Source organism: Carassius gibelio, chromosome A12, assembly GCF_023724105.1.
Source record: "Carassius gibelio isolate Cgi1373 ecotype wild population from Czech Republic chromosome A12, carGib1.2-hapl.c, whole genome shotgun sequence".
NCBI classification, from domain to species: domain Eukaryota; kingdom Metazoa; phylum Chordata; class Actinopteri; order Cypriniformes; family Cyprinidae; genus Carassius; species Carassius gibelio.
In genome coordinates, this window is record NC_068382.1 from 19,402,967 (window position 1) to 19,638,475 (window position 235,509).

The 235,509-nt window shown below is 37.5% G+C and overlaps 9 protein-coding genes and 2 long non-coding RNA genes across 23 annotated transcripts in view; 7 read left to right on the forward strand and 4 right to left on the reverse strand.

Annotated features, from left to right (window-relative positions):
• The window catches only part of LOC128025396 (RNA binding protein fox-1 homolog 3-like), a 388,629-nt gene extending 286,754 nt beyond the window's left edge, over positions 1–101,875 (forward strand). For 3 of the 5 annotated variants that reach the window (XM_052611727.1, XM_052611728.1, XM_052611729.1), the window contains 11 exons: positions 54,407–54,655; positions 63,073–63,219; positions 68,933–68,986; positions 71,757–71,849; positions 73,396–73,456; positions 74,708–74,761; positions 81,520–81,652; positions 82,095–82,134; positions 85,289–85,353; positions 89,236–89,314; positions 91,335–96,708. In XM_052611727.1, coding sequence (XP_052467687.1) covers positions 54,407–54,655; positions 63,073–63,219; positions 68,933–68,986; positions 71,757–71,849; positions 73,396–73,456; positions 74,708–74,761; positions 81,520–81,652; positions 82,095–82,134; positions 85,289–85,353; positions 89,236–89,314; positions 91,335–91,379 — 1,020 coding nt within the window. In that variant the 3' untranslated portion in view covers positions 91,380–96,708. Of the gene's footprint in view, positions 1–54,406; positions 54,656–63,072; positions 63,220–68,932; positions 68,987–71,756; positions 71,850–73,395; positions 73,457–74,707; positions 74,762–81,519; positions 81,653–82,094; positions 82,135–85,288; positions 85,354–89,235; positions 89,315–91,334; positions 96,709–98,256 lie in introns of those variants that run through there. The other 2 variants (XM_052611730.1, XM_052611731.1) reach the window with 2 other exon arrangements.
• A 12,306-nt stretch (positions 101,876–114,181) lies between these two features.
• On the reverse strand, positions 114,182–125,290 carry LOC128025397 (complement C1q tumor necrosis factor-related protein 1-like). Its single transcript, XM_052611732.1, has 4 exons — positions 125,120–125,290; positions 118,162–118,304; positions 117,973–118,082; positions 114,182–117,402 (listed from the first exon to the last, which is right to left on the reverse strand). Exons 1-4 carry the CDS (start codon positions 125,141–125,143, stop codon positions 116,852–116,854), a joined length of 828 nt encoding a protein of 275 aa, XP_052467692.1. The 5' UTR covers positions 125,144–125,290; the 3' UTR covers positions 114,182–116,851.
• A 2,496-nt stretch (positions 125,291–127,786) lies between these two features.
• LOC128025398 (casein kinase I) lies at positions 127,787–139,324 on the forward strand. Its single transcript, XM_052611733.1, has 10 exons — positions 127,787–128,298; positions 131,474–131,584; positions 131,735–131,883; positions 131,980–132,208; positions 132,943–133,113; positions 133,221–133,369; positions 136,177–136,345; positions 136,420–136,562; positions 137,038–137,108; positions 137,824–139,324. Exons 1-9 carry the CDS (start codon positions 128,223–128,225, stop codon positions 137,068–137,070), a joined length of 1,230 nt encoding a protein of 409 aa, XP_052467693.1. The 5' UTR covers positions 127,787–128,222; the 3' UTR covers positions 137,071–137,108; positions 137,824–139,324.
• A 1,029-nt stretch (positions 139,325–140,353) lies between these two features.
• On the reverse strand, positions 140,354–147,440 carry LOC128025401 (monocarboxylate transporter 4-like). Of its 2 annotated transcripts, none has more exons than XM_052611736.1 (5): positions 147,285–147,440; positions 143,390–143,632; positions 143,046–143,189; positions 142,185–142,961; positions 140,354–141,735 (listed from the first exon to the last, which is right to left on the reverse strand). In XM_052611736.1, exons 2-5 carry the CDS (start codon positions 143,610–143,612, stop codon positions 141,347–141,349), a joined length of 1,533 nt encoding a protein of 510 aa, XP_052467696.1. In that variant the 5' UTR covers positions 143,613–143,632; positions 147,285–147,440; the 3' UTR covers positions 140,354–141,346. The 2 variants fall into 2 exon arrangements, with proteins under 2 accessions (XP_052467696.1, XP_052467695.1); XM_052611735.1 differs by lacking the exon at positions 147,285–147,440 and adding an exon at positions 146,066–146,348.
• A 90-nt stretch (positions 147,441–147,530) lies between these two features.
• Positions 147,531–154,261, forward strand: LOC128025404 (uncharacterized). 6 transcript variants are annotated; one of them, XR_008186147.1, is made up of 11 exons: positions 147,536–147,687; positions 148,083–148,573; positions 149,817–149,976; positions 150,044–150,124; positions 150,326–150,501; positions 150,710–150,916; positions 151,959–152,054; positions 152,989–153,150; positions 153,428–153,591; positions 153,677–153,819; positions 154,079–154,261. It is a non-coding gene; the product is annotated as an uncharacterized LOC128025404 (long non-coding RNA). The 6 variants fall into 6 exon arrangements; XR_008186145.1 differs by having other exon boundaries at positions 147,534–147,687; positions 150,044–150,501; XR_008186148.1 differs by lacking the exon at positions 150,044–150,124.
• Positions 154,262–154,404: 143 nt separating this feature from the next.
• Positions 154,405–159,722, forward strand: LOC128025405 (uncharacterized). Its single transcript, XR_008186150.1, has 4 exons — positions 154,405–154,476; positions 154,572–154,794; positions 156,161–156,262; positions 158,839–159,722. It is a non-coding gene; the product is annotated as an uncharacterized LOC128025405 (long non-coding RNA).
• Positions 159,723–159,736: 14 nt separating this feature from the next.
• Positions 159,737–183,776, forward strand: LOC128025400 (fatty acid synthase). The gene is made up of 42 exons (XM_052611734.1): positions 159,737–160,033; positions 163,652–163,801; positions 164,136–164,288; positions 165,136–165,309; positions 165,613–165,813; positions 166,423–166,545; positions 166,962–167,077; positions 167,242–167,376; positions 167,469–167,931; positions 168,573–168,760; positions 169,210–169,399; positions 169,561–169,655; positions 170,121–170,255; positions 170,351–170,554; positions 170,734–170,849; positions 170,941–171,116; positions 171,198–171,389; positions 171,545–171,625; positions 171,764–171,949; positions 172,071–172,250; positions 172,333–172,536; positions 173,059–173,372; positions 173,458–173,844; positions 174,024–174,194; positions 174,711–174,826; positions 174,998–175,152; positions 175,465–175,668; positions 175,771–175,921; positions 176,006–176,184; positions 176,509–176,628; positions 176,733–176,855; positions 176,973–177,196; positions 177,297–177,498; positions 178,259–178,410; positions 178,499–178,590; positions 178,669–179,066; positions 179,160–179,348; positions 179,578–179,805; positions 180,020–180,231; positions 180,320–180,418; positions 180,569–180,820; positions 182,212–183,776. The coding sequence occupies exons 2-42, from the start codon at positions 163,675–163,677 to the stop codon at positions 182,347–182,349; spliced, it is 7,545 nt and encodes a 2,514-aa protein (XP_052467694.1). The 5' UTR covers positions 159,737–160,033; positions 163,652–163,674; the 3' UTR covers positions 182,350–183,776.
• Positions 183,777–183,881: 105 nt separating this feature from the next.
• LOC128025403 (cytochrome b-245 chaperone 1 homolog) lies at positions 183,882–186,239 on the reverse strand. The gene is made up of 7 exons (XM_052611740.1): positions 186,033–186,239; positions 185,658–185,745; positions 185,514–185,555; positions 185,365–185,438; positions 185,178–185,274; positions 184,954–185,098; positions 183,882–184,581 (listed from the first exon to the last, which is right to left on the reverse strand). Exons 2-7 carry the CDS (start codon positions 185,743–185,745, stop codon positions 184,428–184,430), a joined length of 600 nt encoding a protein of 199 aa, XP_052467700.1. The 5' UTR covers positions 186,033–186,239; the 3' UTR covers positions 183,882–184,427.
• Positions 186,240–187,008: 769 nt separating this feature from the next.
• Positions 187,009–197,895, forward strand: LOC128025402 (nuclear prelamin A recognition factor). 2 transcript variants are annotated; one of them, XM_052611739.1, is made up of 12 exons: positions 187,009–187,304; positions 187,771–187,870; positions 188,909–188,974; positions 191,224–191,361; positions 191,435–191,567; positions 192,053–192,187; positions 195,571–195,689; positions 195,976–196,105; positions 196,366–196,438; positions 196,580–196,717; positions 196,842–196,999; positions 197,337–197,895. In XM_052611739.1, the coding sequence occupies exons 2-12, from the start codon at positions 187,781–187,783 to the stop codon at positions 197,585–197,587; spliced, it is 1,431 nt and encodes a 476-aa protein (XP_052467699.1). In that variant the 5' UTR covers positions 187,009–187,304; positions 187,771–187,780; the 3' UTR covers positions 197,588–197,895. The 2 variants fall into 2 exon arrangements, with proteins under 2 accessions (XP_052467699.1, XP_052467698.1); XM_052611738.1 differs by having other exon boundaries at positions 187,009–187,282.
• A 3,199-nt stretch (positions 197,896–201,094) lies between these two features.
• LOC128025408 (Na(+)/H(+) exchange regulatory cofactor NHE-RF1) lies at positions 201,095–222,759 on the forward strand. Its single transcript, XM_052611743.1, has 6 exons — positions 201,095–201,765; positions 215,121–215,291; positions 217,898–218,051; positions 218,924–218,967; positions 221,100–221,216; positions 221,295–222,759. Exons 1-6 carry the CDS (start codon positions 201,310–201,312, stop codon positions 221,448–221,450), a joined length of 1,098 nt encoding a protein of 365 aa, XP_052467703.1. The 5' UTR covers positions 201,095–201,309; the 3' UTR covers positions 221,451–222,759.
• Positions 222,760–222,875: 116 nt separating this feature from the next.
• On the reverse strand, positions 222,876–234,099 carry LOC128025406 (MBT domain-containing protein 1). 2 transcript variants are annotated; one of them, XM_052611741.1, is made up of 17 exons: positions 233,916–234,099; positions 232,743–232,944; positions 231,835–231,968; positions 231,641–231,755; positions 231,450–231,532; positions 231,228–231,345; positions 230,990–231,124; positions 230,761–230,849; positions 229,808–230,042; positions 229,642–229,697; positions 229,463–229,567; positions 228,883–229,030; positions 228,704–228,786; positions 228,370–228,604; positions 227,897–227,968; positions 227,259–227,426; positions 222,876–226,102 (listed from the first exon to the last, which is right to left on the reverse strand). In XM_052611741.1, the coding sequence occupies exons 1-17, from the start codon at positions 233,934–233,936 to the stop codon at positions 225,984–225,986; spliced, it is 2,118 nt and encodes a 705-aa protein (XP_052467701.1). In that variant the 5' UTR covers positions 233,937–234,099; the 3' UTR covers positions 222,876–225,983. The 2 variants fall into 2 exon arrangements, with proteins under 2 accessions (XP_052467701.1, XP_052467702.1); XM_052611742.1 differs by lacking the exon at positions 227,259–227,426 and having other exon boundaries at positions 233,916–234,089.
• Between the last annotated feature and the right edge of the window lie 1,410 nt (positions 234,100–235,509).

Genomic DNA, 235,509 nt, shown 5'->3' on the forward strand with positions numbered 1-235,509 from the left:
GGAGGATCCAGGGCTGAATCTACTTTGCCCAGTGAGGGCTCTAAAAGTCTACATAGAGCGTTCTGCGCCAATAAGACGATCAGAACAGCTCTTCATATGCTTTGGAAACCGCACCAGAGGGCTACCGGTCTCTAAGCAAAGACTTTCAAGGTGGATTGTTGATGCAATCCAGCTAGCCTACTCTTCTTTGGGCCTGCAGAGCCCAATTGGAGTAAGAGCCCATTCGACGAGAGCAGTATCCTTGTCTTGGGCATGGTCTAATGGTGTGACTATCGCAGAAATTTGTGAGGCGGCTGGCTGGAGCTCGCCGTCCACATTTGCTAGATTTTACAATCTAGACGTCCCGGCGCTTCATGCTAGGGTACTTTCTGTGTGAAGGTCACCTTCTTGTTCCTCATTTGCATGCTCTTGGCCATTCTTGCCCAAGGCTCAAACTCTACTCGTATGCACTCGGTCCCTTGGCTACTGAGGCGATACGAACACGGGATGATCAGGCTAGGCCAGACGTAACCTCGTTGAGCTTATTCTGCCCCTAGTTGCTATTATCATATCTTGGTTTAACAAATCAAGTTTGATTGCGTTGGTCGTCCTCCCTTCTTAGCATGGCGTGATTGAACTGGGTTCCCATATGCGTCTTCGACGCAGTACGAGTGAAGTATTGAAAGGGAACGTACTCGGTTACTAACGTAACCTCGGTTCCCTGAAATACGGGAACGAGTACTGCGTTCCTTGCCATGCTAAAAAGGCTGCACAACTCAGTCGTCGCTTCAGTCGAAGTAACCTGAATTCCTGTGGCGAAGCGGGCAATATATAGCCAGATGCCCCGCCCATATTGGCGGGCTTTGGCGGGCTTCGCTGCCATAGGTTCGTGCAGCACCGCTGCCAAGCCATTGGTTTGTTTTAATAGCACTGCACGATCCAATGGCTGTGCAGTTTCACTGCGTGATTGAATAAGGCTTCAGTTCAGGAGAAAAAAGGGGTTTTTCCCATATGCGTCTTCGACGCAGTACTCGTTCCCGTATTTCAGGGAACCGAGGTTACGTTAGTAACCGAGTACGTTTTCTGCTTTCTAAAGTTTTTTTTTAAGTTTATGCACATTTTGTGTTATACTAGGTTCAGTTTTCAGCATTGAAGGGATAATGTTGATAATCAAGGCTATTGTGAGGCATTTTACAGTGGGTCTATTTTTTAAGAATTTAAAAGCATAAATGTAAAGTTTAGAATTTTATCAAAGCACTCTTGCTACTATTCAAAATGTTGGGGTCAGTAAGATTTCAGGTACTAAGTCTTTATTCTCACCAAGGCTGCATTTGTCATATTTATCAGAAATACAAAAAAAAAAAAAAAATTTTTAAATGTAATAACTTTTTTTCTATTAATAAAAAAAAATAATAATAATAAACAATCCCAAGGCAGTGTACATATATTTTTTCTGTAAAAAATTACGTTTTATCTTATATAAGCCATACATTTTTGACATACATAATTGTTCAACCATTTAAGGATGAAAACAAATGATTAGATCAGATTTAAGTTGAATCTAAATCTGATCTAATCATTTGTTTTCATCCTTAAATGGTTGAACAATTATGTTAAATTGTTTGCCTCTTGTAGCTGTACTATTAAAAGGATTGTGTTTTTTAATGTTTACAGATTGGCTTTATTCATTTCCATTGTAAGTGTCTAACTAAAGAAAAGGTGGATTAATTGGCAGCATTCAGTGTTGTGCCACAAGTACTGTTGCTCGAGCCTACCTTGCACTGAATCCCGGAATATTCCTTTAACACGTTGACAGTAATGCGTCACAGCTGTATATGCGATATTTGAATTTAAACACCTATTTAGCGTACACACGACACTTCTTTCTTCCACTCCACATGGTTATTTTTTTTTTCTCATTGCCACCTCCCCATCCCTAACCATGTCTATCTGTCTCTTCTCAGTCTCTGCTGTAGTCAAGACCGGCTTTATCTGTGAGTTTAGACAGGCAAGGAAAGAATTACACTGACAGTGCTTAGGAAATGATAGGCTGGTACTGAGATATTTGTGCCCCATAAATTCTCCACTGCTCAGCATAATTTACGACAGAAGCTGCATCCATGTGTCTCTCTCTCTCTCTGTGTGTGTGTGCATGAGAAGTTTGTGTCCCACTGTATCTGTCTCCATCTGCTTAGCCACTTTTGCTCCACCGTAAATTAAGAGCCTATAGACAGCTTCCCTCAAGTCTCCGCTCACATAAAAATGAGACGCTAGTCATCTCTCCCCCTGCTTTTGCTCTCGCGCTTGCTATCTTTAATTGAAAGAGAGCTATGTAAAGGTGAGGTGAGGATCGACATAGGTGCGCAGCCCTGATAGCACAGATACCACGTTATCTAAAGGCCATTAAAGCAGGGGTTTGCGTTTTAAAGGTTAGCATGAAAACGTGTTTTTAATTAGTGTGCCTCACTTTGTACATGTAGTACCGGCAGGAGGTCCTCCAAAGTAAGGATCATAGACAGTACGACGAGGTCTTCAACCTGACATTCAGAAGGTTACAGAAGCTGGAAGGTACTAGCGATGTGGTTCCCCTCAGTAATTACCTTAGGGTTCGCCCTGTGCATCAGTCAGCTGTCAAACACAACATTCTGACACAAATAACGTAGAATTAGCTTAGCGAGGGACATTTGTTGATGACATTTAAAGTTTAGTAGCCTTTGACCTCAGCAGCATGGTGTGTTTTTCACATTGCTAGACCTAATTGCTGACAGTTTCATGTGTTTACAACACGGTTTTAGTTAGCTAGCCTGTACTCTTGTGGTCTGTAAATGAATGAGTTCATTTCCAGCGTAATACAGTGTTGTTAGCGCAGACGCTCACCTGCTGAACAATTAGTGCTACATAAACCCTGCAGCCATTTTCAGTCCAATACTAAAGCAAATCTCAGTAACACAGCTGGTGAATTATGTATAGCTTAGTCAAGCATAGTTTAATATCGGGCCGTTTATTAATCAATCCTTCTCTAATTGCAGTATATTTTCATTTCGTTCAGGTCTCTACATGCTGTCAGGCACAGTGATATAAACCTATAGGGCCAGCTAGCAGAAATTATTTGGATTTTTGTTTGACTGAATTTTTATGTCTGCTGGTTTTAGTGTAATTCTGCTGAATGCATTATATGCAGGCTATTCTACACACAGCAAAAAGTGAGCTGGTCCCTGTGGCCCCGCATGCACAATAATGACATTATCATGCTTGCAATACATAATCCAACATATGCCTCTGATTAACAGAGCCTTTCATTGCGTACCATAGAGAAACAAAGAAAGTGAAAATTTTAATGAAATGCGCGCTGACATATCGCCTCCTTTGTGACTGCTACAAATTGATTGTTGAAACTCCATTTTGTATATATGTCACAGAACACTTTACCCAGCATGCACTGCAGTACATAGCCTTTACGTTCAAAACTAATCACCCTCTTTTTTTTTTCTTTTTATTATAATCTCGACAGACTGTAGAAATCTTTGCTGACAGTATTTGTGTATTTTTTCCACACAAGTTTGTAGATCAGTTTCAAGTTGCTCCATTTTGATTACATTTTCTTTTTATTCTCTGTTTGCCCATTTTTTTCCCACGAGGGAAGAGGAGCTGGAAGGGAGGGATTCAGCTTTGGCACCTTTCAATACGCTTCTAATGTACAGCTCGGTTCCTCTCGCATACGGAAGCTCTTAATTACTGCTAATTGTGGCCATTATAGTGGGAAAATTAAATAATAAAAGCAAGACAAATATTGATGTTAATTGATGGAGCTTTTCGTTTACTGCACAGCTTTCGAAACGGTTTCAATAAGTTTAAATTAACCCCATTTACATACATTAATTGGGATGATTAGAAATTAAGATGATTGCTGTTGAGGTTGATCACTAGTATTGTGTGTCAGTGAGATGCGGTGCAATGAAAACAGGCCGGGCTGAGAGATACCATGGATGCTATCAGCTCCGTGTTTTCTGTCATAAGTAATTGCTCGAGCTGTTCACACTGAACTTGAGAGACTCAACTCGGAGTGCCTTCAGAGATGTGTACGTAACCAGATTAACGTCTTTCTGATGCAATTTGTGTCCTTGCAAACTATGGAGTGACAAAACAGCAAACGAAAGTTCTACAAATGTTTACCGTATTTTTCGGACCATAAGTCGCAACTGAGTATATGAGTCGCATCAGTCTAAAAATACATCATGATGAGGAAAAAAACATATATAAGTTGCACTGGACTATAAATCGCATTTATTTAGAACCAAGAGAAAACATTACCATCTACAGCCGCGAGAGGGCGCTCTTTGTCTTCAGTGTACAGTAGACTACAGGAGCACTGAGCAGCATAGCGCGCCCTCTCACGGCTGGAGACGGTAATGTTTTCTATTGGTTCATTTCTCTTGGTTCATGTCAAATTAATTTTGATAAATAAGTCGCATCTGATTATAAGTTACAGGACCAGCCAAACTATGAAAAAAAAAGTGTGACTTATAGTCCGGAAAATACGGTATGTAGATTCCTTTAATATTGTGAAAAACATGGTTTATGCACCATTAGATTTTGCCATTTGAAAAATAAACATTTTATAACGATTTTATTAAATGGAAGGTATACAAATTAATTTTATATTTAACTTAAAAAGAGTAAAAAGTATGAGTAAAGATGAGATACATTTTGTGAATGAATAAGGGTGTACACAGACAGACAGTTTCAACTTAGTGGTACATTGAAACAATAATGGTGTAGAAACAAGTTAAGCTAATTTAAAGGGACAATAAGTAACTTTTTAGGTATTTTATTATCTAAAATCAATATTTTTATTCATAAATATGCCCTCAATGGTGTACAAATACCTATGCCAATGTTTAAACTAATCCTTGTAAATGAAGAATTTATTATCTTTATATACATGGGACGGGTAGGTCGACGGAGGCTTCCATGTAGTTCTGCCATCTTGCAAAACTATAATAGCAGAGAGGGACAAAAAGTACTAAGCCAGCGCGTTTTCGGTCAGAGCCAGAAACGCAGGTGCAGAGCAGTGAGAGGCGCTTAAAACTGCACCAGCAAGTTTAAAAGTCTGGATTGCATTCTTATTATGGACCATACATATGCCGCGCCACAGGAGAAGAAAACATCGTCGCCAAAACAGTCAAAAATAGAACGTAAAAGGAAACGTGACCGTAGATTACAGAAAACAAGAGTTAATGTCGGGGAAGCTTTTTCTAGGTGGAAAGAGCTAATGCTTGATAAAGATTTCAAAAGAGACGCTGAAGTGGCCAGTTTTCTTCTCGACAGGTAAGTCAGTGTTACAGTCTATATTATAATATTTTTTTTATATCTAACAATGCATATAATTCAGAAAATATAACGAATAAATTAGACATAACTACTAATTACAATATTTCATGTTTTCCACAGTCAGTAATTCATACTGTAACATTCGTTTGTTAGTTGTCATGTTGCAGTTTGTTTGAAATAACACACCTGTTCACCTGAAGGAAAACTCGACGAAGTGCTATTAGAAGACATCCTGTCAAAGCTTTTTGGTACATATCGCCTACCGTAGATGCAACGCGCATTTGAAAAAGCGAGGCGCTGGAGAGCAAAATTAGTTTGAATGCAAAATACAATTTCACCACTAGATGGGAGTAATTCCTACTTAGTGTCCCTTTAACATATAACTACAAATAAATGGCTAAATGAAAATTTTGATTTTGAAAGACTGAAATGGTATTTTCTTGTAAAACATACGCCAATGTTTTATTTGCAACTAAAATAAATATCTTCTTTTGTGTTCGACAGTTGAAATAAATTCATACAGGTTTGGAACAACTTGATGGTGAATAAATGATGACAGAATTTCCATTTTTGGCTGAACATTCCCGTAAACAGAAAAAAAAATATATACAAATCAATTAGTAGTGATACTTTCTACCCATAAGTTTTAATTAAACCAAACTTAAAACGCTAAAGTTAAAACATAAAAGTTGTTAATCAGACAATTGTTATTATTTAGTCACAAATAGCCACATCAAGAGAAATATTATAGTGTTGTGATAACTGCAAGTGAATCTTCTCAATCCAGGACTGAGTTTAGCATTTGTAAGGTTTATGAAATTTGTTTGCAGTTGTACATGACTGCTTTAGTGAATCAGCATCCTCTTTTGGCACCTCTCAACATCCATACACTCTGTGTTCACCATTCGTCAGGAAAACAATGAAATCAAGCAAGGACTGGAAATATTGAGAAATCTTGTTCTTCAGTCTCGAGTCCCACGAGACGGTTATTGAGGTGGCTGTAATTTGATAAGATGAATAAAGTCTGTGGGCTGCAGGCGACTCAGCACTTTCCCCGGCACTTTTCCGACCTGACTCCTACCTTCACAGAACTTCTGACAGAGGAGAAAAAAATCCCTGACATTGGCAGCAGCAGGAGCCCACCTATCGATTGGGTCATATCTGTGATAGATGATGGATTGGAGGTAATTTTAGGGGCATAGAGGTGGTATCTAGCAGGATGCAGCCCCCACAGACCAGTCTGGTAGAACAAACGGAGGTAGACAGCGGTCAGCCTCTTCATAGCGGGCCGTACGCTAGCCTGTAGCATTCCAGGAGAGGGCGGAGGGGAGAGATGATGTGATTCGCCGCTCTGATCCACCTCCAGATCCATCTGTTCTCCAGTGTTGCACCACTACCCAACATCCCTCAGGATCTTTCCTGACATCACCCAACATGGCTTCGCTTTGGCGCCAGTATTTGTTCTCCTTCTTTTTTTCAACTCTCACTCTCTCTTTAGTTTTCCGTTGTGGCTGTTTCTTTGTTAGGTATTCTTCCAATTTAATTACGAAGGCTTTGAAGTTCCCATGAATAATGGCAAAGTGCACCCTTCCAGAGCCTTCAGCTTTTTATTCAGATCAAAGATAACTTTTACATCAGCCAGAACTCCTCCCCCCAGCTGAGAGCAGTCACAGGGTTTTCAGACACCAGGTGCCAAGGCTCGTCTTTTCGCCTGCTCCCCCGTCAAACACGGGCGACGGAGGCTCCACTGGATGGGTATTGAACTGTTGTTGCAAGATGTCAAAAGCTCATTCCAAGGTTGGCACTAAAACCTGCATGCAACATCAGACCCTCTTTGTAACTTTAACCTTTCATCTACAGAGCAGATGGCAACAAATAACCGGTACAGTTTACCAAAGAAAAAAAGAATAGCTTCTGTTTTTTTTTTATTTACTCTTCTGCACACAGCACAAACACAGTGTATTTAAAAAAGGCATTCATACAGTGGTCCCAGAAAATGTTATAGGTGTCCAAAATAAATTAATAGTCTTTGTGTTATGTAGCAAGATATCAAAGTGTAATTTATTTTATTTATAAATATATTTTTTAATAATCATTTAATGATTATATCATATCGTGTTGTTGTTATGTATCTTTTATTATTTGCATGTATTTTAAATATTTATAATGTTATGCTTACAATCTTCAACCTTCATTTTGGTTCATTTGAAAAATTGCATATAACCTGTGGGAACTTCATACATTCACTAAAAATCACCTTGTTAGTTAACAGTATTTGCAAAAAAAAATATATATATATATATTATTAAATTAAAATAATATATTCCTGAAACCTTAAAATTCCTGAAACAGGAAGTTCAGAATATCTCCTCCCTTGATTACATGCAGTGACAATCTCATTGTGTCAGCCACAGGTCAACAGCAAGCACAGAGAGAGAGAGAGAAGTGATGTCCCCTGTGCATCAGGCTAGTGTTTTTAGATAAGTATAGCAGATGCTAAACAAACATACAGTCACGCATTGATGGACTGGAGGAGGCATGCTGATGCACAGGGTATGCCGTCCCACTTTGTTTTTCCCATTCTTCTAAGTGGCTTGTCAATTACACTGGGTAAACAGAGGCAGAGTTAGGGAGTAAATCCACCAAAGACAAATATAAAATTGGATTCCTGGAAGATTAAAGGCCACTGAGCCATGCGAAGTTGTGAACAAATATTTCAATAAGACAACAGCGTTGAGGTTGGGGCATTAGTTTTTATGAATGTGTTCGTGCTGAGTATCTTTACGATTGCCTTCACAGTTCTGAATGTAAGCATGTAAAACGAGGTAAGACATCGTTCTGGGAGGACTGACAAAAAAAGAGAAAAAGATTAATGTGATTTGCACTAGTTTTGTTAGTGTGTATTTCTCTTTATTACGTGTTTTAATGTTCAGTGTTCATATGGGGTTTTACAGACAGGAAGTGGAAAATTACAGGGCATTATGGGAAATGTAATTTAGATGTTACCCGTGTTATTTTAGTGTCACTGGGATACTATTATAGGTTAAGGTAATTTGAATTAAATTAATTAGATTTTATATTTATGTTTTCTGTTTTCATTTTAATTTTACATTTTTAGTCATTTCCATTATTAGTTTTGTATTGTTTTTAAATGTCTATAGATTTTTTATACATTTCGTTCAGTTTTTCTTTATTTTTTATGATTTTAGTTATAGCTAACTACAATAAGCCTGGCTGTTACTTTTTATGTACTTGCAAATTAATACTTGCAAGAAACAAATTATTATAATGCTTGCCAAGCCTCCGATAGCCCCATGATACAGTTCTGGTACTGTAATGCTCTCCTCTAGCATCCCCTGACTCGACCATGTCATTCCATTAATTCCAAGCCATTAATGAAGGGAAAAAAAGGAAATTGAAAAAGAAACCGTGGCTATCAATCCCTTGTGTTGTTGGCAGGTATATAATGAAGTATTTGAATCCAATTGAATTTGAACTAATTACACTACCCTCCAGATATTACTTCATCTGTACCAGTCGAATTAATGCAACGCTGTGTGTGGGAGATGTACCTTGTGCACCCGGACTCACCTCAGCGTCACACTCCATCATGCACTGCAGAATCTGAGATAAACATATACGTATACGCTAAAAACCATGTACATACACACGCGAGCACACACACACACACACACACAGTACAGCGCTGCAGCATAGTCACTCAGAGACAGCCACGGTTTGCTAAGCGCCATGGAAGTCCCCAGCTGGCTGGTCCTCCTTAATTACACGTGCAGTACTTTGGAGAGAATGAAAATCCACTAATTCACTTCCATTGAAAATATTAGGTTATTTTAATCCCCCGTCACTTTGTAGCCCATTATAAGCATCATACAGGGTTTTACATCTTGATAACTTACGTTTACTCTTTGGACCTCAAAAACACATGACTGAGATTTGCTGACATGAGATTTATATATTTTATATATTAATATATTATTTTATTTTTTCCCCTTCCAAAACTGTATTTTACTATATATTTTAGATGCATAAATCTGTTTTATTTTATTGTATTTTATTTTATTCATCCTATACAGTTCAGAGAGACAATAAAGAGACTAAATGTAACACATTTAATACTTTTTATTTTTATTTTTAAATGTATTTATTTTTTATTTATTACAATACATTACAGTGCATTTAATTACATACATAATAGATTGAAAATTAACCCACATATGCTTTATTTTTCTTGTAGATAACAGATATGTTTTTTTCTCTCGTGCATTTGATTCATTTTCAGTGGCTATATTTTTATTTCATAGTATTGTATCGGTGTTTAAAAAAAAAAAAAGATAATAATTTGTTTAAAATGTTATTTTTATTTTACAATAAATGTGTTGTTTCGGCATGAAAGTTCAGTTCATTAGATCTAGGTTACTGATTTACTCTGTTACAGTTCACAATAGTACAGTAGAAATTCATCCTGTCTTGTGAAAGTGAATGAATAATTTTGCATCTTGCGCGTAAATCATTACATAGCTACAGGGGTAAACAGCTGCCGTTAGCACTTGCATTGATGATGCAAACATACTGCAGTTTCTGACCAAAAGTGCAATGTGAAGAGACCTGCAGGGTGAGGAGGGTGAAATCGAAATTGGGTGTGATTAAAACATTTATATCAAGCGTTTAAACAGCCTAAGATGAAAAACTTTTTTTGTAAGGCCATTTATTCTCTCTAAATACTTTTTCATCCTGTGCGTGTTTCTCAGCTCACCCTTTCTTTAAATGTGTGTAAAACAGACCATTCCTCATTAAAAAAGGGCCTTATCAAAGCGCCTGATGAGTCCAGAACTTAATTTTCCTCTAGAAATCACGCAGTTCTCCCTCTCTCACTCTCTTTCTCTCCCCTATCGTTGAATATGCCAGTTTCCTGATGAGGTTGCGTAATGATTATTTAATGCTATCATAATTGCTTAAGGGGCTGCTTGTGCTCCTGTACTTACTGGCATGATACATCAACATCATTACCGGACCGATTTGCCTCTGATCACACACTCCTGATCATCACGATCCGTGGGCTTCAACAGGAGTCCACTCACATACTATGACACACAACGAGCGTCATCCTCTAAACTGCACTGACGGGTGAGAAAGATCATGTAAACGAATGAATCATGTATATGATCGTGAGATATGCACTTTCAAGTAGATCTACTGGGTTTCTTACAGCATGTGGAGTTGGAAAGTTATCAGTGGTTTAAAATGGTCTCCACCCGACAGGAACTCTGTTTATACTGAGAAGAACATCCCAAGCCCCTCGTTTTCTTTAGTCTAGTTCTGACTGTTCAAATAAATGTAGTTGGACTTCATGTTTGTTTTTACTGTAATCATGTTGCAAATTCAAATTCACCTCACCATGGATTCTAACTTTTGTGGTGTTAATAATGGGCCAAAAAATTAATAGACTGACTCTGAAGGAGGCAAAGGGGGCTTAAGTATTGGTTTCTTTTTATTTCTTTTTTTTTTTTTTTTTTTTCAGTTAGCAACACCTTAGTAATTGCATAGTAATGTGCTCTACCAAAAAATTAAAAATAAATAAATAAAAGGAAAAAACTGAATTCCTTAGTGAACCAAATAATAATTATATTGACTTAATTAAATTTAAACAAATATAACAAGTGTGCATAAATCAGCTATTGATCACACCATTTTCAACTGCAGCATGTACAAATGAGTAGTACTGGTCTTCCACATGCTTTTTAAGCATGTACCCCTACAACAAGTCGTATACAGATCTCTGTATATTTTCTTGGTTGGAGATGTTTGTCTGTTAAGATGGGGAAGGTTATTGAGGGCACATGGAAGAATTTGCATTGGTAGCACGTCATGTCAAGTGTCTGCATTAAAATGAATCAAATGAGTCAAATTGCCATTTGATGTCCAGATGTGCCATGCATGCTGATTACAGACTTCTGTGTTTGTGTGAATGCTTTACATGTTTGCATGTACTTAGCTGCCCTTGGTATTTACTCTTTAATGTCTTTGCGCTTTGGTAACTTCTGGTTGCGGTCTTTTGAATTTGCTTAAAGGGATAGTTCACCCAAAAATGAAAATTGTCATTATTTACTCACCCTCAAGTTGTTCCAAACAGCTGTTGAACCCAAAAGAAGATATTTTGATGAATGTTGGAAACTAAACAGTTGACGGTGGGCATTGAATTTGATAGTATGTAAAAAATACTATGTAAGTCAATGGCTACCGTCAACTATTTGTTTACCAACATTCATCAGAATATCTTAAATCTTAAATTTTCAATATTACAATAGGGTCTGAGACCACAATTTTAAGTTTCATTGCAAATGATATCATCGACATAATTAAAAAGTGAACTTGAACTGCATGAATGCTACAATTTTGTGAAAATGATCCAAAGACCATCTTTTCCTTGAATGGAATCTTTTATCTGATTTTTCCCCCAAATAACATTGGTTATTTCCACTGTTATTATAAATGGGAAAAAAGATCTCAGACTTTTTGATCCATGTCTGTTTGCATATGATTGTATCAGTAGGTTTAAAAGGTTTTCAGTCAGTACCACAATAACACTGACCAGAAGCGACCCGCTGCCACTCGCCCTCCTCGCACCTCTTCATCTCCATCTTTCTTTCTCTCTCCACTAATCTGTCTTCACTTTTGTTCCTCCCTCCTGGTTCCTTGTAATCTCTTGTCTTTTAAAGCCTCATAGCTTGCTTCCTCTCTCTTTCCCTCTGTCTTTTTTTCTGTTCCTCTGTAGTGCCAGTTCTTCTCCCTTTTTTTTCTTTTACAAGGATCAATTTAGCCCAACATGATCCTCGGTGTGCACAGCTAATTCCACAGAGCTCACGCAGTTCTGCATTGTGTCGTAATCGGTGTGAAATTGATTTATGGCCCCTTTTCCACCCTCTAAACAGCTGCTGAGTGATGCCTCCTGTCATAATCATTCCATCCTGTAACCCCTTCTTGTCTTTTTCAACTACTCCTCTCCAGCGGTCCACCGCTGCACAGATTATGTATGATGAGATTTCCTCACACGTTTATAACATGATATCAGAGAGAAGCCGATTTTCTCCTTGTGCCCCTCTCTATACCTATGCTCGCTTGTTCAGTCGCTCGCTATCTCTGTTTTTTGTGGCTTCAAACACGCCTGCATTATTAATGGAAGTTTTACTAATTCATCTGAATGGAGGAGAGAGACTGCTAGTTGAAGACTGCCACACTCTCAAAAGTTTGGTGGCGGTACAGAGCGAGCTGTAGCAAGTCTACAGAGCCAGAGTCTTGAGAGCCTGCCCAACTTCATCAATTATGGAAGCGGGCAACATTTTTCAGGTGGTTTTTGTGGCTTACTGGTGTGGAATATAATGTGCTTTCCCCTAGTGTTGTCCAGGTGAACAGATGAACACAGACAGTCCGGAGATATAAATGCCTTTGAGTGAAATCCAGAAAGGCCCAAGTGTTCAGCTGTTCACGCCTGTCCCCCACCCCACTTCCCCCACAAGACAAAGTTGAGTGTTAATCAAGCTGAAAATTGTAAAATGTATTTTTTATTATATGTTGTCAGTTGTCTTAGTCATTATGCCAGTTTATATTGTAAATTATATTAAACAACACAAAATATCACTTTTTTATTATTATTTTATATGTAAATATATTATATTATGTATATTTTATGCAAATATTCCATAAATTGACAGCCCGAGACAGATCAACTTTTGGGTAATCAAGGCTTTAATCTGACTAAAATAGTAAATTATTATATTTTGTCAGCTGTCACTTATACACTACATACTGTGTACATTATTTATATATATATATATATATATATATATATATATATATATATATATATATATATATATATATATATATAATAGCTTTAAGTATTTATATTTAAAAACATTTAAACTTTTAATTATAGTAAATTTATAACTTTTATCATTATGTGTGTGTGTGTGTGTACATTTTAAGAATGAAGAGAAATAAAAAGTATACTACATGTATATATAAAATGATAATGCATATTAATGTTTTAAATCAATTTAACATTTGTATAACAATTTATATAATCATATGAAAACATTTTTTGATTTTTTTTTTTTTTTTGTAGTTAGGATTAATTTATTAAATGTTTTTATGAAAAAAATATATTTACAATATTAATTGTTATAATTACGTAAAATATATAAGTGAAAATTAAAAGATAATTAAAATATTTTTTTTAACTCTTGTTTACGCACTTTAGCAAATGGCTGTTAGCCAAAATATTTAATTTATCAGGCTTACTATATTTTAGGCTGCAGTATGTGTGTGCTTTATACAAGGCAAGTAGGAGTAAGCCCAACATCGGCAGAAGCAACGAGAGGAGGCAGGGCTTTGGATCCAGATGTGCTTATAGTCAGACAGATTAAATATAGACAGGCAGAGGTGGCGAGGGAGGGGCTGGTCAAGGCAGCTCTCCTCCTCTCCTCCCTTTTCTCCTTAGAAGAGCTGAGAGAGTAGAGTGTGGCCCCTGAGGCAGAACTCCCAGCATCCAAATCGGACAGGCGGTGCTGAATGTGCAGGAGCTGTCAGGTGCTATGGCTTGTAACATGAGTTAGTGCTGCTATCAGAAGCACTGTGTGAGTGTATGAGAGAGAGACAGGGAAGGCAAGGCAGGGACAGAGACTGCTGCTAGGACCCATAGCCGCGCTCCACCAAAGCCCAGCTCATACATTACTAATGCTTCGAGCAATACATGTCTCATTCATAATAGATAACCCTGCATGCACCTGCAACGTATATCATACACACTATAAAGAGGTCAGCTATTCACTGGCTTTGGCTACGGGGCACAGACCATGGAGAGTTTGGGGGGCCCTTCTGTAAATTAGCCATCAGCTTCACCTCAGTGCGCGTGACAGTCCACAACACGCCTGCCATGCTTGGTCGGACCGGCCTGTTCCGCCCCACCCCGGAAAAATGAGCTCCTCACCCACCCTCTTTCAACCAATCACTTCCAGCCCTCTCAGTTCATGTCTCACAGCCCCTTGCACTTGCAGACAATTTACGGTAATTGAGAGAAGGCGAAGCTCGCTTCATATGGCACGGAGGAAAATTGCCTGCGCAGGGCTGTAAATTAAGTAGGCAAAAAGGGATTCAGGAATTACGTCCGCTCGGTGGGAAATGAGCATTTATCAGGCTGGAAAAAATGCCTGTGGTGGACAGTAAGCGGGGGTTTGGGCCCGGCAAGCTGGGTGGTGAGGGTGGGGGACTGGGGGCATTTTGCCGGCTGGACAGATCCATTGACAGGGTTAATACTGCGGTGAATAGGCCCAGTAATGGAATTTGGCTGACAGGGAACAGTTTCCGGGGAACAGATGCCTCCCCCCATTCCATTTTACACCAAATCCCCCTCTTTTTTATCGTCCTTTCTAAATGGATCCAAATCAATTAGGCACTGAAGCTAACAAAAGGAGTTTATTGGGCATCTCACCATTATATATGGCAGATCTGGGCATTTATGTATCCGTCTGGATCAGAGAATCCATTCAAGTGTATTCATTCTGCATTTTTAACAAGCCACAAACCAAACAAGCCCTTTTTTAAGATGAAATAATACCTTGAGTAATTGATCTGAATCACATGGCAGTGCCAGTGTAATGCACTGTCAAAAGATATAAAGTTGACCAAGATGCATTTTGCATTAGGTTGCATATTTGCATGCATGCCGGCACGGCGCTTATCTGCATATGCATCTAAACCGGCGTTTGCGCTGCAGCGCTTCACTCAGGCACCAAACAAACACAGGATCTGAGCCATCTATTATTTACTGCATTTTTATTTACCCCATCAAACAGCTGCCACCAACAATCAGACGCCAAATGAGTGTAGTTTACGGCCGAGGAATAGAGGTGGGTTTTATCTGAGGAGGGGCTTTAATTGCTTGTGCTTTAATGGTCAGAGAGAACGGAGGAAGTTGGACCGTCTTGGGACACATGGAGCCTTTTCAAATCACTTTTGGATCAGAGAGCAAGAATGAAAGAATTGTTTTGTGCTCTCAAAAAAAATATGTATAAAGAACTTAAGTAGACATATAAATGTTTTTGTTTCGTGAGGTCAATTATTGTGCCACTGGCAAAAAAAACAAAACCTTTAATGTTGATTTTAATAAAGCCAATATGTGTGGAGGTTTTGAAAACATTGTCATGGTCATCTCACATAAGCACTGCTCTGGATTTGACAGTTTATGAAGTTATTTGGGTAGATTTTTAGGTTCACATTTCTTTGTCAGAGACCTGTAGCCCGATTGTGTTTGCAAGGAAAGTAAACATCCATATTCTGCTGGGTCGCTTGCATTGTGTGTGTGGCTGTCAGGCTTTTAGCAAGTGTGTCACATCTGCTCCTCATCCCATTACAAAACTGCACAGCTTTCTAACGGCTGTCTTTACACCTGCACAAACCCCAGCTCTGACACTTCTCCCCATGCACTCCGCGACATCATAAAACCGTTCTGTACACACATGCTCTATCTTACGCACACACAAACAGAGAGCTTTCCTCCTGTCCTTCAGTTCGAAACCCCTCCCTCTGACTCTTTCTGCCCTTTTTTTATAATAGTCTAAAATATTCATATGCTGCTACAAGCGCAAAATGCCGTACTACTTAATGGATGAATATTTTATTTTGTGCAAACGTTTGAAGCCGCAGCAGGAGCCAGAGCGGATTTTCTCTCGGGTGTGTCTATCGAGTCTCTGGTTGGTCGCATGTTGTTTGCGCTTCCTGTCCTTGTTACCAAGACACATGACAGTGTGACCCAAGTGAAACACAGATTAATTATGTAAATCTTGCAAGGACCGTATGAAGGTAGCTGAAGGGTTTGCAAGATGATCTTTTATTAATCACACTCAAATTCATTTTTTAGTAAAATATTAACTTAGTGCTAAGAAGAAAAAAAAAACATGCATGACTTTATAGCACATATAACCTAGTAGAGAAATGTTTTGTTGAAAAAACTATATTTGCTCACACTCATATCGTTCAGAATTCATATGCTGTTTTTTTCTTGTGTAAAGCAAATATAAAAGTGGTCAAAATTACTATATTTCAAAATGTAAAAAGTCACAATATTGATTTGTGTGTAATTTTAAGGCATTTTTTTACTGCATGTAATATATTCACTACTCTGAATGTGGTCTTGAATGAGATTTTAGAGACTGGAATTTTTTTTCATACAAAGCTACCATATACAGCTTGAAGACTTTGAATATAGCACCCTTGTCACATGGATTACTACTAAATTTATTGTATTTTGTTCTATTTTATATTTTATTGGCAAGAATTTATACAAAGAATCTTCAACAATACCAGCATAATGATGAATGAATAATGATACATTTAAATTTTGGGGTGAACTATCCCTTTAAAATTTTTAATTAACAGTTTTAAAGTATATTTGAATTTAGAAATACAAAAATAACCTACATCTAATTACATAAGTACAGTATACTAAACAGTATGGGAAAGGTTTGTTTTGTCTGCCAGGATCTTCAGGGCATTTTTTTTTTTTTTTATTCATACCCCTTTAGATTTATTTCTTTTATGTGGGTTCTTACTAAGTTCCAATAGAATTCTTTTTCAGTCACTCTACATCCCGCAAATAAACTGAGCAGTTTTGCCTGCTCGTTCCCATTATGATATTCATGAGTTACCTTTTTTTATTCTTTTTTTTTTTTGTACCTCACCGTAGCTCGCACTTGGCTTGTCACCTCCAGTCATCGCGGTGCTGTCTGCACTCCAGTCAGAGTTGGTGCATTTCTGTAAGAAACGCAGCCATTTGAGTGAGCCTCTGTCAGTCTTTCTCTCACCGGCAGATGCACTGTGACTTGTTCCAGGAGTAAGACGGCGACACTGAGGCAGAGGATGCTGTACTAATGAGTGGGTGAGAATGTGTGTTGGTAAACAGTAGAAAGAAAGCGGGAGATAGAGACATAGACACACTATGTGAGAGATTGAAACATAACATAAACACACTTAAAGAAGCAGTTCACCAAAAAATGCATTTTCTCACCCTCATGTCATTCTAAACCTTTATATTTAGTGTACATACTTTTTCTGTAGAAAACAAAGGGATACATTTTGAATAATAAACTAGTTTTTTTTTTTTTTTCTGTGAAACTGCAATGAATAAGGACTGGAGCTTTTTAGCTTCAGAAATAATGTGAACGTGCATGCCATAAAATTATGCCATATGACTTATGCACTTTATTTGAAGGTTTCTGCAGCTTTTTGATATCTTTGTGTGAGAAACAGACTTATTACACTCATCATTTCCATGGTTGGATCATTGAACGAGTGAGTTGAACAGTTCAGTCCATGAATAATGACTAATGAATAAAATTCAGTCAGTTTCTAACACAAGGTTATCATATAGCATGACATAATTTGAAATAAAGTGTCCAAATCCGACAGTATGAACCACTTTTATGATACGTTTATGGTAAATCCATTTTAAAAGTTAAGCTTAAAAGCCCCAGTATCATTATAACTGCATTGAAAAGAGCTGCATCAAAATGTCATAAGGGTGAGTAAATAATGACAACATTTTGGGCTGAATTGTTCCTTTAAGGAGAGAGGAATGGCAAGGCAGGTTCATAAACCTCAGCAAGAATGTGTAGATCGACCAGATGAGACGGCTGTTCGTTTCCTCTGAATGAGTGAGTGTGTCATGCCCTTCCTTCATCAGTTACTCCCTGTATATTATGGTTTATTTCTTTTGAATCGACAAGAGCAGAGGTCCATAATAGGTGCGCAAGGCAATTTTTGTTCATTCTTCCAAGACTCTTTGCTATTCTCTCCCTCTCTATATCTTCCTCCCTAGTCGTGTACCTCTGCAATATCCACTTCCATTTTCTAAAGTGTCACCTTTGGCATTTCTTACAGGAAATTAATTTGATTGTCCGAAAAGCTTGCCAGTCAGTGTTTTAGGCTGAAGTTGCTGAAATGTTTCGGGGTCTACAGTAAGTCTTCAGACAGTAAACTGGAGGCAGTCCAGAGTGAGTGTGTGTGTGGGACTCCCAGGGGTTGTATGGCCTGTATACACTGGAGTTCTGTATATGTCTGGAGTGCTGTCTAGAGGGGAACAGGTTCATATTTATACAAAGACTTCAAATATCAAATATGTTTTTTCAACCATAGTCTCATACACCTGGTGTTTCGACTTTCTTTACAGCAAAAAGTCTCCTCATTGTAACATAGAATTTAATTGACACAACAAGTGACCACAGTTTGCTGTTTTGGGACAGTTTTGGGATGGTTACCACAGTACTCTATAAAACATGGATGTCTTGTTAACTTGCTAATAGGTATTTCATTTGAGACCACAAAACTTCATTTTACAGTATAAATATAAAAATAATAATTATTCGTAAAAATTGGTAACTTCAGTTATACCTTAAAACAAAATAAATTACTTAAATATAATGCCGATGTTATAAATGTAATTTTAAATTTAGCGAGTACTAATAAACTGAAACAGAAAATGTGTTGTTTTTTTAAAACACATCTTATCCAAGTATCTAATACAATTTAGTACATTTTTCTTGTTGTAAATATTATTTAGTTCTGTTTTAAAAACTTTGAACTATTGAAAGTTGCCCGAAGCAATAAGATTTTTATAAAACAATGCCAGTGGGGTGAGAATTAATAATCTGAACTAAAAACAAAACTGTGTTATGTATTTTGAGCAGTTTTGTAACTTTTTTCCTGTTTAAGGAGGTTTAGGTAGGCCTATATTGACTCTTAAAAAGGCACAAAAAAATATATACTAATTAAAAAACAAAAAATCAAAGCTGAAACTTGTAAACATAATTTATTAATGTAAGAAAAAAGTTTTAACTCTTGAGAGCTGCCTAAAAATATGTATTTGGATTTTTTTTATGTGCAATACAATCAGTGTCTGGATAGGTGTATCTGTTTAAAACTGAATCAAATATTAAACAGAAAGGTTAAATCACAAATAGATGGTAATGCAAACTTATTTTGTATTGATCGTGTGACCTTTTGTGAGTGAAATGCAAAGTTGTTAGCCTCTCTGTCCTAGTTCACTTCTTTGTATAGAGCCAGCGGTGGATAATTACTGTCTCTAAAGGTGATCTGCTGAAGTGTTTCAGGCCCTGCAGTGCACTGTGGGCTTCTGCGGCCAATGGATTGTGTCCAGCGGACAGAAATGTGTGTGCGTGCACAGTGGAGGTGATGAGGCTGTCACGGACATTCAACTCCGACTAAAGGCCTGAATCAGACACCAGAGGCTGGGATAGCGTCTCTCTCTGGTAGGACAAGTCCTAATGTAAAACAGCAGGACAATAAAAAGACAATGGAGAGCCATGATAGCCTTGGCTCCCCAGTGTGCCTTCTGAATGGGGTCCGGAATGGCAGCGTGGACGATCGATGGCGAGAGAGGCAGAGATCGAGGGGGTTTTGGGGAGTTGAAGACTGCTGATTAGGGGATGGCAGACAGTAGAGCGCCACCACTTCACAGAGCCTTTATCTCTCTCTCCTTCTCGCTGTCTATAGCCTTTCTTTCTGCACACTTTGGGTACTGTTTGCCTCTTACTCCCTATGGCATTGCGGTGACATGGCATTTAATAGACTCCCCGGTGTGAAACAAACTACCTCAATTAATTCCTCAGTCTCGGCCCTGGCCTCTGCTGAGCCACTCACACCAGTAGCCCCTCTGGCTTTCTCAGTGTGTGCGTGCATGCACGTGTGTACGTGTCTGTCTGTGTTCATCTCTGAGCAGAAGCGTGCAACAGTCTGTATATGCAGCTGTGTGATTTATTTATTTATTTTACTCACATAGAAAAGAGATGCTTGATCAGTGAGCTTTGGGAAGTACTCATCCTCATGAAATGAACTCAGTTGCACAAATGTAACAGGATCTCCAAATATGCTCCATTTTTGTTAATGTTTTTCAAAGATTCATTTTCGCTAATCGTGGATTCTGAATGCATTGCCACAGATTTCGCTTTTGCTACACAGTTTTTCGTTTGGAGTTTTGACATAAACCTCTCGTGGGGGCGGGGTTAACAGTGATCTACTCTGATTGGATAGTGAACTTTTGATGGACAGGTGCTCTCTGACCCGGGAAGTACCAAATCCTGGAGAGTGGCATTCTAGGTTACTCCTGACACCAAAAGATAAACATGAAGTAAACACACAACAACACACGTTCCCAACCTTGAGATCTTCTATAAGGATGATCTCACCTTCTCAATGGAATCAGCTGGTATGTGTGTGTATACAAGAGTGTGTGTGTGTGTGTGTGTGTGTGTGTGTGTGTGTGTGTGTGTGTGTGTAGAGCGGGGGTGGTATTGGCAGGCCAGGCTGCACCTTATCCTGGGGCTTGACCATCTGGGTTTATTGACCGGCTGCTCCGTGATTCCAGAAGCCTGCTGAAGAGAGAAAGAGAGAGGGAGGAGTAAAGAGAATAAGCCTCAATCTTAACTGGACAGTTTCTGAGCGTCGCTGCTTTGTGTTTATTTTGTTCAACTGCCTTCCTGGGGGAGAATGTCTCCCATGAGTCCCAGAATGGTACTTGAATTTGAACAAAAGTCTCCTCCAAAGTTAGGGAAAGATTATTGGGGCTATATACCACTGTGAGTGTGTGTGTGTGTCTCAGGATGGATGTGAGAGTGTGTGTGTTTGTGTGTTTATGGGGAATGCTGACTCAATCCATCAATGATTCAACAGAACAGAGCAGCACTAGGGGCTCTGTAACTGCCCTGCCAGCACTCCTGGTCTGAGACAGAAACCTTATCTCCCTTGGGGTCTGACCGGCTCACACACTTGGGACCCTACTAGGTATAGACTCCGGCCTTTAGGAGGACACACACACACACACACACACACAGATAGTGGTTTGCAGTCTGACACTGTACTGGCCACATCTCTCAGAGGCACATAAGAGAAGATGCACCATCTGCTTCGGAGCCGAGACTGAGATCCATCTACATACACAAACTTAGAGACCCCGTTGTTTTTCTACCCATCGAGTCCTTTTATTTTAAGCTTGTCGGCTGCTAATTTCACTCATCGTGTTTGATTGAGTGCATGACCTAAAGATCAAACTGTTTATAACTGCTGTGTCTAACCAACCATTTCCCACTGGAGCTCATTGTGAAAAAATCAAAGCAAACTGTGGCTAATATTCATGATCAATCACCTGACGTGTTCTATGAGGCTGTGAAATGAGTTTAAGCTGTGCCTGAATTGAGGATTGAACCTCTTAACTGATTTTTTATTTTATTTTAAAGACATCTTGACAAAAGCTTTATAGTGTATATACAGAGTCATACGTTTTCCTCTCTTCCTCCAACAGCTCGCTAATATGTGATTAATTGAGGTCTAATTAGCGGTTAGTTAGCACTTAATTAGTTCCTTATTCTTGACCATTGAAATGAGATGATGGAGCACATACCGTGTAGCCTGTTATCAATTCATTTATCATCGACAAGCTTTTTAAAAGACCACATTAAAATTGCTTTTTTCTTTTATTTTTGGAATATCACAAATAAAAGCTGTAAATCACAAAAAGGTGTCTTGAATAATCACACCGGTGTCTATGACAGACCTAGGGCGAGAGTTTTTAGAGAGGATGGGGGGGAACTGTTTTGCTATGTTTGTAATATATTTTAAAATGTAATATATTCATGTTATGGCAAAGCTGAATTTTCAACAGTCATTACATCAGTCTTCAGTGTCACATGATTCCTAGAAAATTAAACATTTAACTGAAATTGATTTTATTTAACAATGTAAATGTCTACCTATCTGTCTGTCTGTCTGTCTGTCTGTCAACATATACTAAACTGCGGACTAGCTTTGACTCTTTCTGCTGATTTCAATGGTGATGCTTTTCATTTTAAGTGTCAGTTGATGGCCTTTAATTTTTATCAAGATAGGTGCACGCTGCTTTTCTGATGTTCATTCAAGTGTCCTGTCACTTGACATGTGTCCATTTTGAATCGTTGTTACCAAAGGCTAGACAAAAAAATTAAAACAATCAGTTGTGGGACTGTGTTCTGTCATAAATCATACACTACTGTATTCATTCTTGAACTTTTTACCGTCTATTACAGGGAAATTAAATTATTGGTTGATGTGTCCCGATTTCAATACAATTTACACATGCTTTTGGTCTGTGAACTAGATCCCGCTCAGGACATGGGTTGTCTGTGGAGGTTTGGCCAGGATCAGTGTTGGGCTGAATTATGCACCCTTGCCAGATTATGCACCCCCTATTATTGGAAGGTTGAGGTGTAGTGTGGTGGAGAGGTTAGGATTAGGGGTAGGGTTGGAATTAGGCAATCAGTTAGTGACTTCAACGAGGGGGTGCATAATCTAGTAGGAGTGTAGAATTTGGCACAAGACAATAATTAAATAACTGAGGCTCTCACATATATTTGTTGTCCTATCCATTGCTGTGGTTATCATGTGTCAGTCACTGCTTTTTTTGTCATTGAATCCAGCATAAATACGTGGATGTGATTCCTCAAAGTTTACATGTGTACAGTGGGGCTCGAAAGTTTGGGCACCCCTTGCAGAATCTGTGAAAATGTGAATAATTTTTAAAAAAAATAAGAGAGATCACACTAAATGCAAAAAAAAATTGTTTCCTTCTGGAGCATCAGTGAATGTTTGAATGTGTTTGAGTGCCTCAATTGTCCTCAGTGTGAAATATCTCAAAATCATACAGTCACTGTTGGAAAGGGTTCAAACATGCAAAGATTCTTGAAAATTGAAGAATCTACAGGAGCTTAAAGATTTTTCTGAAGAACAGTTCTCAGTTTAACTGTTCAGAACAAACAAGGGACTCATGCACAACCATCACAAAACAGAAAGACAGTCATGGATCATCCAGGTAACCACTCACAGTATTAAGAACCAAGGGTTCCCATATAATAATTTCAGCAATTTTTTGTCTTGTGGTGTAAATGTAAGCCCCTCTGTATGTGTCTGAAAAACAAAAATTTCATACAAATTTTGAATGGTTTATAACCCAGAAAGTGTTCGCAAAACACACTACCTTTATTATCAATAAAAAGCTTCACTAATCTTAGTTCATCGCGATCTCACAAAGTGAGATTCATATTTAGCACCCTCTAGTACCCTGTAGAACCATGTCTGTGGCTTGGCTAACAATGTCTCCAGCTGTCATTGGGGATTCCATGGATATTGGGGATTTATTCCATGAAAAAAAAAAAAAAAAAAATATATATATATATATATATATTATATATATTATATATATAGGAAATATATATATATATATTATATATATAGGAAAAAAAAAAAAAAAAAAAAATATATATATATATATATATATATATATATATATATATATTTTTTTTTTTCTAACTGAAACAAGTGGGGTGGAAATCTGCCACTGCCAGTTCTCAATACAAAATACAAATCTCTCTGAGAGCAAATCTTGATATCATATGCAGTGTCGCTGCATAATAAATTAGGATCTGCTTCATTTTGTTTTAAGGATTTTTAGTATTCTTTAGAGACGCAAAGATAACGGTGTGCTAAGCTTTTTAACAGCACTTTTGTGTTTTCTCTTCTTATACCAATCTCCCTCAAGAAAACTAAAAGGTATCATTTGTCTTAAGACCATTTTGCTATCAGATCTCTATCTCTGTTCCAGTACCTGGAGTTGTGAATGCAGTGATGGACAGCGCTCCTTCCTGTGTCCATTGTGTTTGGACTGTGTGAGACACAGTAGGTAAATCTCAATAAATTAGAATGTCATGGAAAAGTTAATTTATTTCAGTAATTCAACTCAAATTGTGAAACGTGTGTATTAAATAAATTCAATGCACACAAACTGAAGTAGTTTAAGTCTTTGGTTCTTCTAATTGTGATGATTTTGGCTCATATTTAACAAAAACCCACAAATTCAATATTCCAACAAATTAGAATATGGTGACATTACAATCAGCTAATCAACTCAAAACACCTGCAAAGGTTTCCTGAGCCTTCAAAATCTCTCAGGTCTCTCAATCTGGTTCACTAGGCTACACAATCATGGGGAAGACAGCTGATTGGACAGTTGTCCAGAAGAGAATCATTGACACCCTTCACAATGAGGGTAAACCACAAACATTCATTGCCAAAGAAGCTGGCTGTTCACAGAGTGCTGTATCCAAGCATGTTAACAGAAGGTTGAGTGGAAAGAAAAAGTGTGAAAGAAAAAGATGCACAACCAAAAGAACCACAGCCTTATGAGGATTTTAAAGAAAAATCGATTCAAGAATCTGAGTTAACTTCACAAGGAATTGGATTGTTGCCCAGTGCTCCAAAGTCCTCTTTTCAGACGAGAGCAAGTTTTGTATTTCATTTTGGAAACCAAGGTCCTAGAGTCTGGAGGAAGGGTGGACAAGCGTATAGCCCAAGTTGCTTGAAGTCCAGTGTTAAGTTTCCACAGTCTATGATGATTTGGGGTGTAATTTCATCTGCTGGTGTTGGTCCATTGTGTTTTTTGAAAACCAAAGTCACTGTACCCGTTTACCAAGAAAATTTGAAGCACTTCATGTTTCCTTCTGCTGACCAGCTTTTTGAAGATGCTGATTTAATTTTCCTGAGTACATGTACAGTAAATGAACATACTTTCCAGAAGGCCAAAAATTCACTAAAAATGAATTGAAATCATCACAATTAAAAAAACAAAAAACAAAGACTTAAACTACTTCAGTCTGTGTGCAATTAATTTATTTAATACACAGGTTTCAATATTTGAGTTGAATTACTGAAATAAATGAACTTTTCCACAACATTCAAATTTATTGAGATACACCTGGATATATATAAATATATATATATAGAGAGAGAGAGAGAGAGAGAGAGAGAGAGAGAGAGAGAGAGAGAGAGAGAGAGTTTATGTGTGTGCAGGAATGCTTTTCCCTTTGTTTTTTATTTGCTATGCATACTCCTACATTACCTACTCTCCTCAATTTTCCTCCTCCTCCCATCCTTTGAAAGTCAAGTGGCATTTCCATTTTCAAATTGCTTCCTACTCCTTTGTGAATAGAATCGAATTACTCTGAAAAGCCCTGATTGATTCTTTCTGAACACAATAGTTTTCATCGTTTAAGCCCATAGCAACTGCTCACTTTCTCTTATATTGCCTATTGAGCCAGACCTGAGTCCTGCTGTTGGTCATTATAGTGGATTCTGAATGGGTGACTGGTTACATTTTTTTTTTTAAATCACAGGGACAAGTAACGGATTGGTGGGAGTTTGGGCATAAATGAGAAGACATTTTAGGGGTCAAGAGTTCGCTCTTTCTACTTTAATATAGTTTATTCATGCTTCTGTTCATTCAACAGAGTTGCAGTTTTTATTTGGCTCCGGCGTGTGCACTGAAAAGCCGCTTCTTTAATAGAGCTGTGCAGAACTTGTCTGGATCCAGCCCATTGCATATTCTAATTTGCAAGGCGCCATATTGATCATCCACCACCCCAGAGAGAGAAAGCAAGGGAGGGAGATAGTATCTTGCTTGCAGTGTAGGCTTTTGAATGTGACGCATACCTCAGAGGCTTTTTGAGTTTTGACCTCCATGCACTGAGTAATCACTTGAGTGGGCTTTGTAGTGCAGCCATCTTTAGTGTAGCCTGGAGCTTCAGCCCACCCATGTCCACAACGCCTCTCTCTCGCCCCGGCGTGTGTACAGAGCGTACCCAGGGTCATCGCAACCGTGCCCGTGTAGGGTGATGCTTTAATCAGTTTTATGGTTGATGTATCATACAGTTCGAAAATAAATAACCTAATCTTGCGTTGCTTTCCTACTTTGCTTTTGAAAAAGATGAGTGTGTGTGTGTGTGTGTGTGTGTGTGTCTGTGCATGTACTAGCCCTGCCAGGGTGCTGCAAGGCAGACAGGCAGCCTAATGGCTTGGAGCATATATATTTAATAGGAGTGGTGGAAGGCTGGAGAGAGTGTGTGGTTTATGGATCTGCTCCTGGTAACAAACCCACTGCTGTCAGAACGGAAACCAGGGGAAGGGAGAGATATGGAAGAGGCCCGGTCCCCACTGCGACCCTGCCGGACCAGGTCCACATAGACCGCTGTGAGGCAGGAAGGGGGACCAAGCTGTTTTCCTGTTCCAGAGGGTCTAGTTTGGCACCAAGGAGGCTGGTTAAGAAATGACAGGCCGCATGCCAGTGGACTTGGGGGGCGAACGGATTCATTGTGACACAGTGTGGCCTTGGCACTCTATCAGTTTAAAAAGGAAACACCTTTTGTCATGTTAGCAGCAGGTTTGTGGGCAGATTTGGGACTTTGGCCACTTACAGAAGCCCAATTTGTAAAGCTTGTTAAAGGTTTACCCCAAATTAACAATTTTATATATATCCTTTTTTTTGGGGGGGGGGGGGTGATCAGTTTATATATGATATTTAAAATATATATTATTGAAAAATATATTTTTAATATGTATATATTTTATATTACATTTAATTCGTATATTTTATGTTATAATATATAATTTCGTTTATAATTAAGAATTTCAATAATTTCAGAAGGGAAGTAAGAAATCTGAAAAAAACACTAAAACTATAAATGACTGCCAAGACAAAAAAAAAATTTAATTAAAAAAAAAATTATATATATATATTAGGGCTGCACGTTCTCAAGTTTTTCATTAACCGTTAACCGAGGCCCTTAGCGGTTAATACTCGGTTAACCATAGTGTGCCATAGTAACCATAACCATAGTAATTTCCGGACATTGGCCGAAAAAAAAAAAAGGAATGTCCGACAAAATTTAATCTCTCCGGTCAAATTGTCCTATTAAAACTGCCTAATAATGCCGCCCATTAACACAATCTGAATTTGAGAATAAGCCTAAAATGTATAAGGCAAAAGGTAACAAGCAGACTCCGCGGCCGCCTCGCTAAGGCTATGACTATGACTATGTTTGACACGTACAATATTTGAAAATCGATAATTATTTATTTATTTATTTAAATTACATTTATATCTGAATTTATGTCAACCTATAGACTTTCAAATATCAAAATGTCATGAATTAATATGTATTTTTGTACAAAATGACATATAAACATATTTTCCTATTATACTTTGCCTGAAAACGCTTCCAACAAGGCGTCGGTTCTATTTCTAGCATGCACGCGTCGAGCCGCGCGTCTCACGCAGGCAGTCGGCAAGCTCTAACCTGTTAACATGGGAACCGAATTAAAAACAGACACACCACGCATCCAGTGTGTCCTGACCGGCCTAATGATGCCCGGGTGTTGGCTGTTGAGATTACAACAACGAGGTTGTACTTGAAGTATATCTAAGCACTGTATTGCAATACTTGCATTTTGCCCCGTCACTCGTATTAGCCCGCTTCATATTAGAAAATAGTGATGGCCGATTCGTGAACGAATCGTTCAATTTAACCGGTTCTTCTTAGTGAACCGGTTGAACCAGTTCACCAAATCGAACTGAATCGTTTGAAACGGTTCACGTCTCCAATAAGCATAAATCCACAAATTACTTAAGCTGTTAACTTTTTTAACGTGACTGACACTCCCTCTGAGTCAGAATAAACCAATATCCCGGGGTAATCCATTTACTCAAACAGTACACTGAATGAAATGCTGTGAAGACCGAACTGAAGATGAACACTGAGCCGAGCCAGATAATGAACAAACACGCCCACTGCTGGAGCAGTTCTCGTTCTCGAGTCAAGAACCGGTTGCTTCGGTGTTCGGATCACCAGTACACTCAACCGAGAATCGTTTCTGTCGGACGCGTCCGATTTGAGAACCGATGAGCTGATTCTCGTTCTCGAGTCAAGAACCGGTTGCTTCGGTTTTCGGATCACCAGTACACTCAACCGAGAATCGTTTCTATCGGACGCGTCCGAATTGAGAACCGATGAACTGATGATACTGCGCATGCGTGTAATTTTGTAAGTATTTTGTTAAACATCGGAAAGTGTGATAAAATAACTATATTTTATTTTGATTTTTTTATTATTATTTTTTTTTGAATAATGTTTCCAATCTGTATATTGTATATAATGTATAGGCCAAATGGGTTTTCAGGGAAGTTGGACAATAATTAAGACTCTAAAGACTCTTATGTTTAATAGGAATAAGGGATGATTTATGAGATATCTGTACTGTATTTATAGTTAATGATGACATTCACAAATTGAGTTTGTAGTAAACAGAACATGAACATGAGTAAAGCAGCTGATGACACTGAACTGCAGCACGTGCCGGTTAGAGCGATTCTCGTTCTCGAGTCAAGAACCGGTTGCATCGGTTTTCGGATCATCAGTACACTCAACCGAGAATCGTTTCTATCGGACGCGTCCGAATTGAGAACCGATGAACTGATGATACTGCGCATGCGCGATTCAGCGTGAAGCCAACTGACTCACAGCATGTCTGAACCGAAGGGATTCTTTTGGTGATTGATTCTGATTCTGTACTAGTAACGTTATGAGCGGGTATTTTGAGGGCTTGGATGAAGGGCAATCTGGCGAAACGTAAGTTCATTTAATAACAAATACATCGCAATGGATTATGTTTAGTAAGTGGATCATGGTTTCTGCGCTGATGACACCTAATTTATTTACTTTATATCTTCAAGACTTAAATCCTCATATGCACATTATTGCTGTTACTGTATTTAGGTGTTGTTGCAAAACTCAAATGTAAACTTTTCATGATTATGAGGTTTTAACTGACTAAAGTTATGATTAATGACTTTATATATTTGAATGTTTGATAGACGTGACGCCATTACGTCATCGCCAATGACGTCATTACGTCGAGCGTGAAAGAACCGATGAACCGGTTTTTTCAACCGGTTTATTGAATCGAACCGTCCGAAAGAACCGGTTCGCGGAAAAGAATCGAACTTCCCATCACTATTAGAAAAATGACTTCTTCTTGTGGACATTACAAATGTCTGGGAGCGCTCTGGCGGTCTCTGGTGGTGCAAAAATGTATTACAACTAAATTCAATTCACGCCATTGACGTCACTTAACCGAGCAAAATGTTTCACTCGGTTACACAATTTTTAACGGTTAATCGGTTAACCGGTTAACCATGGACACCCCTAATATATATATATATATATATATATATATATATATATATATATATATATATATATATATATATATATATATATATATATATATATTATTTTAAATTAAATATCAATATTAATTTATAATAAAATGCATTTAGATATTTTATTATAATGTAATATTATTTTACTTTTAATTAAAAAATCCAACAATTTCAGAAGTGTGAAGGCTCTTTTACATAGAAGATCAGTGGGGTCACTGTTGTTTGGAAATGGAACACTGTATGTATTCATAATTGTGTTCTGCTGAAGAAAGAAATATAAGATAAGTTGTTGACAGAATTTTTTGATGAACTATCCCTTCAAGGAGGATGAAACTATTTTACCTTTTCAACATCTTGCAATCACAGGAATGTTCTTCGAGGTTGCATATTGATGATTTTATACCTAGCGAAACGCCCCCAATAATGTTGTTGAAATGCAATTGGACTGAATGGGTGACAGACGCTGGGTTTTAGTGGGCTAAGACATGGTAGAGGGGGGCAACAGCTCATCACCATGGTTACACCAGTTATCTTGCAGAGCCTCCTGTGAAATGGGCTGGAGCTCAGAAGTTTTTTTATTTATTTTTTATTTGCCACATCATAAAAATAAAGTCCATTTTCCACCTCAGGAACCTTAAGGGCTGACAAATATTATTGGGAAGAAGTGACAAAGGCGTAAACAGCAAAAGGAAAGCTTTTTTTTTCTTTCATTTGTTTTATGGGTGACACTCATCTTAGTGTGCGGAATGGGAGGTGGCTTCATCCGACTATGACTCAGACATGGGAGAGAAAAAGTAGGTTTTATACACATTCAACAAGCCATTCTGAAAATCTGTTACCTTTTCATGCTTTGTGCAATTCCAAACTACAACGTGAGCACGCAGTATGGACTGAGCATCTGGTGCTCAGCCAGCAAAGCCATGGATGAGAGACTGAATGTCTGAGGACTTCTTGCATTGAAGGTTCACTTATTTACATTACATTTGCATTTAATCATTTAGTAGACGCTTTTATCCAAAACGCCTTACAAATTAGGAAAAGCACAAGCAATTTATCATCCGGCACCCAACAATATTAGCAGTACAGAAATAGTGTGTTTCAAAATTAAAGCAGAGCATTACAAGATAGAGCAGAAGTATAATTACAGAAAAGTAGCTTGTGGTGGTCTTACAGGGGAGGTTTGAAGCTCATTCCACTATAAAGATGACCTAATTGTAGGGAGCTGCTTCATTTTTAGTGTGAATTAACTTGAAGCCTGTTCAAAAAGGTTTGCGGCGCTGTTGTAGTTAAGTTCAGTACAGTTATTCTGTTTTCTTATATACTTAGTTTTTTATTCTATGGCAACATCCCATCTTTCATGTACAATACAATCCCAGAATGCGTTACGTCTCCAAGAAGGTGTAGACAAATGTTACATATAATTACTTAAAATCTGACATTCAAATTAAACTATACTCAAAATGTAAATTATTAAAAAATTATAACATTTAGATTGTTATTTTCAATTATTCTAAAATGATTGATTAAATAATTATTTACAAATAAAATGATTATTATCATTCATAATTAATAATGTTAATTATGTTAATAATAGTGACATTTGCACATTTTAAATAGTAATAAATACTGTACTATATTAAAAATGTACTATACCCACTATTTGTGTCTTCTGAGTATAACCATATAATACTAGAAATGGCCAATTTAATAACGTAATAGTATAATAATAATTTTAATATTTTAATATTAGTATTTGCATATTTTATTCATGTTAATAATTAAAACATTCTTTTCTGCCTACTGTTTGTTTGTTCTTTGTACATTTCTGCTTAACATATTGTGACCTGTTACGTGCAGAGTGCAATTTTTATTTTTACACATGGTTCCTGCCTATGCAGAGTATCCATACTGATCATTTATTTGGTCGTGTGTCTGTTAGGACACTGCCGTAGCAGAGCTATTTTAAATAGGCTTAATTTTGAAGCACACCAGCAAGAAGCACATGCCAGGACATACCTGTCTGAGTGTTGATCAGTTCTTTATGTGGGACGTTACATAACGCACTGCAGCCTTTACTGACCATGTATGCGGGCACATCAGCTCCATCTGTGGGTAATGTTCAGATATGACAGCACAGTAAGAGACATAAGCAGGTGTGGATGTTTGTGTGTGTTTGTCCGCATACATGGGGGTCGAGAAAATATACAGGAGTGCAGTCTGCGAGGAGACTGGACCAAAATGATTCATTCCCAGAAGCTGTCATTGGAGCCACTGGATTTAGTTAAGTAATAAGTGCAAAATGTTCTCTTTTGAATAATTGATACTTCCCTCACTGAATTTTCTCCCACTCAGCCATTCATTTGCTCACACATATCCTGCTGATTAAGAAGTATATCTTACAGGAACAGAGAAGGTGAGCATGTGTGTTTTTGTGTGTGTGCATACAGGCACATGTACTGTATGCATCTAATGGTGTGTGCGCATGCATAATACATGAGGGACATCAAAACAAAGATAAAAATCATATATATATATTTATTATCTATCTATCATTCCATCTATCTATCTATCTATCTATATATCTATCTATCTATCTATTCTATATATATATATATATATATATATATATATATATATATATATATATATATATATATATATATATATATATATATAGAATAGATAGATAGATAGATAGATAGATAGAATCTATATATATATATATATATATATATATATATATATATATATATATATATATATATATATATATATATATAATGTATATAAAAGTAAGACTGGTATTTGAACCTGTGATAAATATAACAGTCTGCACAACCAAAGCAGGAAAAATAAGACTAATTAGAAACAATGATTTTAAGTAGTTCATCTATATTTAAGTAGCTAAAGCAATATAACAAAAAATACAACCTTTCCAAGTTAAAATAAAAACATGGATTTTTAAGATAAAGATTCAGAGTCACTTTTTTATATAATTCATAAATATTTCAGTAGTGCAAGTCTGCAGATTCACACGCGAAACCCTTCAAAAAACAAAAGCTGGCAAATGTGTTTGGCTTCATATTTTAACTGCGTTGGGTTGTCAGTTTTAGAGTTGACATGACATGAATGATTCTTTCATCAGCTGCCCAGTCAGCTGTGTGTGTGTGTTGTCAAACACACATACACATCAAATCCTGAATATTTCCCACCAATTCGATTGGAATCAGCTTTTGTTTATTTTTTTTGCTTTTTATGTCTTTAATCTTTTTTCATAGGATCAGCACTATTGTACTCCCACCTTCAAACCCTGTGCTCCGTCCTTAGCTTCTTGTCATGAGAGAGAGAGAGAGGGGGAGAGAGAGAGGGGGGGAGAGAGAGAGAGAGAGAGAGAGAGTGAGAGAGAGAGAGAGAGAGAAAGAAAGAAATTAAAAGAAAGAAAGAAACTAATCAGTCTTGACACTGCTGTTTTGCATGCAATTTAAGAGTGAGTCAATAGTGAAAAGACACCATAGATTTCAGGTGAGTCCTTATTAGCGGGCAGAATTGTGCCTGTAAAAGCTCAGTGGACAGTAAAGCTGCTGAGATTTGGTACATTATTAATGCTGATTTTTCAGTTGTAATAAGTTTTCATTCAACATTAGTTCAACAGAGCCATCAATCACACTGAAAATATAATTTCTCGAGCTGTCATGGATTAATTGTATCTGTTCAATGGCTGACATGATATATTTAGTGCCTTCTCCTTTTGTACCATTAAAATTGCTGACATCTTTTAATTAACCATTAATTCTTCATTTTCCTGAAAAAGTACTGTGTCTGAGGTATATGTATTTTTATATGCAATATAAGTGATATACTAAATATCTTCAGTGAATATTTAACACTAAATCATTTCTCAGTCAGCTGATGGATGGTGCTTTAAAAGAAAAAGAAAAAAACTTGTTTTTTTTCTATTTCGTGAACTTTACTGAGTAAAACCAATGCTAATGTCCACCCCATGGTGTCATTTAGAATTGATTAGGTTTATAAGAATTCACTTTAATTGATTTTTTTTTTTTTTTTTTTTATTGGAGAATGTGAAAACATTTTATGAGAACTTTATAAAAACATTATAGAAAGGATAGGAAATTATTAATTTACAGAGATGCACGAGATACGTAAAATATCTTTTTGTAAATCAGTATTTTATTTTCCTTTCTATACTGTTTTCTTGTGTCATAGCATTTCTTGACAGATAAATATTATATATACATCCCAATAATGATGTTTTCATATTAATCATAGATGTCCATACATTTAGATTTCCATTAATGTCTGCTTTTTGAACTCCATATTATCAAATGCATTTAACTTAAAGTATGATTTTTCAAGAACAGAACAATTTCCAACTGTGTATTTAGTTTAGAGACAAATAATGTGCAAAAAAAGAATATCCCATTCTTAAAGTAACAAGCAAAATATTTTTTGTGTTGTTAGAGATATTTGGCCAGTATGGTTTATCCTGCTTGCTTACCTTTACACTTTTCCATCTCTCAGAGCACATATGTTTCGTAAAGCCATTCTTGGGTTTGTCGGAGAAGTTTGTGTGAACTTTTGAAGGTTAATCGTGGCTGTGTATTTAGCTTGTGGTGTGTACAAAACGGCCCATTGATCTTGCTGATCTTTTGCTTATGAAAGGCCCGTCAAATCCATCTGTCTCCTCTCATCGATAGTCTCTGGCAGCAGGGATGTATTTAGCAATGTCTGAAAATGAGGTATTTGTGCCTGCGTGCACTTCTTTCCACCCTGCTCTTCCTGTTTCAGCACTTTTGTACCACCAGAGGACAACTGGTCAAATTAGCGCTAATTAGCTTTTAGCGTAGCTCCTAAGTACAGAGACGTGATGCTTATCATCATGTGGCGTGCTTAATAAGGTTATTAATAAAGCGTAAAAACAGGATTTGGGACCAAACTTGTCATCATATGTCAGTTTCAAAGGTGAGGGCGTTCTAAGGTCAATTGATGCTGGTACCATTGCTATAAATAGCGGAAAAGCGCTAGTTCACAGCTATAGGCTCTGGAGCTGTTTCTTACCTGCTGGTGACAGGGCTCAGGAGGAAGGGGAAATGGGGCCAGTGTTTTACCTCCCCACCAATCCCAACAACCCCCCCCCCCCATCACTCGCTCCACTGCGGGCATTGGTATGGACCGCATGACTTTTCCCCATAATGAAATATTCACAGGTCACTGCTTCCCTGAGAAATGATGGGGATCAGTCAATTGCTTTTCAGCCAGTAATTTTCTCCTCCTTCAGAGCCCCTCTCGCCATGTTGACAGTCATTAGTGGCAGAGGAAGGCTGGATCGAACCACAAGCGCTGCACTTTCTACTGACAGCAGCTAGCGTTTAGAGTCTGTCTCAGCCGTTCCCCCTCGCTGTCTCTCTTCCCTCGCTCGTTTCCATTTTGTACCCTCTCAATTACCCTTTTCCTTATTTATCACCATGATTTCCCTGTGCATCCTTCAGAATCTCTTTGAAAAGTGTCTCTCCGAGGACGTTGGACATCGTTAACATATGTAAGCTGGGTTTAATTCATGTAGTCTCGGCTGTCTCTTCTGCTGGCTCTTGTTTCAATCTGTTCAAAAATTCAGAGCGGCTATAGATTTAGCCCGAGATGGAATAGCTAATGATGGCGAAAGAGGCTCTTCCCAGCATCTATGCAAATGCAGCCGTAACCTTCTCATCACTTTTACGATGTAATGAGATAGCGGAAGATGAATTTTCATCTCTGCTTATATTTGGCAAGTCTCGTCTTAAATCTGTAATTTGTTACATCCTGACTTAATTATGAGATTTTGTAACCATCCAGAACCTTCTCTTTTTTTTCGCCCTCCGCAGGAAAACTGCAGTGCTCCATCTGCGCTTATGAATCTAAGGCTTATTTGTGAGGTTTGTCGCACTAAGTGTCTGATGAAACGAAACTTGTTGGCTTTCGTTATTGTAGTTATCAATCATTTTTTGAAGTCCGCCTCCAAAGCCCCACTCGGATCAGTCCAGCGTCTGTTTATATGGTAAGGTTAGCAAAAAATGACAACAGGGAAAAATTGTAAGGGGAACAAAGTTTAACAAAGCATATTTTCCTCTTTCATGACTTCGATTGACCTTTAAGGATATGAATATCTGACATGATGAATTGTCCCTAGTGGAGCAACAGGCTATGTTTCTTATTAGCCAGCTGTGGTCAAAGGAGATAGAGACATCACATGAAGGCATGTGTTACATTCCTTATTAGTGTTCAAAATACAAAAAAAAAAAAAAAAACACTCTTCGGTGCAATTGCGCCAGTATCAGCAGTCCCGACCCTTGCTGAATTCCCATTAGTGGCTGAGGGAATGATAGACGCCCTCCCTGCTCTCCATCTCCTCTGCACACTCAATTAAAAGCTGACCTTCAACCCCATGGAGCTGCTGAAATCTGTCCCTGTCACATATCCGCATCACAGCACAGATACGGGACAGGTGGGAGAGGTGTACTCATACAGGGTGTGTTTGGCTTCTGTCTCCTCCTTTGTTATCTCTGGGTTCCGAGGGCATTTGCCAACCCCCTGTCACCCCCTCCTACATGGAGTATGGAAGGTGCCCGGAGCAGTGTAGCGCTGTTCAGCGGCAGCATCGATAAGAGCTGGCAAGGTCTTGGATCAGGGAATGCTGGGAAACAGACAGCACTAGGTTCTCTCCTCTCGTAGCGAACAGATAAGCGCTCTCCAGAAATCACAATCGGGAGAGAAAAAAACTACAATCCTCCCCTGTGCAGCATGGCTCAGTGAGTGTAATCTATATACTCAGCCTGAAAAGAAAACACGGATTTCCCTGGAAGCCCAAACCCTTTCAACTCAGCCGACTCTGATAAGACTGTTGTACCTCAGACTACAACACATTCAATTTGATATCAATAAAAAAATATCAAAAAACAGCATTTGCAAATCAAAGACACTGTAAGTGTACTTCATTTTTTTCTCTCTCCCATCCTTTTGTGCTTATAAAAGATTCATGCTGAACTTAAGATGCAAGTCCAACACAAGTGTGTCAACTTTTGATATTTTCTTTTATAACCAGGGGCTTTAGCAACTTGAAGTGCTTTTCATTCAGAATCTTCGCAGATTGTTTTATTATTGTTTGTGTGTATGTGTGTGTGTTTTATTACTAATTAATTTGTTTTTACTAATTCTTACATTAGCTCTATTGCTAATGCGTTCTCCGCTAGGAATCAATTTATACCTTTTATTCACCACAAAACTGTTCCAAATTCAGAAAATGTAAAAAAAAAATATATATATATATATATATATATATATATATATATATATATATATATATATATATATATATATATATATATATAAAATAAAAACTTGAGCTTATTGAGTTTTAGAAAAATTGTAGAGAACAATTTTAAAGAGCGTTCATTCAAAAATCCATGTTCTGTTATTGTTTACTCACTCTCAAGTCTTGAATCTGTATGCCTTCTTTTCTGGTAACCACAAAGATATGTTAAAGAATATGTTTTTGCTCCTTTGTTAGTCAGTGGTGTCTAAAAGATTTGACCTCATAAATTTTCATTTCTGGAAAAAAATAAAATAAATAATAATTATAATAATTGTGAAATAAATGTTGAGAATGATGAAAATAATTTCTGGGTGAAAAATCCTTTTAAGTGAAAGTCATACATGTCATCTGTATTTTTTATATACAGATGCAGTGTTCTGCTACTTGCCTGTTTGTCATGCTTGCACAAAATAGGCATCAATTAGTAGTGGTAGTTGTTTGTGTGCATCATAGAGAGAGTATAGATACAGATACTCATGCAGGTGCTTTCTGTCTTTGAACACTTCAGTGGGTTTTTTCACAGCTGTCTATTGGGAATTTGGATTGCCTTAAGGAAAACAAGATCAGACTAGTAATAAATTGATCTGGGTGAAATCGGGAGGTGGCAGGGGACTTTTAAACCCTGTAATTTGCATCCCTCTTACCTGCAGGCTCTCAGCTTCACTGAGCCATTGATCAGCATGTATTGGTGCAAACCAGACATTGAGTCCAGGTGCCTGGCCGCTTGATCCAATTAAAACATTTAAACTGAAGTGAATCGTTCCTCCCCTTACCTCCAGTCTCCTCAGCTCAACTTTGGTGATTAGTTTAGCTTCGACTTTCTTTTGGCTTCTCTTTTTATCATTGTAGTCTGGCTGTCACTTTGTTTTAGAAAGTGGTGGTGACAGTCACACTGGTGGTTTTGCAGATGTTTTGTGCCGATGGGCTGGTTGTGATGCACATATATAATAATTACAAATTCACTTTCTGTGTTGATACACTTAAAATTGGATACAGCAAATACTCCCCACCATAAATGACACAAATTCAATGAAATATAGCAATGTAGCTGGCATATTCCACAAATTCAGTATAGTTTGATGACCCAATGGTTTTTTTGAAGCAATGAAAGTACAAATCACATATTTAGTTTTAAGATAAACTTAGCCTAGCTTGAAAGGCATTTTGTTTTTAAGCATGTGTGTATTTGTTTCCCTCCTTTAATCATACAGCAATTTCATAAAATATCAGTTTACTGTTGAATAAATGTCGTTTTTAGTAATTAGTCATTTTTAACAAATTATTAACAAAGTAGAGAGAGAGAGAATGTATATAATTTATATATAAAAATTTGTTAGTTAAATCTTATTGCTTTATTACTTTAGAGTTTCAGGGCTGTAAAAATTTAAAAACTCATCGAAAAAAGGAATCGAACAGCTCAATATTCTCATATAATATTTAGTTTGAGCTCCTGAGGTTAGCGATCATCATTTTCTGAAGGTTAAACATCTTTCGCCAAGCATTTGTTGATATTTTTTTAAAATTATTATTATACATTGAGCTATCTTTGCCAACTGTCTTAGCCATAAAAATGTTAAGACTAGTATACAAATAAAATGATGGATATACTTGTCAGTTGTCACTGTATACGGACATAACTTTGACTGGAAAAATAAATGATGGTTTAGGTACCAATGATTGCAGACACTCTGTCACTGCTTCTGCATCTTTTTATCTTTCTCTCTCTCTCTCTCACACACACACACACACACACACTATCCCTCCAGCAGTAGAGGAAAGAGTCAGCTTTGGGCCGTCTGAGCCTGGAAGCCTATGAATAATGCACCATTGTTATCATGCTGCAGCCGGTTCCCTTTTACAATGAAACGGTCTTAAAGCATGAAAGATTTACCAGCTTGTCTCCATTAAAGAGGTGGCCACGGCCCTGCCAGTGACTCTCCACGCTCGGGAATCACCTTTAATAAGGACCGGGGGCCAGAGAGAGTGTGCTAGAAGAGAAAGGTAAAAGAGCAGGAGCGCACATACTGTACAGACAGACTGGAGAGGGAAGGAAGATTTTGAGAGATAGAGGAAGTAGAAGCAGTATTCACCAATGAGTGCATTCTTCATTACAGCTTTAGAACATTAAATACACGTGTGAAGAAACTCCAATAGATTTAAAAAAAAATTTTTGATGAAACATCAGACACATCTTATAGTCTCACATGACCAAACTCTACTGGGGCCATCCGATGTTAAAATGAAGACAAAACTTCACTGAGATATATAGATGATAGTAGGAAAACAACTCTGCTGAAAACGATATGGGGAGAAATATGGAAGAAATGGTCACAGATTATGGAAAGTAAAACATAAATCTACAGGGGTTTTATTCACGCGCTTTAAAAATTTATTTGAAGCTTCTTTCATATACTTATTTACAGTTTTATCATAATAGGCTGTATATTAACTTATTGGGAAAACTGGTAGTTCTATGTGAAATCAGACATTTGAGCTCCCCATATAGTCAAAATGGCATAATCATTACACCCAGCGAAAATTTGACTTCGAGATTGGTAGACGAAGCAGGCTCCTCGAATCGAAGCATCAAAAAGTCGCCAATTTGGGGTGACCCCTAATATATATATATAATATTGGATAATAGATGCATATAAGAAGAGACACTTTTGTCTGCTTCTTTTGATTGTCTTTGTTTTCAACAGTGTGTTTCAAACCACCATACCAAGGTAAGCCAGCCTAGCCGAGAATGGAAATTCATGCTGGTCTCAGCTGGTCTTTTCAGCAGGGACTTCCTCAATACTGACAAGCTTATAACTTTCTTTGGTTGATTTCAGGAGCGCTGAAGTTAATGCGGTTAATAAGCAGCGTAAGTGCATCGATGATCATCCTCCAAATTACACCTCATCAGCAGCTCCCTGTCCGGCTATAAACTGGACGCACGCTTTTTAATCAGATACATATAACTATTAACCATCTCGGTTCAGTGCAGCGGCCTTGTTTGACAGATATCTATCAATGTATTGATCTCCAGCTCCTCTGTTCTCTCTGTTCACAGAGACAAGTGGGTAATCAAGACTTCTCTTCAAATGGCCATCTGCATGTGATCTCCATCATTTATCAGTTACTGCTCTGTCCATCCACTTAGCTCTCGTCCACGCAACTTCTGTACAGTTGTTTTGCTGGAGGAAGTTTCCGAATGGTGGATTTTGTTAGTCACCTCTTTCATTAAGAAGATGAGATTCCTGGATCATTAGTATTGATAGCTTACGCCTCTTTCCTCTGCTTTCTGAAATGAGAGCAAAAATGCAATACAGATAACAAAGACATTTTTAATGTACGTTCGGAAAATATGCTTTGACTGGTTGCCTTTTCTGTAGTAGAAATCTTTATAGTTAGAATCGATAAGCAATTTAATTAGTTTCAGTTGTCCTGTGATCCTCGTATTTGTTTTCTCTTTCATGGCAGAAAGAGTGAAAGAATGAATGGAGTGAAAGAAAAGAAGGGCCGAAAGGAAAGATGTAATTGTGAGACTGTGACAATGTCGCCTAAAAACAGAACATAAGACATCAATGATATAAACAAAGCAACATGATGTAGCGCAGAAATGGACCAGAGATGAGCAGAGAGACGTGGACTCTGAGTCGAAAGAGTGAGACGGTGCGCACTGTGGCCTTCGCTGTCTGTGAAGAGTGTGTCAGTGGCTTTGTGATGAGCCCTGATTGGATCCGGCACTGTGTCTGATTTACATATGTTTGCCATTGTTACTGGGGTTAGTGAATATCATGTAGCAGGTCTAGTGGGAGCTGCGACCAGCCGGAGTGAAGTCTCCCCCGGAATTACAAGCAGCTCTGCTTCGCTCGCACCCATTTCATCCGTCCAATATCCTCAAACGCTGATCTCTCCCTATCTGTCTCTCAGCTTCCCGCTGCTGCTTTTCATCTCTCTCTGCTTCAAGAATATCTGTTCTTTATATATACTGTAGGTCTCGTTCTCTGGCTTCTTCTGTCTGGTTTTGTTCTCTCTTGTTTGCCGCTCTATGTGGTCTCTGGTCTGGATCTAGGGGTCTACTGCTGTCTTTCTCAGGGTCAGGTTCCCAGAACCTCTGGTCAACGTTTGTGGTGTGTGTGTGTGTGTGTGCGTGTGCGTGCGTGTGTGTGTGTGCGCGCCAGGGAACATTGGCTGATCGCTACTCAGTCAGCTGTTAAATTAGATTCCTCTGCATGTCCTTTAACACAATGCAGCCAAGACAAGAACTAGTAACACACACACACACACACTTAAAAGTCTTAAAGACTTAAAAGTACATCATGACCAACAAGAGCATTGAAAAACTCATGTACACAGACAATTATAACATTAATAACATTTGGCGAGATATGACCAAACTGTAAAAAAAAAAAATAATAATAACTAAAAAATAACAATACAAATAATAATCATAATAATAGTTCATTATTTAATAGTAAAATGGGGCCTGGGGTCATTAAGCTTTTATTTATTTATTTATTTTATAATTTATCTTTTTGTATATATTGTTTTTTTTGTTGTTGTTGTTTTTTTTTAAACAAGTTAATACTTTAATTCAGCAAGGAAGCATTAAATTGATCGGAAGTGATTACAGGTAAAGACATTTCTAATATTATTAAAGAGCCACACAGATGGAAAGATTCTGAAAGCATTTGTTTCCTGCAAGTTGTGCAATACTGTTCCTGAACACGGACTCATTTACTTCAACAGTTCAGTCAACTGATGGCAGAATGATGTGAACTTTGAGACCAGAAGTTCTTATTACACCATGCCCTGCCATTGATACCAGTTTAGTGTTCTAGGACAGTTCATCCCCTGTGGTGAAGCACACACCATCTTGTGTTCTGAGACCATCAGATCCGCTTCACGTAAGGGAGTATTCTGCCTGCAGATCTCTGTCTTTTTCATTGCGAGCGATTTCTTGTGCAGCATAATGACTGATATCGCTGAGGTGAGCTGAAGACAGCTTGGGGCATCATGTTGAGTCCCATGTCGGTACAGATGATGTTTTCGTCTCTTGTTCTACAGTTCAGTTACACAGTTACTCAAACACTGCGGCGATGAGCACTGTAAGAAATTTAAATCAGACAGAGGAACAAATACAGGCTTGCAGCAAGTTATGATTATAGCATGGCCACGCTGGGTTTTCAGCAGGAGAATGTAATTTCATTAAGGTATAATGCCTAAAATGCGATTCACTTAGTTAATTATGAGCCATACTATGATTATGTGTGCACAAATAAGCCTTTGTGCATGAGTGGGTCTCTAAACTATTTTTTTTATGATGATTTGAACAGATTTTCCTCTAAAATCGGCCCAGAAAATGTGTAAGGACTGCAGATTTTGTCTGGGACTGTATGAGCAATAATTTCACTTCAGAAGTGATGTATGCCGATGTCATTCATTGAAGCAGTTTCTTCTCTTTCACGCACACAACACTCCACAGGGGTAACAGACAGCCTAATGGTCCCTGAATAAAATAATATTCCTGCTGACAGGGCATAGGACAGCCCTAATTAATAAAAGTTATTAAAAACTGTTGTCAAGGGAAAAAAACGAATTAGAGCGTTCTCGGGTAGGGGCTGGGAATAGGAGGTCAGACGGAGGAAAAAAGAACAAGACAGACAGACAAAGCTGCATCTAGACTAGCTGGATATGGAGTTCAGCCACTTGTTTGCATGTGTTTACATCCAAAAAATTATAACCATGGCAAGATGAAAGATACAGACATGCTGATGAGCCTCACGTTTCCTTTTTCCAGTTTTTGTCCATGTTCCAATTTAACCTTCATGTTCTGTTGGAATTGACTGTTGTTTTTATTTTTGGTGCCCCAAATGATATACATAAAATAAAATAAGAATATGAAATAATGATATCAAATTTTAGATTTGCTTCTTGTTTCCTTTTTAGAGATTGTTTCCTCTTACCAAATCAGAACTCAGTAGACAGAACTTATTAAAGGGATAGTTCACCCAAACAAATTGACATAATTTACTCACCCTCCATTTGATCCAAACCTGTATGAGTTTCTTTCTTCTGCTGAACACAGAACATGTTTTTAAAAATGTTGGTATTGACCATTGACTTCCATTGTATTTATTCCATACTATGGAAGTCAGTGGCTACCGTCAACTTGAACTATCGTTTCTGAAAACCTAAACAGGAGTAATATCATTTAAAAAAAAAATTTTTGTAGAGAACCTTTGAAATGTTGTATCAAGTTGAAATTGTGCAAGATTTGGCCAAGTCATTAGCCTGGGCTGCATTTCCAAAAAGCATCTCGCATTGCTTTTGAGAAACACAACGCTGATAGTTCAATGTTAAGCTTCTTAGGCTCCATACAGAACATGAAGGTTACAGCTAGTAAATTTTTTAAATGATAAATGACTTTCTGGCTTGCTTAGTTGGGGTCACTGCATCTACAGCGATATCGTAGACTTGATTGCAAATAAATGCACAGACACTATTTAACTGAACAGAGATGACATGACTGAATTCAATGATGAACTGCCTTTAACTATCATTTTGCATTACTGACATACTGTTTTCCTAATAAATGTTGTTCAGTTGCTTTGACGCAATGTATTTTGTTTAAAGCGCTATATAAATAAAGGTGACTTGACTTGACAGCTAACGTCACTAGGATGTCATCACTAAACCTAAGGTAACACTCTCCATTCCTTCTCTCTTTTTTTTGTCATGGGTTCCTGAAAGTGTATTATTGACTTGCACTAGGCAGCTTTTGTGTTTTGTGTTTTATTAGAGATGTGAAGAACAAATTTTCAAGTCTTTTAAATGAGTTTGTTTCTCAGTCCATGCAGTGGGCGCAGGGAGTGATCGGCCCCGAGAGTCTATGATTAGAGCAAGCTTAAAAAATTTCAAACGACCGAATGGAAAAGGAGAAAGCAGAGAGAAATGAAATTGGTGTGATTTGTCTAATTAAAATGGATCCTACTAGACCGCCAATATGTTTGTTTACTGACTAAATGTCTGCTGCGTTTTGGGAAAATCATCCCCAGTGTCTCCCTCCGTCTGAAGTCTGGAGTAAACCATCAATATTAACCATAGCAAAAGAGGATGTGCCTCCTGTTTACAATGTCCGTACTAATCACAGTGTATGTGTGTATGTTATCCCACACACTTTTGTATATTAGAACTACAACAATACGGATAAAATGAAGTGGTTCTAATCTTTTTAAACCTACAGGAAAACCTGATGTTAATACAGAACCGTCATGTACTTCTTTTGATTTAATATCCCAGATTTTTTGCTTTTATTGGAGTTCAAAGAATATAAAAGTAGCTTATTAATATATTACTATCCACACTAGCTCCGAGGGAGGAATATATGAGAAATAGTTGTTTACTCCTTTTGAAGTGCCCCCCTCCCTGTATTAGTCTTTGACTGGGAGCTTTAGGGGGCATAGAGACATGTGCTCAGGTCCTGCGGGTGCAATGCTACGTCCTTACTGTTTGATATAGAGAGGCAATGCTGTCTTTAATGTTGAATGTCTGCATTTCTAAGATATTCTCCTGTGCACATCACCACAGGGTTTTACAGAGAGAAATCTATAGGAACGTGGTGCATGTGTGGTTTAGTATGTGTGAGTTGTTGGTTCTATGTGTGATAATGTCCCTCCTTCATCACTTTTGTCCTAACCAACCACAACAAGACATTTTGTGACATATATGACATTACTCCTGTTTCACATAACTGAATGTTAAGCATTGACTGTATGCGAACAGTATTTGTGTCTGTGAATGTATCATTCTGTCTCTATCTGTCGATCCATCTAGTATCTATCTATCTATCTATCTATCTATCTATCTATCTATCTATCTGTCTGTCTGTCTGTCTGCTCCTCATAATAATTTTTTTGGAACATATCTGAAATAAAATTGGTATATAATCAAAATAAATATACTGCAACATATTTTATTCTGTATATTTGTATTGTTTTCAAGTGAAAGTATTAACTTCATTAAAACAATATAAAAATACAGTTATTGAAGCTAAATTTCAGTTTTGTTTGGCATTTGGGCTTTTCAGGGTTAAATTAATGCTGTTTTTCTCACCTCATTGGCAAAGTTTTGTTGTTTTATTAACCGTAAATCTCTTAGAAAAGCAAGTCCTAATATCTTCAACAATTTTGTTTCTCTAATAAATTAGTTGTTTTAATAAAGTTTATATAGTTTTGCTATATTTTTTGCAATTGCACTTTCCTCTGGTACACATGATTAGGGTTGGGTTTACCGATAACGACTGATCTTAAAGGTTAAGAGCGTTTTCCACAAGTAATTTTACTACCGTTTGTTATTGTTTCACTTGCGTTTCCCAAAAATGCACTTAACACAGTTGCACGTTGCTGTGCTTTAAGTGCTACTGAGGAGTCGCTATCCATTTGTCAAGTGCTGAAATGCCATCTTTTAGAATGGCTCTTAATTGTAGTAAACAATCGTTTATTGACGTTAACCTAATGCTGCGTTCCAGACAGACAACTTGGATATAATAACTATAATACAATACAATATTATATTATAGTCTATAATATTATACTTTACATAATAATATATAATATACTTTATATTCTGTTAGGTAAAAAATGTTCACCTGAATGAATGAAGAATGAAGGCTTTACGATTACTCCAGAGCACTCGTAGATCTATGATGATTCTCAAGTGTTACTTAAGTTACGATGCTTTTGGGAAACAGACCGTAATATTAAGATCAGTCGTACGAGCGTTTTTACAAACTTCTTAGGTTTACGATGCTTTTGGGAAACTCAGCCCAGGTCAGTGTTAGTCAACTCTGACAGATACAGTTACATAAACAGTTCTCACTCTCCAAACTTACCAGAAGCTTCTCCTCTGTGCCTGTTCTTCCCTAGAATACAGCAGACCTTTGGGCTTCTGTTGATCCCTAGTCCCGTCTGCCATTTTTGCATGGGAAATCTTTCAAAACATCAGACAATGCTGTCACCACAGAGGATTTTGTCATCTGGAAAAAACAATAGCATTCCTACGCTGCTGTGCTCACCATTTTAAAACACACTCAGAGGCCGCTGCTCACTCACAGCGCTAAATTTCACCCTTCAAACCTGCTTTATGTCATGGTGTTGCAACTAGGTGAGACAGACACACCACAGCAGCTCTCATTTTTATGCTTGAGTTCACACGCACTCAATAAGGAGTGCTAGTGGGAGTGTGTGTGTGTTTGACTGTGTAGTAGAAAATAGAATGAATACATTGGCATAATGGCTAGAAGGGGGAAATTGACCCTATGACTCCTAGATTAAAATAGATTACGTCTGTGGATAAGAGGGGGGATCCTAGCAATACCCAAACAAACACGCACACAGTAACACAAGCTTTCACAAGGTCTGTTCCCAAAACATTCGGGGGCACCGGGCAGCCTAGCCTTGGAAATGATTTCCTAAGTACGCTTGGGAGGGGCTTTTCAATCCACTTTGCACCAGCAGAGTGCTTCTCCGTAATCAGACTGGAGGGGTGGCACGATGCTTGCGGCAATGGAAGCGCTCCACTGAGATCAGATCGATACTGGCTGGCCCAGACCAGCCCAAATTCACCCTTCACTCAATTTCAAAATGCTTTATTGGGATGATTGTTTTACATACAATATTGCCAAAGCATTAATACATTAAAGAGGTAACATTCAAATAAATTATTATTTTACTGTTATGTATTATTTCTTGCCTCATTGGCAAATTGTTGTTGTTGTTATACTATAAATCTCATTCAGTTTTGTTATAGTAATACTTAAAAAAAAAAACTCTTTACCAATGAGATAAGGAAATATAATTTTTAGAAAGCTAATTTTTTTCTCTAATAAATTTTATAAAGTTTAGATAGTTTTTCTTTGTTTTACTAGCAATAGCATTTTCCTCTGTTACATGATTAGTTGATAAAAATTATTTAAAATTAATTTACAGATCTTGTGAACTTTTTATTTGTCAAAGAATCCTGAAAAACATGCATCACGGTTTCCACAGAAATAAGAAGCAGCACAACTGTTTGGATAATAATATTGATAATAATAAATGTTTCTTGAGCACTGAAGAAAAAAACAGAAACCTGCAAAGCTAAAGTATTCTGCAAAGTTTTAGGCACTTGTGTAAAAAATGCTGTAAAGTGAGGATGCCTCAAAAATAATGACATAAATAGAATTTATTAATTAACTTCTATTTATTAAATTAAATCAACATTTGGTGTGACCTTTTGTCCTAGGTGCACTTGCGCATTATTTTTCTGGGATCTCTGCAGGTAGGTTTCTTGAAGTGTCTTAAAGACATTGCCACAGTTCTTCTAAATTTAGTCTGTCTCAGTTTGTTCTGTTTCTTCATGTTATTCCAGACAAACTGATGACTGTGTGGAGCACTGGCTGCTGTCAACCTATATTTACTTCTGACACATTACAGCAAAGATAGAAATAACTGACTTAAAACCACTTTTTGTTGGTGAAAATACTAGTGGCCTAAGACTTTTGCACAGCACTGTGTTTTATTTATATATATATATGAATTTCATACAGCCTGTATCAAACATAAGTAAAAAAAATAAAAAATAAAAAATAAATTGTAGTTGTTTTTCTTTTTGTTTGTTTGTTTTTTCCCCATTAATATGACATTAGTAACTTTTATGTGTGTGTGTGTGTGTGTGTATGTGTGTGGCAGTCGATTCATATGAAAATGTCCTGTTTTGTTCTGTGGTCACATTAGTTTATTAGTTTTTATTCTTGATGTACCGGTGTCTTCTATCCTCACTAGTCTGATGACAGTCACTTACACGCCTGTCCAACTCACTTGCAAAACATCTCAAACTTTAAGCAGAGCTCTGAGCATCCATGATTTGCTCCACTGAGGATTTTTATTCCGTCCCATGTTTGTGTCGAGCTTTCACAAGCATTTACCAACAGCGTTGATCAAAAATTGCATAAGGCTTCCCTTTGAAATTGATGAAAGGTCTTGAGTTACTGCCAATCTTGGGCTCCATTTGTCCTACAACCTGTGGAGTGGCTGTTTGTGGTCCCAGTGGTAAGGCTAGGGGTTAAATCCTGGCTTGAATGACTAGGATGCCCCATTCACTCTGTCCATTGGGAAGGAAATAAATTCATTTAGCGTGCATCGGCTGGGGCTCGGAGGCTGGCGGAGGGTGGAGGAATGGAGGTTGGGGGTGGATAATACCATTTAGCTCATCGCAAAAATCATTTACGGGTGCAATTTGATGACAAGGATCGAGGGATGTTTTTAGTGTGGCATGGCTTCAGTCATATTGATGGAGATCTTTCTCTCTTTTTCTTCGGTTCTCTCTCACACTCGCTCTCTCATTTCTGTCTTTCACATTTATAAGCTTTCGGAGTCTCATTCTACAGAACGATGTGGAAAGGGCACTGATTAAATAAAAGCTGTCGCAGTGGAGGGGTGTATTAAATATCAATTTCTGATTTAAGTTTATCAAAAACAAAACCACATAGCCAGTGATTTTTCACCGCTTCATGGCCCTGCATCTTTTTCAGTTCAGTCTCGCTGTCTGCCCATGTAAAATGAAGGATTAATGGTTTGTTTTGGCTTCCCTATATGAAGCCTGTATGTATTTCCTTTGTGGTTTGGCACTTCTCATAACACTAATGGCTATTTTTAAATGATGTCAGGTCTGACTCTATGAACAAGGCTGAGATATGTGGACAGAATTTGTGTTATACAGTGTATAGGCTTGTTTAGGAATATTAAATGTGTAATAAGATACACAGAGTTCAGATCCCTGATGTTACAGCAAGCTTTTGTTCCCTCTCACCCAGTGCAGCATGGGAGCTGACCATGGTGCTGATGGCTTTTCAGCACTGCTGTCATGTACAGTGGAGTTGGACAAATATTGAATTTAAGTACTGACTCTCAATTTGAATTCATTGAATTGTCAGAAATAGAAATTTACTAAACGGAAAACTTTCTGTAAAGTTGCTTTGCAAGGATTAGTATCATAAAAAGCACTATACAAATAAACTTGACTTGAATTGAACTGAAATTCATATTATTTTAACATGATGATGTCTTTCTCATTTCAGTTTAAAAGAAAAAAAGCTTTTATATAATATATTATATTATCTATCTATCTATCTATATATCTATCTATCTTTCTTCCCTTATAACCTTCAAACTTCAAACTTCAAACAAGCTTATCACAGTAACATTCAACATTTATCTTGACAAACTTGGCTGTTACTGGGTGATCTTAAAATCTGCATTGGTAACTTGGAAAAATTGGAATTTCTGCATCCTATTAGCAGGAATTCCATTAGAATTTAAAAGGCTTCTCAACTGAATCAAGTTCTACAGAACTCTTTCAACAGACTTCAGACGTTTCACCCACTGATCTATATATATAACTGGATCGCTCATCGCGTTCTAAACTGCCAACAGGCAGTGAAGCCACCGGAAGTGTTCGATCCGCCATCTTACTAATCCCTACCAGCAGAAAGCACCATTGAGTTACACTCAAACTGCTGTCCTAAAATAACTTGATTTGAAGCTGATCAGTCAAACGGGACTCGTTTTTATGTTATGTGTAATAAAGTAATGTTTACTTCAGATGTTATCTGCAGTGTTTACGGTCTTTTGGGACAGGATAAGCGATATATTTAAATCGTGTAGGTGGGTGTGTCTGGCTGCTGCGCACTGACGACACAGGTAACTGATCAAACAAAAAAAATGACTTATTTCTTTATTAACAAAGTTATTCAGGAATTATTAAACGACCGTATTAGTATCAGAAATGGATTTTAATATATTACAATTAATTATACAATTATGTTGTTAATATTTCTCTATAATGAAAAAAAAATACTATCTGGGAAATAAAGCTTTGTATTTATTTCTCAAATCCGTACTGTATATAGTCAGTTATTTGGGGAAAGTTAAGTTGGGGAAATTCCTGACATTTAAAAAATAACCGTTTACATGCCTAGGGTGTTCGCATTGTAATAATGTACAGTGATACTTCATATTTATAAACACTGACTTGTTAGGTGATGTTTTCTCATTAAAATCATACAAATTCCTATTAATTCAATGGAACTTTTTCGCACACTAGGGATTACCAATATGGCGGCGCAGCGGCTTCACCTTAATCATGTCTTTAATGAGCAATCCAGTTCTATATTATAGATCAGTGGTTTCACCATAACTTTTCTTTCTCATCCGTCTCTGTCCTCTCTCCATAACCTAACATCATGTAGTGGTCACTCTCTGACTGCTGCGATGACGGACCGTCCCAGAGGTTCAGTTTTACCGCACATTCTTTCGGCGTCTGTGGTGAAGTACAGTACAAGCTCAGGTCATCACTCAAGCTCTCTGTGACCGCAGGCGGATCTAATGGGAGCTAATCGGGCGTCAGCTCTCTTAGGTCATTTCTGTTTAACCTTCCAGAAAAAAAAAAAAACTAATGTACATTGAAGCAACAAAAAACAAAGGCCAAGTGGGTTTAGAGACCAAACACCTTCAGCACAGGTGTAAAACGGAGAAAACAAAGCACATTGTGTTGTTTGCAGGTGTAAGAGCCTTAAAAAACTAGTTGCCTCATAGCCCACCAGATGCAAAGGAAGCTGCTCTCTATCCTTCATCTTATCTTCGGAAAATGTGGCTTACTCTTCCATTTAGTTTGCTGAATATTTCATAGCACGAAGTCAACACACATGGTAATAATAAGGGTGATTTCAAGCGAAAGCCATTTCGGGCAGACTTTATGGGTGTGCGAGCACCTCATCCGGATCCCCCCACCTTGCTTTCTGCCCATATTCCAGTATAGAATGAAGACCATCTCTCCCTGTCAGACTTATCTACTGTTTTTCAGGGCGTTGGACAGACCTGACCCCCATTGGTGCTTTGAGATGGGTGGGGGGGCGCTGCTGCATCAATACTGTTAAATGTTTTAGTGAATTACAATAACCACTCCAGAATAAGGACTGCCTGACTCTTTTTCCTCAGTCTGACTAGGAGAGAGTCAGACACGGCCTGGGTGGTGCAACTTGAGGAGTGAGATGAAAGCAAGAGAAGCAGTGTTAGATGGACGGACATGCAGACTGAAAGAGACAAACTTCCACATCTAATCAATAGAACACCAGCACTTGTCAAAACTTGAGTTCAGCGTTTCATGTAACTGAAGTTGCATGTATGGGCTTGTGTGTTTGTGTATCAAACTGTACATGTTTTCATCAAAACGGAACTGTACATCGATGCTAAGCACACCGCATGTTGCGTCAGTGTCTCGGTTTGAGCTCCTGGAACTTCGAGACGTGTAAGAAAGTGCAAACAGATAGAAAGAACTGAGAAGTAATAAAATTCCGCCTTTCTTATTTCTCACTCCTTCTCACCCCTCCATGCCTGTCCGTCGTGCGTTCGGCCATGGATGAGTGCGTTTTTCATTTGCATAATGGAGCGGTGACTCTAATTGAGAGGACAGCCTCATTTGTTTGCCAACATGTCAATGGCCAGGCCTCTCATTGTTTCCACTACATTTACATTAATGCATTTCTCTCCACTTCTATTAAACTGCATCCCACCCCAGCCAAAGCTGCTGCTGGTGCTGCCTAATGCTGCTTAGTCAGTGAAAAAAGGTTAATAACAATCAAGCAGAAATGGGAAAGAAAGGGTCTGAGTTTCCTACGACTCTTCATTGGCCTTCTATAATGGAATTCTGCTGATATTTTCTCTTTTTGTAATTTTATTTATATGCTTTTTAGCCCATATTATAGGACAATTGAGAAAGACAATTTGAGGGAATGGGCTTGGGAAATTACCATAGGATGTACTCAAACATGGGCCCTCAAGCGCCAGCAACTCTCAAGCACCACAGATTTGTATATTTTATTAATTTTAATCATTTGATCATAATCATTTTTCTAATTTCATTTTTATTATATAATTTCAAAGAAAGAATAAAAAAATTTGCCATTTCAATTCATTTTAATTCTATTAAATTATAATACAATTCTGATTTTGTTTGCTTGTTTAATTCATATTCAGTATTATTTAGGAATGTTATCATCTGTGCAAAAAACCTGCGTGGGTTTCAAACAAGAATCATTTGTGTCCAGGGATGCCTGGTGTTTTTTGTTTTTGTTTTAGTTTTTTTAAGCTCATCATATTTTGATTAATTAAGGAGCGGGCACAGTAAGTGCAAGAAAGATCCCATTACCCAAAGGTTGGTTAAAGGAGCTGTTATTGCCTCTCTTTGCTGTAACCTCTCAGGAAGGGATCAAACTCCAAGGTCATAAATTTGTATAAGATTAATATGTTGATATGAGTCCCTCGGGGTAAGCAGCTTTAATATAGCAAGATTCAGACACGTAAAATACACAAACACACATTTACCCCAAAACACACAATATACTTTGTACTGATGACCCAGTTGCACCTGTGCTTACAGCAGCACTCTGTCATAACACAGACACACACACAGTACACTGCCTGATTAACCCTTGCACGTCAAGATACTAACACACCATCATTGTGTTCAAATGAGTACTTCTTCTCTCTCATTATCTCACAGCACAGACGCTCCCTAACATAAGCCATCTGACCATCTGTAGTATCGATTAAACTTTCATGTGCACAAACACTATTTTAAAGACCCAAATTAAATACCCAAAATTGATTATGATTATATTATTTTGTGTACTAATAATTTTTTAATGACTTTCTGAAAAAGTTAAAATCCCTTCTTCATGTCCTGCCCATACTTCCTGTCTGAACAGGAAATACGTCAACTCAGGACACAGAACTGTGCTCATCAAGCAGCTTTGTTCATTGGGCATTTAAGCTACACTTCCACGAACAGTCACCGAGCCAGTCTCCACCGGCACAAATGATGACACCTGTCAGAGAAAGAACGAAAAATCATGCGCGCCACATCCTAATGATTGCTGATAAGATTAGAAAACATCGTGTTCTTTAGTGTTTCAAAATGAATGAGAAAGCAACAGAGTAAAGAATCTCATTTGCATCCTCTTCAGTGAAGAGAAATGGATGAGAAGAAAGAAAAGGCACATTCATTTACATGCTGATACACAGAACGAAAGAAAGACACCTCTTCACACAGAGACCTAAATGAGGGGGTAGATACTCATTTAATTCCAGCGTGGAGACAGAGAGCAAGAGAAAGCACATAAGTGAGACAGAATGAGTGAAACAGAGGGAGGTGAATATAAAGGAGAAGATGAGAGAGGCCATGAAAACGGAAGACAGCAACTTCTATTAGAAACCTGTAATTTAAATCAAAGGTTATAATCAAAAATTTATCAGTTAATTGATCTCGCACATGCTGCTTGCCAAGAGAGCAATTTAGAACCCTGTCACTCGGGCTGCAAATCTATCGAGCGCTGCTCTATAAAGTAAGTTTGTTGCCTTGTAATGATCAAGCAGTCCTCTAATGTTCTCTGAGAGCTGATATGATAGGACCCAGACAAAGCCATTCAGCAGCAGGGACCCCACGCATCTCAGATGCTACTACTTTTTTTTTTTTTTTTTTTTTTTTTTTTTGGATAAGACAAAGAAAAATTATGCTTCAGCTTCACTTGAAGGAGCACTTCAGCCAAATTTTACAATTCAGTCATTTAGTCACCCTAGGTTTGTTGCTAATACCTTTTTCTTCTGCTTAACACAAACGGAGAATTTTGATGAATCTTCTTCATGTATTATTTCTTTCCATGCAGTTACGGTTCATAGCAACCCAGTTGTCCCAAAGACCTCCATAAAAGAAGCCCTGTGACTTATTCACTAAGACAGATTTATGTAAAGAACACACAGAAATGTTGTTATTCACAGATAAACTTGTTGAGTGAGCTGAACTTGAGAACAGAATCAATCCAAACCATTTAAAATAACAAATCATTCACAGATCTGATTCTCAGGTTTAACTCACTGATTAAGTGATTCGCTCAGAGAGGCTCTGGAGTTCTGGAGGACAGAATTATCAGCACAAATTTTCAACACAATCTAGTGTATGTTGAATACAGAGCACAAGTAATTTGGGCTATTTTTATGCTATTTCGCTGGTGTTTGTTTATTTTTTTGAGTTTGAAAGATAGACAGCAGCCACTATGAACTATTGCTGTATAAAAATATTTGAATATATAATATATTTTATTGATAACATGTATTGGTCCTATTATTAAATGTGAAAAAGTGTATGGGGCGGATTCCTCTCAGAAGCAGGAACAGGGATCCATATCAGTGTTCGGATTTAATCACTATAAGAGCTTTTAATATCTGAGGCTTATCGTGGTATATGATTCAGGTTCTGATTGTTTGTTAGGTGCAGTAGTTGTTCTGCCATTATCATGGAATTAGGTCCCATTCTCTCCTATCATGTGTTATCACAACCCAGGCATACAGCACTCTTGTGATTATCACTCTTGTCAGGTCTCATTGCATGCATTGTTCCTTGAAGAGCCTGGAAACTTGGATTAGTATGAGATATGTAAGAATTAAACTGATAAAATCTCCCTCCTCCTCTCTTTCCAGGGTAACCAGGAAGCCCCAGCTCCCCCAGAAGCCATGGCTCAGCCGTATGCTCCAGCGCAGTATCCTCCCCCTCCACCTCAGAATGGGTTGCCTGGCGAATACACCCACCCTGGGCAGGACTACACGGGGCCCAGTCCGGTCCCTGAGCACGCCGCAGCCCTCACTATCTACACACCCACACAGACGCACAGCGAGCCACCTGGCACTGACAGCAGCACGCCGTCCCTCACAGGGACTAGCAGTATACCAGTGAGTGCAAATGCAGCATTCAGGCATGAAATATTTATTTTACTTTGTCATACAACTGACAAAATAACAATGTAAACATGTCTTATCTCGTGTAAGGTGTTGATACAAAAAACTGTTATTTCACAAAAACAATCCCACTGAGACAAAAAAATAATAATTATACACACACACACACATATATATATATATATATATAATATATATATGTATGTATATGTATATATATATATGTATATGTATGTATGTGTGTATATATATATATATATATATATATATATATATATATATATATATATATATATATATACATATATATATATATATATATATATATATATATATATATATATATATATAAAATGCTTATATATATAAAAAAAATGTTAATTACAGTTTTATAAACCATTAGCATGTTGCAAAATGTTAAATTAGTACCCGATGAACAGGACATTTTTATTCATTTTTGAATAACTATACTTTTTACATCTTACTTTTTTTTTCTTTTCTTTTTTTTGTCAGAATCGGACTAGAACATCCAATTTATAACATTTCTACTTTCAGACAGACGGAGATAAAGAGAAATTGGGGCTAGGAAATAGAAGAGTTTGGAATGAAAAGAAGCTAGCCCAAGCAAAGATAAAAGCATAGGACAAAATAAGAGAAGCTGAGAGAAAAATCATCCTTCTCCATTTAAAGAGTTCTTCTGCTTTCTCTCTCCATTTTATCAAGCTTTAATCCATGGCATTCACATGGCTCCATATCTTAAACCCCATGGAGCCATTCACCATGGCTAACAATATCACAAATGTCTCAATGGACCACTTAACGAATGCTGCCCAAGTGCTCTATCTGAGCATATGACAAGCACATGATGAAATAAAAGAAACTCTAAGAGGACACGCTTCCTTGGGTATGTTGTGTCATGTCTGTTTGTGCTATCCTTTCTTGGTTCCTATAGACCTTTGATTAACACATACACTTACACTTGAAGGATAGATGGGTGAATCTAAGATGTTATTTTATTTTATCACTTACATTTTATCAGATGTTATATAAAGGGCTGGTTTCAGGGTTTTACATGCATACTTTACAAGACCTTTATACTGTGGTCCTTGTAAAATATGAGATTTGATATTTGGCGACTCACTTTAGTTACTGGAAATGTTGTTGGAAATGTTGACCCAATGTGTCCCAGCTTTGTCTACAAATCTAAGTATCTAAGTAAGCAGCTAAATACAGTATCTAATAGTAATAGTTACTATTCTTGTAACAAGCTACTTTATTTCAAGATATTTAACATTTTGATTATATTTTATGATGCCGATGTGAAGACCTTTGCTAATTCATGTCATAGGAAACAAGGGAGTAAAATGAGAAAGCCAGTGAAAGGGCATAAGAGAAGGGTGGGAAAGAGATATTAAAAAGCATAAAACTTTTCTGAAGTGCAAAAATAAGTACAAGGTCTTCCTAGCCATGGGGGGAGGGGGGGTGGGATGACGGATGAGAAATGTAATCTTTTTCTCTTTCTGATTGGGATATGTGGAAAGCTCTGAGGTGGTGTGGTTTAGAGGAAGTAGTTATAATCCCACGCTCAGCAGATCACTGAGAAGCGATGCTGACAGGCCCTGTAAAGGCACCTGAGCTCCGACTGGGCTAATCTACGGCTCGATTGGAGGATGTACTTAAACTGTCACTCTGGCCTAACCCAGCAGGGAAATTCTTCCTTTCTCCCTTTCTCCCTCTTTTCTCTCTCCCCGCGGAGGATCATTAGCAAAGAAGGAACACTACTCCTCTGAGAGTGGACGGTAATCACATCAGATCACATATCAGATCACATCATCACAACACCACAGACTAAAGATGCTCTGTAACTCAGCAATAAAATACTATTTACCTCTCTTTAGGGTACGTTCTAACAGTTTTCCACTATGACTGTCATATTGCCTCGGGTGGGATTGTCTAAACTGTGATTTGCAATGTGCTTAAACACAGCCGTACTGCTCAAAGGAGCGTGATGTTATGTTATTAAGGGAATGCCATTTATTCCTGCACTTATTCTTGGCTGCCTTCCCTGAGTAGTTTTTACTGTGCCATTGATAATAATACTGCAGGTACAGTATAAGTGCTCTTTAAGCCTCTGTACTCGTTACCCGCTAAACCTGTTGCAAGTCACATTACCTTGTCTAATTAATTACAGCTTTACACAAGACTGAAAGGCCAGTGTCGTCTTTCTAGATGGCAGGTGAAGGTTTGTATTTGCATCTCTGTGAAAGGGAGGGATGATGGGATCGGAGAATGGCAGAAGTGGAGAAGAGCAAAAAAAAATATAAAGCGGCTCAAGCTAATCCCTTTAAGTGAAGCGCTGGTTTGGCCCTAATCGGATGTAATCTACCTGCTTGGCAGCTTTCCAATCAGATAGTTTCAATTATGTGGTTGTAGGGGCATTCTGAAGGGGGGGGGGGATGCTGAGCTGAGCACTTTGAAAGTGATTTGCAGATAACACTGAATGAGTGCGGCAATAGAAACAATTTAGCAGGACTCATTCCCCACCCAACCGCACATTAAAACAGGGGCACGCACGAATGTGTGCAAACACAAGCCTTCTGTGACGTTGCGGGAGTTGAGGTCCAATGTGGCCGTGTATGATAATGTTCAGGCAATTATTTCTTGGTGCTGCTTGGCTGCTCCATTCCTTGGTGAATGTGAAGTGCGGGAAGTTGCTCTTCTACAACAGGAATTGAAATCAGAAGTGCATCGTATGTATGGAATGAGTGAAGTCCAGCGTTTGGGAAGTCTAGCAAAAAAACAGGCAGGGCTTTTTATAACTTGATTCCATGGGCCATTAAATCTGATAATCTCTTTTTGAGGGATCTACTGTATATATGAGGGTAGCAATACATTTGTGTGTATAAAATCATATTTATACTGTGTGAAAGAAATATTAGGTGTGATATTATAAAGACATGTTACTTTCACAAATGTATTTAATTGGCTTTTATACTGCCATTGTACTAAAGCAAAATGTTAAAGATCTATTAGTTCTATTATTTAATTAAACTAATATTAAACTAATTATTGTATAAATAAACATAAAAAATATGGATAGATAAATACAGACGAACAGATAGATTTGTATTTATCTTTTATTTAACGAATCCAATTAAAATAATAGCAATTTCTTTAATTTCTGATCAGAATTGGAATTGTTCTGGAGAGAGTACAGTATGTCAGAGTGATAAATAGTCCACATTTGTCATTCAGTAAATCATTTGGCATGCTTAATCCCAGGCACTGGCAAATGGAACATTGTTATGTAACATTCCTGACTTCAGTTGTGGTAATTAGCTGTCATAAACCTTTAGAGGGTGTAATATACCCACTTGGGGTTCATTTGGGGAGCTTTTCTTAGCTTACCATAAAATCCTCCCATTTTTAGATTTAGATTTACTAATAGCTTTTTGGGAAGGAACCACATTCTGGGACCCTAACGCAGGTTGCTTAGCTCCTCCCCGTTGTCATCCTGGTAAATGGAGTGCTGGAGAGAAGGTCATAGTCCATCTGCATTTATAAGAAAGACATCAAATCCTCCTCCTAAACATCTTACGATGTTCTCTGAAGGATGACCTGACAACCCAAGTTTGCAGGGAGTTTGCCTCGCCTCGAACAGCAAACACTTTTAATTACTTTTCATCTCGTCCGTGGAACTTGGAATCGCAAAGCCCTCTGAAACCTTGTCTCTGAAAGAGACAGATGCAGCCCATGCTAGCTGCAATATAATTAACATGCAATTAACACAAATTAAAAGCCAAATTGCGCAGATGAACCCCCTGTAGATGGCTGCTTAGCGGTGACGATGAGATAATTAGATCCAAACCTGGAGTGCAGAGTCTCGAACACTTACCTCTGCTCTCCCTGTCCTGGCCTGGTGTCAACTTCTCCAGAGAAGAGCACTCCAATCGGCGTGGAAGAGCGTGGAAGTGCTCCGAATAAAGCTAGAGAGATTATATCGTTCGAGAGTGAATGAGCAGGACTGTGTGTTTTACAAAGCACTTACAGTGGAACAATTGTCCTCTTTTTCGGCAAAGCTTACAAGATGAAAGCCCTGCGATTTCTCTTCATTTGTATCACTGTCCGTTACTCGCTGCGCTACATGGCTACATGATGACGTACCTCTGAGAGGACCTAGTCAATATGTGTTTTCATAAAGTAAGCAAATCAAAGCCCTCATCCTTTGCTTCAGCACTTCTTTGGGCAGAGCAAGGAACTGGAGGCTCTCAGAGGCCACGCTCCGCTGGTCAGTAATGGGTGAGTCCACGCCATCACACAGCTCACCTGTTAGACATGATAGATAGCGCAGCTCTCTCCAGAGCGACTGCAGACAGAGCATGTGAATGACCGATGGCACCAGCGTGATGGATGAGGATGAGGGAGCAGGAAGAGGTACAGCCCAGGGAGCGGGGGCACCAGGGGGTAATTGCACCTCCGCTTGCCCATCCATCTGCTCGGCTTTCCATCTACCACCATCAGGCAGGGGCTACAGGCTTCCGCTGCTCACAGACCTCAGGCGGCATACACAAGGGGCAGGACGACAGGCTGTGTGGATCCAGAGCTGACCCGTGTGCTTTATCTTAACAGGGCTTGACTGTCTACATAGCTGCAATGATTGATAGTGCCAATGTGCTGGTAAACACGGTGTCCTCTCACAGAGAGCCTATTGGGAGAGACTGTGCATTAGAGAAGATGAGGAAGTTGTCAGATGGAAAAAGTAGAAGTTGGTGACCCTCGACATTTAATGGTTCATAGGGTTTCACTATTGTTATACAGTATAACCTGTAGAAATAGTTCAAGCTTACCTTTATTGTTCCCAAATAAGACTGGTTATTGATGACTGACCATGTGTATGTTTAGTATCATTAATACACAACAATTAGTGTAATCATCTAAAGGGATTTTTATGCACAAATGTGCTTTATACAATTAGAGTAAATATACGTTTTAAGAGAGAGAACCTTCGATCTTACCCATGAGGGATATTTCCCCCAAAAATTAATATTCTGTTATCATTTACTGCATGTGTGCAGTCCAAAACTGTAGACCTTATTTCTTCTTTAAAGCACACATTTTAAACAATATTTTAATTGTTCTTGTCTATAAAGTGAAAGTCTGTATGGTCCAAAACAACAGTGGACCTCATTGACTTTAATTGTATGGACAAAATAAACAGTGAGTCATTATTATAAATATTTTTATCCTTGGGTTTATGTTTGTTTCCCCCAAAAATTGCCTTTGGTAGAGCTCATCATGTTGTATCTACTGTACAGTTCAAATTACCATTTTTCTTTCATTAATGTTGCTTGAATAAATATTAGATAAGCACAGAAGATCTAAAGATGTTTGTTTACATGATACATTATATCTTTCTGTTAATTACATAAAAGATACATCGCTGAGACCCATAGAAATGTAAAGTTGCTTCTGTCATGTTACTGGTGTAATTTCCGTTGTAAAGACATATGTTCTCTGCAATAATGATTTTGTTCAGTGAGTTAAACTTTAAAATCTAATTTCAGCTGATATTTTATCATGCCATTTCTTACCTTCTCTATGTAATGAGTGAAAAATGAATGCCTTGCAGGTCCAAATCTTTTGCATTTGATTTGGTATTATGTTCTTACTTGTGTCTACATAATTGCATTTACTTCACCTTTTTCCTCTATTTTCCTCTGTCAGGCTGTTAGCGAAAAAGGGATGGAGTGATAGATATCTCATTATATCTTCATTACCTAATACATGATATATTGTCATCTTCTATGATTCATGTCTCTTGTGTGTTTTGTGCCTAATGAGGGGGAATTTGTCCAGCCCACTTATTACAATTAACTATGTACATGAAATACAAGCATGCTTAGAATGTAAAAATGTAATAAATAAATAAACAATTGACAAATCTATTCAATATTAAATTTTCTGTCTTTTGAAAGCATGATAAGATCCAAAACTGAACCATTTCACTATCAGAATCAGAATGAGCTTTATTGCCAGGTATGTTTACACATACGAGGAATTTGTTTTCATGACAGAAGCTTCTGCAGTAACAGAATGACAGCAACAGGGAAAAAAAGTAAATAAGGAATAACAATATACAAATTTACAATTGTATGTGCAGGCATATTCCAATAGACAGTTTTGTATGTACAGGTAAATTATATGCAAATTTTAAGTGTGCACTAAATGTGTGTGTTAGATAAATAAGTGTATGGGTGTATAAATTGTGTTGTGTGTTCCAGAATTATTGTCAAGTGTTCATGAGATGGATTGCTTTAGGGAAGAAACTGTTCATGTGTCTGGTCGTTCTGGTCCTCAGAGCTCTGTAGCGTCGAAGAGAGTATGCTGGACGTGAGAGGTCCAGAGTGATTTTGCAAGCTCTTTTGCTCACTCTGATTGAGTACAGTTCTTGGAGAGTGGGGAGGGTTGTACCAATGATTCGCCCAGCAGTCCAGATTACCTTCTGTAGTCTTCTGAGGTCAGATTTGGTAGCTGAGCTGAACCACACAGTTATTGAAGTACAGAGGACCGATTCAATGACGGCAGAGTAGAATTGTTTCAGCAGCTCCTGTGGCAGGTTGAACTTCCTCTGCTGGGCCTTTTTAACAATGGAGTCAATGTGGATGGCCCTTTTCAGGTCCTGAAAGATAGTGGTGGCCAGGAACCTAAATGACTCCACTGCAATCACAGTGCTGTCCAAGATGGTGAGTGTGGGGAGTGCGGGGGGGTTTCTCCTGAAGTCCACGATCATCTCCACAGTTTTGGATGTGTTAAGCTCCAGGTTGTTAAGACTGCACCAGACAGCCAGCTCTTTAACCTCTTGTCTGTAAGCAGACTCGTTGCCATCCTGAATGAGGCCGATGAGTGTGGTGCCGTCTGCAAACATACTGTATCTAGTGTGTCAGCTTTTGTTGTGTTTATACTACATTGACTTCCAGTCCTTTTTAACAATATTTAACTGTTTGTGACTTAAACGATGCCGCAAATCATCCAATTTACTTTTGCATTACTTTTCATGCACTTGACATTTTTCAGACAATTTTTCACCTTACACCGTGTCTACACCGGACACGACTCTGTCTCGTTGTGCTTGAGGCTGTCTACACTGGACACGACCAAGCGACTGCTGCAAACTATTTGTAGTTCATCATAAATAGAATGAGGCAGCAGTTTACAGTCAGGATTTGATGTGTCACTTCACGCCGCACCACATTCAGTGTAGACCGCATCACTGTTTAGAATAGGATCACTTGTCTTTGTTGCGTCACACCGCTCTCATCCAGTGTAGATACAGTGTTACAGATGATAAAATAGGCATAAATATCCCAGTCTTACACTGAAGTACCCCAAGCTATTTGTAACTACGAGAATATCATAGAGAATTCATAGAGAAACCACCTAGCAACCCATGAGACACCCTAGCAACCGCATCTTTCTTTCTTTCTTTCTTTTCCTCTCTCATTCTGTCTCTCTCTCTCTACAGCACGAGTCTGCTCTAGTATACATCTGTCTATAGGCCCAGCCAAATGTAGCTGCCTTCAGCACTTCTTTCTTATTGATCCTGCTAAGCCGGGGGAAGTTTAGCTGACATCATCTCTTCATCTGTGCTCCCATGTTCTTCTAATTCATTATGTACAGTACATGAAGGGCTGGCGCTCCGGGGCTGCGCTCACTGTGCTTTTTCAGAATATTTGATATGATTGAATTTACAGTCTATAACTCTTCTAATTCATAGATGTAGATAATAAAAAAAATTGAAAAGCAAACAATCAAGCAACTACAAATTTGATCTGATCTTGGAAACTAGCTATAATGTTTAACAATTAATGTTGGCTGTCTGCCGTCTATTCGGAGTCTGTTCAGATGAGGTCTTGTGAAACTCATAGAACAGCGAGAGAATTAGTGAGAATGTGATGAAGGCTGTGGCATCAGGGCTTGTGAGGTGAGAGATGAATGTGTGTCACAGATAGCAGTCCATCCTTGAGCACAGCTGTGTCACTACCATTTCCTCCTCCATATGACGGACAGATGAGCACACCATCTTTACACTTACTTTCTCTCTCCCTCTCCTGTTCTTCCTCAGGTCTTTATAGACCGCTACTCAATAAATGCATTCTCTGGTCTCCCCATGTCAGAGTTTTTTTTTTCCTTTAAATGTGTATCCACACTTCCTGACAGCTTCCTTAATCTTCACCGCCACATACAAGTGTTGGAAGAGTAGAGGGAATTTGTAATATGCCACCAGCATGCCCTGATCTCTCCCTGCTCACCCACCCACTCACCCTCCCGTAACCATTGCCCTCTGCACTGTTTTCAGGCTCTGACGGCATTTGAGGTAGGAACTAACAGGGCTGTGCTTGTGTGTCTTTCAGCAAGCGGACAATGTGGCGCAGACAGACGGCTCTCAGCAGCTTCAGCTCCAGCTCTTAGACTCTTCAGAGAAGCAGCAGCCCAAACGGTTACACGTCTCCAACATTCCCTTCCGCTTCCGAGACCCAGACCTCCGGCAAATGTTTGGGGTGAGTCTCACCCCAAATTAATGCAGTTAATGTGATCAATTTGATTCCTTAATTGGCATATTATGTAATTAATGAGATCTAAATTTTAGACACTAAACTTCTATAGTCAATGTGTAGCCCAAATATTTGAACCTAACCAAAGTATTTTCAAATTTTTCTTTTTTTTTTTTTTTTTATCCCTCCAAACCTAGAAAGTTCATGACAAACTGCATTATGTTAGTTTTAGTTTGTATATTTAGTTTGTGACAAGGAATCAGTAAAATAAAATGTTTTTCGGACCCACTTTATATTAAGTGGCCTTAACTACTATGTACTTACATTTTAATTAATAATTTAGTACAATGTACTTATTGTGTACATACATGTTTTTACATTGTACTTATATTTTAAAAAAAACTACATGTAATTACATCTGTATTTAATTTCTGTAATTACATTTATAATGACACTGTTGACCCATACTTTACACCTTAACCCACCCATAAACTTACCCATACCTCCAACCCTCTCCCTAACCTTACCCCTATCCCACCTCAATAGCAGCAAAAGTGTTTTACAATACAATATGAACACAATTGTACTTGTTTTTTTATGTAAGTACATAGTAGTTAATATGTGAACATATGTGTTCCTGTAGCTCAACTGGTAGAGCACTGCGCTAGCAAGCAAGCAAGCGCAAGGTTGGGGGCTCGATTCCCCGGGAACACATGATACTGTATGTAAAAATTGATAGCCTGAATGCACTGTAAGTTGCTTTGGATAAAAGCGTCTGCTAAATGCATAAATTTAATTTAATTTAGTTAAGGCCACCTAATATAAAGTGGGCCCTGTTTTTCTTTAAATCAAGGGTATTCAATCAAAAAAGTATTCTTATACTGAAAGCAGCATCAGGCTCAGTAATGGTGGATCATTATTTAGCATTTTATCCGTAACTACTGTGTTTAGATGTCAGTACTCTCGGCTAGAATAAAAATCCAGCAAGGGAGTGGCATTAAACACTGGCAGCTTGTTATTGGAGGCTACAGGCAACCTAAGGAGGAGAAAAAAAAAACATTGTTGGTCCCAGCTTGTTAAAAACTGGAGTCTGTGTTTACTAAGGACACTGTATAGCAAACAGTAACACTTAAACTGGTGGAGGACTCTGGGTACAGCCTGGCTGCTGAGTCTTGAGAACATCTGTTCCTCACGCTCTTTGTTCTCTCTAAGAGAGGCTGTCCTCTCCTCTCTGCTCCTCTCCCATTCTGCCCAGCATTGATGTGATGCACAGAGAGCCACACAATGGTCCCACCAGTAGAGACGTAATTAATAGCACTCCTCACTGTGGTTAAAAACTATAAGTTTATACTCGTTAGGTTTGTGCTGGCTGACAGCTCCGATGCGAAAACAGGCACATATGTGACCAAGTGTGTGTATGTTTGTCTGAGGAGAATGCTGAAACTTGCTGTGAAGTCTCCCAGGGACCCAGGGGTGCAATTATCCTGTGCCATAGATAGGCTAGTGGAAGAAGATGCGATGGACAAGCACTGCGCACCTTTAAAATCCCCCAAAAATGTAAGAAAAGGCAAGTCTGAGAACAGTGACTGAAGCACATGGGGAGAAGATTTCCATCTTCTGATGGTTTCAGACTCCTTAAGCACTTACTCGAGGGGTTTACTGGCTACCACAAAATCTTTTAAACATTAGACTATTTTTGGTCAAATAAATATCTTATGTAGATATAATAAAGAAAATATGTCAGGATTAAAGGTACCTGTTTTAACATAACTTTAATAGCACAAAATGTTTGAGATTTAATTGTGAGCCCGTTGTTTCATAGACAATCTCAAGACGGAGGTACATTTTTTTTTAAACTTTCAATCTTGTATCTTTCAATCTTAAGTCTTTTAATTATTGTAGATAAACAGACACTCAATACACTCACTTTTATTTCAAGGCAGCATTCGAAACCATTTCTAAATTCTCAATTTAGCGGGATGGAAATTCAATTTAGAATAGCTGAGTATGAGCACTGCATTTTTACGAGTCTTTTTCCTCTTTCTAGTAAGCTGGCTTGGTCTGCAGTCAAACAAAGAGCAATGATTAAAAAGCTCCATTACCCACCCTTATTTGAGCCTCATTTTATAATTAGAAAAAGACATCCAAAGCAATTATATAGATGAGTATGTGGATTTAATGCTAGTATATGAAATTGTTTTTAAAGCACCACCATGGCGATTCCACACAGAGGATGCAAAATTGTGCTTGCAAATCTGATTCCTCCCATAATACTCCCCATGCATTGAATTGAACGATCCTACACTTCAGTGCATGAAGCATATGTATATACTAGCAATAAAAATGGCCCCCAGCTCTGGGGAAGTTAGTGTTAGATTAAAACAGGTACCTTGTTATTCTGAATTAATCGACTGTTGTTCCCCTTGGTATTTCCCTTAGAGGTTTGAATTTTCTAAAATATTGATCACCCAAGAGAATGCACAGATTTACCTAGAATCTCAAACAAGAGCAGAAGACCCATATGGTTTTCTAATGGGTTTATAATGATACCTGCTTGATTTCCAAACAAAACTGTCTTGATGTCACACTCCTGGCTTGCTTTTTTAACTACTCTCCCTCCATTTTCACAGCAACACTGACACGCTTCAAATGACTCTCATGAAGTGTTTTCCCAACCTATCAAGTGTGTGGACCACCAGCAGTCTCGCACTGTGCTCTCCCATTGATCACAATTTGATGTAGGCCTACACTCTTATTAAAACTCTCTGCTGCAAGGCAATGGGGAGGATGGGGCGGTTTTCCTAGGGATGACTACCCTGGGAAATATTTCAGCAATACCATAAGCCCATTAGGGTGGGTTAAAACCATTAGTGCCCGCAGACTTTGTTTAGCGCGAATTGACTGTGGTCGTGAACAGGTTCACGCTGAGATGCTAATGCGGGCTTTTGATTTTGGCTCTGAGGGGAGGGAAAAAAAGCATCTTAATTTGAACAAATGGAGGGAATCGTGTCAAGTAGCAGCTGTTTGGGTTTGGCTGTGGAGTATGAATTGCGCCGGAAAAAAACAAGCTCAGTAGATCAAGCAACAGCCGGCCAAAATGAGCTGTGAGGCATCACTTTTTTTCCTTCGTGAGATCAGAGCAGAGCGCTCAGCATCCTCCTCACCACAAACATGAACATGTTCAGTCTGCCTCGGGTTCTCCCCATGGTTGGGCGGATGAAAGGCGGCTCTTCTTAACCTTATTAGTGACCCGGGCCTTCGATCAATCCCACTGAGCCGTAGGTGCCTGGAAGGCCCATTTCTCCCCTGTTGTGCTGAAATGAAGCCGATGCGGCCTGCTTGACAGGGTAATTAGTTTTAATGAAAAAATACAGCCATTTTGGACAGCAATTAAAACCTGCTTTCATTCCTCCCATTAGGGGAACTTAAGGTTTTGCTTTCATTCCACTGCATTCCGTAATGATCTCCAAAGCTGGCCATGTTAAATGGAACGCTTAAGCACTGTTAACCCACCGGGGAGCTCGGGGCCAGTCGTCACTCCTCTCCAGCAACCAGCAAAGTGGAAGAGAGAAATGCAAACAGAACCTTTATCACATTTGTCACTTGCTCTAATTGCTGTCCTATGTTTTCATATGAACAGTCATGCTTACTGGCACATTTGTAGTGGTGCACCCTGGAGCCTCCTACTTCCATCTAACCAATTATTAAGGCCTGTTCCAAATTACTTCTTTAAGAAGCTGTCCTCTCCTTTGGCTAGAGCAGCGGTGACCTTGCGTTGGCATGCACTGGCATGTTTATGTATTTATTGAAATAAACCTGCTTGATTCAAGGTCTCGTTGTGGAGCTCCCTAACCAGGATCCTGATTAGCATAAGGCGAGGTTAACGTGTGTTTCGTGCAGCGAGATTAGTGTTTATCACCTCTAATCAGGCCGCAGTTTCTTTAGGGTTCACCTATTGGCAACAGGTATGAGGGATATTCAGTCAAAGGCCAAGGAAGTTTAGGCTTCTTACCTCAAAGGGCAGCCAGGCTGCAAATCCATATGCTTCTGAAAGAAGATTCTAGACAAAGCCGTATTTGGGAGGGAGTGGTCAATGCCTCATGGCTAATGCTGATTAGAGAATAAAAATGAGAGATTGGGCGTTTCAGAGGGCCGTGAGAATGACAATCAGATAAAACCACAGAACAAAGCGCAAATAGCTGGAAAATAATAGCCGAAAGTGACAGGTAATTACGAGGATGGTATTCATCACTGAGATAATAAACAAATATATGGTTTATCATCTGTGATGACGGCTGCTCTATATCCAATTATCCTTTTTTTAATTGAGTTGGGCATTTGGTGTTAAGTCAAGCCAGAAATACCCTCTCCGGTGTCTTCGGCCAGCTTTTATCGGTCAAAAACACCAGAGAAAATAACAAGCCATATCGTGTCATTAAGAGCACTGGTGCATACACAGCAGGGTGCTGCTGTGATCTTTGAAGTTTGCTCCCATCAGCTAAATGTCCTGCTCATTCCTGACCCAGCCGAGTGCTTCATTTACAGTAGAACAACTGGTTAGCCAACTACAAATAAAAATCCTCAATTAAATTTACATCATAGGATCTGAGTTACTTTTTGAAATATATAAAATGCATTTGTCGATTTTGTGTGTCATGCAAACGTAACATTATCTTAAAATAGTCTTGTTGACTGAATCAGCTGAGTGGATGATTAATGTTTTGAACGAATTAATGTTTTGAGTCATGTTTCCTTCCTGAGTGAATCAGTGTTTTTGATCAGTTCAGCTGACTCGCATAAATAACATTAAAATCACATTAAATCATCATAATGACAGCCACTATTTTGTCAAATGAGTGAATTGAGTCAAAAAATGCTGATTTCAGAACAACTCACCCAAACAGAATGAAAAAAAGTTCATGATTCATGTACTCACTCTTAAAGAAAGTGGTTGCATCTGAATATTCATATTTCTTTACTAATAATAAGCACATGTAGTATGGATGGATAACATTCATACTATAAAAATATATAATTTTTTACAGCAGCAAAGTAGTTACATGTTCAAAAGTATACCTACTCAGAGAGTATGCAATTTCAGACACTTTCATTCCCAAATTAATCAGTGTTTTGAATAAATCTAATACAAGAGTGATTTATTGATGCGCTCAAACAACAGTCACTTTGTTTTGCTCCTGAATGGATGAGTGTTTTGAATGACTATTAAATAATCTATCTTAATATATTACTGTAGAACTAAATCATAAAAATGTACAGTAGTATACTTTGCAGCGCTAAATGTTAAATTAGAATTCTCTCCCAAAAATAAGTTCATTTAGTTAAGAATGTGAGTTAAGGAAACAGTAACAAAAGTAACTTAATAGTAAATTTTTTCATAGTGGGGGACAAAACAAGTAGTTATGTTTTTTACTGAGTAATGTTTTAATGCATTACTTTTAAAGTAACCCATTATTGATGAGTTGTGATCATCAGTATTATTTCTGTCATGGCAAAGGAGATGTGTGAAGGTTTGTCTCGTGTGTTCATAGTCAAAGCAGTGGGTTTACTATTTTAGCTCCCTGTGCAATCAAGTGCCCAAGTGTCCTGACCAACTACAGAATAGATGAGTTCTAATTACTCCTTCTCTCTCCCTCTCCGTCTTTCTTTCTTTACCCTGTCTCTCCTTTTTTCTTTTTTTCCTTCCCTTTTCTCTCCACAGCAATTTGGGAAAATTTTGGATGTGGAAATTATTTTTAACGAGCGGGGCTCTAAGGTAAGTCAGTTCTTTGTCACTTCATACTTCTTCCTCCCCACAGGTCTCCTCTTCCCTTCATGAGGCGAATAATTACAGCTCTTACACAGCAGCCGCAAAGTGACTCAAACGCCACACTCTCACACTCGCTCATACTGAGACAAGACACGTTTTGGAAAGGTAGCTACGCCAAGAGACAACTGAGTGGTTTCAGCTGAGAACCAGTTATATAATTCAGAGAAGTGAACGTCTGACCAACACGCAGTGATTATGCTTTTAGAGCTGTCCCACTGAAATAAGATTCAGCAGTGTAAGTCTCTAGCCTTGCGCTATAAAAAGGGTTATATATAGCCATACTTCCATACAGCGCTGCTGGTCTCAAAGGACGGTGACATTTTGCTGAGGAGAACTTCTCTCACCTCCTCTTAGGTGATTCATAGGGTTAAATCTGCTGGAACAAACCGTCACAGAGTTCTCAACCTTAGCAGCACACATTAGCCAAATGTTCACAAATAACCTGTTTCCTACTGGCCTTTTGAATCTTAGGCAGTGGCTCTGTTTCAAAATCTAGTGAGCTGCTTACATAGGGAGGCTTGATTCACAATGGATTCCATAGATAACACTTTGATATGATAATATACATAAAATCACATTGCACATTCAAATTGTTGGGGGATATAATTAACTGTTAAAACACTAAAGTACCTTTTACTGATTCCTTTCAGTATTGAATAACGTTTTAATTTATTTCAATATATATATATATATATATATATATATATATATATATATATATATATATATATATATATATATATATATATATATAAAATATTATTGTAAATATGAGTAGAAATATATTTATGTATATATCATTTTAATATATAATATAAAGTTTTGCAAAATAGAATGCTAAAAAGTTTTCAAACTAATATAATATATTATATCTTTAAATTAATTATAATTGTAATATATATGTTTTAAGAACATGCTATAACTAATAATATATATTATATATAATATATTAAAATATTTTGAATAAACACTGCATTTCTATAATTATACTGTACAGTATATAGACATGTGCAGGGGTATAATAATTATTTATTAATGCATTTAATTATTTACACATATTTACATTTATATAAAATCTATTGATATGCTGACTTTGTCCAAAAACAAGGTATCTTAGCAAGCATCATAATTATGTTGCCTACCTTTAAGAACATCATCTACACCTATGATCCCTTACTATACTGTCTTTGCAGCTCACTTCAGGTATTAGAACAGAACAAGTACTGTATGTTTGTGTTATTTATAAGACAGTGGCTAACCATTCTAGCTGTGTAAGCTAATTAAATCTGTGATAAAAGGGAAAAACTACAAGCTCTATTTTGAACACAGCAGCGCAAAATGTCAAAAGGATTAATTTTGCTGCCCATTCTTTTTTGATTTTTCTGTTTGCTTGTGGACCATGGACTCATGGGCTGATCTTTATTCATGCCAGACACAAGGAATGGAGTGTCCATGTATGCATATCATACTGACACGCCGCCCAAAGCAATTACCAGGCCACACTTGCAAAGTGTATATGAACTAAAAGACCAGGGCTTGTTCTACGCTCTTGTTTGCTGTGCATACTTAATAGCTGTTCCGGATATGGCGTTTGGGTTGCAGTTGGTCATAACTCACAGCTGACAGCAGAGGTGGGGGTGCGGGGATAGAGCAGGCACTTCCAAGCTAGAGCGCAGGATTGTGTGCATTAAACCTCTAAGCTTCTATATGGCTTTGGAAACATTCCTTTCATTAGTTTATATCATTTAAAGACAATGGGTAATGGGCAATGTCTGTAATTGAAAGAAAATGAGTTTTATGCTTACTGATGTTCTTGGCAAGACAGATACGAGATGCACTAATGTACATATCCATGCATGCCAATGTTTCAATATTAAGATATGCAGAATTTGTCACTGCTGAATATAATACTCGATTGCTGTGTCTCTTTTCTTGTAGTTCTCACCCTAAAGTAGGGCTGCACGATAAATCGTATTTTAACCGGGATCGTGTTTTCTGTTTTTAAATGATTCGTTAACCATATTCATCTGGAATAATTGGCAGCCATTTTTTTTAAACCCTGAGAATGTTTCATGTTAATTTTGCACTTGCGTCATCTTGCTCTAAAAGCTTCAATGTGGTTGCCAGACTTCATGAGTTTAAATCCCTCAGTAAGATTTTTTTTGTTTTTTTCGCAAATCAATATATTTTCTGACCAGTGGTTTCAACCATGTGAGATTACTGAAAAAGCGCTGATGAGATGAAAACACAGGCAAAAAAAAAATTATTTAGAGTTTGGTGATCTCTTTTGAGATATTCTGCTCAAATAAGTGTTTTTCATAAGAAGTTTTTCACACATTTTTGCAAGCAAACCATGCGTGTTGATATTCTCTTGATTTGTGCTTTTGTGAAAGTGCATTAATTCTGATGAATTGTAAAAAAAAAAAAAAAATAATAATAATAGAATAAAACATTAAAAAAATGTGTTTAAAAAACAACATTTTATTTTTGAGCAAATCAATTGTGACAATTGTCGTGTAGCCCTACCCTATATTCCTAATATCACCTCTTACTAATAGATAGAATACTAATAGAAGTTGCAACCCTGCTGACTGTGACCTCTTTCTCTTTCTTCCTCTTTCTTCCTTTCACACTCACTTTATTTGTCAACCATTCAAATATCTTCAACCCCCCCTTCATCCTTTATTGGGAATCCTCTATGTTCACATCATCTCAGGGTTTTGGTTTTGTAACTTTTGAAACAAGCGCAGACGCAGACCGTGCACGGGAGAAATTAAACGGTACAATCGTAGAGGGACGCAAAATTGAGGTGCTTTCCTGATCTAACTACCAATACCCCACCATCCCCATCTCATGAGAACATAAGCGCTGTCGGTTTGATGGAATGTGCTTGCACCTCATTTGTCTAATTTCACCGCGTTGCATCCCAAACGCTCACTTGCTGTGTGCATGCCGCATGTTTCATGTGTCTTTTTGGCTTTGTGGATAAAAATTACTTCTGACGTACGTGATAATTATTGTGTGCATGTGTTTGATGTGCATGCCATCAGATTTATGCCTTTTTGCTTTGATGTGTATGTGCATCTGTAAGAAGCTTTTGAACTTTTTATCATCATTTACAGTGTGTTTTAAACGATGCTGTATCTCTAAAAATATACATTTTATTTTCATCTCAGGATATCAAAGGCCTGTCAACGTGACTTTAAATCCCACTTGTTTATCCCAAACAGTTTATTTCTTCTTTCACATGTCTTACTTGAGGACACAGTCTCTTTTTCTCTCTCTCTTTTTTCCCCCTCTTTCCACAAGGCTTTTAAGATTTTCTATAGGACAATTAAGATAATTCATGAAATGCACAAACAATACCTAAACCTATATATCAAGGGAGAGCCGAGGCCAGTTGTTTCCTCAAGCTAAATGACCTCCATGGGCCATGTGGAACGGAAAGCTATTAACGCTAATTAACATGAGGGTGAAATACTAACATGGCTTCTGTTGCCCGCGGCCATGTTGAAATTCCTTTGACGCCTCCCAACAAGCTGCTTGGTCTCGCTGTGTGTTACTAAAGTCCCTTTAAGGCAAGTTAGTTTTCTAGGCAGCCATCTTGGTAACATCCCCAAGCAGCTATTTTCTGTATAGGCAGCAGGAATCCAAGTGCAGCTTCTATTTACTTGGAAAAGGGGAAGGCCAAGTGCTCGGTGAAGATTATATGTTAATGATATAATAAAATCACCAATAAAAATATATCAATTTTTTTCAGGCTTGGTTCATAAGTGCAAATCAACCAGCCGCCATATTAAGCATTACAATTTCATTCTTTTTTTTCTTTTTTCTTTTTTTTTGGTGTTACATGTAACCAGAGGAGCTTGTACAGTGTTGCTCCTCCTTCCTGAGGTTAAATTTAGAGCTCATGAAGCCGCCACCTCAGGGTTGTATTGTCTGGGACTATGTAGAACTGTCTAGACAATGTGGCAGATTAAATTGCGGAGAATGGCCTCAAGGAAGTTCCCTCAGCTTGGCTAGTGGGGAATTCCAATATACTCTGGGTTTCATTAAAGCCCATTTCCAGAGTTGCTCTGTTTCATTGCATGTTGAACCAGATGTCATCATCAAGCTCCTCTACAAACAGCCTGGATTAGGCTACATCCAGCAAGAAAACAGAAGATCAGAGCTTGATGGATCACTTTCATTTTTAGCGTCTCATAATTTTTCAACTGATAATTAGAGCATGTGAATGTTGTTTTCTTTATACTTTATGGAGAAGCATGAACCAGCTTTATGTCACTTTCATGTCTGTGGCATATGTGCCTGTATTCTTTGTGTTTTGTTTCTCAAATCTACTTTTTCCTTCACAGGTAAATAATGCAACAGCACGAGTAATGACAAACAAAAAAGTGGCCAACCCATATACAAACGGTAAGAGCTTTTGTTTTTTATTGTAAAAACATTCAGTGGCACTAAATGTCCCCAAATTTATACTTAAAATGTATGAATAAATTACATTAGATTCATTAGAAACTATTAAATAATAATATTAATAATAATAATAAAAACTTAGTCCTAACCCTAACATTATTTCTAATATTTAAATAATTTAAAACCAATTTCTATATAATTTTTATAAATAATTATATAAAATTATAATTATATATATTTTTTCCTACTCCTATTTTAGTTTGTTAAATTATTTATTTGATTAATTTGGGCTATTTTAAATTAATCCTGCTGGTTTCGGATTTATTATTCTATAGAATTAATTATAATTACTCATTTAAAACCAAATTATGTATTATTTGTATAAATAATTATATATAATTATTATTTGTATTCTTTTTTTTTTTATAATAATACAAAAAAAAACATCTGTGAAAAGTTTTAGTTCTTTAAAGGAAATCTCACTTGTTTTGATGTTTTATTATCTAATGCAGTTTAATTTTCCCAGATTCTTTTTAGGGCTGCTCTTTTAAGCTCTCATCAAGTATAATATGAATGACGTAATGTCAATTTTATTTCCCTCTAAAAAGCGGCTTAATGTAAAGAGTGATCTCTTACTTTACAGCCCTCTAATGCTTTTCGGTAGCTCCGGGGGGAAGCTTAGCTGATAGGGATCAGGGTAGAGCGGTGGCTCATTCAGCGCAGGGGTCTTGGTGGGGTCCTGAGCTCTTCCGCTGATGCTCATTCCCTCAGACTGCAATGGAGAGACAGAAAGAGAGGGGAATGAAAGAATCAAATATATCAGCAGCAGTGTAGACCCCACAGTTCTACTTCAGTCACAGCCAATGGGGAGTGAGAGGAGGCTATTTTACAGCCCACATCTATCACTGACAGCACACCGGACAGCACTCACTACTCTCTTGCTCTCTGTCTCTCATTCTCCCTCTCCCTTTCGCATCCTATATCGCTCGCACTCTTCCGAATACCCCCGATATTGCTGCCCCCTAACTCCTACAACTTAATGTCGTCTTATATTTCCCCACCATATCACATCTCCTCCTCTTCCTCCTCCCCTTTTCTTTTGTTCTTTTCTCCAAATCTCTGCTGTTTATTTTTAAAATTCCGGCCAGTCCCTTGAATTAATCGGCGAAAGATCGAGAAACAAACACTCCACAGGTCAAGGCGATAAGCATTCGCAGCTAATTCTCTCTTCCCGTGTGTATTCCTCTACAGGCTGGAAGCTGAATCCAGTGGTGGGAGCTGTCTATGGTCCTGAATTTTATGCAGGTAAACTGCATTTGAGTGTTGTGTCACAGGGCTTCGCTCGGATACATACTTTGATTTCTGGATCAAATTCAGACACAGGGGCTTCAGAGAGACACTTAAGAAATTATTTGAAGTCAAGGCCCAGTTCTCCCATCCTGCACAGAGCATTTGCAATGTGATAATCAGCCAGGCCATAATTTCCCACTGAGATGAAACAGTGGTTCAGACTGTTTTCTGAACCGCAGATTAGGAACCGTCTTTGATTGACTGACTTGTTGTTGTTTGCCCTCTCGGTCTTTGATTTCTTTGCTGTGAGTACTTTGAGACCTTTGCATCCTAATGAGGGGGAAATGGTATTACAGTATTTCATTTGGAAGAAGTGCTGAGCACATAGCAGCTCTTTAACGGCCTGCCATTTTGCTCATTAGGCTAAAATCTGTTCATTTCAGGACAGCTTTACAGCAAAACTCTAAATAACCATTGGTGACAGAAAGCAGTCATTTATCATTTTTATCTGACTTTTCCCCCTCCCTTTCCTTCCTCCCTTCCTTGGTTCTGGCATGCATAAATGCACAATCCAACACAGTCGTTACATGAAACCTCACGATCAAATGTGCACAATATGCATATGTAGTGTGTGTAAAAATGCAAAGATGCCTAGCAATCCGGTGCATTTAAAATGTTTATACATGTTTTCACCTCTAAGTATGCTCTGAAACATGCATGTGATTCCTTTTCGAATCCCAACAAATAACCTCCATGCCTCCCAAGTGAACATACAACTTATCAAAACATCCCATCAAATCAGATTTACCATGGTCCGGCACTTCGGCAGCTTGGCTCAGGGAACTGGCATCACTTGATTTATTGGATGCTAATTTTTCAAGTCGTTTTAACATGCCTTTAAAGTTCGCCAAGCCTAAATGACACCATATGCCTCCACTGTTCCAAAGAGGGCAACCGGTGGAGAGGCGACAAAATGGAAATAAGATTTTGCTTACTAAATTAGGATCCTTACGGAATGGCCAAAACGGACTCCCACATGTTGCCCCTCGTTTACCTCCTACCATTCTAAAAAGAGAGAAGCTTTCACGTGAAATAATTATGACTGCATTTAATGTACTTTGTTGGGGGAGGGTCGACGCTGAAATCGGATGTAAAGGTGATTAATCACTGTTTATCAGTCCGAGTTTCTGTGCGGGAGATCAGCGGAATTGGGCACCATAAATCGTACACTGCTGACAGCGCACTCCGTCTCCATTCGTCCTGGTGCTACAGGTTTATTGTCCTCAAATCCCATTCAGGAGAATGACTGATGAGGGCCGACGACTGCCTGCTTTTAACCTCTTCCAGGGAAGTCGGGATTCTCTTCCCCGTAAGACTTCCTCCCTGGTTCTCATTTCTCCACTCCTCTAGCTTCTCACAGCCTTCTCTCAACATATATCGCTAATTCTATTTCTCTCTTCTAAGCCTGGGGTGTTTTCCATCTGCCCTTTTCTTACTCACTTACTCTATCTTTAAATCTCAATATCTTCCTTCTCTCGTCTTCCCTCAGCCTCTCTCTCCCTCAGGCTCTTAACTAGCACTCGGTAGCCAAAGCCAAATTAGATATGCAGACACGAAGCTGAGGCGCAAACTGTGCATGGGAAACTTAATTGTGTAATCTTGGGGTTGTTTTTCATATCTTGCTTAATCCGTACGGGCAGCACGTGTAAGAAGGGAGTGGAAAACATAATATTGATTGACTGACAGCTCTCTCAGCCAGTGAATTTGGTCCATGGATGCATGTTGAGACAAACACTGCCAATAAGATAAAAAATGCAAAGTAGAGAGCAAGAAATTGTCATGTTTTAAACAAAGATGATCAAATATTTTCAGGGATGTTTGGTTCCAGGCCATGTGTGTCTGATCCAGAAAAATCATTGGCCAACTCTTACTGTACACAAGTACATGAACCCAGACATTTTCATTTCAATGTGAGAGGGTGATATAGTGGGTATTAGCTAGATGTCGTCTTCTACATTTAGGCAGTCTTCCATTGTCATGGAAAAGCTATGAAAAACTATTTTATCAATTAAATTAATAAAATTTAAGTAAACTGACAATAGTTTATAACTAGCTATTAAAATGACATCATATGCAATGCCTGAAATTAGGTCTATGGTTAACACAAGCTCAATATATTTTCATGTTTTAAAATAAAATACACCGTGTGTGTGCGTGTTTGTGCATGTGTGTGTGTGTGTTTAAGTTTTTATGGTGCTTGAAAAAGGTGGTTGCTAATGTCAGGGACATTAAATGTCATCACACTGAACCGGAAAACTAATCTACTTATTAGTTCACTTTTGCTGCCTTGTTTTGTTCATACTCACACTGTTAACTACTCTTTAAAACTTTAACTTCCCAGCTTGCAGATTTAAGATAAAGATACTTTTTCTTAGGTATAGCTTTTACCTGTGATTGTATTTAGGCTTCAAAATTCATAAAAGTTTCATTCATTTGTAAAAAAAAAAAATAATAATAATATTGCTAAAATTGTTGATGCACTGATTCAATTACGACTTTTTTTTTTTTTTTTTTTTTTTTTTTTTTTTTTTTTTTGTAAAGGGAATAAGAGTAGTCTGTTTGTCTAGTAAGTTTGTCTACAAAAAAAAAAAAAACAGAAATTCAATATATTCAAGCATCCACATCTCTGTTGCAGAGAGCACGTTTGGGGCCTTATATTAATGCACTTAATGGAGCACCTATGTGTGTGCACTCCTTTAAAAGAGCTGGGTGCATTGTGGGCAATTTGTGCTTTTTCAATTACAAAACCACTCAAATAGATCCATAATTGAAATTAAGCATTCTAATTACAATATTAGAAGTACCGGGGGAGGAGAAAAAACTCCCTTTAATCTAGCAATGGTGTAATTTTACTCATGATATGGGTTTATTGGTGGTCTGATTATTTAAAGACATTTCACAAAAGCACACAGACTGAGAGAGGCCCTCACCCGTCGATTTCCAGCTGCACCGTATTAAAGGAGCCAGTCTTGCAGTAAATGAAAGAGGCCCAAAGGGGTAGCGGATGTAATTGCCCCACACCTACATCCAAACAGCCCAATGGGACACTTTCCAGCACTCGAGAGACCCCTGTGTAAACCCAGATAAATGCAGCAGTGTATCAGTGTCCTTATCAGTTTAAACTATAGATGTGCAGATGTGAAGGGTTTCGACCCTCTCCACCTTCTCCTATTGAAGTAACAGGAGCACACAAGGGCTACAAGGATTTATGCTCATGTAAGCTTTTGCCGTTATGTGTTTCTAATCCTTTATGGAGTGTCATAACTGGCTGGAATGATTTATGGCTTATTACTGAATCGGTGCTGCATGCAGACCCATAGCTCATTATGAGATTACATTTATGAACGTCATGGCACACACACAAAAGCAAAGAAAATATAAGAGCATTGCCCATGACTGGAATTTGGGATAAATTGACCGTGGCCTGGCGTATATCAGAGACGACCACTGTTTGGCTTATTAACACCGACTCTTTAGCTGAAAAGGGACAAATTGAAATGTCAAAGTCTCTGTGCTATATCAAAATGAAAGAGCAAATTCCTTACCTTCAGTCACCTGTCTTTCTTTTACTTCTGATGGAGGGCCGCGCCGTACTTCTCCACCACTGATTGGTGTGTTGCTTAAAAGAGGTTTTATTGTTTGTTTGTTTGTCTCAGATGAGATACCAGAGTCAAAGGTGAAATTATACCAGAAATTATTGCACACCCCAGGGCCAAAAGTTTGCTGAATCTGAATAGATGTCTTTACATTGATGCTGTGTGCTACAAATATACACATACATACACACATATATGTGTGTGTGTGTGTGTGTGTGTGCATGTGTGTGTGTGTGTGAGTGTGTGTTTAAAGTAAACCCAGCTGACCTCATTAAAAGTGGTAACTTTGACACTTATTGACTATTAACTGAGTGCTGCTTGGCTGATGTCTGAACAGTAATGATCAGGAGGAGGCGCAGGCTCTGTTTGGGGACATGAAATAACTGAAGAGGGCTGTCCTGCTCCTCTGAGACGCAGGATAGACAGCGATAGTGTCATTGGTGCTAAATGAGAAAGAGAGCTCAGTGGGCTGCACTGTTGGGCTGTGTTTTGCTTGCACAGTACTATGGGTAATTATGGTGCTGTCATTGACTCATCAGGACCATACTCAGTGAAGGTTAAAGAGAGACTTGCGTGTAACATGCACTTGCTTAGGCTTTTTTTTTTTTTTTTTTTTTTACTGTTTTACTCTTTTTCCCAATTTTCTGTTTTGTTTATTGTGGAAGTCTTTCTATAATTCTCAAATAGGTTTTGCTAATGTCTCGTTCTCTCATTGTCATTTTATTTGGGTGAATCTCACACTCTCAATCCTTTCAAGAACTTGCTCCGGTCATATTATGCCATGCAAATAAATGGAAATGCACAGTTAGAAAATTCCAATAAACGGGTTATGAATAGAGAGTAATGTTTTCCAACTTCCAGCTCCTTCATGGTCAGTTTGTTTTTTGGATGTGCCTGCATTCTTTTATCCTTGGTCATGTTTCACCCCAAAATGACACACAGCTTTTGCATTTTCCTTTAAATAAATAGTACTTGCTATTCTGCTAATAATGAATGCTGAATAAAATGGAAAAATTAAGGAAACATACTCAATAAGTTAAACATGGATTCAGCATCTGTGAAGAAAAAAATGACAAAGCAAAAAATGATTATTATATTATATAATGTAAAATAATATTTGTAATCTATATTTTTTTTCTTTAGATTTTGGGGTAAAAGATGTATTTTCATACTTGGAATCATCCAGTCAGATTAGAGCTTGTAAGATTGAGAAAGAGCTTTTCATTTTTTATGCTCAATATCCATCTAATGGATTGCGGGCAGTCAGTGGGTGTCTGTGGCTGAGACTGTGTGAAATGTGACCTGGACATGTTTTCACCAATTTATTGTTACAAACTCTGTTTCAAGTTTCATTCTGTCTATTTCATTTTCACATCCGTATATGTTTCCTTAACATGCACCAAGCCTGATTCTTTCTCTCTCTCTCTCTCAACTCTCTGCCATCTCTCCCAGTCTTGACCCTGAGTTGTCCCTGCTCTCCTCCAGGCTGGGTCTGGCCCCAGTGGTGGCGTGAGGCTGGGGAAGTGTGTGGGGGGAGGGAGATGAGAGATGGTGCCGGCCTGTGATTGCATCTCTAAACAATCCTCTCCATCTGCTCTCTCAGCCCTGCTTGCCAGTACCTTGTGTCTCACCTACAACAACCTACCATCTCCCCTGCCTCGCACACACCCCTCCAGAGCCGGAGAGCAGCCAGACACTCTACCACACACACACACACACACACACACACCACGCTCAAGCTTTCAGAGATAACCAGCATAGAGAGGCTTCCCCAGACAGGGATGCCTTACCGTTTCGTTCTCTAAGCTCTTAGATTATTGCTTAATAATCAGCTGGGAAAGGCTGGAAATTTTAGATTAGTTTATGTTGTGCTTTATATTTTGATTTGATAATTTTTTTTAAGAATTTTGCATATTGTTGGGTATGTTCTCATTTAATTGAAAAAAATATATTATTGAGTCAGATTTTTCAATATTTCTGTGCCACACTTGATGGCACACAAGTTGGTATTGGAGTTTTTTTTTTTTTTTTTTTTTTAGACTTACTTTGCCATCATGTAATGATCACTTAAGGTTAATCTTTAAAAACTCTCCAAAAAAAAAAAAAAAATCTCGTAATACAGTTAAATGTAATCTTTAGCAAATCTCTAAATGGATATCCATTTTTCTTACTGTACTGTACATAATGTTATCATCCCTAAATTCACTAATATAGCATTTACATGGCATTTTCAGTAAAAGATTTTTGCATTTTAGTATTAATCACATATTTTAATATTTATAAATGTTTTATTAATTTAATAAATTTATTTGAACTTATTATATATAATTACAATTATAACGTTTTATATAATTTTAATATCACTTCAAATATGTAAATGTAATATTTATTTTAATGTTATTTTAATATCAATCATTTTTCAGTTATCTTTCATTAACATGAAAATAATTATTGGCTTATCGTATCAGCCAGAAGTTTAATAAAGTAACAGATGTTGGCAGCCCAGAATTCCATATTTGTCATATGTTTAATATTTATATTAACTTAATATACTTATTTTAATATTTGTAATATTTTTGTTGTTATTTAATTATTTAGAATATACAAATTATTTGTATTTTAATTGTAATGCAATGTTTTAATGTAATTTCAGTACTGATTGTTTAGCAATTATCTGCCATAACATGAAGTTAATTCATTGCTTATCATATAAGCTATCACTTCCACAAGTAACTTGCAATTTTATGTTTCAACCACAGATGATGTCAGAAATCATAGAATTCAATAGTGCACTTTTAATAAAATATCACCATTTGATTTTGAAGGACCTTTTTGTTTTACCTAAAACATAAACACACTTTTAACTGTATCAGGTTGCCACAAATCTGTTGATCCTGAAGCAAAACCAGTTTAGAATCACTGGCTGTATCATGCTGCCATGTTTAATGTGTTGTGTCAACATGACGCACCGCTTGACATCCATCATAGTTGTTTTAAAGCATTTTAGGATGACAGTGTGTTGTCACACTACCGACTGAAAGCTGATTGGTGGTGACAGGTTCGCCTCTTAGAAGCAAAAGCTTATGTCACCTTCTTTCTTCTCTCCTTTTCTTCCAGTGACAGGCTTCCCCTATCCCACCACAGGAGCGACGGTGGCTTACAGGGGCGCCCACTTGAGAGGCAGAGGTCGTGCTGTCTACAACACATTTCGTGCGGTGCCTCCACCCCCTCCCATTCCTGCTTACGGAGCGTGAGTAACCCTTAACCCAAAACATACATATTTGCTATCTACAATTGGCTCACTTTGTTTTCATCCAAGCCTGAGGCTGTTATTAGGTAAAATTTAGCATTTAAAACACTGTTACTAAAGGTCCATTTTCACATTATATGTGCTACAGCCTTAACCTGCAACATGACTTGATGGCTATAAAGTGGTTATACTCTATTGGCGAGCCTTTCCGGTTTTCCCCAGTGGCAAGACAGAGCAAACATTGTTTTTCCCTAAGAACAGAAAATGGCCATCTTTCCTAATCTGCTAAAAAAAATTCCCTTCCACACAGTCTGGAGTGCATTGTTTTAGTCTGCCCAATGAATGCATCACTGCATAATCTTTTCTGTACAGCGCAAAGAAACTCTATGGATGTTCAGCATTGATGTATTGTGTTTTGTTATTTCTTGTTGTGTTTTTGCAGTGTGGTTTACCAAGATGGCTTCTATGGTGCCGAGATCTATGTGAGTATACTCATTTTTTCCCTCATTCCAATGTTTTTTCTACTGTTTCAGTAAAAGAGGGAAGGACATGGACATGGTTAAGGACATGGCGCTCATGATGCTCACATTGTGAGCCTAACCTGAGCAGCTGGTGCTGAATCTTTCATAAGGCCAAGGGTCAGCTCAGATTTACCATGTGCAAATCCACAAGGATGGCATTTTGTGGTTTACTATCAGCCCTGTTGGCGTCCCTTGTGCAAATGGTAACTTGGCACAGTAAAATCACACATGGCTCGACCACTTCCAACTTGGCTTTCTTTGAAGGCTGTAGTTGATCGCTATGGATTTTAGGATAATTCTAACATGTACAGTGAGGAATGAACCAAAAACAAACCCCCCTACACATTTAACTTCTTATTCTTCCACATTTTATCTCAACTGCTGCCTAAGCGGGTGCAAAATCATATCTGATCAAGTTGACGAAGTCGACATTACAGTGTTTTTGTTTTAATTTATGGTACACGTCTGATCCGCCTTTCCCTCAGCTTCCATGAAAACACAGCCCAAAGGCCTCACGCTGCAGCCCGAGATTGTTCCCAGGCCCTATTGTTTTTTTACAAGCCTTCAGAACATATTAGTCAGTCAGGTGATCAGAGAGCCTGCCTCCCTTTCCCAGGATTATTTCACTGCATGAAAAATGGAAATTAATTCAACATTTAGATCTAAAACAAGACAAATGAACGTGGACATTACTGTGATGCCTTTACCTGGCACTCAGAATAGTAAGTTTGCCGCCAAGTTTGCAAACTCGTAGCCAGGTCCATGGCTACAGTCCCAGATAGATCTCAAAGTCGAACAGATTTTGACGAATGCACGTAGTACATGTTTGCTTGCCAATAAAGTCAGAATCCATCTCTATGGACCACCCCATCAACTTTTCAAGTAACCTTAAGTTTAGATAACTTATAAAGGAACAGTTCCAATAAAGATTACTCATTCTCGTGTCATTCCAAATCTGTCTGCTGAATATTTAATAAGTCTTCGCCAAAAAAACGTTAAGTTTTCTTCACATACAATGATGGTTTATTGTGATCAGGTGCTAAAAAAGCTTAAAAGAGCACTCTTAATGTAGTCCCTAAGATTCATGTTCAGTATATACAGTACACTACCATTCAAAAGTCTTGGGCCAGTAAGATTTTAAAATGTATAATAATAGAAATACTTTTATTCAGCTAGGATACATTAAATTGATGGAAGGTGTGTAAATAATTATAATGTTACATAGGTTTCTATTTCAAATAAATGCAGTTCATAAATGCAGAGGGGGGGGGGTTAAATCCTGAAAAAAATTATCACGGGTTTCATAAAATATTAAGCAGAACATTAATGTTTTCAACATTGGTAATAATGTTTCTGGAGCACCAAATCAGCATATTAGAATGATTTTTCAAAGATCATGTGACACTGAAGACTGAAGCTTTGCCATGACAGGAATAACATTACATTTTGAAATGTATCTGAATATAAAAGTTATTTTAATTTGTAAAAATTTTAACTTTTTAATGGTACGGTATAAGCCTTACAAAGGTTTATGTAATGAAAATATGTGAATGAAGTCATTATTCACTGATTTTATTAAACTCCGCTGTGAATCTCAAATATGCCTTTAATGGTGCACGTTGGAAATCAGTAACCTTAAACATTACTGGTTGTCAAATGTCTCATAACCAAATGTACCATTTTGTTATGGAAGGCAATGGTCAAAATCTTGCAAAATAATTTAAAGGGATAGATCAACCACATACTTGTTTGTTTTTTTTGTTTTTTTTTCACAAAAACAGGTTTGGATCAACGTGAAGCTGAGTAAATAATGACATAAATATCATCCGTGGTTGATCTATCCCTTTAAATCCATCTGTGTGAGCCGGTGAAACTGTAAACTTGGACGCTGTAACTTCTGCAAAATTCATCGTCACAATCTTCTGTGATCTCATGTTTCTTCGACTCCAGTTGCTAAAAATTTGATCTTAGCAGAGTAGCATCGGACAATAAAATAACTGTAAAACAAATGCTAGCATCTATATTTCAGCGTGCAGTCCTGTATCTGCGATGCCTCAGACCTGCACGTGCTCTGGCACTGCGATTATTCACATATTGTACCACTGATGTCAGCGAGCTAAAATAACAAAGAGTGGAGCTGCGTTTCATTAAAACAGACACTTCAATAAACACCCCAGCCACTTAGATACTCGCTCACAGCATATATATTCCCTGTCGTTTAAACCTTGGCATGTTTGGAGTGTAAGCGTTCATTAAACATCACCCTGAGAAGACTAGCAGATGAGGCTTGGTTGTTGCGGCTAACAATCTCGGCTAATGTCATTTGATGCCGCTTACAATGCAGCTATTAATAGCTAGCTTGAATGGAGCAATTAATAGCTTTGTAAGATGTCATATAATGCTTATACAAGCAATATTTAGGGTTGCCTTGTGCCGTTCTCCAGCCACGGACGAGCACGTTGTGTGTGTCAAGACCGCTCCCCTGGGCATCGAGCCAGGAGACTCGTATTGGCCAGCCACATTAATTAAAAGGCCCTTCGATAGCTTCAGCCAAATCTTCCATTTGGTTCATTCACAGTAAGCAAACATTGACTGATTTTAATTGTTTATACCAGATTGCCACTTACCATGCTGATCGATAGTTGCCCAGCTCTGCCATTTCAATTGATGGGATTGATGCACACATGGGAAGACAATCCGTTGGTTGCACCGCTATTGGTGCACTCAGCGTACATAAGTGAAGAATCTCAGATGGTTCACTTTTGGTCTCGGCTGTTAGGCATCTGTGCCGAGATCTATATGAAGAGCTAATGCAGTCAATCTGACAATTCCCCATTAAAACAAAAAGGCTTCACAAAAAGCTGTATTGGCAAACTAAATACTACCTAAATCACTCAGCATTCATTTTAGTGAGCATTGACAGGGACTTTCAGCAGCACTCTTAATGTTGTAACTGAGTTTTGGGATTCACTGCAATATTAGGATCTGAAAAGAGACGTTTAAATGTATGAACAGTTCAGTTGTATTGTGGACAAATGGTTCTAAAAATGTAATGTAAGTGATGCCCTTCTGTTTGCATGTGTCTGACTGACGGATGCCCTTATGTAATTGACAGGGTGGCTATGCAGCATACAGATATGCCCAACCAGCCGCAGCAGCTGCAGCGGCTTACAGTGACAGGTAAGAGTCTTGTGCTTTCTGTTTGTCTTTTGGTATTTGGTTGATGCATAAAACACTGGTGATTTATGGCTATGTATATTAGTTTTGAATGCATCTTAAAATTGTTGGTTTTGAGAATTTTCTGAGATTCCAAACAGTGAACCATTCCAATTATCTAATGAAAAATCACACTTTTTCAAAACGAATGGAGCTAGCTATCCAGATTAACTTAAGAAATAAAAAGTTAATTTATGGTTTTTTAATTCTTCTACCAAATTTGATAATGTTATTTTTTCATTCTGCTTTTTAAAAACAGCCCTAGTTTTAAAAAGTAAAGAACATAAATTTAAATGTAGACATGGAATTTGCTTCGGTTTCTACACAGTCAGAGAATAAAAGCCATTTGTTTAGTCTTAAAAATAAAATCTTTATATATTATATTGTTCTTAGTATTTTATCTCACACAGTATATATGAAGGTATACTTTTATACTTTTTAAAAGTTCTTTTAGATAAAAAAAAAATACTGTTTCAAAAAGAAATAAGAAAAAAATCTATACTTTCTTACTATACTGTAAGAAAAAATGCATTTATCAATTCACTTCATTGGGTCTTTCCTCATTATTTAACAAATTAAGATTTCAAAGAAATCTTTCTCTGATTTCAAAGAATAATGTTTATGAGTATACAGACCATGTATTAAAATGCCTTATGCACAGCAACCTTTAACTGTATTTGAGCTTTAAAGTCATTCTTAAAAAAGTGTTTGCTCATCTCTGAAGTTCCGGAATGAGTTTACAGATCTGCTCTCTTATTAAACTGTATTAAATTAGATAATTTAGACTTTGCTTCCCTATCTTTGATACTCTCTCGCCCTTTAAACTTGAATTCAACCTGAATTTCCGTAACCACTTAGCTTACTCACTTCAGGCCACAGGTTTGTGTGTGTGTGTGTGTGTGTGTGTGAAGACGAAGGTGGTGCAGGGTTGTCAGTAATTTATCCAGGACCTGTGGGGACCCTGTCAGGTTGGATCAGGCCAGGCACTGGTTTAATCTAAGCAAGATTGAGCGTGTCAGTGCCGATAAGGCATGGCCCTGCCTGCCAGCCTGAAGAGCCCAGATAATGTAAGATTTATCAGAGCCAAGCACAGATCCACATCAGAGCAGGTGACAAGACTGGCATTCCTCCGCACTTATTTCAGCCCCCTTCCCACGTCCCCTCTTTCGCTCCAGCTCTCCTTTTCTCTCTCCACCTCTTTCTGCATCGCTTGTCATTCAGCTCCTTGCTTTCACATAAGCCAGCACTGCGTTTCGCACTCTAATTTGATATGTCATGGTGGAGGGGTTTAAAAGCAAGTGTTTAAATGATACAGACTCCTGAACTCACCTCTTAATAGAGTATTAATTCTGTTATCATTTACTCACGCTCATGACTTCTTTCTTCTGCGGAGCAAAAAAATAAGATATTTGGATTCCATACAATCAAAGTCGGTGGAGTTCAGAACCACATTGGATCCCACTGACTTTCATTGTTATGAACAAAAAACAAACACTGACATTTTTCTAAATATCTTCTTTTGTGTTACTCAGACAAAAGAAAGTTATGTGGGATTGGAGCAACAGAATGATGACAGAAGCATAGCTGTTCTTAAAAAAAAAAAAAAAAATATTGCTCAAAGGGATAGTTAACACATAAATTAATATTTTTTTTGTAAATCAATTTGTGTTTAATCGCTTGTTGTTCCAAACCTGTAAAAAAAAAAATTAATCTGTGGAATATAAAGGAAGATATTTAAAAAAAATGTATTTGTTTCCATACAGTGGAAGTTAATAGTCGCCATAACTATTTAGTTATGAAAAATTTTCACAAACAGAAAAGAAAATGGTGTAGAAACCCTTTTTATTAAGAAAATGGAAGTAAATTTCACAATCATTTACAAAGAAACAGAAAATGACAACATTTCAATTAAACATTACATTTTGAAACTAAAAAACTAAAATAATATTTTCTTATAAAACATACTCCAATAATCTCTCTCTTATGTATGATAACTCTCCAATATATTTTTCTGTGTTCCGCAGATGAAAGAAAGTCACAATTTTCATTTTTATTATCTAATGGAAACCATTTTGAAGGAGAAAAATCAATCTTGCTTAGTCCAGCTGGAACTAGCTATCCAGGTTTACTTTTGAGTGGGTCATTCCTGCGGCCCGGTTAAGCTGCAGGTTAAGTAGCCCGGCCCAGCTGGGGTGTAACGGGGATTCCCAGCCACCCTCGTCTGCACTGTATGTCACAAGCAGTTAAAATCCCCTCCGCTCAGCTCTCTCATTCCACTGAGCTGGCCTGACCTTTGATGTTGTAATAATCCCAGACGACAAAAACCTGGTCAGATCCGATAGTATTTCCATATGTAATAGCATGTCTGGGCCCAGGATTTTGCCCCTCTTTCCTCTTTTCTCCACTCTCAGTCTGTGCCCATAGGCACCCGGCTCAGCCTGCCTTATCTCCTCCCCACAGGCCCTCATTTGCAAGCGTATGTTTGTAGGGAAAGCCAACAAATGAAGAAGGGAAGTGTTGGGGGTTAATAAATAAATAAAGGAAGAAGTAAGGCCCATCTTGGACGAATTAGTTCCAAATTGGTATCAATGAAAAGAGCCAGAGAACACCTCCGCCACCACCAGCCCAGTGCCTCTTTACAGTGCAGCCTGACAAACAAGAGAGGGCAAAGGAGCATGAAAAGGATAAAGAGAGCTGTGAACATAAACTCCCTGCCCCCTTCACTCGCTTTTTTAATGCACACGCACAACAACACAAAATCCAAAGCATCCCTACATCTCTTTCCTTGCTGGGTCCTTTCTGTTCTGCATTACCTTTAGAACTTTGTAACTTTTAAAGTTTGAATTTGCTAATGTTGTCATTTAAGGAACCATTTACAGAAAATGTTTTTATTTAATTATTTAAACTTGATTATTTTATTTTTTTTACTTGCTTACACAAGTATAAAAAAAACTGAATTCATATATTTTTGTATATTTTATGTATGTACTTTTAGTGATACATATTTTAGTAATGATTTTTCAAATAAGAATGTTAATGAATTGCATAAACCATCGCATAATTTATCAAATCCATTGCTAGGAATTATTGCTTTTTGTGCTATTGCTTTTTGCACCAAAATTGTGTCACTTCCTGGAGGATGATGTCAGGAAGCTTGCTTTTGATCGTTTAAAGGGATTATATCATGGGAAATAAATTATCTAAATTATGACATGGAAAGTGATTGTTAAAACAATTACACAATAGCATTTTGATTAGATGAATGAAAAAAAAAAACGTACTTTTTCTAAAAAATATAAATATATATTTACAAAATGGCAACATACACTCAAACAAGGGTAATAACATTGTTTTAGATTCACCCAAATGTTCACTTAATTGTGATTTTGTGATGAAAGAATACTAACATAATTTCCATCTTTTAAAATTGTGAGTTGAATCATTTAACCCGTGTGATACAAGTGTAATGCATGGTAGAAATGAGCCTGCAATGCTGCTGTTGGTTCTTCATGTCTGTTTCCCATTTTCTTCTCTTTTCTGCTCTGCTGAGTTTTTTCAGTGTTTTGTCCCTCTCACACCAATATAACTTTTACCACATGCTCATAAGATAAAATACTTTTACTCCAAAACAATAACAGACCACCTATCACTTTTAACACACTTACCTTTATACCATGTATTTATGGCAGGTAAGCATTTTTATCAGACAGAAAGAAAGAGAGGGCAAGAAAGAGAGGAAGGGTGTAGTGATAATAGAACTACTGTAGTTCAAATGAACAGTGTTCGCTGGTACATACCGTCTTCTTGAAGCTTCAATGCCCTCTCTCTTTCTTCCTTTCCCTGTAGCTATGGCAGAGTCTATGCAACAGCAGACCCTTATCACCACACGATTGGACCTGCAGCCACGTACAGCGTAGGCACTATGGTGAGTCTAGAAACATAATGCATGAAACATTCACCTTTCCCCTAACATTACACAGACTCAAGCACCCCAACAACATACAAGGCGGAGGCCAGTGCTACTACAATGATGCTCAAAGATATCACTTTATATTCTGTTGAATGTAATAGAATTTTGAATGGAATAACTGTATTATAATACTGAATGAAGCATGTGCTATGAGCTGAAGATATGTAGTTGCGTTGGCTAAAGTCTTTGATATCTTAAATGATAATATTCTTATTCAGGGTCCAAAATAACCAATAACCAGCCATAAATTTGCTTTATTTATACATACTTTATACATACATACATATATATATATATATATATATATATATATATATATATATATATATATATATATATATATATATATATACATTATATACATATATATAAAGTTAGTAGATGATAGTACCTTTTTGATTTTAATCGCTTTCTTCAGCTACATCAGGAATCATTCTTACAGATTGCTGGTGGCCGACTGGCGAAGTGTTTTATTTACTCTCCAAAGCCAGTTCATACTTGTATTTTGCACTTGGAAAGTGTTCATTTTGGACCCTGTTCACACTTGTATTATTAATGTCAGGAGTATAGATAAATGTTAATATATTCAGAGACTCATCTGCTGATATATGTGTATGTGATAGTTTGTCAAGATAGATCCTGGGCACTTTGTATCTCATTAAATGCATTGGGGTGATCCAGCGTACTAACATTTGATTAGACCTTCCAAATGAGACACTATCCTTTTCATAGCAGCCAATGTGGGGATCGTCACCCCCGTTAATGTTTGTTTTTAGCTAGCTTTTGCAGCTAACATCAAAGATGAAAAATTCTAAAACTCCTATCTGAACACAAAAAGTGCTTTATGATTTGTTTTTTGGGGGGGCTGTTGGTCGGGACTTTTCTCAAGATTAACGACCATCAAGCGCGTGCAGCAGCGTGCCGTGGGAGATTAAAGAAAAGGCAAGAGATAGAGGAAGAATGACAGGGGGGAAAGAAAGAGAGAAAAAAAATAAAGATTCCATTGCACCTACCTCCCCCTGCCCATGAGGCTTATTGGACAAACACTCTGCTTAAGACAAATGACTGGAATTTACCAAGTCGACATCCGTGTGATTCTCAAAACCGTACTATTCCCCGGTGCAGCTGCTAGCTAAAAGCTTTCATTAATTAAGACCATTTTTTTCCTCTTCATTTACTTAATTAAAACTGTGGCCTCTGTTGCTTTTTTGCCTCCTTTTCTTTTTTTCCAAATTTTCCTCCCTTTCTCAAGACTTCAATTTACCACATTAAGGCATAGCAAATATCCTTCGGCACTCCTCCGGTCAAACGAGGGCCACAGGGGGGCCGAAGTGGGCACTCAGAGTTCTCAGTGATGCCAGGACCGAACTGGTTGCGACTCAAATGAGCAGAACTCTTCTCAGTACTTGCACTGAGCCTGCTGAGAATGAAATTAATATAATTAAATCATATTTGACCAGTAGATCACAAGTAAAAAGTATTTAATAATGAGCCCCTCAGAGGGTTGGGGGGGTAAAAAGTAAGTTTGCTTTGCTCGCTGTTAGAACAGAATTCATGCCACGTTTAAGGCGAGTGTGTATTTTGCACAGGGTCGGAGCTGAAGAGAACGGCCCATAGAGCCTTTGAAGTTTTTTGTATTTGGCGAGAGCAGAGTAAGGCATACTGCACTCTGGTTAAGGAGAGGGCTGAGAAAGTAGTGCATGTTAGATGTCTCCAATCAGATCAACCTGAGGGCCAGACGGCCATGATGGAGAGGTTCGATACAGAGCAACTGATGAAATACATTGGGCTGTTTTAGTCGTTAACCGGTTGATCCATGAAGCTCTGAACTCTGAGTTAAAATTCACATTGTAATTTCATTCCAAACAATATGCAAAACGAGACACAAGGGAAGAAAATTTCAACCACTGTTCACCCCAAAGAATCTATTTAACACTGATTGGGTCCTTTTTGTTTTTCATCTTTGATGTTGCAGGCTAGCCTTTACAGAGGAGGTTACAGTCGCTTCACACCCTACTAGAGAGAGAATCAATCCAAACAAACAAACAAACAAAAGAAAGAAAACAAACACAAACAAACAACCCAAACGCCTCTACGTTCGATAGAGCAAAACACCTCCGGGTCATAAAGTGAACCTTCCCCGAACAATCACATTTGAGTTAAAGCTCTTCTTATCAACCTGCAGTTATCCAGCATTTCTGTTGCTTGGCTATTGATTTGGAATCTGTTTTGTTTGTATTGAAATGTGTGGTCCGGTAGGGGAGGGGCTGAGTGACAGAGAGGAGGGGGGCCAGAGGGGTGCTGTCCAATGAGTTTTCTCATTTAGTCCCGCCGTAGATTTATGGGCATGAGCTCAGCTGATTTATGTGGACACTGAGTGGGCCAGGAAGTGAGTTTATTTGCCTTACTAAATGGCACAGCAATGAGCAACTTGAGCAAAACAACAGCAGCGCTAGACTTGCATACGTATATTTGCAGTCTTTGCATTAAAGGCCCCACTGAACACCCACTTATTAGAAGTGACTGCTATTTATGAATACATAATTTTAAAAAATTCCTACGGTTTGCTGTAAACTACTAATATGGCCTTACTATTTTTTCTCCAGTAAATATCAAAGGGAAATGATATGGATATAAACATTAATTCGCAAAGCTCCGGTTTTGACTGTATACCAAAACTATATTGTAGTAGTGTTAAAAAATTATAGTTAGCTTTATAGTTAGCTACATGGACCCTTCATGAAGCATTTTGAGTAATTCTCTGTCACTCACACCCTCTTTCTCTTTGACATACTGTTTTATAACTCAATGAACATTTATTGTCTGTATGATTGCAATTGTATGTCATTTGGGGATGTTGATGTCAAGTTAGATGTTTATTTATTTTATATTTGGACAAGAATATTCCATTGCCACAGATAGACGAAAGATACATTTTATGGGATTTCAATATGTTGGTCTTAAGTTTTTTTTTATTTTTTATATGGAATAATTTATTATTAATGTTATTATTATTATTATTACGTATGAAGTAAAATATATAAAATAAAAAATAGAAAATAATGTATTATCAATTTTTAAAGCAGAAAAAATAATAATAACAATAATAATAATTTACGATTTTTATTTTTTTTTACAAAGCAATAAAATTAGCAAATCGGGTTACAGGTTCCTCATATGCAAATCTAATTGTATTATTTACAGGCAATGATAACAATAAAATATCTAACAATTACATAATCCAACTATATTGTACATGTATTATATAATTTTTTATGTATCTTTTTAATTCCTATTTTTAACAAAACCTGTATACAAGCACGTCTGCCTGTATCGAAGCACATATTCACGAAGGAAGGCCTCCAGCAAGGTTTCCTTCAGTTTTAATCTGTTAGATGTCACATAAAGAGCGTACCTTTAATCAAGGCCGCTTCTGCTGCTAAGAAAGCATTCTGTAAATAAACATAGTGCAGTAATGTGGAAAGAGAGAACACTTCCCCACTGCACGGTCTATTGCACCCTCTAGCTGATGAGATGTCCAGAATCCCACTGCAACAACGGAGATGACAGGGGGAGCAATTACCGCTCATTGCTGAAATATCCATCATGTTTACGTTAATATGCAAGACGCAGTCCACTTAAAAATAACTTTTGATATCATTTTAGCTAACAAAAGATACAGAGATATTACAGGCAACATGGTCCAGTGTTGATTTGCTGTTGATCTTTGAGAGTATGCAACCTAGTCATACATTTTCAGCACATTATTGGTCAAGCCCAAAATCTATGTAGGAGGCCAGCCTAAAAATTTCCAATAGTTGTGGAAAGATTTATGTTATAGTGTAGGGAAATTATTAGGAAAGAGACAAATGTATCTAATTAATTAAGTAATAAAAAATATATACAGTTATAAATATATTCTCACAGAAATATAATAAATATATGTAAGCAAACTATTCCAAAGTTTGGGGTTTGGTAAGGAGTTTTTGAAAGAAGTTTCTACTGTGCACAGTGTTTATTTAATAAAAAATACACTAAAATAGTAATATTGTGAAATATCATTACAGTTTTTTTCTTTTTTAATATATTTTTAAAAGTCATTTTTAAAAGCAAAATTGTGATCCTTCAGAAAACGTTCTTAAGTGCTGCTAACATTAACAAGTAACATTTCTTATTATTATCAGTGGTGAAAACAGTTGTTCTGCTCAATATTTTTTGCGGAAACCGTGACTTTTTTCATGATAATTTGATGAAAAGTAAGTTCAAAAGAACGTAATGTATTTCAAATATGATTTTTTTTTTCTTTCTAAATTTCACCTTCGATCAATTGAATGCGTCTTTGGTGAAAAGAAAAAAATTATTTAAAAAAATGATCCTACTGACCCAGGAGTTTTGTATGGTTTTGTGTGTATGTGTGTGAAGACAGAAAGAAAGAAAGAAAGAAAGAAAGAAAGAAAGAAAGAAAGAAAGAAAGAAAGAGAAAGAAAAAAAGAAAGAAAAATCCTTAACGTTCTTTTCTCAATGGAAAAGCACTTATGCACTAAGGTGAGAGATTTTCCCCCAAGGTGACATTCCCCAGACCCGGCACTTTATACAGGGCCTGTGATAAGACATGCCAGGCCTTCAGAGAAGAGTGAGAGGAAGAATGAAAGAGAAAGAGGTGGGGGTTGCAGTAATCTTCCCAGTGAAATAGGGCCTCTCTCTTTTCCTAGTTCCTCAGGGCGTTGATCATGTCCTTGTGTGTCTCACACACACACACACACGCCCCAGTAAATAGCAGCCTGCACCCCTCAAATGGAATTGTAAGGGTGGAGTTATAGAAGAAGTGGAAAGAAACCAGGGTAGAGAGGCAGCATCCAAAGTATTTACTCCACAGATTAAAGATAACAGCATTGAGTCAATAACCACTGATCTCATTTGGAGATACACTAGGCCAGCCAGGCGCGTGGCACAACCGTTCTGCTCAGTCTATTACCATAGCTGTTGTGGCTGTCTCTCAAGACACACCGTTCTCCTGTGAGTGTGAAATAACAGCAGCCTATTGTAAAACATAGATTAGATGCATTGCTTTTTTCCACCTTTGTAGGGAGAAATCTACAGCGCAACATAATATTTCACCTAAACGAATGTGTCCCTGCTCCCCTGTGCAGCATGCAGCTCACTTGGCTCTAAGAAAATGGCAAAACAAAAAATTGTTTAGGGAGCTGTACAACGGCAAAAACTGGGCAGGTGCTACAGCAAAGAAGAGTTTAAAGACGTAGTTCAACCAAAAATGAATGAATTAATGAATTAATTTCTTGTTTGACGCAAAATGACATACTGACTGTTGGTAGCCAAAGAGATGCCGGTAGCCATCGACTTCCATAGTAAGAAAAAATTCTATGGAAGTCAATGGCTACCGCCAATTGTTTGAATACCACCATTCTTCTAAATATCTTCTTTTGTGTTCAACAGAAACGTATACAGGTTTGAAACAACTTGAGGGAGAGTAAATGATGACAGAATTATTTTTTTTTTATTTTTGGGGGAACTATCCCTTTAAGTAACATTTATCAAATAAAATGTTATTAAATTAATCTTAAATGTCTTTAAAAGTGTTTAAAATGCTTTTCTTAAAACATCCAAACTATTGTTTACCAGAAACCAAAATGCAAAAGCTAAAATCTCATCTGTGGGAATGGAATACCAGTGTTATTCATGCACTGTAAATAACATTTTGATTTTCTTTTCTCTATTCAAGCTTATTTTGCTTTACATTTTTATTATGTCTGACTTAGAACAAATTGTCGTTGATGTGTATCAATATGAAAATGAAAAGCAAGACAGGTGTGACATGAAAACATTGCCACTGTGTGTTAAACATACAAAGTACAAAGTCCTTTCTTTTGTAAACTTATTAAACACCCTTAATAATATTATGTGGTGACATTTTTAAATAATATAATATAATACGCTTTAAATCAAAATTGTTTACTTTTTCTGAGGTGAGCAGACAGCATATTATGTCCAGAAGTGAGTCAGCTCTGTGCTGTGTGTTGCTAAGGTGTTTACATTTAAATCCCTTTTCCATACATCGTGAAGATATTTACACTGCCCTCTGACCTCAGTTTCATTTATGTGGGAGACACAATTTTTATTGACTTAGTTGCATTCACATTTTCTAAAGCTAGTGGTGATTTATAAGCCTTTTTGAAATAAAATATGCATTGTGTTCAGTGCTTCCAGCCACACATTAAGTTAGTCCTAAAAGACGTTTAGTTTGACCGTATAAACCATGCTTCGTTTCGTTAAATATCTATGCAGAACTCTAAATGAATCTGATTAATTCATGCAAAAGACTATCATATTCTTGACTAAGGCATTTCCATCTATTTTTCAGACAATTAAACTAATCAAGCAACTATATTAGGACTCAATCACCCATTTATTTAATTCCAGCATTTAGGCAGAGAGAGAAAACACCATGCTGAGCATGAAATGACTGCTGAGGAGACAGTTTGCAGTCATCTAAACGAACGTGTGAGCTTGCAGATTGACAAGATGGAAGTCTCTGTCTTGCATGGACGCCACAGTGGGCCATTAAAAGATTGCCTGTTTTAATTAGCTCTGTTAATGCAGTGATTTGTAAGATGGCACCCTGGGCCAGGGGCCAGTCCACACAGAAGCAGATTTTCATCTCTCTCAATTTGATGGCACAAATGTTAATTTAGGTCTGTTTTAGGGTGCAAACAGACTGGAGTATAAGCTAAAAAAACTATTTTCTTTTGCATTTATCAAATCATTTATTTATTTATTTATTGAAATGTTACATAAAAGTTAATAATGTAATACAACTGTTTATTTTGCGTGCTTAATGCAACTGCGTAGCTAGCACAGAATTATGTCAATAATAGACTCAAACTGGGTCACACTGGACAATAAAGCAATTTAATATTATATCTGCTGTTACCTCATTAACTTTCTGTCATTTAAAATTGTGTCTGTTCCCACTAGCTGTCTCATTGTGCATTTTTCTTCTGTCAGGGGATTTAAAAAATATATATTATTATTTTTTTTTTTATATATAAGCAAAAACTGTACTCTTTGTACATAATACTATATATAAATATATGTGAGCACATATCGCAGTACATTTTTATATGTATAAACTGTAGTATTAAATGTGTACTTGCTGTCCATTTCATTTAAGCTTACATTTTGAAATTTGCTGCTTATATGAATCGTCTCATCTGTTAAAATCCAACTGGTACATTCTGCTCTTCCATAGCCATTTGTCTTTGGACTTCTAGATTCAGATGTTAAAGCTATGTACATAATAAAAAGTAATACTTAGCCATTTTTGTGTCTAAATAAAAGGAAAATTATAACTATCTGTGTTTAGTCTTCTATGTTTTGTTAGACTTTATGCATATGGATGTACATTTAGTAATGTATTTGTTTTATTGTTATATATTTTAAATGTTTTTGATTATATATATAATATAAAATATACTTATTTCATTGTCTGTATTTTATATTATTGTCTGTAATAGCTGCCAGTTTTGTCACTTACATAGTAGATAGCACTTGGATGTAGAAAAGGAGACTTGGCATGTATCATGTTACAAGTGTCTTTGGCTTCCATCAGCATGGCTGCCCACCAGCAGTTTTTCGTCTCCCTCAGTCGATTTTTGTTCATGTTTGTCAAGAAAAAACTTGGAGCCTCCCATATCTGTTCCAGAGATATTACACCCCGAGCAGATAACAGAGGCCCATCATTGGGCATGATCAGTATGCCGGAGCACATCCGTATGCCCCTCCAGGGATGGGTGAAGAACTACAAAGTCATCTTAAAATTAAAGCCAGCCCGCTCCCTCTTCTGAGGTTCCTCCATGCGGCACCACATCTCCCTGAATTAGAGAGCTTCTGTCAGGATGAGAGCCCCCAGGACACCCCGGAATCTCCTCCTCCTCTCTTTCTGCTGTTCTCTTCCTGTCCGGTGGACGTCTTTTCAGCTCAGTGTCGAACATCCTTCTTAGACTACAACTATATCACCAAGCCTCTGATCAATCCAGTTCACTCATTATGCTATAAATTTAGCAGAAGCTCTCCCTGCTGAGCCCTATTTTGACTTCAGTTACTCTAATCCGGGATTTGGGGGATAATTCCTCAATGTTTGTTTAGCGGTAGACCCAAGGATTGTTTCTGATATAGAGCCAGTGCATGAAAGATAATGTAATCTGAATATATTTTCGTTCTGCATGATTTGCATTTTTATTGTTTAATTAGTTTATTTTAGATCATGCAAGTTCGAAAGTCTGAGGTCACATTGAAGATCTAGGATTCAGAAAAGAAAAAAAAAAGTAAAACAATCATTTATGATTAAATTGTAAATTGTGTGTGCGTGTGTGTGTGTATATATATATATATATATATATATATATATATATATATATATATATAGATATAGATATAGATAGATAGATAGATAGATAGATAGATAGATAGATAGATAGATAGATAGAAATAGATATATATATATATATATATATATATATATATATATATATATACACACACACATAGATCTATTCGTTATGCTGATAATATAATTTGAAGTTGAACATTTGTCATTTAAAATAAAATAAAAATCATATTATTAAATGTTGTTATTATTATTTTTAATAGTTACATTGTTTCATATGAATCATTCAGTTAAAGTTTTAATTCAAATTTCCATCCTTAAAATGTTGAATGGAAATGTATGAAATTATTAAAATGCAAATAGAAGCATTTTCACTAATGGTCTCAGACTTTTGGGCCCCACTCTATGTGCATGTTAAAGATAGTCTACATGCACCTCAGCAGCATACATTGCAAATTAACTCACGTTTTCTCTATTTCTTTTGCATTTCTAGTAAATACAAAGAAAGAAGACAATGGAGAAGAGCAGCAGCTAAAAAGGAACAAAAAGGATAAAGGAAGAAAAGTGTCAATGAAAAAAAAACATACAAAAAGAAGTTAAGAGGAAATCCTTACACCGAGGCTGTCAGGAGAAGGCATTATATATCTCTGTGGGGATGCGAGACTGACGCAGTCAAGCTGTGGATGAAAAGAGGAGCTTAGCTTTCACCTGGGACAGCCTTTCGGGGTTGAGGAGAAGAGGAGAGGTCGTCATAAAACTTTTTATTTTTCTAAACTTTTTTAAGTTTATGGTTTCAAAAAGATGAGTGTATATATATCTATATAGCGATATATATGTATGTATAAATATGTTACAAAAAAAAGAAGTGAAAAAAAAACTAGCAACAGAGTTATGAATTAGTGCTGTAGGAGGGGGGATGGGGGTGTATTTGTTGGTACTTCACACCCACCACCCCCCTCCCACCGCAGACCTCCTTGTCCGGCCTTTCGCTAGGAGGGTCAAGGGGGCCGGGCAGAGAGGCTAAAGACCCACCAGACATGATTCCATGTGGCCCCTCTTCATCCAGTGCCCTTGAATATATGGCACAGCTGGGTCTTCCATCAGTAGGTGTATGTCATGGTTGAACTGCATTGCTTCCTTGGGGAAAAAGGCCTTTAGTCGCTAACATAGGGAGCTGTTATTCATCCTGTTTCGATGTAAGCAGACAAACTCGCATGGGACTCCAAATTTCAGTCTAACAGTACATCAGGTTGCTATTCAGGTGTCGCATGGAACAGGGCTCGAAAAGACACTGTAAATAAACCACCCGAGCCCAGTCTGTCTGAAGTAGGGAATGCACAGTCATCCTGCTGTTGTTTGTAGCACAATACGAAAGGTTTTACTGGGATGTGTGCGTGCGTGTGTTCTTGTGTGCGAGTGGTTACGGGCTGAAGGGGGCTTTATTAGAGTCATGTTGGGTCGCGGCGGCCCCAGAGCCCAGGGCTACCAAAAAGCATTTCATTGTAGTGTTGTGGAGGTGGCCGTGCTGTGTAGTAAACACTTTTGTATGTGGTGTCATGAGGCTACAAATTAAGAAAATTGGAGCTGTCTTCTCGGTATTGTCACGGGAGTTTCACTATCCATCTTGAAAATGGGTTCCTGCCCACCGCAAGGTGGAAAACAATGTGCCAGTTTAGTCATACGGTTGCGAGCAAAGTTTTATTAAAAATCGATTACCTTTCTACTTCTAACGAGCTCCATTTCAGTGACACATCCTTATATATTTAAACGTTGTACTAATTACATGCTGCTCAGCGTGGTCAACGTCGATTGTAGCCATTTACTAATGTTGTATTATTGTATTACCACTATGAAAAACATTTATATATGGATATATCTATTTGTGACTTTGCGACCCTTCAAAAAGGATTGTACCTTTTTCTCAATATTTTTTTTTGATGGTGGTGGTCCAGGTTTATTTTCGGCGGCGATTTATGCAAGTACTGAGTGATTTTCACTCGTGTGGCGTTGTTCTGTTCGTCTCTATCTTTAGTTCAGCTACTGAATGTAATTCAACTTTTTATGTACGTCTTTGTTTTTTAAGCAGTACTTTGTAAATGTGGACATGGTAAACCGATTCTTTATTCTGAAGCCGGACCTGATGGAGATATTGTACGGTCCAGCTGACACCTCTCTTTTATAACAGGAGCACTCCAGCTGGCCGACGGACATTATCATGACCCTGCAGGACTATGGCAGAAAAGACATAAGACGATTGGATGAGACAGAGCAGAATTATGCTCTTTGGTTTTTACCGACATTCATTTTCCTCTGTTGTTTTTTTCTCTTTATGCAAATGGTAAAACAGTTGACCCACATTCAAAAGAGGTGTCACTCTATAATCGATGATGGACAGCAGTATGTTATCCTGAGAAAGAAATGCACTGTAAAAAAAAAAAAAAATGTTGGTGAGTTGGCTAAAAATGTGCTTCATTTGTTAACATCTAAATTGACTGGTTTTATTCAGGTCAACATTTTCATATTTAACAGGACCGAATCAACCTGCAAGCAAGTGGGTCAGATCAGGAAGAAATGCGTCTATAAAATAACAACTGCACGTTTTCCTGCTTTTTACAGTGTGTATTTTGGCTCAGTGAGAAGGAATGGTACATTTAATAGATAGCCCACCTCTACAGACAGCATTCCCAAGCTTTGCAAAATCATGCGCTTCCTCGGACTCAGGTGTTACATGACAGAACTGATGTGTTCCCTTCCATAGGTAATGATGTTACACTTTCTTGCTGCATTTTTCCTCTCAGAACAATACTTTATTTTCTACAAAACTGGTGACTCCTATCTCAGTGACTGTACTACTTTGTTAACCGAAGGATCATGGGAAACAGTTTGCTGGGTCAGATAGCGACGGGAACTTCAGTGAAGACGTGTTGTTTCAGGGACTCTAAAATCCAAGTGACGGATTCTGCTCTGGAAGAGACTGTGACTGAACAACCTAACAAAACGATGTCAATTCTACAGAGATCTGAGACCTCTGGGTTTATTTCTTTGCTTTAGTCTGTATGAGACATTACTTGTTTACATGTCCTGGTTTTTTCGACCCTGCTGTGAGGTATATATCAGCTTTTGCACTGTATTCTTTGGCTTGTTGTCTTCCCTCTACTCTCTGTTTCCTATCAAACAGCCCATTACCTGAGCACCAAAGTCATTCGCCGTCTTCCTCGACCCAAAGCAGAGAACCAATGCAAACTGTAATCTGCTTATAGTTTATTGCCAGAACGACAATGAAACTCAAGTGCATGTATCTGCCACTTGTTCCTCCATACGAAACATCCTTCAGATCTACACTGGTCGTCTGCTCTAGATATTAGGGCAGGTGTGAGACCAGCTATGCAGCTCACCTGTGTCTGCACAGTTCCCTTGAACTTCATTCAAACACAGTCAAGCCAATGGAAACGACAAACTTATCTTGGCAATTGCTTTTCCCAACACAAAAAAGGAAAAAAGATGAACTCCTGCCAACATGATTTTCCTCATCGCCATTGCCAGATCCCTGAAGCACAAGAGTTTGAATGGAAGTCATGTTAGTTGTCTCAGTGATAGTTACCCTCCATGTAGTGTGTGTGTGTGCGTGCGTGCGTGGGTGTGTGTACATGTGTGTGCTTCCAGCTCTTTTGTTTTCTACTGAAAATATACAAAAGCTACTTCCTCTGTCATCTCAATATAAAATGTATTATATTAAAGGTTCTCTACATGTGCAACACAAGCTCTACGCAACAACAAATCTATCATTTGGGGTTTTATTTTGTTTTCATTTTCTCTCATTCTTTTTCAAATTTTGAAGTTGTTCCAAATACATAAGCGCAAAAAAAAGAAAGCAAAAACACTTAGAAAAAAAAAAGAAACCAATATAAAGTATTCTATTCAGAATGAAATGACGAAACTTCTGCTGTCCTGGATCTGTACTCTAAATTTCAGTTTTCTTTCTGTATGCATCCAATGTGCTTCAAACAACCAGAACTGTTTATTAATGAAATCATTATATTATTATGATTATGATTATTATTATTACTATCATGATTAATATGGTTATAAATAAATATTTCTTTCTTCAATAACAGAGACTCAAATCTCTGAGCTTGGCATCTGAATTATGAGGGCATTTACTCTACATGTACACTAAACATACTTTATATAACGTAGTCAAAATACACAATTTGTTAATCAGAGCTCACTGAAATACTCGACTCTGATTGGTCAATCATGCGTTATCTTGTTTTTTCAGATATAGAATTGTTTAATAGCACACAATGTGTAATTAGTATATGGCACGTTTTTAAAAAGAAGCCTAATGTAATTGAATTAGAAGGGAACATAAAACATTCATAAATTATAGACAATGTGAAACCACACATAAATCCATTTTTCTCATAGTTTTCATAATTTATCATAGTCAAAGACACTTTTTTTTAAACTCATGCTGATTACAACAAAACTAGCTCATTGAAGGGACTGTACCAACTTTGATTAGTTAATTGTTATTAATGCTAAAGATAAAGACAAGCTTCTGCACTCATTAAGACAGCTACTTGATTTGTTTTAGAATTAACTGGTATTTTAAAAAAGTAAATGAGTCAGTGCCTCACTCATTAAAGTCCTGAATGGATCAGTGTTTTTAATGAATCCTCTGAATAAATTATTAAATGACTCATAAAGATGGTGAAATGTTTTGCTCCTGAATGAATTAATTTGTTTGAATGAATCAGATGATTGTATGATTCAAATGACTCTTTCATTTGTCACCACCAATTGCTGTGCTTATATAACCTGCAGAAAGAGTCACTGAAAAAAATCCCATTATTAATACACATACTGAGTAGGAACAACAGGGATCATTTAGAACACGAATTAGTCACTAAAGGTGTTGGTTCTTAAATACAGCAAATTAAATATTAACAATGACTGACTGGAAATAAATGGCATTTAAAGTATAATTTGACCTTCTAAAAGAGCTGCTGAAAAATATTTGACCCGATTTGTCGTAGGTCCTCCGGTTTATATCACTGCCAGTGATAAGTTGTAGAATTAAGAGTGAAAGGGATGATGGGAGTTCTTGGCCAATTTGTCTTTTGTTCCCTTAGGGCCACAAGACAAAGTGGTCCTGTCCATCTCCACAATGATCATTTACCTACACAAAGCAAACGAACCATCGATCCCACCTGCACCCTACAAAACAGCACAAAGATGTTCACATACCTACGCTAACGAACAGCTTTCCACCTCCAGCATTGATCCCATGGTTCAGTTCTTTGTCATCCCCTCATTACACAGGCTGTGAAAGGTCTCGTCCAATCAAACAAGACTTTACACCTCGTCCGGAGGTCACCAGAGGAACCTCTTGGAAAAAGGAACAAATGAGAAGATTGCTCTTGAAGAACAATAGCACGAAGCCTTAGTTTTATCTCTTCGTCTCTTTCAAATGACAGTCTTTATATTTGTCAAAGAAAGAAGCCAAACTCAAGCTGATTTGAAATGCAAACCCGCATGATCCAGCTTCGGCAAATATGTTTATATTAAATAAGTATGGTCTTATATGTTATATAAGAACAGGAAAGAAAGGAAAATGTACAATTTAAAAGAAAGAATCCAGTCATTCTTGACCACATACCTTCAAAAAGTCTTCAAATAAATAGCAGAATTAAGAACAGACGGGCAGTTCAAGCATCTTGGCATTTCTCCATCCCTTCCTGCACGAGAAAACCACAGCTCAACCAGTCATCTAAATCCCACTGTCAATTCTGCCTATGTAGAAATCATCCATTCATGGCCTGGTTGAAGAGTTGGTTCACTCTGGCCTTACATTGTGACTGACAGGCTTGACAAGCAAAGTTTCAGACACTACCCTAACCCTGCCAGCGGGACACAAAAGCCGCTATTCCCAGGATGAAAACTATTAAGAGTACATGCTAGCTTGCCCCCTTGTGCTCTGCAAGACTTGTGTTAATTACACATGAATATCGCATGTAACAACAGGCTATATCCTTTCATCTGAGCTCGGCGCGAGAGAGAGCAAGCAAGCAACGGAAGAGGGAAAAAATGGCAGCGCATTAATACTAATCACTGGTGCGGTAAATTAATTTCGGATTGCTTCTCTGGGTTCGTACAAAATTGTTTTGTTGAGGGGAAAAAGGAGATTAAAGCTTTAATTATACTTGGTAATACATTCCACAAAATAAATCCCCCCTATTTAAAGGGTCTCTTTCGATGCGGTAATGTGGTGTCTGTCACAAGGCAGGGTTATAATGAGACCCAGCAGACGAGGTGTTCACCCATTTCTCATTTTAAATTGAGCAGAAAAAGAGTAGTTTTGCAAGTCATTTAATTATTTGAATTTTTTTAATGATTCAAATATATATAAACATCATTTGGAAATATAGAACAATCATTTTACGTTTAAAGAAATAATAATTATGAAAGTAACATTTTGCAAGGAAAAGAAATAAAATAATTGTTGGCTTAATATGAAAGCCATTTTCATAAAACACGTTTTTGGCTAATATAAAAATCTTTAATCTTTCAAGGTGATGGCGAAAGGAGCAATTGTGCAAAATTCTGTCAGTAAACTTTACAAATGATATCATTTACTGAGTAGCATTCATTAACAGTTATGAAGAATTTTAAAAACAACTTTTGGACGGAGGAATGTTTTGTCAAAGAAGCCAGAATCATTTTCATTCTATGTCTTTATCACTGCTTAAGCAGGCATTTGAACTAACTTTATGGTACTTTTATATGTGTTTATGTGCGTTTCACTTGAAAAGACCATTTCAATTCAAGGCTCAGTAAATGACAATATTAAAGTAAATTTCATATTTGTTCTGCTTTTGAAACACAGAAAGTACATAGGAATTAAAACAATGTAATCCAATGTATGTCTCAACTTTTAACTTTGCATAATGTTGGCTTTTCCTTGTAAGTATCAGCTAAATAAATAAAAATAAATCCCCATCACTGGGGAGGAAGATTATCTGTGAATGTATTGTAAATTTTGGTTTGTTCAGCAAAACTTTATATTTATATATTTTTCAAGTCAAAATCTCTTTGTAAATGTTCCAACAGAAAAAAAGAAAATCATACAGGTTTGGAACAACATGACATAATTAAAATTTTTGACTGATATGATTAAATATTCGGTGCAGTTAACACTTGACCACATAAAGAACCAGTATATCCTCTACCATTTAAGAGCTTTTGTCATCACTATTGAATCTTGAGAAAATCCTCACGCGATTTTTATTCCTTTCTTTTACCTGGCAGTTTGATAAGAACCCAGAAAAAGCAGTCATGGCGATGTCTGGCAAAGTAAAACCACAGAAATAAAGAAATATCAAGGGAGAATAATAGAGATGGAGCGAGTGCATCAGGAGAACGAGAGGAAGTAGACTCTACTTGGACACGGCTGAGATTACAGACTCAAATGAGAGTAAATATTTACTAAGGGCTCGACGAGAGCAAGAGGGAGCATTCAGTCATCAAATAAACAAGCACAAACACAGATACACACACTCACTTTCTGCCCAGTGCTTGCTCCGTTGCTGGAAGATCTCATTAAATGCAGGTCAACTTTTGTCTGCCCACCTCTGGGTTCAGACTTCACTAATCTGCCATCACAACTGCATTGTCTAGCATTACACACACACACAGATTTCCAGACACAAGAGCAAACACGCACTTGCTCCCCAGCGTGTGCTCTGTCTACAGGTCTCCAAATCCCGCCACAAACAAACCACAGCAACACTGCTGATCTACTGCTAGCTTTCAGCACAGACCAGGAAAAAGAGAGTGACAGAGGAGTAATACTGCCTGCTTTCATTTCACTTGAACCCTCATGTGAATTCTTCCCCTTAGATACATTCAGGCTGCTTAATGAGAAATGGGTTGAAGCGAGCAAAACATTTCTTCTTGGACAGTCCCAGTGTATCTACTGTGTATACATGAATATACATTACAAACATGTGTTTTTGATTTGAGAGGTCAGCCATGGTGATGTTTTTGTAGAGGAAATGTATATATTAGCAGCATAAATTAGCACCACAATGTATTTGAAATGGAAAATAGATAAATCCAAGAGTTATATATATATATATATATATATATATATATATATATATATATATATATATATATATATATATACATACATACATATATATAATGTATTTTTTATATTTATATAATTTATATGTTTTTTTTATTTATGCTGTTATTCAGTCATTAACTTTGAAGACTTGGAATATAGTACAAGACCACATTTATAATGCTTTTGCATCTTTTTTTGAAGCCTCGTCAACACCATTCATTGTAATTGCATGAAAATGCACAGCCAACATATTCATAAAGTCCCTTTTTGTGTTTTATAGAAGAAAGAACGTCATATAGGTTTGGGATGACATGAAGGTGAGTTAATGATGGTAGACTTTTCATTTATGGGGAAACTATCCCTTGAAGCAGTAAGGATTTGTCTTTTCGTTGTCAGGAGCTGGAAGTATTAGTTGTGTTTACTCCAGCTTTGTGACGAATACTCCTGTTTAAGGAAGCTCATCTGTCTGAGTCACACTCCGTCTAGTTTCAGCTGGCTTACAGCACCGCCTGTTTAAAATGGAAGCGTACAGTCATAGTAATTCTGGCTGGGTTTATTACATTATTGTTATTCTGGTTCAGTTGAAGAACGCTTGACTGTTAGAGTAACATCATTACCCAGGCCATGAAGTACCAGTCATGTTTAACAGAATCTGAAGGGAATGGTGAATAGACAATTGGATATTAATTGCACACATTTAAATATTCGCTGAATAAAATGGATTATAAAAAAAATGAATAATATGTAATGTAGAATTATCACTGCACCCTTTCTCCCTCTCTAGTCCTTTTGCTCTCTCCTTCTTTCTTCCATTCAATTTTTTTTCAAATGCCCGGAGGTCCATGGAGGGTTTTTCTCTTCCTTACTGCTGTTTAAAGAGATCACATAAAATAGAGGGAGAGATGCAGGGGGAGCTGTAATAGTGCTGGAATATTGTAACTATGGTGACGAGCAGCCCAGTGATATCCTTCCTCTAGCTTTATTATGGGAGTTTATCATGACCGTTGTCAAGTTGAAATCACTCAGGCTCAGGAGTTCAATGCTTCTTCTGCCTTGAGTGGTCTGGGTGGTCTTGAGTGGTTGGTGGACTTCTAAATGAGGAAGCAAACCCTTTGTTCGTTTTTTTATTTTTATTTATTTATTTAAAGTAATGATAAATGTTGTAATAAAAGTAATGCTAAAAATAAATGTTGTAATTTTAAACGTTCTATTTAAAGAACAAAAATTTTCCATTTCACAAAAGTATTAAGCAACTGATTTGAACTTTGATAAAAGTAAGAAATGTTTCATGAGCACCATATTCGTGTTTTTACTGTATTTTGGTTAAATAAATGCACCGTAGTTGAGCATAAACACAATATAATCTTAACAACACCAAACTTTTGAACGGTATAGTGTAAATGTCATAAAAATGCATTTTGTGTGCGTGTGTGCGTGTTGCCAGGTTTTTATAGTAAACTGATTTTTGATGGATATCATGGTTTATTGTACATGTAAATACACTCACTATAGATGAGTCAATCAATGATACCGTACTGTCATCAATACTATATTTATTGTGCTGGTTTAAACATACTTTTATTCAAATCAAAATGACATTGCTTCAGAATTAAAAATGACAAGAATACATTGCAAAGCAGATTTCATATATCTTTTGTTTGTTACAACTACATGTTGTTTTTACAGTAATCTTTAATTTAACCAAGCTCAGTGTTTGCTAACAACCAGTTGTGTCACAAATCTTGATTTCAAGTGAGTTCATTTTATTTTGGAGGTGACTAAAAGTGGTCTTCATAGGTGAGGTACTTTCTAGTTAGTCCAGTCATTTCCACCAGTTTAACCTATTCAGGCCAATAAGCAGACTGGCTTTGAACATCAAAGGTAGAGGGAAAAAAGATTCACAGTGCAGTCAGTCAATCATAGTGATGTGAAGGCACTGAATCCTCTCGCCTGTCCTTGCCTTTATCTTTCTCATTTTTATGTGTTTGAAGATTTGTGAGAACACGATGAGTAATGCTACATTTTTTAAAAACAGACCTCATAGACCCCCCACCTCATACTTCATACTGTTTGTTTTGTTGTATATTTGTAATATCTGTTATTTTTATCTCTGCATCTTTATATCTTCTCATCTGCAATAGGCACTGCCTCTTCTGATAAAATGCCTGTAAAGACAAGAAACTCGTCCTGAAACCCTTTCAACTGAATGTGCATTGAAATGTGATTGTCTGTCCAAGACCGAGATCATTGACCAAGATTTCAGTCCTTTTAAGCACAAGTAGAAGCCCTGAATGAGCTTGCCCTAGTTGTTTGACAAGAAATGACGGGAGTCTGGCTCCATGAATTAACCGGGCACAAGCAGGACTACTGGGAAAGGAGAAGAACATGTCCATCCCTGCCGAACAGAGCAGCCACATGTCTTGACCCACTTCGGTGTGTTTTGAAAACAGATTCTCAGAATTTAAAAGAGTCCTTTATACTGTACGTGAGTGTTTAGAGGCCTCAGAATCAGAGGATATATTCATTTCCTCTATAAATGAGCTTATATATTGGCATTTTTCGTTGGGTTTTAACATGGGAGCAATGGACCATTATGTGGGTGAATTACATGGGTGAAAACAAGATCACATTTTACCCCAAAATCAAGAAAAAAATTTATAAAAAAAAGAAAAATAGATAATTTTAGATGTTTTTCATAATAATGCAAATTTCTCATTTCCATTTTGCATTTGGAATTATTTATTTTTGTATTTATTCATGTAATTCCCATTATTCTCATTGGTGATTCATATTACGGTACTACACTTTATTTAAACTGGCATAATTTAAAGCGAGCACAACAAATGCTATAGCATTATGCTAAAAAAAACTTCATAATTTGTGATTATATAATTGTTTTTGTTTACAGTCATGTACTTCGGAATGAATATAAACTTTTTTATTTTCTTTTTGTTATTTGTATACTTAAAAAAAATAACCTTCAATACGTTTTTTTCAAAAATCTCTTTACGCCATTGTTCTTCTTTTGATTCGAGGGTGAAATGTGACCTATGAAATTGTGAAATTCACCCGTATGAAGTGTTTTTTCATGCCACACAAACTGCAAGTATCACACATCAGCCAAAATGTTCAGAATCAAGCAGTCGAACAGTCTAAAAGAGCGGGGGCTTGAGTAATTCACTCAGCGCGCTGACTCAGTCACTCTCTTGTTAATTAATGAAATTGCTTGAGCGGTTTCAGGTTGGTGACTCATTGGACTGGTACGCTCATTGATATCTTCCTGTAGAGCGTGGGCGTCAGGCAATGTGCAGAGCCACCACACTGGATTGAGTGCTGAGCGCATGTGCTCGCATGGCATGTTTATCCACTTCATTATTTAGTGTTAATTAAGTTGGAAGCCTTCACCAGTAAGGCAGAACAGTAGCATCTGCTGCGGGACAGAGAAAAAGAGGGGCGGACGAGCCTGTGAATCTGAGACGAGGGGGCCACTTTCACAACCAAGAGGAACGGAAACGAGCGCCAACGTGATAAGTCTTTAGTGGACCAATTAATGAAGTATGTAAGGTGGGGAGGGGGCGATGGGACAGGACAAAGCCCTGGCATCTGGGTGGGAAGCACATTACAAGAGCCTATTCTGCTGTTTGAACACCCATAAAAGGTGCATTAAAAAAGGGAGGCCCCCTTTAACACTTCCCTGTTGTGTGCTAGTCATCCCTCTGCGCATGGGCATGACCATGGAGCAAAAGTGTCCATTAAAGGTTTAATGGTCCTACACTCATAGGACGGTCGCCCCACACTCCCCAAAGTCCCCGGACTCTAATCGTCCGCAATTAAAAGGGAATCATGCGGGCAAAATAACTGGCCAAATGCACCTCAGAGAGAACTTGTCAAGAGACAGAGGGGACCTCTAATGGTTTTTGAATGTAAATATTTGTTGACTTCAGCAACAGGGCTGTGCAACTTTAAAATCTGATTGAGGGGAACCGGAGGAGCTCTTTCTTAAGCCAAATGTAATTATTTCCAGTGCCGAAAAACTTTTCTCTCTGTAGAAGTGCCCTCTGAGGAGCTGCTGTTAATGTTTATTTGTGCTGAGAAGAGGGAGCACATCTCTACGTTTGGTTTTCAGAGTCAGTAACCGGGAAAAACCACAAGAGAGGTCAAAGGTCACTTCAGTCCACAATCACTCCTTATTTATTATCAGTCTTTCTTGCCTACTTCTACCCACCCAGTCCTGTCCCAACCCATCAAGCCCCTCTCAAAAAACAAATTAGCATTACAAATAGACCTGATTAACTGAAATGAAAAACAAGTGGGTAGAGTAAATAAATAGAGCATCCCATCCTGACCACCTACACGCCATGTAAAAGATTTCTGCACTTAACAAACAAACAAATGGCACAGCTCTCAGAAGAAAAAAAAAGAAGCATTTTAATTGCAGCTTTGATCATTTCACAGACTAACAGCTGAGATGTTGACTATTTTTTTATTAGGTGTCATTATGCCGTATGGAGAAGAGATTTTTCTCATCCCATCCTGGGGAAAAAGGCACATAGGGGTTAAGCCTTTAATGTCTAAAAACCTGAAATAAAAATGTATCCCATAAGAATTTGTTTTAATATGCAGCAGTACATTTAGGTACATTCTCAATTAAAAATGCATGTTACCAGCAGGCTTCAGAGGTGGATTATTTATTATATATTGGCATATGCTAATAAATACGCCTCGACATATTCAAAGTGTGTCTCAGATTAAAAATTTATATTGCTTGTGGCCCTCAGACGCAGAATATGCTACTAATGGTGTGGCCGTTTTTATAGGCGCTCTTTCCCGAGGGGTTTCAGACAAACCTGAAGACATACAGAGAGGTATCCAACCTGATTTAACCTGTCACTTATTGCATTCGGATTCACTGGTTACCTTAAATGCACAGTTATTATCAGCTGTGGTAGAAAAAAAATTGCATGCATTTTCCATATTAAAGGAATTTGAGATAATTGTGCGACATGCCAGAGGAGCTTACACAGTTGTCAACTGCTATTAATCCCACACAAAGCTTCATTATATACATACATTGGAAGCTCATGTTTTTTATATATCTCCTTAGATTGGCAGAGTATGTGCATGTCTGAACCACATACGGCTAGGATCAAATACCATCTCATCTATCTTCATGAGGGTTTGATTCTGACTGGGTTTGACAGCACTGAGACTTCACTCTTTTTGATATTGAGCAGAGAATAAACTGAGAACAAAGGTATAGTGCGCTGCGAATGTACATGTGCATGGAGAAAGTGGGCTTCAGTGTATTTCACCACATGACCGCGTATTGATATGGACTGTTTCAAGCTTTCTGGAAAGCTCAGGGGACAAAAGTGCATATGAGGTATCTGAGAGGAGAAATATCAAGCAGACATTTGAAGACATGACTCTGAGCAGTTTGAAAGTGATGCACCAGTGGTTGCAAAGACTTGTGCAGACAAGACTGCCATCTTCTGGCCTTAAAGTGCCAACACAGTCTTATAGACGTATACTTATGAGTATAGGTACCTGAATTCTGAGGTTAGTGCATTTTGAAATAGAAAACTGCTTATGTAGACAGATCGTGCTGCTCTGTTTTTAATGGTTTACAACTTCAATTATGTCTCTAGTTTCTTCTGTAACCATCCAGACAGGAAACTGTATTACTCACTTTATCAGACTCATGATGCAATCCACTACAGACTCATTACTGTCAGTACATTGGTTTTAATTAATGCATCCGATAAGTTTAATCACTCCCTAAAGTTGGCTGCATTTGATCCTTTTCTCATAATTGTTCACTTCATTAAAACTTACTCAGGACGGTGAATCTGAAAACAGATGGTAACACACCAGTGAAGGACTTAAAGGACTAGCCGTGACAGGTGAGCATCGAGCACAAATTGCCCTCTCTCTTCTGAAAAGTGCTTAGCTTGTCTCCAAAAGAGGCTTGGGAAGCATAATGGCTATTATATAGCCGGAAAAGTGATGGAAAAGGGGTACAGCCAGACCATTTTGCTACCTTTTTGTTAGCTTTTAGCTCTCTCTCCTGCTATTTTCTTATTTCTTCCCCCCTTCTCTCTTCATGGCAGCTGTAAAACCCGGAGAGAGACGGAGAGTTTCATAAAGCAAGGTTGGCAATGAATTACAGAGGCAAAAGAGATCAGTTACGGACAACACAGCCTGTGAAAAAGAGCACAAAGAGGATAGGGGACTAACGGAAAAGGGAGAGTCGAGACGAGAGAAGTTGGGTGATCTCAGATGACTGGAGGGAAATCATAAAAAAAAAAAATTTAAACAACTGTTCTGATTGAGCAAACAGTTGCATCAGAGTGGGCCAATGGGTATTGACTGTGAAAGTTTAGATCAAATGCATTTAAATTGTTTGTGCTTTCCGAAAGTTTTGGTTTATGTGTCTTTGGAATTGAAAAGAGCAGAACTTTGGGATTTATGGATCCGCTTCACCTAAAGTCACATATTTTTTGAAAACTGAGTGTGTCTTTAGAGCTACCAATGTGTAAGTTACTTGTCTTGTATAGCCAAACTCTTGACTTATAGACATTCACTTCAGCTATGTATATTAATTGCTATGATATTCTGCCATATGATATGGTTTGTGAAGTCATTCAAACAGCCACATATTCAAAGTTGATTTGTCATAAGCAGTTAATCCAGCGTGCTTGAATATGAATGAGATTTAAAAGCTACAGCAAATAGATTTGTTACAATTTTTTTTTAGGACATAATGTTGGTGTCTTCCTCACAGGCAGCTATCATATGACTTCAGTATACTGTGAAAATAGTGCATGAGCCATATGGTCTACTGAGCTTTTATAGCGATTGCTGTTCTTTATGGAGCTATAATGGAAATGCGCAGCATGAATCGGAATCTTTTGTGTTCCACAGAAGAAAGAAAGCCATACAGGATTGGGACGACATGTGGGTGAGTAAATGATGACTTTAAATTGTCATTTTAAGAGGAATTATCATTTCAGCCACAGGCTGTGCCAAGTGATTTTCCCTGTGATGTGTACTGTAAGTTATTTTGGTTAAAAGCATCTTTGAACAGAATCAGTGGACACTACATCTGCCTTTCAGTTTATCTATAGTAAATTTAACCTCCATTCCAACTACCTAATTAATTAGGAACCAACTCTTATTTACAATGATGACCTGGCACGGCACAGAGATAAGGAGCCACATGGCCACAAATGCACAGTGGATTTAGATTCCCGGTCTGAGCCAGTGATATCTGGCTGCTGAATCTCATCCTCACTCCAGCCAAACCACACTTCTTTTCCTGGGCATTTCTTTCTGATTTTGGATTGTGCTTGGCTCAGAGCTTTCCTCATAGCCTGTGTTAATTACTTGGGGCTTTGTAATCCTTTTTTATGGCTTATTTATCCTTCCGTGGTCTTGGCTTGCTGATAAAAGCTTTATAAATGTATTATTTATACATTTTGCATATCTTCATCAAGGCAGCAAAAGGCAGAATTAGAAAAGTAGACAAATCTTGTAATTTTTTTTTTCTTCCTTATGTAACATTTGCTCCTCATTCCTGCTAGTGGTTTGGTGGCAGAGCTCCAGGACTTACGCTGAAAATCTAATTTGAGAAGCTAGTACAGAGCCAAGTCCAGGAGCCAAACATAAATCTGCTGGAACATAGTGCTGGATGAGCATGAGCTCTCCACTATCACTGCTCCACATCTCATGACCAATCCCTCTACAGCTCCTCTCTCTTTATACTGTCTGTCTCTTTCCTCGGATACTCTTCCTTGTTCTATTTATCTTTATTTCTCTCCTTCTTTCCCCTATCTATCAGTTTTCATTTTCTTTTTTTTTTCATGTATCTATTTATTTATTTTCTTTTTAACATATGTTTTGTTTCTGTCTCTTTCAATTTTGTATTTTACCTTTTAGTGCTTAATATTGCTGTTCATTCATGATGTCAATTTTTGGTCAACTTGGAATGGTTAATTCACCAAGGCTTCCTTTTGGAATTTCTAATGGGTTTTCAGAGTTGCAGTTTTCGATTTATGAATAAAATAACATCTTCACATTACTTGAAGTCATATTTTGTTGTACATCATATATTGCATACAAACTTGCATTTGTACCATTAGTTACTAGCTGAATAACATATTGACTGTCCAGTTAGTCAAGCACTATAAGCATTTTTTGACCAAAGACCTTATTTTATTTATATATTGAAAACAAAATGAGATTAATGCTATTAAAACAAATAAGAAACTCTTAAAGGAAGCAATGGCTCAATTCTCTTCAAAGTTATATAGCCAATAGGTCAATTAAAATGAAAACTACAGCGCAGTTTGAGTAAACTAATAACATAACAAATAAAATAATTTTGTGAAATAAAATAGAATTACAAAACAGAATCAGAAGTTAGCAATCAGCAAAAAATTGAAGGTGGCATGTTAAAAATGGGAAATCAAACAAGGTGTTTCAATAATAGTAATAATTGCCATAAGTCAGATCACATTTTCTCACATGTGCAGTTGAAGTTTCTCTCTCACACACTGTCACATTAAAACTGTGGCTTGTGACACCTTGAGTTAGTGTTAGCTTAACTGGCTTAAAAGAAAAGCACTCTCGAATGACACCTTAAAAGGGCTTTAAAAGTGAAAGAAAGTGGGCTGTTCAGTCGAGTGCACAGAAAGAGCATGAGCCTGCTGAATAAACACCCTCCGCCTCCCAGCAGCATCCGATGGCCCATCCAGATAAAGAGCAGCACACATCATCAGCATTTTACCTCTGTGCTCTTTAATGGGCAGGACAAACTCTGAATCCACTGCCTGTCGATGCATTTTATAGCTGCAATCAGACTAGGACCTGATGACTGTAGTTTTTGTAGACAAAATAGCCCTGCAAATGGCTAGATTGGAAATTGAATTTATAATGATCTCTAGTGAGTCTTTCTTGGTTGACTGCTGACTCTTGATACAGTCATTTTTTTCTAGCGCATTCAGATCATTATCTCAAATTAATTCTATTTAGTTTGAATGACCACATAAATTCCCATACGAACGGCAGTTGAAAATATCCCGGATACTTATTTACTCACAGAATTGTATCAGAGAAAGAATCAAACGGTTGTGTGTACTATAAACTGTAATTCATTACGTAAACTGCTTCACCATCAGCAAATTAGACTGTAAAAGTAAAAGGGTTCTGGGGGGAGTGAGTGCTAGAGATTGGATACCTCTCTCATTTATACTGAGAACATGATTTAATCCAGGGAGAGAGATAAATCTGTGAAAAACTGCAACACTGGTCAAGTTTAATCACAAGATGGAGACAAAACTGCAAAACTGTTTCTGCAGACAGGAAAGGAGTTGTTGCTGCTGAATGTTTAGGAATATATTGCCACAAAATGAACATTTTGTCATCATTTACTCATGCCCAGTGTCATTCCAACCCCCATATTTTCTGTCTTCTATAAACCCAAAAAAAGCAAATTTTTAGCAGGATTTTCAAGCTTCTCTTTAATATACAAGGAAAGTGGATGGTGATTTATGCTGACAATTCCAAAAAGGCCAGGAAAGTATCATAAATAAAAACAGTATCATATATCATTGTGTCATATACTCTGTTCTTCTGTTCTCGAAATCTTCTTATTGGCTGTCAGAATTACATGAAATATTTTATTTCATATTTTGGTCATTGCATTACAAACCACGTATAAGCTATTCCATATCAGAAATATGGAAAATACATGTATTTTTATTTACTAATTAATAATTACTATGGAAAGGTTTTTACATTTCTTTTAATATTATTCAATATTATAAAGGCAGTTTTATAAAGTTACATAAAAATTTTTTTTAAGCAAATATAATTCCATACAAAATCACTTTCCAGAACATTCTCGTTCACCATTCCTGGCTGGTGGAATGATCTTCCAACCCCTATCCGAAATGCTGAATACCTAACAATTTTTTAAGGGACAGCTGAAAACGTATCTCTTTTCGAAACTACTTGGTTTCATCGTTTAAAAAAATTGAATAAAAGGTTTTATTTATTCTTTCTTTTTCTAGCTTGAACTTATTTGAACAATATCTAAAACCTGGTATTGCAAGCACTTTTTTGCCTCTTGAAGAAGAATCGCTTTATGTATCCCCCAATTGTAAGTCGCTTTGGATAAAAGCGACTGCAAAATGACTAAATGTGAATGTAAATATACTCTAGTTGTCTGCAGCACAGACTAAGTAGTCTATTTTTTTCATTCTACAATACTGTAAATGATAAAAAATATTTATTTACCAAAATATTTGTCATAAATCACTGACAAACTGTTTCACACTTTTTCAGTTTACTTGTTTTCTTAATGTAATAAATATTTGGTATTAATTAAACTTTTCTGAAAATATGGTACTTTGTCTTTTGATTTAATTATTTTATTGTTTAACTGAATTTGCATTATTTCTTGAATTAATCGTAAATTATAATTGTTGCACAAATTTAACACTGATTTCTATATATTATAATAGATATAATATGATAATTTCAAGTAATCTGTTAAATGATTGCTGATGTATCTACACATGAAAAAGGCCTGCATAAATATTGTGCAAAATCTCTGTTAAATTATGATAATGTTGTCTTTATATATGTATTTATATGATATTGTCTTAAAATAATTTTTGGATTGTAGATACAGATTTGTATCGTTTTAAATGTTATTAGCGCAATAACCTATAATACCACGTTTATCAAGTAGCCCAGCCTCTGTAATGAAATTAAAGATGGTCAGACACAAAGGACATTACAGTATTGGATCATAAATATAAATCAATGTTCCTCCTGAAGTACCATGTAAAACTGTTAAAAATATATTACAAAAAAAAGAGTAACGAAATTGCATCTCATTTAATAGACACAGTCACATAAATCCCTGCTGTCCATAGATTGGCTCTGCTTAACCTTCTGACTTTGCCTTAATAAGGTGACCACTAAATGTGATGTAGGTGTCAAAGTCATCGCTAAACACAGCATTCTCTCTTTCGCCCTTATAGAGCCGAATCCACACCTGGTCGTCCCTCTCCAGCTCCAGCATTAGGCTCTGGCTCTGCATGATGGAGCGATCGCTGGGCTGAGCGTATAAGATGGCCATCTCCTGTTCGTTCTTCATCAAATGCAGGTATGTTTCCTTTTGGTTCCAAGTGTGCGCATTCAGGCTGAAGAAATAGATGCCGGGGACATAGCAAAAGAACTTGCCCGTGAACATGTTGAAGTGGCCATACAAGTTGACAAACTCTGAGTCAAAGATCATGGTCTGGTAGTAATCGTTACTGTGTAGGGCCTTCTTGCGGCCCACAGAGAAGGCAGCGTAGTAGGATTTACAGGGTTCTCCGGGAGCACCAATGCTGCCCTTGTTTCCCTTCATGCCATAGGGACCTCGGGGTCCGGTTTGCCCAGACTTCCCTGTTTTCCCATAAAGTCCTCGCTCACCAGTGTCTCCCTTCTCCCCTGTAAGGGAAGAAATGCAATAGCAAATGGTGAAAAGTTCAATTTGGTTCAAAGTTTTTACTGTGATCATTAAAAAGGACGTTGAATTCTTAATCTCTGATTTATCATGACTTGCTTCCTGAAACTTCAAGTTCTGGTCAAGCTTTGGAGTGTGTTTAATTAAACATCAAATTATTATAATTTAAAAAAAGATGATTCTCAAATGATCTTGTTTGTGTGAAGTGAAGATTGGAGTGTTGTATAGAATATGGCACTAATCTCACAGCCATTTTTTTTCTGTTGTTTGTGACAGTTTGTCCCATAAAGTCACTTTCTGTGGTGGTTTGTCCTTTTTCCTGGCCACAGAAGCAGCCTGACCTATATCATTCACAGACAGTGAGATATTTAGCTAAGACTAACATTGACCCAAACAACTGTATACAGTGAAAGTGAGTCAGCAGATTATGTAAGTCGTTCTGTAGATGTAAACTTTTGTACCACAGTTACCCTTAAATGGAAGAAATTTACCATGTGAGTTGTATATTTTCAAAGCCTGAAAGAGTTTGAAGTAGATTTTGACATATTTTGTACCTTTAAGGATGGTGATGTTTATCTGTGGCACAATATTGTACTGCGGGTATGGACTGGCAAACTGTGGGGCCTCCTCTGCAGGGTCACAACACCGCCTGCACTCAGTTCCACTAGATTCACAAGAGGATATATTAGACAGACAGACAGACAGATAGATAGACAGACAGGCAGACAGGCCAGGGAAAGTACCTGCCATCTCTGTAGTATTCTGGGGATCTCTGCTTTTCTCTGGGCTCATATGCGCCTTGGTCTGCATCCCGGTATTGTGCTACGTACGGCTCAGCCCATTTCGCAAACACCACCATCAGAAGTGCCAGGCTCGACACCAGCATCTGAGATGAAAATGTGAAAACTGGCATAATAATAAAATGGTGATAAAAATAAAAAAATGTTTGTCAGTAATAAGAAATGTCAGCATACTACAATGATTTCTGAAGAATACTGAAGAAAATTCAGCTTGCCGTCAAAGGAATAAACATTACATTTCAAAATAAAAATAAAAAAGCTTTTGATCAGTAGTGTATATATCTAGATTTCGATAACAATAAAATTAATTATAATACATTAATATGAATAAATACAATATGTTAACTGAACAGGAAAATTAAGACTTTAACATCAAGTGAACAAAACAAAAATATTACATATAAGTGTATTACAGAAATAGTAGGCAGGCACTTAATTTTAAATTATTGTGAGTGTCAAAGGTCACATAAATAAATCTGTAGGCCTGTTGGATGGTAAGGGTCATAATGGGAACACTGTGTTATAACATGACAGTATATCATTCTTGATGTTATGTATCAGCAAATGAACAGCTGTGTTATTCAGCCTCTTGTGTTTGGCTTATGATAGCAACAAAAAACTGTTTTCAGGTCAAAGCTAGGTAGAAAACCATCCGTTATAACCAACAATCAGGTAATGAAAACTAATGAACGGTTCCCACAACATTTTGTGTGAACTGAAATTCTCTGTGTTATAAAAAAAAACAAAAAACCATGAAAACATGGCCTGAAATGGCCTTTTTTCCTTCACATAACACCACGGCTCAGCCCATTTGAAACTGGGTTTGCAAACCATAATGATCAATCATTATCAGAAAGTATTACATTTAATGAAGCAAGAATTGAGCCAAAAATTCACTTCAACTAAATAAAAAAGTATTTTAAGGCCAGTTCTGCCTCCGTCCTTCCTTAGACTGTTGGTCTGGGTAGTTTTTCCAGTAACAAGATACGTAGTATAGAGTGAATGCTTGATGTTGTTTTTCTCATACAGTTCTTTGTTTTCATATGTAGCGCACTGATAAGTGATTTAAATTCATTTAAAGGTTTCATTCTGCTAGTTCTTTTAAATCTTTGAAGGGGCATTTTTATTTTTATTGTCATATTGAAATATTTAGTTAAATACTGCTGTTCACAACTATGTTTTTGAGTCAGTTAAATAAGGTAGGGTTTTTGCTGTTTTCATTTGTTACATTTGATGTATCTCTTCAACAATCACAATTACATACAGGCAAATTTGTTTGTATTTATCAATTTTTTGTGCTGGGGGAAAAAAATCCAACAAAGCTGAAAAAGAGCCCACATATTTTGTGAGATAAATGCTTAACAACCCATACAAGCACCAGACAAAGCAGGCATGTGTTCCAAAAGCTTAAAGGGGGGGTGAAATGCTCGTTTTCACTCAATATCCTGTTAATCTTGAGTACCTATAGAGTAGTTCTGCATCCTTCATAACTACAAAAAGTCTTTAGTTTTATCATATTCATAAGAGAAAGATAGTCTGTACCGATTTTTCCCAGAAAAACACGAGTGGCTGGAGGCGTGACGTGTGGGCGGAGCTAAAGAATCAGGAGCGCCAGTAAGCTTTTGCGTTGAGAGCGTTTGGAAGCTGTGACATTACCGTGAGGAAAAAAACATCCAAAACAAACCATGGCTAACAGTCAGATTCAGCGTATATTTATGATCCAGAATCAGATCCAGAAGCTGAAATTTAACAAGAGCAGCAGCAGCAATGACGTCTCTATGTGGTATGTACTGAAACTGTATATATTTGGAAAATGACTAAGTTCCACTTTAAGTCGTCTTTTTTTTTTTTTTTTTTTTTTAAGGTGTACATGTGGGAAAGTGCAGTTTGATGACAACATCGCATGTTGTTTACTTGATGTGCTTACGCGCTGATAGTTAACAACACAGAGATATTTTAAGCAGTTTTACTCAACCGCATACGGTTCCAACACACGATCGTGACCCTTTTTCGTTGGGATTGCATCATCCTTAAGAAATAAACGATGTGCAAATCCGGCGTCAAACTTGGCCTTGTTTGTAAAACAAGCATCTTCGAAATGCAGGAAACAAACACAAACACTTGCACAACTCCGTTGATGCTCTGTAAAAATAAACTCCGTCCACTGGTTCCTTAATGCTGTTTCTCTTTTGGTAATCTGTGCAGGGTTGTCTTGCCCTGGCAACCAAAAACACACTTCTTTTGTGACAATTCGGTCTCTCTCTCTGATCAGTGAATGTCTGTGTTCTCAGTGCTCTGCTATACGGGAGCGCGCTCTCTTCCGGGAGAAGTGCCCTTAGGACCCATATAAGGAAATTCCGCTCCATCTAACGTCACACAGAGCCATACTCGAAAAAAACTTTCCGAAACTTGTGACAAACCGGAAGAGGTATTTTTGGAACAAAAATACTCCTTCAAACGTACAACTTAATTTTTGAAACTTTGTCCATGTTTAGCATGGGAATCCAACTCTTTAACAGTGTAAAAAACTCAGTATGCATGAAATAGCATTTCACCCCCCCTTTAATGTGGCAAGAGTCAAAACACATCTACTTATAACAGATTACAAATAATGTGACAGTTAGTCCATAAGGAATGTAATTATGATCAGAGTAGTTGTCTTTTTTCCACCATCAAGATTTCATGTGTATATACTGTAGACTCAATTTCTTAGTGTGGAATAGTTATGGTAAGATCAACAATAAACAAAATAAATAATGATTATTTTATAGGATAGAAGCACCTTGATATGTGTACAAAACATACAATTTAACAGAGAAATACTAACTTTAGATTACAGGCTGTCTTCATATTCGTTTTGTAGTGTCCAGCTGTGCAGTCTAGCAGAACTACAGGACACTTTTACATGCACAAAATAATTGCACAGTAGGTCATATAGTAGCATATAAAAATGATATTGTTTATTGTTTTAATAATAACGTGTGATATTGTTTTGATATTGTTTAATAATGTTTTGCACAGTGTTTGGTTCGATGTAGATAGCATGGGTTTTTAATCATGAGGATGAGGAATGACGTGCTTCGTCTTACTATTTAATACACTCACTCAGATGAAGCCTCTGTTCTGTGTGTATGTAATGTAAGAAGAGGTCAGTTCACTCACTGCAGTCTGAAGTTCAAGGCAGTTTTAGGGCAATGCTTTGAGGTTGTGCACTTCTAATCCTCCATAAGCTTATGATGTGTTCACCTGGGTATCATCTGACCATCTTTTTTTCTTTTCTTTTTTTTTTTATTGAGGCATATGCTGTTTGCAACCCAGTGTGAATGCTATTATGGACTAGACATTATATCAAAACATCCCCCCTAAGGTTAATTGGATTCTTTTATCTTTTATCCTGTTTCTTCACATTTCTTTTTCATAAACTGGATCCTGTATTTTGGGCTTCAAATAATTGGTAGTCAGTCCGTTCAAAAGGACTGCTTTATATTATTTCCCTTTTTATCCCTATTTTCATGCTCAGCCATGTTTACAGTCCGATATCGTGGCATGAGAATCCCTCTCCTTCATGCGGATGTTGGGGTCTTGAGGTCATGTTTACGTGTTCAGCACATCACTGAGTACTTCTTTAGTTCAGCCCAAGTCTTCTTGGCTCAATAAACATCTACTCTGACCTTTTTAAACACATTACATATGCAGAGAGTGTTTTTTCTCCGTTCTACAGGGAACACCATGCTCCAAATCATAAGCATCCAACTGCTACTTTTCAGTCCCTGAACCCTCTGTAGGGCTGAAACTATGAACAGCCAGCCAGGAGTCAAATGCATAAACATTTGACTGCTTTCTTTAGTCATATACCATAACCGGATTTGGCTGTTGAAGCCTTGCTGTACCATGAATGATGTATCTCATTCACATGAAATTAAAGTTGGCCCTATTTACTTTATAAATGTACATTGCTGTTAGTATTTTGAATGTTTAATTGAAGCATTTAACTTGACACCTCAAACTTTAATCAATATTTAATAACTTGCATTTTACAGTTTGGAAGAAGAAGAAAAAACATGGTGTTTAGAGCAAAAAGATTCAAGTTCCGTTTGGTGCCACTAGTGGTCCAGAAATTACACCCTTCCCCCTTTTAAATAATCATGACAATAAACTGCTTGGTAAACATCATGAAAGGAAACAATGTATGTTTTTCAATCTTCCCACATTCCTAAACCGCAAACAGCCACTGAAAGTTAAATGAGCCATTGTGTTATCATGACAGATCATAATAAATATTTACTAATCTGCTTTTTGTCATCCCTACACAATTCCACAGGCATGCAGTGGCGTGTCTGATCTATGAGGTGTGGCTTTGGGGGATTTTCTCAGTGGAAAACAACTGTGTGGTCTCGGGTCAATGACCCTGCTGAATCCAGCTTCAATAAAAGTCGGACAGTTCTTTGTCCTTTTACTTTGTTGGTTCTGGATCATATTTAAAGTGAAGCCCACCAGGTGCACTGTAACACTTTTCTAAATTCTCCAGTCTGAAGTCAGCAGCTGAAGATAAACACTGGGGTAAATAAGAACTCTTCGGCTAAAGAAATGAGGTACTGTCTACATTAGTGGGTTTGGGTGCTTGACCATGCACACCCCAGTGACCTACTTTCGACCACATACTGAATACTCTGTGCTTCTGTCACTAGTCATGCACAGCTGAAGCCCCCTTAGGCTAGGTTCAATCTATGTACCCTTTCCTCCTGTTTTCACATTCATAGTCTTCCCAATTCTTTGCATCTGTTTTGTAATATAAATTCTTCAGAGGAAGTTGAATGAACCTGAGGGAATGAAAGTGAACTTGATATGGTGTATTAACAAAGTAAACATATCTTATTAAAGCAACAATCTTCTTTGCCTTCTGAACTCACAATTAGTTCCTCAAGTTCATTCGTATTCTAGTGTAATCAGAAAGGACAAGCACTTGAAACACAGCTGGTCTCAGGAAATTTGAGTGTAAAATAGTAAACTATTTTTTGAGAGAGAGAAATATCAAGCTCATATTAAACTTGTGGAAATACTCCAGCAGTCTCCCCGTTCCCATTGCGTTATTTTTCCCCCCTTTTTAAATGTAGACAACTACTGGGGGTGAACTTCAACAATGTTGTTGTTTTGCAAACAAAGTATTGAATAACATCACATACCTGTACCAACAATTCATACCCCTTGTCTTATATGGGAAGGGGATATACAAAGACTAGATCCTACCTTTTGATTGTTCGGTCTTGGGCATTTAGCTAGGTTATGTTTGAAAGAAGAAGATGATGAAGGAGTGTTCAGGACTTGAATTTCAAAGTAAAGTGACAAATCATGGTTTCAATGTCTTATTGCCTTGACTTTATAAGCACAATCTTCGGCTGCTATTCAACACAATAAACATATACCATCAAATACCAAGCTGAATGTAATTAACTGTATTTGGAATGGAACACTAATTTGCCACTTACTAAATACTTAATATACATTGTATGATGCATACTGTTTTAATAAAATAGTGATAGTAAATTTGAAACCGTATGCATTATGCAACAACAAAATTTCTGAACAGTAGTATGATACATTATCACATTACTGTATACTGCTGAAACTGTAAGAGTATTATGATGTGCTTTCTGAACTCAAGCTTAGGAGTCCTTGTGGGACGTTTCTACAAAGAAAAGTTTTCCCTAACAATTCATGCACAGAATCCTTCACTACATAGTAATTTCTAGAAAGCTTAACATTGTTTAGAAATGTCATTAATTTTCTTTTAAACTAGCAATAGGCACCAGTGGGTTTGGTGCTGACATCGAAGCTCAAACAGTATGTGCGGTCACTTTGAAGTCTGTGTGGCATAACACTGAGGCCAGATTCACCCTTGACCCATAAAAGGAACCTTGTCTGAACTTAAACATCCTTCATGGTTTAGTTGAACTGAGGAAAAAACTTTCATCTTCAACTTACCTTTTGCAATCTGTTTTACTTCCACAACGTGACGTATTTGAAAGTGGAAAAAAAAAATAGATATTGTGGGATTTTTATGTACTGGTCACTGACTGGAGTGAACCATTCCCTGATAAACCACTGCTCGCTGCCATTAATATTTTAGGAGGGGCCGTATAATTTAAATTATGCAAGAAAAACTGTTACACAACTTCTGTTATGAAGTTTGGAATATCTGGTGTGGTTAAAAGCAATCTGGTGAAGCACTGCTCTTAATCGTGTCATATTTCAACTGTCCCACTTGCAGGAGATGAGGCAATGTGAACTTGGCTTTGTGATGGCATGCCTCAAGAATTCCTGTCCTAGATTTGGTTCCTGCACCCTGTGGCAGTGCTACTCTTTCTATAGATAATTAAAAAAAGTTTTATTTTGTCTCCATGAAATCTACCCTGATCCTACATTGAATTAATTATTTTGCAATATTAAAACCACATGAACACCAGAGTGTTTTTTTTTTTTTCATTTCATAACATTTAACCCTGCTGTGTCTTTTTGCCTTGCACCTGCTATTAAAATGTATTGTTGACTTTACAATCTTGACAATGCTGCCTAACCTCAAAATAAAACAACTATGCCTAAACATTTCGGTGAGTGAGCAACCAACAACAGATGAAGTGAAATAATTTGATAAGTCAGACAAAAAAAAATAAAAAATTGTCCAAAACACATAAATCTGGCTGTTATTGTCCAAGCATGTTGATTTGCACTATGATTCAGTTTCCTTGGCATCTTCAAAAGTTTTCACATCACTGTACTTGCCATTATGTGTAACCATGTAATTTGTTTTTCAAAGATAAGCTGCTTCTATATACAAAAAAGTAAAGTGTAGTTCAGTACTAGTGTATATTTCTAACTTAAAACATCCTGTTGTGTCTCCTACCTTTATCTTGGCAGGTCCAAACATGAGGGTCCACAGAAGCTCTGCTGGGCTGCACTGAGGATGCTTGCATTGACTGGGCCGTCTCTCTGAGAGTGTTATAGCCTGTCAGCATTTGTAAGGCATCTCCCTCCTGCACTCCCAAACTCAGCATGCCATGAGGAGCCAGGGGGAAAAATGCAGGAAAGGAGGAGCATGGATGCATCTAAGAGGGTGTGGTGAAATGAAAACAACAAAAAGGACAAAGTGAAAAGAAAAGAAACCGACAAAATGGGCCAGAGTGGACAAAGTGGATAGAGCAAAGTGGACAAGACTGTGGAAAGAATAAAAGAAGAGAGAAAAGAGCAGTGAAGTAAGGCATCATGTTCACCTTGTCCCCAGAACTTTCAGACAAATGTTAAGTTGCTGCTGACAGTTCCAGAGAACCAGATTAGCATTTTAATAACACAATCATTTCAGATAAGATTCTAGAATGCCTGTATCACCAGTTAAAGTTGAACTATAAGTGGTTATACTCTGTAGGTCAGTATTTACTACATACTGTATAAATAAGTTTTTTAAAAAAAGTGAATGTAGTGATTACATCATTATATGATAATTTGGCTAAATTTTGGACTAAAGAAATGGCCTTTTTGTGGCTAAAGAGAGCCGTTGGCTTTATCACATGAAAAAAAGCATTGTTTCAAGGCATTCAGTTATACAGGAAAACACAATATCCTCAGTCATAATCTGACCATCTCTGTAATTTGGCCAGATTGGCTGATTTGCTACTGTGAAGGGGAAACGTGTGTGTGTGTGTGTTTGCCTTATCTAATGTTAATTTTATTTGTTAAAACTATTTTTTTTTTATTTTTTAAGTTTTGCAGAAACATGTAGGTAACAATTTAAATCTGTCTAAACATATTTGTGTAATTTTAAGTATTTAAGCCCCAACATTTGGACCTTTAGAAAAGTTTTTCAACATTAAGGGACACATTTGTCAGCATTAGTATTTGTCTAACATTTAACTAGTTGTGTATCATTTTTAATGTTGGTTCAGTGCTATTTATCAACTACCATTGTACTGAGCAACTTTCAGTCAAGAAAAAAAAAAGGATGCTGTTCACACGATGTTGGTAATCAGATCCAGACTCTTGCTTTCCATGTTTATAATCTCTGCAAAGTGCTTTTTTTTCAAGTCATCTGATTCATCATGACATGTTACTAAGAAAAGACCTGATGTTTATGTTCATGAACATACTAATGGGTACAATGGTAAACATGAATGAGGAAATAGCTGACTTCCAAATTGTATGGTCATAATTTGGAGGATTTTTCTTAGCACTGTGAATCTAGATATTGTCCTTCATGTATTTTCATATTTAAACATCACACCGAAAAATATCAAGCTTGCAAAAAAAAGTAAAAAATAAAATAAAATAAAAAAGGCACAATACTGACCTGTGTTCCCCCTGCTCCGTTTGTTTTCTGCTATTCACATCAAAGACCACTAGATGTCCTCATAAACAAATAAATCGTATTGCAAACAAAAACATTTCTTACCATGATCATTTAATAATGATGTGTAGAGTTGCTGCTATATTAGATTAAGATTATTAAATTGTTTTTTACTTATTATTTTTCTGGTCACTACATAATAACCATACACCCATTTATACACATTATGTGTAAAACATGGCTTTTATTACATTGGAAGTGTGATAAATTCATATATATATATATATATATATATATATAGTAAACAGGAGAGGTCACATTAATTTAAAGTAGACTGTTAATGTAAAAATGAATCTAAAATCATGCTATCGGCTCTACATATTTATTTTATTTTTTTATTTTTTTCCTGCACGGGTTTCTGAGTTACTCTGAGATGAGCATTGAAGAACACGTGCAAGACTGTTACGCAATCTGCAGGAAAACATTACAGCCATGTGACTGTGTCCTGATTGGATCCTGTGTGACCAAGCGAAAGAGCGTCCGCCAATCAGCGAGCGGGTGGGCGTGACCAGGACCATGTGAACACATGAGAGGGTACAAAATGTTACTGTTCCACTACCGTCCCACTGCCTTAATTATTAGGAAGTACTTGTCTCACAGCGGCTCCCTCGGTCAGTGGACAGTCAGCTGGGCAGCCATAAGAGCAAAACATATGGAGCATGTCTTTAAAGAGATGACGCATTGTCTTAAGATTTTAAGCCTAGTGTTTTTCCAAAGCATTTACGATCTGAAACTGTAGGCCTGTTGTTGGACCGAAGTATGCGAGGCTAAATGTTAGTTTTCTATATTATTTTAATATATTATATTTCTTGTTATCATTTCTATGTATAGTTCTGTTACTAGTATTTAGTTGTCTTATTATTTAACATCAGTAGTCGAATAGTATCTATAACCTTTGTAAAATTGTAAATGTGAAAATTGGAATACACACTAATAAATGGAAACTACTGTCTATCCAGTTAATACTGTATGCGAAATGCATAAATGTGAATGTGACAGAATAAATACTTGTTAGTTCATCTGGCTAATGCACATCACTGAATAAGATCTATCTAGGACGAACAAAAAGATGTGCATAATAAATTAATTGGTGTTCGAGACAGTTAATGAGACTGACCTAAAGAAACCCATCCAGCGTTTCTCCCACGTGACTGTGGCGAGCGAGGCGTTGCCAAGGGTATGTGACGTCACGACGCTACGTTCGCGTTCACCACAGGAGATACGAGGCCTGTGACTAGCTTTTACGACGGTGGTCCGCTCTTAAAATCCACCTCCATCTTCTTTATTCTCTGGGAAAATGGTGACCAAACCGACAAGAGCATAATCTACAGACTCTAAGCTTTCGCCTGAGCACAATATTGTGACATTTCGGACTTTTATACATTAGATAAGGAATGGTGAAAAGTGAACTCCGTCGGAAGAATCCGAATTCTCCTCAGGGATTCGGGGGGGTTGGGGTCGCGTAAAGATAAATAGGATCGTAGCAGTTAAATAACGCGTAAAAATATTAGCGTAAACCCATATTTAAAGTCCGACAGAATCTGGTTTAATAGAAATTAGCTGAAATACAATCGAGTGACTCGTTCGAGAGAAACCAGTAAACACAGCGATGGAGCTACGAGTTGGAAACAGATACAGACTGGGTAGAAAAATTGGAAGTGGATCATTTGGAGACATTTATCTGGGTAAGTATAAACTTAAACACACGTATACACTCTTGTTATAAAGCTGTCAATAATATAAACACGATTAACAAGCGGTTGTGTTTCGTATATCTGTCAACAGTAACTGTCAGTGGCGTTTTGTCATAAGATTGACTCGTTATAGTCTGCTTATGAGGTCCGTTTCTCAGTCCTTTGGGCATTTATATATATTAAATATATATTATAATAACATTATATATTTATTATAACCATGACAACAATGTATTTCAGACCACAAGTGGTTTATTGATGTGGCAGAGTATATAAACTTTACATCCCGTTTCGAATAAGCTCATATAAGTTAGTGGTTTAAAAACACTCCAGGATCTCATCAAGACCATCAAAGTATGTGCTTTTGATATTAGACACATACGTCAGTGACTTCGAATATAATACACCACTTGCTTTAAATTGAGGTGTAATTTCACTGAACCTGTGAATGTAAGTTTCCTAACAGGTCATCCCCCTTGTGTATAACTCTGTGTGAATCTTACCAGTCCATACAGGTTTAACTGAAAGAACCACCCAAAAGGCCAAGCCTGACAGGTTGAATCAGCCTTTGACGGACATCCAACCAAGCCTGGCTAATGCTTTTGCAGTCTATTAAAAGTCAGATCATGCTATTAGGGCTCATGATTCATGCAGACTCATTTTCCTGATCACAGGTTTATGGTGCATTTTGGGGAAACAATTTTGATTGATGATGCTGTAGTGAAGGAACACAGTCAGAAACCAGAGGAACCCTTTATTTTCGTGCTAGATGGCTTCATGGTTGAGAGCATCAGTTTCACACCAGGATGTTGTTGATCATTTGAGTATCTAAGGTGAACATTTAGAGATTGCATTGATGACTATCTAGAGAGCTCTTGTGTTGTGTTGCAATACAGAGCACCAAAGTAGGTCATTGTTTTTCTTTTACCCTCTTAACAGGCATAGCAAGTTGATAACAGGCTTTTTAATTAGTTCGGAGTCTACCATTACTAATATTAGTACTCTTAACCACCTTAGCATTTCATTTTCGACTCAAGCCTGTGATTAAATATACTTGTGTAGAGTAAAAGGTGTCGTTCATCTCTTATTCAATAGGCATTAAAGGACATTTTGTTGCTGCTCGCCTTAATTCTTCTCGCTGTGGTCTCCTCATTAACAGGGTTCCTCTCACATGGATTGAAACTTGACAAAAAATGTTTAACTTGATCAAAGCTCCTCCAAACACCAGGCTCAAACACAATCAGCTTGGTTTTACTTTGATAGAGAAGCACTTTTTGCAAGGGGACTTTGTTCATCATGGTGTTAAAGTGTGGGGAGACCTTTATCCTGAAGCTTTCTGGCTGAGATGGGATTGTTTCAGTCTGTCTGTGTGTGGGAAAAAGGTTGGTGGGTGTGGTGAGATTGTAAACTCCATCTGCACAGTTGTTTCATAACTGCACCCACTCTTTGGTACGTCAATTAGGCTAAGTTGATGAATGCATAAATGTCAGGTGTGATCAGAGGCAGTGCAGTGCTACTGAAAGATCTACAGTACATGAATTTGTCTGAATTGCGTTCAAATCATCTGCCATGTCATTGGCATTAGAGGCTCAGAAAATCAAACCCAACCTGATTGGACTAGTTATATTGTGTTACACCGCTTACTGGCCGTACAAATCATCCAACAGTCAGCGTAAATGCAGCACATCTCCCTTTTTCTCGGGATTCTGTAACGTTTGCATCACATGGCATTATGGGAGCTCTCAGGTGTGTGAATCACCCAGGACTGTCCCACTCTTTTACAGTTCTGGTTCCTTTCCATCAGCTTGTATGTAACCTCAGAGTGTTTGGATTAATGAGGTGATAATGTTTGTAGGTTTGGACTGGAAGTGACACCTGTAACTTCCTTTCATTTTTCAAAGCCAAAAATGGAGATCTCATTTAGCTATCAGGCCGCAGTTTGCATTGAACACCTCATCAGCAGTTTAACATCCTTTTAATAAAGAGGGCCCCATAAAGAGTAAACTGTTGGAATTATTATTATTTAATTTTTTTCTGGTAATCTCTCGCATAACCATGTTGTTGACGTTGTTCACATTGTTCATTGGCTTAGATTCAAATCCCCATTCGAATGTCTTTCTTGTTTGATCTAAATGTAATCTTGTGGTACTGACTAGAGCCCGGCTAATATGTTTTTTAAGGGCCCGATACCGATATGAAGGTAGTAAAAATAGAGCAATACCAATATATCGGCTGATATTTTTTGTGTGGGCTTGGTGAGCAGAAGAGACTTCTTAAACATTACAAATCTTAACGTTACCATATTCAAAAACCTTTGACTGGTAGTCTCTTAAATTACCTTACTGGGTTATGATAATCAACAGTCCTGAGCTAGATTAAGCTTTGATCTCTGCAAACCAAACTATCACTTTAATCAAATATTTAATAATAATGTTTAATACCGTAAAGCTGCTTGATTTAAGGTATTCTGTAAAATACTATAGACGTGAATGCTTTACTGAGCTTGTGCAAACATCCGTATCGGTGTAATAAGATGCATTTTTAACTGCTGCTTTCACACTGCTGTGATTTTTGTTGTTTATTTCTCTGAAACTGCGCTGAGCGAGGCTGTATCTCTTCTCTTGAATTGCATCGAGGAGGGCTGAATTACAGTCTTGCGCTACAGCGCCACACTGGTCAAACCGCATTATTGCAGGCTCTAGTCCACACCACAGTTATGACAATAAAGGCACAGAGAAACAATATGGTTGGAATCACTTTCAGAAATTTTTTTTCCAGCTGATGAATGATTAAAACATTGACAGCCAATCAAAATCAATCCTGCTATAAGAACCTAGAGAATTTAAAGCTGCAAACGAGTGTGCACTTAGAATAAACAAGACAATATAATCTTCTGATGTGAACAATATATTTATCATTCTGTGTTTGATTGGGCCAATAAGGTCTCTTGAATAATGACTGAATTTGCTAAAAGAAATTAATGCTTTTATTCAGCAGGGACGCATTAAATTGATCAAATTTTTGAACAGTAGTGTATGCACAAACTATAAAGGTAAATTAATTATGATCTACAGTCATGTCAGCTTGTTTCAGATTAAGACTGTGTTCTGACCCCATTCACAGTTTTAATAGCTCTGTTCCTTCTCTGTTTCTCTCTTTGCCCCAGGCACAGACATTTCAGTTGCAGAGGAAGTGGCCATCAAACTGGAATGTGTGAAGACAAAGCACCCACAGCTCCACATCGAGAGCAAGATTTATAAGATGATGCAGGGTGGAGGTAATAAGAAAGGGGTTTTGATTGATATGTAAATAAGGGGTTGAGGGGTTCAATAAATCAGTGTAATTAATAAAATGATCCATACTTGCCAACGAGCATCTATTGGTTTCCATGCTGTGTATTTAGGTGTTTTGTGTGTTGTTTCTGCAGTTGGTATTCCTACTATAAAGTGGTGTGGTGCAGAAGGAGATTATAATGTGATGGTGATGGAGTTGCTCGGCCCCAGTCTGGAGGATCTCTTCAATTTCTGCTCTCGGAAGTTCAGCCTGAAGACCGTCCTGCTGTTGGCTGATCAGATGGTATTATACAAAATTATGTTGGCAACAAAAGAAAGTAGTTTTCTGCAGAAATATTACTTATTTAAAAATGTTTTTTGTAAACCTTTTATTCATTAGATTAGCCGCATCGAGTACATCCACTCCAAGAACTTCATTCACAGAGACGTGAAGCCTGATAACTTTCTGATGGGCTTGGGAAAGAAAGGCAACCTGGTCTACATCATTGACTTTGGCCTGGCCAAGAAATACCGTGATGCACGAACACACCAGCACATACCCTATCGCGAGAACAAGAACCTGACGGGCACTGCGCGTTACGCATCCATCAACACACATCTTGGCATTGGTAAAAACACCGATTCTATCCAGTTAGCTTGTTAATTTGACTGTGGCATGTATATTTGTGTTTGTGACCCAGATTTCTTGCCATAGTAATCTAACTGCATGATAATGGTCAAACTGATCGTAATGATTATTTGCTCAATGTGTAATCATAGTTATTGTTTTTGCATTTAAGTAATATTAGGTGAACATCAACTCATTTGCATGGTTTAATTTACTTCCTCTTGTTTCCTGATTTATTATATCTAGCCTATCTTATAAATTAACACTTTCTTTATGCTATACATTTAAATTATTAGTATTTTTTCCTCAAAGATGTTCAATTAAACAAAAACCATGAAAGCAGGTGGAGGCTTGTAACCAATGTAAGAATGCAATTGTCTAATGGACAAAAAAACCTTCAGGGTATATAACAAGGGGCCAAATCACAGATAATTTTTCTTAATTAAAAGAAGCATTACTCACGATCACAAAATATGATAATTATCCAGCCCTAGCTCTGGCTGCGCTTACTGATCATTTGACAACATTTTCAGATTGATTTTTCTTCCCCATTTCTCTGCCAGCTCTGTATGACATCACTGTGAGCTCATGCTCAAGTGGATGCATGTGTATTTTTAGCATTTCCCAGAAGAGATTGATTTGTGTGCATGTGTCTGCAGCAATATGAATGCTCATTCATGAATCATGCAGTAGTAGTCATCCTTTCATGCTCTGTGCATGCCTATAATTCTACAGAGCAGTCTCGGCGGGATGACCTGGAGTCTCTCGGTTATGTACTGATGTACTTCAACTTGGGCTCGCTCCCTTGGCAGGGACTGAAAGCCGCCACCAAAAGACAGAAGTATGAGCGTATCAGTGAAAAGAAGATGTCCACCCCCATTGAAGTTCTCTGCAAGGGCTACCCATGTATGTCCAAAGGCTTGTGTAATTTCTGACTGTTAATCAGATTTTATCTTAGAAATTATGCCTAAAAACCTGGATTGTAATACGGCTGCTTGTTTTCTGTCCCACAGCTGAATTTGCTACGTACCTCAACTTCTGCCGATCACTGCGATTTGATGACAAGCCAGACTACTCATACTTGAGGCAACTCTTCAGGAATCTGTTCCACAGACAGGGATTCTCCTATGACTACGTGTTTGATTGGAACATGCTCAAATTTGTAAGTACATGTCTGGATGGTCTTAAGAGTGTGATAAAATATAACAAGCAACGCGAGTTTCAATTGTTCAATATTGATGTTTCAGACTTGCATTGTTATTCATTGGTCATGTACGTTTCATTGTGCATGGGTTACAACATTTTGTTTGTAGATGGTGGTTGGATTTCTGAGTTTTTAAATAGTACACTACACAGGGTTCCCACGGGACCTTGAAATCCTGGGAAGTTTGTGAATCTGAAAAAAAAAATGTCAAGGACCTTGCAAGTTTTTGCAAATAAACATACATTGATACAGGTCCTTGAAAGTGCTTGGATTTATTTTGTGCAAGAAGTTTCTGGAAGAAATTCCATATTATTCCCTCTGGTACACTGTGTTCTTTCACCAACATTTTGTGGCCTATGCATACTAACTTGCTTGCATTTACGTGTTAAGTGTTTTTGGATCAAAAAAAAAAATTTGAATAGTCCAAAATGTTGGGAATTCGGCTTTGGCTTTCTACAGTCGCCAGTGTGTTTTTGTATTAGAGCGCTGCAAGGGACTGTTTTCTTAATCCCGCTCCCACTGAATTTCTGACCATTATTGCCTGCTGATCAGTCAAATCTGACCCCTGTGGCTCGTGTTGAATGCAGGTTCTAAGTCCGTTTTTTTTTTTCCCTCTATGGCTACTTTTAAACTGTCAATGGGTTGATTTTCCCATTGGGTTAAAGTTTGGATATTTTGCTTACATTTGACTAAAATGCTTGTATTGAAACATTTTCCATTATGCCTGTGATAAAACTGTGCTAGATGTTCAATTTTGTGAATATGGTTCATGTATGCACAAAACTACTAGGACGGTAGCTCTGTTTCACAGACGCACCCAGAAATTGATGTTGAATTGCTTTGCTTGTTAAGATAATGTAATCCCATGAAGCAAGAAAAACTTTTGGTTACATGAGCTTAAACTCTTTTGGGATGTACCGAATATTCTTCAGTTTTATGCAAAACAGAAATACAACAAATGGAATATCAGATCTGTGTCATTCTGGCCAAAAATGTGTATTTTTGCATAGTTGTGTTTGACACACAAAAACTGTAACAATGTTTCTTAGAAGATAACACAATGTAACTTCTCTATGACTTGAAATGTATCCTTACATTTAGTCCTTGAATTTGAGGGTATTGAAACGGGAAAGTCCTTGAATTTGAAGTTAATCAAGGTGTGGGAACCCTGACCACATTATAAAACTAGGATTTGAACTGTTTGTTTACAATAATTTAAATTATCGAAAGTGAAGTTCAAATAACAAAATCGTCAATATGTGCAAAACATTTTTAAAACATTAATCTTTATCTTGCTAGTATTCATGTTACTCACTTGATCATTTACATTGACTGCAATAAGGCTATGCAATATAGCTAATAATGTATCACGGTATGTTTCATATCATTCTGTATCAATAATTATTGAACTTTTTTTACAACATTTCTTTAAGAGCAGTAGAAAAAAGGGGTTCAATTTAACCACTGTATTTTTCATTTACCCATTTTATTAAAACAAACAAATTATTTTAGTTTTAACAGTCAAACGCAAAATAAAAGTAAAGCAAATATCTCCTTTCTTTATATTTCATATGCAGATTAAGTGTTAAGGGAACGTTTGGCCTGTCTCCTGAGGCCACTGGGGGGCACAATGAGAAAAATAAATAACCTCATTAAATTGTCTATTCAATGAATTGAAATGACGGATGTCTATAAAAAAAAATTGTTGATCAAATATGGTTTAGTAAATTGCATAAACAAGTATGAACAAAAGAGCCAGATGGAGACCTAGTTGTGCGTCTCTAAAATGAGCCGAATATGCGTTGTGTCGTGTGAATGGCTTGGTTTCCGTTTTAACCTAACCAATATCTTCTCCACATTGAACTTCTATATTTCTGCGGTGCATCTTGTGGGTTCAGCTGGATAGTCTAACAAAAACATGAAAATGCAACGAAACTTAAATTATCAATGTACTGTCGTTAAATACTGATACCGTTTTATCGCCCAGCCCTAGACTGCAGTAATCCTGACTTTCAGCTATTCTTAATTGCCATCTACACATTTTTTTTTGTTTGTTTTTTTGAATGTTTTTTTTTAGCTGACCTTTTATGATGACGACAAGGGTCGTGTGATCCTTCATAAATCATTCTGTAAAAAGTGTCCCGCCTACGATACTTGGACTTTTCCAGTCATCCCTGTCATCCAGCTCAAAAGACTAAAATCTACTGAATCTGCTCTTTTTCTAGTCCAGGTTTGGGTATTGTTGTGCCCGGACAAACTGTAGCCTTCACTTAAACCCAGACTAGCAATAGACTACAGATTAACAAGATTTTTCACATTCTAATATGCTGTTTTCCTGCTGAAGTAATTTTTCTTATCCGTGTTGAAAACAACATTTTAAGATTACCCTTTTTTTTTCTTTTTTTCTTTTTTTGTAACTATGGTGTTTTTTTTTCAGTTTCTTTGAATAAATGCTTTTATTTGAAATAAATGCTGTATATTTATAAGCATATTTACTGTAATTTTCGATCAATTTCATGCATCCTTGCTGAGTAAAATATTTTCTTTAAAACAAATCTTGCTAACCACAAAATTATGAATGTTTGTGTACTTAATTCAGTGCTGATATATATTCTTTTTGTATTTGTTAGGTATGTAGAGGTTTTTTGTTTTTATTTTTTTTGTGGAATGGAATATTTACTAGAGTATTGGAATCTATTGTCTTCTGTGCACTTCATGTAGCACTGTTTGTGTCTGTGTCTAATGTTGCATTTACCCTCTCTCAGGGTGCCAACCGTACCGCAGAGGAGGCAGAACGTGAGAGGAGAGAGCGAGACGAGCGGATGAGGCACAGCAGGAATCCTGCAGCTCGAGGGATCCCAGCAGCCTCAGGCAGACCCCGCCCCACACAGGACGGAGCTCCTCCCACCCCCCTCACACCCACCTCTCACACAGGTAAACAGTCTTTCGCTTGCCTCTCCCACTTCCCAAGTACTTGAAACACTGTAAGGAGTCATCTCATCTCACAGCGAACACATCCTCACCGAGACCGGTCACTGGCATGGAGCGTGAGCGTAAGGTCAGCATGCGGCTTCATCGTGGCGCCCCAGTGAACGTGTCGTCCTCAGACCTGACGGGGCGACAAGATACTTCCCGCATGTCCACATCACAGGTATAAGGCAGACCCTGCTCATCCAAGCCTTCAGCAGAGCAGTAATGAACCCTGTTATAAAAGTAGCCAGTCGTTATCTGAATGATCTGTTTTGATGTTTGTTTACTGATAAGAGATTTTACTTTGGCAGAACAAACAGTTTAGTGCCTCTGGCTTTGAATGGTTACACTAGGAATTCTTATTTCTACACACACAAAATGTCCACAGAAATAAATACCTGATGAAATGTTAGTACATCTTTTATTGTTTGCAGTAATTCTCGTGATCTCTATTAGAGATTCTGACTGGTGACATTTGAGATTGAAAAGCCTATTCTAGGAAGCTGTTGACCTAACGTTTGTGTTTGTGGGGAAAGTCATTTCAGCAGCTTGTATTCTTTCAATATGATGGACAGTAGACACGGTATGACTATGGGATGGTGTGAGTAGTGTGTTGTGGGGGTGGAAGGCTGTAATGTTCTCTCTCTTCACCCCAGAATAGCATTCCCTTCGAACACCACGGCAAGTAGTTGATCGTCACATCCTTGTGTGAAGGCAGGTGCATCAGGTGAGTTTGAGCAGCTTGTGTTAGATTTGCACTGATTTTGTGTTTTCTACCAACTGGGTGAAACTTGTCAATGGTCATATACTAAAATAAAAAGGGTGGGGGTTCCAGTCTTCAGTGTCATATTCTTATGAACTCTTTGTAATATGCTGATTTGTTTCCTAAGAAAAAGTTATTTTAAATGTTGAAAACAGTCAAAACTATGCTGGAATTTTTTTTTACAAAGTAGTGTTAATTTTGTCAAACATTTTTCATTTAGTCTTAGTCCTGTGTCAAATACATTTTAATTGTCATATTTAGTCAACCTTGTCTTGTTTTTGTTTAGTCAAGTTTTAGTTGACTACAGTATATGTCAGAGCCTTTTAGTCAATGAAAACTTGGTCATATTTTCATGATGTATAATGTTTAAACTGCATAAAAAATGAAAGAACACAGACAGGCAGAATAATGACACTTTCATTTAGGCAGCGCACATTTCACTGTATTTGTAGGTGCACAATAAATGTGTAGAATCCCATAAACACACGCATTTGATTACTTATATTAAATGTTTTATATAATTGTCCTCCTAATTTTTATTTAAAATATGACCCTTGCATTTTTGTGAGTTTCATCTTGCTGATATAAAAGGCATTGTTCATAAAGAACCTTTTAAAAATACTTTTTTGGTTTGTGACAATTGTTATTAGATGTCTCTGTATCTTGTTGCTGTTTACAGATTGTCTCCATGTCCCAGAAGCCTCCATTTTGCAATATGGAGCAGGATGGGCAACCTAACTACACATGGCTGATTGACAGCTCTCCACCATCAGCTAATAGATCAGGCGTCAGTCTCTTTCTTCTATTGACCAAACCAAAATGGTGTAGAACCAACCTGACCTCTTCGCTCACAGGCTCTCTCTCCTCTTCTTCTCTCTCATGTTCTCATATTTTCTCTCCCACACTCTTTAAATGTTCTCGTGGACATGAGAGCTACAGCCTGGTGTGTATTCACACCAGTTGGTTGACCAATCAGAGACTGGATCAGCCAGCCACACCATTGTCATCTCCTGCTTCCTTCCTTCACAGTTCCACTCAAACACATTCTGTGCTGCACAACTTTCTCTGGTTCAGGCTCCTCGTGATTGAGGCTAATGTATCTTCTGTGTGGTTTAAATGGGTCTTTTTGTTCCTGTGTACTGATTTCTCTTTTGTATTTTAACCTGGGCAGCAGACGAGTCTGTCTGATGGCCTTATGGGTTCACTTTAAAAAAATATATATATTTACTCACTGTATTTATTTTTTAATAAACATTTTAATAGCCCTCTGTTGCTGGTGAGATTCCTTTCCCACAGTGAAGCTGGTTGTATAGAGTGGATGGACCACAAGAGGCCAAAATCCCAGCATACGTACATCGCTCACGGCAAAATGACTCCACAGCGTGTTTTTCACTCGTACACGTCCTCACAGTGGGACCCTGTGAACTTCACCTGTTTGTCTACTATATTGATCTCTTTAACTGTACAATACTGCCGCCCTTATTATTGTCTTCTGTTTCTAAGCTGTGAAATAACTGTAAAATAATCGTGTAAATGTTTCCATGCCATTCTTTAGAAAGACTATGAAATGACAGCAGATGGTTTCAGTCTGAAAGCCATCACCAGTTATTTTTATCAAATCTTTCATAAACCCACAACAATGAAGTGCCAGACTTTGGGGGTTTCATTCATTGAGCATGAACGTTGACTCTTGAGGATGTTGTTTTGATTCATGAATGGGGATCATGCTTAGAAATTCTATATGATGGGTCTCTTGAAAAGGTTGGTTTTACTTTGCTGCAAGTTTTTGTTCTGATGGTTCAGATGGTGTTTTGGAAGTGAAAAACCATTTATTAGAGATATCGCTTGTGTCTGCAAAGGTTGAAATAATGAAAACGAATCAAAGTCTTGCTCTAATATTTAGTAATTTTTCCCATTTTATGAAATATTCCAGCACTGATGTGACTTTTCTAATGCACCTTGAAAGCTGGCTTGTCATCTTGTTCCCCTGTCTTCTGTAAGGGGACATTGGCAACTTCCTGGGTGAAATTTTTCATCTGATTCTCCCCCATTATGAAGCCCATGGCTATTTTGGGCTCCACATACTTTTGTGGAAGTCATGCCAATTTGTCAGTCCTGTAAGAATTTATTACCACCGTATTTGTGTATTTTAAACCGTGTAAATAAATTAAATACTTGTATTTGCTTGTGGTTGCATCTTTTTCTTTAAAATATTAAATTCGTAAATTATTATTTGGGCAAGTTGCTTTGTTCTGCTGTCATCTGCAAATGTGATTTTACATGAATATTTAAATTCTGTGCATATGTGTATAGACAAATGTATTTGGTTTTGGTTATCCACCATAAGGTTTTTGTTTTATTTTTTTCTCAAAAAGCACTGGGCCCTGTAGTTCATACATGTATCACAGTTACTGCCATCAATACCTCGGGCAGTATAGAAACCCACTATTTCTGTGTCGCGGTCAATTTCTCATGATGGAATTCTCCAGGATGCATTGCGCTTCATCTATCCGCTATATGCTTAACCCACTATCCTACTGCCTTTTGTCTTTCTATTTTTCCTGCTCTTCTCGTGCATGCATCTGTAATCTATTTTTGTCTTGTATGCATCTGATTGCACAGTTGCATCAAAATATCCAAAACATTTTGGACTGTCAGCATACAATATGCAATATCTTGCTCTGCTTATTTGAGTACTTTATCTACTCTTCCTTAACTATGCCATTGATGATTTGTTTATTCTTTATCTTAACATTTTACGTTCACTTTATTGTTAAAGCAAGTTTAGATCTGAACTTTACAGTAGGGTAGATATTAAGGATGCTAGTTTAGGTGCATTTACAGATGGACACCATCTGGACTGAAAATACGGCACAAATCCTGTGCTAATAGGATCTGAACGGTGTCTTGTAGGAGTAAACCGTCTGGTCATTTAGTTTTCACTGCCTACCTTTTATATTATTAGCTACCGTGATTTCAAACAATTGAGTTCACTAATTAATTTAATGCATCATTTTGTATTGCACACCAGTTACGTAGCTGATTGAATCGTGTTGGGTTTAAGTAAAAAAAAAAGATAGTAGAACTCATTGTTCAGATTTTATATATATATATATATATATATATATATATATATATATATATATATATATATATATATATATATATATATTGTGCAACCACTGCAATGCCATAAAAATGAGTCAAGGTTCAGTGGAGAGTGAAGATGTATTTATTTCTAAAATGTATTTCACAAATTCTGCATGGCTACAAGACTTAAGGCACAACCAAAAATAGCTTAAGTGTCTTAAGAACGTAGCAGAAGAGGGTCCCTACTCAAACTGCTGGTGAAAGAAAAAACAAGGTAACATTTAATCCACACAAACATTTTCATAAATACTGCAGTACGATTTGGTTTTCAAAAAAAAAAATTTTTTTTTTAAATACGTTACCAACATATCACAAGTACAATCTGTGGTCCTCTCCTGACTGATGCAGTTGGTCAAGACATTTAGATGAATAAAATACAAATATGAAAAAACTTAAATATAAATACAGAATCTAAACAAGAAGGTTGAAATGAACAAAATAGCAAAAAATAAAATAAAATGTAACAGCTTTGTCCTCCAATATTTGGAGTAGACTGTTCCACAAAAACAAGCATGTCTGAACTCTCTACATTCCTCAAGAATGTTTTCAGTTTAAAAAGATTAGGATCTAGGATCCTCATTTGCATGTTATTCAGATTAACCTGGTTCCATTTGTCTGAAATGCAGGACTTTATTACAAGCCTGTGCTCTCCCAGGAACAGTTAAAAATGTTACAGTGGATGATAAAAGGTACTATGAACCAACAACCCACATTAGCAAACACTGAATGCCACAAAGAAGCAAGCTGGTAACATTCAGTATAATGCTGGTGACCTGCTCTGATGTGGAGCGTTTACTAGCCGAGTGTTATCTGGTGCCACTGTATAAATAGAATTTTTTTGTAATGCAAATTTGAGAACACATCTTGGCATATCTGCTAACATACAAAGTGGTGGTCTGCCTAAAAATGTCTGAATCTTAACTAAGCAGGTCTGAAAGCAGTCCTTTGCAACCACATTTAAAGTGCGATACATAAAGCATACGCTACAACATCAAACGCATGTCCAGGAGTCCTACAAGAGAAGCTCTGTCATGTCTATTGTTCTAGTATCTTTACAGAGAGGATTCAGGTTCTACAACCACACCATTTGGTTCAGTCACATTTTTGGAAGAGTTCTCCAGCTCTATTGAGTCCACCCCTATGCTTTCAGGCTCTTGAACTATTTTATCATCAGATTTTGCCGTTGCTTCCTGCTCAACGGCTTGCTTCTTTCCATTTTCACCTCCTCTGCTGTCTTGTTCGTTCTTTGGTGCTTTGTTAAGCTCCTCCATCTCTGTGTCGATAATGGCCATCTCCATCTTGGCTGGAGGGTCAGGCTGTTCAGGCTTCCTTTTGATGAAGAGCAGGTTACAGATTCCGAGCACAAGGGCCGAGAGGAACACCTCACACCCGGCCAGCAGGAAGACGAACATGTAGTTCTTTGTGTAATCCAGAAGAAGACCTGTGAAATGAAACGAGAACTATGATGAAAATGTCCCACATGGATCAGCCAATTAGTGGTGGTGGTCCTGACAGGTCACCAGGGCTAACATATCAATTATGTATGAGCTGCAACTGTTATTGTTGGGACAGCTATAACAGTCCATTTGTTCAGTGTTTGGGGAACTAAATCCAAATAAGAAGGAACCATATGGAATAAAAATAGAAGGCCCTTACAACACAAAACAAAAGGTACTTGTAAGATACACAAAGGGCAACCTGCATTCCAATAATATATATTTTTTGTTTGTTTTTGACCATTTGCAAAGACAATGTGGTTTTCTTTGGTGGGTAAACTGCAAGTCTAGAGGACATACTTTGGTCATGTAAATGTTTTATTTGTTTCACTGTGTGTCTTATGACTTCTTTAAAAGCAAAGAAACCACAGAACATAAAAACTGCAGTACTGACCTGCACCAGGTGGTCCCAACAACACAGCAAAGGCTTCAACCAACAGCACCAAGCCGATGGCACTGGAGAACTTCTCTGTCCCCACAATGGCCATCAACACTTCGAACTGCAAGGCTCCAACCATGCCATAGGAGATACCAAAGAAGATGCAAAACACCACGAGAGATGGATAGTCTTTGGACATGGAGCCGATAAGATCGGTGGTGCCATTGAAGATCATAGCAAAACTTAAGAGGTAAACACATCTTGGCCGAACCCACTTGAGCCCAGCGATGACACCACATGTTGGTCTGGCGAACATATCAACGAACCCTAGTATGGTGAGCAGCAAGGAAGACTTGGTGTCCTCATTGCCCAGTTCCTTGGCATAGCTTACAACAAACACAGGAGGCACAAAAAGACCTAACACCATGATGGCCGCAGCCACCGTGTAAATCAAAAAGCCACAATCTTTAAAAACGGTAAAGTCAAGAAGCTTAGGCTTTGGTTTGGGTTTGGTTTCCTTCTCCTTTTCTTCCACCTCGCTTGTTTTTTTCGGTGCTGTCAAGGGTCTCATGAGGGCACCACATGCACAGCAATTCAGTAGAATGCCTCCAAGGATGAGAAAGCCTCCACGCCAACCATAGTTGTATTGAAGAACCTGACCAAGAGGAGACAAACAGCACAGAGCCACGGGACTTCCAGCTGCAGCCAACCCATTGGCCAAGGGCCTTTTCTCACTGAAATATCTGTTCAGCATGATGAGGGATGGCTGAAAGTTCAGAGCAAGACCCAAACCTGGAGTACATTATATTTGAAAATATAAATACACTGAAGTTAAGTACAACAGAATTTCATAAGCAATTACAAAACATTACTCACCTGTTATGACTCCTATGCAAATATAGATGTGCATGATGTTAGTTGCAAACGATGCTAAAATCATGCCCAGCGAGGCAAAAAGTCCCCCGACCATCATCACAGGGCGACACCCAAACCGGTTCACTAGGATGCTGCATATGGGCCCTGCAACAACCAAACTACTATAAGCATAAAGAATCATAAATTCCGAGATAGAATAAGAGGAGACTACTTTTTTTTTTTGTCCTTCCAAAATGTCAAAGTGCTCTACAGACCAACTAGAAACTTCTTGTGGACCTGCATTTTGAAAGCCAACTTATCTACAAAACTTCTCATGCATCCCCACTGCCAGTGGACAACTGTACCTGTGCCATAAAGCATTGCAAGAAGTATGGAGGAGATCCAAGCAGTGTCACTGTAGCCCACTCCAAACTCCCGGATAAGTTCTTTGAAAAAGACGCTGACCGCTTTGGGAAAGGCATAGGAGAAGCCTGTAATAACGAAGCAGCCAAAGAGGACAGCCCAACCCCATCCTCCATCAGGTGCCTTGGCCCCACAGTCACCAGTGTCTACAACCGCTCCTCCCATGATGCCTTTTTAGATCTCAGCTGCAAAAAAAAGACAAGAAACTGTCTCATATAATAGGGCTACTGCTTACTTTAACAGTAAAGTTACAATGCTGATTGGCCACAACATGACTATAAAAATAACAAAATACTGGTTTTTAAGGATAATTAGTACTAAACAGACAAAATCATGCCTCAAGTAGCTTGTTTGTTAAGATTAATTCTGTTTGCCTGGCACACAGTAATACAACCAAGTAACAACTTTTAAGAAACCGCAGATAGGCAATTTTTATTTTAGATCACAGTTAATTATGTTTCCCAATCCTGATTCCTGGGAGACTGCCAGCTCTGTATTTTCCATGTCCCTTATTTTACATAGCTTATTCAGATCATGAGCACTCAACTAACGACCTGATGAGTTGAATCATGGCCAATAAATGTGGAAGGAACCCAAAATGTGTAATGTGGGGTTGCTCCAGGACCAGGATTAGCAAACACTTCTGTAACCTACTATGAAATGATGCCCTTTTCAATGTCTCTCAACAGGAAGAGCTTCCAGACAGCTGTTGATGGCTACCCAACTTCCTGAAGACATTTGTCATCTTGATTGTGAGTTTGTTTTTCTCATTTCTACACATTTAGCCAAAAATAAATAAAAACACACCCGCACCACCACTTGATTTGAACAATGTGAAGATAATGTGACATCCAGCACACGCTGCTATAAAAAGCCATGAATGCTCAGCCTTCCTATTTTGACCTTTTTAAAGGGCAAGACCGCTCCATGACTCAAACTAAAGAGACTGGTTAATGAATGTCCATACATCCTCATTTAAGACAAACTAATGGACACCTGGTTCACTGTAGACATTGTTTTAATCAATATGTGAACTCTGAAACGATTTACCTGGATACCAAAAGCATCTATATGGCATACAACAGAAAAACATTTTTTAAATGTAAAGCACTTAAACCACTTAACTATTAACACTAAAACAGCACAAGACAACTTAAGCCATCTTTATAGGTATTGTGGTAAGAGTGTATTTATATGCCTTACAAAACATTTACATTTTAAGAACTTACTATTAGTTGCATGCAAGGAAAATAGGAAAAGGGTTTGTTCAACACGTTACACAGTAACTGTAGAAGAGCTACATTAGGTTAAGAGAAAGTCATGCAACCAATGCATGTTCAACCTACCTTGCTTAAGGTCTGTTAAAACTGATTATCTCTTACTGTTCGAAACCCCCCACATATAACCTTACCTCAAATAGGGGCAAGCAAGGGGTGGGAGCTGAGGGCCACACCTCTACCTACCAGCCTAAATGAAGACCCTGATATTTCCCCATGTGATTTTTATACAAAATGTGGATTTGGGCTTCAAATGATGTGTGTTATGCAGGGTTAGGATTCATTTTAGAAAGGCCACTGAATTGTTTCTCTGAAACAGGTCACAGCTAGGATTGGCTGGTTGTTAATTATGGATGCTTATATTGTCATGTCCATACTAATTAGTGAAAACGTCAGTCGCACTGCAATGACAAGAAGATTATGGGTTTATTTATTTATTTTGGATTTTCAAACATCTACTCAATGTTTATCCTATATATACATCGTTATGTTTTTTATGATTATAGTTCAGAATGGTATTGGATATAGTGATAAGGTTAAATCTGAGAAGGGAATTAAGGGAATTAAGACAGATTATATACACATTACACATACTTTCATTATATATACCCCCTCCCCACATAATACTCTACACAGGTCAGTTATTAATAAACACAGATGATTCACTCATTATTATATATTATATAGCTACTTGAGGTGGTAACCACAGAAACAGGCTGATTGCGCATGTTGGTTCATTTCAGGATGCTGCGCACTTACGCTGACAACATCACAGATTTGAATACGTCACATAGGTGAACTGTTCAAAATAATCGACTCCCCTTTAAGTAACTGTAAAATTAGTACACTTCATGATTACATTAATTATTATGTAATTCTATGTCCTATAATTTGCATCAAAATCATCTAATGCACCGGCGCTTTGTGGTCTACGTGCTAAACGTGACTTTTACACTCTCTCTCCTCCACCAATAGCGCTGGCACTGCCACAAATATGCCATCCTCAAGTGTAATGCTCTCATATAAACAACTGTAGCACTATAATAGCCACAACAACTCGATGATCACACTGTATCAGTCTAGTATCGAATATGACAACTGTATCGGTATATGAATTATTCACGACATATAGCTTGAACTTAATTAGAAATGTTTATATTCTGTAACACGGTGTGTATTTTCAACGTTAAATTGACAAAGGAATATTCCTGTCACTTTCCATAATTCAATCTACGCAGCAGCCCACCGGCATTCAGCATCCCTATCCCGACGACGCATGCACGCGTAGCATGCAAAAAAATCACCCAATCATGTTGACATATTTAAAGGAATCAGTCCTACCTTAACGATGCTCTATGATTAAGGTTTTGATACCCCTCTGGGACAAGGACAAGAACAAGGACAATCACGTTTGCACGGCACACATCTTTTGAAGAGGCATTGAATGAGATCCGCTCAGCTGACTGTGGGTGGTGCTGTGCTGATCTGGCTGTAGCCTGTTCTATGGTCACCGGTGACACACTCGAACAACACCGACGCGCAGCCAATGAAGCGGCTGTGTCTCTTATGAGGGCACTACGTGCGTTTACCCACAGCTCTCTTCTCTCTTGTTCCTATTCAAACCATGTGCTCAGGGAATTCATAAGAACATATATGAAACATGTATATTGTTTTTCATTAGCTTAGCTGGGTGCTGAAAAAAATAATAATTTCGCATTTCCCCCCACATCACAGTGACTAAGGTAAAACTGAAGAGTTGCAACACAGGGCGTTGACACTTCCTTGTAATTCAGTCATTTATCAACAACTCAAAACACGTCTTTAGATAGCCTACAGTGATTGTGGTTTTATTATGTGGCTATAGCCAGCTGTTGGTTGTAGAGAGCTCTGAGTAGTGAATGAGTGTAAAATATAGAGGCAGATATTACAAAAACTGAATAGAGGAACATTTTGTTTCCTCGGTAAGTTTTAACATCCATCTTAATAAGACTAAGAAATTATTTACACGCTGCATTCTTATAAATAAGTGATAGAAAATGAATAATTTATACGCCAAGTACATTTACAAGGTAGAGCGTGACAGCAGGCAGGTAGAACCCTGCAGGTAGAACCCACGTGAATCGGGTGTCTTATTTCAGGTGTTCCCGCATTGTTCTCCTCACTTTTGTACATTTTGTAAGCTGCGGGGGGGGGGGGGGGGGGGGTATCACAGGTTTAGTCTTTGTAAAACTTAGTTTCAGCTTATCTTACATTTCTGGCAGGGAGGTACATAATGTACTTAAACCTGAAAGATGTGCCAGAGTCTGTAGGGTAACACGTCCTTTGTAGAACTTTGCCGGAAACTTTTAGTACTAGTAGCTATAACGTTACGTAACTTACGTAACCAAAAATACAATGCAAAATAACAAATCATTTTCTATTTCTTATTTATGAATCCATATTTACTTCATATTTATTTTCAAACAGAGGTCTCGGAAACGTTTTATAACTTTCAGATGCTATAGTGATGCGGGAAATGATAGTAATGCAATAACTAGAGATAAATCAGAAGTTAACTCACAATTTCCGGCTTTCGATGTAAGCAAATGCCGCTCAGTTGTAACATAAAAAAGAACTCATTCTTCAGGCAAGCCATAGAAACTGATGTTGCTGCAGACGCCCACAGTTACCATAGCAATATGGATAGTTGATGTGACCGAGCTAGAACCAAAGTCAGCTCCTGCTATATCTTAGCTAATTAGCTTAGCTAACCTAAACGTTAAATGCAAACTGTTTTAGACCTACTCAGCAACTTCCTTCTGGAGCAGCTGATGTGGACTTTGACTTTTACACAGTTCCGGTCATCTGAACTTGACAAAGACGTAAAGTAAAAAAAATATTCGCTGTGCAAAGCTAACAATTTTCTAGGCTCTACTAATAATACTAGGCTCTTCGTTAATTCTTGGGCTGATATACACGTGAAAGTGAGAAACAATTTTATTTAATGAAATAGTTGTAATTCTGTTGAAATTGTTTGAAATAGCTTGTATTTATGAAGTTATTATTCTTTTTTTAATATGAGCTATCGCTAAAATCTTTGCCCAGCCACTATGACAGTTCAGTAATAAAAGGACACTTTTATTACACTTTTGGGGGTTTTTTATCGGATCACGAAGGATATAACTTAAAATACACACCATTATCAGATGCCTTTTTAACCAATTTATGTCTGTATATGATGTGTAGGGTTTCATTTAGCATGTTTAATTATAAACTTGTTCTGATGAGCACTTTGTAATCACTTCTTGTGTCTACAGATTGTCTTAACAGGTAACAAATGTTTCAGTGTCCTGTTGTGATCTGCTTTGTAAACATGCAGGAAGCTGTGGAGCTAGAGCCCAATTGTCTTGTAAAGAATGGAAAGAACTTCAGGCTTTACAGAATCGACAATGAGACCGCTCTAAATGAAGCCACATCAGAGCTGTCCACCCAGAGGGAGCATTTCCTATGCTTGCGAGATTACTTCAAGTATAATCTACATGTGTTGGAGGAGAGGGACAAAGACTTCAGCATGCCCTGGAGGAGCAGATAGAAGGAGGACATAGAAGTGCCATATCAGAGGAGGGGAGTCGAGCGTAGAGTCAAATTTGAAAAAAGTCCAGTTATGGCTTTGTTTCTCAGGATCATCTGTGTTTGGTCATCCACACTGATTTAAACTAGCTTTTTGTGGAATTTTGATGACATTTGTTCTGGCTTTTTAGCATGATGGAAAATGAGATGCAGAAACTCAGGGAGGAGAATGAAACATTGAAACGGTATCTCCAGCGGCGAATTCGAGAGTCCTAGGGTGAGCTGGCACTGCAGAAACAGGTATGGTGCAACCCGCAAGATTTATAGGACACATATGTTGTGTTCAAAAACACAGGAGGTCGTATGTTTAAATAAGCTGGACTATATTTAACTAGATATGTTACAATGCCTGCGGCACAGGACATTTCAAAACACTGCAAGATGTACTGTAATGGATAAAGACGTCTGTCTGCAAATAGGTGGCTGAAACACACTTCACTTCACAGCCACAGAATAAAAAAAATACAGTGACTTGATTAAATGACTAGACATCTATTATAGCCCATTCCTAAATTTAAGTTACAAGATCTAAAGCTTTAATATCTTAGTTGTCTTGGATATTTTCAGTTATGATGCTTTTCTAGTCTAAAAATGAGTCCACAAAGTGGATGTCCTGGGATTAATGCCAGGACATTGTGTGTTATTTAAAGCAAAACCACTGACCTAAAGGGATTCCAGCTGGCAGGAGGTCTTAGTCATTGAGCTATGTCAAATAATCGCTAAAACAATCCTCACCTCACTCAGTCTGTAAAGTAAAATGATAAGGCTGTGAAGGATCACCGATAATGTAGGTGAACGAAAGCTATTTAAGGTGTAGGTCATTTCAAAAATAGATTATTGCTCAGTCTTCGGTGTTGTTGTCGCTTGACTTTTGACATTTGAGTGTTGTTTAAGCACAGGCATACAAGTGTTATGTAAATCTCTTTTTGTCTGCATTAGTTTAAATCATATCAATTAAATACGGTGAATCTTATAAATTGCAAACATGAAATGATGGCAGATTTTGACAGTGACATGAGAAAGAGGGATGGAATAAACAGTGTGATTCTTCTCTCACATGAACTCAAAGTAAGACCAATACCACATCAAACCTATTCTAAACTTTAAATTGGAAGTCCGGCCCATTTAGACCAGTGGTTGTCAGCTTTGCCTCCTGGTTACGAACCATTGCTTTAGACACTACATGACCGAAAGTACTGTATGTTGATAAATTGAAGTGTCGACATGAATGAAGTATTGGAATGCTGACCAGGACCTAGGCCCCATTACCTAAATGTCAGTGCCTGAACTCATACAGCAGAAAGCCCATTACCACAGCCAAGTTCCAACCTAGTTTGGAAAGCCTTTCTAGAGCAGTAGAAGCTGTTAGAGAGCACATATAGATGTAATGTTCTGGTATACTTTTGGCAGTATTATAACTCTGGTATGAGTGATCTTCTGCATGGATAATTTTTTAGTTTATTAATAATTTTAAATCGTCCAGAAAAAGGTATTGAGCTAAGAGCTGGAGGTCCACGCCAAAGCTTACAGTCAGGCCACTGAAGCCCTGCAGGCCTCTGAAGAACTACAGCAGGCTCAAAAAGAGATCCAGTGCAGAGATTGCTGACTTAACATCACTGCAATGGAAGACTCCAGATAAACTGGTAAATTGTGTGCTAAAAAGCATTTATTTTTGAATTTTGGAAGAAGATCATGATTGCTGTTCTACAGGATAAAAGAGTTTGAAGACAAACTAAAACAAATGGAGAACAATTATAAAACAAAGAGCAAGAAGCTTACAGCAGGAATTAGGTAATACCCCTGTTAAGTCCAGTTTGTTACACATAAAGATACAGTACATGAAAATGGCATGAATATTTGTAGATCCTAATGACGAATGAAAAACAGTTGAGGTCATGAACCTCTCTTTTTAATATGCATAGCTCAGATTACTCGTAGGTCAGCATGTCTTGCTGGTCTTGCTTTGGATGTTTAGAAAATTGATATATGCAGACATGCAGAGCTGGGGAGAAAGAGGATGCGTTGGTTCTCATGAGAGAGGCTTATGCCAGGGAACTCCAAGAGATTTCAGAATTGCAAGCCCAACTGGACATGATGATTCTGGAACAGGAGAGGCGAGAAAAGAGCTATATGGATGACCTTCATTACTGAGGCCTGCAGATACAAGAGTAGGAACACAATATCGAAATTAATATTCACAGAAAAGTTCTATGGTTAATTTTTACTAGCCAAGAAATACTTCCGCTGTTTGGAGAACATATTCTTAGCTAACAGATTTACATTTTTCATGAAATTTGAAATGGTCCGTTTGTGTATATGGAAGGGAGATGCATTATGAGACTCCTGCTGATGACTAAATTGTGTTTGTTACCACAGCTGTATCCAGATCTGCTTTAGATTTGATTCTCTTATTTGATACCTAAGGCTCAGACTGCAGATGAAAACAACTGGATCTGGCTGGGATACTTACATCACACAGATCTTCAAAGAAAATGTTGCCATGGATACAGAGCTGCATTCTGCAGGAGAGAGGGAAGCCAAAGTGAGAGCAGGGCTGGAAAGGTGTAAAGAGGATATAGGAAGGTGAGGGGGGTCACAGGAAAATAATAATTGCATACCTTTTACACAACATCTAAATTGTTTAACTGCATTGTACTGTGGAAGCACCAGTATACAAATTCTGGCGGATACATTTATTTATTTATTTATTGTTTGTTTGACCAATAAATGTCCATAATATCCAATGAATGTCTGATATCAAATCCTGTACTACTGTTCAAAATAAATTAATGAATACTTAAACACATTGAAATCATAATATACACTATAAAATTTATATCAATATAAAAATCTAAGATTACTTATAACAGTGTTAATTAATCAGTGTTTTTAAAGATAAACTTTATTTATGAAAGTGCTGTAGATTGAATCGCTATTTGCTATTTATTCCATCCTAATTATACAATACTGGTTTATTTGTACATGCAAATTAGATTGTTTTACATTTACATTTATGCATTTAGCAGATGCTTTTATCCAAAGCGACTTACAGTGCATTCAGGCTAACAGTTTTTGCCTAACATGTGTTCCCTGGGAATCGAACCCACAACCTTGCACTGCTAACGCAATGCTCTTCCACTTGAGCCACAGGAACACAGTTTATAAATAAAAAATAAAATAAAAAACTCATTATTTTCTGCAAATGTATTGTTGTCAGTTTAGGTGCTGCATCCATTGCATCCAGCAATGTTTATTCACTGACACATCCCCAATTAGGTTCCTCTGGGCTCAAAGAACGTTCTTAGTTTCCCACCCATAATTGTGACTTTGTAATGGCTTTCGTGTGTGTTCAGCTCATAAAGATGATCTTTCCAACATCATTTGACCACAGAATAATGTCCTGTAGCTAATAAATTAAATAATAATAATAAAATAATTTCATGAAGAAAGAAAATTAAAATGTAACCTTTAGTTTATATTTAGCAAACATTTATTTTATGACCTATATTTGTGGCCCATATTTTCTAATCAGTTAGTGTTTCCCACAAGCTTCTGCACTTAATCTTATTCATAAGGTTGTCCTGTAGAAGGACGTAATGATTTATATTTTGGTATGTGCCCTAAGATTACTGCTGAGCTGAGAGAAAAGATGCGAGAGTTACAGGACACAGAGCGAAATCAGGCATTACGTGGAACCAAACCGGCACTAACAGGAATTCAGGTTAGACCACACACATCTTTCTCTGTTACACCATTCAGACTGAAATGTAATACTGTGAAGGAACCTGTTACCATTTAGAATGTTCTTTAGTAAAACAAACACAAGTGGTATGATGACAGCTAATGATCTGGTGGGTGTCTCGTCCAGCAGTTCTCTGGCCATGCCAAACTCATGAATAGTAGGAGATGCCAAACTGTCTGAATAGTAGGAGTCACACAGCAAATGAAGTGAATCATCTGACCCTAACTTGCCCTTTATGGATTGTCAGTCTACTTGCTTAGAAAATGAATCTTTTCTATTTATATAAAACAGCAGACATTGTCAACATCCACATAATTTATTTCATCGAAGACCTGCTCTTCCATTCATTAATTAGAATTATAGATAAAATCCACTTGGTGCAATGCTATTACAGCTATTCTGAAGATATATGTCACATTACGCTGTTTATACTGGCCTTGCCAGCTGTTTGGTATGTAATTTAGAATGAAACATTTACGAGACTTTAAACAGCACATCAGCAGAAGATGCTTGGCCGCTCATAAAATGTTGTTGTGAAATTTTTCAGTCTCCCTGGACATTATGTCCAAGGAAAGGTTCTATCCACTGATCTATAATAGAGAATATAGATCAGTGGTTCCATTCCATAACACCAGCTATCCATATATTCAGCACAATATAAATTAGCTTATATATCAGCACTTTAAATTGTCTGACCATAAAGTAATACGTATCTTAACAGCAAACGTATTATTATGTTTGTGGTGTGTGCTCAGTCCTGTAATAGCTTGTTGACTAATTCAGATCTTTAAAAGTGTGTCAGAATGCCACAATCTCTTGCCTCCATCTAGTGGTTGCTAATTGGCTTATACAATAATTTTATTGTTTCATTACTTTCTTACATAACAAAAAACTGTGTGAAATTCATCTGCAGGTATCTGCTGTAGTTTCCCATCAGAGGAAATCAAGAAACTCTAGCAGCAAAACAGTGCTCCAAGAGCAGTGGTGGCTCAAATGAGGAAAGAGATGGAGAACCTGAGCCAGCAGATGTCTATAGCTAAGAGTCAGACCATAAATCCAGAGCCCAGCACTGCAGGTACAAGAGAGTCTTAAAAGAAACTTAAATGTACATTTTATTACTTTTGTGACATATTTTCAACACTTTCAGAAATGTCTGCATGTATCCCCCTACTTGTTGGGAAATAATGATCCCCATGTGCCATTTTTAAAAGAATATTCTGGGTAGTATAACTGTCTTCTACTTTGTAAAAGCAAGCATAAATAATAGGACAATAATGTGAAAAAATTACAAAAAAAGGCTCAGGAAATGTAACCTCTGCCCTGTTGTATGACAGTTATTTTGTCTATTTCAGGGACTACAGACTAAAGTCGGATTTGGGAATAAGAGATACTGGAGCTTAGGGCCAAATATGATGATCTTGAGGAGCAGTTAGAGGACTCTTGCAAAACATGTGAACAATTTCCCCTGACAATGCATATCTTCAAAACCACATTAGATCATTTAATGAGACCATAGGTGATTCAAAATTCTAACTTGTTGTGTAATACTGTGGATTGGTGATATTGATTTTAAAAAATTGGGTTTTCTGTGCCTCACTCAGAATTTGGTAGGAGCACAGTGTTCTAAAGAAGAGTGTCTGCAGGTGGGCTGCGAGTGGAGAAAGTAACATTTATCGCTGCTCTAAAGAAACAGGAAGTGAGGCTGGCTCATTGGGAGTCTTCTGTGGAACAGCTTAGCCAGCAGGTAATGATTTTAGTCCCTGTCCCAGGCATCTAACAATTAAAAGGTATAATATAATGTAATTCTTGTTTAGATGGAAAAATGTTAACAGCTAAAATATGTAAATCGTTAACACACAAACACACACCAGTTAGCGCAGAGCAAATTTACATGATGTGCAATGCCTGATGCTTTTTTTCTAATAAGTATGCTCTTCTGGCATTTCATGATGAGTTAGAGGGAAAGTTGAACACATACTGTATATATGGTAATATTTCTCCAGTGTCACTCAAAATACATGGAGAATGGGAGTTTACGACTGGAGCTGGAAAATCACAAGAGGGCAGCAGCAGCTGAAGAAGCAAGGCTTAAGCAAAGAGCTGGAGTTGAATGAAGTGAGATGAGAGGATAAAGAGTGACAAAAAAAGCAGTTTGCTCCACAACCTGGAGAGTGTTGCACTTGGCAACCAGGCAAGTTTTAAATATAAAGAATTTTACTTTAAACAATATTTTCTTGTAAATGCAAATAAATGCATGATCTTTCTGCCTTAAAGTGACATAGATTAATATCATTTCATGTCTTTATTTAACTACAGTATTTATGTGGCTAGGTTTCAGCACTGAAGGTTGACCTCGCAGGAGAGAGCCCCTTGTACATAATTAGGAATACAAACAAATCAGGTATCTAATAATACTTATGAGCAAATCTAGTAATGTGTATTATATGTCATTACTGTGCCACTTACATATTACTGACATGAATTGTCTCTTATCAGAAGTATGTTTTAGAATGTATATCCGGAGGAGAACTTGTCCCTAGACAGCAGCTGTGGTTGCTGCAGAGTTCAGCCAGATGAGGCGCTGTGGGTCATGTTGCTACGCTTCAGTAAAAGCTCAAACAGGCTTCACTATTGATCACCAGCCTCAGTCAGGACAAATGGCAACTCATTGAAATGGGCAACAGGCTCCGGGCACAGTTGATAGAAGCAGGACTAGAGGGTTAGTATTGCTTTTGAAGCATAACAATTGGTTTCAGTTGTATTTTCATCAAGAAGGAACAGGAAATGTTCAATTTCCAAATGTTTTAAATTATATAAGGAATTTTCTCTGGCTCAAGAGGGATATAAGGAAATCTATTCTTTTACTTGGTGAAAAGGGCACATGGGGTTAACAACCATAATTCACCACTCATTTTTATGCCATTGCCCCGTCACAATAGACTGATCCATGTTTTTACCAAGGGATTAAAGAAGCCTTGCTTTGATTCTCAATAGAGAGCCCTAAGCTTATTTGTCCCGGAAATTCTCCATGCTTTGTGTGTTTTGTCTTGCTTCAAATTGGTTATACAACTCATTGAGAAGTCATTCACTGGCAAATCATTGCTGAATATCAACACTTCCAAATATTTCCTCAGTTTGTTATATCCTGTTCAATTACAGACAAAATTGGAATTTAAGTTATGGAAATATGAACATAAGGGATGCAAACAATCACCTTTATGTGAAATTGACCTGTTTTTCTCTCCAAAATGTGCCATCTAAAGCTTTTAAATAAGGTGTAAATAAATCAAAATTATTCAAGTATGTTTTACAAGAATTTCAATGTGTTTATTGTTGTTTCTTTGTAATTGTTTGTTGAATTTACTAGCAAAATGTAGTTTTTCTTAGTGCCACAGCACTCAAAAGTCATTCTCAAACCAACTGACCTAGTGCACAGTCTGGGGGGGGGGAAAGACCCCTCTCAATCTGAGCATGGGGTGCAATCAGAGAGCCGCTTATTTACCCTGGAACAGCTATAGCACAAGCTAACCACTCAGGTGACTCCTGCATGAGAGAGACTTTGTTCAGACAAAGCATGCTCTCTGTATTGATACTAAGAATATATTTCATCATACTAATCCGTTTGGCCCCTGTATATGTACTGATGTGATATTTCAGACACCGCTTTTATGCAATGCTATTCTTTGTCAAGGCCACTGAAGCATGGCAAAGGTCAGCGATCACTCCCTTGTCAAGGTTAATTATGGTCACGCTAGCATGAAATTTAAATACATTCATTTTAATTCTCATTCTTACAGTTACAATATGCACAAAGAGATCAGAATAATGATAATGAAAATTCTAGTCAGTCCCCAGTTCTCTGAGAGTGAGAGTTCAGACAAACACAGAACCGTAAACCCATGGGAGCCTCCAATCAGAGTTTTCATTTTATTTATGATTAAACAAATGCAGTCTTCGTGCATAAGATCTTACTGTACCCACATTTTTGAACATTGGTTATAAACAGTGTGAGTCTTTTGTTCTTGTTTCATTGTTTAAGTTCCTTCCTCAAGTGTGTGGGCAGTAAAGAAAACTCTCCTCTGCAGAACCAATCTGAAGCTCCAGTCCGTCCCTACAGAACGTGTGGAAGATGCTTGATTGAGGTTCAAGTTCCTCTGTGTTTTCTTCAAGTTACAGTTAAGACAAAGGTGAGCAGAAAAGTCATAAATGAGTCCCTTCAGTCTTTAGAGCATTTATATTTAATCACAGAAGTGTTGTACTGCGTCTCCTATACAGCCAGACTTAAGACATTTAACTGCAAGAATATACTAAATCAGTTAGCTTAAAAGATGATCACGCAACTTCCTTTGTAGTTCTCCTCTCAATACTAAACTTCATATCATTTATAGAAGGATATGCGTATGAAATTTCGTAACTTGATTTGTCAAGACAAAGGATCAGATTTGATCAAAATTGCTTTGTATATTGGGGGAATCACGACAGAGATGCATGACTGGACTCAAGGCCAAATTAAATTTATCTATGTTCATAATGCTGATTGGACCATAGAGCCATTAAAAAATGTTTAACCAGTCAGGCCATATTTTACCCTTGTATCTTCAATAGACATTATCTTATACCGGCATGAAATAAAGATCCATTCTGACAGGTTGATTTTGAATGAGAATAGTCTATGTAGGCAAATTTTGTAATATCTGTAGTTCTCTTTGGACTTTGTATTTCTTACAGTAGCTTTCATGATGGTACATCTGTTTCATCAGACCGGTGATGAAGCCATTTAGAGGAGTGGCAAAATGTCTTCAATCAATTAAAAACTAAGTCCACTTGACTAAAAATTGCCTCATTTGAAAACATTGGCATTGAAACAGGTCCTTGAAATGTCAACTCTGCGATCATGCAACCGAAGGTTCAGTGTCAGTGTTTATTCATAGTACATCATTTAGTCCAAATATCAAATTATGTTTACTTAGAGAGCATTTCAGCATCAGTCACATGCACAGGTAAAGAGTTTTGATTTTTCACCTCTGTCAGAAAGATTAAAGATGCTAATATCTGATTACAAGTGCCGTTGACCTCTATTTGGGTCAATGACAAATAGGAGACATTTAATTTTAAACACACACATCAGAACACAAATTCTTAGGAATGTGAACTTTGTATTGGTCTTTTCCAATACACGCTCCATTAATCATTAAATGTACTAAAAATGTTTTCAAACCTGCCTTGCCTTTTTCTAAAAGGGTACACCACTTTTTATTACTTTAAGCACCACCAAAAACAGAACATTTATTATTTTCAATTAAAAGTAATTTATTATACAAAGGTGTATTTAAGTCATATACAGTGTTTTACATTTATATATATTCATTTAGCAGGCGCTTTTATCCAAAGCGACTTACAAGTGAGGACAATGGAAGCGATCAAAAACAACAAAAGAGCAATGATATATAAGTGCTATAACAAGTCTCAGTTAGCATAAACACAGTATACGTAGCAAGGGTTTATAAATAATATAATATATAAAAAGAAAACAGATAGAATAGAAAAAGAAAAGAGCAAGCTAATGTTAGAGGTTTTTTATAATTGTATAATAATTTAAAAGAAAAATAGAATACAAAAACATTAGAAAGGTATTTAGAATTTTTTATTTAGTTTATATATATATATATATATATATATATATATATATATATAGAATAGTGTATAATAGTGAGTGATAAAGTTAGGGGGTCAAATAAAGATGGAAGAGATGGGTTTTAAGCCGATTCTTGAAAATGGCTAAGGACTCAGCTGCTCGGATTGAGTTGGGGAGGTCATTCCACCAGGAGGGAACATTTAATGTAAAAGTCTGTAAAAGTGACTTTGTGCTTCTTTGGGATGGCACAATCAAGCGACGTCCACTTGCAGAACTCAAGCTCCTAAAATAACTTCAAATCACTTTGTCAATCCAGACAAAGTGATCTAATTTCTCATTTACATTCTTATTGTAGGTGCTTTTTTCAAGATCACAATAAAGATGCCTTTAGGTACTGTGTGATACTGACATGAAGCCACCACATTACATGGGATTTACAATTTTAAAACGAGGATATAAACCCTCATAATTTTGTGCTCTCAGGAAGAGTGGCTACAGCAAGCGGAGGACACACAGATATTAATCAGCTTCTTGCTCCACTGGTCAGTGTGGAGGGTATGAAAGCATCACTCTGGGAAAAGAAGAAACATAATCATAATACATTTGCACCTGCTAAAAAAAGACACATCCTGCTGGAAAAATTTATTTAAAAAATTTTGGGGCCTCTCTATTTAAAGAACTGTCTTATTTGAAGTGACACATTTTTATTTGTTCCCTTTGCATCATGCAAGATTGATATATATATATATATATATATATATATATATATATATATATATATATATATATATATATATATATATATATATATATATATATATATATATATATATATATATATATATATATATATATATCTGTACCTTTTGTAAATGTTCTAATAAATTATTGCATAATTTGACCAATAGACATGTGAGCCTTTTATAATAATAAGCAGAACCTATGATAATAGCTGTTCTGGTTTACAGATAATGTAGTTTCAGTTTCTCAGTAAACATTTAATAAGGCACACGAACATTTGGTTCGATTTTCCCTTTACAGAATTCATACAAAATATGCGTGCAATTAATATTTTTATAATGGGATTGATAAGATGACATTTCACATTCTGTGTTATGGCTCTTGTAGATTGAACTGCAGTAACCCAGCGCTGTCCAGCCCCTCCCTCATGATGACATCACAGCCTCAGCAGGTGTAGGATTCCACTCCTCCCACAACATTGTCCTGACATCACCCTATCTCCTAGCAACACCCTTGCATTCATTCTGATTGGGTGGTTCTACACACCTCCGCTCACTGATTGGTGAATTCCTTTCCACTGGAAACCGTCAAAATTGCATCCCCTGTGTCTCTCACGTGTTTCCAGAGCTCCACAGCGCCGCCTATAGACACCTGCTACAACGCAATCTGTGTGCTGCATTCATGTGCTGCTACTACTGCATCTAACCAACAGTTACATCAATACAATATGTATTAAACGAACATAATTTTAAACAATGTACTCAGTATTTTTCCACCCCGGATTTATAGAGTGCATATATGTCTGCTCAACTTTAGATTGGATCCTATAGCATAAAAAAGCCAAATGGCGTATTAATGTGCCACTTTTGTGTTATCCAACAAAAAAAGCACACTGATTTTCTGTGCTTATTTAAATTTGTATTTAGGAAATTTTATAAATATTTAAACAGACTAAAAATTAAAGCTAAATATAACCAGTGATTGTAATACCTGATGCCCTCCCTTATGTTTAAACAAGTAACTCATATTATGACAGATAAAATATCGATGCTAAGATTTAATAGAAATTCAGTGTTGCGTGCTAAATTGACCCAATTTCACATTGTTTGCAAACCGCAGACACTCGACCCGGGTCAACTTGAACTTGAACTTGAACTTGCTCACCCATACCCGTAAAAGCAGAAATGTTAGCTGTTGTACATGTGATCATACCGGTATGAACTCTAGTAACCCGGTCTTAATAGAATTTTTTTTCTCTCTCTCTCTCTCTGCGGCGGTAGAAAATCAGCCCATCACTGGCTGCGTCTACAGCCCAGCCTCCTCTCTCATTGGACTGCACTTCACAGCCAAACTGTCAGCCCATGTGGCGTGGCCATCGAGGATGTCAGACATTTAAATGAAACAGACACAGGGACTCAGAAGAGCGAGAGTAATTTCTAGGGCTTGGCCAAAGGGGGGGGATCACGAAACCCTTCAGTCTGCACCGGGAGCCGACAAAGAATTAACGTTAGAGGAATAAATAAGTCGACTCTATCCCAAAGGATCTGCGTGTAACACCGCGTTAAACTGCAGCCACATCCAGGTAAGCGTACATCTTATTAATCGTGACAGTTCTGGATCTGTAGTTTAACCAGATGTAGACTGGCGTAGTAAAGGTGACATTTCAGGCATAACAAACAACAACGATATATTTTTTTTTGTAACAAGCAGGGAAGAGAAATAATAACACAAACGAAACGAATTGTTCTTGTGAGTCGTGTCTTTTCAGTGAATCACGAAACAGCCTCAGCTTCGAATCTTAGGTGAATCGCTGACTCTTTGAACTGAGAGTCAAAAGCATTCAGAGTGAATCGAGGATATTATCGATGAGGCAAAATGTATATTAATATATGGACGGGGGGACTCTGCATACAGTATTTTATTTTAACCCAAGATAAGTAAATTAATTTAGTTTGTAATGCGGTGAACGGGATAAAGATGTTGATTAACGTCATGACGTAAAATAATTGCAGAATCACTTTGTATAGCTGTTCAAAAGAACCGATTCGCAAAATGAGTCTCAAATTTTCCCATCACTAATTTCAACCATAGACTGTAGATTTCAACCATAGACTGTAAAAAAAACAAATTCAACCGAAGAATTCCTCCTCACTTCTGAATAAAGGTAACCAGCACTCTTGACCTGATGTGAGTAACGTTAAACGTTTAGTTGGCGGAATGGCGGCTGCAATGGCAGCATGGGATGACAGCATCTCACGCTATTTCTGTGTGATTAACGTTACACTACGAGGCATTTTTGCCTAAGAGAAATAGCATTATGCTTTGAATCTTTCTGTTTATACACAGAAAAGGTAGCGAATGGATATTAAACCTAACGATAATGTAATATGCTGAGATGTGGAAAAGTATCATGGCGAATTGTGGAGTCACTGTGGAATTTGTCATTCTGTGAAACCTCCTTGAGCAAATTGGAGATGCTTTTAGGGCAGTTTTTGTCAGCCTATCCATATGAATATCATGTAATCTAGTTTCTATTACGGTGTACATCATCATTGACTTGTCAGGGTTTCAGCCTAGTCATCTATTATATATATATATATATATATATATATATATATATATGTGTGTATGTGTGTGTGTGTATATGTGTATATAATTTTATATTTTTTATTTATTCTTTTCTTTCGTTAACTGTATACATTAAAGTATATATTCAGTTTACTGTATTGTGTTCATATAAGGGCTCCCACAAATTAACTATCTTCTCTCTTATTTAATAAAACTCAGAATGCAGAAATAATATTAATTAATCTATCAAATAATTTTTGCAATTCATTGTACTTATTTATGGTCTAAGCAGCAAGAGTGTGGCTGATGTTTTAAGGACTTTACGACTGTAATACTGTCGTCAGCTAATGACAGCACTGCACCATGGGAGCTTGTTAATCTTAGCGGTCCGCTACATCACTAGCACAACTGCTGCTTCGGATCTGGGTCAGGTAGATTACAGTCCATTTGGAAATCCGTTTATTTTCTCAATCTGCTGCAGCCAAGCATGATGTTGTTGTTGTTGTATTTGTAGTTAAATGTCAAGCAATCAGAATAGTAATTTGCTCCTAGTACTACTGTAATCCCAACCAGGATGGTGTAGCCTGGTTCACTACAATCTATATAGCTGTTGTGGTGCCAGTAGTTCTGTCTACTGTATAGCTGCTTCATTATGTTGTGTTCAGATCATTGATTGCTTTTTGACATGTCTATATTGTACTGTTGCATTTAATGGTACTTTAGGTGACTTGCACACATGCACGTTCACAGACAAGCTGATGCATATGAACACCGGCCCAGCAAAGACTCCTTCCGTTTGTGACTATGGCAACAGAGAGCCTAATTCCTCCGCTCAGACTTAGCTGTCCACTTTTGCTAAGTGTTCCTTTTCCTCTCAATGGCTTGTCACACTGTCAGGTTATTTCAAAGGACTTTGACATCACTTCCTACTGATCATAAAATACTGAGTAAAAATGTGTTTTCTTTACCAAGAATGTGGCATGAAAACCATAATTTTCTGTTTCAAACGGTCACATAGCATCTTTAGATCATTAAACATTTAAATCCAGGTTTAAAAATCAAATTAAAAAAAAAATCCCAAAATGCAATAAATCCATGATACTTTTTTTCCCTAAAAATGCAATAATTCCAAAGGAACAGTAAAATTAAAATTTCCTCATGAACATCACATTAGACCACAGAAATTCCAAAATGACATTTCCCTTACATTCAACTTCCAAAAGTGCATTCATCTTTGCCATGTTACATGCATATGGTTGGTTAGCGTTATTGTGCTGTTTTAACAATATTGGCATTAATAAAAACACTAACACTGACAAGCTATACAATATCTTATTCATAATCGAATGCGATTCATCTAATTAACGCGATATAGCGTAGCTTGTCACTGATCTACGGCTCTGTGTATTCAAAGCGTCGCCATTAATGTGTTGCGAGTGGTTGAGCGGATATATTGCTTTCTGCCGAAAAGGGAGATTGGCATTTGTCGTGGTTTGGAAAAAGGGCGAGAAAACATGACCTAATAAGTCTGGGAATATCACATTTTGGGTAAAATTTTAAAATTACTTCTCAATAACGATCAGATAGAATACAGGCAGAAACTCTTTATAAATCTTCATTTACATATGTAAGTAAACCATACAATATACATTATATTTATGTAATAGCTTTGATTGAGAAACAAAAATTAAAATGAAAGGGGTCATATGATGTTGCTAAAAAATAACATTATTTTGTGTAATGAAATGTTTATGTGGTTCAAAAAACACATTATTTTCCACATATTTACCACCATAGTCTGATTGCGTCTTTGCATTGACTTTGTACGTAAACTACTCACGAACTCACATTTGAAAATTATGACATCAAACACAACATTTACAAAACTTTACCTCATCCGTTAAATCCATGATTTATCTTTCCGTCTGATTGATGGCCAACAGCGGTTGGGTAGAAGACCACAAATCCCATCATTCCACGCTCCTCCTTAGTCATCAAACCATGTGAGTGTTATTGTTTTGGTAGTGCGCCCTCTCGTGGGAGGTCCTACAAGCTGTACCTTTAAGTTAATTTTCTTACGTAGAAATATTATTTATTTTTAGTTATTTTCTTTACTTACTTGAGGTTGATTTTAAGTTACTCTGCTTGCTTTGTAGAGATGTAAAGATATCAGATGGCTTTGCTACATTGCATGCTGTACAGTCAGATGAATTGATTTTCTCTTTTGGCATATTTAATGAAGTTCCTGTGGTCCACCAAATTAAAATGAACCCTCCTTTGTGTTTCAAGGAAAGTGGAACAGAGGGATACTTTGTATTTGTCAGAGCTTCTTGGTTGAATAGAATGAACAGGAATCCCATCCATTCTGTCGCTTTGAGTGCTCTGACCCTGAAATGGCGAACAAAAGTGTCCGGCTTTCCAGGCCACTCCCCCCGAGCACACTCTCCCGCCTATCCCCAATTTTCCACCAACTCAGTGACCCCAACTCACAGATCGCTGATTTAAAATGAATGACACACTCACATTCACACAGTTCTTGATAATGCCAGTGAAGATCAAGCTGACAGAATCCTTCTGTTTTTACAAGGTTGTCTGTTCACTGACTCCTTTCTTTTATTGTTCTCCCCCTTAGAATCAAAGAAAAACGAACCAGACATGGAGGATATTGTTATAGCCGGAATTTCAGGTCGTCTTCCTGAGTCAAACAATTTGGAAGAATTCTGGCAGAACCTTTTCAATGGAGTGGACATGGTCACAGAAGATGACCGGCGGTGGAAACCAGGTATGTTTGAATAATTAGAATCATTTTTATATAATTTAAAATGACTTTTAAGTAACATTCAGACTTAAATAACATGGTTTTTATCATAATGCTTTCCTTAAGACCACCCTGGTATTTGTAGTGTCTTCCATCTGCTGGTCTCCTTGCCTACCTGGCTGCTGTTCTGTGCTTTTCCTTGTCCGTCTGGCTTTGGGTCTTATGAAGGGCCCGTCTCTCTTCTCTCTGTTGGCACCAAGCTAATACTCTCATTCATGTGCTAAAGCACAAGCAGGCTTAGGGCGACGAGTAAAGTGCACCTTTGATTCCTTTTTTCCCTCCTTTTTTAAAATTCTAGGTCTGTATGGCCTTCCCCGAAGAAATGGAAAACTAAAAGAAATCGACAGATTTGATGCAGCCTTCTTTGGTGTGCATCCCAAACAGGCCCACACCATGGACCCACAGCTGAGGCTTATGCTAGAGATATCGTACGAGGCCATCGTAGATGGAGGTAAGTCTCAGCTGCCATTTTAAATAATAAGTATTTAGTATTTTGTGGTTGTTAATCTTTGACATTTTGACATTTTTTGGATAAATGTTATTTTAAGGCATGCACTGGTATATGAAATGTAGTTTATGTCTTGTGGTATTACGTGCTATACTCTAAAACTACGTAAAACTTTTTTTTATTTTATTTTATTCAGTAAGGATGCACTGAAGTGAGAGTAAAGACATTTATAATGTAAAAAATTTCTCTTAAATGCTGTTTTTTAAAAATAATATTAATATTAAAATAATATTTATTTTGGTGCGCACATTGCTCTTTTTAAGGTACACAGTTTATCCGTTCAAGTCAATACACCCAAAAAAAAAAAATAGTTTGCCTTCATAATCTTTAATCCAAATCAGAGAATGCTCCTCCCCTCTAAAACGACGGGCTTTCTCTGATATCCGGAATATATTTTCTCTGGCATCCAAAATCACGCCCCTCCAACTGTCAATGTTAATTTCTGAATGAAACGCCTACTTTACTACATCCAATCAGTTCGCATTGTGTTTCTCTCGGAAGTTCGTTAAAATACAGAAGTAAAATCGATCGCAAACTACTGGTTCACATGGATTTAAACTTTTGAAATATATAAAAAAAAAAAAAAATGTGCATCACAGTGACTGTAAAAATATTAAGCAGCACAAATGTTTTCAACATTGATAAGAATTGTCTCTTGAGAATTGTCTCGCAATTATATTATGTTAAACAAATTTTCCTTTTTTTACAAATACCTAATTTGTATTTGTATTTTTTTTTTTGACTGCGAAAATAAAACCTGTTGATTTTTATATCTTTTTTTTTTCTTTAGGCATAAACCCGGTGTCTATGCGTGGCAGCAAGACTGGCGTCTACATTGGAGTAAGTGGCTCAGAGGCAGGAGAGGCCTTCAGTAAAGACCCAGAAGAGCTGCTGGGATACAGCATGACCGGATGCCAGCGGGCCATGTTTGCCAACCGCTTGTCTTACTTCTTTGATTTCAATGGTGTGCAAACATTACAAGTTTAACTACTGACTCGATGCTCGTGCATGTTGTAGGACAGAATTGAGCTGTCAGAAACTTTGTTTTGAAAGACTGTGTCCTCATTCTTTCTGTATGATGTGATGTATCGTCTTAAGTGATTTGAAAAAGTGACTCATTACACAGACACGTCTTTTACTGGTGTAACTTGACAATCATGTTAGACTGATGCAACCAGTTGAGATTGGATATTTAACTCACTATATGCAAGAATCGTTATTGTGATCAGCCATTAACTGTTGTGTTTGATGTACAATGAACATTAAGGTCCGAGTACAGCCATTGACACAGCATGCTCATCTAGTCTGCTGGCTCTGGAGAATGCCTTCAATGCTATTCGCCATGGCCAATGCGATGCAGCACTCGTGGGCGGAGTCAACCTGCTGCTCAAGCCCAACACCTCAGTGCAGTTCATGAAACTGGGCATGCTCAGTCCCGAAGGAACGTGCAAGTCATTTGATGCATCAGGTGAGATAATGTATATCACTGTAACGTCTACAGCTTTCCTCAGAAAGATATTTAAGGAATCTGGTTCCATAAGCATCAATCACTGAATAACAAATATAAGAATATGGCCTTCTAAGTGTTCATACTGAATAAATAGTATTTTAAGCAGCATGCTTTATGTATGCAACAATAAAGCTTTTAAGCAATAGTATGCTAATTGCATGGTCAATTTAGCAAGTGCTGTACACTGATAATATTTCATTTTAATTGTAGTTAAAGTTTTAATAATTTTGTTGCATTTGTCCATTTTTTTGTTTTATATATATATATATATATATATATATATATATATATATATATATATATATATATATATATATATATATATATATATATTTGTTTGTTGTTTTTTTTATTTTAGTTTTAGCTATTTTATTTCATTAAGTTAAAACTGAATTAAAATAAGGAATCTTAAATTTTTGTTTTTTTGTTTTTGTTTTAGGTAACTATAATAACCCTGAGTTAAACACATTGCATTTTTGATATAATACCCAATGGTTTGCTAAATACTGTACAAAAGTAGTATGCCATAAAATTGGAAAATGTTTTTTGTTCTGTTTTACACTCTAGGAAATGGCTATTGTCGCTCAGAGGCTGCCGTCGCAGTACTCCTGACCAAGAAGTCAATGGCCAAGAGAATCTACGCCACAGTTCTCAACACGGGCAATAACACAGATGGCTACAAAGAGCAAGGTGAACCCATCCCTTCCACCCAAAAAACATCAATCTGCCTCAAATCCTACAGCATTAGTTAGATCATCTCAGTTAATTCCTGCTTGCTTGCTCTGGAAGCCTAACATTACTGTAAATGCTGGCACTATACGTGTCGTAGATGCTGGCCTTTCCCCCAGTGCCTCCTGCCACACTTTACACGCCAGTGTTTTTAAACCTGACACTTGGCTGATCATGAGGGCTGAAAGAATTTGAAATCTCTGCAATACGTTGGATATCAGACCCCTCTAGTTCCTGTTGTGCGTCTCTTGCTGCTACATAGAGTACAGCAGAATCCATGCTGTAGCTTACATGTGCATTCAAGAAAGGCATATTTCAGAACTGCTATGTGTAAATTTGCTCATATTCTGGAATGTGGTATGTCTCTTCTTTTTCAGGGGTGACATTCCCATCAGGTGAGATGCAGCAGCGCCTGGTCCGTTCCCTTTACCAGGAGGCCAACATATCACCTGAGCAGGTGGAGTACGTCGAGGCCCACGGCACCGGTACTAAGGTCCGTCACTCTGAAATTACATATAAAACACTCATGCATACATGAAAAAACTAGTAAATGTAAAATTTTAAATATACATTATATCCTTGTGTGTGTGTGAATGCATTCATTAAGCAAAAGTTTGTCCACTTATGTGTATATTGAAAATAATTCTGGTTTTACAGGTTGGGGATCCTCAGGAAGTGAATGGCATAGTGAGTGTATTCTGTCAGTCACAGAGGGATCCTCTTCTGATTGGCTCGACCAAATCCAACATGGGACACCCAGAGCCTGCATCTGGATTGGCGGCTCTTGCCAAGGTAGATTAACTGATTTTCTTTAAAAATCTGAACGCTTAATCCCACATCCAAAATGTGAAGTAAATCAAGTAACTCATGTTGCATGGGACCAGGTGGTTTTGTCTCTGGAACATGGCGTCTGGGCTCCCAACATCCATTTCCACGATCCAAACCCTGACATTCCTGCTCTAACAGACGGCCGGGTGCAAGTGGTGTCGGAGCCCATACCTGTCCGTGGTGGCATCGTGGGCATCAACTCATTTGGTTTCGGAGGCTCAAATGTCCATGTTATCTTACGTCCACATGATAAAAAAACACTGGCTCCGTCTGCACAACCTCCAGTCCCCAGACTCCTGCAGGCCTCTGGTCGCACCGAGGAGGCGGTCACTTCCCTCCTCAACAACGGCCAGCAGCATAAGGATAACCCAAGCTACCTGTCTCTTCTGAATGATGTGTCTGGAGTTCCAACGGCAAGCATGCCGTACAGGGGATATGCACTGATTGGAGCACAGGGAGAGCTTACAGAGGTTCAGCAAGCCCAGCCCACACCCAGACCGCTCTGGTACATTTGTTCAGGTGAGGAGGGGGGGGGGGGGGTTATTTTTCATGGTGAACAAATCTTATTTCCTTCAACCTTTTATGCTAAAAGAGCTTGATGTACCATTTAAATACATACTATAACTTCTATAAAGCTTTATTGGAACCAAGCTGAAAAACATTTTTTTTTTTTATGCTGTCATCAGGAAAGCTGGTACTATTAGAAACTATTAGACCTAAATGCAAAAAGAACAATAAAAGTAAAATGAGGGAAGGTTTGTAAACGGATCAAAGCATTTTAATGCTCATTTTACAAGCAAAAGGAGCATTTATTAAAGGCACTGCAGCAAAAATGAATTTGAAAATGTAATTTAATCCTGTGATTTTTCAGGAGCCTTTACTCCAGTCTTCAGAAATCATTCTAATATGCTAATTTGGTGCACTGATAACATTTCTTCTTATTAATGATGATGCTTAATATTTTTTATATTTTTGTATTGTTATTGTATACATGTTCTTTTTTTATTAAATAAATAATACAGGAAAATAACTTGTATACCTTTTTTAAGGTTGTGATTCAGAGCGGGTCAGTCACCTTAATGGATAGTCTCTACACATGATCACATTGGCTGGATTTTTATTTCTGTGTCCTGTCTTTGTTTGTATGTGTCTCCCGACAGGTATGGGCACACAGTGGGCTGGAATGGGCCGTACCCTGATGCAGCTGCCAGAATTTCGGGAGTCGATCCTGCGTTCCGATGTGGCTCTAAAGCAAACTGGGTTGTGTGTGTCTCGTTTGCTCATGGATGCTGATGAGAGCACTTTTGAAGACACTGTGCACGCATTTGTTGGTCTTGCAGCCATCCAGGTCAGTCTCCCTCAGCTCTAGAGATAGCATGTACAGTGCCAGTGTGACTGGAGCAGGATTGACATCAGCAGAGTTTCTCAATGACAAAAAAATGACCCCTGTGAACTTTGGAAGTGATGTACAGTAGGGCTGCCAAATGTTGCAATACAGTGGCACAACCAGTCATGATTTCAACAGTTGCTCTGTCTGTCTCATAAAGAAATCCAGAAATGACAGTTCTGTCCATATGTACCTAACCTGCACGTTCAAACCTGTGTGACTTACTCTCTGCTCAAACAAACCGCTTTTTCCTGTGGAACTGGCACACCTGCATATTCAAACTTATCACATCACAATCGGTTATGAGACAAAATAACATGATTTTCAATCGTAGATAGGTCTAATATGAATGATATTTCCATGGCTGGCTCTCTTTCACCTTCCTGAATGCACTCCTCTCAATTTTCCAGGTTGCCCAGATTGACATGTTAAAGAAGATGGGTCTTCAGCCTGATGGGATTGTGGGCCACTCTGTGGGAGAGCTAGCGTGTGGTTATGCCGACGGCTCCCTGAGCCACAGTGAGACCATTCTAGCTGCTTACTGGAGAGGACGCTGTATTAAAGAGGCCAACCTGCCCCCGGGGGGCATGGCTGCAGTGGGTTAGTGTAGCAGCAGATGCCTTCACAGGGTTTACTTCATTAATTAGATGCGAAGTGCAAAGTGCCCCACCATCTTTTGTTCAGCAATGTATGCTATAATTTGTTTTAGCAAGCTTGCCACTGGTTCCTTTTACCAACCCTCCCATTATCTTCCCCCTCAGGCTTAACGTGGGAAGAATGCAAAGCTCAGTGTCCACAGGGTGTCGTTCCTGCTTGTCACAATGCTGAGGACACAGTAACCATCTCAGGCCCTCAGGTGTATACACACTAAGAAATAAGATCACCTTAATCTCAATATAAAAAACAAATTATAATCACAATACGTGTGTGTGTGTACAGTGTGTGTGTATATTGTGTTTGTGTGTGTGTATGTATGTGTGTGTGTTTTTAATTTATTTAATTAAAAATACAGTAAAAAGAGTAATATTGTGAAATAATATTATTAATTAAAATATACTGTAAAATGTTTTTTTTTTTCTGATGATGATGGCAAAGTAACATTTTCAGCATCTTTACTCCAGCCTTGTCACATGATCCTTCAGAAATCAATCTAATATGCTGATTTACTTGCTGCCAAATATTTTGTGGAAATGACTTATTTGTTTTAAACTAGTTGCATTTTTTTTTTTTTTTTTTTCAGCTACATTTATAAAATTATTGAAACATATATAAAATGAAAGCATGCATACTAGTACCTAACAGTGAGTGTTTGGTTATGCAGGACTCTGTCAGCAAGTTTGTTGCCCAGCTGAAAGAGAGCGGTGTGTTTGCCAAAGAAGTGCGCAGTGCTGGTGTGGCTTTCCACTCCTATTACATGGCCTCTATTGCTCCAGCCCTTCTGTCTGCACTGCAGAAGGTGAGTTGGTGTGGCATTGCAGTGTCATAGTGCCCTCTGGTGGCCATCGGCACTTCAAAACCTCAGACACTGACTTCCTGTACATGTTCTTGTAGGTAATAAAGAGCCCAAGGCCTCGTTCAGTACGTTGGATCAGTACGTCCATCCCTCAGGGAGACTGGGAGAGCCCACTCGCACTCTACTCATCTGCAGAGTACCATGTCAATAACTTGGTCAGCCCTGTGCTCTTTCAGGAGGGACTCAGCCTAGTGCCAGATAATGCTGTGGTAGTAGAAATTGCCCCACATGCTTTGCTGCAGGTAACAGGGAATTATTATTAACATTTTTTTAAATATTATTATTATTATTAATCTGAACTCTTAAATTATTTTGTATCACGTAAATCAACTTATCAAAATCTAAATCCCTAATGTCCATGTCTCAAAGATTCACACACAGATCCATTTCTATTATTAATGTACCCTTGTTTCATCTTCAGGCCATCCTGAAACGGAGCCTGAAACCAACCTGCTGCATCCTTCCCCTAATGAAACGAGGGCATGCCAACAATCTAGAGTTCTTCCTCTCTCATGTGGGCAAGATCTACATGAATGGGTTGGTTTTTATACTCCTCACTTACTAGCTGTTTTGACCTGAAACTGTCAGCATTTTGCAATAATTGATGCACACTCTCTTGCATTTGCAGAATTAACGTGGACAGTAATAAATTGTATCCAGCTGTCGAATACCCTGTTCCAACGGGGACCCCTCTCATCTCCCCTCACATTCAGTGGGATCATTCCCAGGTTTGGGACGTGCCCAAGGTGGAGGACTTCCCTGCTGGCTCAGGGGGATCCACCTCAGCCGTTGTGTACAATATCGGTGGGTAGTTGTGAAGTTGAAATTTGTGTTTTTCTCATCTTTGCTTTCATCTCTTGCTAATTTTTTTTATGTTTTGTGCAGACATGAATCCAGATTCTCCTGATTACTACATGATTGGTCATTGCATTGATGGTCGGGTGCTCTACCCAGCCACAGGATACCTGGTTCTGGCCTGGAGGACTCTGATGAGATCTCTTGGTGCAGTCATGGAGCACACACCTGTTACATTTGAAGACATCACCATCCATAGAGCCACAATCCTACCCAAGACAGGTAAAATATTGTTTTCTCTGTACTGTAAGACTGGAATTCTTTCAGTATTTTCTTGCAGTCGTCACATTATATCTCACAGTGATGACTCTTGTAATTGCAAAATTCTAATTGATGCGGCTTAGTGCTAACCGAATGTTTTGTGCACCGCATCACAGGGGCTGTCCAGCTGGAGGTGCGACACATGCCCGCCACTAACCGTTTTGAGGTGTCGGAGAATGGAAATCTGGCCGTCAGTGGTGCGTTTCCAGTCAATATGTAACATCATTGTCAACAGCTTGCACTGAGACATTTTTGAGTAAAACAGGACGTTTGTGAATTGACAAATATCATATTTAAGACTCATGATCACACTCTGATATCCTTGGTGGTCTCAGGTAAGGTGAGTGTCTTGGAGGATGCTGGACTTGATGGTTTCCATGCTGAGCTGAATAAACCAATGGCTGTAGACAAGGAAGATTCGAAACTGCTTTTGAAAGCCGGGGACATCTACAAAGAGCTGCGTCTGCGTGGCTATGACTACGGCAAGACTTTCCAGGGGATCCTGGAGTCTAACAATGCTGGTAATTCCCATCGAATGCATCTTAAAATTTAATTGTGGAGATAATGTTGTCCAAAACAGATTGTTGTGGTCAAAAAAGGCATTTCTCCCATCCTGAGCTCTTTGTATTGTGGTTCTACTAGGTGACTGTGGAAAGCTTCACTGGACGGGTAACTGGGTGACGTTTCTAGACACCATGCTGCAAATGATTGTAGTGGGGCTGCCTGGTCGCAGCTTGAGACTGCCCACTCGCATACGCTCTGTGTATGTGGACCCCAAACTTCATGAGGAGAGGGTAAAAGAGTATGCAGATGGCCAGAAAGGTATTAGAAACCAACTAACTCAAGTCTGATGTAACCTGACCTGATTTAAAAAATATATCTGACCAAAATGTCTTCTCGTCAGCTGTGGACGTTCATGTCAACCGTTGCTTTGACAACATAACAGCTGGAGGAGTTCAGATCTGTGGGCTTCACGCCACCGTAGCACCCCGTCGCCAACAGCAGCAGACTCCGCCCACTTTGGAGGAGTTTGTCTTTGTTCCCTATGTGGACTCAGATTGCCTGAGAACCAATGAAAAACTTGGAGATCAACTGAGACATTGCAAAGGCACGGTCTGATTTCTACTTTGAGAATTGCAGCATAAAGGATTTTATTTTTATTTTTATAAAAAAGTCTCTTATACACACCAAGGCTGCATTTATTTGATAAGTAAAAAGTTAAAATATTACAATTTAAAAGAACAGTTTTCTGGTTGAATATATTATAGAATGTAATTTATTATTGTGATGCAAAGCTGGATTTTCTGCAGCCATTACTCCAGTCTTCATTGTTACATGATCCTTCAGAAATCATTCTAATATGCATGTTTAGTGTGCTAAAAAAGTTTATCATTATGGGTGAAAACCGTGATACTATTATTATTATTATTTTTATTTTTTTATAATTTTTGATAAATATAAAGTTCAGATGAACAGCATTTATTATTCATATATAAGTGGATTAATTTAATATTTTATATTAATAGTATTATTATAATTAGATGGACCTAAAATCCTCAGGTTGGCCCCTGTTTTTTTTTTTTCTCTATTTCTGTTGCACTGTACTTACTTTCATATGTTTTATGTCCAGGTCTAGTACAGCGTCTGCAAAGGAAGCTGGCCAATCAGGGAGTGAAGATCTCCATCCCTGGGTTAGAAGGTGCGACCGAGGGCGAGCTGATTGGAGCAGAGGCAGAGAAAGGCCTGTTGCGGTTGCTCTCTGTACTGTGCGGACTGGAACTGAACGGAAACCTGCGCTCTGAGCTGGAACAGACGGTGGAGAAGGAGAGAGACTGTCTGCTGCAGGACCCTCTGCTCAATGGCCTGCTGGACTCCCAGGCGCTACGTCACTGCTTGGACACGGCCCTTGAGAACAGCACTCCTGGAAAACTCAAAGTTTTGGAAGTATGGTTAATTGATTATTTAGGATGAAAATAGGTAGAATTGGATGACATGGTTGAAATTCTCAACATGTATTCTTCTCCTTCAGGCTCTAGCCGCAGATGGTCGTTTGTTTTCTCGAACTGTTGGTCTCCTTAATATCCAGCCGATGTTACGTCTCGACTACACTGTTTCAGATGTCTCTATTGACCGGCTCTCTGCACATCAGAGCTCCCTGGAGGAGCAAGGCATCTCATCTGCTCATTGGGACCCTCTTCAGGGCCCAGCAACAGGTGGTCTTGACGGGGCTGACCTGGTTGTGTGTAACTGTGCGACAGGGCACACGGCCAACCCTGCACTTCTGATAGAGAACCTGACGTCAGCTGCGAGAGAAGGCGGTTTTGTTTTGATCCACACCCTACTGAGAGGAGACACTCTTGGAGAGACGGTAGCCTTCCTCACATCTCAAAACAACCAAGAGGGTTTGTTGACACAGGTGTGTGTTTAAAACTCTGTCAGATCCACAACATAAATGAAAGTGACGTTTGAATTACAATGTTGTATTTAAATAACAGCATTAAATAAGTTGGCCTTGTTTTGTCTGTTCTTTCATTTTGTTTTGTCTGGCCCATTGTTGGGTGTTGGGTTCTAAACTGAATTGTTTTTTGATTTCAGACTGAATGGGAGGAGCTCTTCCAAAAGGCCTCTTTAAATGTGGTCATGCTGAGAAAGTCCTACTACGGCTCTGCTCTCTTCCTCTGCCAACGGCACCGACAGTCCCCTCAGGATCAGCCTATCCTTATTGTGGTGGACCCTGCTGACTACAAATGGGTGGAGACTTTAAAGGTGAGGGTAAAAGTCTACATGAAATGCTGACATGAAATGAATCTTTGTCATAGATCTTATTGTGAATTTTTCATCCATGTATATGAACCCCTTTTCTTTTAAATTTGAGCTCCTAATGTTTAATCATGTAAAAATGTTGCATCTTGGTGAAAAGGACAGCCTTCTCTCTGGCGACATATAAAAAACTTCTCCAATCATTTAGTATGCTTATTAAACCCTGCCCATCCACCATTGACTGCAAGCTTGCATTAATTTTGAGTAAAACACCTACATCTCAAAATCCAATCAACAACCAATAGATTTGCTCAAGTTACACTTGATGTATATCACTATATAGAAAAAACGTCTGTCACTAATTCGGTTTCATCACGACTTGAATCATACAAACTCATTAATGGTGTTGCCAAGGTCACAAATAACACTTGGCAATCCTGTAGCAACATGATAAAACCAAACAGCAGACTCGTTAAATGAATCCTAATGCATAACCCTTTCTGTCTTCTTTGTTCTTGTTAGAGCACTTTAGCGGAGTCATCTGATATCCCAGTCTGGCTCATTGCCACTAAGGGTCATAATGGAGTGGTGGGAATGGTGAACTGCCTCAGACAAGAGCCTGGAGGCAACCGCATACGGTCCGTCCACTTCCTGTGCAATAGTGTTCCACATATATGTTACTGTACTGTTATGTCATTATATTTTTGATGTTACAATAATGCAATTATTAGATATTGACTTTTTTTTTTTTTTTGTATAGATGTAAATGTAGTATTCATATACATGGTCTTTTTTCTCCTCCCCAATAGGTGTGCATTTGTTTCTAATCTAAGTAAGGGCGCTGAAGTCCCCTCCCTTCTTCCTACCCAAAAAGAGATGAAGGCATTACTAAAGAAGGATCTGGTCATGAACGTGTACCGTGATGGACAGTGGGGCGTTTTTAGACACCAGTTGTTAACACAAGGTGAAATAGTCAGTCTAGACTTTTAGTGACATCTCATTGATGTGATGTAAAAAGATTAATAAAGGATAAAGTATTGATTATGTCATAATAATAATTGCAACAATGCTGAGCTTTACGCAAATGTACAGCAACTCTTGGGATTGCAGACAGTGAAGCTCACATTGGAATAGTAGTAGCATATTAGCAACTGTACAGTAACTTTGCGACTTTGATTTAATGGTTGTCAATGTGAATACATCTTCAGATTGTAACTTTGATTAGAGTCTTTTGAGCATGTTGTGATCATCTTCTGTTCTGTGCATTCATGTTTAGATCTTAGCGAGGAGTTGACAGAGCAGGCTTACGTGAATGTCCTGACTCGCGGCGATCTCTCATCGCTGCGATGGATTGCTTCCCCGCTGCGTCATTTTGTCCCTGCCAATCCCAACGTGCAGCTCTGCCGTGTTTACTACTCCTCCCTCAACTTCAGAGACATCATGCTGGCCACTGGCAAACTGCCTCCAGATGCCATCCCTGGTTTGTACCCCAGCCTGTTTTTGACTATAAGTGAAATCTTGCACGCTAGCTCATCCAATAAAAAGACTTTGGAAAGAGACTCTTCTCGTTTTGTGAATGCAGGAGACATAGCGCTGCAGCAGTGCATGCTGGGAATGGAGTTTTCAGGGCGAGACCCCAGTGGGCGACGTGTAATGGGTTTGCTTCCAGCTAAAGGTCTGGCCACCTGTGTGGATGCAGACAAGCGCTTCCTTTGGGAAGTTCCATCTAGCTGGTGAGAACCTCAGCACCTCTGAAACCGAAGAAAACGTCTTCCTCCGAAACTCTCAGTGTTAAGTGTAGCTGTGTTTATGTGCAGGACACTGGAGCAGGCCGCCTCCGTTCCTGTGGTGTATGCCACTGCCTATTATTCCCTAGTGGTACGAGGGCGTCTGAGGCCTGGTGAAAGTGTGCTGATCCATTCAGGTTCTGGAGGGGTTGGACAGGCCGCTATTGCTATTGCACTTAGTATGCGCTGCCAAGTCTTCACAACTGTGGGTAAGTGACTTCCCTATTTTTATTTTGTTTTTACAATGCAGGTATTATACTTATTTGGTGTTTTGGTAAGAATAAGAATTAATTGTGCATCACTATTTAAAACAATATTCAAAGCATAAAGCATTTACAGGTCAACATTTTCATAATTCTTAAATTACATTTTTGTAGACTAAATTAGATACTATTTTAGTGAGAATGAAATTGGCTTAAATGGAATGATGACGATGCATAGAGTTAATTAAATTAAAATAATACATTTGTCAAAAGAAAAGGCTATGAATAAAGCAACTGAACACTGCTAATGTGTATCTTGTTTTGATACAGGTTCTGGAGAGAAGAAGGCATACCTGCAAGAAAGATTTCCTCAGCTTACGGCAGAATCTTTTGCTAATTCTAGAGACGCCTCGTTTGAAAAGCATGTAATGCTCCAAACTCAAGGCAAAGGTGAATAGAGTATATAGCAGTGACTCTGAAAAGACCACAGCTTTGCATCTAATATTGCTGTGGATTGAAGTATTGAACCACCATATGTATGTGTGTTTTTTCAGGAGTTGATTTGGTTTTAAACTCCCTTGCTGAAGAGAAGCTGCAGGCCAGCTTGCGTTGTTTGGCCAGACATGGTCGTTTCCTGGAGATCGGCAAATATGACCTTTCCAACAACACACCACTAGGTGTGTCCCAGATGTACAGCAATTCCCGAATCAATCAACAATCATCTTAGATCCGTTATTCTCTTACTTTTATACTTTCACGTGTTAAATGTAATTGTCCACTTGTTCTTGATTCAGGTATGGCTCTGTTCCTGAAGAACGTGGCCTTCCACGGCATCCTGCTGGATGCTTTGTTTGAGGAGGGGAACAGGGAATGGGAGGAGGTATCTGAGCTTCTGAAGAAGGGAATCGCTAGTGGAGTCGTTCAGCCATTATGTACAACTGTCTTTGAGAGGAACCAGGTGGAGGACGCCTTCCGCTACATGGCTCAGGGCAAACACATCGGCAAAGTCCTGCTGCAGGTAAGAATGGTAGTTGATTTTAATAAACCTGTGTAAAAATGTTCTTATCACCAATTACTTATACTTTACAAATTGCTTGTCTCTCCTTTTCACCTCTCAGGTACGTTCAGAGGAGAAAAGCACCACTGTTCCTGCAAACTCTCCTCTTTCTATTCCCGCTGTCTGCCGTACCTTCTTCCCTGTTTCTCTCTCGTACATCATCACTGGAGGCCTGGGTGGTTTCGGGTTGGAGTTGGCCCAATGGCTCACTGAGAGAGGTGCTCGTAAACTGGTGCTGACGTCACGTTCTGGCATCCGCAACGGTAAATATGTGCTAGGCTTTGATCAGTTTTCAAGTCCGTGTTTATAACTAAAACAACATTTATTAAAATAAAACTGAAGTTATATTAAAATTGTATTTATTTAATATTTATATCTGATTTTCTAGGCAATAATGTAAAATAAAGTGTAAAATAAAGCTAAAATAGAAATATTTAATAATAAATAACACATACGTTTTATTACAAAAGCACATAAATTACTAAAACAAAAGCTATTAAAAATACATTTTCATTTATTGAAATAAAACTGAAATAAAATCTAAAAATGAGATAGAAAAACTGATATAAAATAAATGTAAAACACTGCCTTTGCATGTAGCTTTGAGGTAAAGTTGGAGTACTAAAATGATTAAAAACTGAAATATATAAAGATTAATACTGAATTAAAAAAAATTAAAGCTAAATAGAAAAGTAAAAAAACTATTATGTTACAAATATTACATTAACATTAAATATAAAATTTGATTAAAAATTTAAATAAATTATTTGAATTAAATTAAGTGAAAATTAGAACTGTTCCTATGGCAACTAATTAAATTAATATAAGAGGTACTAAAATGACTAAAAGTCTAAAATAAATAAAAGATAAATTAGAAATATATATATATAATATATACACCCATGACACATACACTCATGTTCTAATCCAAAAATATTAATAAATACTAAAATAATATATAAATACTAAAATAACACTGATGTTGGTCAGGGCAACACACTAAAACGTTTGTTGTCTCAACAGGTTATCAAGCCAAGCGTATTCGAGAGTGGCAGGCCATGGGCATTCAGGTTCTTGTGTCCACTAGTGATGTCAGCTCCATGGCAGGGGCGGAGCGTCTCATCACTGAGGCCTGCCGCTTGGGTCCAGTTGGTGGCATCTTCCACCTTGCCATGGTAACGTTCAGCTGTTGCTTTCAGTTCATTTTCCTTTGTAGTCAAAGTAAGAACAAATACATAACTGATATTTCTCTCTATCATCTAGGTCCTTAAAGACGGCATGCTGGAGAATCTGACCCCACAGGACTTCATTGACGTCAATAGACCCAAATACAGTGGAACCATTCATCTTGACAGGTAGGGAATGGTTTGATTGAATATCTTCGTTCGCCTGTGGCTTATGACAGATCTTGATAAATGAGTCCTTTTCCACAGTGTGACTAGGCAGAAGTGCCCAGAACTTCAGCACTTTGTAGTGTTCTCATCAGTCAGCTGTGGCCGTGGTAATGCTGGCCAGAGCAACTATGGCTTTGCTAACTCCACCATGGAGCGAGTGTGTGAGCAGCGGCGCCACGACAACCTGCCAGGCCTGGCCATCCAATGGGGTGCCATTGGAGATGTGGGTGTTGTCTTGGAGACCATGGGTGGCAATGATGCTGTGATTGGTGGCACGTTGCCCCAACGCATGTCTTCCTGTTTGGAAGTACTGGATAGGTTCCTGTGCCAGCAGAGGCCTGTAATGTCCAGCTTTGTGTTGGCGGAAAAATTAGTGGTCGCTAAAGGAGAAGGAAGCGGACAGAGGGACTTGGTGGAGGCTGTGGCTCATATTCTAGGTAAAAGCTCAGACCTGAAATATTCAAACATCTGATAAGTTGCCCTTTATTTTAAATGCTTTTTAAAGTTACATTGTCACCTCTTCTGTTCAGGTGTGCGTGACGTGAACAGTCTGAATGCCGATGCCTCACTGGCTGATCTGGGTCTCGATTCCCTGATGGGTGTTGAGGTTAGGCAGACACTGGAGAGGGACTATGACATTGTCATGGCAATGAGGGAAATCCGACAGCTTACTATTAATAAGCTACGGGAGCTTTCCAGCCAATCAGGAGGGAAAGAGGGTGAGCATGTGATTCGTGTCAATGCCAATATCAATACACTTATGTTTTTTGTTTTTTTCCATAACATTTTGTTATTCACAGTATCTTGAATAAGCTATTAGGCATTTGCTAAAAGAAAACTCTGAAAAGAAATCCAGGGGGTCTAATTCCATGTTTTGTAAGAAACACTGCATTACTCTCCAAATAATGCATCGATTATATTAAATCTCTCTTATTCGGTTTCTCTCAGAGTCCCGAGCTGCTCCTGCAAAGCGATCTGGTGTTCAAGCTCTGCTGGAGTCAGATCTGAGCCGGATGCTGGTGAACCCAGACGACCCCACGGTGGCCCCACTGAACGAGGTCCAGAGTGCCGAAAGGCCCTTATTCCTCGTTCACCCCATCGAGGGCTCTATTGCTGCCTTCCGCACTCTCACCAGCAAGCTCAGTGTGCCATGCTATGGCCTGCAGTGCACCAAAGGTACAAACACAAGATCAAGGATCACTTTTATTATCTTTCTAAATAATCATATCTACTATAAACATTACTATATGTGATGTTTCTGAAGTTTTTATATGGTTTTAATTCCTTTATCAGTAATATATGTTTGAAATGTTAATTATTTATTTTTTGTTTGCTAAAAATCAGTCCGGTTAAAAAAAAATTCTGTTTTATGTGTTTGGTCCATCTGCAGCCGCTCCTCTAGACAGTATCCAGAGTCTTGCCGCTTATTACGTGGAGTGCATGAGGCAGGTGCAGCCAGAGGGGCCGTATCGCATCGCTGGTTACTCGTTCGGTGCATGTGTGGCTTTTGAGATGGGCTCACAGCTGCAGGCAGCCAAATGCCCAGTGGAATACCTCTTCCTGTTTGACGGCTCACACTCTTACGTGGCAGCTTATACACAGGTGCCATAAAAGAGCTCAGAAAGCACCAAACGGAAATATTTTGGTGCGCCTGGTCACATGGTCATCATTTTTGTTTTTTCTTTGACAGAGTTACAGAGCCAAACTGACCCCTGGAAAAGAGTCTGAGGCTGAGACTGAAGCCCTGTGTGCTTTTATCCAACAGTTCACTGGCATTGAGTACAACAAGGTACATAAACATTTGTAACTTTGTGGTTCAGTCTTCAAAAGATTTTGATTTTTTTATGGTCTTTTCTAAATGGACTGTATCTTAACTATAGTTCAGTCACATTAATACAGTGCTAAAGCTAATGCAGTCTATCCTTAATCTTTCACCCAGCTGCTGGAGACATTGTTACCTCTGTCGGACCTGGAGGCTCGTGTGAACAAGGCTGTTAATCTTATCACACCCAGCCATAAGAATGTCAGCCGAGATATGCTCCATTTTGCTGCTTCTACATTTTACCACAAACTGAAGGCCGCCGACCGCTATGTTCCAACTTCCAAGTATCACGGCAATGTCACCCTGCTGAGAGCCAAGGCCAGCAGCGAGTACGGTGATGGTTTAGGATCTGACTACAAACTGCACGAGGTACAGATATGGTCCACAAATATAATACTCCTTGAGAGATCATTCTTATACGCTGATTTGGTGCATAGGTTTTCTTATTTTTGTGGATACAACATTTATTTGATTTTAAACATATTATTTTTAGTAAGGTTACTGAATATTTTTTTACTTTTTACATGGTACTAGTTCTTCAAGATTCCATGAAAACTTTTTTTTTGACTAACCTACTTTATAAATATGTGAAAATGGTTAAATCTGTGGTAGTGTGTTTTTTTTTTTTTTTTTAAATTTGGAACAGGAATTTTACTGAGAAATTTACTGGGTAAATTAAATGAAAAAAAAATATATATATTTAATTTTATAGATTTTGAAAATACAATCATAATAAAACAATATTAGCCACCAGTAACGAATTTAGACCCAGTCAGGAAAAAAAAAGCTGCATTTGAAGTCATTTCGTACTGTGATCACCTTTAAAAACCTAGCTCTCATCCTGGTCTTTGTACAGGAAGCATTTTTAGGGAAATTGCACAAGAAAGTACTTCTGAATCTGAGGAGATCATGCTGAGAGAAAGACTTTAAAGGGCTCATATGAGGTTTCTCCTCTATGCCTTACCTTTCTGAAATGCATACATTTTTACAAAGCTCATTGGTCTGAAAAGCTAGGTATGCTCTGATTGGCCAGCCACCCAGTTCTTTGTGATTGGCTGAAAACCCATTATAAAGAGGCATTTGTTGCATCCAGTGGGGACATAATTACGGATTAGAATACGGATAATAAAGTTGCATTGCATTGCGTAAACATATAACAATGTCTGCATTTGTGATCAGAGAAATGACAAACAACAAGCTCTACTCTACACTGTATAAACTCGTGCATGAATAATCAGTGGTAAATCTTTTAAATATGTAAATGTACTTACAGACTGTGGGTCAGATGTGCCAGGTTTGTAGTCTTCTCTCCCAGGATCAGGAAGCAGTCCTCCATAAAATGTGCTGCACACTGAATATTTGTGTTGAACTGATCTGGAACAGTGTTGTAAATGCAACTTAAATTCAAATTTCTAGTTGTGTTTTCTTTTGGAAGATCAAACAAAGTATTTTGGCTTTCGCAACAAAACGCACCGCATCTTCACAACAAATCTTCCCACATCATGCCGTAAACGTGGGGGCATGTTTAAACGAGGCGTTTTAGGAGGGCGTGGACGAGTGTAAACTTTTATTAAAAATATCTCTTCGGGTTTGACTCTTTGCAGCTTTAGGGATCTTATTGATTCACAAACAGTTTTTAACACTCCAAAGAGAAAGAAAAACTTGAAATCACATCATATGACCCCTTTAAGCTTGCTTTTGTGTGTTTTGCTATAATGCCTCCCTGCAGTGTTTATAATTGGATTGTGTTGTGTCTGCAGGTGTGTGATGGGAAGGTGTCAGTTCATGTGATAGAGGGAGACCATCGGACCTTCCTAGAGGGAGAAGGTGTGGAGTCCATCTCAGGCATCATCCACAGCTCACTGGCTGAACCCAGAGTCAGCACCAGAGAGGGCTGAACCTTTCTGGCAAACATCTTTTCCACCCTTTCTCTGTTGTTTCACCCGACAAACCAAAACTGTGTCACGGCGTATTAAAGCATGCACGTTTTTGAGATCTCTTCATACCTCTCACCCACTTGACAGCCTTTTCCTTCTCCTCTTTCTCATTCCCTTGACATCTTAGTTGCTTCCCACCCTTTACTTCTCACTTAAAGTTTATATTCCACACTGGGAACAAAAGCGCATGTCTGTTTACTTGCTTTGTTTAAGATTCAATTCAGTGTTCATTGACTTCTGTAGATCATCACACGTGACTGTGAAAACTAAAATATCACTAATTTCTAGCATGGGTGCGTAGTTAAGTGCCAGGATGTAGTGATCACTGCATAAGTCTGCTAAAGGTTCTGTCAAAACTGCATTCATGTTCATATGTATTTCTTTATCTAACCTAATGATGCGGACTGCAAGTCAAGGCCTGGCTGTACTCAAATCCACATATTATACATCTGGAATCTAGTTACGCACATCGCTGAGATCGGTGTTTACCAGTCGTGAGTGGTTACTGATGCTTTAGCACTACTAGTTAAAATGTTTACTGTAGCATTGTTTTTCTTTTCTGAATGATATTGGTTGGTTCTCTTGTTGTTGCTGAACATCTTAAATTATGCTGCAATAATTGTATATTTAAAAGGGAAGATATGTATAAAAAAAACATTCCTGGATGAGAGTAACAATTAAGAGATCTGGTTAATTGATTTCTTATTAATGTTTACGGTAATAATAGATAATAATGGAATATTTGTTACTTAAAAATACGTATTGTCTCACTATTGCACAAGCTAAAAACAAAATGCATATGTGTCACTGATGTGAAAAGCTTGGCAGTCCAGAGTGAATCATCTCGGCTCGTACTGAAATGATGCTTCGCTGCTTAATTGTAGACCAATAACTGGAGTATTAATATTGTATTGACGTTTCTAATCCTCTTTTCGAGGACTTGTTCCAGGTTTCTCTCGGATCTATATGTTCTCCCAAAATGATTTATGGTTAATTGACTGCTTTAATACTTAAGATGTTAGCTGTAGTACATTTTTGTGGCCAGGTCCACATTAGACACAAAGCAGTTCATAGTGCAAATCGCATCATATTTTAGTCTAAATCTTGTCATAATCAAGTGTTATTTGGTGTAGGTGTGAAATTGGGATGAATGACTTTCTTTCGGTCACAGCACAGGAAGGTCTCCTGTTAGAAAACAAATCACTACACATTTCTGAGACTAAGCGTTCAAGTCAGTGACGAATTGTGATTTCTTTCTATGTTTAGAGCTAAGATGGAAGAGCAATAGTGCTTGTTTTTCTATTACTGAAATATTTTTCTTTGCTGTAATTTTTCCAGTATTTATTGTACTAGTCCAAATAAAGTTACTGTATTACTAACATAACACATCCATAGTCTACTGGTTTGTTTTTTCCCCAACCACATTGGATATTCCGGTCCTACAGATTTAATGATTATGCAACCATGTCAAACTAAAAGGAATGATAATCCAGTTTAAACCAATGTTATCAAATGATTTTATTCTAAACAAAAGTGTAATGTGTAACAAAGTATACTCCTTATCTAATAAACAAGTGGCCACATCAATTGTAAAAACCATACCCCTGATTTCTAAGCAGCTGCCATGTGTTTAATATTTATTTTTCTTCCTTGAGAAGCTTAAAAAAAAGATTTAGAATCAAAAATAATATTTACACATTTACAAAAAAAAGAAAAAGGGCTTAACATTCAAGCAGCATATAAAGGCACAGTGTGATCTGAGTAGGCATGCATGGAAAATCAGAGCACATGACCACCTGATCTTTGACCAAAGAAAATAAATTCTTCATGCAGTTATTTCACAACTGTCGAATTTAGTTATGCATGCAGTAAAGTATACAGAGAAATCCTGCAGAAGTGCTGAATGTCATCTGGTAATGCCTCTTTGAAGACGCCACAATAACAATTCATGCTTTGGGATTGTCATCACGATGTTCGTAAGACTGGAATGTTTGGTTGTTTCATGTAAGGCTTGACACAGTGTCTTCCACCTGAGCTTTTTAAAGTTCATCTTCATCTTTTGAATCACTGCTATCGCCCAATCCCAGATCTTCAGTGTCATCATCATCAGGAAACTCTTCTTCTGCCAAACGTTGCTGTAACTCTTCAAGACCCAAGAAGCGCTTCAGAAGTGCAGCAAGTGCTTCCACATCACTGAATGTAAGAAAAAAAAACTGGTATTAATGTACTACTTTGCTGTTTTTATCTCTTGTAAAGCTTCTTTGAGTACCCTGAAAAGTACTATTTCAGTATTAAAAAATAGGTGGTTTTTAATGTAAATATTTACTTGTTATATTACAATTTATTGTTACAATATAAAAACACTAATCTATTTTAATATATTTTTAAAAAGCTGCCATGAAGCCATTACTACAGTCTTCAGTGTCACATGATCCATCAGAAATCATTCTAATACTTTGATATGGTGGTCAAATATTAAAATCAGTGACACTGAAGGATCTAAGGAATTAATTATATATATATATATATATATATCTATACCAGAATATAAATAGCTTTAATTACCTCCTGGAGCCCAGCGTGGCACTCTGTGTAAGAGGGTGAGAGAAACCTGTCGCTAGACGCATCACCAACAGGTAACCCTTCCCCAAATACCTCACCCTCTCCTCTTGAACACTCACGTCCCGCAGGTGACGCAGATCTAACACCACTGAGCCCCGAGGAAACAACATTCAACTTGAGCAGTCATGTAGTGCCAAACAAATATCAACAGCTTACACAAAACTCACCTTTCTCATGTCCTCTTTTCCACATAGTCAGTATCACGGTATAGAGACTAAATGTCTTTAATTCGATCTCACTCTTAGATTTGTCAAATACTGCCTCCTAAAGACAAACGAAACAGACTGTTTGTTAGTCAGGAGAGCTGAATACATCACTGAAAGACGGATGTAGTGGGTGTAAAACATCTCCCACCTCCCATTCCTCCATATTCTGTAGGGCTACAAAAAAACAGCCAGCCACGTAGAACATCTTCCATAACACGCTGTCTACAATGAAAGGAAAAACATCTTATATACTTATACACTTTCGGGATTATTAGACATTCAGGAATCATTTCTCACCAGCACTGTAATAGGCTGCTGCTAGTCCAACTGAAGCAATTCCTGCAAAAAAAAGAGGAGGCATGAAGACATATAAAGATACTTTACACATGTTAGACTACACACTTCTAGCCACCAAATCCCCTTTTAAAAATGATCTCATACCAACAAGGAGAGACCATGATCTGATCCCAGGAGACCTCTTCAGATGGAGAAGATCTGATGTGTGTTTCTCCACGACCATATACCCCATCTGTGAAAATACATGTCAAATACAGATAAAAGATCTAGTTGGAGAAATCCTCACTGCACTCATCATAACATCCCACAACACTTGCAGCAAATTTATACAACTGAAGGCTCATCTGTGACACTGCACAAATATGTTTTATGAACAACATACTATATAGTATCATAAATAAAAAAACGATCAGCTTTATATACGTTTGAAATAGCACAAGAACAACACCTTCATCAATGTGATCATTGATATCCTGCCATTAACTGACAGCATGTGAAAGCATCTGACATCTTATTTACCTTAATACGTCGCGTTCCTCTTTCAGACAAATACAACTTGTTATTTTCAAAAATATATTAAATCTAAATGCTGGACATTTGCAATAAAAAACTGGGGCGAAACAGATTAAGGAAATAAAATGTGTAGGTCTTGTAACACGCGTAGCACCGCTTTCAAATGACGTCGATTTCCGCTCCGCGGTTTCCGTTCTGATTGGATAAAACACGCCCTCTACAGGACGCCTGCTTCCTGCACGAGTGTGACCTCATTCTTAAAGTTAAAAAAGAGAGCTCGAGTCGTGGCTCGTGATTCGTAAATCATCTTAAATATATGTATGAAGGGAATAACAAGACTGCACTAACAGTTAACCCATGGTTGAAAACGTCTATAAAATTCAAACTGTTTTAGTAACTGATTTCATGCGCTTATTAAAATGTCATATATGGGAATACCTATCCTAAAACATACTGAAATTATTATTTACAGGAAGTCAAGCATTGTACGGTTCAAGAGGAATTGACATCAGAGTTGTTGATACACGCATGCGTGGCAAGGAGTCGTTCTCGCGAATCGGATCTTTCAAACAACTCGGTTCTATGAACTGATTCAAAGAAACAATTCAGAGGTTCTTTTACGTGCATGTGTGTGTGGCATAGGATAGATGGCATGACTGTAGGCACATTTTTCTAGTGTTGACTGAAAAGGGATCCTTATTGTAAATGTATTATGTCCCCGTTCATTTTGTTGAAGCCATGATTCGACTCGTAATAAAGTAATTTATATAAACAGAATTTGCGCTTTAAACAACACTAAAACCGTATTTGGTTGTTAATCGGGGTCACGGCGAGTCGAACGTCCAACAATGTCGTTCAATCATGAATCAGACATGGTCAAAAAGGACGGTAAAGGGAAATCTTTACGAATCAGACATGATTGGTTCAATGATTCGGTGACTCGGCTCAATGGCTCAACCGATTAATTTAAAAAGATCCGACTCAAAAGGACGGTTCATTGACGAATCTGACACCGCTAAAGGACAATGGAGTCGGATGCACAGGAGTCAAGACAAGCCGCGATACTTCTACCTCGAATGTGTGCAGTTAGGATTAGCCGGAGTTGTGAAACGGATGACTGGAGGAACATGAGTGTTGTATGACTGCAGTGCGCTGTTTTCTGATGACCAGCTCGCGCTTCCAGGTGTCAATAGGAGAAGTTCCTGCTGTAAAGACCTACTGCTGTTTCGTCTCCTGGGCTTCCCCTGAACAATAAGGTCTTCATGTGATTTTTTTTATGTGAGTTTTGTAGCCTATTTGTGTTTTGTTGTAGTTAGGGTTAGGTTATTTAGTACTCAGACGGTCGGTTATGTTATAGGACAGGTGGTTAAGTAAATGTCACGTGTTATCTAAGGAGTCCTCGGCGTTTTTGATAATATTTATTTATTAACGTTACCCTATTACATGTTGAGAAAATGAAAATGAATTTAATCCAACCGCTTAACCAGTGTTTATGTACAAAAGCATGAGAGATCCTCAAAACAGTAATTAGGTGAAACTGAATAGAGCACATCATGGGAACCTAAAATTACCACATTTCCCTTAAATTGGTGCTTAGGGGAATGTTTGAGGTTAATAACTGACTGTTTCTAACTGTATTTGAACTCTAATCCCCCCTCTTTAGGATAAATATGTGTCATACAACATCCAGAATGCCCTATAAACACAGAAAGCTGCAGAGAGACTGTTTTATTATCTTTTACAGGGAGTAATTTATGGCACTGAACATATCAGGAGCTCCTTATACAATGTCTGAAGTCAGTATAGGACGGAAAAAAGAAAAGTGTGAGAATTGCACTAAACAGGTAATAAAACCTTTTAATACTTGTGTACTGTTTTTTGTTTTTCGTCTGAATCTGAGCTGGGGGGTATTCCAGAAAGCAGGTTATGTGACATACCCGGGTATGTTTAAGAGTAAGTAAGCGGATAACCTCAACTTTGGGTTCCAAAAACAGAGGTAACTTTCAGGGTATGTTAGTAGTCATAGCAACTCACTCTCTAAACTGAACCTGCTCCGGAGCAGGTTATGTTCCAGGGTTAGTTCACTACAGCGAGCCTTCAATGGGGTGACAGATTATTATATAATATTACAATATGTAATATAGCCTATTTTATATATATATATATATATGATATGTTAATGAGGAAGCGCTAATATAAGTAATAAATAAGGTAATATATTATTCTAATATGATTATTTATTTTATTGGCATATATAAGAGTTATCTATAAATTATGTATTAAGAGGTATGCATAAATTATAAAACAATATGACAAGGTAATGTTTAAGTTATATATATTTATATATTTTATTTATTACATGTTATATCTCACACATGGAGTGGTATTTTCTATAATGTCTGAATTCTAAATCAAAATACATATCTGATATGACTTAATGTATAATTAGCATAAAACAAATAATACAATTTACATTCTCAAGGATTGGAAAAAAAATTAAATGATTGCACAGCCATCAGTAAGGTGGCGATATGCACTAAGCAGGTAAACAACTAATGAACAAAAGAAGAAGAAAGAAACAGCTTGGCGCGCTTTTTCTTAGCGTCCGTTTCTATAGTGACTCGTCGATTCGTTGCTCTGTTGAGAATGTCTTGAGTCTTAACCAGGAACATACTCTGAGTTGAATGAACTTACTCCCAGACGTGTTTTTGGAACCACATACCTCGAGTAAGCAAGGTTTGGGGTTAATCAACCTAGAGTTCAGGGTTTAGTTCAAGGTAAGTTAACCCTGCTTTCTGGAATACACCCCTGTTCTCATGCTTTGTCACCCATGTATTGTTTAGTCATGAAACACTGTTTATTTTCTCAATTCCACTTCTTAGTGCAACAAGAAACAGAGTGATGAAGAAATAAACTCACTGCAGGAGAAAGGTGTTGCCACTGGAGAGGTATGTCTCATATATATATATATATATATATATACACATATACATACAGTGTTGGGAAAGTTCACTTTCTACATTAACTAGTTCAAAGTTAAATTCAAAATTTTAAAATGAAGTTCAGTTCATAGTTCAAACTACAAAATTTCACCAAGTTCCAAAAATGAACTAGTTCATAGTTCTTTTTTTCCACATGTTGCTGCGAGCTATTATTTTTCAAAATTATTGCCACAGTCCATATGGAATCACAGACAGCAATTATTTTATCAGTTTTAACAATGAAGCTATGCGTCAGATTTCATCTTCATATCCAATTTTGAATCCTTATCCAACCAGGGTTTACATTAGCATTGAGGGGACAGCATTTCCCCATTGTTGCTTTAATGCTTTGTCTCCCATTCTCACCGACCTTATCATAAACATCATAAAAATATTTAAAATGATCATACGCCTTCTTGCTCGCCTCCATGTCTTTTTTTTTTTTTTTTTTTTTGATGACGCGTCACGCATGCGTCACGCATGCGGCGGACAGCGGTGCAACACTGGTGGTGTTGCCTGATTTGGTGTTTTTTCCGCTACATATTAAAACCTGTTTACGGTGTGTTTTAGCCGGGTTTTCGCCTGGAAAGCTCTATAGAAATCTGGCACCCTATTGAACGAAGTTAACCTGAGAGAGCGTGCCATTCACAGACACCAGAATGAACGAGTTGACAGTAACGTTCATCAGGCATTAATACAGCACGTTCAGTTCACGTTCCCCCAAAATATGAACGATTCATGAACTATATATATATATATATATATATATATATATATATATATATATATATATATATATATATATATATATATATATAATACAGGTGCTTATCAATAAATTAGAATGTCGTGGAAAAGTTAATTTATTTCAGTAATTCAACTCAAATTGTGAAACTCATGTATTCAATTAATTCAATGCACACAGACTGAAGTATTTTAAGTCTTTGGTTCTTTTAATTGTAATTTTTTTTGGCTCACATTTAACAAAAACCTACCAGTTCACAATCTCAACAAATTAGAATATGGTGATATGCAAATCAGCTAATCAACTCAATGCACCTGCAAAGGTTTCCTGAGCCTTTAAAATGTTATCTCAGTTTGGTTCACTGGGCTACACAATCATGGGGAAGACTGATGATCTGACAGTTGTCCAGAAGACAATCATTGACACCCTTCACAAGGAGGGTAACCCACAAACATTCATTACAAAAAAAGAAGCTGGCTATACACAGAGTGCTGTATCCAAGCATGTTAACAGAAAGATGAGTGGAAGGAAAAATTGTGGAAGAAAAAGATGCACAACCAACTGCAGTCTTATGAGGACTGTCAAGCAAAATCGATTCAAGGGTTTGAGTGAACTTCACAAGGAATGGACTGATGCTGGGGTCAAGGCATCAAGAGCCACCACACACAGACGTGTCAAGCAAAGTGAAAGTTGTGACATTTACCAAGTATGGTAACCCATACTCGGAATTGATGCTCTGCATTTAACCCATCCAAGTGCACACACACAGCAGTGAGAAGTGAACACACACCTGGAGCAGTGGGCAGCAATAGATCCAGCACCCGGGGAGCAACTGGCGGTTCAGTGCCTTGCTCAAGGGCACTTTAGCCATGGGTATTGAGGGTGGAATCAATAGCAAACTCACCAGACCTGAACCCCAGAGAGAATCTATGGAGTATTGTCAAGAGAAAAATGAGAAACAAGAGACCAAACAATGCAGATGAGCTGAAGGCCACTGTCAAACAAACCTGGACTTCCATACCACCTCACCAGTACCACAAACAGATCACATCAATGCCACGCCGAATTGAGGCAGTAATAAAAAAGGCAGTACTTGTACAGTAAATGAACATACAAACCTAAATGAAGGCCAAAAATTCACTGAAATTTTTTTTTTAATTGGTTTTATGAAGTATTTTAATTTGTGGGTGTTCGTTAAATGTGAGCCCAAATCATCACAATTAAAAGTACCAAAGACTTAAACTACTTCAGTCTGTGTGCATTTAATTTAATACATGAGTTTAACAATTTGAGTTGAATTACTGAAATAAACTTTTCCTCAACATTCTAATTTATTGAGATGCACTTGTATGTGTGAAACACACTCATTGAGCTGTACTCATCTGATAAGCTGTGGTTTGCATCTGTTGTTTTGTTTGTGTTTGTTTTGGACGTGTGGATGTTAATAATCTGATTCATGGTTTTTCCTCAGGTGAAAGAGTCTACCTCAGTTCAGCAGGTGTTGTTGAGTGCGTGTCTGGCATGTGACGGCTGCGTATCGGAGAATGAAAGCCAGAGAATTTCTCAGCAAAATCTGGATGAGATCAACCACGTGCTTGCCCTCAATAAGGTATTATATGCCAGATTCTGAAAAGATGATCTGTGTGGATGTATCTCATGGTATTTTAATTTGTCTTTGGCAGAAATGTGACACTTCAAGGCACAAAGTTCTCGTGATGTCCGTCTGTCCCCAGTCGCTGCCATTTTTTGCTATTAAATTTCAGCTGGATGTTCCAGCGGCTGCAAAGAAACTCTGTGGCTTCCTAAAGAGTGTGGGTACGTTTGGACGCCATGAAGTCATGACAAAATCTCCTTAATCAAAATGTTCACATACTGTTGTAAACATTTGCCACGTGCAATCTGACTAAGCTAATAACGGTCTTAAATATTTGTACACATACGTGTTATTTCAGTATCTTTTACTGTATATATTACTATAGTTTTTATTAATTTTGATTAGCTTTCATTTAAAAATGTTTTTCTGTTGTTTTATTTTTCTTATGTTTGCATTTATCTTTTTAATTTTAGTTCTAGTTTGTTTACTTACAGCTAGAAATTTAAGTGTTTTTAAGCTTATTCCAATTAGTGCCAAGGACACATTTCAAATTTTTTTCTAGGTATTTTTCCATCTAATGTTAAAACTATGTTGGATTTCAGTCTTAAATGGTTTTTAATAGTTTTTGTTAAGGACGATAACCCTGGTACATGGTATGTGAGTTCTTTCATACTGTTTTAAAAGCCTCTTTCATCTGTCTCCTTAGGGGTTCATTATGTTTTTGACACTACAGTCGCTGCAAGTTTTAGCATTTTAGAAAGCCAGAGAGAATTTGTTCAGCGTTTCCGTCGTAAACTTCACGATTCAAATGCCATGCCAATGTTCACATCCTCATGTCCAGGTAAGACCATCGTGATAACCACTTAAGCTCAACCAACACACATTGTAAGGACTCATTTCACCAGAAAGAGCTTGTGCTAATATAAAGCTATCAAAATGGCAATGTGCAACTAGGTCTACATAGATTTTCACCACATTGCATGTTCGTTTATAAAATCAATATTAGCTCATTTAGTTATGCTGTCTGTTTTGAATGCAAGAAGCCTGAGATTTCAGTTTGATCTTCATATCATTGGAAAACTCCTGAAAATTATTATAGGTGATGTGGTTGGCAACTGACATATTTCCTGCAACACAATTTAAGGGGTTACATGATGTGATTTCAATTGTTCCTTTCTCTTTGGAGTGTAACAAGCTCTTGGTGCATGAAGAAGACCTGTAAAGTTGCAAGTCAAATCCAAAGAGATATTCTTTATAAAAGTTAAGACTCACCCTCCTAAACGGCTCGTTTAAACACGCTCCCACATGTCTACTTCACTATGTGGAAATATTTGCGTAATGCCTTTTTTAAATGTTTTCCGTAACCGCAGTTAGTGTTGAAGCAGCCATGTCAGGGAGATGCTGTGTGTATCTAGGCGAAAGCAAAAGCAGTTTATTTGGCCTTCAGAAAGTAGATGCATTTAGGAAACTTTAAGATTACTTACTGCATTCTGTTCCCCTTTCAGGCTGGAACTGATGGTACAAATTAGGAAATTATTAACTGTCTTGACTGTATTTTTCGGACTATAAGTCGCACCTAAGTATAAGTCGCATCAGTCCAACAATACGTCATGACGAGGAAAAAACATGTACAGTTGTGTTCAAAATTATTCAACCTCTATTAGGTTCTATCTATACCTCTATCTATAACAGTTCACTGGCATATTAAAAGTGGTATTGTCAATATATAATGTAATATATTTGAGTTGTAATATTTTTTAATAATACTGCTATGTCATAATTATTCAACATTACTCTTTTTAAATCACTTATTTGCATGGTGGGGAATAAGACAGTCTCAAAACACAATTAAGCCTTTAGAAACTCTATTAAAAACAGAATTAGCTTGAGCCTTTACACATACAGTTACCCCATGCATGTATTGAAGTTGAGTAGCAAAAATGTCAACAGAGAAAAGCAGAAGAGAAGAAATCTCTTAGTACTTTAGGAAGGCTAAGGCTATATGATGCTTTCCAAGACATTGAAAGTTCCTAGAGACACCGCTCTCAGCCTTAATTCTTAGCTTGAAGTGTGTTTTACCAGAAAACCTTTGAGGGTGGAAAGCGAAAAGCACAATATCCTAAAATGTTTAATCAGAGCAACTGAGAAAAAACCTGCAATGTACAGCCAAAGACTTGCAAGATGACCCGATGAAAGGAGGAAAACCATTTCAATGCAGTGTGTAAGAAGAACACTAGACAAGTATGGCCTTCATGTTGAGACATCTTGCAGAATACCACTCTTGATCAAGAATAACAAAAAGCCAACTTGAACTTGATAAAATTCATTTGTGTGAACTTGTGGAGCTCTGGAGGAATGTTATATGGAGTGATGTGACCAAACTGGAACTTTTTGGACCCATGGATCAGCGGTATTTCTGCTACAAAAAAGGCAAAGCTCATAAGCAGAAGAACACCATCTCCATCGTCAAACTTGGAGGTGGATCAGTCCTTTTATGGGGTTTCTTTACTGTAGAAGGAAGTGGAAATCATGACTGTATGAAGGACATCATGGATTCTTTAAAGCCATTTTGACAAGAATTGTGATTGACAAGCTGATGATCAATGGACTTCCCTGCAGGCCAGTCATACCAAAGTACACATCCAAACCTACTTCTGCTTGGTTCAGGGATCAGTCATAGAATGTACTTGAGTGATCTGTTCAGTCTCCAGGCTTAATTCTCATTTCAAATATCTGGTTGAATTTGAAGAAAGCAGTGGCAATGTGAAAACCAAAGATTATCAGTGATCTGAAAGCTTTTTCAGGTGTGGAATGGGCCAAAACTGTAGTAGAGAGGTGACAGAATCTTCTAAACACTTACAGACAGCGTTTATTGGTGATTTTTAAAGAATAAAAGATTCTGCACAATAATTTTGAATAATTTTTAACATGAATGTTTAGAGCCAATTCGAATTTTATCATGATTCATCAATGTTCCATTCTCAGAATCACACAAATGTATTAACAAACTTTCTCTAATACTTTACTGATGCCTTTGTTAAATTGATTTCATAAAATGTTATCCTCCACAGCAAATTGTCTTGCAAGTCAAGGGGGTTGAATAATTTTGAACACAAATGTATAAGTCGCACTGGACAATAAGTCACATTTATTTAGAACCAAGAGAAAACATTACCGTCTACAGCCAGGAAAGGGCGCTCTGTCTTCAGTGTACACTACAGGAGAACTGAGCAGCATAGAGCGCCCTCTCGCGGCTGTAGACGGTAATGTTTTCTCTTGGTTAATTTATCTTAGTTCATGTCAAATTAATTTTGTTAAATAAGTCACACCTGACTATAAGTCGCAGGACCAGCCAAACTATAAAAAAAAAGTGTGACTTAGTCTGGAAAATACGGTACATTTATTTTGAAAGATCAAGCTTATGATTATGGAAAGGGGTGTTTCATTTCTGACGAGTGCTTGCGGTGTTCGGCCATTCAAACTGCACTGGGTCAGCTGGCCAATCAGAGCAGACTGTGCTTGTCAGAAGGAGGGACCTTAAAGAAAATGATGCATTTGAGAGAGGCAGGGCATAGATGACCTACAAATAAAGTACAGTATTTGAAAAATAATGTTTTTTGAACATTAAAGCATGTCAATATATTCTGTTACACCAAATAATGTTCTTTTAAAAAGCATCATATAACCCCTTTAAGCACCTTTGTGTGAACCTCAAGACTTTGTGTTCCTCAAACATTTTGTCTCTAAATGTAGATAAGAGCCAAATGTGGTGCAGTAAGTGTGGGTTGTGTGTGAATGGGTGGGACTGTGTTAGATAGCCACAGCACTCTGCAGCTGTGAGATAAATGAGAGAACGCTGCCTCACACTCCCTTCCTGCACTTTTCACAACTTTCCTCCTCGCACTCAGTGTATGATTTCATTTTCTGAAAATGATTATCACTAAGCTGATGTGTTTGTCCAGTCAGTGTGACTTGCAGTATAATTAGTTCAATTGCAGTTTGTGTGTGTGTGTGTGTGTGTGTGTATACACAACTGTGGTACCATAATACAAGTTCAAGATACAGTAATTTTGTCATGATTTATTTAGTGCATAATAATTGAATTATGGTCAGAGCTTCGATTTTGGTCAAATATAAATAAATGTCACATTAAGTTTCAGCCTCTCATAGCAATGAATGGTAGTCACTTTTTTTATTTTCCTCTTGTGTGTGTGTTTTGCACAGGATGGATTCGCTATGCAGAGCGTGTTCTTGGTAGCCTGGTCACACCACACATCTGCACCGCAAGATCCCCTCAACAGATCATGGGCTCCATGGTCAAAGACTATTTTGCCAGACAACAGGTGAGAGGTTTCTATGGCTCACTGGAGAACCTGTTTGGCTAGTTTTGCTTTGCTCTAAAATGTTCATTTTTGTGTAATATTTTAAATCTATTCCAAATATTAGTAGATAAATTGTAATTATTAATAAAATGAATCAAATAATTTCCCAAAACTCATGGAAAAGTCATAGAAATGTATTTGTGAAAAATGTGGCCCTTTTTATTTACTGTATCACTACCCTGTAAAAACTGTCCATTTCTTATTAGTGGTGACTGTATGAGGCACCGAATCTGTGTTTTCTCTGTAGAAGCTGACCCCAGATCAGATTTTCCATGTGGTGGTGGCTCCCTGCTTTGATAAGAAGCTTGAAGCTGTGAGAGAGGAATACTACAACAGCATTCTGGAGACCAGAGATGTGGACTGTGTGCTGACGTCAGGTACGACTGCGAGGAGATGCTGGGCTCATTCTCCGGTTACCTTTTCAGATCCATTATTAACAAGTACCTGCTTTAGATCAAATTATACAGATTTATTTTTCCTAATATAATATTTCCCTGATCTATCTTTCCTCCTTGGAAATGATCAGCCAGGTTTATTGTATGTTGCACAGGTTTCAATTGAGGATGTTTTTGTGATCTTGGGACTCCAGAAATGTTACTTAATTACCTTTTTTTTTTAATTATTATTATTATTATAGGAGAGATTCTCCACTTAATGGAACAAAGCCAAGTTACTATAGAAGAAGTGGGCCCTGCTCCTTTGGATCATGTGTAAGTAAAATCCCATAGTTCTTTACATTTATCCTATTGAAGCAAAGGCAGTCAGAGTCTTGCTGAAGTGTTGAAACTTAGAGGCACACAAGAGAGTAATGAGGCTGGATAATAATCCTGAAATGTGTGTGTTTGTTATAGATTTGGTGAGACCAGTGACCTTGGTGTGACCAGGCATGAAGGTCGTGGATCTGAAGGCTTCCTGGAGCACATTTTCAAACATGCAGCCAAAGAGCTGTTTGGCATTGACGTCCAAGAGATTGTGTATAAGACACTCAGGTGAGAGATAAACCAGCCAGTGTTGATGACTGTAAATGGATCATCTTTATTAATCAGAAATTCTGAATCTGTAGTCATTACTAACTGATAATCCTTATTATTATCCCTCATGTATTTCTACCAGGAATCGAGACTTTCAGGAGGTGGTGCTAGAGCGTGATGGAGAGACTCTCCTGCAGTTTGCTGCAGTTTATGGCTTCCGGAACATTCAGACTTTAGTTCACAGAATGAGAAAAGGCAAAGTGCCCTACCACCTAGTAGAGGTGCTTTCCTGCCCCGGAGGTATGCAATACATATTTTTAAAAAACAAGCATATTTCAAATATTAAATAACATTTATTTTGGTTTTTAGCTGACTTAATAGGTGCTGTCATTTATTTAAGCTTGAACATAATATAGGGTTTGGATGGAAAATAAAATAAAAAAAAAGTTACTGAAATATTGGGGATCAGTGTTTCTTATGTTTTGAAAGAAGTCTCCTATGTCCTCATTAAATGTTGGATATAAATATATTTGTGATATTAAATGATTACCATTATTAATTATGTGCATTGATAAATGTTTCATCTTTGACCGTTTAAGTACAGTTTCTTTCCTTATCTCTCCTTTTCCCCTTGCAGGCTGTTTAAGTGGACGAGGACAAGCTGAGGGAGAGGGAGGTCGTCCTGACCGACCTTTGGTCCAGCAAATGGAAGAACACTATAGCAGCTTACCTGTCCGACTGCCTGAAACCCACCCAGAGGTCCAGCGCCTCTACGAGGACTGGCTGGACGGCCACGACTCCCCACATGCGGAGCAATGCCTTCACACTCAGTACAAGAGCCACATGCAGCCGCCCTCTCATATACTCAATTCTGATATGCAGTGGTGACTGGAAGGCCTCACTGCATTCCCACATATCTGGAACCAAGCTTGGCATTTAAAGCACCAATCAAGACTGACTGTTTGATGCCATCTCGGGCTCACAAGGACTGCAAATGTGCCTGCAGTAAAAAAAAAAAAAAAAAGAAAGAAAAAAAGTTGAATAGAGGACCAAACAGGCTTCCTGTTCTATGCATTGTATCGGACTCTGCTTTACTAATGAGAAGATTTGCATTCATTAACTAGTTTTCTGGAACATTCATGATGCCATGCATGGTTTTGCAACGAGCTGTGTTATTAAAAGGAAAATAATAATAATCTTATTGGACTATCCTGGTGAAATAAAGGATAAATAAAATAAAAATAGCAAAAAACACAAGGCAAAAAGCCCTGAGTATTTATTGCTATTAATTACAGAACCCTGTTAATATGCACTGATGGAAATATTGATGGCATATTGTATATGACTATTACTTCTAAACAACTGTAGAAAGTGCAAAACTATCATATTGGTGCAATGAGTTGATTAAAGTATACCAACCATCAATTAAAGCGTAATTACTTTTCTTTATTTATGAAAAAAAAAAAAAAAAAAAACCATTTTGACCAGTTTGATTAAGCCTTCACCTACAAAAAAAAGAACTACAGCACGGAAAGCACATCTTATTTGTCCACAGATTACATCTGGGTCCGGTTATAACTTATTGTGTGTTTATAAATGTATTAAGTGGTCCGGTTGTTAGTTTTCTAATGAGACACTAGATGGCAGAATACATCTGTACATTAGTGATGGGATTTATGGCTCTTTGAGGGGATCCGGATCTTCGCGATCCGTTCCTTTCAAAGAGCCGTTCAAAAGAATGGCTCTTTTGGCTCTTTTTAAATATTTAGTCAGTTTTAAGAAGCCAGCTTGGGAGCATCTCAGTTTATCCTGGAAATAATCACTGGGATGTATTATGAGGTGAGATTTGTAGTCAAATAATTAAAGCTCAGATATCACACACCAATATCTGAGTTTGAATTATTCTGAAATATTGATTATTACCTCATTTCTCATGTGTGGACTATATTCCATAGGGTTGCACAAATCCCTCTGCTTAGACAGTGACATCATTATTTTGATTTACCTTTAGTACAAAGTGTGTGTGTGTGTGTGTAAAACTACGTTGACTTATGATATTCATACAATACCTACTCACAAATAGACATAAAAAACAAAGCCGGCTGCAATGAATTTCTGTGCAAAACAGCTTTTACTACAAACACTTCCACACAAGAACATTGTTATCACACAAGAACATTTTGATAGAAAACTAATTTTTTTTTTAAGTAGATAAAATTAGAATAAATAAAATGGAAATGTCTACATACTACATACTATTACTACTGTAAACTTTGCAAATAGGACATCAGCCCCTTCAAGTCAATGAACAATAACAAAGTGGGCTGCAATGAATGTCTGTGGAAAACAGCTTTTAGTGAAACATTTCTATACAAGTACAGTATCACAAAAGAACATTTTTAATGATTTTAAAATAAGTTTTAAATGAACACAAAATGCAATGTAAATGCATGCACAACTAATAACTAATATCATCACGCTATAAAGGGTTGGCCTGCGCTGGGTGCGCCCCTCCCCCTATAACTGTTCTGTCTCCTGGAGGAGCTCATTTGTATGAACACGCATAGGAAAAAAGAACGATAGAAAGAACGGCTCCTCTCCAGTCGCGACTCGGCTCCCATCGTTCATGTTTATGAGCCGTTCAAAAGAATCGGTTCGTTCGCGAACGTCACAACTCTACTGTACATAGGGATGTATGGCAGTTTGAGCCGCAGATCCCTCACACTGTGCCCAGTATGTATCAACTGCTGTGATAAACTCTTTACAAGCGGTGTCATAAAAATTCATCATACTAGCCAGTAGCCACAATATGTGCTGCTGCTCCACACGTCAGTCATTGCGATAAAAGATGCTGTCTGAGTGGTAAGCTGATTTTTTTTTCTTCACTCTCTTCAATTGAAGAGTTTGCAGTGTGTAACATTAAGGATAGCTTATATCTCATATGAAGCAATCTTGCCTCATTGCACAAACATACATGCTCTTCTTTGCTTGACTAATTTCGAGCCATTATAGCCACAGTAAAGTGAATTCAAGCATGTGAAGCCAAACACAGAGTAAGGTATAATGACTGAATTATTGAGTCTCTTGGTATAAATACAATAATTAAAAAAAAGCACATAATCACACAATGCTACAGAGTTTTTCTTAGTCTTTTAGTATTTGAACATTTAGTTTGACACTCCAGAGTAAATACCATTTGTGATTAAACAGTAACAAAACTTAGGGTGTGATTCTCATAACTTTGCTCTGGTATGTCGACAGGCAGATGATCTCTGCAAGCAAATCTTTATATTTTTTTATTATTATTGAATGAAAGAAAGTAAAAGGTTTCCACAGTAACGAGTTTTGATTATAATGATACAACTTTTAATGTTGGTATAGATATTTCTCATCAAAGCTAGTACATTCAAAAATCAGATCATGATGATTTTGCTTATTTGATATGAAAGACTGTTACTCTACACATAACAGAGGTGTACTAGAAATGTATATGGCAAAATGTTACCATTTTATTTGACCATGTAATGCAGAAGCATGCCATTGAATTCCAACTATGTCCTGATACGTTCATTAATTCATCACAGAACTATTTTAAATAAACTTTTTTATATATATTAGATATATTGTGGATATTATACAGAAACTGTTTAAGACATTTCAGAAAATATCACAACAACAACAAATTTTGTTGTTTATAATAATGTGTCCATATTTCATGTACAAACTGTGGAAAAATTCAGGCTTAATAACAATACAATAATGTTACAAGGTTTAACTGGTTTTAAAAGATAAAACTAATTTACAATTATAAAAATACAGTTAAATAGTTTTAAAAAATTCTACTTATCTACTTTTTGCTACTTTTACTGTCCCTTTTTTATTTATTTATTCAATACTTAAAAAAAAAACATATGCCAAGGAAAAGAGCAGGGGTTCAAGGATGGCCAAACAATATATAGCACTTAAAATTCAGAAGAGAGAGAAATAATAATACAAATAAAATATCAAAAAAATTACATTCAAAATATATAAATAACTGGAAAAATATTTACAGATCATATAACAATAAAAATACCAAACTTTCCTACAAAACATTAAAATTATACAAAATTATAGAGTGAGCATACATTCAAAGTTTTGTTTGCATTTTTTTTACAGGAGGTACACCAGGATTTAATATAGATATAATTAGGTTGAAAAGAAAGAAAACATTTTCATATTGCTTTCCAAAAGTCAAAGATCCAAACAAAACATCAGTGTCATTATTTATGAAGTGTTCTTGTATGAACAAAATGCCAAAATGAATCAAGAACGTTTCTGGTTGAGTCCCATAGCCCCTTTTACCGTGCCAGAGAACTCGCGCCATGACGTCCTTCTGATTGACAGGTGAAAGTTCCAATCAGTGAGAGTAAAAGACGGAGGCGGGTCCGTGAAGCGCTGACTGTCTACACTTCAAAGAAAACTGCGATTTGACTTGCAGTGTTGCAACAACACAGTGAAGACGCGGAGTGGGCGTTTTCACTTCACATAGCTACTTTTCGTTTTTGCCTCCAACTTTAAGTCCAGCCGGACTGCTAATTTTGTGTATTTGTAAGTTTCAAAGTTTCAAAATGACCAGCATCCTCAGGCCAAAGCTTTGCGTCTTAGAAAAAGGGGACAACGGCTACGGTTTTCATCTCCACGGCGAAAAGAACAAGCTAGGTCAGTTCATTCGGCACGTGGAGCCCGACTCTCCGGCCGCCGCAGCAGGTCTGCTGGCCGGGGACAAACTGGTGTTCGTGAACGGGGAGAATGTGGAGGACGAGAAGCATCAACAGGTGGTGTCCCGAATACGAGGCATAACGGGCCAACTAGAGCTCATCGTGATGGATGCAGAGACCGCAGAACTGCTGCAGAAGCACAACTTAAAGTGCCAGAAAGAGTATGTGACTGATGGCATACCGATACCGAGCAGTGTTGGATCGGACCATGAAGACGAAGTGAAGAACGGGACCCCAAGCGAGTCCACCCCTGTCCCGGAAACAAACGGAGACATACGCATGGATAGACTGAGCGTGAGCTCCAAGGTGAGTTTAGCTAAACGAGCAACTTTTATGAGCAAATTTCCATCACTTAAAAGATTATTTTGGATCTTGATGATGCTGATAACAAGATGCGAGAGAAGTTGAGTCTTCTGCACATGCGTCACACTTCAGATATTTTTCATAACATGACATAGTAAATATGTGTTCGTTATATGTAGGTTAATGTCAAATAAGGATGTTCGAGATCGTTAAAAATAATTCATCGCGTACAAATCTAGTTTTAATAATACACGTTTTATTCATGTTGGTTGCATACATTTTTGAAAGAATGTTTTTTAGGCCTAAAACTTTCCCACATGTATTCAGATTTATAGTGGTGTAACCATTAAACTAAAATACTTTAACTGGACATTAAATAGGATTGAGTTAACAGAAATTAATCAGTTTCAGAAATTCGTCATTTTGACTCTTTTTCTTTTCTTTTTTAATCTCGGGTTTGAAAGTTATAGCCTACCCTGCCACCTTTGACTTTTTGATTTTCGACTTTAATCCCCACAAAAGCTATCAAAATGAGTTTTAATTCAATAATTAAAAAACATGTTCAACGTAGTAGATGTGTATTCAAGTCAATCTTTGCACATTTTTGTACAACTTAATCAATTGAGACAAAAATCTTTGAATATTATACTAGTGACCAATATTATATTCCCATCAGAGCATTTTCACATTTTCTCATGGCAAGTTTCATTGCACATAGTTTGATGACCAGGCTGTGGCTATGTGCCCAAAACAACACAATGTTTTGTGGAGAACGACACTTGTCATAATTGTTTTGAGCCATAATTGCTTGAGATGAGTACAAAAGCCAGCAGACTAAGCTGACCACCGATAAAGTTTCAATCCCTTGCCTTGAAAGTGACATTCAGCCAAAGTATGGTGACCCATACTCAGAATTTGTGCTCTGCATTTAACCCATCCAAAGTGCACACACACACACACACTGTGAACACACACCCAGAGCAGTGGGCAGCCATTTATGCTGTGGCGCCCGGGGAGCAGTTGGGGGTTCGATGCCTCAAGAGCACCTAAGTCATGGTATTGTCAGCCCGAGATTCGAACCCACAACCCTAGGGTTAGGTTAGGAGTCAAACTCTCTAACCACTAGGCCACGACTTCCCCAAAGTCCCTGAGCAGTGAAGGGGGTTATTGTGGAATAGAAGCAAGATTAGAGAGAATTTTGCCCACAGAGTAGGATTGAGATCTTTTCATCCTATGTAACAGATTAGGATGTGCCATCAGACTTGGAGAAGTTGCAGAAGATCAAACCTAATATAGCAAGCAACTCTATTACTTGAGTGAATGCTTAAATAATATGGATTATTTTGAGATTATCATTGACGTTTGGGAGTGACAGAGATCCCTAGCAACCACCTAGAACTCCCTAGTGACTGAGTTTTTGAACTGGTAAGCCCCACTTACATTGTCTTTAGAAAATCTAGTTAAAAGTTACCATAGAAGGCAATTAAGTTTTCCAAAGTGCCAGCACAGCAAAAGCAAACGTCAAGTGTGCAGTTTTGATGCTAGTTATTCATTTATTGTACACAAAGACATACAGGCCAGTGTTTGTCAGTCCCTTTTCTGATTATGTGGCACAAGCCTGAGATAACGTTAATCATCATAACCCTGGCGGACCAGAGAAAGCCTCTGCTCAATAACAGTTATTTAGAGTCTCCGGAACAATATGGATTGTAATCACATTTCTCTCCAGCAATTATCAATTGTTTTTAAATCCCTCAGTCAACCATGAATGGCCCTTCTGTTGTGTCGTTTTCCTCTCACCCTCCTGTGTCCCATCCTTCCTCTCTGTGATCATTCAGAAGTAAAATGCTGCTGGAGGGAACATCCTTGGATCAGCTGTCACTTAAACCCAGACTAAGCTTTGTTCTCGATGGCAGCTACTGAGATGAGATTACGCTCAGACAGCTTGCTCGCATTGTGTTTAGCAATAAATGATGGAAAAGAGACAGAAAGGATGTTTATGAAAATTAGATCAATGTCTGAGTCTGATTTCTTCAAATAATTCTTCAGAAATACTGGTTTGTTGGGACTAGGGCTGGGTATCGATTCAGCTGTCCCCATTCGATTCGATTTCGATTCACAAGCTCTCGATTCGATTCTCGATTTCAACTTTTTGAAAATGTATTAATTACATCCATGAACATGATTCGGAAAACGACATCTCCCATGATCACTCCAATGTACTTCATAGAGCCATCAATCTTGTTTGCGATGGATCAGCATTGTGCAGACCGATTGGCATATGACATCAAAGTATCACAACAGTGTGATTAGAGAGCAAACAACTCTTAAAGCTTTTGAATTGCTCTCGCGGTACTTTGATGTTTTACACCGATCGGTCTGTGCAATGCCGATGCATCTTGAACAAGCCTATTGTTTTGAAAATGCGATTTCTAGCAGCAAAGGTAACATATTGTGCCTTTAACGTAAACAGTGGACAAAGAAATTGCTTGTGCGTCATTACATGCATTCGCTTTTAAAGGGGACGCTGAGTATTAAGACTTGTAAATAATGTCTCTTACTTAATATGTAATAGAATACCCATGAAAGATTTACGTTATTTAAAAAATACACATCATTTTATACGTATTTTGGGGGCGCCATTATTTAAATGATGTCAACTGGTTGCACTCGGTGAGCTACTACAACCAAAAGCCACACAATGTGGCATCGTATCAGTATCCTGAGTTGTGTTTCGGGTAAAATTAAAAACACATAGCACCAGTATCTCACGGAGTGCAACCATTTGATGTCATTGAAATAATTGCGCCCTCCATAGTCCAAAATATGTATAAAAAGATTTTTTTAAATAACTTAAGTCTTTTATGGGTTTTCTACTACATACTGTATTTCACACAGACATGACAAGTCTTAATACCCGGGGATTCCCTTTAAAGGGGAAGCAGAATATAAATGTCTGCTGCTCCATAAGTGCCCCCGCTGTGAGAGAGGGACATTCGCATCTCATTCACCCGTCTTGCTGTTTTTGTTTTGTTCATATTTTTTTAAATGTATTATAGTTTCACAAAGCTAAAGTCAAACCATTCTATATTTGCTTCAAATTTAGAAATTTTACAGTCTTGTTAACATGTATTTAGGATCTTTGTTTGGATAGTGATTAAAATACAATGGTTACCTCTAATTTTAAATAGAAAGAGAATTAGCAAAGACTTATTTTGTTTATATTAAGATATTTGTATCATTTGTTTATTTCACTTGGGATTTGTTTAAAAATTTCTAAAAAAAAGTTCTAGTTTGTATTATTTGATATTTCATGATATTGTATATCATTTCGTAAAAAAATTTGAGAGGAAAATCGTATTATGAAATCAATATCAAGAAATGTATCACATCTTGTGTTGAGTGAATTGTTACATCCCGATGCTTCCAGCGCCCAGGGAGCAGTTGTGGGTTCAATGTCTTGCTCAAGGGCACCTAAGTCATGGTATTGCCGGCCCAAGATTCAAACCTACAACCCTAGGGTTAGGAGTCAAACTCCCTAACCACTAGGCCACTGCTGTAGAATCCTTTCTGTATCATTTGTATTTTAACCTTGATATTATGCCAGCTAATTTTCCCACTATCGATTTAGGGTTAGGGAATTAAAATTATTATTGACAATTATAATTATAAATGTGTAATTTTCTATTTGTGCTATGGATACAAATGTTTCCTCAAATTGTTCAGTTTATTGACAAGAGGTTTCCTGTTCATATCTAAGTAAACATGTGATTTTTGCCTCGTGGTCCATTAAATAGACAGAAATTCCCACAAACTTTTACTTTTCCCATAATCCTGAAACATTGAACCATATATAGGTGCCAATAAAAATATTGAGCTGTTAAGCAACAACCTAGCAATTACAGAGAGCAACATCACCCTAGCAGTATGCCACTGTTGCAACACACCAAAAACCTTCTGATTATCAACCGTATAGAAGTACCTTGGAAACAACTTCCAACTCACTGAAGGAATCCTTTTTATGGGCAAAGCACAAATGTACATTTTATTCAGTAAAAATTATTTTTGTATGTTCAAAATTATCTATTCTCTGACAGCAATACATTTCAGCAGACACAATACAACAAGTGTTTTGGCAACCACTAGCTATTCTCTAGACGTTCACCACTACAATTTCAAAAGTAAACTTTCAAGCTGAATGTGTAACTTTTTGAGAGAGGGAGGGATGTTTACACATTTGAACAAACCACTTCCTTGGTTACAAGTTCACTGTTTTCCTGCTGTGGTCTGCTGCATTTTAGATGACATGAGCAGTTACACCAATCGTATCAGTCCTCACCTCACTCCTCTTGGTACATGTCTGTGCATTTTGGTGTTGGTTGGCAGTTTTCAAATCTCTGGAGATTAATTATTGGCTGTTGAGTTTTGCAAGTGCACATCTTGGATCCAAAGCCTCAGGCCTGTAAATATATTTATGGTTGCTTTGCCAGCTCTGCCCATCTTCACATTATTGTCAATCAATAATCAATATTGTATCATACAATAAATTTTTTTTCTTTATTGCTTTTGGTGAACCAGTATTAGAGATCGACCCGGTCAGGGTCAGCTGATGGCCGATATGTGCTGCCGATTTTTAGGGCCGATATCTTGAAGTTTTCCCCTTCATTTGCATGCTAAAATGTCACCCTAATAATAAGTGGATTTCTAAACTTATTATCATTTATTGAGCACTGACTTGAACCATCTCTTAAATCTTAATTTTGTGCACTGCACGGTATTAAAATAAAAAATGTATCCAAAGTTAACTAAACAAATCAATAAACTGACAAAGTATTAAATATATAAAACAGGTAATATATATATATATATGTATATATATATATATATATATGTATATGTATGTCAAAGTTTTAGAGCATTTATCAAGCAGAATCTTTCAAGTTTGTTGGAACATAAATGTAAACTTAAATATACATTTCAATAAAAAAATACAGTTCCATAAATAAAAATCAATTAAACAGAAAAAAAAAATCTATTAAAAAAATTAAAATAATAGTAGTGCTGCAAAAACACTGGCAACCAGCAACATTTGTGTTTGGTATAAATGACACAGAACATCTAAAGTGCATTCTAATTTCAAACTTACATCGCAGTCTGATCATTATTTAAAATAAAGTATACAGTCAACCGAACATATAAAAGGTTACACTGGTCAGTTTAAATAGACTGTATAGGTCCACTCTGTTGTTATGCCAAGGACGTTTTTGCTCATGTGAAGAGGATGATCTTTTCCGTCTAGTTTACATTAAAAAAATAAAAAATATTATAGTTTACATTCAGATACATTGCAAATATGGAAACATTTGGATATGTGCAGAACGATTTTTGATTATTTCATTCAAAATTAGGCAAATTCCGTGCCATTCCGTGTTAAACTGTAAATTCCGTTTTTATGACTGGATTCCACGGTTCCCTCCGCGTTTTCTGCATCGCGGAAATCATAGGGCCCTAGTTGTGGTATGCCAGCTCTATCTTGCAATGGACACACGCCACGAAATTCTCTTGCCCGCGCCCTCAAATCAAAACACTGCAGACTCCTTGCAGTATGCGATTTCAGACGTATCGCTTGTGTCACCTTCTGATTTGGCATAATTTTATTTTTAATACTATAGTGTCATTTTAAAACATTGCAATTGCGTTTAAAAAAAAAAACAATGAGCACCACGAAACCATTTAAAGAGGCGGATTCAGCGTTCTCCTTGACGGGAAACAAAGTAAAATGATCTCAAACGTATGGCGCGCTCTCTTAATTTTATCAAATGATCATAATCACATCTATTCATTTTACAGTCCAGCTACTAGCATTATATTCAGCCTAAAACCCCTTTAATTCGGGTAAAAAAGCTTTTTTTCCCAAGTGGGCCGTGGCTTATGCACATTATAATAATACTGCTGCAGATGCATTTCGCAGCATTAAGGTTATTATTTTAATGTTCATTTAAACAATGATCGATCATGGAAATTATCGAATATTGACATCCCTAAATGCAAATGAGTTGGATGGAAACCTGGCTATTGTCTGCATCAAACCATGCTTCTGAACAAATGTCATTCACCGTTCTGAGCAGCTTCAGGACAGCTGTCTTTCCGAGCACGCTGCTGTCTGTGAGCGGGGCAGAATAACGGAGCCCTCAATCACACTGCAGTGTTTGTAAGAGCTGCCAACTTCTCCACACCATTTACAGAGTGAAATTCTCTGACTACCTTTATCTCCCAGGACTGTTGTTGAATCTTCCAAAAGTTTTGGCTTGGGGTCCTTCACATGCGGCAGCAGCACTTTCCACCACACCAATAACACGGGGCTGCCTGCCGACGTGCCTGACTTTAAATCGGCCCTACTATACAAGGATATTGGCCAATACCGATATATTAAAAAATGACAAATATCAGACCGATATATCGGCCAACCGATATATCAGTCGACCTCTAACCAGTATGCCAGCATACCACATGATATTTTGGAAGGTTTTAAATAAAGTTTGTTTACTTGGAAAACTCAGGAGGATTATTGTTTTCAGTCATCAGTTCATGTTTCACCAACCTTACCCCAGTCTTTCAAGAGTTGAGCAAACCAAGGACAAGATTATGAGTTACTAAAGTGAGCTATAAATTCATTAACCTTTGTATTATTGAACTGTAGTATCTTCATAGGGCTAGTGGAGGATTTACTGAGGCCTGTCGTGAGCTGGAGATGGGTTATTCCATCATTCCAGACATTCCAAACCTGTATGACTTTTTTAAAGTCACGTGATTTAAAGTGCTACTGACATTGTGCTGTCAACTGTATGGGAAAAAAATACCTTTTTTGTGTGTTCCACAGATGAAAGAAAGGTAATAGGTTTGGAAGGATGTGAGGATGAATACGTTATTTTTTTTGAGTAAATGTCATTAATCTGAAAGCTTATCTATATCATAGTGTTCCTCGCACAAACCTTATCATATTTATTTAGGTGATCTAGAAAAGAATGCACAAGTTGATGGAAACTTCAGTCCCCATTCTTTGTAAATGGCTGAAAAACACTAAGCAGTGCGATATATTTGAAGAATTTCTCCTTTTGTGGACTTGCTTAAAATCAACAAGAACATTTTTATGTTTTTACTCTCAAAGTATGTGAGAAGACAAGAAGAAAGTCTTTTAAGTCTAAAAGCTATCGCTACATTTGAATTTTTCTCTGTGATCAGTGATTGACCTCTTTGACAATAACCACTTTGAAGACCACAGGAGCTACAGGGTGTTGTTATGTCACAGACTATCAGGAGGATTGGCAGTGAATGAAGGTCTTTGTCAGACACTGTATTTGTAAAATGACTCTTCCCCACATTTACTGTGGACAGGGGGAAATTATTTCCTCTGCTGACTTCAGCTTCCTATACTGAAATAACCTAAGGGCCAAAGGAGGCCCCGAGGGAGACCGTCTAGTCAGCAAAAAGAACTCTACACGAAAATAAACTTTCTGAGTTTCATGCATAACAGCAAAAGATCACAGGCTTTCGTCACGTACTACATTAAGGCATGTCATAGTTTAATGCTTGTTTATTGTTAAAAACTTATTTCCTCTCATCCCATTTCCGTTGTTGTTGAGGTTGTTCTGCCCTGCTCGCAAAACTGGTCACAAAGAAAAGATCCTCTCAAATCCTCTGAGTAATCAGAACCGGATCTATAATAAGCCCAAATCAAATGTAGAAGTATCGCTCTCTCTCTCTTGTTTTTTTTTTTTTTCTAATCTAAAAATGTGTTTGATAAACAGTAGTTTGTACATTTGTGGAACAAACTATTCTGTACTAAATAAGAATACATATGAAGGCAAAATGAAGAGCTTTTGCATTGTGCATTGTTAACATATACATTACAGGTACTAATAGTTGCACATGTAGAATAGTTTTTTCAGAGTATTAAGATTATTTTTTCATTAATATAATGAAATTATTATTGTCGTAAAAATAATATCAGAAGGCCAAAGAAAATTGTAGTTCTAAAAATAGGCTTCATACTTTATGCAAATACCATTTTTTTTTTTTTTTTTTTTTTTTTTACTTTTCATGGGATTCAGGAGTGAAATAATAAAGTTTGTGACTGTCACCTCATGATGACTTAGATCATATGTTGAATATTTTTCTTTTGAGTGTCCTCTCTTCATGTGGATTAATAAGATTTCTTTCATAAAATCATACGGCAGCGTTCCAGGAATCTTATCAAATCTGATGCTGTCATCATTGCATTGTGAATGTGTGGGCCCCTCAAAACCCTTCTCAGAGATAGCAGTCCACACCCGAGTCCTCCCCTTACTCACACCCGACACGACCAAACAGATATCATCAGCTCACCTCACCTTCTGCATACATATCTTTTGCTTCTCATACAGTGGCAATGCAGCAAGTATGATATCCATATCATTGTGTATCATTCATCTGTTCAGTTCATAATTTCCAACCCAAATTTGCACACAAAAAGTGTGGTGTTGGGTGAAAGAGTTTGCAGGAGTTACATGTAATTGTAATGAAGACACAATAAAAACAAATACAGTGACAAGTAAATGGCTTTATCAGACAGCTTTGTATATCTTTTCACAGCGGGGGTGTATCTTTTAGTACATGCTGAGTGATCTTCTATCTGCTTGTGCGCATAGTATCTCACGCATTTAAAAACACTGTGACAGTCACATGTGTTTGACGATAAACCCAGCCAGAAAGCAGATAACATTGTATAATATCCCTCACTGTATGTCCAGTCCTCTCAGGACATTGTGAACCTTCTGTCAAACATTGTTGAGCTTGGCTACAGCACTTGGCATGGTGAAATAAGACCTAATTTTAGTCTCTTGCCAGTTTGGTCAGTGCTTAAAGCCAAGAACGTGTCTGCTAAATCATCCAGCACGTTTGTGCTAGAACAATACCTTAAATAGTCAGGGCAGAGTAAAAGGTGTTTCTATAGTTTAAAGTGAGCAGCGTGTCAAAACAACAAAGCAGTACACACCACAAGCACTCAGGGTTGTTTATGGCAGTGATCTTATATAGCCTACTGTACGTATTTTCATCTAGAGCCGAATGCGCTTCATTCAAGCACTTTCTGTTATGTTACTTCTCTAAGAAGGAACTAAAGCATCTAAAGATGTAAAGCACTATAAGAGCTACAGATGCTGTGGTTATTTGAACAACAGCAGCAGAAACACAGTGAGCAGAAAAACAGATTAATTCAATTATTTTTATTTGTCATACATGTTTGACTCTTGGTTTGTAACAAGACATTTAGCATTGTAATGAGCATTTAATAATAAACAGTGTTATCACTGGGAGAATTATTGGTAGATGGCAAGGAAATGCAAAAGATTGAGACGCTTCTATTTTTGCTCCCACATACATTTTTTTTAAATAATTTTCAAATGTTGCAATTCATTCAATTCTAAGAAATTCTTTGGAAGCAGTAATAACACTGTGCAGTTTTTTTCTTTTTTTCGTTTTTGAATTTCATCTAAGCATCTTCTTGATCGAGCACCTGTTTAAGTGAATGTGATGTGCACATTCTACTTTAACTAGTTGGCAAGGAAAGACAGCTTTGAAATTACAGTTTTGAGGCATGCTCATGGTGAAAGCATTTTAATTAGTATGTACATGTTTTAGTTTTTAGTAAATACTTAAGCAAAATAAAAAAAGGTCCACACTTAAAGAGGAAAACCCTGAACTCCCATACTGTATTTTTTTTCTGCCACGTGGCCTTCTGCCATACATATTTTTACATTTAGATACCATATTGCTCTATAGTGAGCAGTAAGTGTTTTAGCTTTTATTCAAAGTGACTTATACTTATTACAGGGACAATCTTTCTGGAGCAGTCTTTGATCAAGGGTACACTTAGTAATAGCTCATGGCTCTGATTACCAGGACTGTGCCACACACTGTCCACAAACCATCCACAAACAGAACTCTTCAGTCGCAGTCTAGTGTTCAGCAGGAGGGCTTAAACTCTTAGCGTAACATATGGACTCTGCTGGCTAAGCCTGTGCTAATCAGAGCTTAGATGGGTCTTGCCTTTGCATAGTCACTTGTCAGAAGAGTTCTTTCTTTCTTTCATTAATGGCTACAGTCAGGCATTTTTCTTTGGGGGACAGTAATGAAGATATCTTTGCTTTTGTCAGCTGTGTTCTGTTACCTGTGATTAGCCCCCAGCTAGTGTTTTCTGTAGAGCAGGTAATGTCACATTTAGTGACTCTAGTCCTTACCCCTTCACTCCTCACCGCTATCCGGTTTCCCAGAAGAGCAGGGCTCCAGGAAGTATGTAGCCTGTACACTGCAGCTTTGCTGTCTTTGCTGTCTTTGGTATTGGCAGGGTTAGGCTATCATGAGCACCTTGGACACACTTTACCTGTGCGCTGAAGTTTGCTGTTGGTCTGTATCAGTGACTGGGGTACTAATGATTTTAAGTTAGCTTTTTTAAGCATAAAACTGGTCAGTGTAAAAATAATAATAACTAATCATGATTAATCTCATAAATGGTGTTTCATGTTTACTATTTTATTATTAATTTTAAATAAATAATAATAATAAGAATTATTATTATTATTATTTAGCATTATTGATGGGACTGTGAAAATGCTTTATACAAAACATTGGCTTAAATAAACTATAATATAATGTGTAATTATATATATATATATATATATATATATATATATATATATATATATATATAATTGTATATAATTAATAATAACAACAGTAACAACATTTTATATTATAATAATATTTTTATTATTGTTATCATTGTTTTTGTTTGTTTTAGTGAATCATGTTTATTGGTTTTATTTAATTATTTATAATTATATTAATTATAAACAAATGTTGAATATATTGTTGTTATTATTATTATACTTGAACTTTATTGATGTGGCTGTGAGGATGCACAAGACGAAACATTGGCCTAAATCAGCTATATGTTGTTATTAATAATAATAATAAGCAGTAGTAATTATTATTATTGTTATTATTAACAAGAATAATAATATTATTGGTGTTCGTTTTACTATAGCATGTTTTGTTTTTCTTGATAAAGGTTTTTTTTTATTAATGGGACATGAGAAAAACACTGGACTAGAGCTGAAACAACGAATCGATTTAATCGATTATTAAAATAGTTGTCAACTAATTTAGTAATCGATTCGTCGCTAAATAAATTTTATTTGCCTTAAGCGGCTCATTTCGTGCATATTTCAAATCTGCGGTGACCAAAGTGTGGCAGTAATGAGCCACCGGAGGTTTTACTCAGCCAGTACAGCAGGTGAAGTAGCGAATAGCCAATAGCTGGCCTCGTTTTATGTCACGTGCTTCCCGAACAGCGTCTCTGCAGCATTCAGCGGGAAGTGGGAGTACTTTACTTTGAGCCTTTAAAATGAAGAGTAACCTGTAAACTCTGCACTACTGAACTGTTTAAGGGGCCGTTCACATATCGTGTCTTTTGCGTGCTCAAGTTCGTTATTTCCTATGTAGGCGCGCAGTATGCACTCTCATAATGGAAGCGACGCGTTCGCGACACGCACGCGGTGCGATGCGCCCGTTTTTCCAGGCGCGTCCACACCGCATCCATTTATCATTTGCTGAAATTTCCGGGTCTTCATGGAGAGGGCACGTCATGGAGAGAGCACGTCATGGTTGCTTAGCAAAGGCAGACGCCTCAGGGGCGCTTCTGCCCGAGCGCTTTGGAAAGAAGGAGAAAGCGACGCGACTAGCGTTTTCCACGCGTTTTTAGGTGCGATATGTGAACGGCCCATAAGAATTTTATTTGTGCAGATTCTCCAGTACAAGGTTGTTTGCAAATGTTTAGTCGTAAAAGCTGATAACATTGCTTTTTAACAGTTAACATTTAAAGCTTTACAAAATGTTATGTGATCAGTTTGTCGTTTACCAGTTCATAATTCAGACTTGCAGCCTATTTATGACTGAATGAGAGAGGTAAAATGCACTTCTTTTCTAAGTATTCACTGCTCTTTTTCACACAGCAGGTTTTTTGTGTGTGTCCCATTTTTTTTTTTCTGGACAACCTTCTGATGGATTTTACTTTAAATTGTGAGTTCCATTCAGGTTTCATGCCATTGGCACTTTTTTTCGAAGGATTGTTTACAATTTCACAGCATAAGCTATAAAGCTTTTTCCCAGTAAATAATAAAATACAATGCACTGCAATTTTATTCTGTTTTATCCTTATACTTCGTGAACATATGTTCTCAAAGATTCCTTAAGCTTTGTTTGGGATGTTAAACTACTTTAGGAGCTCTAAGGACTGCCATGGTGAAAACAATATTTGAAATCTCCTTGTGAATTTTGCTAGAGTATGGGTCAGTGTTTTGATTGCAGAAGAGTTCGACAAAGGATTACTAACATAAAACAACTCCAGGTATATTTTTGATGAGGATATGACAATGCAAAATGGTTAAAATCTCTTAAAAATCTATGCTGAATGATAAAGACCCTTTATTAATAATTTACTTGGGGAAAAAATGGAAAAAACTAAAATATAAGTACATAAACCGATTAATCGTAAAAATAATCGACAGATTAATCGATTATCAAAATAATCGTTAGTTGCAGCCCTACACTGGACTCTATAAACAAAACTATCTTATATAATAGTTTTAATATAATTTTATAATAAACTTGAACGAATGTCCTTCCTTTGCTAGTTCCTGTAGGTTTAGTTTGACTCCTCCATAAATCAATATGTGCATGTGTACAGCAGGTAGATGTTTGGTTTGTTATCTGTTTGTTTAATTTCAGCCATATATTATAGACTGCTTTGCTAAAGAAGGAAGTAGACAGATGACTGGTCAGTATAGTTACTTCTACTTTTCTGTGCTTCATCTCGGGATGTTGATGTACTGAGTCCTCTTTAAAATGGTATGCAAGTTATTTCTCTCGTTTAATCGATTTCTTTTTTAGATTTTATTTAGAAAGTGTTGCTCAGAATATTGTGGAAGCTTAAATGTTTCAGGAAGCAGGTGACTTGTTTATGTATCGATGGGGATGGGTGGCTTTACTTTGGTGGTTCTTTCTTTTGTACATCCAAAGTACATTTAATAATTCTTTCTGAATGTATTTCTGGTGTGTGGTGAAGGTTTGATTTGAACATTTTGCAGTGAAGGGAATTAGTAGTTTACATTTGAAAGATACATCTTATTATGATTGACAACAAACTGATATTTGATTATTTGAAATATTCTCCTAATTTATACTTTTTGCTTTGTGTTTAATATATATCAGTATATCCGCTTTTATTATAAATTCCTTCCTTGTTTATTGTGCTTTTATAGGAATCAAAGAACGAGCTGCGTCCACGTCTCTGTCACATGAAGAAGGGTGCCACTGGATATGGCTTTAACCTGCACACAGAGAAGTCTAAACCCGGCCAGTACATCAGGGCGGTGGATGAGGACTCCCCAGCAGAGAAATCTGGACTTCTGCCCCAAGATAAAATAGTGCAGGTATAATGCACCAGTTAAACAACTCGGTGTGTGTGTGCTTCAGGAATGTATGGTAATAAGCTTTTGTTTTGATGTTCAGAGTGTGTATATATCACTATAATGCAATGCCTCTTCTTAAAAGTCAAAAAATGTAAATTCTCCCACTTCATAAACTAAGTATTTCATTAGCCTAACCATAGGCTGTTTATGGCTGACATCATAAAAAAAAAAAAAAAAAACGGTTTCATTTTATACAAACACTTTATATTTGCACAGAGAGCATTACCTGTAAATGCGTGAGCGGTTTGGAGTGTGTTTCCAGAGCATTAATCTCATTATCTGTCAGTGAAGGATTGGCCAGTGTAACACTGTGTCTTTGGGAGTGCTGGGATTACTGAAGTCCTGAGGAGAGCTCAGAGCCACATATCTTTATCAAACCACTGATATAAGACCAGGCTCAATCCACTTAATACAGCTAAGTGATAGAGGTCCCAAAGACCCCAAAGAAAGTTCAGGCTGATGGGGAGAAAAAGACCTGGTTTATGTTATTTATATGTATAAAGAAATCTATGTATTTATCAGTGTCCTATTTTAAATGCGGGTTACTACCTGGTGTAAATTAGGTAAGCGATATGAAGAAAATAAGGTTAGACAAATAAATCTTAATAAAATGACAATTTCTTGTTGCGTTTAACCCAACTCTGTACACAGTTTGGTTATTTACTAGTGTGAAATCTGTTTTTTACTTGAACTAATTCCTGAAAAATTCAGGTAAAGGCAACGGTGTTTTGTGTACAAACAGATAACAGATTAGCAGCTAGTTACTGATGATGTCATTAAAAGTGTATGTGAGATACATCACTCTTTTCCAATCAAGTGTTGTGTTATGTTGATGAAGATATCATTATGTCAGTCATCATCAGTTTGAGTGAATATAGGGGAATCGCTCTTGGATATAAATAAGGCAGTCACTCCCAAAGCCTGTGAAGAGTGTGTGTTACATGACTTCAGTAAAAGTAAAGTATGTGCATGTTCTGAGGGTCATGGTGAAATGGTTTTGGCTGATTTGTAGCTCGGTCTGTGGTGATGTGTTTTTCACAGTTTTAATGTGACACATTTAAAAAAATCATGCCCTTTCACTGAGTGAAGACTCATTGTGTGACTGGTTGACGTAGTCGTTCGCTCCTGGCCTGACTGAGAAGATTTGTCATTTTAAAGCCTCGTCTCATTTCCGTTACGATGCCACCAAACACTGACTTCACGCAGCGGCCGTGTTTTCACACTTTCAGTATCCCTGTTCTTAGTTTCACTCCCATTTCCCACGTCTCAAGAAGAGATCCGAGACGAACATGGCAATAAAAACAAGCTATGCCTGTGTGTCTCATGCTCACTCAGATGAATTCCCCTTTTTGCTTCCCTGTTCTGTGAGTGTGGCCTCTTAATATGTGTGTGTGTCTCTAATAGGGCTGTGTTTAAAGGACACATAAGGGGGCTGTTGTTTCTCTGCTGCTTTTTAATTGATTGCAGAACGGGAGAGTGGGGTCTACATTCCTAATAGCCCACTCCTGCCCTGAATCTCCCACGCAGGTTCCTTAGCCTCTGGCATTATGGGATAGACCGACAGAACCTCAGTCTTTTCCCAGGTGTCTCCTCTCTGGGAACAAGTCATGGTCATGGCCATAGGATTAGACTTTTTATTAACCCATAAGTGATTCAAATGAACAGAGCATCAGAGAAAGGAGTGGCGCTTTGTCTGACTGGTATATATTATAGTATGTATAGACAAAAACTCACTTGTTACACATTTCCATTGCCTAAATTTGAGTCTAGCTGCATTGGTGTGAAGAGTGCAAATTAATTTATAGTGAAGTAAAGAAACAATAGTGCAAATATTTTAGAATATAAATATTTACAAGAAAAAAAAACTTTTTTATTTTAATAGTTTTTAAATATAATGACTTTAAATTGTATTTAATTATATTTTTACATTTAAGTTACATTGTATTAAAATTGTGTTATATAAAAAAAAAATGACTTTAAAATGAAAAATTAAATTACTACAAATTGAAGAAAGGAGAATAACATAAAATTAAATTACAAATTAAGAATTAAAATAAAAATCTATTATTTTATGTAATGTATTTATATTTATATTTCAGTTATATTACATTAAAATTAAATTACCTTAAAGCAAGAAAATTATATTTAAGAAAAAAGTAATTACTAATCAACAAATATTTTTTTTTAATATTAAATAATTATTTTTTATTTGTAATGATTTTTAATTATGTTTTTACATTTAAATTAAATTACATTGATGCTACGTTACCATAAAGGTATTAATTAAATTTACTAGGAAATATATTCTACACATAATTTTTCACAGATATAAAACTAAAGATCACTACTGAACCACAGACGCTGACTCTCATGCACATGCTTTGAATGATCCAGAGAAACAATTGTTCATTTCGATATCCAGATATATCAGAATGAATGGAGATGTCCTGCATTCCTGCAGTGTTCCCACAACTCTTCCTTACCATATTTCCTTATCATACATTATCATATTTTAAGTCTCTATCTTTGCTTGAAAATCTATGAATTCATGTCTGTTGTTTCTGCAGGTGAATGGCATTGCTGTGCACACAATGCAGCATTCAGAAGTGGTGGCGGCCATCAAGACAGGAGGAGATGAGACCAGACTGCTGGTGGTGGATCCTGAGACAGATGCCTTCTTCAGCAGCTGTGGTGTCCTTCCGACTGAGAAACATCTCACAGGTGCCAGCGTTACAAATTAACCAGCTATTGCGTGGCTTTCATGTGCAAAGTGCTTTTCTGTCCATCTCACCCTCGACCTTAAGTGTGTTTCTGCTGATCAAGAACAACTTTGCTCACTTTGAACAACATTTCAGTTGATGTTACGCACACACACTCACATAGTAACAGACTGCTGGTTAAACATCAACTCGAGGCCTGCGGTGGCACTGTCTGTACACCAGAGAATCAGCCAAAGTCAACAGCGCACTGCCAGCAGGTTGTCATGGGGATCAGGGCCATGGCAGAAGTATGAGAAATAGGGGAAGTCAGTCACCCCCAGCCTAAATGTGCCAGACAGGCAAACGACTCCTGTTTGTGTTCCACTCCACTATGACACAAAGTATGATATATAACATATAGGTCACTTCATTGGAGCCTTTTTGAGGGTAACAGGTGAAATAAGAGCATGTTAATCAAGGTTTATAGGAAAATGATTGGCAAAACTATGATGAGCTTGCCCCTGGGCTGTTGGACTTCTTCCATGTTTCACTGAAAGAATGTTGACAGCTGCACCCACACACATCTTTGATTCATTATTTCAACCACAACAGCCATGGTTTCCAATTCTCATTCAATTCTGTAAAGGCTTTTCGCCCATTTCCTGTTTTTTTCTTATTATTTTCTTGGAAGGAAACTCACTGTTCCGCCATTGTACTGTGACTCTTCTGTGACAATGGCATTTTAGTTAAAAATAGTGATGGCCAGTACTCATGAATCTGCTTAACCCCCCGATGCGGAATTGAACTGAGACCAATACGTCTGATCGTAAGTCTTTCAAATGCACCAAACGAAATCTAATGAATTGGTCATTTCCCGTCCCTCTTTGTTCTCAGGTCCTCTTCCAGAGCCCGTTTCCAGCCATGATGCAGAAGATCAGGTGAGTAATATCTGTGTTGCTCATTGCACTTTTTGATCAATGTTTCTGTCAGCGGGCAACCAGGTGAAACACAGGACCCATGGACCCATCTAAAGTATCCAGATAGAACTGTGTTACTCATTCTCTAGAAATGTGTTACTCATTCTCTAGAAATGTGTTACTCATTTCCGATGGGAAAGTGCTAAATTGCTCAAAAGTTGCCCTTTGTATCGTCAGCCTAAAAGTATTCAGACTTAAGTGGACCACGTGTCTTCAAATGTTATCAAGCAAATATGTGTGTGACCTATTACACATCTTGAAAAGTGTGTATGTGATGTGTTCGTTTGGTAGCACACGCTTAATTCACATGATCACATTTGATTGGCTGATAAAGTGTAGTAGTGTCCGAGCGTCACTGATGGGATTAGACAGGCAGCATTAGGACCAGGGTAAATCTGTGGAGTCTGAGCACCAGATTTCAGGCCACTTTTAATGCAGTGTCCTGGTTCCTCTCCAGCAGTCTCGTCTCTTGTCAGTTTTCCCACTGTTAGATTAGACTGATTGAGAGAACGATGACCTGGAGCAGATAATCGCCGCTTCCTCTGACTCAGTGGAAGCTCCGTATGTCCAGTTATCTGATAGTAGATAAAACATCTCAAGCGTGTGCCAGAGTTTGTGCTCGGTTTCTTCTGATCTGTAGCTTTATCAAACTCTAAACCTGGTACGGCTGGCGTTTCTCAGATACTTTTTCCCCCTCAGATGTTTGTCTGGCTCTGATAAAGGATCCCTGGCTCTCGCTCAGCTGGAGACATCACAGAGAGTACTGGAATACCAATATTACTTCTGAGATTTTGTGGATCATGAGGTTTACATCAGTTGTTCTAGAATGGGGCTCCCATAAATCAATTCTACTTTTTAAAATATTTTTGGGATTTCGAGTTCTGAAACATACTTGAGCTATAATAATTAATTATTTAATGCAACAGTCAAGATTTTCTTTTCAACTTTTTATTCTCCAGAGAATGCTGAAAAAAGTATCAGTTTTCACAACCATGTTAAGCAGCATTGATAATCAGCATATTAAAATGATTTCTTAAGGATCAAACTTTTGAACGGTAGTGTCATGATACTCATTCCTGCTGTATGTGACATTCTTACCATAACATTTTGGATACATACTGTACAAGTAAAACAATTTGACAAAGCACACAATACCATTTGTCTGCTTACATGACATGCTTCCTGTATTCAACCCAAGAAGGTGTGAAGACCACAAGTGAATGTAGAACGCATGATTACCCGATGGGACACACTTCGTATAAATCTCGTATAAATGCAAGTGAAGTTATTAAAGAGCTTCAGTTTTGGATTTCCAGTACTTTGCACTTTCAAATAAACTTAAATGTCTGTTCAGTAGTTCCTGTGTAAGAGACAATACAGTTTAATAATGGTGCTTGTAAAATAAAAAATCTCTTCTAAACGTTATAAAAAACATGCATAGTCACCTCCACACCAATAAAATGTGCATTACTTAACATCTTACTATAAAATGATACGTAACATCTAATTAATGTAGCTTACACTGTTTTCCTCACGAGTTCATGCACATGATGTGTAATTGGAAACACTTAGCCTCAAAAACTGCACCAAGGCACTCTTAGTTAGTGTGGTTTTAGCTTTGGCATTTATCCTTCTTGGGACAGTCTTGTGTTTGTCCTTTCTGTCACATGCGCTTGACCAAGACCTACCTCAAGTGTTGGGACAGGCCCCATATTCAGACTGTGAACTGAAACCTCAGGGTCCATCTAGGGGTTTGTTTTTGGTACTTCACTTAAAGGGAAAGTCCACCCAATTTTTTCAACATTTATTCACCCCCATGTCCTTCCAAACTAACTTTCTTCTGTAGAAGACCAGATACTTTAAAGAATGTTGGTAGCATTGTATGGATAAAAAAATACAGTGGATGTCAGCAGAGACAGAAAGTGTTTGGTCATCAACATTCTTCAAAATACATCCTTTTGTGTTCAACAGAAGAAAGAAATGCAGACAGGTTTGGACTGACATGAGTGTGAGCAAATAATGACCGAATTTCCTTTTTTTGTTGCGGATTACGCTTTTAACTGTTTGACATTGTTTGCAATACTTTGTTGAAGGTGAATGGAAAAGCAACTCCGGAGGAAAAGCCTAAAGTAGCTATGAGCCTGTCGACCTCCAGCACCTCCTCCAACACCTCCACCTCTGCAGCTCCAGCCAGCACCTCAGCACCAGAGGTTTGTGTCCGTGCACACAGTCTTGAGTACGTGGAATATTAACATTCAATTTAAATTGTCATGATGAAATGTGTGCAGGACAAACCAAAAGAGAAGGCTTCGAGTGATGACGCAGGACTATCTCTGGAGATATCGCTGCAGCAGGCCAAGGAACGCGCTCGCCAGAAACGCTCTAACAAGAAAGCCCCGCAGATGGATTGGAGTAAAAGAAACGAGCTCTTCAGCAACCTCTGAGCCTCCTCTGTGCCTCCCATCTTCCTCTCACCCATTTTCTTTACTTCCTCTACAATTGTCCGTCCCATCATGCCTCTGCGCTCTTTCAGTACACTTGTACACATTTTGAAACCCTCTCACATGTGTATTTTTAAACCAGTGTTATTTCGCATCTGATTTCTAAATCTGTTGATTTTTTTTAAAACATTTAACGTTTGATCAATTTTTACTTGATTTAACCCAGTATCGATCTTCTGATATATCGATATCTAATATAAGATGAAATATATGATTTAACATTACTGTATAATGCAAGTCTAGAATATAATTTTTTTAAAAGAAGAAAGCTAAAATGATATCTGAAACATATCTGTATATTCTCTTGCTTTGCTTACAGTAATATTGATGCAGTATTGATGGCTCTGTGAAAACGCCGTATAGTGTCTGATGAGTTGCTTCAGGACTAGTCTTAACCATGGAGTTTTTAAATAACTTTTAGAGCAGCAACAATCCATTGATTTTTCTTTTTCCTGTGTGTGTGTGTGGTTATGATCAGTTCATAACATTAAGGGTAGAAACTGCAGCCTTTTAATTTTGTAAATGTGAGCCGTTCATGGTTTGGGACCCATTAACCACTGAAATGATGCTGTTGGCTGATAAACCTTCTAATTAAAGGTTTTATTTCAAGTGCTTGTTTAGTGGATGTTCTGTGCTTTTTATACAGCACATGTTAATAGTGGGAATGAGGACTGAATGTTTAAGCGTATGTTTACTTGTAAATCTTGCACAGTATTTTATTTCCATGGCAAATGCTCGCTTCACTCCATGTCTTTAGTAGGTGAATTTTTAAAGTACTGAAATGTACCTGCTTTAAATAACTTAAAGGACCATGTCTTTTTGTTCTACACCAAAAACAATGAACATTTAAAAAAAATGGCCAGTCTGTTATGACTATATTTATACACGTTGCACAATATATACCGATGCCAGAAAAGCATTGTTATACACTGATGTGTAAAACGGTACTATTTCTTGACAGCATTTTAATAAGAGTTGTATTCCCTAAAATTTTGTCTGTTTAAAGTAGGTCTTAAAGTGACAGCAGCCTAATAAACCTGCCTGCTCTCTGATGTTAATCAAACAACAGAAAATGAGAAAATCACTCTCAACTGAATAACTTTAGTAGCTTGCACATTTCATTCATACAGAGAAGACTATTCAGTGTTTTATTTTAACGTTTGGTTATCTAATTTCTGTACTATTTCTTACGTGATTGCTACTGTTTGAATAGTCTGTACCTGAAACAAAAATTAAAGCACTGTTTATTTAATTTGTATCTTATATTGCATTTTTCCTGTTTATGTGCTTTTTTTTTCATTTTTAATAAGAGTTTAAAAATATATATAACTATGCCTTTTAGAACTAAGAAGGGAAAACAACAACATAAACGTTTAGTATCCTTTTTAATTCAGTGTAAAAATTTCTTTTTTTTTTTCTTTTCTTTTTTTCTTCAAATTCAACAGATACATTTTCACAGCCATGCGGAAACAGTTTGAAACGCCTGTAAACAAATTAACAAAACACAACCAACAAAAGCTTCCCCCACAGTTGAACTATATACACAAGCTATCAAACCCCATATCACAGCACGCATCATCAGAAATAAAGCAAAGACTAGATACAGACTCTATCAAAAAAGTTACAAACCCACCACCCTCATCTCTATGTACCATGAGGGTCAATGTTAGTTCTTTATTTTTTCATCGTTATAACAAATGATTTCGGCTACTTGTATCCAAAATACAGATCTGAAGTTATAATCACCAGCTCTCCAACTTATAATTACAGACTTAATTCTTTTAATAGACCTAATGAATGAGTTATCAAATATATATATATAGCACCATGATGTGATTACTGAGGACAGAGGGAACGTCACAAAAACCCGTGTTAGTATCGAGACCAGAACAACACTGGCTCTCATAAGATTCTCACATTGCTGCATGCACTGATAATCACTCTACTGGACAACATCTTTTTCTTTATATTTTGTATTCTGCTTCTTTATATTTGACTCAATAACTTTACTTATGTAGAGAAAAAACATAACAGAGGATAAGGCATCAATTCTGCTGATAAGAGAGTTTACTTAAAGGTGAAGTTGTGCGTTAGGGCTTAAATTCATTTGAGGGTAGCAGCTAAATTTGCCTCAACAGTCATATTTTAGTTGCAAATGATTGAGATTTTGGTATTATTATAAAAAAATTTGTTGACAAACAAGATCATAACCAGTGTGTACCTAAATCCTGATGCTATGGATGGGGTTTATGAGGGGAAAAAAATACCTGACATTGAAAAAGCAACATTTCAATAAAGAATAAGCATTGAAAGAAGTATGAAAATGACAATATTGATCTGGTTGCTGATTTAAAATGTAGCCATAAAGCCCTAGTTTGACACTTACAAATTAAATACACAACAGTGCCTTTCATTTGGAAAACTACACGTGCGTACAACACAACAGCAACTGAAGAAACCCACAAAAATAAATCATAATGATTCAGTACAAACATCTGAACCCATGAAGAAAAAAAGTAAATTACAAAAGAGAGAGAAAGAAAAACACACCACCACTTGTTAAAAAAAAATACATATGATCTTTATACAGCAAACCATAATTTAACATGAATCTAACAACAACATGTGGGTGACCATTTACAATTGAATCAGCATTTGATGAACGCAAGCAAAGATGAACCAGAGGGAAAACAACGACATGGTCACATTTGTAAGAAGCTTCAAATATTGCAAACAAACAAAAGAGCGGTATCATAAGCAGAATTGGATGATCTTAGAAGCACTTAGCCGCGACCCTTCAAATAAAGCAGAAGTCAATGAGATACGTTTCCTGAGAGTTCACCAACAACCTTACTGGTATTGAATAGAGCTTCTAGTTATACGAAGATAAACCACTATGCAAAATGTAAATTGGTTGATTCTATATGATGTTATAAAATGTATTTACACTCAGAACGATCTATAACAGGGAACGCTCAAGTCTAGCTCGTAGAAAATTGTCACAGTTTCGCAATATATTGTAAGACTATTTTGTTTGAAGTCTATAGAATGTATCTAGTCTGTATACTTGTGAGCTGTGAGCTTTTTGTTTCCAGAGTAAGACATCATAAAACAACAAGACATTATTATTGCATAACATTCGTTTCCATTTCAAGAACTCTGTCGATAACATGCTATGTTACAAATATAAATGATGTCTAGACTTTTAAAGTGAAATACGCCATGTGTCCAAGTGTGGATATTTACCATTTGCATAAAATATAATGAATATACCCTTTCAAATGGAGCATGAGAACTACCCTATTGCAACCTTAGCAAGGCCGAGGAACCACATGAATCCTCAACCTAGGTATTTTTTTATAATCTTGTTTTCTTTTAGAGGTAGTAAAAATGGTTTTATCCTGGAATGAATGCTGTGAGTAAAGGAATATACATGGGATGGGATTCGTCGCTGATGCATGACCAAGGAGGCTGGTAAACAAACAAGCTGACGCTGTTTTGTTCAGAGACTCGCATTACTACTAGAAAGCCTACCAGAAGAATCCTCTGCTGTGCTGTCAACATCAAAGATGACAGGAAGGTAGTGTTCAGGTAGCAGTGATTGCATACCTTTTATTTTACGGCTCACAAAATACTTTGCCCGTATAAAAATGGCTCTTTAGAATGAAATCAAAACCATAAACATTGGTGTGAATGTCAAATAACATATATATATTTTTTTTTGCATATCACAATATTCACTTTGACTTGAGCACATCCCACTTCTAGAATTATGTTTGCTTATCACATAATACAATGAAGCTGCAGGTTTTACTATAGTTTTACAGGCCAATACATCTATTTTTATCCCTGTAGTGCAAATTGTGAGTGTTTTCCATTAAGTCTACTCTTCATACCAGTAAGGTTTGATTTCAATACCATCATCCCTCATTCCACTACTATATTTATACGTTTAAATATTTATATATGTGTGTTTAATATGAATGTCATACATATATGAATATACTGTCTCAATATAGATTTCTACTACTCTTACCGAATGCAGACCCATCCAAAACAAATGAAACAGCGCAAGAAACACACAAAGTACTAAAATCTTACCACCCAAATATTTTTTTTTTTTGCTTCCCTCACCAAAAGGGGAAATAAAGACAGAAAAAAAGTGAAGAAAACTTCAAGTACAATGAACACTGAGGAGAAAAAGTCCATCAGGCAAATAGCTTCAATGAAAAAAAAACAGTATCCCCATTTCAAACAAAATCCCCTCTTATACACACTCTTCGCTCTCGGATCAGTGACTGAAAAGTCCGTTCTTCAAGCTTTTCAAACCTGAAAAGAAACAAAAAACGAAAAGAGAGAGACCTGGTGTGAGGGGAAGTCACCGTGTCTTCGTCCAGGCCTCGTGTGCATCGCTCCGAGTGGGATTTTTCCAGTGCTGTTGGCAGTGAGGTGAGGCTCTGTGATGGCTGATGCTGCTCAAGGCTCCTGTCTGATGTAGTAACTGCCTGAGCCGTTGCTCTCCTGGTCGGAGATGCCCTGCGAGAAGGTGAACTCGTCCATCTCAGGAGGCTCTTCTTTCAACTGCAGAGAGGCCTCTGGAAGACAAAAACGAGAGACAAGAATACCAATCCATAAAATAAATAGTGAACAGTAAATGGAAAAATTGGCTGTGAGATCACCTAAAGACTAGCATTTTGCACTCAGATCTATAGAAGTGTGGGTGGACAGAAGTATCACTCCACTAAAAAAAAAAAAAAAGAAAATCTAAGCAAAACAAAAAGAAACATTTCCATATTTACATTGTCAAAATGTAAGCATATTATAGCATTCACATAATGAATTTAACCAGGCAGCAAGTAATTTCATAGGCTCATGAACTTACCTGTAATATTTAGAAGGACAGTTCACTCAAAAATGAAAATTTGGTAATTTCCTCACTCTCATGTCATCCCATATGGCTTGGAATATAGAAAGTGGCCAGAGCCACCTACAGCTGAAGAATGGGTAGCTAGCCATTCTATAATATGTGTGTATGTGTGTCTTTGTTGTTTGTTTGATTTTCCTTCATATAGAAGAATGTTCATTTTTTATTTTGAAATTTTACTTTGGACAGAATACATCAAACAGAAAACCCATACAACAACACTTATTGAACGTTAAATAACCTGCAGTGTTGGAGCACATGCCTGGTAATAATAATGTAACCATATTAATAAGAATGTTCTTTTATTATTGTGGAAATAATGCTTGTTGGTCACTGTACACGTTTTGCTTGTGTAACAAATATATAAACACAGAATATTGCTCACAAGTCATATGTGCTTTTTATATTTATATGGTCACTTTAGAGCTTGACAGAATCAGTATGATTTTTATTGTTAAATAATAATTAAAAAAGGCAATTCTTTTGTTTTGAATAAAGTCGTACAGGTTTTAAATATCATGCGGACAGGTGACAGAATTGATAGTATTTTTGTTGACCTATTCCTTTAACATCCAAATACTATTAACTCACACCACAGAACGTGAATAAAAAGGTCAGGCGTGGGTTGAAACTGCCCGTGCACACAACTCTTCTGAGTCAAACAATAAAACTATACTTTTTAACATGCAACTGTTATTAATGGTGTATGCAGCACAAATGACTCCGACACCTGATGACGTGCAACTCTTCAAGCTGGCCGACCTGAAAAGTTCTACAGGAAGGAGCTCTGTGGCGCCATCTCCCTGAGTGATGGAGAATTGAGTTACCTGAGTTGAGAGAGCGATCGTGCTCTACACCTGAGGTGGGAGGTCGCCCGGACCCAGAGAAGTGGGACAGGTAATGGGGCGGAGTCTGTTCGTCATCGCCCGAGAAGCTCCTCCTCCTCAGAGGCCCAACCAAACCGATCGGCCTCCTCCCAACTGGAATCTTCCTCTCTAAACACCAAGCCAGACTAAGGTTACCGAAGTTACTGAGGTTACCCAGGCTATCGAGCTCCACTCCACACACTGCGGGCCATCCTCCGGCTGAGCCCAAATTTCAACTCAGATCTGAACCTTAATTTGATTTCTACATGTCAGAAGGGTGATTGTCGAGAAACTGAAGCCCTGAAAAAAGGCAATGTGGAAACCAACATGACTTAAAATCTGACCCCTACCAAACATTTGCTCAGATTCTGTCACCCTGAGGGAGGGTGTCACTCTTGTCACCAGAGGATGATGGTTACAGTTGTCTGTAATTATCCGTGACCCCCCTAAATCGTGACAACTGCTACCAACTATCAAGCAGAACCAGACCAGACCCAGAGCTGAGGGAAACCCAGAAGAAATGGCTCCTGGACCAATTTTGAACCCAAAATCAGTGTTTTTTGGTGAGAGGAGAGAGAAGATGAAAAGACTGGACTCACTTTTCTTTTGTCCTTTATACTGTGCGGTCTTCTTTTTCTGTTTGGAGACATTTGGTGGTGCTTCTCTTGTGGCTGAGGATGAAACAGACAAGCTGTTATTCTATGCAGCCAATCATTAAACATCATACAAACATCAAAATTATTAGCCTATTCTTATTTACACTTTGCACAGTTCATAGGTCATGTGACGCATGCTATCCATTATGTGCTCTTTTAAAGAACACTTGATTGATTGGATCGGTCAAAAAGACAAGAAATGATGGCCTAAGTTTACATATCAGAGTTTACTCAGTATTCAGTACCTCTAACATGTCTTTCAATCAAATGTAATTTACATATAGATTTAAATTTACATTTACCGTATCAAACTGCTTAAATCTAAGGGTTAGACAGAGAGTAGAAAATAGTTGTGTAAAACTAAAAAATAAAAAAAATACCTTCTGGAATCAGAATGTTCTGGACTGTTCACTCACTCTGTGTGGCAGGCGGCTGCAGCTGATAGCCGGTCAGTTGGCACCAGCCTACGGGGTAGAGATCTGGAGACTCACAGTCCACCCACTGATCATACTCATCCTCCCAGCCATCAAAATGAATTCGCAGGAGTCTGTGGACGATCCTGGTCACTGTGGCGACACATACCAGACGTGGCTCCATCAGGTCCACTGCCTCCAGCTTCATGCCTACACGGAAGCCGTGATTCGGTACTTCCTGAAGAAAAAAAAGAGAAGGCATTCATCCCAGTGTGTAAATGAAGACAAAACATAATTCATTATTTGTCAAATTAATTCCAAAAAAAAAAAAACTTACTTTGTTAAAGAGCTTCACGGGGGCTGCAATTGAACCCATATCTCTGAGGTAGTCAAACCATTTGAAAGGGAGTTTGGTGTACCCTGTGGAGCAGTTTCAGATTCATTAGCAAAAATGGCCAAATTTCATTCGGTTATGCAGTCATGTCAAATCACACTGCAGAAAGAGAGGGAAAGCACCTCTTGGGGGTGTGAGCTCAATGTTGTTGATTTCACAGAAGCCGACTGGGAAGATGGAGGGAGAGGCTGAGTGGTAGCAGAACCAGTCTGACCCATCAGCAGCCTCGGACCCATCAATCCCGATCATTAGGAACCCGTCTGCCAACACCTGAGAGAAGAAGATCATCAATTCCAAGTTAAAAATACTTATTCCTGACCATTTCACTAATAACTGATTTATTTTTAGCTGTTTTTTCCCCATGCAGTGTGTATCTAGCAGATGGAGAGAGGTGGGTGGAGAGGGCAGATGGGTAATTGTTCTGTATTATTTACAATATTCGGTATTTTTGAATATAGGTATGTGTTCACATGTATATATGTATTTTTAGGTGATAGGTGCTGGTACAGTTATATAAAGAAAAAAAATGTGTATGTATAGATGCACATTTATATCAGATTATACTGAATATGAAATTAAACAAAACTTCCTGTATTTCACAATTTCTAGTCTTTTTTTTCTAATTTACAAATCTCTATTTTGTATTAGTACTACCATAGTTGTGTTTTTTTTTTTTTGCCTAAGTCAACATTTAAATCTTACCTTTCTTACAGTAGCAACACATATAGCAGAGAGATTTAGAGGGTCTATTGCCTCCAACTTCATTCCATCTTTAAACCATTCTCCACTCTGATCCACATCTTTAACCTGTGGGTTCAAAAGATGACACGCATGGATGTGGCTGTAAACACAGTTGAATTAAAAAACGATCACAAATATACCTTAAGAAACAACTGTGACGGAGCATCCATTTGACCCTCGATTTTCTTTGTCACCTCTAGAGAGGACAACATTAGACATTTAGATCCATAAGCCACAACAACTTCCATCAAATCTTATTCAAGTTTGAAAAGGTCAATCGAAAACCATTCAGACTCCCACACTGACCAGATCTTTTGAAACGGTGTCCAATGCTACGTGACCAGCCAATGGAGTGGATGAGAGGGCTGTACATGTGACACCAGAAGTCATCGTTGCCGTCCTGGCTCTCCTCATACACCAGACGCAAACGTCCGCCGATCACCTGCTCCACCAGGGCCACGCGGGTTCGACACAGGTGGCTCTTATCCACAACTTCCACACGCATCAGTTTCTTAAACGGGAACTGCATGTTTTCCTGAACCTTTAGTTAAACATTTAAACAAATAGTGTTTTGCTCACAGACTGAGATTACTGTCAAAGGTTGGGGTTTGTAACATTTTTTATGTTTTTGAAAGAAGGTTCTTATACTCACCAAGGCTGCATTTGTTGATAAAAATTATATTAAAATCAGTAAAATTGTGGAATATTGTTTCAATTTTGTGCTGAAGAAACTTTTATTATTATTATTATCATCATTATATTTGTTGTAGACACTTTTTTTGTAGAAGATTAATATTTTGTAGAAACAGATACATATTTAAAAAAATAAATAAAAAAATTGCATTTATTTTGAAATTAAAACCTTTTGTAAATTTATAAATGGGTTTATAAATTTATTTTGAACAAAGAAACTGTAATTGAGTATTATATAATTCATAATACTTTTATATACAAATAAAAGTAACCACATGCTACATTTAAACTGTCAAACAACAGAAAAAAAAAGAAAAACAAGAAACAAAAACACAAAAAATGTAAAGAAATTAACAAAATTTGTACACAATTTTTTTGTTTTATTTCACGTTATCACAGTGACAGGCAATGACATGCAAGTAAACATGGTCAATGATGTCTGCTTCCTCTGTTATAATAAGGCAGTCTAACACCTGCACCACAACATCCTCTTGCTCTGCTGGTTTTTCTAGAGCATCTCTCAAGTGGAAAACAGTTTCATGATCACTGCTGGGATAGTGTCTTACCTTTGTGGCGAAATCTGGTGGAAGCGTTTTGGCTCCAGTGAGTCGTTTCACAAGAAATGCTTTCCAGTTAGAATACTTATGGTGGATGGCTATGAAAACAAGTTATATATATTTTTAAAAAATTACAATTTATAAATTACTTCTATTCAGCAAAGGTAACTCCACACTACTTTAACAGTAGAGAAACTAGCTAATTACGTAGTTTTGATTGGCTTAATGTTTCACATACATTTTGGAGGCACCAGTGGCTTTCCACTAGAAGCACACCATCCAACAGGGTGGATTTCTGGGATACACAGATTACGCCAGAAGTCTTTGCTTGAATCGTTATCAAAACCCTCATAGCGCAGAAGAGCTTTAAAACCTGAGAAACGATGAAAATAAAATATCAGACCTTTTTCCTGTTGTAATACTTGAAAGATTTTTTAACAGAAAAATCCTTGGCAGTCATTAAACTACAACATTACCTGCCAGTTTGACAATCCCTGCTACCCAGTAAACTTTTGTGGAGAGGTTTGTGTCAGAATTGAGGACCTCCACCCTCACCCCCTCTGCGATGTCACCCCAGCACATACCCATGGGTACCTGGAGAATGATCAAGTTACAAACAGTATTTATAACAAAAACAAAAGATGCTGAAATATTAGATACAAAAATTTAAAGTTTCGTCAACCTCTGCCTGTACTCACATGTTTGAAACAGCTGACTGGTGCCCCAACAAGATTATTGCTACAAATGTACTGGCCCCAGTCAAAGCCTTCAACAGGTACCACTAGATAAGCAAAATGACAAATGATGCCGTGGTTAAGTGATGTTACAACAGATTATTAATCAATTAGGAACACAATTACATAATGACACTTTAAACCTGGATATCTACCTGATTTTGATTTAGCTTGGTTCTGTTGATTTGCTTGATACTGTGCGTAAGCTGCCAACTTTGCCATTAATGGCTGTTTCTGTAAGACTTTAGCCTTTTTCGTAGGTGGTTTACCCTTGATAGAATACATACATTGAACAACAATCAAGGTTGTGTTTTGATTAGGAGTGCTTCTTAAGTCCATGTGTAGTTACCTGAAGTCTTGCCAGTATACTGGCCTTTTTAGAATTGGAGGAATAGCTTCTAGAGCAGGACACACTGCAGAATCTCTTTGTTTTAGAGTAGAAAGCATCTCGTACACCAACCATACCACACATCTCACAAGTCGCTGCATGAAAAACAAACAATCATTAATCATTTATTCACACTACTGAACTAGTGATTCACTGAAATTTTGGCAATCAAGAATTTTCAGCTCAATCTGAACATTTTTGGAGGGGTAAAATAATTGCCAAAATAGTGCTGTTTAATTCACGGTTTTCCAATTGCACGTTTTGGAGTCTATATTCGTGCACATAATGTGGTTAAACTACAACAGGTACACATCTGTGTGGACCCTAATGCAGGATTAACAATACTGATTTGTCCTTACTCGATATGAATATATATTTCTAAATCTCAAGATCAATCTTTTAGTCTAGGTTGTTTTCCACTGACCTGTCATAAAAAAACTGCGATAAGATTTGTGCTTTGTTACCTTTAGTATGAAACAGTCTCTGCTTTCAAATTCTGTTCATTTAATAAAAAAAAAAAAATTCAAACAAATTTTTTTTTTGTCTTTAACGTGGCTTAACAGATTACTGTAGCCACCTCAGTTCAAGTGACACGTGAACTGACCAAATTGATCTTGAATCTTCAGCTTCAGCCCAGAATTATTCATTTTTTTGGTTAGGTAGGAGATTAATGTGGTTATAAAACAATTTTTCATTAGAAATTATATTACAATTAATTACATTTATGATAAAATTTCAATGACAAAAAGTTGACCTGAAATTATTTTTTTAAAAATCATAATACTTTGTTTATTTCCAGGTTTAAATTAAAAATTAAAAATTAGTGTACTCAGACTTTTGGAACCCCACTATACACGAAATTTACGAACCCATTCCTGCTTTTCCATCTGGATAGGTGTACACTTGGCCGTTGTTTTTGATGATTGGCAGGCTGGCAGGGATGCTGGGGACTTCATCCTCACTGTCCTCTGAGCTGGAGCTGCTACTGCTGTCTTCACTGCAGCTGTCATACCCATCAAACATCCCGAACGAATCTCTCCTCTTCCGCTCTGAGCGGGGAGTGTGCTCAGCCTACGTGTGACGAGAGGGGTGAAAAATGTGGAGAAATTAAAAAAGGAGGAAGCAACATCAAATTAATGGAAGAGCAAAGAAAGACCAGGATTAAGGCTCACTTATATACCACTAATACTTCAATAAATGATAACCTCTGACATAATACAGCCTGCTTAATATTACACTCAGTGATAACCATAATCTTCACATTAGTTCATCAACGCTTTAATGAGCTGGGAATTAAGAAGCGGACTATATCACATGAATAAAACTGAAAGTTATCATGGGTCACAAAAAAAAAAGAGCAAATATCATGTAAAAAGGGTCAATATGATCACCACCCAATATCCCCACAGCACATTAAAGACAAGACACAGCCAAAGCAAAAGAATCTCATGTACTCATTTATTGGAATATCATTCCAATGACATCTGCTGTGTTTTCAGGTTCTGTGACCTGATTTCATACCCTTCTTCATCTGAACGCATGCCAGTTCCATCACCAACTGCTAAAATACAATTTTACTAAAAATCTACACATTTGATATCCCCATAACCCACCATAAAGTGATTTTTTAGGTCATATCACAACACAAACGTGCATATATGCTGTGCCTGAAAGAGCTTTCAACAAAAAACGTTTTCAGAAAACGTGCTTAACTCGTTTAAGATCTTCATAGATACTGTCTACTAACGTTAACTATGTTTTGAGAAACAACCGTAAACACAAACATGGGCCTGCGGGTATATTTCTCCTACACAAAACATATACATTATCAGTTGTATTAGCATCATTTACTGAGACAGCTAGTTTGAATAAGCTGTGACTTAACGTAGAGATTATTACGAGTGATTTGAATGAGGTAAAGTTTGTAGTTTGTGTGACGAACAGGATCTGTTTCTGACAACCAAAACAAAGAGGACGGCTAACAGTGCTAGCCGCTAACTGCGCTAAATCAAGGAAGCGGGCTCACATAAACTCTTTCTTACCATATCCCTTGGGTTTTCCATTAGCCCTTCATGCAAGTCGGTATCTTTTGTTCGCTCTGGTACGGTCCAATAGCACCCCTGGGGGAAAGGGCTAGGCTAAAAATTATTTTACTCTAAAGGAAAAAAATAACTCCAGTTGATTATCAACAATTGTCATGGCTCAAGCGCGCGTGCGCGTTGATCTAAATTAGAATGATTGACACGGATATTAGCCAATCACGGTTCACCTGTCCTGCACCTTTTACACCATATAAGGTAATAGGAAACGTTTTGGCGAGTAATAAGATTGCAAATAAATTCCGACTTTGTGGTGCCAAAGCAGATTTATTGACTATAACTATTAAATATAATGTGTCCACGGTCATAACTTCATGGTAATAGAAAATGACAGGGTGAAATGATGGATGGGGTAATAAATGTTGGATGTGTGGCCAGATTAGCAAATAGGATAGTGAGTAGTTCAGTGAGGTGTGCTGTTGTAGTCCTATTAATAAATAATAATAATAATAATAATAGAAAATAAATAAAATAAAATAAAAAATATAGGATTTTATCAACCTTTTATATGTGCTGCTATATAGTTTTTCCAAACATGTTTAGAAAAATATTAACTAATTATAATATAATATTACATTTCCCATTTTTTGTTACATTTGGGTCATTTGTTTGTGGCATACACGTTTACATTTTTGTAAAGTTTCATTTAAATTTAGCAAGTAAATTTTATTCTGATATATATAATTTTTGTTGATATAAAATTGTAAAATCAAACAAACAGGTTTAAATAGGATTTGGACCTTGAGGTTAACCAACGAATAACATTTTAAGGTTAAGCAAATACTTTTTTTATATATCAATTTATTGAGAAAGGAAAAAACCTCCCTCTTACATTGAAGAAAATCTCTTAAATGTGTTATTGTACATTTTTAAGAAAAAAGTTATTATCAATAGATTTACAACTTACTTACATTGATCTATTGATGCACAGCCTCACATTTGAAATAAAATTTATTGGGGTTTTCTATTAAACCTACACTTCACAACATTAATTTTTTTAACAAACTTGAACTTGACATACACAAACAATTTCAATCAGTAATCTTTATATGAAGTTGACTGCCTTATTTATGGATTAAGCGTTACATTTTTACTGAATTATTTGCTGCTTCTCACAATTGTATTGCTTAGTCCATGCTTTCTTTAAATATAAAGGAAAAATATCTATTTACATTTCCATGTTTTCAGCCATTATCTCCTGGTTATTTCAACCATTTTCACATAACTTCTTGTATTACCACTTATGTATTTTATAACAAACTTTGAATTATTATTCTTATTGAAAACAGTTCATTTCTTTTTTAATCACAAAGATCCAAAAACAACTGTGTTCACTCAACCGGCAAAAAAAGTCATTAAAATATATGGGGTTTAATAATAGTATTTATTTGATTTTATATACACATATATACTGTAGCATTCAATGTAATAAAATTTGATTCACAACAAAAAACTGTAAAAATTTAACAAAGAAAATGAGAAACAGAATACAAACATCATATCACAGATAAACACAACCCAAAGGAACTTTGGTGCC

Coding starts and splice junctions, on each gene's coding strand:
- LOC128025398 (XM_052611733.1), top strand. CDS start 128,223: ATGGAGCTACGAGTTGGAAACAGATACAGACTGGGTAGAAAAATTGGA. Junction 131,585..131,734: donor TAAGATGATGCAGGGTGGAG/GTAATAAGAAAG, acceptor TTGTTTCTGCAG/TTGGTATTCCTACTATAAAG. Junction 133,114..133,220: donor TCTCTGCAAGGGCTACCCAT/GTATGTCCAAAG, acceptor TCTGTCCCACAG/CTGAATTTGCTACGTACCTC.
- LOC128025401 (XM_052611736.1), bottom strand. CDS start 143,612: ATGGGAGGAGCGGTTGTAGACACTGGTGACTGTGGGGCCAAGGCACCT. Junction 142,962..143,045: donor TTGCATAGGAGTCATAACAG/GTGAGTAATGTT, acceptor AATGTACTCCAG/GTTTGGGTCTTGCTCTGAAC. Junction 141,736..142,184: donor GTTGGGACCACCTGGTGCAG/GTCAGTACTGCA, acceptor TTCATTTCACAG/GTCTTCTTCTGGATTACACA.
- LOC128025406 (XM_052611741.1), bottom strand. CDS start 233,936: ATGGAAAACCCAAGGGATATG. Junction 229,698..229,807: donor ACACCGTTTCAAAAGATCTG/GTCAGTGTGGGA, acceptor TGTCCTCTCTAG/AGGTGACAAAGAAAATCGAG. Junction 227,427..227,896: donor GTATAAAGGACAAAAGAAAA/GTGAGTCCAGTC, acceptor CTTGGTGTTTAG/AGAGGAAGATTCCAGTTGGG.
- LOC128025403 (XM_052611740.1), bottom strand. CDS start 185,745: ATGGGGTATATGGTCGTGGAGAAACACACATCAGATCTTCTCCATCTG. Junction 185,275..185,364: donor AGAATATGGAGGAATGGGAG/GTGGGAGATGTT, acceptor GTTTGTCTTTAG/GAGGCAGTATTTGACAAATC. Junction 184,582..184,953: donor GCCACGCTGGGCTCCAGGAG/GTAATTAAAGCT, acceptor TCTTACATTCAG/TGATGTGGAAGCACTTGCTG.
- LOC128025400 (XM_052611734.1), top strand. CDS start 163,675: ATGGAGGATATTGTTATAGCCGGAATTTCAGGTCGTCTTCCTGAGTCA. Junction 171,950..172,070: donor CCTGGAGTCTAACAATGCTG/GTAATTCCCATC, acceptor TGGTTCTACTAG/GTGACTGTGGAAAGCTTCAC. Junction 177,499..178,258: donor ACGTTCTGGCATCCGCAACG/GTAAATATGTGC, acceptor TTGTCTCAACAG/GTTATCAAGCCAAGCGTATT.
- LOC128025402 (XM_052611739.1), top strand. CDS start 187,781: ATGGCACTGAACATATCAGGAGCTCCTTATACAATGTCTGAAGTCAGT. Junction 192,188..195,570: donor GTTCACATCCTCATGTCCAG/GTAAGACCATCG, acceptor TGTTTTGCACAG/GATGGATTCGCTATGCAGAG. Junction 196,718..196,841: donor ATTGTGTATAAGACACTCAG/GTGAGAGATAAA, acceptor TATTTCTACCAG/GAATCGAGACTTTCAGGAGG.
- LOC128025397 (XM_052611732.1), bottom strand. CDS start 125,143: ATGTTTGGACCTGCCAAGATAAAG. Junction 118,305..125,119: donor TTGGACCTGCCAAGATAAAG/GTAGGAGACACA, acceptor TTTTCATCTCAG/ATGCTGGTGTCGAGCCTGGC. Junction 117,403..117,972: donor AAACATCACCATCCTTAAAG/GTACAAAATATG, acceptor CTTCCCTTACAG/GGGAGAAGGGAGACACTGGT.
- LOC128025408 (XM_052611743.1), top strand. CDS start 201,310: ATGACCAGCATCCTCAGGCCAAAGCTTTGCGTCTTAGAAAAAGGGGAC. Junction 218,052..218,923: donor GACTGAGAAACATCTCACAG/GTGCCAGCGTTA, acceptor CTTTGTTCTCAG/GTCCTCTTCCAGAGCCCGTT. Junction 218,968..221,099: donor GCCATGATGCAGAAGATCAG/GTGAGTAATATC, acceptor ACTTTGTTGAAG/GTGAATGGAAAAGCAACTCC.